Source organism: Coloeus monedula (assembly GCF_965178545.1).
Source record: "Coloeus monedula genome assembly, chromosome: 3".
NCBI lineage: Eukaryota > Metazoa > Chordata > Aves > Passeriformes > Corvidae > Coloeus > Coloeus monedula.
In genome coordinates, this window is record NC_138783.1 from 31,579,890 (window position 1) to 31,801,886 (window position 221,997).

Here is a 221,997-nt window from a genome sequence, read left to right on the forward strand (position 1 = left end):
GCACTGGTTCCCAGTGAGGTGAGGACCACGGAGGTGGTGATGTCCCTCTGGTGGTTTTCCTGGTTGGAGCTCAAGGATGGGACCTGTGTCCCCTGGAGAACAGGGCTGGCTGTGCTGGTTTCGGCTGGGGTAGTGATGATTTTCTTCCCCGTGGCTGGCATGGGGCGGTGTGTTGGATTTGTGCTGAACACAGGGCTGATAATGCAGAGATGTTTTGGTTATTGCTGAGCAGGGCTTGCACAGAGCCAAGGCCATTGCTGCTTTCTGCACTGCCACGCTGGTGAGGGGACTGGGGTGCATGGGAACCTGGGAGGAGTCACGGGTGGGATAACTGATCCCAACTGACCCAGGGGATATTCCAGACCATATGACATCATGCTCAGTATATAAGGTGGGGGGAAGAAGGAAGAAGTGAGCCACGCTTGGAGTGGTGGCCTTTGTCTCCCCAGGTCACCGTTACCTGTGATGGAGCCCTGCAATCCTGGGGACTGCTGAACACCCACCTGCCCGTGGGAAGTGGTGAATGAATTCCTTGTTTTGCTCTGTTGGCATACACGGCTTTTGCTTTCCCTATTAAATTGGTTTTATTTCAGCCCACGTGTTTTCTCGTTCTTCCCCTTGATTCTGTCTCTGATCCCGCTGGCGGGGCAGTGAGCGAGTGGCTGTGTGGGCCTTGGGGGCTGGCTGGGGTTAAGCCCACCAGTGTCACAGCGGGGACAGCCTGCAGTCACCTGCAGCGATGGCTTTGGGCTTGGGCAGCGTGCTCAGCGGCTGCAGAGGCTCGTGGTGCCCCAGGGAAGCGTCACAGCAGGACACGGGGTGAGTGCTGACCACAGCTGCTGAACGTGGCCAGTGGGAGATACAGGATGCCCCCAAAGGTCTGTGACCTGGGACAGCTGGAAGGGCTTGCTGACGTGTTGTGGGCCGCTTGCATCCCCCCAGGAGCCGTGGGTCTCTCTGAGAGCCGCTGTCCCTGCAGCTGGCTCCGAGCCCGGTGTGTCACAGGAACCTTCTGCCTGCTCCGATTGCAGGGCATTGCATCACGCTGCCCCAGGGCTGCGTCAAGGCCTGACGGTGCCCTGCTGCTGGCCACCGCTGCTGGCCAAAGCTGATAAGAGGTTAGATGGCCACAGAAGACTTCTTTGTCCTGGGATAACTCAGCGCTGGTCCCAGTGGGATGCTGGCAGACAGAGCAGATCAGGCGTCTCCGGTGTGGCAGGGGGTGCTGGCTCTGCACTGCCCTGGACAGGCTCCCAGGGCATCCGCACTGTTGCCTGCCACCACGGGGAAAGGGCATTTCCTTTCACTCTGTTGAAGCAAATCAGGGTGGCAGCACTTCTTTTAAATCTGTTTAGGGACTTCATATCCATCAGAGAGCAGTGACCTGGCACAGGGGCTCAGTGTGAGGCAGACAAGAAATAAAGCACAGTTTTCACCCAAAATGCTAAATGAATAAGAATCCCCAAATCCCAAATTAACACAACCTCCCCACCCCTAAGCGTGCTCAGCATTTGGATTCAGAAGCTGACGACAAATTGGAAAGCAGAAAGGTTGGATCCTCACTATTAGCAAAGAAAAAACTACATAATAATAAAAAACATAGCCATGGAATTAATTAGGGAGAGCATATATTTTTGTTAGCTCTTCAGAATTAACTTTACAGCAAGATGTAGGCTACAGCATCTACAGGGGCTGGTCAAGAACATGTTCAAGGGTCAGGAGAAATAAAAAGGAGGAACTAACAGAATTGCTCTCTGGGTTTTATAAAATACATGTTGTGTGAACAACTTCCCACTCTTGCAAATAAAACAACTGAAAAAAACATTAATCAAAGTTACAAATATCAGTCATCCACGTATTGACAAACCATAATGGGAGAGAAGAGCAAATAATTAAACACTAAGTATTTAATCAAACTTTTATTACATGAAAGTGAGTAAAGTGTCATCTTTCAAGCCATGGACGGTTCAACAGTTGCAGCCACCTTGCCGAAGTTCTCGGGATGGCAGGAATTCATCCTGTGACATGTCGCCACTGGAGAAATCATCAGCGAATTGGGCGGAAATCCTCCAAGAGCTGCCCTATTCTTTTCTTTTCTGCAAGAGGCGGGAAAACCTAATCAGCATTTGAGATGGATTTGGAAGATGTTTCATATTAAATCCTTAATGCTAACAAAGCCACCAAAACTCTGAGTTTTGTTACCCACAGCAAACCATTAGCTTGCTGTTGTAAATAAACGCACAACTTTTTTTCTGTAGGGCTCTCCACAGATCCCTGTGGAGGGATCTCAGTAGTAACACTTTTTTATTTCTACATTTTATTATCTACATACTCCTTCCAACATGATGCAGACCACAACCCAACAGCCAGAGTCACCCAACTGTATTGTATCACAAAATGGACAATTTTCACCCAAATTTGCCATTGCATCATTGGGCTCAGTGACTACATTTAGTAACAAAAACCCTTAGAGCAATTCTCTATTGCTCTAAGCCAGCACCACTCCAGGTTTCCTGCCATTTCTATTAATTCTTTTTTCACCTGTTCTGCTTGTTTTCTGAAAATTCATGTGATTCCTGAATCTACATGCACAGGCATTTTACAGGAGTAGACAGTACAACTGTGAAGTTACAAGAATAAAACCTCTATTTTCCATTATTTCTTCTTCAGTGGTACAAGTTTGGTCTATCCTTTTTTTTTTTGGCTCTGCTACTTTTATACTAAAATGAGCTTTTAGGAGAAAGAGGCGGTCATCCATGCATAGCAACAGCTCAATAACAGTATCTATTTTCACATCATAAAATCCTTCAGACTGCTGCAATTTAGATTGTGAAGAAGCAGGGAAGACATAGCCCAGAAACACCTTTACACACATTAGCACTTGTTATCTGGCAGACTACGGCAGGCTGAAGTCTCTTAAACACCGGCTGAGTGTACCTGCTGCTGCGTGGAAGTCCACTGGGTGGTGCCTGATGTACTCAAACAGCTCTCGGTCCACCTTGGCGTGCATGTACTCCGCGCGTTTCACAAGCTGGTAGCCAACAAACCAGCCCAGGGTAGCGAACAGGATCTGCCGATGAACACCTGCAGCAGGAGGAGAGAGGAATGTCCCCACCTCTCCCAGCTCCCCGAGGGCCTCAGGCAGGGCCCCGCTTTCCCCAGGCCCTCCCGACACTCTGCTCTCCCACACCCCAGCTCCCCTCTCCCCGCTTCGCCCCTCCAGCACCCACACCTCCCGCAGCCCCTGCCAGGCCCACCTTTCCTCAGGGCTCCTTTCCCTTCCCGGCACCCATATCCCTAAGGGAGTCACCTCAAATCCCCTCCACCTCCATACGATGTCCCTTTCCCAGCCTTTTCCAATTACCCCCGATCTCCCCGTGCCAACAGACCCCTCACTTCAGGGCTCCCACCCCTTGACTTCCATCCCCACAATCACACAGAGAACTCCCTTCCCCTCCAACAGCCTCCCCGAACTCAGGGCTCCCTCTCTTCCCCTCCCCACTTCATTTATCCCTCAGTGACCCCAAGCCCAGGCCCACATACTCCCGCTATCTCCCCATTCCCTTTCCCCAGCCCCGACATCCCTCACGGTCACCCCAAATCCCACATACCTGCAGCCCCCAAACCCCCTCCAGCCCCTCACTCCCGGCTGTTTCCCCTTCTCCCCTCCTTCATTTATCCTTCAGAGTGATCCCAGATGCCACACTCCCTTTTCCCAGGCCCACATATTCCCTTTACCACCCCTAGCATCGGATTTCAGGGCTCCCTCCCCATCTCCAGCCCCTGTAACCCTCAAGGTCACCCAAATTCCCCCGCCCGCAGCTCCCATGTCCCCTCCAGCCCCTCATTCCTCGCTGTTTCCCTTCCCCCCCTTCATTTACCCCTCAGGGACCCCAAACCCCACCCAGCCCCTTCTCCTTAACCCTGCCCTCGCACCCCACTCCGTTCCCCCTCGCCTCAGGTTCCCCCCGTCCCCCCGCACCGGCTCGCAAGACGGGGCGCTGGTTGAAGGCGTTGTTCAGCAGCGCCGACATCCACCCCGCGAACCCGAGCCACACCGAGCCCTTGTTGAGCAGCGGCGGCGGCGGCAGCGACCGCGACTCGTCGGGCAGGAACACCATGGCTGCCGCCCGCCGAAGGTGACCGGGCGGAGCGGTGCGGCGGCTGCGCCTTCCCCCTCCGGCCCGCGCCGCGCTCCCGCGTTCCGCTGCCTTCCCCGCTTACGGTTATTTGACAAAAAACCCACCCCAAAAATCACCCCAAAATCCAACCCCCCCCCCCCCCCCCCCAACCCACCCCCCGCGCCAAACTCCCAGGCTGAGCGTCCTTAGCCGGGTCGCGGGCGGTAGTTCCTGCAGCCCTGAGTCCACTGGGTGAGGCGGCCCCGCTGCCTCTGCAGGGCCAGCGAGGCCGGTCGGGGAGTAAATTAGGTGGTCAATTAAGCACTAAAATCGAATTAATTTTCAGAGCTCTTCCTGCGACAGATTAAAGACTGAGACCTACCCCACAGTGTTAGTTTTCCCTTTTTTTATTAATACGGAATCACATTAAATCATCTGCCACTGTAGCAGGACTGACGGAACCGTTAAAGAAACCTGCATTAACAAAACAGAACAGGGCCTAAAGGCTTCTCAGCCTATTTCCTAAAAATGCATTATTTAGCCTTTGTCCATGAGAGGAAAGCTAATTTACAAACAATTCGATGGGTGAAGGTATGGGAGTAAACGTCTTTGAAATGGGTCTTAATGTCTCTACTAACTTTGGGCAGCAGGTTTGCTGCAGAGCCCACACAGCTTGGCTCCCGAAACCCACAAGGGTCTGCACAAGCCTGAACTTCGGCACTTTGGGGTAAAACAGTAGGTTCGAGGGGGGAAGATGTGGGAGGTGGCTCGGGAAGGCTGCACCTTCCCTGTACCTGAGCCAGTGGGGAAAGGAAGAGGGCAACATGCGGCCGGGAGTTTGGGATAAAAGGAGGCTGCGCCCTCCGAAAGCCCGAGAGAGAGAAAACCCCGCGGGCGTGTGCCCCGGTGGGCTCTCTCCCTTTATTCGAATGAAGTTGAAGGACTCCTCTGTCTCCTTTTTGGACATAAACCCTGGCGTTTGTGGATTTTCCTGACATCCACAGAAGAGGAGGTGGGGCAGTCACTGCTCCACAGTGGGAGATGCTTCAGTTGAACCTGGAATCAAACAATGGTGACACATGGCCACTTACACAATCAGGCCCTAGGTTTAACTTCACAGAATTACAGAATGGTTTGGGTTGGAAGGGACCGAAGTGGTCATCTGCTTCCAACACCCTGCCACAGGCAGAGAACTTCCACTGGACCAGGTTGCTCTATCCAACCCAGCTTTGAACACTTTCAGGGATGGCATACCCACAGCTTTGCTGTGCAGCCTCTTCTTGGAGGATTTCAGAGTGTGCAAAGGCACTGCTGGAGAAGAGCCCAGAGGGGTGGTTGTAGGGATTTTTTGTATATGAGCATATGAGCATTTCCCTCCACAGGACAGCACAGTGGACAGATAAACACAAGCATTGTGGATGCCTTAGCCTGGGCAGAGCTTTGAGGCTTGGACCTGAGGTGCAATACAGGTGCAAGAAGCATCGTGGCACTACTGGCAGCCACAGCAGCTAAAAACAATGTGGCAAAGCCTTTGATGGTGTAAAAAAAGCGGAAACTATGAGAAAGTAATGAAAAGTAGAGTGAGAATGTCTTGAATATAAACTCACTGGCAGTGAAAACTTTAAATGTACAAGGTATTTGGTTACAGAAACATCCACAGCGATTACTCTACCACTCACCTGTTGCCCTAACAAGAGCCACTCTATTTCAAACACCCAAAATATTCAAAGAACTCAAAAAGCGTAACTATCCCCTTGGCTATCCTTGATGAAAAGGGCCCATTCTTCAGCTAACATGGAACAAAGTTCAACAACTACTGTCAGAAATAGTAATAATAAAAAAAAAATCCATCCCTCTCTCCTCCCAGTTTTATGTCAGCACTGGAATCCAAACCAGACCCCAACCTCAGAGCAACATCTTCTAGGGAGAGTTATGTAGGGTTTAAAAGGTGTAATTATTTACTGCAGAAATAACTGCTATCCTTCAGGGAACATGATTCCACAGAGGCAGAAAACAATCTACCTTTTCCTTAAGTCATTACAGGAACTGTGGATACTTAGTCTTTTGTTAGAGTTGTAGAATTTTACATGAATTACAAATACAACTATGCAGCCACATTATTTGGTATGTTTAATGGCATTAAAATACTTCTTCATTTGAGTAGCATGCCTCAATTTGGTCATCTGCTCTACAAAAAAAGAGCTACTAGAAGAATATTAAAACCTATTTGCAAAGTATCTATGAAACAAGGAGATCGACAGGACATGGACATACTGAAACTTGATATTTGAGTGTGCAAGCACCTCAGGACAAGTTTCCAGCTGCACACTACATCCTTAATTGTGTAGGTGTCTCTCAAAAGCAGAGCTTAGACATGAGCTGAAATAATGCAAGAAATGCTCAAACAAAAAATACCAAGTTTTTAATTTACAAATTCCATAGAACACTGTTACAACGCTCTCCTACACAGCAATCCTCCCTCGTAATTTGCCACAACACCTTTTATTCAAATACAAACCATAATTGGAAAATCAGGCAGGTTTTCCTCAGGACAGAAGTCTGGACCTTGTTAAGCTTCACAGTTTACCCGCAGCCCTCCCTGTTACTGTGACAGTGCTTCTGGTCAGAGGTATCCTCATTGGGCAGTACAGGAGTGTTGGAAGAAGAACTTCCCGCGTGGCCATGGCACACGTGTCTCACCAAGAGCTGTATGGCCTTGTGACAACCCCTCACCGTGCCAGGAATCCCCTCCAAGGGGTATCCTGGGACTGGTCCCAGCACTGTGGCTTCACTCAGCCTTTTGTCTGACAGAAATTCTCTCAGTCAAGACAGAGACGTAGAGTTTGAGCCAAGCATACGTGATTCCCAGAGCACAGTACACAGAGGTCAGCAACAGGGGGACAAAAGGGAAGTGCCATTTCCAGGGGGTCAGGGGAAATATGATTTCACAGAAGATTTCCAAAGGCACTAGTTGGATGAGGTAGATTGTTTCAAGCCAGTTAAGTAGAGGTTTCTCTCTCCTGTCAGAGAAATTAAAAAAGAGGTGGTGTTAAAATACATGTTAACTAAAAATATTCTGTTTTTCAGCTATCACCAGTGCAAAGAGAATCTCCCATTAGATCACAATAATAGTTTAAATAACAATTTAAAGAGTTTCAGTAGGAAAAAACCCCAGTGTGATAACCAAGAGTACAGCTCAATGTCCTTATTGAGTTCCAGGATGCCTTGGAATCCTAAAGAGAAACCTCATCAATTGCTCTGTTTCACCTCACAACAACTGAACAGCAAAGACTTGTTCCACCAAAGCTGTTCTACAACCAAAGACTGCAAATGTCAGATTTATTTTAACCTCTTCCCCCAAGCTTTCTGTAGGATGTACTGTGAGCTGATCTCTCTTGCAAAGGACAATGGTGGCAGGGGTTTACTGCAGGTAGTTTAAAAGGAATTTCATGTTTTGGCACATTAGGAACAGGAAACTTGCCAAAGCTCCATCTCTAAACAAAATTTCACTCCACAGGAGTTTAGTTTTTCAGCTAGAGCTCTTGAGACAAAATGATTGAATTGTTAAATAGAGAAAATCACCTACAAAAAGCAGGTGCCTGAAGTACTGAATACATGTTTACAGTACTTGATTACAAACCCTTCATTACAGCTTGGGTTTGCCCAGAAAAGTTTGGGAAACAGGGAAGTGGGGACTACAGGGGTTATAAGGATGAGCACTGTCTTTGGCCAAGTGGGTAAGAGATCCATAGGCTGTGAAACTACACAGGATGACTTGGGCAATTGTATATTCTGCCAACCTACTTGCAGTTTTGTTGACAAATTACAGCTTGCAAATAAGTGTTATTTGCAACCTGTCCCTTCCACGCATTAAAGACCACTACTGCAAAAATACACAGTACAATAAGACAAAACAATAAACAATTTGCAGACAAATCACTTTAGTAAGTGCTAGAATACTGAATTAAATCCTCAGAGGTTACAGCATCACAACTCCATGCTTTAACAGAGCATGAAGCAGGTGGGGATCTACAGCCTCCTGGGACTAACTGGGCAGTTGTCACGATAACCAGATGTCCTGCAGTAATCCTAATTTAAGCACTGCCTCCTGAGAACAGAGGCAGCAGCATCTTTTAGCTAGTAACACTTTTAATTTGACACTTCAGCATCAGTTGTCTGTGCTGTTTGTCCCTTGTGACAACGACTGCTCCCAACACCAGAAGAAATGTTGTCGTTCCTGGCATTGAGATCAAATTTCCTTAGTTACCTGAACAGAGATTTCAATGAAGAGAAGCTATAAACAGTAAACAGCAGCATAAGCAGTATTTTAATTGGAAGTTCTGAAAAACAAAGGACATTATGTACTTTTAAAATTAATTATAAAAACCTTTTGCCATATATATTGTAGCATCTTTAAATCCTACAAGTCACATACGGCTTAGGATACCTAAAAATAAGCATAAACATTTGCTAAAGCAAATGCCAGGCATTTGCAATACACTTACTTCAATTATATATAAACATACTGAACACACCAACTACAATTTGAGATAGCACTACAAACAAACAACTGGGAAGTGACTAAAGCAAAAATGACAACCAGATCAAGGCTATTGAGCTCAATGTTGCAAACTAGATAAAAATTAACTAATAGAAGAACATTTTACCTGGTGATGTGAACAACAATGGAAAAAGTGAGAAATGCCCTGTTGTTGCCAGGATCAAGTAGATGCCAGCATCCTTGGCTCTCTGAATAGATAATAAGCTAAAAATGACAGTAATTTGTTATGCTTTTGTCTTTTAGCAAAGAAACTTAATTTCAGCAAAACACTATGCAATTTACTGAAGAACAAGCCAAACAGTTTCACAGTACCCCAATCCCTCCTAACACTGGACCTCTGATGAAGTCTCCTGCTGCCAAACCACGTGGCCTCAGAGATAAAAACACAGGAGAAAAATCAGCCAGGAAACCCTCCCTCAGAAAACCACACACCCACTGAATGAAACAATCAGCAAGGCCCAGCACAAAATAGGAACTTAAACATCCCTAAATCTCTCAGGAAGGAAAATACAGTTTGTAGCAATACTGATCAGGCAGCTTATGAACTACAGCTTCACTTCTACCTGAGGCAGGCATGAAGTTCTTATGGTAAAAACTATGTATAGGTCTGGTCAAGCACAGTGCAGAAGATCCCTTTCCTCAGTTGGCTCCTTAACAATCTATCCAGCATTTTAAAATACAAACCACAGCACTCATCAAGGTTTGAACTGTGTCTGAAAGTAATTAACTTTAAGTGCACTACACTGTTACAGCTTAAGGCATTCTATAAAAAAGTTCCTCTTCTGAAATAACTGAAAACAAAGTGATTGCCTTCGAGAATTCCTTGACAAGTGGCTGCAGGTTCAGTTTGGCCAACTACTTTGTACAAAATTCACTTACCTTAAAGGCAGAATAGCAAGGAGTATTGCTTTCTCGTGCACGTGCCAGCCAAACATGAAGGAGCTCAACGCACAAAGAACAAGGCACTGGAGAAAGCCTCTGGGCCCTTGAGGTTTAAACCAAAGACAGAAAACAGAGGGCTAGAAACAACAGGCAAAAACAGGACTTCAGTGAAATGTTTGGCAATCCTGAAGACAAGCCATTGTCCAAAGAGATTTGTCAATGTTACTAAACACCACTGCACCCAGGTTCTGCTTGGGTGGCACAAGCATTATATAGCACTGGAGGAAATCAATTTATTTGGATGTAGGAGTAGAGCCTGGAGGATTTCTGTTGAAATATAAGGAGGGAAAAACAGACGAAAGACCACAGCCAACTTCCTGCTATTTGTGTTCAAAAACTGTCTTCCAATCTAAGCCACTAAACAGCATTTTATCAGTCACTATATATTAGTAACAGCATATTTGTTGCCCTTGAATTAAAATTCATGTGAAGTGCATACTAATCAATTAAAACCTACTAGGGACAAAACACATCAAATTTCAAAAAAATTAGTTGTTCTTACCAATATAGCTATGAAAGTACAGATTAATGTTGCCAGTGGAGTCACTGAAGGGAGGACAGTGTGCTGAAACTCTTGAACCAGCCCTCCTGTCATGGAGGCTTTAGGGATTTTTGTACCATCAAGAAAATTGCACTTTAACCCTAAAAACAAAACATAAAAAAGCACAAACTGATAAATGCTAATAAATAAAATGAAGTAGCTGAACTAAGTACGTGGCCAAGTTTTTTCTTTTTTTAAAGGATGGCAGATGGAAGTGGTTGATGTCTGACCTACTGCTGGTAACTCATGCACCGGATTATGTGGACAACCATATGATTTATGGCAATCTGAAAACATAATTCAGATTTATTTCAAATGGGGAAGACTAAAATACAGAGAGCTCTATCTGCAAACAGGCACCCAACAGCAAGATTAACATACTGACCAAGAATTGTCAATGCTTTATCCATGGCATTGTACAAAGCCCAGAAGTTGGGGGCCCAATAGGCATGGCAGAGACCTCGCTTGAAAGGGAAGAGCCGTGAAATGACTTGAGGCAGCTGACCCTACAAAGAAAAACAAGAAGAATAACAAAGAAATGGCCTGTTTAGATAAAATATTATTTCTACTTTTATAACAAAATTTTCTAACTGTTCAGGGGAATAACACGTGAAAAAGGGGTTATTACCAATACTAGGAAGGGTCCCAATGAAAGAGCAGAAACAAGACAGACAATCAGTCCCAGAAGAGTTACATGAAGAAAGCTGAAACTTCTCCACTTCAGAGATCCATCTACAAGAAAGAAACAGATTAAGGAAACAGTTGCTGTGGGAAGTGGGAAGGGAGACAACCCATTCCACACTGACAAGGAATTGCTAGCACCTATCTAAAAGGGGCACACTGACTTTTATGTCAATATATTCAGTTGCTTCCTTCAACAGCTAGCATTTCTTTTGCCCACATTGCAGCTCCTGCATTATACAAGCTTTCAGTATTTTCCAAATTTACCCTCCCTGTTCACATGAGGAGTATCAGGCATGTTTCAGTGCTCAAAAGTGGGGAGAAACTCAAAGTAGGTCTTTGAAATAGATTCTGATACTGTCTGATTGTTCCATATCCAGGATAATTCTTACGGCTTCCAAGTGCAGTTTGTTAATGTTGGTTTTTCTTAATAAAGAACTCTTAAAGAAACAGGAATTGTACAAAACAAATCTGTTTCCAAGATCTTTCAAGATCCTACCAATTCTGCTCTCAAGCAGGATTTTTGTTTGATATACAGCCATTTTGTTCCAACTGTATCTGCATGTCTTCACTGTTCCCCTAGTTCCACTGATGAACACAACTCCCCCCAAAAGCCAGTAAGGAAAACCCCATCTTACCTGCATTATTTGCAGTAAAACAGTAGGATCGTAACAAATAAATGCCATATGCTGGGGCCACATACATGTAGATGTGTTTGAAATGCAGAAGAACAGCAAAAAGAAGAGCGCCCTCCAAATACCTTTTCTGAAAGAAAACAAAACCTAAGCTCTTCTCTTTGTACTCACTTTGAACAGTCCTCTGTTGTACTCCTAAGGTGACAGGACATTATAAGCATTAAAAAGAGTATTTACTTCAAATTACAAATTCAGTAGTGTTATGTACAACAGTTATGGAGAAGGAAACTATCCTGTCACACAGTCACCTCTCCACAGCTTCAGAAGTTACGTTTTCTAAGGACTGGTGATTTGGAAGAAGATAAGATGGCAAGAAATGATGTCACATTGCTCAGGGGTAACACAGAATTTAGCTTTCTAATGGGGAACTGCAGTGCTGCAGCATCAGCAAGCATTTATGGTGAGTTTCAAGTTTTTCTCTTCCCCACAAACTCAATAAATAATTAGACATCCAGCTTCAGGCAGCTCAACATAAAGCCACTACCATTGCCCACAACAAGAGCAGACCTATGAAGTGAACTAATGCACCCAAAATACACATGGCAACAAATAGACAAGAGTCACTTGGGTTTACCTGACACAGCCGAGCAACAGAAAGAAGCATCAGCCCAAACAGGAAGCCATTGTACTGGAAGTGAATATCTGAACTTGAGTCAAGGAATAAATTTAGCAAGCTTTCTTTACTACTATGGTTTCTGGAGAAGACTCAAAAGTTATGAGGAATAAACTCAAATTAAAACGGAATTTAAATTAAGAAAGCAACCTTAAATTCACACTGCGTAGACACAAGTAATTATTTAACCTTACCTGTAAGTACTCCTAGACACAAAATACACTAATGCTGGCTATTACCTTGATGAAATGAGACACAACAATCTACACACGTATTGTGCAATTTTTGCAACATAAACCAAAAAAAGTTAAATCTCCACTTTAATTTTTAAGTTATTAGTTTCTGCCACACATTGGTTAATGGATAGTGACAGTTGCCCTCATATTTCTACCACTTGTAAGCAGGCAACATACACAAGAACTGTGACAGAGAAAATGAAACCCTTCCTTTAAATGCACACTGTGTCAGGACTGACTTGCAGTAATTGCAATTTCCAGAGTTATTTTTATATAGGATATGGACCTGTTGGAGGGCATTCAGAGAAAGCCATGAAGATGCTCCAAGGGCTGGAGCACTTCTGCTATGGAGACAGGCTGAGATAACTGGGGTTATTTCAGCCTGAAAAAGGGAAGACACTGGGGAGAACTTGGAGCCCCTTCAGGTACTATTAGGTGCTCTTAAGAGAACTGGACAGGGACTTTTGATAAGGGCATGCAGTGATAGGGCAAGGGGGAATGGTTTTAAACTAAAAGAGGGGAGATTTAGATTGGATATTAGCAATAAATTCTTTATTGTGAGAGTGATAAGGGACCAGCATAGGTTGCCCAGAGAAGTTGTGGATGCCTTATCCCTTGAAGTGTTCAAGGTCAGGCTGAATGAGGCTTTGAGCAACCTGTCTAGTGGAAGGCAGGGAGCTGGAACTAAATGATCTTTAAGGTCCCTTCCAAACCAAACCAGTCTATGATTCTGTAACTTCTTTAGAAAGACTTCCTAATTCCCATATAATGTTAACCAATTGAATACATTCCGAATCTCAAAGCACTTTGAAGATTTTCCTTACCACAGGACAAACTTGGAACCACACCCAGAACACAGAGCCTCTCTGCTAATACTCCTGTAGGCAGGTGGAGGAGGAACAGCCACATTGCTGCCAGACTGGCTGGTTCTCTTCCACTTCTGGCAAATCAGACCAAGAACTGACTAACTTCCATTTTGCCAAATAGCAATTCTAATGAAAACATAAAGTTATTAAACTAACCCTAGAAACAAAACCAGCGGTGTTACTTTCTATGACAGCAATAATAATACAGAATTGTGCCACACACTGTAACAGGTTGTTAAAAAACCAAACAAACCACAAACAACCCACAATGGTTTGAAAGGATACGATCCACAATTAACAACCCAAAATTCCACAAGAGCAGAACGGCAAGAATAAATGTTGGTTTTTCCAGGATATCCTTTGCAGCTCGTTTTCCATTTACACATCTGCAGCACCTGAACAAGAGCAGAAGAAACAGAAGCTTTAATTCAAACATACACGCAGGAACATTGTTGGTTTTAAGAGTTAAGAACTACATTTACTCTGAAGTTAGCCATTTTACCAGGATGCAAGGCAAAGATACAATTCTTGCTAAATTCATCAAGGGCAGGCAGTGTCATGAACAAAGTTTAGTTAAAAAAAAACCTTTCAATTTCAATAGCTGTGGTGCATTCCACGTGCTAAAGTTTACATTACGTAACAGCCTCAGGTTTGAGTCTCCCATTCAGCAAGCATAAAGCTGTCATAGCCTGCTTGCCATCATGAGCAGTGTGTTGCTACATTTGGAGACAACTCAGAGAGTTGTATTTAAGGTCCTCAGATGGACATTAACCTCTCCCTGGCTACCCCTGCCCCATTATGAGTTATTTCTGTTGGTTAAAAACATCTTATTACTTCTCGGTGTGAAGCAATATGGTTCATATGACTTTTGAAAGCAATCTTAAATCACATTAAAAAGTTACAGATGATCTGTGTTGAAATACTGTTAGTGCAACCTCCCTGCCATGAGCAGAACACCTTCCACTAGACTGGGTTGCTCAAATCCCTATCCAACCTGGCCTTGAAATTTTCCAGGCACGGGGCATCTACCACCTCTCTTGGCAAATAACTGTGCAGACACCAGCCCTGAGCCTTCAGCCTCACATTCATACATCTGTGAGTCAAAACAATAAAAGGAAAAGAAGTCACAATGCAAAGCTAGCCCATTTCAAATAAAGAAAGTAAATAAAGGAACTTAGGCAGTGCTCCAATCAGAGAATTTCCTACCCAGGTTCTGAGCAGACAGAATAAAGCAACAGAAGACTCTTACAGCCAAACCATTAAGGCAGGCAACATATTTCTCAGAACATCCCCTCAGTCTATTCTTTAGGTATAAGGTAAATAGTTCTTCACAAAGTCAGGCCATTCCGAAAGCATCTGATCCTAATAACATTAGACTTGGAAAAATCAGTTTATCATCAAAAACACTGGAGCAACTTTGCATATTTGATGATTGATTTGATGCATTTTGTGACAAATTTCCTATATGCTTCTACTCTAGAACAGAGTAGTAAGAAAAATAACAGGAAAAAACCTGTTCTGAGCACATAAGCTGTCCTGCAACTCCTACAAAATGAGCCCAGTGACAGAAGCAAACCCAAGCATAACATGTGAAACTGCAGCTGGTGTCTGAGTGAATGCAAATCCAACACATGCACAGCAACTGTATGTCCAAGAAGAACACGTTATCTTGTGTTTAGCAGCATATTCCAAGTTTCTCCTAGAACAGGTTCCAGCAACTCTGGCATTTCCCCACATTTACAAGCTTATTTGTACAAGTAGTTATTTGTTGTGGCTACAGAACAAGCCCACATATGAAGGGCTATCCACTGTCCCTAAAATTAGAACTCTAAGACTTACTCATGAACTGCATATATGAAGAGGGTATCTGTAAAGATGACAGAAAGCCTTTGGAAGAAGATGGTTGCACGACTGGCATAATTCAAGTTTTCAACAACCAGCATCTGGGGGTCAAAGTACTTGGCAATGTGAGAAAGTGCATATTCAAACCAAGCAAAAAATGGTGGATAATCCAGGGTCCATTCCGAGGTTGCCTAAAGACAAAATAAGATTAAATAGTTTGTAACAAACCATGCTGTTTGCAGTCCTTCAGGTACAGCTCACTGCAGCAAACCAGCTGATGCATTTTCTCTCAGTAACCTCTATGTTACTGAAACCACTCCACAATTAGTAGCCAGCTCTGTGCTGCTGACCATGATTTAAGCTGTTCTCCTGCAGTACTGGTAGAGATGGGACGTCTCCTGATTAGCAGGAAAAGATTAAAGAGCATTTTGTGTACCAGCACCTAACCAGTATATTACTGTTTGGTACCTATAAATCAATTTACAGTAATAGGGCCAATATTACAAAACCTCACAGCCAAGACTGGTCTATACTGGAGTGATCACCAACACAGTCAGCCTTGCTCCAGGCTCAAAATTACTTTTACTCATCAGTTAGCAAGTCTTAACTCTCATACAACCTTTTCAACATCAAATGTCATTATGTGATCTCTTCCCCTAAGGAGAGTTGTTATCCCTTGACCAGCAACTCCTTTAACTCCTTGGCTGTGGAAACAGGAGAGGAGGAGGGATGAGCAGAGCAGGTTGGGATGGGGTGTATTTTTTAACGAGCATGTTCCCAAATGCTTATGTCATATTGATGAAAGGCATTCTATGCTCTGGCATGAGGTTAATGCTGGCATTATAGAAATCTGTTTGTAAAACAGCCCCTGGATCAGTCTTACAAAGTTCTGACCTGCACAAATCATTTACTCCTGGATGCTTACGTGGAGTACCAGACACTACTGTATCTATCCCTGTACTCCAGCAGATACCAGAAGATAGATTAAAACCCAATTAGGTGGGCTGAGCCTATGACAAACCTAAAGGTGATTCATCTAGATAAAAATCAATGCATCCTTACTAGCACACCAGCAAAGGCTCAAAACTTTAATACACGGATTGATTTCATAGTGTATAGATGTATACACCCATTAGCATGACTCAATGTTTATTCTGGTAACTGTGTATCAACAATGAGAAGAGCAAAGAGACCGGCAATTTAAGAGTATGATGCAACTTGTTCCTGTGCTACACAGCCTTTCCAATAACCCACATGCCTTAATTGCATCTCCCATTTTGCATTTTTAAGTACTTGCGGCTGCCCCGAACAACTTTCATTTTTTAGCTAAATGCTACACAGGGCCAGCAAATTGTGACTGGCATCTTTTTGTCCCACTGCATGACAGTCACCAACCATCTCTTCCAACATTCACAAGGTCTGACATACCCAATGTGCCTTTAATTTACACACAGCTAAAAAAACCCCCAAACACATACTTACCTCGTAGTACCACTGAGAGAGGGGCAAGCTGTGGGTGATGGCAAGCCAGTTCCTATGGACTTCGAAATCTGTGGAGTAACTACAGAACGTGTATGTTAAGAGTCACATACAGGCACTTAAAGGAGAAATAATTCAGAGTACATCACCACAGGTAAGTAAGAAGGAAGTCTCTATTTATCAACTGTAGGACACCACTGTGATCAAGTAACTGAAACAGTAACAAAGATGCTGCTCAAGAATTTTGTGCCAAAGATGTATCATAGAATGATTTAGGTTGGAAGGGACCTTAAAGACCATCTCATTCCAACCCCCCTGCCACGGGCAGGGATACCTTCCACTAGACCAGGGTGCTCAAAGCCCCATCCATTCTGGCCTTGAACACTTCCAGGGAAGGGACATCCACAGCTTCTCTGGGCAGCCGGTGCCAGTGCCTCACTACCCTCACAGTAAAGATTTTTCTCCTAACGCCTAATCTAAATCTCCCATTTTATTTAGTTTAAAACCATTCCTCCTTGTCCTATGACTATCTGGCTATGTAAAATGTCACTCATACAGGTGGTTATAGAGCAAAAATTATTTATAGCTAGGCTTTTTCAGATAATTAGTGCGAAATTCCAGGTTCTAACTGAAATTTAACTGCAGTTTGTTTGGTTTTTTTTTCAGTATAAAAACTTATAATTACAAAGCATTAATGTTTCAGCACACTTAAAGGCCTTCCCGAACAGCGGCCAGTCAGAACGGGCCAGGACGGAGAGCTTCCAAAGAGAAAAGCAAAGCTGTGCCACGCGGCGGAGGCAGCGCGGCCTCGCTTCCCTCACGAACCCGGGAGTCACATGGGCCTTCAGGGCCTCCTCAGGACCGCGGCCCCACGCTGCCCGCGGCCGGCCCCCCTCACGGGTTCGCGGCAGCCCTACGCCACCCGCCCCCCTCCCGTTCCATCCCATCCCATCCCGTCCCGTCCCGTCCCGTGCGCAGGGAAGCTCCTTACTAGGCGGGGATGAGGAGGCACTTGAGGAAGGACACGCCGAGCGCCAGCACGCGGAACCAGCCGCGGCCGCCCGCCGCCATGGCGCGCACCCCCTGCCCCGCGCCGCCGCCGCCCCACGCATGCGCCGCGCCCGCCGCGCCGGTTTGAAGCGCGCGCGCCCGCCCCGCCCGCCCGCTCGCTGGCCGAGTCGGGAGCGGGGCCGCGCATGCGCGGGAAGGGCGAGGCGCTGGAACGGGCGCAAGTGGAAAGGGAGGAAATTTAGGTTGGGTGTCAGAAATTCTTTCCTGTGAGGGTGGTGAGGCTCTGGCACAGGAAACAGTTAATGATTAGCCTGCACGAACACAGAGAAAGAAAATCACCACTGGATCAAGAGGCGCGAGAAGAATGAGTGCATAGACTGGGAGTATAAAAGCTCAGGGACTTTGTTCAGGGTCCCTCTGTGCAGACACCCAGCTTGAGCTGACCTGCTGCTGCACCAGTCTATTACTATTTACTTTTATAAATCCAGCACCTGAGACTGCTACAGGGAACCCCGTGTCGAGGCTGAAGGAGGAGGAAGCGTGCCTGGGAGTGAGTGTGTGTGAGCGAGGAGATGGTTGGTGGTGTGAGGCCACCCAGCCTCCCCTGGGCAGCAGCTGCTTCAAATGACACCTCTGCTCCAGGAAGGTGCCTTCTCCAACCAGTCTTCCTGGTGTCCAAGTCAGCTTCCAAGTACAAAGTGCCCTCTCAGAGGACAAGGCTCAATTCTTTTAATACCTTCCTGCCAGCCTGGAGGGTGGATGCATACAAGGCTAATGCCTCTTCAGCTTCCTTACAGCAAATCTTCATCTATTTAGGAACAGTACCTTGTAGGAGCTGCATGAAATCATACAGATAATATGTTCAATTTTTTTTTTCCTGTACAGCAGCACTGTATTATGGTTTGGTCAGGCTCAGGAACTAGAGACAAGTCCAACAGCAGTAAAGCATCAGGGTTTAAGAAGGGTTCTCACTGGAAAAATGAATCCTCTGTTTATAAATGTTTGAAACATACATGAGCTGATGCATTTAAAATGGCTTTGATTGTGAAGGCTTGTTCGTCCAAGTTTTCTACAACTGCACTAATTCCTGGGGAGCTTCCTACAATTCCCAGCCACGGAGAGGGCAAGGTAAGCAACAAGGCACTGTGTAACATCATTAGAAAAAGGAAAAGCTACAGGTGCAGCAAGCGTCACTCATGCTTTTTGCTCAAGAAATATATGTCAGGCAGAGCACCTCCTGCTTTGTTCACATTTTATTTACTGCTTTCTAAAATACATATTAGTAACAGTTCACAGAAAGAGTTACAAGCAGAGAAATGCAACCAGATTTTTAAATGTGATAGCCCTACAGGCTCTCTGTGAAGGTGGTAAGCAATAAAGACCATCTTTTCACTCTTTTCAAACACTATTGATTCAAAAGCATGGCTTTTAGTGAATTGGGGTCCAAATTCCTATCAATGGGAAAATTTGTAACTGGAGTTGGAGCATGAAAATACTGAGGGGAATGCCAAGAGGATGAAGAGAAAAGAAAATATTAGATATAGCCCTCCCCTATAGCTCCTTTTTTTTCTGAATTCATAGGGAAAACATTTCTTGTGTTATTCCCAAGTGAACCTGTGAGCTTGATCTGGATATTTATACTCCATCAGCCCTTCTTGCATGGAATACCTGTGACTGCCGGTGCTAATTCACATATGAGACTCTTACAGGGAGGGCCACAAATTAGCACTGCTTGTACCCTGCATATTTGTGTCCATCAGCGTGTGGATGCAGAATGGAGGTCAGAAATTTCAAAATACATTGAAATTCTGAGCAGTGGCACCAAATTCAATGGGATGGGGTGAAAATGAAACTCCCCAAAGGAGTCTTCTTCATAACTTCATTTATCTGTGAAGTGTCAGAAGATCCTAGATTTATTTTCCAGAGTCTGTGGCTGAAGGCAGTATTTATCACTTCCATCAGCCTTATATATGGACTCCATCAGCCCTTCCACCTTGCATTTTATTCCTGGGAATAGATCTGATTGACTGCAGATATTTGCTGCCAGTGAACTGGAGCAGCAATTTATACTCAACAACCCAGTTATAATGTGCTAAATACAGCAGTGCAAATGTTTGGTGACTTGAAGCACATGCAAATTGAAGGAAAGCTGCCTGCTCCCGAGAAGCTACTAGCATAACTCTTGGCATGACCCATATTTAAAGTGCATAATAGGAGATTAAAACTGGAAAGGACTAGTAAATCATTCTAATCACAGCCTCTTGTGGCAAAATCTTTGTCTCCATTGTTATCTTGCTGGGTTTTTTTTCCCCAAACACATCAAGATATTTTTATTCTCTCCCTTCTAAATCCTGGATTTCTTGTGAATATGAATTCTTTCAGATCTAACTTTTTACAGCTACTTCTTTTATTTCTTTACCATTGCCTGCAAAACAAACACTCCTCCCATCAACTCCTCCCAATGCTTAACAGCTGTATAAACCAGGTATCTCTTAATATTTACGTACAGTTTCAGTCTTGTCTTTGTAACTGGACATTGTTAGATACTGAAGAGGTATCAAGCCTAAAAATACATAAACCCACGAGTGATTCTTCCTGGAGTCCATTAAGATGTTTCATAATAGTGTTTCTGTCATGTAAGAAATGCCACTGTGCTATGCACATGTCCAGATCTGAGAATGCCATTAGACTACAGCTAAAATCTAGTTTATTGTCTGCCCTAACTCTGGTATTCTCCTGCTCTAACACTACTGAACACTCTATTCAGTGGTCATCTAGGAAAAAAAAAAATTCAGGCCATTAAAAAAAAATTGCAGGGCTTGGCCTCATTTTGTACACTAAGGCTTTTAGACAGAATCAGGAGTTAGGCACCAAGATGTAGAAGAAAACAGCCATGAAACATTAAGGGAAGAAAATGTCACTAGATCCTTTCCAGGAAAAGAAACTGTTTGTTCTGAGAGTGAATATTCCACTCCACAGTGAAATAATTTTTAGCTGTTACTGCTAATAAATGCCAAGTGCTTTTCATGACTAGTGATGGGGTTGTGCTATACTTAGTATGGCTTTGTGCATGTTTGCTTCTCTTTAATTCAGGAAAACTCTTGAGAAGAATCATTATCAGTGCTGTTGACTGGTAAACAAGAGCAAGTTACACCTCCAGAGCTCAGAAAAAGAAGTTAAACAAACACCAGCTATTCAGATAAAATGCTAACAAATGCTCTGGAGAGAGAACCTTCCTATGAACAGTCATTATAACGTAACTCACAGACTGCAGAATTGGGAGCAGTTATAAATTGAGCTTAGTGCGAGTTTGAAATAGCAGCCGCATTTGTAGAACGTATGTTTGACTGCAATCACAAGCGATCCACTTATCGCCCATTTCCAGTATAAATAGTACCTCATACTTAAGGATGTTTATTGTGCTTAGCAAGTTAGAGGTACCTCAAGTTTTTCTGTTCCTCCCAAAGCATGGCTTCACTCATGTCTATATACTGGTTGGAAATTCTGCATCTATCTACATGTATAAATGAGAGATATTTTGCATCTCACTGTCTCTTAATAAATGACAGAGATCTGGGGCCGGCTGTACCTTCTCCTGACTTAGTTGCATGCACACAAATAAATGTGTATTCAGTTTGTTCGTCTTTTGCATAACAGACTGATGGGTTAAAGCACTCCAGGTGAAGATCTCTGTCCAGTTCTCTCCTTTTACAGACTCCTCTTACTTGCCTTTCACCAAAAAAATGCAGTAATGATTCAACTCTCCCATGGAATATTTTATTTTGCTGAAACAGAATGGAGCAGTACTGATCCAGAGCTCTAAAGGGTGTAGGTCATACTTTTACCCCCCTACCTTTCTAAATGATGTCTAAGCCCACTGCTCTTACCTTTGGATAAACTCAAGCTGACAGGAAAAAAATTCCTACAGGTGAGTATTATTTTAGTCATGACATACAAGAGCTCCGGTTACAGATCATTTAAAATCTACTCTCAAGGGTGTAGGTTAAAAAGAAATACTGTCAACAGTTCCCAAAAGCTCTGTTATCATAAATTCAGCAAAGGCATATCTGTTTCAAGCCACAGATGTGATGAAAGAAGGTTCATTTTACATATCATAATCATATTACCAGCACAGATCATCCCTGTGAATGTCCAGCTGACTGGCAAACTCGTACTTTATAATTCAGGACAGGGATAGAAAAAAAAAAAGTTCTTCCTAATGCAACGAAAACTAGAAGAACAAGGTGACTCAAAATGGAATTGGCCACAAAATCCTCAAAATCAACAAAAATTACAATCCTCAAAATTAACAAAATGTGCCATGTTTAGCGGTTCAGAGGGCTTCAAGCCCAATAAGCGCTTTCTGACAACATGGTCCCACGTATATCACACTGGTTTAGCACCAAGCCACACAAAGGGCAGTGATTCATAACAGGCTGGCAACAGCTGCAGAATGTGCATTTTACCCATCAGCATGCTGATTTGTGTTGTTCATGCAATCACAGTTTGGGACAGTAGAAATATATTGATCACACTGGTTTTTTACAAGAAAAAAAGCTTCTTTATGCTTGTTCACAGGTCAGGCTATTGTAATGACAGAGTAGTTACTTTGGGAAGCAAGAACATGCATAGTACAGAGCTTTGTAGACCTGTGCTAGAAACCTTTGGAAGCACTAAAACTCTAAATGCAAAACTTAGTTATTGCATTTTCCCTTCTGTCTCACTAAAGATACCTGAAAATGTTCCAGAGGGCCTTTCATGCACTCACAGCCATCTGGCTAGGGAAATACAGTTAAGATACTTCTGAACATAATTAGCTGAGAAAGAACCATCTTGAATGTGGCACAAATGATGTTTAGACACAACGTGCAGCTAGTGAGTTATGATCTCCATCCAGTGTGTAGGGAAGAGCTTGACCTCTGGTTTCCTGCTGCCTTCCCTCTGGCAAGCCGACACTGAAGCCATGCAAGCAGGTAAAATTCTTTTAGTGACCTGACCGTTTCACAAAGATATTAAACAAAAAAAGGCTCAATGTACCAGGATAGGAAAAATGACCCCATTTTTGCAATGAAAAATATTAGGTGTAACCTGGTGAGAATGTTGTCTTTTCAAATTAAATCCATCCTACCCAGAGAGCACCCTATGCATTCCAGGCACTGCTGAAGGGACGTGTGCCCAAAAGAGGCTCAAATGTTTAAAAGACATTTGGGAGCCTCTGCCCCAAAATCTGTCTTCACCTTAGAAAGTTTCAGCAGCATCCTCCAGACAAATATTAACATTGTAAGAGAAAGAAAAGGACTAGTTATCTTGGATGCTTTTGGAATGTAAAAGTAAAGGTTTAATCTTGGTTTGTAGGAACACCATTCTCTCTTCTATGGCTTCCTTGCCAATCACATTATCCCAACATGGCTTCCCTGAAAGCAGAATAAAGCAGGGGCTTCCTCACAGGGTTCAGAAAAAAACCCAAGCCAGCTTCACAGGGTGACAGAAATCCTTTGTTGAACCCAAAGAGACAGGATCCCTTACTCATTTGCAATTTGCACCATCCTTTACAGCTGTATTGAGTGCACGTGGGAAGGCTTCTTCTCCGTGGATCCAAACAAGCTTCTTGGATGCTCCGCACAGGTGATACAGCAAGACACGGCAAATGTGCTCCTAGGGCTGTGTGCTGTCCATGGTATCTTTCACTGCATCTGTTCTCCAGATACATTCCAAACCATGGTTACCGAACCCTCACATCCCCTGACAATGCAGGTTAAGGATCACTCCCATTTTCCAACTGGAAAACGTAGAGAGCACAGAAGTGATTTTCCCCAGAATTGTACAGCAGGTCAGACGCAGAGACAGAGACAAAGCCAGTCCTTAATTCAGGTGCTAGACAATATTGCTTCTGTCTGGAATATGGACATATTCTGAAAGGTCGTATTGGTAAGTACATTAAAGGAAAATCATCTCCTTGTTAGTGACTCTTAATCCAGATAAGCATGATTCTGAATTAGGTGTAAGTGTGTTTTAAAGGGAAACACTTAACCTGTGTTATCTCCATGCTGGCACCACAACAAACAGCCATTCCTACTTGTACCGAATTAGGCGAATAATCTTATTATTCATGAAATCTGAAGTATGTGGATGAGCAGAATCTATGCAGAAACCATCACTCATGGCTATTTTCAGCACTTCTTCCACAAACACCTGGAAACTATTGATTTGCTTATTATCTGGCACCACCCAGAGTCTCTTCAAGTTCTGCCTGGTGTACTCCTCTTCGGGAAGGCCTTCCACACTTGCAACCCAATCTAAGGTCAAGTGGTTGGGGTCCTGCAGGTAACTGGATATTGAGGAAAGGTTTCCATTGAAACAATAGTAAAGTTTGGAACCAAGAAGCTTCAGGAACAGGCATGACGTGGAGAAGATATGAGCGCTGAACACTTCCATGTTGGAGGAAGACAGGCTGTAAATCTGGGGTGCTTCTCGGACGGTGAAGTGAACGGTCTGGGTCTTCTGATCGAGGGTGATGTTGAGCATGGCATTTTTCTCTGCTTTAGAAAGCTCTACCTCCTTCTCCTGCAAGGCCTCAATCAGGGGCTGAATTTGATAAAAATCTACTTCCCGCCGCAGTAAGCCCATTTCCTGAAAGTCTTCAGGGAGGTCCAAGTGAGAAGTTCGTAAAAAGTTCAGGATATAGCGGAAGATTTTGCCATCTCTGTCAATAAAGCAGTTGCCTTGGCTGTCCTTCTTGGTTGGGATCTTCCCACTAAACATGGCCCCCAGCATGGAGTCTGGAAAGCTAGTCAGAGTGGACAGAGAGGTGGTATAGAGTTTTCCGCCAACATTGAGCGTGATAGGTTCTGACATGATGGAAAAGTCACGGTGCTGGGACTAATTCTAAAAAAAATAAAATAAAAAAAAATCCAACACCACACATTTAGTTGCATTGGCCTTTTTGAAGGTTAAACTACAGACATAAATATTCCTAAATATGTAAGGGTAAGCACATGGCAAGAATTCATCATAGAAATTAGGAGTGCGGAATTATTTTCTGAGGTTGTATCTTGAGAACAAGCATAAGGATGTTTTTTCTCCTAACAGATTTGAACAGGACTTTGTATAATTCATTTAAGTGCCAGAAACCATGAGTCTTCCAAAACTTTACAATTATGCTAAAAGTGAATCTCTCCCACCAATACCTACAATGAGGGCTGACTTTGAAGTAGTGATCTGGGCTTGTATGATCTCATTTCCCTCATGAACAGAGAATTTAGAGGGAACAAAGAAGGACAGGACAAGAACTGGACACATCCCAACATCTACCATAGTGTTTGAAGATATGATTAAAGCAGCAAAGCCATTCAGCAGAATCCCCTGACACATGTCTGAGTGCAGTCAGCCTAGCAGGGAGCCAGACAGCAGTTGCTGCTGCAAGCACACAACAGTCTGTAGTTCCTTTCAGTAAAAAAACCCACCAGACTTTCTCCTTACAATGTGCTTTATCCTAGAAAACATTTTCTAATTATTTGGGGCCATATTCCAGTTGACATAGTTTCCATGCAGAGCCTCTGCAATCAGCTGACATGAACTGAGGATGCGATTTTAAGGTGCAGTTAAGCCTTAGGAAGGGGCATGACCTCCCTTTGCCCTCCACCATACCATCCTCCTCCCTTATGCCACCTCTGGCACTCATCTGATCCAACAGTGAGCCAGTTTAGGGAGAAAACTCAACATTTTCTATTCAGCATGTTTCTGCTATATCTTGGAACTGGACTAGTGCCAGGGCTGGGGCAAGGGAAAAGAAAGGAGCTATGCAGCTGTCTCCATTGAGCTCAGGTCAGCTGTCTTGTGCAGGTGGGCCATCATTCCTGCTACCTGAGGACCTGCAAACCTGTTTTTCCTTGTTTGTTGAATCTAAATCAATCAACAGTTCAGCAGGAAATCCACCAGTGTTTGCTTACAGAGGCGGGAGGTAGCTCTTGCTGTAGTACATACAGCCATTCAACAGAAAGCTGCCAAAAAGCTCCCTTAAAATCAAACTTAAGTGCAGGCATTTTCCTAACTAGTAATGGAATAATCATAGACACTACCCACTATTATCAGCTCTGGAGTCACAGCAAAATGTAGATAGGGAGAAGGTCATCTTGTGCTGGAATATCAATTCTTGCATGGCTGCTAAAACCCAGATAATAGTGCTAATGGCATCCTAAAACAAATACATCTCTAGACAGCAGCACATTTTGCTACGAAAAACTGGCCCAACCTAGGGCAGATAATTAACAGTTCAAAGGAGAGCCTGTCTTTAAATTGTTTGAGACTAACATTCCACTTTGTTCTTTAACCCTTGGCACACAGCCTATATCCCACTGCACAGTAATGGAAAGATGCCGATCTCTAAATCTAGAGTGCTTTCCCTGTATATCCCTTAGTCCCATGCATCCAGCAGAATTGGCAAATAAAGATGCATGCGTAGGCCAACACAGTAACACGTGCATTGATGACCACAGACCATCCTTGTGACTAACCTCAGCCAAATATACTCCAGAAAAAACTATCTGTTCCCGTGCTAAACTCCCCTTGGAACTGTAGTCTCAGCGTACTTCCCACTCTTGAAGACTTCAACCCAATTTAGAGTCAAGAGCTGTTTAAACTTGATCATGTGGAGGCTTCAACTGATCTAATTCTGTAGCACGAGTGGCTGCCATGTGTTTTTTCCCCTAAGGGCTTGCAGTATGTCTGCAAAAGCATTGCTACAAGCACAATCAAGCATTCACAAAAGCAGCCTAAAATGGATTTTACTCTTTTTTTCACATTTCATCAAACAGAAGCTTCCCCATACCTCCCTACAAATAACACAGCCTGTAGAAGCAGGACTGACAGTGACTCCAAAAAGCCATGTTCACTGCTTCCCACCTCTTCTGCCCTAAGCAGCTGCTGTAGACTAAACAACCTTTTCTTTCTTCATAGATGAAGCTTTCAGATTTTTGAGCTCAAGCCTGCTTATCTACACCATGAGAGTTGTTTTCTCATGCTTTCTGCCAGCCTTAGCCAGATGCAGAGAAAGATGTTTCCCTTGATGTGTCTGTGACAAGGCTTCACTTGGCAGAGCCTGTGGTCAAGAGTCACAACCCAAAGACCACTGTATGGCCCAAAGATACGTATCTTCATTTCAAACTCAGCATCCATCCTAGGTTTACTCTGATCCAGCACCTCACTGATAGCCTGAATGAGAGGCAGATGGCTCGGTCCAAATGTTACCTGAACAGGTAACATTTAAGTCTCCTGTAACTGTTTTCTTATCAGCAGTCCAAAAGGGAGGTTGCCAACAAAATATGGCAGTAACATGAGCTCTCTGAAGCTGAAGACCATATCTATGCTGGCAGCAACAGCATCAGAAATCTAACCAAGCCTTAGCTCTGGAGTTGGAAGAGTAGCACAGAGATTGGCATCCTCTCAGCATGTGGGCTCTGCTCCTCTCCCACCTCTGAGCATTGCTCAGACACATGCCCTGGATAGCCCATTCTGCTTATGGCTATTTCATAGTCTACAGACCCATACAGGCTGGATTTCACTCTCCCAGGACACCAGTCTGCTCTGACTTTGAACCTGCCTGCACTAGATTAAATTTCAAACATTTAATGATGCAAACATCTTGCCCATGGATGAGGCTGCAGGATAACTATTCCTCAGCTGTCATTCCTAATTGTCTTCTGCCTAATTCATCCCATTTCTTAGCGATTTATATCCTCATAGTGTGAAGATGAATCTGATAGTCTGGGAACCTCAAAAGACCCAAAAACATCAGCACAAATGAGTGTGAATGTCTACTGGATTTATCATCAACCTGGACTTAATGCGTTGACCAACCAATATACTTGATAGTAGCTGGGGAAAGTCAGTCTTTGCTGCTTTTTTTCCTATAAACTTGTTTATGAAAAAATGTTTTTCATAACTCTGTAAAAATTGAAATGAAATGGGTTGATAAGTTTCTCTCTTTGCTCATTCAACCACCATTTGCAGCCCCCACCCTGGTTTATCAAGCTTGGGTGCTTTGCTAATGCAATATAAAGGTTGTCCAAGAGTGCAGCATGAAAATCACTTCTTCTTGGTGACATTTCCACAAAGAGGAGGTACTAAGAGCATCTGATCTTGGACATGGGAGGCTACTGCTCTAGTGGAAGGTGTCCCTGTCCATGGGGCGGTGGGTTGGAACTAGGTGATCTTTAAGGTCCCTTCCAACCCAAACCATTCTATGATTGTATGGTTCTGTAACCTGCAGTCACCAAGGTCAGGTACAAATTGGGTTACAGTTCTTGGAAGCAGAGAATTACAGTAAAGTTTTTTTGTGTAGCTCCTTTCCAAGTAGCACTTAAAATTCATTCACATTAGGTCAGCTAGAGATCTAATTTGACAGCTGAAGACGGAAATTTGGCTGAAGAACACAACATCTATTTTATGCTTATAAGAGCAACCTGTATTTAAATACCTTTTTTAATATCATGGGGGGTGGAAATGTCTACATTTGACTTAAAGTCATGATCTTATGATGTGATGTAAATTGAGAGAAACCAGCAGGGCAATGGTTAGCTTTATGATAATATCAAACTCCTGAACAGAAGCTGTTGTCTGAGCATCTGAGTATTTCAACTGACCACAGCTTGTAAATTTGAACTTGGGTTTTACTCACAGGAGCATCCTCAACAGCTGCATAGAGAACATTTCTGTAATAACCCTCTACCCCATGAGTTTAGTTCAGCAAATTACTGGTTTGAAGCTGGGAGAGTGATGGGGGTTGACACAGCAGGAAGGTATGCAAGTATGCAAAATGACAAAAGCTAACTGTTTTCAGTTATCAATGCCTTCACATATTTAGAACCATCATTATCATACCACTTTGTTTCATAATCATTTTGAATGTAGGACAGCTTTGGATAAGCTTATTTCCCCTCTCCTGTATTCATCACATTTAAGAGCGCTTTAATTAGCTAATAAATAAAATTCTGTATACATAATTTAACTGAGTGCCTGTTTCACCCAACTTGGCAAAAACCCGCAAGTGTACAATAATCATCAAAACAAAAAAAAACCCAACAGTCATGATTTGCCAACATAAGTAAAATGTAAACAAATGGCACAAATATTACTATGTTTTTAACCACTGAAAAATGCATACAGCTGTAATCTAACCTTATCAGCAAAAAGAATGCAGTTTAACAGAAAGTCTAAAGTTATAGATATGTTTACATGGTTGCTGAAAGAAGACAGCTGTAGCTATATATATATGTATATATATAAAGAGACAATTTTTAACAGGATTTTTATTGGGAGAAGAAATTGATTGCCAACACAGATTTCACTTTAAATATGTTAGGGAAGGAAAATGAAACAATCCTTCTGGATTTCAGAGGCAATGCCCAAGATGTGGATAACAGGCTGATCCTAGTGTCATTCAGGGGATTTAATTAATGAGATTAATTAAACATAGAGCAGCAAAGCAAGAGCAATCTGTAATTTGGTAGAAGAGGATCATGTTGAGTTGTTAAGGTTTCCAAAGTCCATCCCAAAGGCTGCTTAGGGCCTCTGAAGCCCTTACACATGGTATTAAAAGCATTTAAATTGTAGCATCCCCTGAAATGAGAGTTAACATATGCTGTTACAGCAATAGGGTTTTTGCTGCAAGATGTAGCATTACATGGCCATTTACAAAGTCATTGTTTTTAATGGTTTTAATTTCATGGAGTCACACAATTATAAAATGGCTTGGGTTGGAAGGGACCCTAAAGATTATCTTGTTCTAACCCGCCCGCCATGGGCAGGGACACTTTTCACTAGACGAGGCTGCTCAAAGTCCCATCCAGCCTGGCCTTGAACACTTCCAGGGATGGGGCAGCCACAGATTCTCTGTGTAGCCTGTACCAGTGCCTCCTAACCTTATGTATAAAGTATTTGCATTGCTGGTTAACTTTACTGTGTAGCCTTCAATAGGTCACCTGTAAAATATCCCTCCACAACCAAAACTTGGAAAATCTGTATTTAAGACAGTGAAATACATGCAGCTGCTTTAAGAAGTAGTTGAGGATTAACAATGAACTGCAAAACATGCACACAGGAAAAAGAAAAGAAAAAAAAAAAGAAAAAAAGAGAAGAAATTAATTATTTAGGCTAGTGCAATGAAAGATGCCTAAATGGCAAAAGAATTAAAGCAAGCCGGGGATCATTTCTGCTAAGCATCAGGAAGCGCAGCCAGACTAAAAACCTCTCTGGCTTTTTGCGTATTGCCCAAGAGAGCTGGTGAAAGCCACATCCAGGAGAAAAATGTTACAAGACACAGATCAGGTAGTGCTTTATAGGAAGTAATTCTGCCTTGGGAGGGGCAGGATTGATTTCAACTCAAAAGGAAGTATGAAAAAAGAAATAGCTGGGCACCTGTATGGCTGCTGGAGACTTTAAATGGGATTCAGCAGTTGTTGCAGGATGGGGCTCCAGTCTGCTTCATTAGAGCATATTAATTGTGAACATATAATCAGGCAAAGATGCTCCTTCCTGTGCGAAGCTCGTTCTGCGCAGCTGGGTTTTACCCCAGTTTCCCCACACTTGGCAAGTTATCACTTTGCTCCACTGTGTCTCACTGAATGCACGTTTTGGTTTGAGGTAAAAACTCCAGTTTCTACAAAACACCTGAGCCCTGAGAAAACAAACAAACAAACAAACCCTCATGAAGTTGAGAACTCCAGATCTGGACACAGCCAAGCCCATGGCACCTGCTGTAACTCTACCTGCAGAACAGTTCTGTGCCTTGTCCCTTCTCAAGGGGACAACGTCGTGGAGAAAATCTAAACCCTATGAGCTCGTGCCTTTCTGTGTTACGGCGGCTGCAAACAAGGCAGTTTGAAGCCTAGAAGTCACCCCATGAAAGACAGGATAAAAATAATAATAAAATAACTAAAAGGGGGGGGGGGGGGGGGGGGGCGCGTAGAAACAAAAAAATAGTATTTAGGGGATTAAAAAAACCCAACAAACCACACCTTAACTGACCACTTACCCAGCTCTCGGCAGACAATGGGCATCAAGGAGAGCTGAGTTTTAGGAAGAATTTTGGACAAAATCCTTTTCAAGGATGGACTCTCCCCTCCCTTCATATATCCCTGATGCACATTTACTTAGCTCAGCTCATCCTCCACTACAGAAGGTTAAACATTTGCAATACAGTCTCTGCACCCTATATGCTTATTTATGGCAATCTTAGAGAGGAAATCCCATGTTTTCCCATTGCTGCAGGACGGACCCACCTGATTTTGGACACTTAATATGAACCCCTCCAACTGAGCAGCATGTAAGAGGCTTAAATTCAGTCGGTGAAGCAGAGCATGCCGTGCCTGCCACGAGAAACAGATCCCAAAAAGAAGCGCCTGCAGGGAGGCACAGCAGGTATTTGTTTCCGGGACTGCTGTGGTGCCTCTGGAAATTTCCAGCAGGCGTTTGGGGAAAGGCCGCTCACCCCGAGGCTGGCACGGGTGACATGGTGACAAGCTCTGGGAAGGGACTCAAATTCCCAGCAGGCGTGAGGCAGGAAACGACGGGTCACCCTTCCTTTCTCTTCTTCTTGCGACAGGATTCCTATCGATCTGCCGGTGGCTGCAATACTGGGAGAGACATACTGACTATCCACCTTCGGAGCACAGCTGCTCATCTGCCAGTTACTTGTATTTAATTTATATATAATTTCTGACCCTGCTTTGTTATGCACAGAAACACCGTTCTGCCAGTGAGTCGCAAGAGGGGTGGGAAAGCGTGAACGGGAATTTCGTAACACCCCTGGTTTGTCGTGGGTACGATGGTGTGTGTTCATCCCTTTCCAAACCTGCACCTCCATGCCCTTGAGCATCTCCCTGGGTTGCTTGCTTAGGGATGCAGCTGAATGCAGGAGGCTTCGCATACGCTCTCTGCCGATGCTGAATTTTCGCATAAAGAGAAGGGGTAGGGAGGCAGAGGTAGGAAAACAGAGCTGGTGCCCAGTTAGTAAAAAGCAAGGAGCGATATTAAAGCAAAGGTCAGGTTCCTCCCGAGAGCAGAAGAACAAAAGCAGCAGCGCACAGCAGGGAGCAGGAGAACGAAAAGAAGGCTAAGAGCTGCTGAAGGAGAACGGCTGACAACAAGATGGAGGGGAGAGGGAGCGCAGAGCCACAGGGATGCAGCTGCGGCCAGGTCTGGAGAACAAAAGCCAAAGTGCTGCAGTGCTCAGCGCTCTCCTGGTGTGACCTTCAACACCCGTGGGCTCAGGGGCTGCTGGGTGGGCAGTGCAGATGGTCAGGAGGCCACTGCCACCGGCTGCCAGAAAGGAGCCTGCTTGGGGTCTCAGGGCAGTGGGAGCATCACTTTTCTTTCCAAGCTGATGTAACCCTTTGTACAGTCCAATATAGCCACTGTAACCCTTTGTACAGTCCAGTATACCCATTTAATGCCAGTCTGGGCAGAAGTTTTCACTGATTTTCAATGTCCTGTCCAAACACTCATTTATTACTTGGCATCCCTGGAGTTATCTTCCAGATACTCTTTATTTCCTTCATGGATCACTTTATTTTGTCCCTGAACAACTTCACACACACATGGTAGCCCACCACCTGCTTGATGGACACACGGGGTAGTTCAACAATCCAGTTTCCACCTCATCTCCCACTGACACCATCGCTTCCAGAGCATCCCTGCAATTAGAGGGCGGCTAATTCCCAGCATGGATTCTGCTGCACCACAGCAAAACCCCCTCAGAAATCACGCTAACAAGGTAGGCACCACCCAGAATTAGACCCTCTGGAGGGCATATATCACGCCCATTGCCCAGCCGGACCCAGCTGGCTGCGTGTCCCGGGTGTGGGCATACAGGGCTTGGATTCGCTGTGAATACCTAAATTTCGGAAATGTTTTATTTGAAGGGGGCAGTGGAATGCGCAAAGTTTGCAAAGTGGCACTGAGCCCGACCCTGTTACGGACAATCGTAGGTATGGCTCCTCCCTATACAGCCAGGCGCTCACACTACTAAATTAGCATCAAATGCTAAAAAAATAACCCCAAATTCCCCCGCAGAGGGGGCTCACCCGTCCTTCCCGCATCCCACAGCAGACCAGCTCCGCGGCTCCCGGCCGCCGGTCCCCGCTTCCTCCCTGTGCCTCAGTTTCCCCGCCGGGGGACTTCCGCTGGGGGTGCCTCCGGCCCTCCCCACGCCCCCCAGCCAGGCGGATCCCCCCCAGCCCCGCCGGGGACCCACCTGCGCCCCCTCCAGCCGCCGAGCTCCGCCGCTGGCCGAGAGGCGGAGGGAGGCGGAGGAAGCGAGGGGCGCGGCGCTCCCGGCACGGCTCGGCCCGGCCCGCTGGGAGATGTAGTTTCGCCGCCGCCCTCGGCCCTGCCCAGCGCTGCCCCGGGGCTGCGGCTCGCAGCCGGCCACGCCGCATCCCGGCCCCGGCCGGAGGTAACGCGGGGCGGGGGTAAGGGAAAGGGTTGCAGGAGCAGAGCGGTCAGGGGTTGGGGTGGTCGCAAGGACGGGGGGTCGAATGCTGGGGAAGTGGTGCAGGAGCCTGGGCTCGGGATGTAGAAGGGATGCTCAGGGGAAGGGATGCAGGAGGAGTAGTCGGGGAAAGAGGTGCGTGAGGGATGCAGGAGGGATGCTCGGCGTGAGAAATGCGGGAGGAACTCTCGGGGTGAGGGATGCAGGAAGGATACTCCGGTGAGAGTTACGGGAGGTGTGCTTGGGGTGTGAGATTCAGGAGGTATACTCGGGATGAAGGGTGTAGGAGGGGTGCTCAGGGGAAGGGGTGCAGGAGGAGTAGTCGGGAAAAGGAGTCCTGGAGGGATACTCAGGGTAAGTGATGAAGGAGAAGTGCTCAGGGTAAGAGGTACAGGAGGGGCGCTTGGGGTGTTGAATGCTCAGGGTGAAGGACTCAGGAGGGATACTCAGCAAGAAGGGTATAGGAAGGGTGCTCAGGGGAAGAGATGCAGGAAGGGTAGTCAGGGAAAGGGATGCATGGAATGAGGGGTGCAGATAGGCTGCTCAAGGGGAGTGCTGCAGGAGGGATGCTTGTGGAAAGTGCTGCAGGAGGGATGCTCAAAGGCAAGAATGCTTGGCAGTCAGGATACAGGAGGTTGTTCAGGGGTCGGGATGCACGAAGGAGCTGAAAGTAAGGGCTGCTTGAGGATCACGATAGAGTTGGATACTCAGGGTAAGGGTAGGGATGCTTGGGAGGGAGGGATGCTTTGGGGTTGGAATGTAGCAGAGGGCTTGGAGGGAGGTATGCAGGAGAGATGGTTGGAGTAAGAACTACTCAAAAGGTCGAGATGCAGGAAGGATGCTCAAGAAAGGGATGCTTGTAGGGAGGAGTTTGGGAAAAAGGCCCAGGTTTTGGGATTGCCAGAGAGATGCTTGGTGAGAGGGATACTCTGTGGTCAAGTTGCAGAACGGAATGGTGGAGGAGGGGTGCTCAAGCATTTGGCTTTTTGGGAATCAGGCTATAGGTGAATGCTTGGAGGGAGAAATACAGGAGCAACATTGGAAAGCGGGGGTATGTGCATTCCCCCAGTGCCTGCAGGGCTTTGCAAAGGCTTTGCCTTTACGAGGCAGCATCTTGTTATAAGAAACTGGCCAAGACAGATTCAGATTTTCCCCAGGGAAGCTGACCTAGGGAGAGACACCAAGGGATGTTCCCATCCCATAGGGAGCCAAAAGAGTCCAGAAGTGAGGGTCAAATTCAGATTAGCTGAGATCCAATCCACTTCCAGTTTAGATCTGCCCTGGATTGGACTTTGCAGGTGTTACTGAAGAATAAGAGCAGATGTTGGAATATTTGCACTGCTATGAGGTTTTCACAGCACTTTGGGAGCTCAACTATGCCCTGCTGCATCTGGTGGCAGGGAAATTTCAACTGCATGCCGTACCTAGTCTGAAAGGATGCAGCTGAGCTTTCACCTGAGGAGGGGGTCTCAAAATGCCTTGGGCACCTTTGTGATGGAGTCCATAAAGTTTGCCACGGTCTCACTTTGCCTTCCTGCTTTCTGAATTGGCTGATGCAAAGCCAAATATATTGGGGGCTGGAGGGAAACTGAGGTCTCAAATGGGCATCATACCCCATTTTTCCTTTCCTGAAGGCACCACCAAAGACTGGAGATCTCTGTGTCTCCAAACAGTGAAGCAGTGTCTGATGAATCCCAGGCAGCGTTGGCTTTGGTGAACAGGACGTGGTTTTTCCTTGGGTTATATCCAGGGTTTTAATTTCTATACAGAGACAAAAGCAGACAGAAACCTGAAGAAAGAATAGTGATTTTAATGCTATAAATACCTTCAGGAAAACAACCAGCTTTCCGGAGTAGATGTATTTAGAGTCTCCAGGGACAATGATAGAAAGGACGTTGGCCTGAAGGTCAGTGCAGGAGCTGGGCACTCTCACTATAAAGCCTTATGGAAGTAGTGTGTCACAGCCCAGGCTGAGAGCTCTAGCTAAGCAGGAAAGCAGAGGTCTTTTGGGGAAAGAAGAGGAAGATATCTTCAACTGGAGAATGTGAGGAGGAAAAACTTACTTACTGCAAGCAGGACAGAGCTTTTGGGCATCCAATGCTGAATAAATTCAGAGAAATCAAAAGCAACTGGGGTGGGTTATTTTTGTCTGGGGTTGGTGTTGGGCTTAGCCACAGAGCCAGTGGTTTGTCACTGCTGGTCTGGTGGTTAGAGCAAACCTTGTCTCGTGTGCTTTTCTCTGCTGCCGGTTTTCAAGGCAACGGGAGAGAAGAACTTAATTCCTTGTGTCTTGCTTTCTGTATCTGTACCAGGATGGCTGATAACACGCTAGTGATGGTTTTGAGATGCTTTATTAGACAAGGATACCGGTAGGTAGTAGAGATGTGTGTATGTGGCTGTTGACTGGAGGGGAGGAATGGAAGCTAGGAGGAGGAGACTGGAGAAAGAGAGGATGAAATGCTAGAGCCTTAGGCTTTATTTGGTAGTGCACAGATCATTTTGACATCCAGCCAAAGCCTTTTTTTCATTCGATGACTGAGTGCCTAACAGCAAAAAACAGAGCAAGAGGAGAAACTGGGGGGGGGGGGGGGTCTGTGTGCACCAAAGAGGTCAAAGAAGAAGCACTGGAGGAATAAGAGAGCAGGGTAGGGTAGGTAAGATAGATAGGTTGAGGTAGGGCAGTGACTGTTGTCACTTGGAGAGGGCTGATAGAATTGTATGACGTGGTCAAACATATTTATGATGTTTTAGAGGAAAAAAGAACAGTGAAATATGTGGTACTGCAGAAAAAAGGAAAAGGGTCCACAGTGGTCTGTGGATCTAAAGCATCAACAAATTTTAAACAAGGTAGGGACTACTATGTGATAAATTAAAGCTGTTTACAAGTAGATATCTTCTGGTTGGTTACTTTTTTGAGACCTCTAAAAGAGTGTGGCCACAGGAGAGAAATTCATTGTTCCTAAGGTAGAGCTCCTGATGTACAGCAAAGGCATGCAAAATGCCCGCAGTCCAGTTGGGTGACAATGTCTTACATAAACCTTTACTCTCTGGAGAGAACAGAAAGCTACTGAGCAGGGTGCAAGGTCCTGCAGAGCATAGGGACAAGCTCCTGCCCCAAATCTGCTACTGCCTGTGACGAAGGGCAATCTCCATTGCTGCTGTACTAAAGGGCGGCTGTGATTCCAAGGAAAGAAAAGCATGAAGAGCCTCGTCAGCCAAAAGTAATTAACTCTAGTGAGTAGGAGACACACAACACGAGTGCAGTCTGCCACTGGAAAGCAGTCTGGGACAGGAAGCAAGGAATATATGATCTCCTTGAAAAGAGAAGGTGAATTTAGAAAGACAGATTATAATCATATGCAAAAAATTCAGCCAGGCTTCTGTGCTGGCAATTTTTCCCTGTTATCACTGCAAATGTCTAGAGTCTCATTTCTCTTTCTAAAGGGCTATTTAACGGGAATTTTCTGCAGTTATAAGCTCTGAATTGCTGCTCAGATCTCAGAAAAATTAACCTGGTGCACTGCACTTTATGGGGTTCAACTCAGACAGCAGCTGAAAGCGAAGTACAGTGGAGCATCACCATTAATATATTTGCAGGTCTGGAGAGGTTTGGCTGCTGGCTCTGTCATAACCTATTCCATCTCCTTGAGCAAATGCTTTGATATAGATAATTTTTAAGGTCCCTTCCAACCATTCTATGATTCTGTGGTCTAGATGTGCCTCAGTTTTCACATTGCTACAACAGTGTGGGTGTTTCTTAGATGTGGTAATGATGTTCATGCTGTGGTTTGCCCCTCTTAGCTGGATGAACAGTGATGTACTTTGAACCAAAACAAATCCTCTTTGCCTATGAATTCATTGGATATTTGCTCCCGCAAAAAAAGTCATTAGGACACAATTACATTGAAGTTTCTGGAAAACAGACCTAGAGAGGTGACAACAGGGCTGGTCCTTGTAAGAAGCTGTATACCAAGTCATGGCAAATTTTGTAGAAATATTAGAGAACAGAGTAATTTTTGTGCTCTAGCAAGGCATTATGTGAGCTCCCTTTTATCCTGCAGCAGCTCAGCATGCTGCAGGATTGAGCCCTAATTGCCTGGCTGCCTGGAGGATGCAGCAGGAATAGCAGTAATATCTTGGCTGACATAAAAGAAACCATTTCAGCAGGAGTTAAGGACAATAAAAGGTGAGTCTCATTTCTGTGCTTCCAGACCTCCAGGGAGTTCAGGGAAGTAGATATTTTTCTTCTTTGTAAGTAAGAAGCAAATCCCTTTATGTATCACTTGATGTTTGGATAGTGGGAATTATTTTTCCCTCTTTAGTGGTATTTATCAAAGTCTCTATGATGCCATTGTAGGAAGTGTGCTGAATTTATTACTAAGATTTCCTAAAGGTAAGGTACATTTGCATCTATGTTTTCAGAGCTTTGTTAAGATCTGGGCTGTGGGAACTGCTGCTGCATTCTGCAAAAAGTACTGGGAAACCTTTACTGGAAATCTGCTGCTGGCAAGGATAAAGGAATGAATTGATTTAGAAATAATTGGATAGATTTCAATTGAAATGAATCCTAATTAAAGAGAAAGAATAGGCAGAAGAGAACTATAAGTACAGCTCTGAACAGTACAGAGTATGAAGACTAGACCCAAGCAAAGCCAAAGGTGATTTTTCATCCCAAGGTTAGATTTTGGGGTCTTTTTTGCAGTTTACTCAGTTTAGAGAGTGACACTAAGCTGACCAATGCTGCTCTTTGCTTAAATTCCTTTTTCCTCTCTGGTTTCTAGAGCATGGTTGGGTGTCTGTCCTTGCAAGGACCCATTTTGTGGTCAGCAGGCATCTTTGATGTCAGTAAGGCTTTTGAGATGATGCCCCACACCATCCTTGTATCAAAGAGAGATGTGTGGACTGCTAATTGGGTAGGAAACAGGCTGGAACTATCCTAGGACATTTCCTTTTAAATTTTTTTTTATGAATGATCTGGAGGAGGAGATGAAATTCACTTCATCAAGTTTGTGAATAATGCCAGAGTTGAGGAATAGTCAATATGCTTGGGGACAGGGCTGCCATATAGGAGGGCCAGGACATGCTGTGGCTGACATGAACCTCATGGAATTCAGCAAGGACAAATGCAAAGTATTTTGGGATGGACACTTGGGATGGACTAACCCCTTGAACTGCTGAAGGCTGGGGACTGACTGATAGCAGACCCCCAGTGCCTACAAGGAGGTTCTTCAGGAGATGAATCCAGGCTTTTTTGGAGTACAAGGCAGGAGAATGAAGAAGAAAACCAGATATAAATTGAAACAAGGGTTTCCAATTGGAAATAGGGAAAAACTTCCCATTATGAGCTAATTAGAACAGGAGCAGGTTGCCCAGGGGTGTTGTATGATTTCCACCCTGGGATATTTTCTAGAACTTAATGGATAAAGCCCTGAGCAGCTGGGGTTGATTTCAGCTGTGTGCAGGGTTTGGGCTAGAGGCCTCCCAAGGTTCTTTTTCTCCTCATTTCTGTGATTTTGCCTGTTTTGTTCCTGCCAGTCATTCACTGGGGTAGCAGAACAGTTTTGCCGTTTCATGGGATTTTTTCTTTGTCCCTGCAAAGCTCATGTTGTGTACTCTCTGTTTTATGTGAGCTACAAAACAGATGGGAACCTCAATGTGACTCTTCAGTTTAATAATTAACTCTTTGACCTTCTACTTCATCCTTGTGTGCTCCAGGAACTCGGTTCTGTTCACAAGCAGGAATGAGCCAATCCTCCCAGCTCTTCAGTGTGTTGTTAATGCTGGTAAGGAAGAAGTGCAGAAAGGTTGTTCTACTTCAGGGATGCTCATTATAGAAGCCCGATTGTCTGATAGTCTCTTTATTTCAGTATTAAACAGAGGAGAGCCAGGGACCAGATCTCCAAGGCAGCATTCAGTTGCCCGACAATGAACTGTCCTTCCCTCTCCTGCAGTTCCCTGGGTTATTTATGACACACTTCCAATTTCTACAACAAATGAGACAGTGATCTTACAGACAACACTCCAAATCACTTTACTCCTCCACTGAAAACCCCGGTTCACTCTCTGGGGAGGTCCTGGGGGGAAAAAAAGTTAATATTAGATACTTAAACTAATATTGCTCTGAAAGCATCTGGAGCTGTGCTTGTCTTGAATTCACCATCTTAATTCTTAGTCTTTGACATGTGAATGATCTTTTAGTGTAGAATGCTTTTTAGTGTAGTTTTAAGACTATAATATTTGTTATTGCATATTACAAAGCCGCTTGAATGTTGCTTTAATGTTGTTCTAAGATTGTAATATATACCCTGGCTAGCATCCTCCATCCTGGCCTTGTCTGCCCCACACCCCGGGAGCAGTTTGGTCTACCCTGAGACCCAGCAGAACCATGGGCTTGTTTGTCCCTTCTTGATGTCACCAGGGTGGTTGGAGGAGTGCAGGTGGGACTGTATTACCTAAAGCTCAGCCTTGTCCTGTAAAGCCCTTCTTTGGTGAGGAGAGCATGGACCCTTCACCACGAGGTCAACTCAGGTGGTTTCCCCTGTGCATCTTCAAGGTCCTAATGTCAATATAAGTCATTATGATGTTTCCTGCTGAGGAAGATGGTCCTTTGGGACTTGTTTGCCTATTGACTGTGGAGGGAGTTTGTTTCAGCCTTGTCTTACTACACTATGTCAGAGGACACCTAGTTGCACTCCAGGCAGTAACACTGGGGAAGCCCATCCTCATGTCCCTTTCTGTGATCAGCCTGAGGAAGAACCACACCCTTGAAGGAGCTGCAAGTTTATCTCAAAATTCAGATGAAATTAGACTCTTTGCACCAAAAATTTGGGTGAAGTTTGACAAGGCTAAAGTAGCTAAAAGCACAGTCATAGTGGTACACTAGTGGGCAGCCATCACCCCTGAGAGGGACAGTGAGAGCACCCAACACCAAATACACCAGGGGACTGTGGTGATCTATTGGGTTAGGTCTAAAAGAGCTCTAGCCATTTTTTGACTGTCCTGCATGTGTGGTGTTTCCAAAACACTGTGCCAGGCTCAGCATGGATTGCTCCAGGGAAATAATGGTGAGACATAACCAGTGAGCACTGTAGATCCTCCTATCTCCTCCTCATCCCTTATCTATCTGCTGGATGAACAGGGTGTCTGGGCCCAGGCTGGGAAGCTGCAGAGAGGAGGGGAAAGGGGTACCAGCCTGATTGCAGGTGTGTGCCAGTTTGTGTATGGCCAAGGTGACCACTGAGCTACAGCAAGGACAAATGCTTCTCCTGATTTTGGGCTGTCTGCCAGCCTCATCTGCTCTCCAGGTTGACTTTTAGCCTTTGCTGACACCATGGTACTTTCTGTTTGAGGTGAAAAGACATTATCTGTGGGTTTTTGTCTTTTCCTCTTATCTTGTCCTCATTTGCCACTGGTTCAATGCAGGCTGGCCCCTCAAGAGTCCTGCTTATGTCTTCTATCCTGGGAAAACAGTGTGATGGAGAGCATTAGCTCTGCCATAGCTTGTTGCAGGGAAGGCAGCAGTAATGCTTGGTGGGGAAAAATAAATCCAGCACATGAGCAGAGGAATGTATGAGTCAGCAGGCAGGGGCCAGAAAGGGCAAGGGGGTTCCTAGAGAGCCATTGCAATGTAGCCTGCAGCCATCACTGGGTTGGAGGTGGCTATATATGTATTTACATACTTGTCAATAATGGTGTTTTTCATCCTGTGAGATTGTGGGGAAGCAATGATGGGAAGAGGTGATGTTTGGTGAAGTGGGAAGGCTTCCCAACCAAGCAGCTGTGAGTCAGAGCTTGATGTTTGTGTCTGGCATGGATTTTACTTCTCCACCCTCAAGCAGCTGTCTACCAGGAGAAAAGATACTCTCTGGCTCAGATACAGGCTTACTCCGGGGATGGTATGGTCCTTGGATGGCATCTGCTGAGGTCTCTTCTGGATGTCATCTGTGAAAACCATACTTGGGGTACATGTCACCTGCATGTATATTCTTCATTTATATAACCCTGTCCACTTGAAAAGCTTCAAATGCTTCCCAAGTGCTAATGAAGGATCTTTCAGCCAACCCCGCTAGGAATTGGTGCGTGTTGTTCTCATTTCACAGATTAGGGAGCTCAGGAACAGAAAGGTGGTGATTATTATTCTGGTCAGATACACGAGCATGGCTCATTTCAGGCTATAGGCAGGAAGAGACCTTCTCCAAGTGTGTATTTGTGCAGCACATTGCTCTGGGGGGACCTGCTGTGGATGAGCCTTTACAGTCCCTGTAATATATTATAAGAAATCCTGACTGTCTAATTTTATTACTCTATAATGGTTTGGGTTCTGTTGGGTTTTTTTTTTGTGCAGTAGTGCGTCCAACACCTGGTTATAAATGTTTCTGAGCTTTTTTGGGGGAAATCCTTGTTTTTTTAAAAAACTCTTCTCTAATGCTTTATTGCTGGTGAATTCAGGCTGTGACAAATGGGAAACTTTGCCTGACTCTGCAGTTTCTCTCCCTGCTCACTCTGATCCCGCATACAAATGCGGCAGGACCCTGGGGAGCAGCCAAGACTGCACCACTCAGATGGAGTGGCTGACAGCACAGTGTAAATGTTGAACAAACACCTCTGCCATTGCACAGAGAGGCTGCAATCCCAGCTCTGCTTCCCAGGGTTTTTCTCTCCTTCCCTGAATGTGAAGACAATCATCAGGACCATCTTTTCCTCTTGAGGACATCTGATCCAGCAGACACCAGTGTAAGACCTTGGCTCCCTTAATTCCCCACTTGTCCCATCTGTGGGTCTGGAGTTGGTTGTTTGCAGGACAAAAATGCTCAAATGTGTGATTAATTGGAAGAAGTTCTGTATCTTTGTGTATTCATTCAGTTTGGGGGCTTTAGTCTCAGTCAAACATCACCAGAGTGGAAACTTTTCTGAATGCTACATGGAAAGGCCACAAGAATTATCTTCTTCAGAGTGGTTCCAGATAGCTCTGCTTTTTTGACCTCCCTTGCCCCAACCTGGGCTTGAAGGCTCAGCAGACCCTCCTTGAACTAACCTGCTGCTCTGTCCGTCTGTTTTAGGAGCAGTGAGCAGAGATGGATAAGATACTAGAAGCTGTGGTGATGTCCTCTTACCCCAACAACGTGAAGCAAGGGCTTGTGAGGCGTGTCATCGAGGCGGCAAAGCAGCCCATGGACAGCGAGCAGTGCTGGTCCATGCTGGAGCTGTCCACCAAGCTTTATCTCACTGGAGACACCAAGTATAAAAGAGAGATTGGGAAAGAGGTTTTGGAGGTCTATGGCCACTATCACCCAGAGGAATTTGAGGAGTTCTTCAACGTCCGCTTCCTGCTGAGTCTCCTCCAAGAAGGCTATGGACCTCTGGGGAAGAGAAGCCATTATGTACTTGATTATATCCAGTTAGGACTGCAATTTGTCCTGGAAAGCCCATCAGCAAACAGCATCTTCAGCTTACTGAGGATCGAGGTGCTCCGGAAAGTCTGTGAGAGACCCAGCCCCAAGCAGTGTGCGAAGATCAGCAAACTCTTAACCCAGCATCCTCAGTGCATTCCCACGGGAAAACACCAGCTCTTGTTCTGTCAGCAGCTGATCCGGTGCATTGGGCAGTTCCAGTGCATCTCCGAGGGGGAAGAGGAGATCATGGAGTTTTTGGAGCAGGTGAACAAAGTGAGTGGTCTCCTGCAGAGGATCTGGAGGACTCAGACCTCAGCCATCCTGCCCTCATTGAAAGAACTGTTCACTATCATTTCTTCAACAGGTAATTTAAAAATAATAATAAAAAAAGGCTGGGTGTGTAAATGTTGGCTCTGATGAAGTCAAACTCAATTAGTTTGTTATCTTGCAGGGTTTTAATCCACTACAGAAATGCAGCCACAGATGAAATATAGTAGACAAGCATCTCTAAAAGTTACCAGGGCTCTGAGCTGGGAAAACAATATGCCCCTGAAACCACAGAGAGTCTGCAGGCAGGAGCTGTTAACAGGATTGAAGCATTTGCAGCACAAGTTTGTGTGTTCAGCACTTTCCAGCATCAGCTAGGCTTAAGGGAAAACATCTTACCTGCAGCTTGTTAGAGTGGAACTTGAGAGCTTTTAGAAATGCCACTCTCTTACGGCTGACTTGGTGGTGCCCCACAGCCTGCTCCGTACCAGACACTAGGGATAAAGCTAAGCTGTTATTTCTCACTGACCTAGAGGTATAGAGCCCTACTGACTGTCTGGAGGGTAGTTGCATCTTAAGGTGACACAGACTATATTTATCCAACTTCTGCAGCCTTTAGGTTATTGTGGAGGGTTTCAGAAGGTTTTTGGAGGTACCCGTGCCATGAAAGGCTGGCGAGCTCCTGCTTTAGCTATTCCTAAGCCCACAGGAGATGGGTTTTTCAGTATGACAGCCTCATCCTTTGGAAGGAGGCCCATTTGGAGGCAAGCAAAATTGCAGTGGCATCCTTTTGCAATTATATGCAGTACTGAGTAAAAAGAGAGCAAGCAGAGGAAATTTGGTACCTGAGTTGGGCCAAACATGTTGCCATGCCTGTGATCTCTTCCTCCCTTGGGGCTATGTATGGCTTCAGGGAACAGCCATCTGCTAAGATCCAGCTTCATTATGTGCAGCACTGGGATTTGGGGAATTATCCTCCTAACACAGCTAGTGGTGGACTCTACACTGCTCATTGGCAGCAGCTCAGTATCCACTCCATGACGTGTGGATGCGGCACTTGGGGATGTGGTTTAGTGGCAGTGCTGGGTTAAGGGCTGGAATTGATCTTAGAACACTTTTCCAACCTAAACAATTCTATGATTCTAATTATGTGGGCAGAAATGATTTGGTTTTTAGGACAAGAAATGACCTTGTGTGCCTGGTTTTCTTGTTGACTAACATCTTCATTGCTGGGGCTCATCCATGTCTTGCAGAGGAGCAGGAAGCGCCATCCAATGCCTTGGCCAGCGTGGTTCAGTTTGTCCCTCTGGAGCTCATGGATGGTGTCATAAGAAACCTAACCAATGATGACAGCATCACTGATGTGCAAATGATGATGGCCATTGGCAGGTAGGAGAGGCTGCATTAGTGAGTGTCATAACTCAGTTTGGAGAAATGCTCTGTGTGGTTTTGGCTGGTGCTGCCTGGTGAGGAGTGTGTAGGGAAAAAGAAAACTTCTGTATCATTTCTTCTAGCCCTGAGGTCCTAGAGAACAGGAATAAAGAATGGTTGTTGCTATGATTATGACTTATTATATTTGTTTGGTTTAATTTAGTTTCTTTTCTTAGAAATAAATAGTATTATGGGATGTCCAACACAGGCTGTCTTGAAGAGGTTTGATTTTTTTTTTTTCCCCTGAAGCTGTTGAGGACTTTGTCTCCCCAAAAATCTCCTTTTCACTATTTCATTGTGATCTCTGTCTCCCTTCTGAAGGAGATCATCTTAAGCCACCAGTCACAGCTGAAGACTTATGTGGGGGAGGTATGCCCAACTGTTTCTAGGTCCCACCTTGGCTTTTGTCAGGTGGGTGTGCTGCAGCTGGACAGACAGAGTCAGTGGAGACCTTGTCAAAGCTTGATGAAGAGTAGTGGGTTGGGCATGCCAGACCTGGTCTTTGCAGCACCAGTGTCCTCTTTGGCATCACCAAATCTTCTTTGCACCCTTATGTCCAAGTCCTACAGCTTTTCAGTGCTACTGTGCCTTGTTCTGCACTTACTTAGGGGTATCTTCAATGATCTTAAGGGTATTTTCCAGCCTAAATCATTCCATGATTCTATCTTTAACCCATGCTTTCCTTAGAGGTCTCCATTTAAATAGATGATATTCACATGCAGTGGTGTGTGCACTTAACACAAGGGAGCTGCTGTGACTGGATCTCACTGGAAGCATCTTTTTTCCTCTTCTTGTTACAGGATTTGCATGTCCCTCCCAATAAGGTTACATGACAGAAACACGTTATTCCTGATGGGAATTTTATGTATGCAGAAAGGGGCTACTTCTCTTTGGCTTGCTGGGGAAGGTCATGATTTTCCCAGAGTCCAGAGCAACCCAAGACAAAATATTAAGTAATCAGTTCAGTTCCTAACCCTCTTCTCCATCTTTTTCTCCTTCTGGACACCTGCTGCTGCAAGCTCCAGATGATGAATCTTCTAAGAGTGCCAATATCTAAATATAGAGGTTGCCAAATCGATTGCATCATTCCTTAAAACGTTCTTTGTCATGTAGGAGGATGAGTAAATAATTAGTCAGAGCCTGCAAAACATAATTAAGATTGCTTAGGAGAAATGTTGAAGTTTTGGCAGCATGTTAATGGCAGATGGGTGCCCCAAAACCAGCATGACCACTGGCTGTTTGGTGTGTGTGCTCCATGCCTAGAAAATCAAAGGAAAATGGACATACTGAAGAATCTTTCAGCTTAGTATCCCTGACAAACTGGTTGCATGCAGAAGTGTCTTCTTCTGAAGTTTGGGTTTGGGAGTAGCACGGGAATGAACTGGACTTAGGATGGAGCTTCTGGTCAAGCATGTAAAGACAAATAGTGGTAGAAAAAAAAGCAAGGCTGTCACCTGCTGGCATAAGTGTACACCACAATCTCTTTTACAGAGTTTGTCTGTTTTTAGATAAACTCTATTATTGTGCATCCGTGACATCAGAGGTACTCACAGATTTGGGTTTTACTTTTTTTTTTTCCCTGGGGGTGTATCTGTTCCAAAGAGCCCAGGTCCAGATGCAGAAGGCATCTGATGTCACACAGCTATGCAGGCACTCGCTACCTCTGGAGATCTGGGCTTCTAAAGGTTTAGCATACCAAATCAGTGACTCCATTGTCAAATTGGGGTCATCACGACTAAAATATTTGTGGATCTTACAAAGTAGAAAGTGCAATATGAATTTAAAATGTAATTTCTTCCTGCTCTAGCAACACGGGCAGCACTGTAACAGCCACCAGTGCTGGCAAAATATAGCTTCAAGCAAATAAGGTTATTTTATGCCTGTTTAAAGAAGACAGGGAGAAAAAGGACCTTTGAATCTCTGGATCCATCTACCTGCTTTATAGCATTGACATTACAGACCCCTTTCATGAATGTTCAACTCTGCTTCTCAAAGCAGGACAGTGCTCCCACTGCTGTTCTTTCACAGCTCTTCCACCACTGACTGGGTTGCTTTAGTGGGTTGAATCTCTCTTCAGACAGCCAGTCTGTGTGTATTTCTGGCCATCTTACAGTTCATTTGATCTTATGCCAACAGAAATAGCTGAAATATCTTTTGCCTCCCTGGTGTTTATTCCTTCAATATGTGCAGGAAGAGCAGTCCCTTCCCATCTCTGCTTTCTCATGGCTGCGCTAAACAAGCCAGGTTATTTTAAGCTGTTCTTGCAGGAAGTGTTCTTCATTACTCTCACCACCTGAGCAGGTTGCTTCAACACAGTTCATTGGTCTTGGGCACAGATGGTGGTGTTTATGCATCATGTTCATCATGGCAGCCTGACCACAGCCTGAGGTGTCATTGTTTTGCTATAGAGAACACCTTTCCCTCTGCAGCACAGCATGGTGCTGGTCTTTTCCATGGCTGCTCTTTCACTGGGAACTTGTAGTCACCTGGTGTCTGCCTGGTTGTCTTCAAGCAGATAAGTTATTGTAATGTAGCCTCCATTTCTAGTGCCTTGAATGCATTTTGAAACAATACATTTCCTTGCAGTTCTACTTTTCTAATCCTCAGGGTCTTCCTTGTGACTCCTCGATCTTCCTCTTGTGTTGATGATGCTTGACAGCTGTGCATCTTCACAAACTTCCCAGCCCTGTTCAGGATATTTATGCTATCATCACTAGATCCTGAAGAACGTTGTTTGTAGCCTCCTTTCAGGGAGCCAATCAGATATGATCTACTTCTGTCCTTTAACTAGAAATTCCAATGTCCTGACAAACCTGAGTTTGGCACCTGTGATGACCCTCTGTGGCACTCTATCCATTCTTCCCACTCATTGCCTGTTTTCATTGTAGGAACCACCTTCCCACATAAAGCACCATGGAAAAGTTAGAGTCATTGAAACCAACCAGAGTTGAATTTTACATGATGGAGATCATTAACTCCTCTTGTTTGGAGTCCATGAGCACTTCGTGTCTTGCTTTTGTATCAGCTGTCATTGCTCTAGTTTTTGTTCTCATATCTTTTTCCTACATCCATTTGTCACCCTGATCAATTCCTTCCTCTTGCTGAATATGGAGTCAATGCATGTGTTTAGTTTGGAAGTAACATCTAGAAACCCTATCATATCTTTAATCTTCATCAGATTCACCACATACAGTGATTGCACGGTTCTCCTTGTTCTCCTCTGGTGCAAATGTCTATGGAAGCTTCTCTGGCATTTGCTTTATCATCCAGCTTGGCTTGACTTATTATTTTTCAACATCCTAACGTATTCTGCTTTTCAAGGTTTTTTTACTGTCTAGACTTTAATTTTTCCAGTTCATTAATTCCTGCTCTTTGCCTTGTGGTGGTTAGTTATCTGTCTTCCCTTCTTATATTTTGCATGAGATAGAAATTGATAAGCAAAAGGAACTAACTGGGTAAGGTAACTGGGCTGAGGTGTAGCCTGAAGGCCTGGGATGTCTTCAAATCAAAGGTACTGAAATGGTCAGCAAAGTTTGATACTTGGAGATCCCACATCTTAATTACTTCCCAGTTGTTTAACATTAATTTTAAACAGAAGCAATGTGTCATCACTTAGTCTGAGGTTATTGTTTTATGAGAGACTTCTGTAAAGCACTTATTTCTTGCAGAAACTTGACAACATGCTGGTTGAGTGGCTAGAGATGAAATTTTTTACCTGTGACATTCAGGAATAATTGGTTTCTGTTAGGGTTTCCAGGTTGAGTTTTTTAATATGTTTTTGGAAAGCAATGTTTCCCACAGAGAACTAAAAGATATGAGTCTGAGTGGTTTTTTCCTTATCACTGACAATGCAGAGATCAAACTAGTGTTGCTTGTTTTCTAATGGTGACAATGCAGAGACGTCACTCCAACCCTCATGTGAGTGTATATAGAGCACTGCACCAGTGTTAAAAACTTGAACTTGACTGAAGTTTGTGGGAAAAATTCCCACGGTACTCTATGGATGTGGGTCTGATCCTCTGATGAACCACAGCATGATGATGACATTGGGGTATTTCCACTTCAGGCTCTGTCGTGCTTTGAATAACATGTGAAATGCCTTATGAAGAGACTGCCTCATCCCAGTGACTGGACATCAGTTTGGAGGAGGTTTGACACAGAGTGGAGCTTGGCTTTTACAATATGTGCATTAAATTTATTTAAGAGTTTGTGTTTCATTTCAGGATGATTGACTGGGTGTCCTGGCCCCTGGGAAAGAACATAGACAAGTGGATCATTGCTCTGCTGAAGGGTTTGGCTGCAGTGAAAAAGTTCAGCATCTTGATCGAAGTCACTCTTTCAAAAATAGAAAAGGTCAGTTGGCTCTTTTAAATGTGAATGTGAACCACGGAAATACCATCTTGCTCCTGAAATACCACCTTGCCTTTCAAATGATGAGATGTGACTTGAGATGTATAGAGAAGAAAGAGTTTGGTGTCCCAAGGGATACTGGTTTTGCAGCTAGGAATGATATTCCTTAGAACAACCTGGGATTCTTCAGGTTGTGGTCTGCAGAGATACTGATATCTTAAAGATTATGAAATAAAGTAGCCAAGGATTTTCAAGCCAATTGAACACTCTCCTTCCCAAACTATGAAGCTCTTGTGAAACTTGTTTTTGGGAATGTGACATGCTCTCCTTTGACTGTGCCTGGGTCATTGCTGGCTGGCAGAGGGAGAATACATATCAGTGAGCATATTATCAGTCTACACACAATCACAGGTCAGTTTTAAAGCCTGTGCCCTGGTTTAGTTCTTTTATTAGCGTAGATAAACCCCCTGCTGCTGTTGCCATCACCTGTTTCAGCAGTGAGTACTAGCTCTCTCTGAAAACTGTGATCAAGTACTGAAACTGGTCACTATTTCAAAAACTTTCCATGCTGTGGTCCTGCTCTTCCCTCCTTCGAATAATGGGGATAACACCTGGCTGAGCTGCCAGAAGTCGTCACCATAGACATTACTAAGACTGTGTTCTTAGGGACATGGTTTAGTGGTGGGCTTGGCAGTGCTGGGTTAACAGTTGGGCTTAATGATTCTAGAGATATTTTCCAACCTAAATGATATTGTGATTCTATAATTATCAGTATTGGAACATTATCAATAACTGTATTTGTCCTTGTGATCCCTCAAGTGCATTTAGCAGTGGGACAGTAGCCAAGCATCTCTGGCTTTTCTTTATCTTTCCTTTCATTGTTAATGCATAGGAAAGGAACACAGCCCATAAAAGAACATGCGATTTTTGGAAACCCTCAGAAGTACAATCTGAGAGCACTAGAGGGTATACAGGTATTTTTTGTAAAGTAGAATAAGTATCATTACGTAGCCTTTTTATCTCTTTGTCTTCAAGGTTAGTGATAAAGTTCCAAATACTCGAATAAAGTAGAAGAGGCACATTTTAGAAAACATAGCATTCTACTGTGCTTGCATGGCTTTTTCATGAGGAGGTATGGAGATGCAGCACTGTCATAGAGGCATTACACAAGCCTGAAAGGGTGAGTATAACCCCCACAATATTTTTAGGATGCCCCGAGCCAGTGCTCTGGACAGGGGATTACTCTGCAGACCTAGTTACAGGCTGCTTGCTTCAACATCCAGCATGGAGTAGGAAGAGACCAGCAGCCATGGTAGATGCTCCGTGCCTCTGTTTCCTGCTGTTTGCTTCTCCTGCTGGTTGCAGTGCCATCCTGCCTTCTAATTTGATTTTTTTTCCTCCCCTACCAGGTCTTCTCCAAGTTGCTGTACCCCATCGTGAGGGAGGGAGCTTTGTCTGTCCTGCAGTACATGCTGCTGAGCTTCCAGCACTCCCACGAGGCATTTCACTTGGTAAGGCTGTCTCTGGCACTTGGATGAGGGCATTTTCCTGAGTGTAACCTGGCTGTGGGGCAGCAGGGTTAGGAGGGGACCTAAGGCATGGCAGATGTTGCCACTCTGGTTTTGGAGTGCATTAGGTGGAGCCTTTGCGTTGAGAACATCTCAGAGGGCCCCACTGTGGAGGGCAGGGAATACATTTTTAAACAGCCCTTGCTTTTCCTAAGCAGGTGCCTCACTGTCTGTTGGACTTAGTGGTCCCCATCCCACATGTGACTTTAAATTGCAACCAACATGTGGCACCCATTTCTTTCAGTGGTGGGCCGTCTTTGGAAGGTTTGTACAGAATCAGTGCAGCAAGACCAGAAGACTGGATCAAAATACTTCACTACACAAATTCTCTGTTAAAAGCAAAACCAGCTTTCGGCAGCATTTCAATACCCACTTTTCATTTCCACAGTGATATTTTGTAATTTGTTTTGCTGTTGGCGCTAAGGCACAGCTCTGCTTCCTGCTGGTACTGCCTCTGGAATGCTGAATTTAAAAAGTGAGGCTGAAGGCAAAAGCATGCTTGTAGTGATTGAACTGATAAAAGCAGTGATGAAAAATTACTCCAATTAACGTTTGGTTTTATACTTTCTCGTTAAAGCCCTTACATTTGGCTTTTCACCTAAAGTTCACAGAATAGACAGATAAGGCTGGAAAAATCAAAGCTAGCCAACATTTTCATCTGATGCCTTTTCATTCCTCAACTTGAGATACTTTAAAGGAACCTGAATTTCTTGAGAAACTCTTTGGTTTCTAAAAATAGTCATTCCAATGTGTTGTCTTCAGTTGGGCATCAAATATTGAAACACTCCAAAAGCTGTTAGTTGCTCTTGGCTTGAAGTATCCATCTGTAGCCCATAAGCATAAATTTCCTCCTTTATTTAGAAAACCCAAAAACCAACAGGGCAAGACCATGTCTTTTTGTATTTGCCCTTGCACTTTGGAAGGGTTTTGAGAATTGTTCCCATCACAGCTTGGCAAAATTCTGATGTATAAAAAGGTGCTGCAATTGATTTGCTTCCCCAACAAACCTTTCCTGTTGGAAAGTAAATAGTTAAAATCCCCAACATTTTGAAGGGAAAGAAAAAGAGCAGAGGAAGACCAAGTGAGGAAGAGGGGACCAGGAAATGGCTGGACTGGAGTCCTGATACTTTACACCAGGATTATTCTGGGCTAAAAATAACTTAAAATATAAATATGAAAAAGGTTGTGTAAGTGCCTGGGTCACTCTGGCACATCTGCAGGGTTGGAAATAAGTTATTAATTCTCTGTGCAGCTGCAGGGTCAGCAGAGGGTGCCCGTGAGCAATGGATTGCTTGCCTTTGCATCTGCTTTTGCATTTTTACGTTTTTGAGATGAAAGCACAATAAAGACTGTGCTGCTTATATGCATGTTGTCACCCATCTGACCATACCAATTCCAATTCAGTGTATTCAGTATAAAATAACATAGAGCACAGCAGGCATTTATTTTAGGCTAATCCCATCTACCTTGCAGGTTTGAATCCCTGCACTTGGCAGTCAACATGTTCTTCCCACCGTGGGTGTGGGATTTAGGGGAGACTAAAGATTGGCAATTGCTGCTCAGCAAAGCAGCAGCACAAACCTGCAGGTGTCATGCAATGTGAAACCCTCTAAGGTTGCCAAAATCAACAGAAGAGTTGCTGTTGAGTTCAAAGGGTGAAGGATGAAGTCTAGAATGGCACTGAAGTCAACTCCTGTTCACTCTTTTCTGTCTGCAGGTGAATTTCATTCCCCTAAATGTATTAAAATTTTGTGAATAATTTGGAGTAATTTTTGCAGTGAATTTTTCTTTTCCAGCTACTCCCTCACATCCCCAGGCTGGTGGCCTCTTTGAAGAAGGAGGATTCCAATTCTGCAACCAGCTCCCTAGAGCAGCTGGCTGAGCTCATCCACTGCATGTTCTTCCGCTTCTCAGGATTCCCAGACCTCTATGAACCAGTCCTAGAAGCAGTTAAAGTAAGCCATGCCCTGCTCAGTCATTTTACTGCTTCCCATGTGGAAATGACATCTTTGTTGGTAGCCTGGAATAGAGGGACTGTCCCACTGGTAGGGATGTCCTAGCCTCAACACCTCAAATGGTGGTAGAAGAAAGGGGATTAAAATTCTGAGTTTGAGCCCTGTGTAGGCAGGTTGAGGGAAGATATTTCTCTAATGGTGGGCCTGCAGAAGTCCTGATGGTGCCTGTAGGTTTTAGCTATAACATTATTCTCAAATGCCTCTAAAGACTAATACAAACAGGTGAACTCTTCCATGCATGGAGGCAGGTTCATGTGAAGAGCAGGTAAAATGAGTTGTGTGAATGCTTCTAGCAGACGAGTTTTGCAGTTGCCCATTACTAATTCTTCATAGGAAAAGATCAGTCATTGGTTCATTGAATATACTGAGTTGGAAGGGACCCACAATGGTCATGGAGTTCAGCTCCTGACCCTGCACAGGACAACCCCAAGAATCACACCATGTGCCTGAGAGCATTGTCCAAATGCTTCTTGGCTTGGTGCCATGACAACTTCCCTGGGAAACCTGTTCCAGTGTCCAGCCACCCTGTGCAGGACACTTTTCCTAATATCCACCCTACACCTCCTCTGACACAGCTTTGTGCTGTTTTCTTGTGCCCTGTCACTGGTCACCAGAGAGAAGAGATCAGTGCCTGCCCCTCAGCTTCCCCTTGTGACGACAGGTAATGATTTGTAACACAGCTCTCTTTCCAAGGCTCTCCCAATTCCAAATGAGGACCGGATTAAACATCTCTTGGGACAAAATGCTTGGACCTCCCAGAAGAATGAGCTGGCCTGCTTCTACCCACGCCTGGCATCTAAATCAGAGACGGGAAAGATTGGGTTAATTAACTTGGGAAACACCTGCTACATGAACAGCATCATACAGTCTCTTTTCATGGCTTCAGAGTGAGTTTTTGCTCCCTTGCTCCCATTCAAGACTGTTCCAGGGGTTGCTCCCACTTGCGTGTCCCACTCTGATTTTTCATCTCACAGATTGCATCTCTGCTTTTCTTTCACAGCTTTCGGCATTCAGTGTTGAATTTAACTGAAGGCAACTCCCAGCCCCTGATGACAAAGCTCCAGTGGCTCTTTGCATTTTTGGAGCACAGTCAGGTAATTATTTCATGTTCTAGGTATTTGTTTGGACTGTCGGCTGCGGAAAGGCTCGTCTCCAAGTCGCTTCCTGCCGGCTCCAACGTGCTGATAAGGAGCTGTGGATCTTGGTGGGTTTTTGTAATGGGACGAATTTTGTTTATGTGAAGGAGGCTAATTTTGGGAGAGGAGGAGGGAAACTCCTATCACCCATGAAAGTGGGAAAGTGGGCTATGTTCACGCCAGGCTGCCTGTCTTTAACTTGTGGTCTTCTTGGGTTGGGCTGATGTAATAACTAATAGTTTTGACAACGAAGTCCATTAGGTAATAGTTTACATCTGTGGTCAGCTGAGAAGCAGAGGTTTTGTTTCTTGCTCTGCAGCAAGGGAGAAGACTGGAGCAGCTCTCTTGTCCCACTGCTCCCCAGCAAAACACTAGCAATCGATGAAAATTGCCTTAAAAGTGAGCTTGTTAAAAGAATAATAATAAACCCCCCTTAGATTCCAGATGCTTTGAATCCTCTGTATGTGAGGGAAAGTAAAATAAAAATAACACCCTTAAACTAATTGTAAATATTTCCATGACAAACATGAAATTTAATTGAGTGACTCCTGGAGATACAGCTAGGTCACATCTAATTCCTCGCTTGAAAATGTGTTCTTCTGTACCTAGAAAGACAAGATTTTGGAAAGCCAGTGAATTTTCCTTTGCTGGGTAGCAAGTCATCCAGGTTTCTCCATTTCCCATGCCTTGATTGGCAGAACTGGCTTGTAGCATTGTGGTATTGTGTCACTACAGATGACCTGGGGGGAAAATACATACATCCTGTTAAATTTAATATTTGGTCATAGAAGAGTCTAGGTTTTGATGGCAGGTTAGGGTGTCTGTGTTCTGTGATGAGCAAGTACAGAAGCATATTTGCTTGTTGTGTAGCTGATGGTTAATGGTTTCCTGCTAATTTCCTTTTGGTTGTTTTTCTTTTTTGGGTTGTTCTTGAAGTTACTTTTTTGCTTAAGATGGGTCTTTTTCCATGTTAATTAGACATCTGCTCCCTAATGACGACAATTACATTTTCTGGTAACACTGATTACCTGCCTGTAGTGATCAGAATGTTGGGTGGGAGTTTAGTGGATTTTTTTGCTTTGTTTTTTTTTTTTTTTTTTTAATGAAAGGATTTGGTGAGAGAGAGCCTGATCAAATTAAATGGAGAGACAAATTAAATTCAGACTGAATTAAGTGGAATTATCTGGATCAGGCCAATAAACCATTGCAAAATTGAACGATAAACACGTGGATATTTTATAGAAGTATATGTAAAATAGTGTCTGAAATTCATCCTTACCATCCTGGCTTGCAGCAAACTAAGAAAGTCTTCCTGTGCACTGGGGTTACCCTTTGTAGGGGGAAAAAAGGGACCTTATCAGGCACAGAACACTGTGCTCCCAGTGAAGCAGCCAAAAGACCACTCCCCTCCCCTCTCCATCCCCCTGTATGAATTGAGGAAAAATCCCTAGGACTAAATGCACTTCTTCTGTGTTGCTGCCAGCGACCTGCCATCTCTCCTGAGAGCTTCTTCTCTGCCTCCTGGCCACCCTGGTTCACCCCTGGAGCTCAGCAGGACTGCTCAGAGTACCTCAAGTACTTGCTGGACCGGTACGTGACGAATGCCGTGATTTCGGAGCCTGGTGACAACTACATCCCTAAACCCCAGTGTAATGTTTAATGCTGACTCACATGCAAACAGGGCAAGTGGCTGAGGCTCAGAGGAGTTGGGAGAGTGGAGGGCTGGGGTGACAGATGGTGAGACTGGTCTGAGGCTCCTTAATAAAACCCTGTTTGGACAATTTTAGGGGTAAGGTCAGAACTTCAACTTGAAAATTTCTGCCTTTGCTCTGAAGACAGAGGGCATTCATAGAATTACATAGCCATTAAGGTTGGAAAAGACCCTTATGATAATTAAGTCCAACCATTAACCCAGCACTGCTGATGCCATGAAGAATTTTTGCCTTTTCTTTTATACTCCTGTTATACCTTTTTTGCAACTTCTGTATTCTTACTGCTTTTTGCCCACATTCTTAGACTTGTTTGTCAAGCTAGGAGACTAAACATCTTAGAAGCTTCATAGTTAGGGATCAGTGTGCCCCAGATCCCAAGGTCCTCTCCAGAACACATTCTGTAAACTAAGATAGAACTATCCAAGGGAAGGCTCCTTGGGGAGGGGGGCTCACTCGAGCCTCTCATTGGGGAATCTTTGATAGATATGCTAATTAGTAAGACCTAAAATTTTATACCCAATCTTTTGGGGTGGGCAGGTTGCGGGGTGCATTTCGATCATATGACCTGGACGTGTGCACCTAAGGATCCTTAAAATAAATACCAAGGTAAAATCCCTTTTCCCCTTCTAACCGTGTCTGACTCCTGATTTTAAGACCAGGAAGAGGCATCACTGCCAAGTCCACCACTAAATCATGTCCCTAAATGACACATTAACACGTTTTTTAACACTTGTAGGAATGGTGATTTTACTACTTCCTTGGTCAGTCTGTTCCAATGCCTGACTACCCTTCACCATTTCATTGAAGAAATTTTTCCTGATAGCTAATCTAAAATTGTACCAACCTTAGAGATTTGCCTGACAAGCCACTCAGCCTCCTCTGTAAAATGTTGATTTTTGCCTTTTACCTAGAAATATCAAATTTCTGGTGTCTCAGTGATCCCTCTAGAAGTGTGGGGTCAGTGGCACATGAAGACTCAGGTTCCCAAATCCTGTCTGACTCCTTCCCACCTTTCTCCCACAGCATCAGAACCCCTGGGTACAGGCAGGTTAACTGGGATTAACCCCTTGCAGTGAAGAACAGAGCCCTACTTTAGAAACTACCTCTTGGCATTGTATTGGTGCATAATGCAGCCTTTTTCTCCCCTGCCAAAGATTGCATGAAGAAGAAAAAACTGGAAAAAGGATCTACCAGAAACTCAAGGAATCCAGCTTGATGTCTCAGGCGGTGGAGCATCATTACTTAAACAAGACATTGATTGAGAAGATGTTTGGGGGTAAAATGATGACAAAGATCCGCTGCTTGAAGTGCCTGAATGTTTCCTCCCGAGAAGAAGCCTTCACAGATCTGTCCCTGGCTTTTCCTCCATCGGACAGGAATGTGCGTGGGAGCACATCTATTCTACCAGTGGAAGAAATTGGCCCACAGTTCATTGAGCCTCCTGAAAATGCAGGCCAGCTTACGGGCTCTCCCTGGATCCGGAGGAAGGCCCCCAAGGCCAGTGACCATGCAGCCCCACCGGTGTCGGTGGAAACATTACGCTTCCAGGAACCAGGAGAAGCAGCAAATCCTGTACGTGGCAATGATGTTGGGGTGGATGCAGCCAAAGACCCTCTCTCAACTTTTGGGGAGCAGGCATGTGCTCCCAAGGACTCCAGATCCGTGCCAGATTTAATCAACTATTTTCTATCCCCAGAGAGACTGACAGCAGAGAATAAATACCACTGTGAGAAATGTGCATCCTTGCAGGATGCTGAGAAGGTGGCAGAGCTGACAGAGGGTCCACACTACCTCATCCTCACACTGCTGCGGTTTTCCTTCGACCCACGGACTATGAAGAGGAAGAAGATCTTGGACAATGTCTCCATCCCTGTGGTACTCAAGCTACCCATCCTTGTTGCTCCAGAGGAAACTGAGGAGGTTTGCCAGCATGGGAAGGATGGTGCTGTCCCAGGGAGCGGCTTCATGACTGTTGTGTATGACCTCTGCAGTGTGGTGGTGCATTCAGGCATCTCCTCTGAGAGTGGCCACTACTACTGCTACTCCAGGGAGTGCACCGACACTGTCCCTGACGGGCAGCCCCGGGATGGGGTGCCAAAACCAGCCTCTGACAAACAGTTGGACTTTGAAATCCAGTGGTACCTCTTCAATGACACCAGAGTTTCCTTCTCCTCCTTCGAATCGGTCAGCAACGTCACCTCGTTCTTCCCCAAAGACACGGCCTACGTCCTCTTCTACCGGCAGCGTCCGGGCCGGCAGAGCTGCCTGCTGCACGAGGCTCTGGCTGAGGCCGGCCGCCTGCATGGCGAACCCTCTCTCCACAAGGAATTGATGGAAGCCATTTCCAAAGACAACATCCTCTTCTTGCAGGTAACTCCCGCTGCTGTGCAGAGCAGGGTGCAATCCTGTGACTGTCTGACTCATGGGCCACATTCCCACCCATCCAGGCAGCAGTAGGATCCTGTCCCGTGGTTAAAATCCTGCAGATACCCACCCACTCTCTGAAGCCAAATCCCTTCTCCTTTTTAGCACCCAGATATAAACAGGTTATAGTTTCCTGATGAAACTGGGTGCTGAGATCGGTACAAGACACCTTGTGGCTGTGCTTGGGGTTGACTTGCTATTGTCTGCCCCTGGAAGCTCAACCTGAAATTTTCTTTGAAGTGCCTGGGAAAGATAGGATAATGGAATAGTTTGGATTGGAAGGGACCTTTAAAGGCTATCTAGTCCACCTCCCCTGAAGGATGAGAAGGGACATCTTCAACTAGATCAGATGCTCAGAGCCCCATCCAGCCTGACCTTGAGTGTTCACAGGGATGAAGCATCTCTGGGAAATCTGTGCCAGTGCCTCACCACCTTCATTGTAAAAAACTTGTTCCTTACATTCTACCCTTTCCTCTCCTTCCTACCTTCACTCACTGGTAACTAGGTGCTCCTTCCTACCACCTCTGATGTTTACCTGAGCCATTGCAAGCCAGGTCTTTTTTTTTCCTTGTTCTCTTCTCATCATAGAATCATAGAATGGTTTGGGTTGGAAGGGACTTACAGACCATCCAGTTACGGCCCCTCTGCCATGGGCAGGGACCCTTTCCACTAGACCTGGCTGCTCCAAGCCCCATCCAACCTGGCCTTGAACACTTTCAGGAGTGGGACATCCACAGCTTCCCTGGGCAGATGGGTGAGCTGGGAATACAAACTAGAACAGATTGCATTCAACTGATATAGTTCAACCTGTTCCAAACAGCAGTGTCTCATATGACATGAGCTGCATGTGGGGGGATTTGAGGGGTCCCTCCTCTCCCATAGGTGACATGGGAGGGCTGGGTTTGATCCCTGGAGAGCTGCAATGCTTTGCTGCATCCCTCCTGCTGAGCTCTAGAGCACATGGTATTCACACCCCAGTTTAATTTGAAGGAAGCTCCCAGGGGGAACCTTACAGGCTCCTGGCTCCTCAGGGATGGTGGGAGCATCCCCCCACCTGAGTTCTTTATCTGCTGATATCCTTGTGCTATTTTTCCCCCTTCCTTTTCCCAGGAGCAGGAAAAAGAAGCGCGGAACAGAGCCGCCTATATTTCTGCCTTGCCGAAATCCCCACTCTGGTGGAGAGACTTGGACAGGGACAAGGATGATGACAGCTCGTCTGGGGGCTGCAGCCCAGCAGCGGGTGGGGGCGGATCCGGCTCCTTCCATGGACTCGTCTTTTAGCCAATGGCTTAAACCAGATGGGCAGTGTCCACGGGGCCAACCTGAAGCCAGAGGCTCCTCTTCCTCACCCCAATGACGGTGAGCATCTCGGAGGAGGATTTGAGAAACATTTCAATGGAAAAGGTCTCAGGGGCTGATTTGGAGGCGCCTGGAGGGTCTCGCTGCTTCCTATGCACTTGGTCTTCATGCCTTAATGTACCTAAGCTAACGCAGAGATGAGCAGCTGCCGACAGCTCAGAGAAGTGTCCTTTTGCTTCAGCATAGCCATGTCTTGCCTGCTGTGAGCCATGCCACCAGCCTGGGGAGGCAATGGGGACAGGCATGGGGAGGAAGACAGACCCAGCGAGGCCCTAAGGATGAAGATATCCCATGCATGTCCCGTCTGCAGCCCTTCCCATGGCGCTAAGTTGGTTCTGGGAGGACCTCTGGTCAGTTGTATTTCTTTTTAATGTGGTTTGGGAGCCCACCATGACAAATTCTGAAGGTAGAAAAAAGTCTGAAAATGCCAAAATGTAGCAATGCTGGTCTGTGGGGCAGTGAGCTTGTAAGCCTGCTTGGTAACAGCGAGCAGTGGCAGGTCAGCCAGAGGGGGTTTATGCTGCATTGCAAGATACCCAAAAGAGACTGAGGGGCATAAACCCCTCCAGCCAAGAGAGAGTGACCTGATCCAGTTTGGGTTTCTGGGCTCCAGTGAAGACCCACTGCATTACTGATGACCTCTGGATGCTGTTAGTGTGCACGGCAGGCCTAGACACACAGCTGTTTTTCCAGATTGTCTTTAGGACTCAATTAGTCTCCTTCTTCTGCTGTCATTTGATGGCTTTCTGGGCTGGATCTGCCCTTTAAAATTTGGGCTTTGCCTTGGGATACCCTGAACTGAGCAGCAGATGACAGACCTCTCCTTAACTCAAGATCTATTTTTTTTTAATGCTGATTTGCAATGGGAGTAGCCCAACCAGATATGTTATATCAACCCAATATCAATATATACTATGTAAACCAATGTATTATATAAATCAGTAATGGGACAGGGGCTGATTTCGATGGCAGATGGCCAACTCAAGCCCCGGGCAGCACATCTACAGGACCACAGCTTCCTTCCATGTCCCCCCTCAGCTGTTGTCCTCTGCCTGCTCCTCCTTCACACCTGTAGTAGAGATTTCTCTAGCTCAAGTGGCAGAGACTTGTGCCTTAGGTCTTAAGTGCAGGGCCTAATCCTGACCATGGGGTAGTGGGGTAGGAATATTGAGTTGCTCTGGAGGAAAAGGCAAAGCACAGACATTGCTACAGATAATGTGAGCAGAAAGTCTGCTAGAGAGGACACTTGGGGTCAAGTATCTGGTGTATACTATCATATTCTTTTATTGCCTTTCCTATATATAAATAAAGGAAATGAATAAATTCAACATAGCGACTTAGTGTCTTATTGCAGGACTCATAGATATTGGGCTGATGGATCAAAAAAGAGATGGGGAAGCTGATGCATCCAGTCTCAAGGATGTGGGACAGTCCTGCAGAGTGGTGGCTTGGAAGAGGGGTTCAGGCAGAGGTGGAATGGGAACCCCAGCGCAGAGCTGTGTGTCCTCCAGAAGAAGATCACAATATTAATAGTGGAGCCTTGTAGATGAGCAGTGGAGTGTGTTTGTTGTTTTTAAGTCAAGTGCTATGAGGAAATAAATGAGGACCCAAAGCTGAAGTGTCACAGAAAGTACAGTGTTTCCTGGTTTTATTAATAGACTTCTATTTATTTCCCAATCAAAGAGGTTGCCAAAAGTTTTCCTGTTGCTGTCATGCTAGCTCCTTTCTTTATTCTGGAGTATCACCTGGAGGCATTTTCTGTGTCATTTGCTGTAAGGTGCTTTTGTAGGAGACTATCTTATACTTGATGAGATCCTAATCTAAATAATGAAGGCAGATAATCAAACCAACATGGAAAATGGAGAGGCTGTATCATAGCTAAGCTCTTTCCTGAACAGGCCTTGTTTTTTTCCCCAAGATTTTCTGAGATGAGCAGAGGCAAGCAGCACGCAGTTCTCAGCATGGATGGCAGTCTGGAGAATGTCAGTGGTGTAATGAGGTTGACTGATTTAGTCCCTGTTAATTTCCTGTAATTATTAGGATTGGACTTCCCTTTTGGACTCAGACAATCCTACTAAGTCCTTGATGAAGATATTAAATAGTATTGGTCCCAGTACAGATCTTTGAGGAACACTACTCATTGCTGGTTTGGACACTGAGTTGTTGACTGTAGCTCTTCCAGTGTGGCCATACAGCCAATTCCTTACCCATCTAATGGTCCATCCATCCATCAAACCAGTATCTCTCCAATTCAGAGGTAAGAATGTCATAAGGGACCATATTAAAGGCCTTACCAAAGTCTAGTATAGTATGAGTTTGGTGTACTGCTATCTGTGCTACACCAATTGTAGTATATACTATATTGATACTAGTGTTAGTAATGCCAGTGATCTTTGCATATGGCATATTGATAAAGTATATGCTATATTATATGTGATAGTATGGCTCATTTTGTCTGTCACACATGCCTCGGGTCAAGGAGAGCCTATAGGGGAGTCCTCAGCTCTTGGTTTGGGTTTCCATGTGTGCTGCAGATGTGAGATGATGCTACTCTTGTCTAAAACAGGACCTGTGCCTAGGGAGGTGTATTTTCCCAGTTGTTTTTTTTGTTTAAAAAAAAAAGTCTTAAAGGGAGGGTTGAACTTCAACTCTGGAGAAAAAGATTTGTCCTTGTGCTGAGGTTCTCTGGGTGATTTGGTGTCCTGAGCTGAGGCTCACAGATGCTGAGCTGCTGATGGGTGAGGAAGGCAGCATTTGTCCTCACCCTGCACGCAGCAGAGCACAGATACAGGGTATGAAGTTCAATTTAGCATTGGAAAATACGTGGCTTGGGTTCTGGTATCAGGAAAAAGCCTAGCTACATCCTAAAGGCCCTTGTTACCTATACAGGACATTTGAAGCTGTAGGAGACACTTGGTAACATGCTGAGAAGATGCTCTGAAAGCTTTAAAGGTGCTACATAATCAAACTTGATCTGCTCATTAATTTCCCCCTTTTTCCCTTGCTCTGCATCCATGCTGGGAATCACCAGGGAGAGATGTCTTTTTATTATCATTGTTTTATTTTCTGTTGCTTTTCTGTTGCATATACAGTACTTAAAAATGAGATCACCTTCACGTCAGGCATGTACCATGTTTATTAACAGCAAAAAAGTATTATCTAGGCTTCACTCAAGACCGATTTACAGGATAAATAATTGTTTCAAATTACTTTAAAAAAAACCAAACAACAACCCCCCAAAGAATAAATTAATAACTTAAGTGATTAGCTGTCCACAGTGATTTGAAAACTTAATAACCATTCAAACAGTGACACCACAAGAAGACACATACTGTACAGTTTGCCACAGATTACTCTTGTCCTTCCTTCTACAAATGGAAATCAAAAAATTAAAAATACTCCTCTTTAAGAACAGTCATAGGCTTTGAAACACACAAAACATCCCTGCGCATCGGCTGCTGGTGCAACAGCTTCACAGCCGGGGCTCTGACCCCTCCTCGCAGCAGGTTAAGAAACAAATGGAGAAAACTACCCTAATCTGGGTCTGATCCCACACAATGATGCCCAAAGTCAGTGGGGACATGTTGACTTTGCCAAGGGCTGGGTTGAGTGGGACATAACTACTCTAAAGGTTTGGTCCTAACCCTACGGGATTCATCGACAGGCTCCCCGTGGAGCCAGGGTCCTGCTTCCTTCCCCTCTCTGCAACGTGGTTCAACCACCATGTCCAAACTGCTCTCAAAAAAACCGTGGTATTTTCAGGGTCGATGTGGCAGCAGAATGCTGAAAACTGTGCAAATGGCATTTCCCCCACCCCCATCATTAAGGAGAAAATCCTGCCAAGTTTTTTTCCACCTTGGTAATTAAGGACAAAGGGGTTTTTAATGAGTTTTGCCAAGCGGGATGTGCAGTGCCATGTATGATGCTGGGCGTGACAACAGGGCAAGCACCACATGCTGCCCAGCCATTGCCTGCAGACTCAAAACAGCTCTTTGCACTATTAGATGGCAATTAATTACACCTCATGACACATCTGTGAGGTGGGGAAATAAGTACTAAAAACCTTCATTTTACAAGCCGGAGAAAAAGCAGGATGCAGAGTTCACGTGAACCCTCTCATCCCACATGAAGATACAGTGTGGTGTCACCCAGAGACTGACAATAAAAATGATGGTTTCTTATCTCCTGGTCTTGGGGCAAACCTCTCCCATATAGTGAACCCACTGGCCTAGAAATGAACCCATTATATGCTAGCAATGGGCTATATCAAAAATGAAGAGCCTGCTGATTGGGAGCAAGTCTGTTGAGAAGCTTTTTTAGCTAAAGAGATGGAGCCATGTGGCCCAGCTTCTGTTTCAGATGTTACTGGCTGGTGTTAAAACTTGAACACCACGTGCCAGGGCCAGCTGGCCGTGGGCTGGCAGGGGACAGCTGTATTGTGACACCTTGCTACATATCAACTCTTCCCCAGAGTAAACCCTAAATCAGCAACCTGATCAACAGTACAACACTAGGAGTTGTGAACAAAGAGATGAAATTGTGGCTACAATGATGAGACATTAAGGACAGGCTGATGGAGGGATGAACTGCTCCAGGCCAAGGAGGAATCATGATCAAAAGGTGCACGCCTCAACCTGCAAAAGCCTCATTAACAGCTGCAAGATCATTGTGTACACGTGGGAAGGTTGGGCAAAGAGAGGCACTCAGACTCATCAGAGGCCCTACATTGGCTTATTGGCCCTTGTGATTTGATGCTGGACTGATTTTCTTGATGGCTCTTTGATGGCCTTGTGTGTTCTCTGGCTGGTGCCAGGGTTAGGCTTTGCTCTTCCCCCTCCTGTTACAGCTAGGACTTCTCCATAATCACAGCCCCACTGCCTCCCTCTCATCTAGACAGCATCCCTCCAATGGGACACACAGTGTGGGTGTCAGCTTTTACATGGAACGGAACTTTTACATCACCAGGTGGGAAAACACTAACACAATGCAAGCATGACTTGATAAAACCATCCTTTTACTTGCCTCCTAGGCCAGAAAGATCAGACAGGATCTGGGAACTATTTTAACATCTTCTGTAAGACCTGGACATGGCTGTACCCTGCCCCCCTAAGGAGCCATGATCATTGGATAGCCAAAACAAGCCAACTCTTCCTGGTATGCCAGGGTGTGCAGGTGGCATGGGGCTGCTGAGAGCTCTGGATCTAGCCTAACAAATTTACAGGTTCAAGCTGTCTCCCAGTTGCTATAACTGTGTGTCCGTGTCCTGGATGACTTGTGCTGGGCCAACCAGCCCTCTCTCAGGTGCAAGGGATGGCCCAGTATGGATTAGGTCCTCTCACTGGGGAGTATGAACTTAGGGGTTGAGCTTTGTGCCTTGCCACTTGACTTCATGGCCAGACAAGTGGCCCTGTCCCTGTTTTGGATGTTACAGGGCTCTAAGCAACCCCTTGGGCCCCTTCTCTCACATGGAGGAGTCTCCACTCAACCCCGGCAGCACAGGGTCTCAGTGTGGAAGAGATGCTCCAAGCAGGGTCAGCTATGGGGTTGACTTAGACTGGTCTTGAAAATCTCCAAGGATGAACCTCATGGGACAACCCTGTGAAACCATGGCACTGCTGTCCCATGAACAGCTCACAGGAGCCCCTCAGCAAGGTGTCTTCCAGCACGTCCTCGTCCCCACACATTTCTTGTAGGGTTTCTCCTGCCCAGCTCAGAGCTCAGTGAATGGACCAAGGATCCCCCAGTGCCAGACCACAGGCCTCACATTGTCAGGCAGGATGACCCCCTTGAAAGTGAAATGCCCAAGAGTGATGGAAACTCCCCTCCCACCAGTGCATGACTGTACTGAGCATTCCACAACCCACAAATCTCTGCATATCGAGACTCAGGCCAAAGGAGCACATGGTGAGGACCAAGACCCAAACCTTACTGGCAAACTCCCCTGCCTTCTCTCGTCCCAGCCTCATGGGTCCTATCTCCCCCTTGCCAGTGGCTGGTGGCCCAGAGTCCAAATCCATCCCAGTTAGCCCCCAGACAAGCCAAGCCTTCCTGACCTTTTGGTTCCAATTCTGCATTTGGCCCTGTCTGCCAGACCCTCAGCTTTGCCCTGGCACAGTCTGCGCTCACACATTATTTTCTTTTGCCAACTTGAGACTAAGCCTAAGCCTGGCACCCATTTAGAACTGGAAATGTATTTCCCATTGAACACTCAAATGCCAGTTCAGAGCAAGTCAGCTCCAAGGCAGCTCACACATCTCACCAGATGGAGGAACGGTGAGCAGCACTTGCACACTCACAGCAAGGCATACACACTTTCGGAGACTTTTGCCTTTAAAACCAGCTGCTTAGTCATTTTCAAGCTTGGGGAAAGCTTTGAGCCATGGACCTGGTGCTTCATAAAACTAAATATTGAGGTCGTGATGCTTGTCCCACAGACAACCCTTCTCCGTGCGTACACACACGTGCAAGCACATCCCTTTTCTAAATCAAACCATAGAGCTGTAGAGCAGGCTCTGATGTGAAGGCTCAAGCCAGTTTAATTGCAATTAAAATGAATAATTTGCAATGTTCTCAGTTTCCTTAAATAACTATTTCTAACAAAGGAGTCTGTCATACTTGAGAATTCAAGTATAAAGTGGATGTGATAAACTCAATGCCTTCAGGACAAAGTTCTTGGCAGTCTGTGTAATTAAAGCAGCTGCTTTTCAATATGGTTTAAGACTAAATACTGCACAAACATTAATCACCAGGGACTGCTGTAATCAGCTCGGCAGTCATCATGGGTGACTATTTCCACTGAAGCCATTGATTACTTAATGCTTTCAGGAGGGGTTGATACAGTCATGTCTATATGGCACAGAATCTGTGAGCTTCTCCTCAGTTTGGTGGTGTTGTTTGCTTGGTGCTTTGCAGGAGAAAAGATAGAGGAATGTATCTGTTTCAGTGAAAACACAGACTCCACTGCAAAGCAGAGAGGGAGCAGCAACAAGCAGTTGGTAAGTAGCTACTTTTGGGCTGCTTTGGTCCTTGGTTTGCTAATTGCAATGGACCAGTTACTGGGGATGCTCATGAGAGCAAATTATCAAAACACAGTGTCTGAGCCTGGGAAAAGAGCTATCCCATGCCAATGCTTGCCCCATGAACAAAGACATTTGTGAAAAGTGGAAAAAAAGGACTAGTTTCTCCAGTATCACAAAAGGCTTTTCCAGTCTTAATTAACACCTTGGGTAAACTGTGGGAGTGGGCACTGGATGCACCTAGTCCCAGTGCAGAAGCACAGGGCACCCACTCAGCAAATTGCATTCAAACCCACTGTGTTCTTTCTCAAGCCACTAAAGCTAACAGCTTAAGAAGAAATAGGAAAAAATCAGCTTCCCAGTTGAGTGACATTCTTTTTTGTGGGGATGGGGAGCTCTCTCCCAGCTGGGTGAATGCACACTTCAGTGGGCTCTGGATCAGGCCCAATGTTTAGTCTCCCCTGAGATGAAGAGATGAAAGGGGCAATAGAAGTATGAAGTACTGCATTCTTTTCATTTCGTCATCTCACCAGGCAAGTGTGCAAGCCCCCAGCAGGGGACAATGGCCCTGGCAGGCTGTAACACACCCCCTGACCTTCGGAAAGAATCTGACTGTGCTAAATCTTCCCCTCTGGGGCTTTGGGTTTTTTTCCCCTTCTAGTAATTACTATTTTTAGCATAAACATTAGGCTATTTTCTTCACTGGTTCTGTAAAAGTCCAACACTTCAATGTCTTAACAGGGTTGCCAGAGCTTTTCCATTAACATCCTTCCCTTTCATGGCATGCGAGAAGAAAATACAAAATGGTGTTGGAAGTCCAAGATTATTTTACCAGCACACAGCAGCACACAGCCCTTAAGGGACTGGTATCCCATCCCCATGTGGGTCACATCTGGCCCTTTCCAAACTCAGACCAAGATTAAACAAATGTGTTAATGCTTAAGCATTAATAATCAATACAACTTGGTGGTGTTGGTGGAACACAGAGCCCATGGCATTGGGAGGGGTTCAGCTTGCAGAAAGAATAGCTCCAGCTCTTTAATAAATATTATTACCTAATCTTTCTAATGTCTCCTTCATTTGGCTCTTGGTTTGTGGTCAGCCTGTTTATTCGTGTCAGCGCTTGCTGTCTGGCAATCAGGCTGCTCTATGGCAATCATTAGTTCTTCCTGTTTTCATGAGATCATGAATTATTATCTCTGCATTAAACTATCTCGTCCTTCTCTCTGTGCTCAGCAGCTGTCTGGGAAGTGATCCCAAGGCCTGGATGTGTTAAGGATGCTGGCAAGGGACAACAGCAGACTCCCACCCATAATTAGAGCCTAGGGTCATTAATGTCAGCAAGCCCCACTTCTGTGTTGAAGAGACATTGCTGAAGATGAGGGGAAAACAGTTCAGCATCCTTTTGCACCCTCCACAAACCAACCACAATGCTACATTAAAGCTCATACTGAAACTCCTTGCCCTGACTCTCCTGACCAGCCTCTTCCCAAGCCTATGACCTCACCATCAACCAACATTTCAATTACTCTTCTTCTTTCTTCCAAGAGACATTCCACCAGACTTCCTCACCCAAGACCAACCTCTGCAGTACAGCACCTGCCTTCCCCCAGTCCTCGCAGCAGCCTTCCACTCCCTTCTTGTCACTCATCCTTATGCCAGTCCACATACACAAAGTCTCCAGAGCCTCCCTGCCTGCCTAATACTCAACCACGGAGCTTCTCACGACGGCCATGATGTAGGACTCTCACTCTATGGGCTTCTTTTGGTGCCATAAAAGGCAAATTTTGGTTTTTAGGGTCAGATTCACAGGAATTGGTTTCAGATAGGCAGGGGGTCAGTGCTTATATTCTACCTTCCAAAGCCAATCCCTCTAGCCCCTTCCAAAGCCCATCTCTCCTGCCCACTGACTTTGAGATGGGAATATAAACAGAAGACACCCCAATAAACTCATGTGAGCATGTGCTGGCATTTATGTGTGTGTACGATGGGGCAAGTCCTGGGCTCCTCACTCAGCTCAGGATGGTGTGGATGCTTGTCAAGCTCTGGAAGGGTAACAACCCCAACCAAAACCACGGGGGCTGTCCAGCCAGGAGGAGAACAGCCCTCAGAGGTTTTGAGTATATTATTTACAAGAGATGGGACAACAAAAGTGATTTCAAAAGGAATGGTCCTTGCTCAGTTTTGGGACTGGGAGGAGAGGACAACCATAAGGAGTTGAGAATCAGAGCTGGGGAATGATGTCCTATGGGAGATGCTGCAAACCTGCGTGGTGTGGTATGGGGTACAGTATGGAAGAAGATGGGGAGAGATGATGCAGTGTTAGCACGTACAAGGTGGCTTTAATAGCTGTAAGCAAAGGATGTGTAGGGTGAAACCTGGTATTGCTAAGTCAAAGTTCCTGGATAAGTGCATCCAGCAGCTAAAGCACAAACCTAGCCACCGAACATAGTTGGTCTTTATCACTGGCAAACAGTATCTGCCAAGTCTTCCCCTGAAATTAAGTTTTGTTTTGTTTTAAGAGAAAAAAAACAATGACACCCCCTCCCCTCCACAGACAAGTCTTAGAAATCCAGCCCAAGTGGATCTGGCAGCCCAGCGGGGCTGCAGCTGGGGAAAACCAACAGGACATTTGCCTGTTTCACTGCCTGCCCCAGGCACTACTGCTTCGTGCTCTTGGCAGGCTCCGAGGACTGCCGCACATCAGTCCACTCCTGCATGGTGCTCTGCAGCGCCTGCGTCTTCTCCTTGTCCACTTGCACGTAATCAACCTTCTCATCTGAGGCGACTGACGAGGTGGAGGGCTGTGGGGAGGAGAAACAGCGCACCGTCTGGTCACTCATCAGCTCCCTGCTCTTCCCTCTCGCTCCTTTCTGCAGCAGCACTGCGGCTGCCACAAGTCCACCAGCACCATTCCCGCTTTCTTGCAGACTCCACAGCTCAACACCCTCCCTTCTAGCCTCCCAAAGAGACTTGGATGAAGGATTTCAATCTGCTCTGCCTCTTGCTGAGAGCATAGAAACAGCATGTGGGTCTCTACCTTCTCACAAACTTTGGGACACAGATGTTAGGTTGTAATTGTGCTCTCTAATTGTGATATTGTGAGTTCAGCCTTGCATCTTGCTCATTTTCCTGTAAAGAACTCCAGAACTCTTGGAGATACAAATAAAAATCCCAGCTCCATCCCTTCTAGCTGTGCTGACTCCACCCACCTATGACACTAGCTCATTTTCTTCCCCAAAATGATAGCTATATTTGCAGAGTCACCCAGGAGATGTGTTGAGGAACAAGGAGATACTTTTTACCATAGCTTCTGGAGTCCTGGAGTTTTTTCTGCTTCTACAAGCATTTCAGAGGACCTCCATTTGCTTGTAATTGGAGCCAGATAATGCTTTTTAATGGTCTAAAAGCACTTTTCAAGAACGGGATATACTTTAAATGGGTGATACTTGCAGAAATATATCTGGGCAGAAAGAAACCATCAAGGGATAACTGTTAAATAATTAAAGGACCTAACCAGTGGGATGCTTTGCCTAGGAAACAAGGCGGTGTTTGAGAAAGTGAGGCCAACTCACAAGTGTTTGCCACAAAGGTTTATACAACCCTTGTCCTTCACCTTTCAGGTGCAAAATCCAAGTCTGGTTTTGGAGGACCTGTTGTTGACCTGAAGGAGGAAAAAGCCAATTCTGATACTTCTTGGGATACCTCCTGACAGCTTTTCAGTATATAGTCCCCAGCTGAATTTGTGGTCTCATCAGCATCCCCGAACCCTGCACATCCATGCTTCTGGTGACACTTCCAGCAAAGCTGCAGACATGCAAGAGAGACTGAGTCTGAGCTAGAGTAAGTAGAGCAGCGGGTCATAGAATGGTTTGGGTTGGAAGGGACCTTAAAGACTGTCTCATTTCAACCACGGCATGGGCAGGGACACCTTCCACTTCCACAGGTTGCTCTAAGACCCATCCACCCTGGCCTTGAAGACTTGCAGGGATGTGGCAGCCAAAGCTTCTTTGCACAGTCTATTCAAGTGCCTCACTCCCCTCATAGTAAATTTCTACCTAATATCCAATCTAAACCTGCCCTCTGTCAGTTTGAAGCCACTACCCCTTGTAGTGTCACTCCATGCCTGTGTAAAATGTCCCTCTCCAGCTCTCTAGTAGCCCCTTTAGGCACTAGAAGGTGCTCTAAGGTCTCCTTGGAACCTTTTCTTCTCCAGGCTGAACAATCCCACCTGTCTCAGCTCGTCTCCATAGCAGAGGTGCTCCAGCCCTCTGAGCATCAGAGACTCATGGGACCACAGTCTGGGGCTTTGGACCATGCTGTTGCCAATGAGCATAAACCCCTTAAAAATGCATCATTTTCAATCAGAAGTTTATAAAATCCCCTGTACCTTCCTGTGTGGCCCTGGTGAGCTTGGCTGGAAGTCCAGGGCCAGGTAATCCACACTCCCCGAACTCTTTTTAGGCGCTGGGCTGTTGGTACCACTAGGAACAGGAGAAGCAGAAATGGGGTTTTGCTAATGCAGGGAAGAGACAGGAGAGATAATAAGGATTAAAATGGGAAGGAAGAGAGAAAAAAGGAAATTAACACAAATCCAGAAATGAAACACATTGGAGGCACCTTTAGAAGAGCCTGGGTATTGGCTCACCTGCCTCTGGGACGAGGATGTGCAGAACTGCTGGGATACTATAAATGTGGTATATTGTACTAACAAATATTTCAAGCTCATGCTCTTGATTTCATGTATCAGAGCAGCTCTGCTGCCTTTGTGCTGATTTTATTCACATGCCTAACAACAGACGTGGGCTTTAGCATGTCCCAGGGACCACACCTCAGTGAGGCCAGGCCAGCTCTGGGATCTTCACTAATCACAACCATGCTAAACAGAGCACAGATTTCCTCTACCCCATTAGTTACACAGCCTCAAAAATATGCTTCAAGTCAGTAGCTTCACCAAAAGAGACAAAATCCCCTCCCTGTAAGCAGTGCCGCTCCCTGCTGCTGCTCTGATATCCCCTGCTCCCACAGAAACATGATGTCAGCAGCTATTAGGGGAAAAAAAGTCTGAAAAAAAATCAACTTTAATTAGGAAAATACACCCTGACAGTCTGCATAAATTTTTATCCCCTCTTAATTCCTGGCAAAGTAGGTGATACATGTTTCTGGTCTCATACACATTTAAAACTCCAATGAGACATGTTTTCAGAAGGAAACACCCTGTTTTGTGCATGTAGGGATGCACATAAGGATGTACTCCACACAGTGCTATCTAAGCACTTCCATGTCATGAGCTAGGAATGTGTCTGCAGAGCTGGGGAGAGTATCTGTCCTGCCAGGACCATCTATCTGAGCTGTGGGGCCCTTACCATCGCCACATAGTTCTCCTCACTGTCTCCCGAGTCAGTGCTGGTGATGCTCTGGGAGGAGACAGGGCGACAGTACTGCAGAGAGCCGGCGTTGAAGGTCTGCCTGCAAGAACAAAGGGGGATGTGTTATTGATGGCTGCAGGTCCAGCTTGTCCTTTGCCAAGACGGGATGGGAGAGGGCAGCTCCTGATGCCTGCAACCATCACCATGCTCCAATCTGGGCAGGAAGAAGAGCTGGCGGCATTGAGGTTCTCCAACCTGTCCTTTCCATGGGTTGGAAATCACTGGGTTTGGTCTCCTCAGTTTTTTCTTTCTAGAATCTTTTAGTAACACCTTGCTTGCCTTGTACCTGTAACTCTCCTGCTCTCATCTACACAAATCAGATTCTATGAACTCTTTCATCTCACAGGAAACATTTAATTGTGGAGGATGCAAGGGCAGCCTTGGTGAAGCCTCTCACCTCCAGCCTCACCACAGCTACAGGATTTGTTTACTGTACAGGGCTCTATCCAAATTTTTTGCTGGAAAACAAATCCTCTGAGGAATTGTCTTGCTTTCAATTGGCCAAATCTAATTATACCGAACAAAATAATGAGATAAGCTTCTGGCATTAAATCGCGTGTCTTAAAAAGCTATTCGTTGCCTTTCAGTAAAGCAGGGTCATATGATTAGCTGATAGGGGAAAAATCCATTAGCTTCTCCAGAGTCAGACCTCTTGTCAATCAAACCCTGCTCACTGCTTCCCAGCGCAGTGATTTCAGCACACAGCGCTCATGCCCTGCAGTCAGTCTCCACACAATCCAATTTATTAGAGGAGTCATAGCAGCCAAGCTTTGCTTCTGCCTTTTAGTGGACAACAGACCATGAATTAGTAGCAGAGCTGGAACTGTGCGAATCCTGTTATTTTTGGCTGGCAGACATAGCTCTGAAGTGCTTTGGTTTAATTTTGCAGACTTCCTTCAGGCTAGGCTTTGCTTTCAAGGCAATCAAAACACAGCTTGCTCAGACCCTGAGAGTCACCCTGTGCATTGAGACTACAGTGGGGTTTTGGGGGGGATAGCTTGGATGTGAAATCATGCCCCCCACACAGTGTGGCTGAGTTGGTCTGGCTCAGATGCATCATGAATCATGGTGGACCACAGGTCCCAGGTCAGAGCCACAGCTCTCCAGGAGTTGTCAGATCCCAGAAACAGGAAATGTCTTCAAGGGATCTTAATTAGCTTGTTAGCCACATGCTGGGCTTTCATGTGAAATCCCAACCTAAATGAATTTATGTTCCTGCCACCAGCTGTGATGTGGGGAATATTTAATCCATGGCAGAGCTGACAGCATGGCTACATGTGGACACCAGTGAGAATGAGACCAGAGAGCTGCTGTTGGAGCAAAGCAAGAATTCATCCCCCAGCCATTACTCACGTTGGCCTGGACCAGGATTTTGTGACTGGCGATTTGAAGGGAAGCTCATCGATGACAGTGTTGTTCCTCAGGTCCAGTGGCGATGGCTTTGCTGGGGAGGGGAAAAGACTTTATTCAGAGGCAGCATGTTCCTATAATCCAGCCTCTATGACTGGCATGAGAGTGTCTCCAACCTATGGTTGGTTACTTCCCATTCTACTAATCAGCCCCCTGGCCCTCCCTACTGATGACAAATACACCGAACCAAAATCATTTATGCCAGAACTGGGAGAAAACAGTGAATTTCTCCCTCTGCCCCACAGCCCCAAACTGGATGGGTGGTCCCAAAAGGGGAACGTGCCTCCAAGGGAATGGAGATCTGCTAAAAATGCCCAAATCCCAAAACCATTCCTTAGAGATCTGTCATACCACACTAGGTGGGAACAAGACCAGGCTCTGCAAGGCCTGAGCTGCCGCTGTCTGGAGTGTTTTCCCATAGGGAATGGGAAAGGATATCTGCAAGGTAACGTGAAAGCTCTTCTCATCCTGGATCGTTCATTAGATGGAAGAGTGCTACACTCCAACCCCAGCCTTTGAACAGTGTTCATGGGGTTGGGTGTTGACACCTTTAAGATGGGAGCCCTCCTCCTCAAGATCTCCTTGGCCACCTGTCAGACAATGGACTGGGGAGAGATTTGGAGGATATCAGCAAAGCCCCAAAGGAAGATCTGCCTGGATCCTTAAAAAGCTATTCGTTGCCTTTCAGTAAAGCAGGAAAACAGTAGGAAAAATTTGTGTCATCAGAATACAACATTGAGATTTTGGGGTGGAGCACAGGGAGGGATGCAGGCCAAGGGGGTGAAATCCTGCCTGTGACATGCATCTCCTGTAAAGGCCTGAAAGGGTTTGAGATGGGCTGTTCAAGCATCCTGAAAGCTACATGTGCATTATAGAGCTCCTGAAACAGGAAGGGGGATGGGGGACATCTGAAGGTCTTACTGTACTGGACGTAGCAAAGCGCATCCCACCTAGGACTGGACACAACTTCACAGATGTAGTCTGAAGTGTTACGAGACTAGAAGGATTCCTGGAAAGATTTGTGCAAAACCAACCATTCTTACCTTTCCGGTCGGGTTTGAGGTTGCGGTTGACTGGTGGGGGCTGGATTTCACTCAGCCGTCTGTGGCACTGAGCCACGGCTCCTCCTTTATGCACAGGAAGGGTGGCTGAGGACAACCCCACCAGGTCAAAGTGATGCGGCCCAGGGCTCATGGGGATGTAGAGATTTTGGGCATTGTCATTGGCTTTCTCAGCGTGGATTAGGGGCGAGGAACCAGGGTTCATGGGGACGTAGTTGTCCTCAGAGTCGGTACTGTGGGAGCGGGCCACGGCTGCCTTGGCCTGCTGGGGGACAAGTGGGAGGATGCGTTGTGAACATCAGGCACTGCTCAACCCCATCCCACTGCAAACCCTTCATCTTGTCATAGCCAAACAACATCTGAGGGGAGACTCACTCTAAAATCTAAGCACAGAGAGAAGGGATGATCTGTCCCCTCCTTGGCCATCAGTTTGCAGTGAGAGGGTCTACCTCCTTTGTTTCCAAGACATTGCAACATCCTGAGTTTTCAGAAAGGTCTTTATCACCCAGACCTGAGTATCTTCTCATCATCAGAGTGAGCTGAAGAAGCATGCTTAACCTGGAAAGTCTTTCTTCCCTGGGCTCTGTCCATGACTAAAATGTAATATGAAATGAAATGCTTTAATGTGATTTCCAGCTCAGGAAATCTTAGAAAGTGCACAAAAGAGGCTGTTCTGGCAGCATGTCAAAATTTAGCTCAGCAGCATCCCAGGCTTTCAGGAAGAAGTCAAACTCCTGGGCAGGTTTTTTTTGGGCCAAAGCTGCAGGCAAATACACTGTGTGGAAGCAAAGCTCTGTATGTGGTTATGGGTTAGGTGGCTCTGTCACTCCATCTGTTCTCTGCAGGCCACCATGGTTTTAACTGAGACCATTAATAGGCCCCTTCTTGACTTAGCTCAGCAGGACTGGGCTGTGAGGTCCAGCCTGGAACCAACCTCTCTCTGAATCTGTAAGGTGCAAGTGGTGCCTGTAGTGTGGTGGCCCACACCAAGGCCAACTCACCAGGTAGGAGTTGTAGCCATCGTTCATGGACTCGACTGACTGCACAGCACTGCTGCCCCCGTGCTGGGGGTACTCGTACGTCTCGCAAGAAGAAGCTGCAACACAACCACAAATGCACGTGTCCCACCACAACTGCTAATAAAAAGGGCTCCCTGAAAACAAAATCCAGGCACTGGGAGGGCAGTATCTGTTCTTGCTGATTGAGATGCTGATGAGAAGACATGGTCTTTAGCTTGTCACAGGCTCTCTGCTATGCTTCTTCCCAATTAGCATCTCTCTGATGCATCAGCACAACTGCACGTGCCATGCAGACTTAACTTTGTTCTGTCAAAGTGCTGCAAAATCCCAGGGGTAAAGGTGTCAGATAAGGCAGATCATGGTGACAAAACTGGGTTAAGGGGGAGCTCTGTTAGAGCTTGCTCTGAAAATGTAAAGGCTGGCAGCCTCCAGTAAGGGGAGGATGGGTGCTAAGATCATAGCCTAGTCTATCTACTGCTGGGCATAGGTCTGATCTCAGCCTAAGTGTGGGCATTTAGGTAGGAGGAGATGGAAGAAGCATTTCAGAGAGCTGTGTGTATAATTTACAGAGTATTTTCTCTCCAGCCACCTTTTCTAAGTTATTTTGCAACTATCTCATCCTAGGCACCATGTTTGGAAAGGGCATGTTCACCTACAGCCAACCCATTACTAATGGCAGTGGTGGCTCTGCTGCACTGGGGATGGGTTGGGTTTTGGAGATGTGTAAAACCAAGGTGGTGTGCAGAACCAAGGTTTTGCTCACCCACCTTGGTGAGGAAAACCAAGACAGCTCCAGGCTGAAGTACATTCTGATAAACCTGGTTACGAATTGAAGTAAAGGCAAGCTAAAAATGGCTGAAATCACCAAAATCTGGTGAAGGGCTGCATAAGCAAGCAGGTGTAGGGTTTTGGTTCAAGGTACAACACAGCCAAGAGCCAGCTGAGCAGCTCTGGTGGGCAGAACTCTGCCGGTGTCTCTCCACACCTGCTGAATACAAAATACAGGGCCAGATCCTGGCTGGGGAGAGCTTCTCTGTGTTCAACCCCCTGGCTGATGCCACCAGCACCCCAGCCCTACCACAACCCAGTGGGACTGAACTGCCCAAGGCTGCTGGATAGCACAAAGCCACCCCCAGCTCCCCACCCTGAAATTCACCTCGGTGCAGTCTGCTGTTCTCCACTGCTGGCAGCGTGTTCCTCCGGGGAATGGTGGCTGCCATGGGGATGAGACCTAAATTTTCACCAGGCTGGGGCCGCTGGGGTGGGCTGCCCCACCGTGGCTCTGTCTGCCCAGGTTTTGGGGGCCGTGGGGGTGGTGCAGCGGGTGAGTCGCTGGCGGCCACAGCCAGAGCATTGTGGTTCTTGTCCAGTGTAAATGTCCTGGGGATCTGGTAGATGGAGAGTGGGGTGGCAGGGATGTCATAGGAGTCCGTGGAGAGCTCCCCAAACTCCTTGCATAGGGTGTTGTTGGGAGTCTTGTAGGTGTAGACCTCCTCATTATCAGTTTCGGAGCTGGTGAGGCTCGACTTGGGGTGGGTGTAGGAACCAAAGGAGCGTGGGAGGTCATAGGCACTGTCCCTGAACTCCGAGTTGTGCCGGCTGGGTTTTGGCAGGCTGTAAAAGCCGTGCAGCTGCCCACCAACGCCGTTCATGCAGTGCCCGTTGCCCTGCGAGAGCTTCTGCACCGCCGTGTCGCTCCGCATGAAGAAGGCAGACCTTGTGGCCTGGGAGAAGCTGGCACTCCTGCAGAGGGAGGGGAGAAAGGGCCTGAAATGGGGGAGAGAGCCGGTTGTGGGGTGCAGAGAGCTCTGCTCCCCCTGTTTGTCACCTTACTGACCCACACTGCCCAACCCCAGAGCAATGAGAACACCTCAGACCCCTCCAAACATGCCCACAAAGCCACTTAATCCTGAAAAACCTTCAAAATGCCTCTGTCACAGGTGAGAGGTTACATGCACCCAGCTCCATGATGGGGCCATAGGCAAGAATTCCCTTTTGTCCAGACATCGATTGCTCCAAAAGGGCAGTTTTCACACCAGTTGACAATGCCCCAAGGCACAGCTGCAAAGTGCCAATCTGTCAGCATTGCCACAGGAGGGAGACTTCACCTCACCTCTGCCTTGCAAATGTGTTTGAGAGGGCCTGGAAAAGTTCCTGATGGGGATTATTTCAAAGTCTCCAGCCATGTCACCACCCTGCCCTCTTGCAGGACAAGCACTGGGGAGGTAATAGAAGTCCCCAGCCGGGATTTGGAGTTTGCAGCCCTGACGTGCATGGGAAGGAGGAATGAACCTCAGGGCTAATTTCAGATTTGTAAAAGCCCTTGAGTCCTCCAGGGTGAGCAGGGCAGTGTAATCACTAGATCCATGCCTTGCTAATGATTCCTTGATTTATATGCGGTCATGGCTGGGGACACTAGCCACGACAGGGGCCGAGCACAGAGATCTCAGGCCTCTAACAACTGCTGGTTAGCTACTGCTCCTCTGCTGATTCCTTTCAAGGTACTTCATCTCCTGTTTTATCCCTGCTTTATCCCTTACATGGGTCAGGCTTTTGGGGACCACACTCTCCCAGTCAGAAAGGGCTCAGCCAGCCCCATATAAACATCCCCCCATAGAAGAAAGTTGTGTCCTGTAGCAATCATTGTGGTGAGAAAAATTGAAATGGTTATGGGGGAGTTTCCAGTCGTGGCAAATCACTGGGAAAGTGCGAGTTCTATGGGAAAAGCTGGGAGATGCTGGTTCACACTGCTCCGGTGTGGCTGATGCTCTGCAGGGACAACAGGGACTCTGTTTCATGGAGCCAGCACGAGATGGCGCTCAGAAATAGGGCTTATTTAGGGGAAAAAAACAAGTGATGCTGTGATAAGACAAATGAATCCCTGCCACCTTTGGAGTTCAGTCCACCCAGAAGTGGTTTGGATTCTGTCAGGGTATTTTCGGTTGAGGACTTGAAACATCTCAAGGGTTAATTATTCCGCATTGCCTGCCAATTAGCTACTATTACCCTCATTTTATGGATGAGTAAAGTAAGAGCTCCAGAGCAGAAAGGGGAGGGATTCCCAGCAGTCCTGCAGCCTGGCCCCATGCACTGGGCATTGATCAGATGATTATTTCTGGCCCAGTTGCAGAAGCTACCACTGGCCAGTTTGTTTCTGCTCACCAAAGCATTGGTGCTTGCTCTCTTCTCCAGGTCTGAGCCCGGTTTTGGGTCTTGGAGGGTGTCTTTTAGGTATCCTCACAGCTGGAGTGTGAGAGGGCCGTTTTTTTTTAAACACTGTTCCATTAACTTCATCTGAAGTTAATTTTTCTGAGCCTTTTTCTGTTGTTGTTTTCCAAGTAGGGAAAGTCAGCTGCAGCAGGAAAGCCCAGTGGAGGCTGCAGCCTGCGTTCTGCTCTCACTCCACGCCAGCTGGGTTCCGACTGTCTCTCCCTCCCTCCCTCCTCACCCGCTCCTGCGAGCCAAAACTCTTCACGTCAAAAAAACTCCTCGCTATTTAAGGCAACTGGCTGGGTCTGGAGGCGGGGAGCTGTGGCTGGCTCAGAAATCCCACACCGTGTACCACCAGCCGCCACAAAGCCCAGTGAGCTCTGGAAGGGGTGAACAGCAGAGTGGTGCAAACCCTGCCCATCCCTTTGTCCTTTTCCTGGTTAAAGGCAGGAATTAGGGCCTTGCCTGCAGGATCACAAAGTGGTTGAGGTTGGAAGGGACCTGTAGAAGTCATCTGGTCTAAAACCCTGCTCAAGCAGGGCAACCTAGAGCTGGTTGCTCAGGACTGTGCCCAGACAGCTTCTGAACATTTTCAAGGATGGAGACTCCTAAACTTCTCTGGGCAACCTGTGCTAGTGTTCAGTGACACTCACAGTGAAAAAGTGTTTCCTGATGTTCAGATGGGCTCTCCTGTGTTTAAGTTTGTGCCCATGTCCTCTGGTCCCTGGCACTGGGCATCACTGACTGGCTCCATCCCCTTTGAACCCTCCTTGCAGGGGAGATCTCCCTGAGCCTTCTCATGTGCCAGTGGAAGAGTTTCAGCTCTCTCAGCCTTCCCATTTAAGAGAGATGCTCCAGTCCCTTCAGCAACTTCATGTCCCTTTGAAGTGGACCCAGTATTGACCCCTGGGGTACTGCTAGTGACTGGCCTCCAACCAGACTTTGTGCCACTGACCATCATCCTCTGGGTCTGGCCATTCAGCTAGTTTTTAACACCACCCAGAAAGCCAGGAGAGCTGGGAGCTTGTGAGGTCACCACTCTGACCTTCTCCTCCCAACCACGATGAGATGAGACCACAACTCAGGACTTTCTCCAGATGGGTCTTGCAGACCTCCAAGGATGGAGGTGGGTTGAGCCACTCACACCCAGCCCTCCCTCAGCTGTCCCCAAGTGTGTGGGATACAATACCTTGCATTTTCTGACTTTCTGCTCATACACTGGTGGAGGAAAAGGTAGTCCTGGGGGGCACTGGCAGACAGGGTGCTCTGGAGGTGGCTGGCAGGTGAGTCGAAGGTGAACAGGGTGGGCTGGCTGGAGTGGGACGGCGCTGAGGACTTGCGCTCTCGCAGCAGGTGGTGGCTGGCACTGCTGAGCTCTGCCGGGGAGGAGCGTGGGGCATGGTTCATGGAGGCAATGCTCCTCAGGGTGTCTGTGCAGGGAAGAAACACACCTGTGAGTGTCAGATGTAGCTACCCCACATCCTGTGTTCCCAGGGTTTTCCCTACGTAAATGCTCTGGCGTTTATGGAGGTCGGTGGGGTTTGCTCATGACTCCAGGTGATGCTCTCAGCTTCTCTACTCAGAGCACGTGCAACTATAGGTACCATGTATGGAAATAAGTGTTTATCATATTCTATCATAAATCATATTTCATCATTTTATAATATTTTATCACATGCTTAGTGGCTTGCTGGGATGTCTGCAGGATGTCAGTCTATTTCATGGGGAGCTCAGCGGGTTGTTAAAACCTGATTTAAAAGAGAGGAGCTTTCACACCGCAGTGAGATGTGATTTCAGTCACCTCCATCCCTCTGTGTAAGGGCATCATTGTTATCCCTTTACAGTTGGGTTAACTGAGGAACAGGGTGGGAATCTGAATGGACATCATGACAGCAGAGATGAAAAATATTCTCGTGTTTCCAAATTCTGTATTGATTTTGTGACCTCAAGAGAGCTGCTGCTGTTTTCTGTGAATAAAATGGGATGGAGACCCAAGGCGTGACTCCTAGTGCCCACTCCCCCTGCTCAAGGAAAAACAGACTTTAAAATATTAATTTCAATGGAGAATATCCCAGAGGCCAGGAATAATCACCCAGCTACTCCAGCCCTCTCATAAGTGTGCTTCATGAATTTGAACCACAGATGAATTTTTACAGCCAAGCTGTAAATCCCCATTAAAAAAAAAACCCAAACAAAAAAGCCAAAACAAAACCAAAACACCCAGAAAACCCGCAAGCTGCAGAATATTTCGGGAAAGCTGATCCACCTCTGGCTGCAGAAGACGATGTGGAAAACCATCCATGCACTCCCGACATGTGAAAACCACTCACCGTGGTTCACTGAAGTCACACTTTATATAATAAGTGTGATTTACATTTATTTGGTGCTGATACAAAACACAAAAAAACCCAAACCCTAACAAAAAGGGGAAATCCATGCATTTTCTAGCCACCACTAATTTTGGGATTGCTCTGAGGTTTCCCAGAGACGATATTCACCAGCACTTCAAATTTGACTTCAGGCACCCATGCTCCAACATAAGGATGAAGGAGTTTTTATAGATTACCAACCTCTTTTTTTCTATTCCTTCCCTCACATTCCAGATCCTACCAGAAATTTTGCGCCTGACTCCCTTATGCTACAGAGAAATGAGTTCTCTACAAAGCCGCTGTCGTGGTTTGGACAGGGAGAAGCTCCACACAGGGTGATTTTTCACCAACTTCTGAATCATGTCAAGATACAAAATCAATCTGTCTGCTGCTCATTCACTGCTGCTACATTTTTTCCCTGGTGTTTCTGCAAACTTCACCCAGTGCAGAAAAAGCACATTAATAAAAGCCAAAGAGCCTGGCTTGACTCTGTTGTTTGGTTTGTGCTAAACACAGAAAGGATCGATATTTAACATTGACAGTAATGGTGGGGGATGACAGCTTAAAACTCTGATTCCTGTCTTTTTTGCATGGGCATTAAAGATCCCTTGGGGCTCTTCATGGGAGTAAATGGCTGTCTCAGTGTCCTCGGACAAAACAGTGTCTTGACCCTCATTCTTATTAAATATTTATCCCATAGCAATGCAGAATGATCCCCACTGGAAAAGGAGTCTTGAGAGCTATGAAAATTCCAAATCAAGTGGTTTGAGATCAAGCAGGATGAGAGATCCCAAACCCACACTGCCATCAAATACAGGGGGGCTGCACCCAAAATGCCTCTCAGGAACCCCATCTTGCTACCTCTGGAATCACCAGCAAGAATTGCTCATGGCACTGTGCTTTGGCCAAGACTCTCTGGGGATGGTGAGGATGACAGGTTGGTGTTGTGCTCCCCATCCCAGCATGAAGGTCACCTCTGGGGACAACTATGAACTGCACTGCATGGGTGTCCCTCCAATAGCCCTGAGCTGTCCTCTCACACTATCCCTGCAGACTCTGCACTTGCCATTGCATCAAAATGTTATGGCAGGGCAAAATACACCCAGGAGTTAGAAATAGCACTGCTTTATTTGTGCTAACACAACCAGAGGGGAGAGATGGGGCTGCACAGAGGAGACAGTCCCCAGCAGCACACCAGGGCACAGCAACTTTATAACATTTTAGGGAGCCCTGTGAATCCTGCACTGCCAAGAGACCTTAATCTTTCCCCAAAAATTAGTCCGATTTGGGGAACGCAGTGCAAAAGATGCACTCATTGAAATCAGGATGAATTACTCCATGGTTACTCCAACCACATAAATGAAAATGGGGGAGTAAGGGGGGGCAGGAGGCAATGCCTGGTAAAAGCATGTCACTTCCCTGGGGAAAGCCGGTCTATTGGCATCCTCATTGATTTTCAAAATGAATTCCCAGCTCGCTTCCCACAGCGATCCGGCCACCGAGAGCATTAGTGGGAGCCAATTCAGGACTCACGTACTCCATTAGGTCTGTGAGATGAACTCGGTAATAGTAGGTGAGAGATAGATTGCTTTGCAGGGCTGGGAGGGTATTGTGAGGGCTGGGAAGATAAATCCTGTGGAAGGAGACTGCCAAGATTGGTCTGGATTTTTTATGTTGTGGGGGTTTTTGGCACTAGAATAAAGGACAGCTCATGTGTCCAGGTCACAGGCTGACAGAAGGTCCTGCTGGAGGGCAGAAAAGGAGGCAAGAAAGGAAATCAAGGCAGGAAAATAGTATTTGAAGACTAGTACACGCTAAGGGAAAAATCAGGACACCACATCAACTTGAAACAGAGACAGGGCCCCATGAGGGCAAGACATAGAGGATGAATACGAGCCGGAGATCCCAAAGCCATTCCAACTTGCCATGCTGCAGCACCCAGCTCTCAGACAGTGAGGAGAAACACTCCTTTCCCACATCCACGCAGGGCTCTTAGTGAACAATCTCCATGAGATCCCATCTGGATGTCTCCAGGCATTTGTCCCACCTACATCATGACCAAAGATACTCAAGTCAATCTCTCCACAAGACAAAAAGAATGATGATTCTCAGTCCCTCATGACCATTCACCTTGGGGCCATGGATAAACCCAGGGCCCTCCTTCCTTTAACAGAGTAGACATAATCCTCTAATCCTTTGGCTTGATGTTGGTATCTTGAGTTTATGTTGAGGGAATGTATTGAGTACAGCCAAGGAAGGATAAGATTCTGTGCAGTTCCTACTGCCATTCCCAGGAGGGAGAGAGTTGAAGTTATGTAGTGGGGCCATGTGGGAAGTGTCATCTTAACCCCACATTTCCTGGCCAGTTCTCCTCCGAGTTTGGGGAATTGGACTCTCACGGTCTGGAAAAGGCGGTGTTGGACGCCCACAAGCTAAAATCCAATGTCAGCAGCATGATTTACATGCATACATCTTGCTGGGCTCAGGCTACAGCTGTTGCACTGGTCCCTGCAAGAAGCCAGCAGCTCTGTGGGGACAAACCAGCACAGCCCTGCGAAATCCCATGGTGTCAGTGGCCTTTTGGCTGGAGACTTGGAATTCACTAGTCCAGGTTAAGATATATCTTTTCCTTCATGTGTTGCAGCAAAGTGGGAAAAACCCCTTGGAAATGCATCCTCAAAGCAAAAATCCACAACTGTGTGAGCACAGCCAGCAATGGGATGGACTAGGCTGGGAGCCAGGAATTTTTTATGAATGTTTTCAATCCCCCAAAGCGGTAATTCCCTCCTTGTTGACAGTTCTGAATTCCCTTACTCAGAGCACTCGACTATTGCTGTGTGCATATCGCTTCACACAGTGTTCCTGGGTTTATCTGAGCAAAATAACAACTCAGCCTCCTTTGGAAATTGTTGCTCTGAATGTCCTTTTCCACCGGAGTCGCAACGTCAGCTTTCCCCGCCTGAAGGCAGAGGCTGGGACTGCAACTCCCTGTATCTTCAAATGATGCAGTGGATAAATTCTTGTGCTCCTGTCGATGATTGCAGCAAAGGTGCCAGGCTTGCTTGGCATCCCTGAGTGGCACAAAATTCCCATGATCCCCAACACCAAACTGGCAAGGACTGGTCCAAGAGCTCCACAGATAAGGGCTCCTCAGATCTGCTCTGGCCATGAAATGCCTTGGACCACACTGCTGACTTTGTGCCAGTTAAAACTTGTGGCAAATGAGACTTATATATATATATAAGTCTTATATATATACTCATGTATATATATATATGAGTAGAATATGCTCATGCACCATCATCTTCCTCACTCTTTGGAGCAATTCCATCATTTTTTAGCAAAAAGAGAGGGAACCTTCTCCATGGGAATCTCCCTGCACCCCCACTTTTGCTACCAGCTCTCTCCTCAAGCACAAATACCAAGAAAAAATTAAAACAAGACAAACAATCCTACCAAAACAAGCCATCCACATGCTTCTCCTGGCAGGGAGAGAACAAACAACATGTCCAGTGGATGAGTCAACACACCACAGTGCTGCCAAGAGGCCCTGGAATGCCATGAGGATGAGCATGGCACCCGAGGAAGGTTTATTTACTGAGCTTTCCCTATCGCCTCCAAGTTGGATGGCATTTGGAAAAGCTATTGTCAGTCTGAGGATGCCTTGGCAGATCACTAAAGGTTTTCTCCAGCAGGTTAGTAGGACACAGCATCTGATCTGGATAATTTCCCTGCTCCTTCAAAATGGAGAGCTGTGTGCATGGACACAGGCACCCCAATTCTTACCACTGCCCAAATTCTGGGTGCCAAGCAGGGGCAGCTGAGCTTCCCAAAACTGAGGACAAGGCACAGCTTCATCCCCCACTGCAGAGGAGCTGAAGAGCAGAGACAACAGTGCCATAGGACTTTTGAGCTTTTCCTTTCCAGTTTCTGACGCTCATTTCCATTTGCTTTGGGAAACAGGTAAGGACAGACTGGCCAAGGGAAAGGAGGAGCATCACCCCTTTACAGACAAGGATCTGCTGCACAGAGGGCTGAAGGCATGGTTTCTGTTATACAATTTCAGTCATCTAAATGATACTTAGCCTATGCTAGTTCCCTTAGGTTTTCTCTATGGAGAACAGTGAAATCTCCCAATTATTTAAGCATTTGACACACGATAGGGAGAATTACCCAAGAAAGAGTTATGGGAGAGACAGTGAGAAAAAGATGACAACAAATAGCATCGTCTTTCTCCGTTAGTGTCAGTGCTGTGCTTGCACGTGTATGAAACAACTGAAAAATAGTGGCAAAGTAAGAGCACTTGCTTCAGAGAAACACGGGAAATAGGGGAAAAAATCAGTGCTGGAGAGTGAGTGAGTGAGTGAGAAGAGAGGGGAAGGAACCAAGTCCTGACCTCAAAGCATTATATATCTCACTTATTTTAACAGTAATCAATTCTTTGAAGGACAAAGGGGCAGAAGGGAGAGAGACTGAAACAGAAACAATGCAATGCTTCTACCTGGAGAACACAGGTTTGCTTCTGCAAGATGAGGCTGTGCCTCAAATCCCATCCCTGCTCTGGGAAATACCCCTTGGTGACAGTGACCCATGTCTGTTTCATATCAGCATGTCCTGGACATGGCAGTTACCATTTGAAGAGCAAATCTGCCACTTGATCGTGGAGCTCAACACTCGTGTCAGTACTTGGAAGTCTCACATTTGGCCAGACTGGGATGCCTGGTGTGCACCTATTTATTTTTGTTTTAAGGGCTTCAGTGAGAAGTGCTTGGAGAGAAAAGCAGATGAACTTGGATACTCACAGACCTGGCTTATGTGTGCCCTTGAGCATCCTACCTGGGACACCCTTATCTGAGAGTCCTGGAATGGGACAGTGACCTACAGCTGGGGATGAAGGACAGTCCCAGGGTGGCAGCACGGGCTGGGCTGAGCCTCGTTTCCTGCACAGAACTAACCTCATCTCGCTTTGCTTCATGGATCATCATTTCTGATATTGCAAAACCAATCTGTTGAGGGGATGCAAAACCCATCTGATTAAATGCGATAAAGAAAAGGCTGGAACAGAGGGGAAGGACAAAGATGATGTGGTGTAACCGTACAAAACACAGAGCGGACTCAAGGTGGGTATTCTTGCCTTTGTCAGGCTCAGTATTAGGTGGCAAAAACCAAGCACTGGGGATGTGCAGAAGCAGCCACTTTCTGTCTGTGGGTGGCTCATGTGATTCTGGCAGATGCTGGGGGCATCCTTAGCAAGTCTGTCTGGAGGTACAAATACCTGCTAAGGGAGGTACAAGCAGTCTGTGGAGCCCAGTGTTGCAGGACAGGGTTGAAGCTGTTGAAAACTAAAAGCTGTAGAAAGAGGTGACACATTTATACGAGAAAAGGGTTTTTATTTCCCAGAGGCAGACTCATGATGGCCCAAGATCAAACCAGCTGTCTTACTGTGTGACATGAAGCTCTGGCATCCTGTTTTGGAGGATTGCATTGGATATTATCATTGGTTATTATAACTGGTTATTACTATTTATGATGACGATGATGACTAATGATTTTGGCACCTCTTAACCCAGATTCCCCTGGAAATCACACTAGAGCAGTCTCACCCAAGCACTGCAGTCCAACATGTCATCAAAAAGCCCAGAATCTTGACTTCCCCTAGCCCAGGAAAAACTTGCTTTTAGGTCCTGAGTAAATTTTTCCTCGTCCTCTTATCATTCACTGCAAGCAGTATGTGGGCACCTCTCCTTGCCTGAGCAAACATGAGTGCACGCCTCAGTTAGCAGGGATGGAGAGGAAGAAAGATTGAATCCTGGTCTAATCCCTGACAGGGCTTCTTAACAGCTTGCTTTAAATTTTATAGCCCTTTTTATAGATAGGGGGAGCGGAGGTCTTTAATGTTCCAGGAGAGCAAAGAAAAACTTCCACTAGGAGAAAATGTGAACCCATTTTACTTATGCATGATTTAGGACCATTTCTATTCAAGGAAGCACACAAGAAGCCCAAATATTTGCACTTTGTATTATAGAAGAACTGCCATTCCTGGCTCTTTACAGAAGTAATTTATTTCAATCTCACCTTACCTTGGGGGAAGAAACATTATAACTCCCAGTTTGTCGGGGAGTCAATAAAACAGCAGTGTTGCTATGGGTCTGCTTTACCATTGCTCAGCAAGGCAGCACTTGGGAAAAAAAGGGCCTCCCCAAATTTCTCCTCTCAGAGTGCCCCTCTTCATGGGTGTATTTGCGCTCATGAATGGGACTTAACTGCAGGAGTTTGACTCTGTTTTTCTCTCCTCTATACAGGATTAATGTTATTTTTTACCACTCTAAGGGTGGTATTTTAGCTGATGAGTTACAAGGAAAGGGAGGTGGGAGCTGTGCAGGGGCAGGGGTGAAGATGGGGACAGGTGGCTGCAGTACAGCTGCGTATTTCTCACACAGCTTCAGGTGAGCCTGTCATGCTCAGACAGGGTAACATCAGCCCTGCAAAAATCCAGATGAGACAAAAGAAGTCATTAACTCTCATGGATGCAATACTGTGTCCCTGAACCAGCCACAAAGCAGCTCAGGAGTCAGTGCAAGCAAGAGCCAGTCCAGCTCCAGAAAACATGTTCTTAGGGGTGGAGACTGACTTGTTTTCTTTTTCTTCCTGGAAGTTAAGCTTCCCTTTTTGATCTCTGCAGCCTTTTCTCTGAAAACAAGCCTATCTGCAAGGGTTTTTTGTTTGTTTGTTTGTTCTCTTGTTCTTGGAGTTTTTTCATTTAGGCATGAGCATACCCTGTCCACATACTGGGATCATCTGAAGAAATCCTGAAGGCAATGCCATTCTTAAGATGTTAGAGGGCAAAATGCAAGAAGCGAAAACATTTATACACAATGGGAGGATTGCACCTTGCCCAGCCACTCTCTTGATAGGCTCTGCCACACCAGCACTCCAGGAAAAATGCAAACAGCTCAAAAAGCCATCCTGGATCTCTCTGCCCATCATTAAAAATCTGACTCCAGCCCATTAGACAGTCTATTAACAGTGCTCAGTGGAAGCAGAGAAAGAAAAGGTCCTTTCCAGCACGCTATTCACATTGCATAAGGTTAAAAATGCCTGTGACCCCCCAAAGCTTTATGCATTCAGAAATCAGTTCACATGCAGTAAAGGTGTTCAGTATCAGTTAAAGCCCAGAGGTTTTTCTCTTCCTCTTCTTTTAAGATGCAATGATGGCAAAAGGACTTGGAATTTATTCCCTACACATCGCCATAATCAAATAATATGGTAATGCTATTAGCATGGGACCTTGCATGGCAAATGACTTAGACTCATATTCTCTTTCAAAATACTGAGTTTCATTTAAATTGGTCTCCACAGCAACCAGAAATGAACTGGAATAATGTCAGATGGAAATTTTCATGTCTGGGCACAGCGGACAAGGAAATTTGCATCAGGGATTGAGGGGAGAGCCATGAAGACAGCCTGACCCCACCAGCATTGGTGGGCTTGTGCTGGTCAGCTCCTTCCCAAACAGTCAGCACCTGTAATAACAAATGCAAGGACAAAATTCACCTGCACGTCCAGGAGGAACTCAAAACATCCTGATGGAAAAGAGATGAGAAGACATGGTGTGGTTCATGTAGAGTGAAGCCTGAGAAGGCTTTCTTGGTCCTCCTCCCCACAGATGCTAAGTGGCCTCAGGGCAGACACATGATAACTGGTTTCATTGATGCTGAATCAGTTCTCATCTGTTAAAATCAAACCTGGCTGTTTGCAACTGGCCTGAGAGAACTAAGATTCTCATCATTGGCCACACTCCTGAATCTTAGGGTACAAGCACAGACCAGGAAGAAAGTGTTTGCTTCTGGCTTCCCTCTGCTACAACAGGAAATGCTGCTGCTTCCTTTATCTCAGCTGCTCACAATCTGTCCATGGTAAGCACTGTCTCCCATGAGGATCTTGGATGCAAACGACCTGCAGCATTTTCTGACCTGTGCCCACCAGCTGATCACGTGGTTCTGTCCCATTGAAAACATGCTCCAAACCCATTTGAAAATGAGCTGAGCTTTGCAATGCCATGGCTGAAAAGCTGCTGGTTAGAAACTAGCTCTAATTTCCCATGAAAGTGTTTTCCCAGCCGCTGTACTCATCTTCCCTGCACTTGTTTCACTCTGTGGTAACCATTACATCAGCAGGCATGGTGTGATCCTCATCCAGGTTGGGGCTTCTAGGCATTCCCCTAATCATAAAATGAGTATTAGCAATGTGTCCCACAAAAATGTCTTTGAAAGCAATGTCAGAAAGTGGGAAGCATCTTGCTTGAGAATGGCTCAGAGTTCAGGCAATGAAAAGAAAACAACTCTGACCAGTCTTTCGATTCTGTTTGTAATTATCTGGGTTCTGGTGGGTGTTAGAACATCTGTACTGGTTTGGCAGGGAGTGGGGAGCACGACTTGTGCCAAAGACAAGAACTGGCGTGGGTTGAAAGCAGTGCAGTACTTTGGAGCGGTATTTGCACTCAGAAACACGAGGCTGGCAGCTCCTCCCACAAGCGATTTTGTGTTAGTGTCTCTTCCAGTAGTGTCCCTGTCTCCACATACCCCATTCACCATGGCTTGTGCCCCTCTGGGACCATCCCAAGAAAGAGCTGAGGGTGGCTAAAGGAGATGCAGAGTGGGCTGGAGTCCTGAATCCCACTGGGCTTAACATCCTGATGGAGTTTGGTCACCATCAGTTCAGCTCCATCTTATGTTCTTGTTTTTCTTTTCCCTGTGCATGAGTGTTTCCACCTGGAAACCCTCCATGTCCCCGTCACATCTGGTCATGCACAACCAAGTCTCTCCCTGCTGGATATTTCTGCACTGAGAAGCAGAGCAAACTCCCAGCATGGATGTTGCTGTTTGAACCTTGTGCACTAAAGCATGGGCTGGTTTTGTGGTTATTTTTAACACCCAGCAGCAGTAGAGCTGGGTTTGGTGGAGCAATGGAGCGTAACGTAGAGCTTGGTCCTCAGGAGACTCAGTTAAGGCAGATTTATCACAATCTCCTTCACGGTTATAGTTTTCGATTTTGGCATTCATTGCCTGACTCAGGAACAAAACACCCACTGGCATCCAAAGACCAGAGCAAACCATCCCTGCTCTGATGCTTGGTCATGGGTTGGGAACCATCCCATGGGCTTACTCAGCATTTCCTCACCCTCCTCTTCCTTGCTCAAACCAGCTCACAAAGTATGGTGAGTCCATTCTGAAAACCCAGAAGCACTGGATGACATCACCCTCCTTGCAGCTCACCCATCCTTGCACCCACCATAGCTGGAACCAGCACCCAGAGCAAAATCCACATCTTCTTGCCTGGTGCCTCGCCCGGTGCTTTGCACTTGGCTTAGGGCCAGCTGAAAATCTTCTGACATCCTCCAGCTGGAAAATGCCATTTAATCAAAATAAGAGCTTGCCAAGGGATTGCTTGAAGCCAGAAATTACAAGAAACCTTCAGAGGATAAAAGTGAATTTTAAGTACAAGGGGAGAAGGTTGAGGTATTTCAATTCATTCTCATCAGAGCAGATAATTTTTTGGGGGCAGATTGCCCCTCTTTGACTGAAAATCATAATCATGTGCTTTTTAGATATGAAAGCGCAATTCTTGTTTCTTCCTGAAATTCATTCAAATTCAGAATGAAAAGGTGCGAATCAAAATTGACACTGAAAGAGCATGAAAATGAATACCAGAGGGAGTGAAAACGAAGATGCTGAATTTTCACCGCCTTTTGAAAGGGAGTTTGTTTTGGGCTTGTCACCTGCTCCACTTGCTGCAAGGACAGCATTTCCCCAGATTGCTCTGACTCCATACAAGCAACTGCTGAGCACTCCTCCTTCCTCACAGGAATGGGATTTATTTTATTTTTGATTTTAATTACTGACATGACATATGTCTGAACTTAGTGTATTTGGCTGCTGAGACAGATCTGGGTGAGATCCATCTTCATCCTTCATCTATGGGATGAAAAGTGGTATGGTGACAAATACACAGTATATTAGATCCATTTCTCTCCAGAGATGATGGGAGGAATAAGCCAGGATATAATGGATTTTGGCTACAACCATGGGAATGCAGGGACTATTGGGACCAGACCAGACTAGAAGCCAGTCTGCTCCAACCTCCCAACTCCAACTGCTCTGGAGACAGCTGAGAACTTCACAGGGATCACTCATGCAGCAGTGCACCCGCAGGGAAAGATTTGTGCATCACCTCATCCCTTATAAACCTTATTAAAGCAAGTATTTTACTTTATCTAATATGACTGAGGGCATTCTTGCAGTTGTGGCAGTACTAATTCTTTGAGTCACTTTATCTGTAAAACAAACTACTGCTCTGTGAACACAGGGCTGGTCCTCCTTTCAGATGGCACCACGAGACACCAGACCAGTAGCATGTGTTCTCATCACTGAGATATGAGTGGATTTTTTAGTACACAAAGCTCTGTTTTCCCAGGACTTGGACAACGTGGATTTATCGCCATAAAAATGTTACTGGCGGGCAGAGGACAGGGCGGTCCTTCCAGAATCGTGCCAAAAAAGCTCAAGGCATTTCCAAGTCTGTACCCTTGAGTTCTTCTTAGAGGTAGAAGAAACAGTGGAAGTGAGTTTCTGGAGCATCACAGAAAAGCCAACAGGACCTCAGATGCTCAGAAGGAGTTATGTTGATGCCAAAGAGGGGATATAACAGTATTTAAAAACTGTAATAAAGCTGTAAAAGCATGAATGAGCTTCAAATGAAAATCAAAATCCACCCCCTTTCTTAGAATCATGGGGATGAGGAAAAGCCACAGTCAATAAACTGGGATTCTCAAAAAAAAAAAAAAAGGAAAGAAAAAAGTAAATACTTAAGAGATACCACAGTGCTTTCTGGGAAAGTCTTCTGCTCTATCAGGAGGTTTTTTTCAGACAAATGTCAAGAGAGGAAGGCAGCATTTTCATAGGATTATAGAATGGTTTGGGTTGGAAGGAATCTTAAAGACCACCTAATTCCAACACCCTGCCATGGGCAGGGACACCTTCCACTAGACCAGGTTGCTCAAGGCCTCATCCAACCTGGCCTTAAATGCCCCATCTGGGCATCCAAAGCTTCTCCGGGGAACTTGTGCCAGTGCCTCACCACCCTCACAGTAAAGAATTTCTCCATAACATCTAATCTAATTCTCTCCTCTTTTGGTTTAAAACTGTTCCCCCTTGTTCTATCCCTATCTGCCCATGTAAAAAGCCACTCTCCCTTTTTTTTTATAAGCTCTCTTTGTTATTTTCACTTGGAAGACCATGTGTTGACCAGGTTTTGACCCTAACACTAATCATCAAAGCAACCATCAAGCAGCAGAAAGATTCGTCACAGAATTTATGGATTTCAAGTGGGTATTTGAAAGACTTCATCATGACTCACTGGAGAGCAATATGAACCATCATGGCAAGCCAGCAAAAATAATTATCCTCGTAAAGGCTTTTTATCAATGTTTAGCCTGTGCAGAGCACACGCAGGCTTGAGGGGAGGGTTCACACAGACAGCAATGTCAAACAAGGTGGTGCTTGGCAGGGCAGGTGATCGGCCATGAGATGAAGGTGAGGATGGAGCCACAGGCAGCGCAACAGTCGTTCGCTACACTTTTACAGGGGATGAGGTATTTGCGAGTGCACAGACACCTGCCCAACACTTCAAAAAGAGGATTCATTGTCAGTTATGAAGCAAAAAACATAAAACAGCAATTTCAATGACTCACTCCACTCCATCTTACTCTCAAAAGAAACGGCGTACAAGCGCAGGGGCAGTTTGGCAGTGAAACGATGGAAGGTAATCATACCAAAACTTGGCACAAGCAGCTGTGCTGGCTGGGATGGGATTAGGCCATGTGAAACTGAGAGAGCACATGATGAAATTTTTTAGGTGAAATGTTAATTTCCATTTTAATAAACAGATATAAAGGGTGGAAATCAATCAAAGGTGCAAACGAGTCACATTCCTGGGCATGTGACAACAACCGAGTAAGTATGAAAGGAAGCTACATCTCCAGTAAGGGCTGAGATGACCCAGAGCTTCACCACCCACTATAGAGCAGCTGGGGGACCTTTAGGGGCAGCCATATGAGGAGCAGCGGAAGTCACTTGGTCTGTTCAGCCTGGAGAAGAGGAGAGTGAGGGGAGACCTCAGTGCAGTTACAGCTCCCTTGTGAGGGGAAGACACTGATCCACTGATCTCCTCTCTGTGGTGATCAGTGGCAGGACCTGAGGGAATGGCCTGAAGTTCTGTCAGGGGAGGTTTTGGTTGGATATTAGGAAAAGGTTCTTTACCCAGAGGGGTGCAGGGGCAGCTACAGCAGGACAGAACAGTGTCCAGCCAGGTTTTGAGTATTTCCAAGGATGAAGACTCACGTTAGTCAAACGTTGGGTTTTTTGTTGGGTTTTTTGGGGGGCTGGACTTTCTTTTCCACACAGCTGTAAGTATTTGCTCCATCCTCTGTGGCTTAAAGTGATTGTAAGCATGGAAAAATAGCAAAGATGGTCCTTGGATGCCTGGTGGATACCATAACTCCCTTCTATGTCTGAATCCCACAGAGAAGCAGCAGACTGTGAGCAAGCGGGGAACAGAATAGATAAATAACATCTAATTTTCCTTGACAGTCTCATTTCTAAACAGGTTTTTCAGGACCTGTGGCCAAATGTCCCTTTAAAGACCATTCCCAGCTTGGAGGGAACAGGTACCACCGCTGATCTGCCTCTGGCAACAAATGGCTGCAGACAGTAGAAAAGATGCACCAACACATCTATACTGCGCCTTAGTGATGGATCCTTTCCAGCAGAGGCTGCCTTTCTGCTCAGTGCTTGTGCAGCACCTGGCATAGCAAAACACAGGTTTCTTGGCTACATCTACACTGTGATGGACCCTTAGAGATGTTCTCAGCCTTCCTGGAGGGAGCTGGGATGTGGAAAGGGCATTCATGGGGCATCCTTGGATCAGGTGTAACCCCACAGCCCTAAGTAATTGACAATATTACAGCTCTGGTATTGTACCACAATAAATAAATCAAAAGTATGTTTGAGGAGCAGGGAGTAATTATAACTGAGGCATAGAAACCATCTAGGGAAGAAATGCTATCTTTACAGATAAAATCAGTAATAAATGTTACTGCATTCATAAATAAGAATCAGTCTGGAAACAAACCCTGACTGGTGTCATGGAAAGTTCACAGGAATCGACAGCTTCATGTCTCCTACCTGCTCCATATGCCTTCACTTGGAGTCTTTAAAGGCTTTAGAAAGCTTTCCCTTTGCTCAGACTTGGTTTTAATTGGAAATATAAAGGAATACAAACCAGCAAACAAACAGGCATTGGGGCCCGGGAAATGAGAGTCTAAATCTGTCCTGGCTTTTATCAGGTTTTACAAAGCAGTGTGCAGGGCATATAAAATAATGGTCCCTCTCAAAGCTTTGGAAGGAACAATGTGAAATATACAGAGGAAAGAAATAGGGAAATACATTTACTTGCGAGGAAAAAAGTGTCACGCTGTGAAAAACTGCCAGAAAATTATCCTCTGCAAAGATGATTTTTTTCCCTTGTCCAACCTGCTTGCACCTGCATTTTGGGGTTCTCTGTCCATTGCATTTCCCAGCCTGGTTCCTATGTGTTGGGCATCACCTGTAGGTCCATGTCCTGCCCTGATGCCTGAGGAACTCTGCAGACACAGATTCATGGCAGCTCCATGAATCCCAAAGCACATGACTGGGGCACATGGGCTACAACAGTCCCAAGACCCCTCTGGGAAATAAAAATGCAGGCGAATCTGACTGTGAGTTTCCTCCCAGTTGGCTGACACCCAAAAATGCCTCTCTCCCTCTCTCCCTCCCTCAGTTCTGCTCAGACAGAGTCATTTCACTCCAAGTCCATCAGCTGTTTTTGTTTCCAAGGGCTTTGCATGGTTTTGTTTTTTGATGCACTACTGATACTGTCTGCCACGCTCATTTTTCCACGGTCAGTAAGTCACACTAAAAATTCCTCTGTGCCCATTAAACTAACAGAGCTCATCTGACAGGGCTCATAGCCATAAAAGCCAATTACAAAACAAAGAACTATGTTAAATGGGTTTCTGATACTGGGTGCCAGGCCAGGAGACAGCCCTGGCCAGGGCTGAGACGTGAACTCAGCTTGTCAATCTCTGCTAGGAAACCTGTGCTGGAAAGGCTGGGCAATGCTTTTAGTTCTAAAAAAAACCTCAAACCTCTTGAACTTCACATTTCTTCCTTCTCTCCCAGCTCAAATCCCAGCCTCAGCTCAGCTAACCCAGTGGGACTTTGGCCAGGAAAGGGCAGGATTTTCCCCAAAGGCCCCAGTCCTCCAGCTCTGTATTTATCTTCAGAAGAGGCCAGTTGGATACCCTTGAGCTGGGCGCCAGCTGGGAAACAGTCAAGAAGAGCTGGAGTATTTGGCTGTTGGTCCTTTTTGAAAGCTGAGCATAAATTTTCATTTTTGCTGGTTGATGGTTTTATTATTTGCAGCGAGATAAGAGCATTTTTTGCCTATAAACCTTGTGCTCCCACAAACAGCTGCATCCTCTGCCAGTTCCCATCAGTGCTGAGTATGGTCAAAGGAGGCTCAACTAGCACTTATCTTCCAATGGACTCTCTGGGACGGCAGAGTTATGGGTTTGCAAACAAAAGGCTCACATATCTTCTGGATTATTTTCAGTTCTACCTCTTCAAAATGTCCGCAGTCACAATAAAAACATCTAAATAAGAAAATCCTAAAAATTCCTGAATTTCCGAAACCCAAACTGTGAAGAAAGTCTTGATCCAAACATTGCAAATGTCAGAGGTTTGATTACATCAGATGCCCTGAAGCGAGAAGCTTGGTTTTCTAATCATGTAGATACCTTAAGACCTTTTCCCTTATTAAAACCCTCTGCATCCTTTCCTCAGTCCTTTTCTTGGCACCTATATGGGCAGAAAACCTGCAGCTGGTATCAAGGACAGTGACCACCATAGCAGCGCAGTGTTGACTCTGGTCCTGCAATGTTTCTGGGAACCCAGCATGCTGAAGAGCAGAGTACAGCAAGAGGAATAAGGTATGGGAGAATAGTAGGGGTTGATCCTCCTCTGGTGTAAATGAAATTATGAAAATGAAATCATTGAAGATTCAGCTACCTTAGAGGCCTTGATAGCAATCCTGAGACAAGTGGCATTCATCTCAGCAGAGTTTTAGGAGAAAGTGAACACCTAAGCTCATCAGTCCCAGTTCCTCATTTTAGACATGTTTTTCCATTTTCACCCTAAAAGTGGGCAGACTATAACCACCCACATGTCTCACTCTTAGCAGCATCAGTTCCCTCTCCAAACTGCCAGGGGAATCGCAGCAAGGTCACCCTAACCAGCTGATAGAGATCAGGAAGAACCTCTCCCTGTTTCTGTCTTCTAGGAAGCAAATTCCAGGTCATCAGTGGCGCTCTGCTCTTCAGCAGACTCATCAGTACCTCAACTAGCTCATCTCCAGAGGAAAAGAGGGGAAAAAAAGGGGAGAAAGACAGCAGGCAGTTAACTGCTCTCAAGCTGCTCCTTTGTGCCAATACCACTCCATCTCCGGTATTGTTTACACAGAAATAAAAGCTGAACAGTGTCAGATCTTAAAATAACTTGCTGTTTGTAGAGCAGGAAAACCAGGGTCAGGGAAGGGTGGAACAAATTTAAAGTGGCAGGAAGGCTAAGGAATGAACTGTGAGTCAGGCAAGAAGGTGCTTGCATGCACCTGAAGTTTAACCACAAGCCTGGTGCAAAGTGAGTTGGGGCCACCAGGTCTCCCACACCCATTCCAGCAAGGCTGGGCCAAACCTGGGGCCAAGATACGACATCTGCATTTGTCCTCCAGAGTGAATCTGCAGCCACAGCTATTTCCCTTGTTAGGAACACTCAGAACACGGTAGAAAAGGATGAGGGGGGTCTGATCCAAATGCCTTTGAGGTGTGCAACCAGTGGATCTAGATGTGACATCGGTGTTTGAAAAGAGGGAGCTCCTTGACACTGAGTGCTGAAAGCACTGATGGGAGCACTGAGGAAAAGGCTGCATCTGTGTGTATGGTGGGACATCAGGTCAGAGTACAGGGCTCAAGGCTCTACATTCCTGTCCCAGCACAGGCTGCCTCCAAGTCCCAAATGGAGCAGGGGACATTCGGTCTTTAGGTAGGTGAACAAACATGGGAAGGTGGGATATCTGGAGAGAATCCAACCAGATATGCCCCCTCCATCCCATGGGTCAAGCTCAACTCACCCATGCTCTTGTTCATTGCTTGTTGTACTGTCTGCCAGGGGACAGACTGGCCTCCATGTCAACTGATATCCAAGTACAACTCATACCAGAGCTTAAAGATGGAGTCAAGACCAATTGACTTGTGTCACCAGAAGCTAAAGAATCAAGTGGGACAAGGGGGAATGAATTTAAACCAACAGGGGGAAGGTTTAAATTATATATTAGGAAAGAACTGTTTCCTGTGAGGGAGGCGAGGCACTGGCACTGGTTGCCCAGAGAAGCTGCAGCTGCCCCATCCCTGGAAGTGTTCAAGGCCAGGTTGGACAGGGTTTTGACCAATCTGGTCTATTAAAAGGTATCCTGTCCATGGCAAGGGGTTGGAACTGGATGATCTTTAAAGTCCCCTCCAACCCAAAGCATTCTATGACTTTATGAAGTTGTGGCCCACTTGAGGGCACAAGCCTCCACAAGGGGTTGCCTACTCCAGTGCTCTTAGGTGGCAGTGCTGCCAGCAGATCCCAAAACAATGCACAGCAGGGCCTGGGTGTTGTCAGGGACACAAGGACACCCCCACATATCCCTCCTTGCCCCCACTTCTCATCCCACATTCCTCAGCCTTGGCGCACTCCCTGGCCAGGCGCTCGGCTTGCAACTCCTCCGGGGCACAAGTAGGGAAGGAAGAGGGCATATGCTAGGCACAATGGCAAGGAAGTACCTGATCTTGAGGCAGTCAATAGTATTTCCCCTCTGCTTTGGTTCTTCCTGGCCATGGCAGAGGCAGTGGTGGCAGGAATGCAGGAACCGTCATCTTGCAGGGGCTCCGTGGTGCCCTGCTCCTACATGCAGGGATAGGGAACACTGGTGACTTGGGAGTGTTTGGGAGAGGTGGGTGGTATACAATGTTCAAACCTGGTTTTACTCTAGTCTTGCAGTCCACAGCCTCTTCACTGAGTTTTGGGCAGCTCCTGTCCTCCCAACAAGTCTTCAGGGGGGTATCTGTGTTGTTTTCTTTGGTCCATCTTGAGCTCCCTTTGTTAGGCAAACACCCAGGCAAACCTGGCTGCAAGGAATCAATGGGCTGATGCTGGGACAAACACGTTTTTGGGAGAAAAGTGAGGAGGGTGCAAGAGCAGCCAGATGGGGTCATAACACAGACTTGCAGGCAGCAGGCTGGGAACAACCAGCCAGCGGCCCATAGGGGACCCCGAGCCAAAGCAAGGCAAGTGAGAGCAATAAATTTGCTCTCATGGGCTGGCAGGGGGCAACTGGTGGAGGGTCTGGGGCAGCACCAAGCCAAAGAGACCCACGCATGTGAGGTGCAGATCTCACCAGTGTGAGCAGGAAGAGACTGGTATGCAGAGGCTGATCCATTAAACTGCTAGAATGAGCACATCTGAGTTGAAGGAGGAAGGAGAGACACATCTCCATCAAACTTTAATGCTCAGCCCCGACCTATGTTCAGCGAGACAGTAAAAGCCTTGGGATTGCTGGGGATTGATGCCTGTCATGATGTAAAATACCAATGCCAAGCCTTGGAGAAGGAACGGGGAGTTAGCCAGAACCCAGAACTGCCCTGGAGCAACTCCCTGACAGAAAGCAGAGAAATAAATAAAAGAAATTAAGCCCCAGATGGAAAAAAAAAAAAAAAAAAAAGACAACATGCCTGGACTGGGTGGGAGAGGCTACTGCTCCCAGACACAACCCATCAGGGCAGGAGCCCAGTGCCATCTTTTTCCCACGCCTTCCTCACCCTCTCCAAGTGGAGGGAGCTTTCAGCTCAGAGCAAAGACATCTACTTACCCACAAATATTCCCTTCCCTGTTTCCATGTCTGGGTTAAACCTCTAGCACAGGGGCATTAATGATATGTATGAATAAGCTTTTAAACTCCCACTTGTGTTTGCTCAGCACCCATGAATCCAAGCCCCTGAAAGAGCCCCTCTTCCATGGAGGAGTTAGAAGAGGAGCTCCAGGGAGGTGCTGGGGGTGGAAGAGTAAATTGACATAAAGTTAATAAAGTTATTGACTCCTTAAAATAACTAATCCTTGCACAGGGCCCCTGCAAGGACATGCTCACTGCATGGGGACAGGCTGGTTCGTGAGAAATTAAACTACAGGCTGCTGTAGCTGCACCTCTGTCATACTGGGAATCAGACAAGGAGGGGTTTTGGCTGAAGCATCAGCTTCTGAAAGGGTTAATGGCACATGAGATATGTTTAGTGGGATTTGGTATTTTTTTTAACTTCAACAAACAAAGCATATGAGAAAATCCAGTTCACAGCTGAGCCCTGGCTGCCTGCCCACTAGGGCAGGGAAAATGCAGATGGTTTGAAATACCCACACGCTGGCCTTTCTCATGTAGCCTGTGGCCCTGGGTCCCTGGCTGGTCTCCCCCCCGGTGTATTTGAATCACTCAAGGTGGCAGCAGTGCAAACTGCAGTGTAAAGGCAGCACTGAGACAGGAACAAACCTACTTTCCTTGAGCATGGTCAGCTTCCTCAGACACACAGGGGAGCTTGTTCAAAAATAGTAATTAGCTCTCAAAGTATATAGGTGTTAACAGAAACAAAGAGCTTTGCCACAGTCTGGGTAAACACTTTAAAATCAATTTAATTTCCCTTCTCCTGGCAGATGTAATCATGCTGCTCTGCAATTATTTTCAGGTCGGGGCAGGGAACAAAGCCACTGGGGCAGCTTTGCTGAGCGGCTGCTCCTTGGGACAGCAGGCAGGACCCACCACCTCACTGACATTCAGGCCCCTGAGGCTGAAACGAGCTTCCTTCCGCTGAACCAGATGTATAATGCAGCTGGAGATCAGCAAAACCAGCAGTGAGCCACAGCATGACATTAAACTGCCCTAAAGTCCAGCCTCCTTCTTAATCCTAAGAGTCCCCCTGTCTAGACAGGACATGAAGGACTAATGCGAAAACCAAGTGACAGAAAATTTGCACTCTCCCATCGAGCTGCAAATGGAAAGAAGCATCAAAGGGTGTAAATCTGTTTGCCGTTTAATTGTTTCACCTTTCGGGAGCATGGGCAGCACCTAAGCATGGTCCCACACTGGTGCAGAGGGTTTGCAGCCAGTTTATATCACTGCTTCCAGGCTGCCCATTTGCTTAATAAATCATGCTAAAAAGCCTTTTTACCCTGCCTTTTGCCTACCATCACGGGGAGCTGGTGGAACAGGCTTTTACCCAAACTGCCCCAAAAGCTAAAATGAGTTTGTCCTCCATCACCAGGTGGGTTATAAGCAAACTGGTGATGGGTGGCTGAGGCTGAGCTGATGCGGGGTGTCCCTTTGAGGAGGAGGTAATGCAGCATATGATGGCAGCTGTAGTAGATGCATTTGCCGGTGATGGAGCATTTCCCCAGCTGGGCTCTGAGTACAGCCCAGCTGGGAACAGCCTGGCTGTGGGGCCAGACCCAGCAAGGCTTTTGGGCCAGTATAAAGCAGTCACACACCCAGGAACAAGTACAACCAGAAAAATGTGCACAGTGGCTTCCCTGGCAGTTTCTGATCTTGTTCCACCACGCTGCCTGTCTGCTGGGAGAAGGAGGTTTAGTTAATTAATTGCTACAATTAGCATGGAGCTATTCCTGCCCAAGATGGTTACCTTTTCCTCCCCTTTTTGGTTCATCCAATTACTGACTCATTCATTCTCCAAGTCAGAGGCCACAAGGCACAGAGAAGCTTGAGGATGAGGGGAGGAAGGTCCAAGAATGAAATGCCAAGTGTCCCAAGCTCTGTTTCTACCCAGGAACTGCCTTAATCTTGCACAAACTTTTGATGCTCTCCCATCCATCCAGCCTTGACTTCAAGGAGGTGACGAAGAGGGAGCACAGCACAGCACAGTTACAAACATGGCTATGACTGTTTCATTACTCCCTCGAGCTGACACCTCATGAAGGATGCGTGACAAGCTTATATATGCCAAGATGGACAGGACTCCGCACACCCATCATGCTCCAATGATCCCTCAACTTCTCTGCCCAGCCTCAGGCCACGGGTTCTTCAAATGAACATTACTCACTTTGGGAAACTGATGATTTATTTGCCGTTATTCAGCAGGGATGGTGAAGGAAAGGTGAGCATGGAGTCACTGCTTTGGCAAGGACCAAAGTGAAGCAGCAGCCCTGAATAATTCATGCTCCCTCTTTGCTGCAGCATCTGGACACATCTGCTGCATTCGCCGTTGCAGGCTTTTTCTTGGCTTACTCAGAAAATCACGCTTTGGCAGCTGGGTACTGTTTCAAGTGGGTACTTTCCCTACAGCATTAACGAGCTGTGATTCTGTTACAAATAGGGATTTTTGTTCCTCTTTTGCTGATGTCACTCCATGATCCTGCAGGGAATAGTGCTTGGATCTCTGCAGCCTGATGATCCCTGTGTGCCCTTTGGGACAGATGTACTTGGAAGCGGGAGATTGTTTTTCCTTTTGCTGCCCAGATTTATATTTCACTGAAGTCCCGTATCGATCCTGCCGCCACTGGGCTGAAAGCTCATTTTACTAAATGAGAAGAAAAACAGTTCCCCCAGCTGAATGCACGCAAAATGGAAAAAACCCTGCAATGAAACAGCTCTTAAAAAAGGGGCCTGAACAATTTTGCTGAACCGCGAGGGCTGCGCTGCTGACATTGGAACGGTATGTAATTTATTTAGCCTGACCTTTCCCTGAAAGAGCTGGCTGGCGACGTTATCAAGGATCCTTTCTACCACTTGTGCACCCATTGCCAAGGTGACATCCTCTTTCATGCGTCAGTCACCGAAGATCGCATCCGTGCTGCTGCGATGCTTTGTTTGCTGTCCTGCCTGACAAGCTCTTGGCAGGGTTTCAGCTCCTGCGGATGGCAGCTGCTCCACGAGGGACCAAAACAGATTCAAGCTGGACGTTATTATAGGGAGTTTCATGTAGGCAGAGCACAGGCCTGGAGTCCCTTGGATGAGACAGGACCATGGATGAGATGAAGCAGAGATAGCCAGAGGTGCTACCACATGTAATGGGAGGAGCAGCTGACTGCAGAGCTGCACCCCAGGCTCACTGCCCCATCCCATCTCACTCAGGATTTAGGTGTGCCCTCGTGGTGCTGGGAAAGCAAAGGAAGCTCACCAGTGCTTCATGCAGAGGCTTGCCTAAGTGCAACCGAGTTTGGATGGTGGAGCACAACTTGGACAATAGGTCCCACCACTGCACATACACTACCTGGAGTTTTCCTTCCCCCTCCCAGTCCTTTCCCTGAGGGTCCCAGGAAGAGATGGGGATGCAGGTGCAGGGAGCATGTCTGTCCTTCACATGAGAGCCTGTCAGCAGTGGAGAGGAAAATGGTTCCAAGTAAAGCTTCTCCCCCTACTCCACCAAGGGACTGAAACCTCTGAACAAAGGGGATTTTCACTGCTGGTTCCCACCACTCTCAAAGGATTTTGGTGATGGATAGGGACAAAGGCTGCAGCTAAAAACGTCCCCAAACACCATCAACTTCTTGTAAGAGACTGAAAGATCTACAGTTATAGAGGATAAAAATGAATTAGGTGATTGGCTCTCACGATAGCCAAGAGAACTCTTCAGATGCCAAAGACAGGAAAGCCTCATGAAAGTTTCCCGTATGTCCATCCATTTCCCACTTCAGCCCTCCCCAGCCCCCCCAACGTGGCAGGCTGCACCCCCCTCCTACAGGTATGATCTGAAAGAGGAGCCAGGCCCACTGGGAGGACAGGAGAGAAGACGCTCTTAGCCATGGATCTGTCTCTCATGTTACCTGTGTTCTCCTCGGACTGGTTGAAGCCACAGATCTGGCAGATACTGCGAACCCATTTGTTCATGTCGTCCTCAGTCTCAGCCACCAGGTAGAAGGTCCTGTCACTCGTTTTGATGTCGAAGATATAGCTGTCTTGCAGCTCCTTCTTGTTGAAGGTCAGGCCCGCGTCCACTTGCTCACAGAAATTGAGGTTGATGACACGCAAAGGTTTCTTGGAGTGGTCATTTTTGTAGTACTCCAGGACGTCAGGGTCACCACTCATCCGACCGCTGCGCAGGACGAACCAGCGTTTCTTCCATGCCTGAAACCAAGACAAGAGCAAGCATGAACCTCATCACTGAATCTGTGAGAGCGAAAAACCACTGCTAGGCACAGGGTGACACAGAGGCACGTGACACTTCTCCATCATGGGGTGCTCTGGGATGCTGCTCAGGCATACCTGCAAGAGGTGCACAGACTCAGCTCAGTTCTTCAGTTTGATACTAAAATCCAGGAGAATTAAATACTGAAATAGCATTGTAGCATAAGATGACCCCAAAAGGTGCCAGTCTTGGGGCTCAGAGGAACCTTGCTCCTACCCTACAGCCCAGCCATGTTCCCAGGACCCAAATGCCCTTCTCCCCACGATGTGGGATAATCTGTGCAGTGGCATTACCAGGCATCGCAATGCCAAAATGCCTTCCAGCAGCTCGGAGGAGCTGAGGCACTTTGGATGCAGCACTCTGAGTGTCCTAACCTTCAGAGAAACCCCCGAGAGCATCGTAGGATGTGTCTACAGATACTGACCATGGCAATCCCATCTCTGTTTAAATGCCAGGATAGAAAGACTAATAAAACCAAAGGAGAACTGGTTTGTTTTTTTTAAATATCAGGAATAATGCCAGGGAGACCCATGGAGAATCCCAGCTTCATTTGTTTTTCAGCATCCTCTGCTCCCTGGCACATAGGTAACTCCTTAGCAAAGGAAAAGGTTATCATTGATCCTTCCAAGCACTGCTGGCAGCTGCCCCTGGCCAAACTACCCGCGGCATGGACTCAGAGGGCTGTGGAGTTTGAAGTGAACCAGCAAAATAAATGTCAGCCATCAGCCCTGGCCCTGAGAGCTGCGGCCCTGCTGCCCTCCCCATACCAGACACAGTTGGGAGCCCACAGGAGGGGGAATAGACACAAGGAAAATGTGCTAAATGCTGAAACTGTGCAGGTGTAACCCCCCATCCCATGAGGTGGGCAGTGTGTTTTTTGGGGTGTGCTCTGCATGAGGATCATGGCACCTGCATGAGGGACGCACAGGGCTGAGGGACCACCTTGAGCTGCTCCCTTTTGGACAGCTATGCTCCCTTGCAGAGGCCTCAGCTCCCACGGCCTAAGGAAGGGAAGGATTACATCTAAGTGCAGTCTTTAAAACAGCTTGTTCAGGCTGTCTTTGAAGGCAGCAAAGGTTTGAGAGGTGCATGTGGATAAGCATGATGGAAATTATGACCAGTGCTCCTGTGTTGCCTGACACAGACCTCAGTTCGTACTAGAGGATGCCAAGGGAGGGGATGTAATCCCCACCATCCTGCCCTGGCTCTGAACAGTGGTGCATTTTGAATGAGATTTACCTTATTCATATTTTTATATGAATATAACCAATTTTGGAGTTCTGATGGTTACAAGGGGTTGGGTTATGAGGAAGCACACGATATTTCTAAGAAGGAAGAACCAACAGCCACAAACACCTTTAGTAACCCAAGGGAGGCACCAAGGCAAGCAGTGTTGTGGGTCCCTCATGATGCTCCCCAGGTGCTGACCACAGGCTTTGCATACTGGTGATGGGCATGTGCTAGATCTCAGCCAGCCAACTGCACCAGGATCCCACAATTTTCGAGACTTTTGTGGCTGAAGTAAGGGTAAGAAAGTCCTGTGATGTTTCCCCTGAATAGTCTGATTCAGACCACACTTCTCAAAAGCTTAAAAATAGCTTTTGTCGGTGTCTTTGAGCTTTGTAATCGAATTCGTTTTGCACTAATTCTCAAAACGGCTCCTGGTGCCGGGAAAGCAACTTCAGTGCAATGTTCCAAAGGCAGCGAAGCAGCAAATTGCTTAGCAAGAGGATGTGCAAGGCTGGCAGATTTTGGCTTAATCTCACCCACTTCTCATCAAAATGGCTGCTTTTGAGTGACAAAATAGACACAGTGGAGCTGTGTCCATCAGTGAGGGAAAAAACCAATTTCACCAGGCAGCAGCAATAATTCACTAGTCCATCTCCTCAAAACAGATCACCCAAAGCATCGGGAAACAAATTCATGAACACTTTTTTCCTAGTTCTAGGTGGTAAATGTCCCATTAGCTTCTTCCTGTTAACACTGAGTCACTTCTTTGCAGCCACCTGGCAGGACTAAGACAAGGGAATGCATGGGGGGGGGGGGGGGGCAAGTCAGTGAGGGGACTGCAAGAAGATGGAGTTGTGCAACCATATGAACCAGCACCTGAACGCAGACATCCAGCGCCAGTTCTTGCTGCTTAGCTTGCTGCTTTCCAGCCATCTGCAGTCCAGTCTTCCAGCCTCCCTTCATGGCTGAGATGCTGAATCACAAAACCCACAAAGTACAGAAACTAGACTCCAGAATTTAGAGTTTTCGTGGAAAAAACAGGAGGAACTGCCGCAAAGCAAGACCAATGATGCTACCACAACTTCTCTTTTTATCACCAGTGTGAGAGCCACAACTCCTCCAGTTCTCTTTAGTCTGTCTGGTAGCAATGGAAAGTACCACACAGTCAAGATCTGGCAGAGAAAACAGTATAACACATAGGTCTGGTGCTTTTGGATAAGTTTTAACATAGGCTGGTTGTGAAAGAATGGGTCTTGCCAGCACAAAATTTCTTGGAAAGCTTCAGGAGCTGGAGTAGCATTGGAGGGTGGGACCACTGGACAGGGCAGGAGCCCCACAAGCCTGGGAAGACCACCCTGTCCATCTCTGCATGGTGCCCTCCTGATGATAAAGAGTCACTGGTGTTCTTCTAATACAGCTTCTGACCCAGAAGAGCTCATGGCAGCAGTCTCTGGAGTGCCCGTCCTGGACAGATGGCTGCAGGCAGCACAGCTGGAGGCATCTCCCACCACACTTCCCCACAGCAGGACCAGCTGTTGCTGCCTCCTAAGATCAGCTTCCAAGTCAGAGGAATAAGCAATGATAACTAGAAGAGAATGGAAGTAAACGCTAAAGAAATAGGAGCCTCTGGATTTCTCTGGATGTTTGAGTACTGGGCTCAGCAAGTGTATTTTATTTTTTCCCCTGTGGATTTGCTGTGCCTTTATTGGGACCAGGGCTCAGCTTGTGTTTGCCAGGCTGTGGCTGCTCTTGGAGTATCTCTTGGCACTAACTCAGCTTGCTTCAACATGTCACCATATGCAGCAAAGGATATGTAGTTTACAGCATGTGGCCCACCCTCCTGGGACACCTATTTCCCCATTCAAAGCTATAAATACCATCCAAATCTTCCATGTTTAGGCTTCCCTAGAATATCACTTTCCTGCAAGAGAGTGATTTAAGGGTCTACTGATCACCAGCTATGACAGAGGTGAGATGTATGGGATCCATATGTGCATGGCAATCTCAGCTCGTGCCAAACCAGGGGAGGATGCAACTCCATGTGAACCTACACAAGCTTTCCAAGACCACCTTCTCCCAGCATGAGGCTGTGCTGGCCAATGGGCAACTCATCCTACACCTGAATTTTCCTTCTCTGCTTATTTTTATTTCTTCACAGCTCTGTTGAAGCCCCTGTTGCCATGAGTCCACTCCTGCCAAAACACTGTGCCTCCCTGACACGTGTTGTGAGCCAAGGGCTGTGTTTGTTTAACAGCTTTACAACGTTGAGAGGCCAACAGCTTAACAGCCATAAAACGGTGCTCTGCAGCACAAATTTCCAGCTGTGCGGTCCTTTGCCGGCATCAGGTTCCTTCACGGTTAAATTACGGCTGCCAAAGGCCCTTAATATCATTGAGGAATATTTTGACACTTGGCAAGTACTTCTTTTAAAGATTCGTCTGTTAAAAAAAAGTGCTCATCGCGCTGCTATTGTGATGCGAATCCTCCCTGGGTGCTGAGAACCGAGGCTGCTGCTGCTCAGCTGCTTTCCACCTCAACAGAGCCGTGGCAAAGTTAAAGTTTACAAAATGGAGCTCTTTCCAGCTGGATGCTGCCTGGAGATGGTTGTTTTATGGAGAGCTGGGCTGGCAGAGGTGAGGTAGTGCTGCTGGGTTCACTGGCTGAGTGTACTTAGCAGGGATGCTCGGGGGGGTTCAGGCAGTGGTTGGGACCCTTCCTGTTCCTTCTGCTGGGTGAGAAGAGCCGAACCAAAGAGGTGGCTGCTCTTGAGCAACTGAGATATCAGCATGGATGGTAGGAGATACCACCCCACCACTCCAGGAGTGACGTCTCTCATGTCCCCTGTGGCTGTCCTGATGGCACAATGCTGTGACAGAGCTGGTGGCATCAGGGCAGAGAGCTCAGAGAATCTGGGGCCGCCAAGTGCCTAAAAATCCAAATGCTTTAACTGACAGCCCAGAGAGACGCTTTATTAATCACGGTTATAGTGAGGGACATTCAGACAGCATCTTCCTCCCTGCTCCCCTGTTCTCTGCAAAGTGAACACAGAGATCCAGCCTAACTGCTCTTTCAGAAAAAAAGAAAAGAGGTGAGGAAAATAATAATTTAAGTGTCACTAAAGCCAGGTATCCATCCCCAGAGAACTTGGCAAGTGCCACAATCCTGAGAAGGAATCAAATAGTGACAACATGGAGAGATGGCTCTTGGTGGGGCCTGTGGGAGTGGCCCACCCAGTATTACCTTAGCTCCAAAATGAGGAGTTTGAAACAGTCAGAGACTGTTAGCTTTGAGTTGAAAGGGATGTTCTTTCAATTAGGATCAACTTCTGAGCCACATCTCTCTAATCCGAAATACTAATATTTTTACCACCACACCTGTATAGCATATATAGGGAGAAGAGGAGAAGAGAAGAGAAGAGAAGAGAAGAGAAGAGAAGAGAAGAGAAGAGAAGAGAAGAGAAGAACATGTATATTTCCCAGGAAATCTTTCTGTCCTGTACCTTCTCCCCCTGACACCAACTTCATGCCCACCAGCACTGCACACCAGCAGTGTGAAATAAACCTTCCAAAATCTGATCTGACACAAATCACGGGATCTAATCCAAGGTGGCAGGCAGGATGAGCGACCTAGCCATGACATCAGGCAAATTTCTCACACCAAGATGAAGCCGGGGACTGAGTGATTCAAGCAGGAAACCCCACAGCAGGGCAAGCAGGTGCTTGTGTCCCAGATCTGCCCAGAACTAGAGGAGCCCTGGGTGCAGGATGTCTCCTGTCATTGCTCCTGTGGCCACCAGCTGCCAATGGGGGTGCCACCATATCCACAGAAAGCCGTGAGTCTGTCCCAGCCACACGTGCCCCCAGTTTTCACTCTGCAGTGAAGATTAGTCTTGCACCCCAGTGAGCACGTTTTCCCTCTGGCTCCTGGCGCATCTGCCATGGCAGAGAGGAGTTCACACTTCAGGAGCACGTGAGAAGGACCACACCTGGAAAGGTGTCACTGTTCTTCCCAGTCACTGTGTCACCTTGATGTCCCCTCCAGGCTGCCACCACTTTAGCCATCCTGGCAAGATCACCCCTGGGAAAGGGGGATAGAGTGGCTTGGGTCCTTCAGTGGTGCTACTGTTCTTGCCATCTGCAACAATTACAGCTGTCGGACTGTGTTACGCGGCACTGGGGTGGATCCTGTCCTGCCCACCCCTCCCCACAGCCCTGTAGGAGGAACATGGTCCCCTATAGTGGCTGGTGCTACCAGCATCAGCGAGTGAAGCCCCATACAGGAGAACTGCAGAATAACCTACTGGTGACCTGTATAATAATGTTGTCTTCCTCTGTGTCCCCGGGGGCTTTTTATCTCGTCTGATGGACAGGAGGATGCTGGTTTTATTATTCATGCAAGAACACCTCTTCCCTCCCTGTGCTAGTGCTAACTCAAAGGAAATGTGGCTTGGAAGTAGATTTGTAAGCAGCAAAGAAGCCCCCTCTGTCTGCGCAGGTAATGTTTCTGTTGGCTGATTCCTCTCACACAGCCCCAATGTCCCCAGTTCCCAGAGCAAACGGGAGCTCCCTGAGCCCCACTCCTGCCCTTCCAGATCCCCCCGGGGTTCTCCTTGCCCGCTGCATGCTCACAGCACCTTTCCACATGGTACTGGGAACAGACAGGTCCCAGCCCCACTCCTCGCACCCTTCAAAGGGATGGAGGCTCTTCCCTGCTAATCACGCCCCAGCCTTGGCCGAGTTCACGGTGGGTTCATTATCAGCACTGCTTTGGGGGAGCCGTGATTGGCAGCGCTAATAACACCACGCTGCAGCTGCAACACCCTGCGGGGCACAGGAAACCTTGCTGGGGTACAAAGAGGCTCTTCTTTGTTGAGGAACTGAGGGAAGGTGATGCAAAAAACCCCCAACCCAGTGCATATCTCAGGCTGTCAAACTGACCTTCCCTCCTGGGATTTTTTTCCCCACTCTCGGAGGTGTAATTAGGCTTCAGAGCACACATGGAATCACTACATGTGACATCCACCCAAGGGCAGCAGAGCCAGCAGGAGATGTCCTGCACCGAGCATCACTCACAGCTGGGTGAGAGGGGGTTTCAGGGAGGTGAGGCACAAACACAGGCTAAAGCCTCTTTATTTGTAAGATCATTTAAAAAACCATAAGCTTCAAAAACAGCTCCTGCCATCAGAGATGTTTGCTACCAGGGAAGGAAGGGTCTGGGATGGCTCGGAGCTACAGGTACACTGGTGTGAGCAGGAGGACCCGTTCCCCACCTCCACCCTCTGTGAATGGGACAAGCAACATAGAAGTGACACAATGTGGAAAACATTTCCCTTCGTATTTATTTTACGGGAGTTCTCCAGTTGGAAAGATTTCAGTAGCCTTGTGCTGTATGGTCAATCTTATGAAAATAAAGATTTCTCTCTGGGATGTGAGGCCACTGACAGCATTTCTGATGGGATGCTGGAGCGCCTGATTAAGGATGGAATGGGAAAACTAAATACAAAATAGTGAGGCTGCACTTACACCACCAGACAAGCTGTGACTGTCTGAGAAAGATGGACATGGGAAACCCTGGGAGGTCCAGTAGTGCTCCTGTCTGGAGGGTGTAGAAAGGATGGACCCAAACTCTACCGGGAGAAGCATGTGGTTAGCATGAGAAGCAACAGAAAAGTCTCATTAAATGCACAGAAAAGGCTTCACAATGAGGGGTAGAACAAAAAATCCCCAGATGGGGTGATGTCCATTTTGGAGATAATCAGAACCTGCCAGGACAAGACCAGGAGTAACAAGATTTACCTCCAGAGTTGGCCCTAGCTTCAAGCTGGCCTCACCTTGAGTGGGAGGTTGGTTCAGAGACCTCCAAAGGTCTCTTCTGACCTCAGTTATCTCCAAACCTAAATTACTCTTCCATAATTAGGTCCACTCCCAGTGAGGAGTGCTGAACTTGTCATATGGAGACCTGATGAGACCACTCAGACCCTGAGTTCTGATGTGGGACCAGTGCAGCCACCCATCGCACATCCACCCGAAGCATTTAGCAAGGGAATGGGCAGCATGAGCATTTTTCAACTCTCATTGACTAAAGCAACCTTTTCTGGGTAATTCCTTCTGCCGAAAGCTGCACGGCACTTTTGCAAGTGGGAAGGTGCTAGGAAAGCAAGGGGTTTACAGGAAGAACCTGGAGCCTACCTCTTGCCTCAGGGCTGGCTGCAAATGATCCATGTGCTGAGCCTCCAGTGCATTCCTGCCGCTGCACATGGATTTTGTTATCTGGAATTATTTCCTGCTATTCAGCCCTGTTCTGTATTCCATTCTGTTATTCCTAGCTGAAATCCCTCCCACTGCCCTGCTGTGGCACATCCTTTGTGGGGCACTGGAGCAGCACCCAGAGGAGGTGCAGGCAGGTGGATGGGTGTACCTGACTGGGATAGAGGATACCCAGGCTTGTACCTTGTGGCCGCTTTGAATGCTGACAGGACACGGGGCTGCAACCACCAAACAGGATGTCCCAGCAGCCTGTGATATGATATTTCACTTACCACATATATTGTGATACTACAGCCACACATATTTTACATGATGCACATCAAGGCGCGTGTTCTCCAAGCCTGTTTGCAAAACCCAGCTGCCACCACAGACTACACTCAATCCCGCACTCTAGAGCCGACCAGCCCACCAGAGCAAGTCAGCCCATGCCATGTGAGCACACCAAGAGCAGAGTTTAGTTTGCTTTTTCAGCTTTGGGCTTCTGGAAGCAAAAGCAAACTGCTCAGAGATTTTTTCTCTCCCCTGAGACTTTGGTATCAGTCTCTGATAAGAGTTTTCCTGGCCATTACACAAGCAGGGCTGGACATGGGAACACAGCATGAATAAATGACTTAGAGCAAAGCATTTTGATAACTGAGTTTTTCTAGCTTTCTGGCCTCTGCAAGAGCAAAATAAATTCCACAGCACTGTCAGCAATTTCCCTTCCCTCTCCCCTAGCTTTGGGCTACCTCGAATTCCTACTCTCATTGCCCAGAGAAGCTGTGGATGCCCCATCCCTGGAAGTGTTGAGCAACCTGGTCTACTGGAAGGTGTCCCTGCCTGTGGCAAAGAGGTTGGAGCTAGATGATCTTTAAGGTCCCTTCCAACCCAAACCATTCTATGATTCTGCAAACAGGGATCTGCTCCAAAAGCACCCACTCTGTGCTGGCAGGAGCCACAGTTCCTGCCCCAGGCTTCTTTGGCAAATGTACACCAGTCTCTGCTCACAAACAGCTCATTGCACAGATGCCTCACCCCATGAGTGCCCAGGGATGGGCTTCATGAGACAAAACAGCACTGCACATGTCCCCTCTGCCTCCTCCTGGAGGTTGTGGCTGTTCTCCCACCCTGTTTCACCTCTTGCCAGCCCTCTGTGACATCCAGGAAGATGCTCAGGAGAGGACAAGGTTTACTTTCACCAGGCTTGGGTGTGGCTAAGAGAAGATTTCCAGGAAGGGAATTGCACTTTGGGGTTTCTTTTGTCCCACATCCACGAGCATCCATGAGACCCAAAGGGAGACAGGGAAGGGGCTGCCATCTATTTGCTATCCTTTCCAAACCCTGGACACTGCTTGTGTTTCAAAGCAAGGCTGATTTAAAGCAGCGCTTTTGAACACAGAATTCAGATTCTTAATCTGAAAAAGCCAAACAGAGATTTAGTTTTAATAAATTGGAGATACACACCCATGTCAGCTCTAGCAGTGAGTCCCGTAATTAAACTGCTCTGCCCTCAATCTCTCAGGTGAAGGCAGATGGAAATACAGATGAACTTAGAATTGGATATCAGGAATGAGAGGTATGTCAGGATGCTTTCCCCTTCCCTTAGCATGCCACCTCCTTTGCTTAAAGGCTGTAAAAAAAGTGCCTTACAGGGTGATACTGAGACTCTTCTGGGCTTAACAGGCTCTATGCACAGCAAAAAACAACCACCCAATTTGGTTTGATATGATGAACTGGAGATATTATGGGGCTGAAGCTGATAGTAAAGTGTGAGGATGTTTCTCCTGTAATCTAAAGGAGTCTGCCTTGTAGCAGGATATTTGGGATAGGCTTGCCTTTCCAGGAATGGTTTCTAATTTTAGAAAAGCTCTGAGGCTTGTTAATTTTCAGCCACTTTAATGAGCTGTCTCTTTAATGGTCTGTAACCATTTCCAGCTCGACTAACCTCTGCAATGGGAGAAATTAGCCTGATTCGACTCACACTGAACTCACAGTCTGCTAGACAACCCTTTGCACCTCCTCATGGTAGCTGTCTGGGTGGCAGGGCCAACATCACAGCTGCTGGCACAAAGCGGGCAACAGGGAAGATCAAAGGGCTTCTCTTCAAGGAACTAGTGACACAGGTCTGGAAAAGGGTCAGGATAGGAGAGATGCTGAGGAAACCATCAGTGGCAGGGAGAAGGTGGTGGAGATGACTTACTCACTCTCACCTAAGACAAGAATGACAGGACATCACAGGAAAGTAACAGAAGCCAGGCTCAGGACACACAAAAGGAGTCTCTCCTTTGGGCAACACAGGAATGACTACGCTGAAGGATGCTCAGGAGGATTCAAGTTTAGCTGGCCCCAGCTGGAGCCTGAACAAGGTCACAGAAACAAAATCCCCCCAAGGTCACAGAGTGCCACTGTGTATGATGATGGATGTCTGCAATGAAAACTGTTAACAACAGGGAAAATACTATGAGGAGGAGGAAGTGAAGGGAGTCTTGCCAGCGTAGATGCTGGCTCACTGACCACTGTGCAACATTCCACACTAAAAGGACTTGGGAGTGGCCCTCTACAGATGTTCAAATGTGCCAGGCTTGGAAGGGGCAAGTGTCATAGGTTAGCAAGCACAGTCCCGGAAGGGATGTCCTTGCTAAGGGGTGCTTACAGTTTCCTCTGGCACCTGGTAGAACCTATCAGCTGGCCAGTTTGAATATGGACAATTCTCTAAGCCACTTAAAGTTGTGACCACCTCTGTGATCCACATTTAAGAATAGGCAAACTCCCCCTCCAAGCTCTCTCTCGTTTCCGGCGCTGGCACAGGTGGCTGCGGGCCCCGTGTGGGGGCCAGCGGGCACAGCCAGGCCCTGCTTGGGCCAGGCCGGGCCAGGCCACGGCCATCCTGGAGCCATGGACCTGTTCCAGCCATGGAACCCCCCCCACTGCCTTGCTGTGGGCAGCCGGAGCGGCTCGGCTCTCCCCCCTCTCCACTGTGATAAGAAAAATTCAACATTCCAGCTGCAAAGCTGCAAGGCCGAGGTGAGATTAACCCTTTTACTGCTGTGAAGAGCTGAAAACCTGAGGGAAGAGAGAGAGGAGATGCTTAAAGCTGAAATTCTGTTGTGAGGCTATGATATATCAGAGTATCCTGTTGTAATTTCATGAAGATATGGGGGGTGGAGTATTCAGCTCGTGAGCAAAAGCACCTGCGCCGAGACAGGCAGGTGCTGATGCAGCTGTAATTTCATGAGAAGTTTGGACAGGGAGAGATGAACCAGATGAGGACTTTTGCTCCAAACGGGAAAGGAGAAAACCTCAGTCCCTAGAGATGAACCAGATGAGGACTTTTGCTCCAAATGGGAAAGGAGAAAACCTCAGTCCCTAGAGATGCTCCCAGAGATAGTCTTAACGATGAAGATGATGAAGACCCTTTGCTCCCAGGGAAGGAGAAGGGCCTCTGTTTTTGTTTCTGAACGGCTCAACCTTAAAATTGTACCCCAAAAACCTTCAAGAGTGGACCCTCGAAAGCAGCTGCGGGAAAAGCTGCAAGTCGGGGGAAAGGACTCACACGCAGGCAGAGAGACTCCTCTTCCTAAATGGACTGAACGATATTTGGAAGTGGGTGACTGTCTCGTTGTGATAATGTTTTCATAGCATGAGCAAGAAGAGACTTCTCTTTCTAAATGGACTAAACAAGGTTATTATGGAAGTGGTAAACAGACTGAACATCTTAAGGGCTGTCTTTTTACATTGTCAGTGGGAGAAGGGAGGAAGGTGGGGGGAGGAGGAGAGTTCTGAAGGTGGTATAATTTTTTTTTTTCTTTTCTCCCTTCTTTTAGGTCTGTTAATAAACTTCTTTATATTCTTTCAAGTTTGGTGCCTGCTTTGCATTTCTCCTAATTCTTATCTCACAGCAGATAAACAGTAATGAGTATTTTGGACCAAACCACTACACTAAATTGGTGTTTCTGCCCGGTTACAAACCGAACCCGCGACAGCAAGGGAGGCAGCACTGCTCACACTGACCCTTATGGCAAAGCTCAACCTTCATGGCTTCACATGATGCCCTTGCTTTGCTCCGGGAAATGTGGGTGTTTCCATTTTGGCAAGACAGAGAGGCAGGAGGCTGTGAGGCCAAACGCATTAAATGTGGGCAAAAGGGAAAAATGGAGCCAAAAGCTGCTATGAGAAAGACAGCTCCGTGGAGATCAGCACCAATGGCACTCACCCATCAGCTGGATTCTCATGGTTTAGTTGATTTTAGGGCCTCAGGTTCATTCCTGCAGCTTGAAAGGGCACCCTAATGAGTGGATTCCCTGGTGCTGCATAACATGTAAGCTCGTGTGAAAGCCTTTCCTTAGCTAAAAATGATTTCTCTCCTCTTTCAGCTCACCCTTTTGGATGAAACTTATGGAGACTTAATTATCTCATCCTTCTGTCAGGACCCTCTGGAACGTTACTGGTTTCCAGAAGACACTCACAGAAAGCATGTGCACACATAGACACTCCCTGAGGCTCTCCTTCAGCCCTGCCAGCTCGCAGCCCTGCCCACTGCTCTCCTGACAGGCACCATGCTCAGGCAGACGGGCTCACAGGTTGGAGGGAAGTGGGGGATAATTCAGGGTACATGTGGGGACAACCCTAGATCTGCACCATACAAGGGTCCAGATCTTACCTGTTGCACAGCTGGTTGAGGGTGGCCAGCTAAAATATGTAGATTGCTGGTTTCAAGCCTGCTACAGTGAGGTACATCTTTCCAGATGTGCCCAATAGCCAAAACATCTGTCAGTGACAGCACTAGGTTGGGTTCTGTGTTGAGTCCTCACAACACTTCCAGTTCCACAACCCTGTGCCTACAAAAGGAAATTTTCTCCAAGTTCCCCCACACCTGTGAGAATCACAGATTCAGGCAGTTCAGGACTCCTAATGTCCTTCCCAACCTGAATTATTATGATTGTAAACTGATTTCTTTTATATCACAGGCTTTTAATTAAATGCACATTTGTGCCCATATGGACCCCATTAACCATTCATTTGTCATCATACTTAGCCACCACCTCCTGAAAGAAAAAAAACAAGGAGGGGGTTGCTTCCAATCTGTCACTTTGTGGGTTTGACATCTTGCAAAGGGCTCTCGTGATGCCCTTTTCCACTACACTGGAGATCCCTTAGCATGTTCACAGAGAGAAAATATCACAATCACTTGGCTATTCCAACCTCTCATCTCTTCCAGAAAACGAACCAGCTGCCAGTCTAAGAACTTCTGTGCTAAACACTATTTCCGCAATACTGTCATTTTTCCTTTCATCCTCTTCGGCATCAACATTAGTAGCCGGCTACTCTAACACATTTTGCTGTTGTTGTACATAAGGAGAAATAAAGGCACCTCCTACCTCTTCATTTAGACATCAAAGGTCACTGTAGCTGTTTCTGCAGCAGCCTCAACTCACATCAGGAGCTGCTCACGCAGTTTCTTTCTACCAAGTCCAGAAAACCCTGCATTTGGTGATTCACTGCCCCTTTCTGTAGGAACAATCTTCTTTCTTTCTCCTTTGATGTTCAATTTTGCATTGGGCTGTCTTCTAACACATTTTTTTCAAATGTGCTCTGCTTGCCAAGTGATCCAGACTGCCCTGTCTGATGAATTTGTCTTCAACATTTACCGTTTCATTACCCTTTGTGCCACTGGCAGCTTCTCCCCACAGGAGCCATTAGATCTGCTTCACTTAGGGAAATGCTGAGACTTAGTATTAATCCCTGAAAAATGGCACGAAGAAGAGCCCCATTTGTGGGTGACATCTTCCTGGGATCTGCCAGGTTTTATTTCACTTGCCAGGTGCCTGGGGCTGTATGGACTGCGCTCATTACCCGACAGCTCGCCTGCCATCCGCAGACCTGTGGGCTCCACCATTTGGCCCAGGCTTGATGCTGGGCATCGACCTATTGCTGCCTAGGGAGTCCCTTCTGAACATTTCTTCTACCTTCTGGATTGGCAGTAACTCCCTTAATCAGGATTAACCTAATCTGTTTCTCCCGTATCTGGAAAGCTGTTGTCTTCTTTTTCCATGCTTTGGTGGAAAGGCGAGAAGACTACTGCTTCCTGGACCTCCATGAGCTTTTCATATTGCTCTGCTCATCTTTTCCTAAAATACCAGATTTTCAAACTTCTCTATGGTCCTTCAGTGATGGGAACCCTTACAAAAATCAAGGGAAGATGGTCATTGAGAGTTTTGGCTGCAGCAGAAGGCTTTAGGAGATGCAGTCTCCAGAGACCACCCACAAAGAAGTTGGAAGAGAGCAAGGAAAGCCCTTGGCTTCCTTGCAGGAGGAACAACCCTCCCCAAAAGGTAGCACCTCAAAGGCAGATGACCAGTGTTAAATGGGTGCAGCAATAGTAGATGACTGGGCACTGGCAGAGTCTATCATGGCCTTCAGGAACAGCAGTCAACATAGTGCTGAGGCACTTGATTAACCACGTGTCTGCCCCAGCCTTTGCCTTCTGCTAGCAAACAAAGCCTGGGGAAGAGATTCCTGAGCTCAAATAGTCTATTTGGTTCTGGGAACTCAAGTGCATAATAGGTCACATGATAAAAAGTAGTATGGTTTAGTCAGCATGGATGAGAAGATCAAATGGATGAGAAGTTGGCCATTCAAAGATAACCTTCTCCTAATGAATAGTCACATCACTATTGTCTTTTAAAAATTAGAGTCTATAGAAGCCCTTGGAATTGTATATTTGGGATGCTACGGGATTTCTGGTCATTCCTGTTTCCCGTCCGACCAACAGCACAGTGAGAACATTAAATATTCTGACTCTGACCCGAGAAATGCCCACGAGTCTGACTGGATGGGGCAGAAAAATAACCTGGGATCATGGTAATATTGCCTTGTTTAAAGACTTCTTTAAAATCAAGGAAGCCAAATGGAAGTAAATCAGCCAAGGTACTGAAAAACACTTTAGAACAGCCAAGGATCTACCAGATCAACAGGACTGTTTTGTGTGGCTTCTGTGGATTAGCTTTTTCTCCTTAAGTTTAAATGATTCTGTTAAAAGTGGCTGCAGCCAGACACAACTGAGGTAGTCTACTGTTTCCCCCGACTGATCACACAAGTCTCTTCATTTTGAAAACCCAGCTGGAAGCCCAGCTTGGAGCCCATGTGCCTCAGGCTTCAAAGGAGCGGACAGCAGGGTGGGTACTAATTCCACATTACCAGCACTCCACAGCAGTTCCTCCATCTGCCCGTTAATGTGTGTTCAAAAACCAATAACAACACTTGTATCAGTGGGCTGATACAGGGGTAGCTCTGTGTTTGTCCTGATGGCACGGATGTGGTCATCGCTGGAGGATGATGCCCAGCACCTCTCCCTCCACCGGAATCCCAACAGCCACTGACCCAGCTGTTGACCCCATCAATAGCTGAAAAGCCTTTCCAAAAGCAGCAAACCTCTCTCCTTTCATGTATTATTAAAATTCTCACTGGTTAATTTATTAGGGTACTTTGCACTGGGAAAAATGACCTCTTTGTTGACCCACTTAAACATGCTCCACTCCAACACAAAACCGTCAGAAGGGCAAAAGGGAGAGCTGGGGAAGTTGTGCACAGACTGATGTCCTTTGTCTCAGTGAGACAGCTCCAGGATGGAAGTGCCGGGACTCCCTGGCACGAGAGCAAAGGGCTGGACACAAGCCTTCACAGACCAAACCACAAAGGAAACATTCAGCCCATATGCCACATGGACACAGCCAGAGAAACAAGACTTCCCGGTCCGTCTTCCTACACAGTGCTCATCCCTCCCTCAACCTGTGGGCTTGGGAAAGAAACCTTGATTTCTCCCCATGTTGCTTTCTCTAACAACCTAAATGGGAAACATGATGAAGGGTGGTGGATGAACCCATCCATGCGTGGTGGGATTTGCTCATGAGGCAGCAAAGACCATCCTCCAGGCAAAGGTGTCCAGACCTACACTCAGACTCTCCGCTTACCTGCTCCTGTGTTTCTCTAGCAAGAGAATCACAAGATTTGCTCCACTAAAATCCCTGATTCAAACTCGTATGGGATGTAGAGGAGCAGGGCACTGCTGAGCAAGAGCCAAACTGACAGCACAAACACCACTTGGCACCAAAAGGAGCCCTGTAAGTGAAATGAGCAGGGTTAGCCGTCATTAGGTCTTGTTTTTCCATTAGTGTCATAAAGATAAAGCTGCTGTCCTCCCAGAAAGGCAGCCTGCAAAGTGCTCAGACTCTACAGGACTCTCAGGTTTTTAGAGAGGACACAAAAGCTCCATTTGCTTTCATCACTGAGAAAGCACCTGGAAAGTGCAGCGATGACAAAGACACCACAAGGTGCCTTCAAACCTGGGGGGGGTTGGGAGCTCCATCCTGTGCCCTGCTCATTGCCCCGACTGTCACACCAGGTTCCTGCTAGGGAGTGTACTAAAGCTCAAATGCTTTTCTGTGGCTCATTCTTATGTGATGCTCTTTATCTCAAGCAAAGGGACTGCCAAATAACTTTGATACTAAGGGAATAAGCAAAGAAAGGTTCATGAGGACACCAAAAAACTATCACAATTTCACCCCTAAAGAAATGACCTGGAGGAAGGACCTTGGAGATAGACAGTGCAACACATTAACCCCTGCTTATTCTTAGTTTCATAAAGCTCACATATCCTGGGTGTTAGATGAGCTGAAATACCCAAAATGGGGTTGAACAGAATAAACTGCAGCAGAAGGCTGAATGCAAGGTTGGGAGGTAGGAGTTTGTGAGATCTGATGCTGCAGCTGCCATTAATCTGTCAAAAACCCCTGGAGAAAGGAGTTTTACCCTGTTGTGCCACCTTTTTCCAAGCGTCAAATAAAGACTCAATCTCAGAAGGATGTTACAAAAAAATGACTGAACTGCCATCTGCAAAAATACTTTGGAGGTGGAAAGTGCAGTTATATGATGGCTGAGGAATAATTTTTCTGCCTGCACCAGTTCTGCAAACAGAGAGGTAGAAAACAGCGCGTGGGAACCTGAACCTGCAGCAAAGAAGGGTGGAAAGAGCAGTAAATGATGAGTTTTATTGCAGGATGTGTTAATCATCCCAGACGATGGACTGGGATGGGGGTGGAGGACTTGGCAGCTGGGATTTGAGATGTATTTGTAATGTTAACACACATCTGGGATCCATCTTGGAACAGGAACACCGTGTCTGGACCAGGCAGGCCAGAAGAAAATGTTCTTTGTGGCCAACCTTCATGGAGGATCTGACCTGCTGAGCCAAGTGTGGCCTTCAGAGGTGTCCCTCAAGCAATCTGGGGTCGTGGACTTCTACAGACACTTTCCAGAGGGAGCATGGAGTTTCTCCAAGTGATTTGCTCAGAAGCTCTAAGGACTGCCTTGCATGGACTGCCAGGGAAAAACAGGTCCAGCTCTCGCTGTGAGCCCTTATCCCCAAATTCTTTGGCAGGGCAGGACGAGCTTGGTGATCTGGTGGCTCAGGTCCGTGCACAGTGAAGTTGAAAGATGTTCTCACCTCTGCTTTAGGGTGCTGCACCTCCATCCCAGCACTGCTTAATTTAAATTTTGCTGCTTAATTTAAATTTTGCTGCTTATCTGACACATTGGTGTGTCTCTCCCACCAGTATAACCCTCCGTATTTCAGTGCAGTTATCTCTGGCTCGCAGAAGCGAGCAAGGGACCAAGGTGTGGGCATGGGCACGCAGGCATGCCATGATCAGAGACTGCACCTACAGGTGATAAAAGTCACTGTGTTCCTGCACAGGCCCCTATTTACAAACTCCTTTGGAGGCATTTAATCTTCAGAAATCAACATTAATAAAATATGGGACTTCTCTGGCTGTGCTGGAGAATGCATGGAGTACATGGCTTTTCTGCCCCAGCTTGCATAGGCTGTTGGGTTTGGGAAAGAAAGATGGGGAGTCTACACTGGTATCTGACACCTCAGATTCCTTGGCTGGGTGTTTCCAGGGATAAGTTTTTCCAAGGATATTCCCTGTGCTCTGCAAGAGTCTGAGGGAAGGCACTCCTTATTACATCATCTCCTGATGTGCAGGGGATCTCATGCTTGCTCTTGCTGTGAACTTCCTGAACGTCCCGTGCATCGCTGTGCTCCCAGTCCAGCCTAATGCCGCCCCACCAAGCTGCAGCAGCCCTGCTGCACATGGTTTGTGTTGACTCTATGGATGCCCTTTGTGAGCTCAAGTGGCTTCTGCAGCTGTGTAAATAGGAGTGAAGCCCATTGTGGATCCCTGACCTGTCTACACGTGGCCTCCTCACCCTCCCACCAGCAAGGATGAGCAATGAAGACCCTGCTGGGTTCTCCACCCTGAGCAAACACTGGAGACCAGCTGTCCTTCACAGCAAGGGTGGGCTCCATGTGTAGCCCAGGCACTCCTGATAACCGTAGCATCCCAGGATGTAGAAGAAAGTCCGACGTCAAGCCAAGGATGTCTCCTTGTTACAGCCAGCAAAATCAAGTGAGAGATTATAACAGCAGGAGCATGGAAGAATGAAGACTGGGAAGATCTGCCAGCAAGCCCAGTCTGGCCTTCAAAAATTGTATGATTATGTCTAGAGATAAGGCTTAGTAGGATTATTTTCTATGGGAGAAAGCAGCCCATACACACACAGGTGAGTTGGGAGAGAAGCTCTGAAGATCCTCTTGAATGCTGCAGGTCTTCAGAGGGGTTTGAGTCTGGCAAAGCTCAGTTTCAGATAGCTTCACTAAGGATAAGACAGGAGGGATGAGTCCAAGAAAGGACCACGAGACAGGTGCCCACTGACCTCCACAATGATGGGTCCTGTATTAATAGTGAACAGGGTGGAGCTGGGTTAACAGCTGGCCATGATTAGCTGGTCCCTGGGTTCAGCCAAGGGGCCTTGGGGCCACCTCCTGTTGCACTTGGTCAAACAAGACCAGGAAGCACCTAGACCCTATGAAACCCAGCACTCCTTCTGGCTTCATATGCCACAGGCACCTGGATTCCCTATTCATCATTTGGTTTTCTTCTAGGATGGCACCTCCTGTATCACCATCAGGTTCAGGTGCCAGGATCCCAGGAAAATGTCAATAAACTGCATGAAATTCAGCGAAGAACAAAGCAAACTATTATCATGGAGTCAGAGAGACTGACTTTCTGAGCTCATGTGTTTAGCTTGGCTTAACGGCAGCTTAGCAGGGGCTTGGCAACTCTGCTGTCTGCAAATATTTGAAGGGTGTAAACACCAAGGACAAGAGGGAAATCACTCAGGGAGTTTTACAGACTAGGATGAGCAGGAATGTAGGCACTCACTCACCACCTTTGCTAACTGGGGCTTGGGTATCTCTGTGTGATTTACTGAAGCTCCCTCACCTTACAGCTGCTCTCTAGGTCTCTGTAGCACCTGTGGTGTCACGATGGGACTCAGAGAAGCACACACAACCCTTACATCAGGTTTCATATCTGTGGATGCCAACAAGGAGAAGGTTCTTAGATGCTGGTGCTCACCAGCAAGTGGTATCTAACACTACACAGCCCTGCTCCCAGCAGGTCTTCAGGTTGTTTGATGAGCACGCTTCCCCACCTACACCCTGTTTTTCTCTTCTATCACCACCAGTTTCAAATCTAAAGCACAGGGATGGGGGCTGATTTTTAGCTGAAACCTTAGGACAGATATGGCAAGAAATGTTTTGTTAATTCATAATAATTCTGCAATTTTTTTTTTCTCTTTGGTTGGAGAAAAACATCCTTTAATTTCCCTTCCAAGCTCCTGAAACAATTAATTTTAGCATTTCATAACTACGGATTTTTCAGTTCAAAGTCACACTTACTTTTAAATTGGAAGGGTTAAAACAATAGCTCCAAATCAAAATATTTAATTTATAGTCAAAGGAAATACTTATTCATCTTTCAAGCTAACTTCTGTGGCTTCACAAAACTGCCAGAGAAACCCCCCAAAACAAGTCACCATGTCTTATGTCTCATAGGGTGACTCCAAACTGTTTTGACTCCCTGGAGTGACGTTGCTAAACCCCAGACGAAGATATATCCCAGTAGGCACAAAAAAATTGCTTACGGAAGGGAAGATTCAAATTTAGAGTGGCTGCCTATCTATAAATAGCCTGCAGAACTAAAATACATTCCACTTCAGCTGGAAAAGCCTTTTTGCCTTGTACTCATAAACACTCCTGCCTTTTATAGTTGAAGCAAATATTTGGTTTCTATAGTTATAACAGTGAATACCCAGTGGTCTTTATTTTTAATCTGCACAGTGTTTGCATGAAAAGCCGGGCAGTGGTTTGTGGGGACCCCGCAGGAGTCTAGACCACAGGTGCATCATTAAAAATAAACCTGTGAACAACACAAAAAGCCCTCCCCAAAGTATCCAAACGCAGAGAGGTTTGCTAGTAAACAGCATTTGGCTTTTAGATGCGGCTCTAAGTGCGCTGAGAGTGAAAAAGGCCAAGGATCCGGTGATTGCTAATATAATAATGAGGCTCTGTCCTACTAATCTGATGTTCTCAAAGCACTTTGCAGGCATTAATCATCCTCCCAGCAGGGCACGGTGGGATCATCACTCCGAGCACGTTACAGGGCCCAGGGCAGATGAGGAAGAGCCACGTACAGTCTGAAAGATCACGGGTGTCCAAGGAGGGGGTGGTCTGCATTGCTTTATGGATATTTATATTCAAAAAGTCACAGCCACCTCCCTGAAACTTGCCTTCAAAGGGGCCTATTTATCTCTCTGACAGCAGTACACACGAAAGCCCTGTTATTCAGCGCTTAATAAATCAAACACCCATCCACCAGCACTATTGATGGAAGGAAAAGGAAATTAAACGTGACCTGCTTCGCCTGGAGATCACAGGATGCTTCCCCATCCACTTAGAATAATTTAAGGTGATTAAATCCTGCCTGTAAGAACTAAACAGGTTTCACTTATTTTCATGTCCCACCTCAGAAAGAATCTGAGGGTGGGATGTTTGGCTTCCCAAGGGATGCCTGGAGATGATGGTGCAAACCCAATGCCTCTATCCCTCCAAGCAGTGAGCCTTCAAACCCAGCCTTGTCCATGGGCAGCGCTTTCCCTGGAAAACACATGAATTCAGCTTCTTTGCAAATTCACAGCTGTTTCACTTAACACTTCTGAATTTACTATCATGCTGGACATGCCAAGAGGATGATGAGGCAGTGAGGGTGAAAGGCGAATAAGCTCAGTCTCAGTTTTAGCAGGGCTGGGCTCACACTGGCCAGCCAGGGACCTGTCCCCTGCTCATGCTCAGGAATGAGGTCTACCTTAATGCCTCATCCTATATTGTCTTCCATCAGGAGAAGTGACTTCACACTTGCTGAGGTCTGCCTGGCACACTCCTGTTTCTGATGCGCTGAGGATGTCAATGTGTCTGACAGTTGTGTGAAGCTGCATCCACCTGGGACAATTCCCTATTTCAACTCTCCTACCCAGCTATAGGGTAAGCTGCATGGAGAAGAAAAGCATCTGGAATTACAGGGACTTACTAGAAGAGGGAGGATCTTTCAAATTGCCCCAAAGGGGCAAGTTTGTGCATTACTCATCTGGTCTTGACCTCTTGCTTTATTAGGGAAAGAGAATGTTCAGTTCTCCCAGGCCATGGCTGTCTGTGCAGAGCTAGATGTGAAGAATGGATAACAATGGGGGTAAACAGCCAGTACAAGACCCAGCTTGTGGCAAGGGGCTGAAGACAGCCAAGCACATTCGTTTGTGGCAGTCAAGGAGCCACTGCTCCCTCCCTTAAATTCATCAGGAATGAATATGGATGTTCCATGTGAGATTAAAACCCTTTCCCCAGCTTTTTGTTACTCACACAGTGCTCTGGAAAGAATTCAACCAACATTTTTTACCTCAACAGAGGGAGTTCAGACATCCCCACCAGCCTGCATCCTCCCAGATCTGGCTCTTAGCTCTTGCTTAAAGGCAGCACTGCTGGAAGAACCTCATCGCCCTGCTGCGGGCAGGCTGTCTGCTGGCCACAGTGGGACATCTCCAAAGGAGCTATGACAGCAGTGCTTGGAGCTGTTGGATGCCTAGAGCCAGGCTTTAAACTCTCAGCAGTGGTTTCTGCGTAAATTTACCAAAATTAAGGTGCGACAGAGATGCTTTCCTAAAAGGGAGAGGTAGCACCAGGTTCACCAGGGTGCTGTTGTGCAGCCTGGGCCACTTGTGCTCCTGGAGTCTCTGCACAGATGCCACCCCCTCCATGATGGCACAGAGCTTTGAAACCCTCTGAACACTGTGATTTGCCTCAGGAGCTGATGAGGCTCCGACACTTGCTTGTTAGCACGTTGCTACCTGCAAACAGCACGTCTTTGGCTCCTCATCCCTCCCTCCTCTCCTCCACAGCATTAAAATGCCTCATGCTTGCTGTGTCACTGATTTCCAACCCTGTGGCCACTCTGCAGTATTGATATTCTTGTATTTACCATCAGCCATCTCAGAGCTGTGTGGAAAAGGCCTCGAGTAAATTGCTTCCATGATTTAACCACCCCCTTGGATTCCCAATGCATTTCCAAGCAGTGGTGGGAAAGATAAACATCACTGCATCAACCCAGCACGGCTGATTCAGAACCAAACCCTGAACCCCATCTCTGGCTGAGAAAACTCCAGCTTACATTGGCTGTAAAACCTGATGTGTTTTGGGGTGCTGGGGGGCATAAGATTGCTTTATGCTTGGCCCAGTGGACACAAGTGGCTCCAGGAATCCATGTTCCTGGCTCTGGAGGCAATTCTTACGTTGTAGTGGAAGAGATTTTGCCATCTGTAGGTTCACAGAAATGCAGAGTGGTTCTAAGATGGGACACTAATCCCATTTGGGACTACAAAGCAAGACATACGGCCAGTGTTTGTGATATGCAACAAACCCCATTTCAAACCCATTTCTTGCAAAAATTACCCTGTTAACCTCCCATGACCTCTCACAGCATCACCCTGATTGTACAAAGCTGTCTTTTCCCACTCCGCATGTCTCAGCACCCCTGTGTGCTCCCCAGGCAGGTTCCTACAGCAGCTGGGAAGCTCCTGCAGGGAGTCCTGGAGTTATTCGGGCAAGAAGGTGAAAATACCAATGCTTACAATCATTACTTCATCACATGGCACCATGCAAAGCATCCGGGAACCATCCAAGGTTATACAAGATGAGCACACAGGAATCGGATCCCAGGAAGGATCTGTTTGTGTTCCCTATGCACAGCCTCACAGGATGAATAAAATGCTTGTGGCTTTGCTGATCAAGGCTGGGTGAAAAGCTTTTCTAGGATGCCACACATGAGCAAGAACTGATGGGCTTCTTTCAGAATAAGATTCTTCTGGGCTTAGCTCAGGTCAGGTCCAGCAACCACTCCCTGAGTGTCCCAGTCTCTCATATGTTCAAATATTTTATGCAATTTGAAGAAATTCAAGGAAGTTGATTTTCCTTTTTTTGCCTTTTTCAAGAAAGGAATCATGTAACTAAAGAAGTTTAAAGTGAAGCTAGGAGGATGTGACTGCTCTGGGAGAGCTCTGGATCCTGGGATCTCCTGGGGGAGAGGAGGGGCAACAGAATAGCAATGCCCTCATGAAGGGATTGAAACAGCAGGAGGAAGATGTAGGTTTTATACAGAATAAGGTGTGATTTCAACAGTCAAACATGCTTCAGCCTGGCCCAAGACACCACTGCAGCAGAAATACAGATTTAGGGCTGGATCCTCATCTCAGACACTCAGGTTAACATAAAAACAACCTCCACTGGTTTTAAGCTCTCCTGGATTTACATCTCAGAGAGGTTGCAAGAACTACAACAGTCATTGAAAGCTGCAGCCCCTTGGCATTCCTCCAGGTGCCACAGCTTCCCTGAAACTTGGCTCAGCCATAAGTGCTGAATACAAGAAAGCTGTGGCTTGACAGCAGCAATCTCCCATCTGCCAACTGGGTCAATTCACTTGGTTTTCCTGAGGAAGATCTGAAAACCTGCTCAGATATGGGAGGTTTTGGCTTGAGGATGCTGAACACCCAACGCTTGATGTGTCTCCCCAAGGACCACCTGGGATGTACTAGCCTGGGTCATAGCCAAAGGCCCTCCAGCCTCTTCTTTATCCCCAGAGTGTGGCTGGTATCGCATGTCCCAGGGAAAGGTGTAGAAATCCTTAAAACTTTGAAATCGCTTGATTGTGGGAACAGCCTCCCCCTGATCCAGGCAGCACAGGACACGTACAGCACGCAGGGCTGAGCAAGCCCCTAACTGCAGCTGTGGCCGACACGGAGAAACAGATCGGATAACAATGCCCCCAAAGCTTTTTGTCTATACTTTAATGTCATCAAAAAGTGGATAATCTCCTCCTCTGTAAAAGCATTGGCTTCCTCTGGGAGCCTTTTGGCTGCTGCGTTGAGCCAGAGCAATCCAAAGGCTGGCTCTGTACCGAACCAGGAGAGGGCAACAAAAGTTGTCACAAAAAGTGACATTTTGGAAATTCAGCCTGGGGTCTTCAGAGATGGGACTGAGCTGCAGCAATGGAGCTGTGCCCCTAGAAAGCTGTCAGTGACTCATTAAAATGCGATGACCTCTCTGGTGCTGATACCATGCAATCCCAGCAGGAAGGATGAACAAGTAATTTTCTTCTCCTCCTGTTTTTCTTCTTTGTTATGAGTATTTTAGAAACTTAACAGCAAAATTTGTATCATTATTATTATTTTTCTTTCCTGCCTACTGCAGCAGATGAAGCTGGGAACCATCCTTAGCTCTTTGCCCACTGTTATTTTGCCTTTTGTGTTTCTTATCTGCCAGCTCTCTGAGGACATGAAGAGGCTGGTTATAAGAAGTGCCCTTTTGGATGAGCATCAGGCATGGCAGAGAGAGACAAGAAGAAAAACTCAATTCTTGACTTCTGCCCCCAGACCTCACCTTGCTCTCCTTTCTACTGATGGATTGCAGCAGCAGTAAGACAAGCAGGTAGCCAGGTGCTGCCACATACTCCTACTTGCCCATGCTAGAGCATCAACACTGTCAAAATCCCAATTATGACACTATTTCAACTGCTGGATGCCTTCCCCGAGGTGCTGCGCTATAGCTGACCCAGCTTCACAGCACTGGTGCCTGTGGAGTCAAATGCTGCTCTCAGATACACAACACCCTCAGATTCTGTGAGACATCCCATCGCATTCTCTTTATTTCTCACCTCTTGCCAGGCACGTGTGAGATACCCAGGATTTCTCCCAGCCCTCCCCTTTTGCCAGTGCCTCCCTTCCTCCATTCCCATTGCCTCCCATGATAGACTTCAGATATTTTTGGCACTGAGGGAAAGGAGGGGAGAGAAAGAGCCACTTCTGCTTTGTTTCAATCCATTGCCATTGAATAAGAAGGAGAGGGCTGCAGTGGATGTGCCCTCGGGAACAGGCTGATCCATCCTCCTATCAAACCCGAAGGTCCCAGTGGAGGAGCTGTCTAGTGAGGCTAGACAGCTCTGGTTATATTTAGGAAGAGCTTCCCCTCCTGTGTTGTCAATTTCATGCAGCAGGAAATCTTTTCTTGGATGTTTTATTAAAAAGAAAAGAGCACAAAACAACAAAAAATCACCTCATTTCCTGGAGTCTTCCTCTCTGCCTCACTTCTTTCTTTCCGTTTTCCCTGTTTTTTAGTATTTGTTTCTAGGGCACGACACAGCAGCTTTCCCTCTACGTCCAGCTACAATCCTTGGATGCCAGCATGGACCTCCATTGCACTCACAGCTGCTGCATGGGAGGGATCAAATGCCCCAAGATACTTCCGGCACCTGGAAAACTGCTCCAGGGAGCATCCTCATGCAAGTCCTACTCCAAATGCCGTTCAACACATGAAGCTACCCCACTGACTCTGGCCAGTGTTAGAACTGACCCTTGGGGTGCAGCAGGAGCACGTGCAGGCTCCTCTTCCACATCCATATGCTCCATCCGGAAACATCAATTCTCTTTCTATAGGAAAGGTTATCCTGGGGCAGAGGAAATGTTTCCTCTTCCCGGCAGGATGTTTGCAGTGAGTCCAGAGTGAGGTATGTATAGAAACCTCCTGATGCAGAGATTTCAGTAAACACCTCCCAGCAAACAGCCTGGACCAATGTTAGATCTCTTGGAGCAAACGAGAGCCAGCCCCAGGGAAACACCAGAAGACGAATGTAAAACCTCCATCCTACCCTTGCCAAAGTCAGGCAGAGGGTCCCCTACTAACCACAGTGATGAACAAAGCTGGGAGGGATCCCTATGGGGATCTCCATACCTTGGGTGCCCTGAATCCAGGGAGATGGTACCCAGGTCTGGTCAGAAAGGAGTCTTTATTCTCTGCTTCCACTGAATTTTCCTCTTGAGTAAGAAAAAGCAAAGTTTTTAAATTTTTAAAAAATAATTTGAATTTTTTCTGACCCCCAAAAAAGATTTATCCAGAATTTTCCACCTCAGTCTGTTAATATAATTGAGATCTCAGCCCTTCATCTGGGTTAATGCATAAATCCTGATGCACAGCTCCTCAAGACAAGCCTCTCTTCCAGGCTCAGGTACTAGGCAAGGTACCTGGCTTCAGGGATGGAAGACAAAATTTTTAAGAAAATCAGCCGTTAAGAAAATTTAGGGATTTGGGAATTTCAACCCCAAATATTGCATGAGGTTGTTAGCTAAGTCAGAGCTTCACCGTTTTGGTATTCAAATCACAGCCTCCAATACTGCTTGCATGAAGAGATAAGGTGGTGGCTGAGCAATAAGCTCTTTTGGATGCTGATAAACTCCCCCTTTTAATTGCTCGATGTGATTGTAATTATTTAATTTGCCCCTATTTCCCTCTCAACACGAATCCAGTCCCTTTGAGATCCAGCACGGTGCAGCTCTGCCACTCTCTCTCATAATCTTTAGAGAGTCAAAGGGGTAAACATGAGTTGGCTATATACTTCAACAAGGTTGATACTTCAGGAAAAAGGAAGTAAACTAGGTATTTTAGAAATTCTCTGCAACACAAATAAAAATAAATGGATTTGAAAAATGTCAGGGTTTTTTGTGTGAGTAAACCATGTCTGTGTCCTGTTGCCCTACTGTGGGGCATGCCTGAGTGGTGCATAGCTGGTTTTACCACTAATGATAGGTCAGTCCATCAAGGTTTATTTTGATTTTATGACCTTTACGAGAAAGTCTTGTGTAGCAATGATTAAAATAGCAACCGTCTCCTGTTTGTGCTGCAGTGAAACCGTCTGACATCAACACAGACACACCACCAAGATGGAAAACATCACCCTTCCTAATTCACCACATAAACACTGTTGGCCTAAACTCATCAAGCCAAAAAGGTGTTGGACTGACCCAGTGCTTCTGGATCCCCCGCTGAGTCCTGCCCATTCGTGCAGGAGACCCAGCAGCACATTTTCCTATAGGGATTTGCAGAGCAGGGTTGGGGAGGATGTCTGCAGTTGTGCCAGAAGCCTCCCAGACGGGGTGTGCTTATTCACTGTATCTCTATTTTCTGCTGAACGTGTCCCCAGGGCTGATCCTTGTCATTGTCAGCAGGGAAACTCAGACCCACCAACGTGAGCAAAGCCATTCCTCCTGCACAAATGTTGTACCAGTCTCATATGAGCATGGAGCACAGCACAAGGAAATAAGAGTGAATGACTGGACTTTGGGAAGGGATGGAAACTTGCTTTGCTAGCCAAAATTCCCAAAACCTTAATAATGATGATAATAATAATAACAGTAATAATAATTTTCGGGCATCTGATATTCAGAAAGGACCAATCACCTCCCTAAGGAAAACCAGGTATCTCCTTCCACCAGCCTGAGATCTGCTACTCCTTCCAACCACTGGCGGCTAAAAGCTGCAGTTGCCCTACTTGCATTTCTGCTTTTCTTATTCTTTTATTCTTTGAAACATTCACATAAATGAAGTTTTGTTTGTGGAAAAATTACATCACTTGGGCTGAAGGAGACTTCCTGCTTTTCTTCATCTTATTGTCTCATAACTGCTGTCTCTTTGTAACATGCTCACATTCAAAGTATTTTGGGTTTTGCTACATCAGTGAAATCGGTCGAGGGGATGCACAGGCACAAGTCTGAGGGCATGAGGGCAATGCTGCCTTCTTGGCTAAACTTTTTCCTTCTCATTGCTTCCCCCCAGCCTACTGCTTTTGCCAAAACACACAAAATTAGGGGCAGAAGGTTGAAGGGGGTATTTCAAAGATCTCAGCTCAAGTCCTACCCCAAATGGCTTCCAACACAAGAAGCCATTCCTTCAACTCTGAGAACAGGTCTTGAGAACTTGAAGAAAAATCTGAGAAATCCACAACCTCTTAGCAAATTCAGCAACCCTTTTTCCAAAGGCTTGGGCTAAAATCCTAGATTTCAAGTCCTCCCAACTTCACACACAGTCATTGGCTCCATCACAAAGACACACAGGTGCCTGGCTCTGAAGGCAGAGGAGCTGCAGAACTAAAGTAATTACCAAGGTAATTGGGGACACATTTCAACCTCAGAAAGGCTTTGGGTGCTTATGCAGTGCTAATGATAAGATAATTTAGAAATATTTCAACCTGACAACATAACATATCAGCTCTGGCTGCAATTTAGTGCGTGTTATCAGGTTTTTCATTGCTTTTCCCTCGCTGTGATGGATTCCAAGCTTACCGTTATTACAGCCATTACATCCTTGATTTTAATGGGGGGTGCTTGCAGCTGTCACAACGGGCTGAAAATATATTCTTTATGTCAGATAGCCCAGGAGACATTTCCTCCTTGAGTCACTGACAGGTCACCTCCCCAAACCAATTAGCTAATTGTCTCCTATCACTCCCTGAAGAGCAAGAGAAATGAGTGACTTGTGAATGAACTCTGCCAGTAGAAAACACTTGTTCTCTCTCTCCCTCTCTAATTTAAATTTTTTTTTAAACCTTAATTTAATCTGTCAGCCATTCCAACAAACAAGGCAGTGTGTCTGCCCACTCCTTGCATACTGACTCTGCTAGACCATTTTATTTTTTTTTAATAAAGGGGAATAAAAATTAATAGTGTTTCTTTCCTAGTGTATATAGGCAGCAAAGTGGGTCATCCACAATCATTGGGTCATGCTTGGCTCCTACTCCCAAATCTGCCATTGGCTCTTTCTGGCCTCAACTTGATCCTTGAGAGCTGTCAAGGCTCTTGCGTAGTGTAAGGACACATTCGTGTCTTCTTTGGCTTCAATCAGCTGTGTTAGAAAGTGTTACTTTACTTGGCAGAACTGCTCCTCAGGCAAAGCCCCCACTTGGCTGCTGGCTTCACCAGTGTAGTGAGCTGTCGTTCTTATTTCTCTGAGCTCTGCAAAACTGATGCATGTAGTGGAAAACAAAGAAAAAAAATTAATTGCTCCTCACTGCGTATTAACTGAGTTGCATGTTGTATTTCAGAGAGGACAGAGGGGAGGTGTGGCTTTACATACAGCAGCATGGAGAGAGGAGACCCATTCCCCTGGCACAGACAGGGATGCGAGTGGATCAGGAGAGACAGGCTGGCGTCAGTACACCCATTACAGGGGCAGCCATGGGGGCAAATCCTGAATGACAAACCCCTGTGTGCTGCTGAGCTCCACAAAGAAGCCCTGTGCCTGCCCAGCAACACCTCCCCTGCTGCTAGATGTTACTACAGCATTTAATTTAATTACATTATCATGGCTGAAATGCTCCAAGAAAACTGAAGTTATCTGTTATTATTTAGTTATCACTAAATCATGTCTCGACCTTCCACAATCCCCTCTGACCCCATGTGATTCTGCAGTAAGACCCCTAAATCACCCTTGACCAACACAACAGACATCTGTGGGCAGATGACTGGCTCGGTCAGAGCAGGGTGTGCTTCTTACTGGGATGTTAATAATGCTTTCTTTCAAAGCATCTCCCATAAGGTCCTCGTATGCAAACTGGTGAAGTATGTGCTAGGTAACTGTATGGGGAGGTGGGTCTCGCTGGGGCAAGACAAAAATTTAAAACACCACCAGGAAACACTATTTAAACATAAGGATCATCTTTGTTTTTAACTGTGAGGATGGCCAAACGCTGGCGCAGGCTGCTCAAAGAGGTTGTGGAGATCCTAAGCAATCTGCACTTGGTGACCCTGCTTTGGGAAAGGGTGTTGAATGAAGCGATTTCCACAGGTCCCTTCAAGCCTCATTGATTCTGGGCTCCAGTGGATGATTCCCTCTCTGTCTTATCCTACATCTTCCTCATCTTCCTTCCAAGCTGCTGGTCCCTTCTGTGCAGCTGCGTCCCAAAGCTCAACATGCCGTCGCCCTCCAACCCTCCAGCTCAACAGAGGAGTTGAGACCCTCAATGGGTCAGGTTTGGGAGGAACCTAATGAAAACAGCAGGTCAAGAGTCAGCATGTCCCTTGTGAAAGCCAGGTATCATGAAGGTGCAAATCGAGACTGATGCTTTGGCTCTGGCTTCTCCATAATAATAACATGGGATAATCACAGTTTACCTGAAGCTTTGCCTTATGGGGATGGAGAAGGATAAAAACAGTAAAGATCTTGATTTATGGAGGTACAACTCTAAAGGAGGTGGTAGAAATATATCTCAGAGAGACAGAGATGGTTAGAACGGGAATGTGACCTGCTCATTCATTTTTCAAGCACTGCTGGACTTGAAAAAACCTGTAAGTCACCACAGCAGAAACACTCCATAGAATGACATTTTCTTTACTGGGTTTTTGAAGGAGTGGGAGGGACAATGAAATAAACTGACAGACAGCAAAATACCTTAAGGTCAGGAGGAAAACGAAAGCAGTGAGAACAAACAAGGAAAAAGCCAGTCCTCACAATCCTAGAAACACTCCTAACAGCTACAGATTTTAATCCTTATTCAAGCTCACCCGAAAAGGTTCAGCTTGGCTTCCCACAGCACCCTGACCCCACTGGCAGTGACCCATCTAGCCAACACTCAGGCAATGCTCATTAATCCAGCATTTGGAGGGTTAAGCACTTTAGAAGAACCTGCCTCAACACATCCCTATCCACAATCTCTTTTTTCCTTCGGAAAATGCTAAGTCACTCTTTAGCGAGAGGCCAGGCGAGAGGTTGCTTAGGAACTAAATTACTTCTCATTCTTAGACAGTGATGCTAGCTGGCACCCGGGGTGTGTGGAGCATTCAGAGAGGGGCCGGAGCACAGAGAAAGCTGCAAGCAAAGGGCTGCAGGGTCATCCCAAAGACCAACATCAGCAGCAATGACTTCTCTCTGCTCCTCTAGACAACCACCCTGGGCTCTGACAGGAAAACCTTGGGTTTTTTCCAAAAAAGGAAACCTGAAAGGCAAGAGAAGTCTAAATTAGAAAGGTTTAACATTATTATAAGAGGTAGTGCATGAGCTCATATTCAGTGTCAGGGTTTCTGCTGGCACTGTGTCCGATGGGGAGACGGAGGGATGCTCCAGGACGAGCAACTTTTCATCCAAGATTTCAAAAACGCTTTCAAGACCCAGATGACATGCAGCACACAAGGCTGTCAGCTGTGCCTCCAAGTCACTCACAAGAGCTGCCCTCTTTTAGGTAAAAACACTGCTGAAGAAGATTTCCCCCTAGATGCTTTTAGGAGAAGTTAAAAACCTTGTAGAGAGCAGAATCACCCCGGAGGAAGCAGCCACTACAGCAGCTTCTCAAAGAGAAGCTGTCGATGAGGCCGTCCCATCCTCACACCATCTGCCTGGGGGAAGCTATTTCAAGGGAATCACGTGAAGAAAGACTTCTGAGTCAACAGTTCGGACCCAATGAAGCAACAAAAACTGCAGGAAGAAGCCAAATATTTGGATTTCCACTATGTGTGCTCTTGGGGAAAGGACTGGTTTGACTGAGCCATGCAGGAAAACTCAGAAGTGGTAAGGTAGGGATATGAAAAGTCATATCCCTTCCTCCTGCTCTGCTGAGATAGTCCATCAGCTTGTGTTGACAGCTCTATTCAAGATTTTACACCATTAGCACTTGATGTAAAACATACCCAGCTTCCAGACTTTGCAAGATAGAAAATCCCAGCAATTCTCTGGGATACAGTCTCTGGATACCCAGAAAAGGAGGTGAGGCTGAGCCAATGGATGAGTAGCTGATAAGAACCTTACTGGCAGGGAGCTGCCAGAGATAAATTGTTGTTCCTGCATGATTTTCTAGATGAGCATAACGGAGTTGTGCTCTGCCGGATTTCCCATCCATCCCCAGAGATCCATTTGAAAATCAGTCTAAATCCATTATACTCCGAGATGACATCTTGCAGCCACTGCGACTGAACTGGACCATATCCTATCAGATCTTCATGCTAATGTTCAAGTTAGTCCCTTTTACCCCAGATGGGCTTTGTACTCCAGGAGATGGAGTTTCCCTAACACTTAAACAAAAAACCCCAAGGACCAAGTTAGATATCTAACGATGCTTTCTGGGAAGGTCCTTCACAGATGGTTCTTCTCAGCACCATCAAAAATGATGGAGAGGATGAACACAACAAGATAATCACACTACAAAACCAAATAATTAGTTTTCAAAAGACTTGGCAGCCTTGCCCCTGTATCCCTGAGCCCAGTAGACCAGCACAGATGTCTATCACCTGGAGGGGACAAATCTCCATTGCAGGAACCACACTGACACTCTACATGAAAACTCTGTCACAAGGTCAGGACATCCAACCGGATCTTTTCATATGTCAGTTTCTGTACTATTTTATGGAATATCATGGCTGAGTTCAGGATCTAGTAGAGTTTGAGATTAAACATATGTCCTGCAAGCATCCTCTCCCATCCTGTAGACCACAGATGTGGGGAGAAGCACACACTGAAGCAAAATTATTCCCTGATGGACAAAACTGCAGCTTACCAAGCTGAATGAGAAAGAGGTAAACTGGTCCTCTCTCCCGTACTCCCATTGCCTCCCTCCTGAACTCCTGTGGACCATGGATTCACATGAGACCATCGTTTTTCACCCCAGGGTAGCCCAGCCACCTCAGGTCAGTTCCACAGAAGGAACAAGAGAAATTGCAACGTTCCCAGGACACAACCAGCTGGAGTGGCTATAAACCAGCTCATGGGATGTCCTGTTCTGGGCATGGCTTGTGCATGTAAAGGCCCTAGCTCTCCTCTCCCACGTGTAGGTATCACAGCAGTCTCATGGACAGAGCTGCCGAGACAGAGATGAGAGTTGCATGCCTGTAGCATGATCAAGTTGAGATGAGTCAGTTCACTATTAAATTCTCATTTACTGTCTATGTATCAGCTCCCAGCCAGAAAACAAAACAACTGTCTAGAGAAAGAGCCCAAGGAGAATTCAGCTGGCTACAGCAGGTACTTGAAACTCAGTGCAATATGCCAGCTTGAAAAGCCTTGTCTCCATCTATATCTGGGCCATGGATTTTTTGGCCAAGGCAGGACAGATGTCAGCGACTAGCAGATGGAACAGTGGTTCTGCATTACTACCTTCCGGAGCTGTACCTTCAGGCTCACTTCACTCAGGTCCACCACACCTTCTGGACACATAAGTAGGAACCCTCCAGGCTCCTGGGTGATATGGGTTTAACTTCACAAGGTGGTTTGATCAGTGAATGGTTTCCATGTTATAGCAAAAAAAATAAAGCCAGAAGGCAACCACCTTCCACTTTGCAAACCCTCTGCCCCACACCAGGGCACTCATAATACTCCGTTTTTCTCCAAAATTGCTAAATCCTGTGGTTCCCTCTTTTGCCCTAGAGTCCTCCTTCCTAGCAGCTGTCTCAGCACGCTCAGAAGTTTCATCTAATGTATTTTTACATCCCCCATCTTGCTACCAGCCAAGCTTCACAGTTCCTTCTTGGGATACACCATCCCAGTGTAGACAAATCCACACACATTACTCCTCGTACATATCCCCATGGGGTGAGAGGGGATTTATTTCTCACCCTGCTGCCCCTGCACAAACCCAAGAAAGGGCTTAGCACAGATTTGATTCGGACTTCAGCGCCTGCAGCCAGCTTCACCAGAACGTGCTGTACCACTTCTGCCTATCTCAGTTCGTGATGAAGGGTGGAAACCATCTGCCCACTCTTCTAAACTGTTCCCCAAACAAATCCCTTCCCTTTTGCCTGCCAAAGGCAGCTCACATCTGCAGAGCTGCATTCGCTGTGCTGACAGCCAGCATACCCACCCTGCTCCCCCCAAAGGGCATGGGAAAAGGCAGCGGGGATGGCGCACAAAAATGTGCAGATGGGAACGTGGCAGGGGAAGGAGTGGGAGACTTTGACCCGCAATTTGTTTGCTCAGCATTTCATCTGTAGATGAAGCAATGTTTCATTTGTGGAGGGCAGGAGAGAAGAGCCTGTGTGCAAGAATAAATTGTGGATGGGGGGAAGGAGGGGGACAGATCTTCGCTCCCCAGTTTTAAAGTCCAGGAGCCAACTTTTCTTGCACCTTGTCCCTTTTTCTCCAACAGTAACCAAGTCATGTGGCAAGGAAAGAGGACACAGCGTGATACTGTAGCCCATTTCCTCATTTAGGAACTTTAGGGGGCCATGAGAAGAGAGGATGGATGGTCATGCTGGTGACAACGGTAGCTTAAGATAGGGGTTTTACATGAGGATCTGGAAGGCTCCTTAAGACTTTGCCACCTTTACACTCATTCATCCAAAGTAGGATGAGAACTTGCATCAGGCAGAAAAGATTTCCCTTTCTTGTATTTACTCAGCCCTGTGTCCATCTGAAAGGTATCACTCCCACCCTCCTCACATGATTCCCAAGCTCTCAGTAATGTTTAAAAAAAAAAGGAAGGAAAAAAAGTCCTGAACCACCTCTCAGCAAGCAATATACACGGACACATGTTTTTGTGCTCACTTGAACTAAACCTCCTCCACAATTTTTCCTTTCGCCAAATGTTTCTGAGTGGGAGCACTGGAAAAATAAACTCCCCATGCGTGGTGGGACGCGGGCGGGTGGCCAGGCTGAGCCGAGTCCCAGGGGTTCACGGCCACGGGTGAACCCCTGGGAGCCCCTTCCTAGTCCTCTCTGCAGCACAGGCAGTCAGCTGGGAGACATTTACTGGGAACAAGTGCCTATTGTCCCCCATCAAGACTGAGAGGCAGCTTGGTGGGATAAAAATATAATAAAGCAGGGTTTCAGCCTTCCTTTTTGTCCCCTTGGGTCTACTTTTACTCTCAAGTCTGGATAAAGCCCCAGCATTGGTCCTTTTGCCTGCCTTGCTTTTAAACATAGATAGGCAGCTTTGAAATGACACCTTGAGAAAATTATTATCATTATCATCTCCAGAACAGGTCTCTCCTATTATTACTATTTTTTTCCCCTTCTTTGCCTTGCAGCACTGCTACAACCCACAGCAGGCTGGGGGGTTTTGGGTAGCACAATGGGGAGGGTTGCAAGATTGAAGGTGGCAGGAAGGGTGGCAGGTTTTCTGGAATAAAGACCTGGGCAGTACCTGGTTTCCAGGGCACAGCTGAAGTAGTTCAAAGCAAGCATGTGTCAATGATTGCAAGGTCCAAACTGCCTCTTAGGAAGAAATCATGAGCAGCTCTGTTGGGGCATGCCTGCAGCTGATGCCCATCTGGTTTCTTTCGTCCCTCTGATTCCCCATGTGGGATAAATACACCAGTTTCTCCAAGGCAACGGCTTCTGTGATCCTTGCATGACATTTCTTGCATATATGTCAATTAATAATAATAAATATGCTAGCAGTATTGCTGAAAGGATACACAGAGCAATAAAAAACAAACAACACTTAGGAAGGACAAGGAGAGTAAAAGACAGCAAAGGAAAGCAGTAGCGTGGAGTTAATGATCTGAGATCAAACTGGAGGAACTAATGGCCCCTTTTTCACAACCTAGTTAAGTGTATGAATATTGAAAACCTTCTTCAGAATCCTCCAGCAGTGAAACACACAGCAAGTCTAACAAGTGCAGAAAAAATTAGCAGCCACTTCCCCTAGGAAAACAGGGACATTGGTAGAAGCTGGTTCATAAATTGGCCACAAGGATTAGAAAAAACTTATTATTTTCAATATCCTGCTGCAGGATAAAAGAGGGTCCTGAGCAGGCATGAAACCCCTGCATCCCCAGAGACCAAATTCTACTGAGGCTCAGCAGCATCTGTCCCATCCTCTTTTCCCCACAGCTCCCTCCCCAAGTGCCTGGGAACGGTGATGGTCAAAGACTCTGCAACACATATGCACCATGGAGCCATTTCAAGCCAGATGAGACCCCAAGCACGTATCAGTCAGTTTTACTTCCAGCAGACAAGGCCTCCCCCACTGTTAAAAATAAACCCATAAAGGCTAATTCAGCGTGCCGCAACAAGTTGGATGAATCCATCCAAGCGGACTGGTACTGCCTGGTGTTTCATCCTCTCTATCCCTCAGTCCTGAAGCTGGACGAGGCATATAGTTGAGGACCAGCTGCCACGTGCAGATTGTCACCCTGACTTTGCTCCAAAGCATCTGCACTTTCAGTCAGTCCTTTTTACAGCTGGTTCCTTTTATTTTTATGGTGTCTGTCATTAAACATTAAGCCTCATTAATGCAACAGGAAGATGAGGTTCACCTCAATTTTGTTTAATGCTGTGAACCAGCAAATCTTAGATTGCACGGCAGGAGGCGAGGTCTTTGGGAGCATCCTTCGGCCGATGCCACCCAAATCATGTCCCAAGGAATCCCTGAGAGCAGGCAGAGTCTCCATTCGGGGAAGATATTAAGAAGCTCATTTTGCCTTAGAACAAACATTCAAGGCAAGGTTGGATAGGGCTCTGAGCAACCTGGGGCAGTGGAAGGTGTCCCTGGCCACAGTAGGGAGTTGGAACTAGATGATGTTTAAGGTTCCTTCTGACCCAAACCTTTCTGTGACTCTTTGACACCATGAAGCATTGCTCTGACATTGATACTCATCTGTTGATGACATTCCAGCACTGGAGGTAAGTGCGGTGATTTCTGCACAGAGTGAAAAGACAGATATGACATGACATGACATAACATGAAGGCTGGTCTCTGGGAAAGCTGATGCAGAAACCAGATTCACCAGACAGAAACATGCCCCTGCTGCTTGGCTGGAAGCAATCAGAGTTGTGGGGTCTCTGGAGGCATCTCTGCTTTCCTGGGAAGGCCAATGTTTAAAAAATTAAAAAGCAGACACAGCAGTTCTGAGCTCCCCAGGACTTTCTGAGCTTTTTTGGATAGTCTTCACTATGCAAATAGGACTTCCTGAACTTTTTTGGGTATTTTTCACTACATAAATGATTTCTGGCTGCAAACCTTTATGGTTACAGACCCAAATTCTGATCCTCATGGCAAAGAACAAGATTTACCACACACGATTGCAACTCTAGGCTGTGTTTGTAAAGGACCACAAGACCACCAACTTCACTTGATCAAAGGATCATTCACAGGTCACAGCAATTAAAGATTCGGACCTGAAGCTTTGCTGAGGCGCAGGCTGAACTGATCCAAAAGAAATCAGCCTCATCTCTTCTCCTAGCATGTTGCAGCCATGTGGCATTTGCTAGATTTACTCTCCTGACAGCTGAGATTTGGTTCAGTTTAGTAAATATAAGCCTGATAGAGATGCGCAATCTGAACTCCATGTCCCTGTTATCCCCAGGCCAAGAAAATGACTTGGAGCACCTGCTGCTTGTGATGCAGCTGGAAGCTCCAACGAGCTCCCTGAGAGTCCATGCCACCATCAACCCTGTCCATGAGCCCCATCCATTCTGTGGATGCTCACAGGACTCACCTGCCCATTTAAAATACACTTTTTAGATTGAGACCCCCATGCAATGCCACGCAGACTGCAGCTTCTCACACTACCAAATGCTCCACCGGATGCTACAGAAGAGCTGAAAGTATTTGAAAACAGCAATTAAGCATTTCTGAAGTTTGGCGGTGGGATTTATGTCAGCCAGGAACTGAGAACTGGTCTCCAAAAGTTATCACTTCATTTATTTCAAATAGAACAAAGGAAATTATAGAGGACACATAGGTTATGGAGAGCAGCACACTATGGGCAGAGCTAGACCACAATCCCAATATTGCCCTGGCACTGATACTCATCTGTTGATGCTATCTGTCCAGCACTGGAGGGAAGTGTGGTGAATTTTATGCAAAATGGGAAGATGGAGCAACATGAAGTCTGGTTGAGCCATTTTCAGCTTAGAAGCAAACTCACACTTGCATGCAACAGGCAATAAACTCAATCTGCTAAGAAAAGCAAAGACAGGCTGTGTAAACTGAAAATGCCACCACCAAACTCCAGCCCTGAGGCTCTTCTTGCTGGTCTCAAGCAAGTTTAAAAACAACTACTGAATTTTAAAACCTCATTTGCTTCGGTGCTCTAGGACCTGGCTTTTTATTATGAAATGGTAGAAAAGGACAGAAAAATATAAAAACATAATCAGCCTTCCTTTTTTGTTGAATAACAGCCCCCAAACCACTCAAAGTACTTGAAACTGATGAGCTAACTGTCCTGATTTCAGAGAGGACGGTGTGGGTGGCACCTCCCGGCACGGGAGGGAACGTTTGCATTGGCAGCCGAGGCAGAAAGCCTCCACACAACCTAGGGAAAAGGAAAAAATGAAAGAAAGAAATAAAGAAAAAAACCCACCCAGCAAATAAACAAAAGCATTCCTAATAAACTGGAAATGTCATACTACATCAGGGATCACAAGATCGAGCCCAGAAAGGTCCAAGTGGCAAGAACATGCTGTTAAAAACAGACGAGAAAAACAAGCCGGGAAAGGTTGAGACTCTGTTTCTAAACTTCTGTTCCCAACATGGCTTTTAGAGCTGGTGCTGGTGTGGCTGGGGAGACAGCGGGGTGAAATACCAGCTGTCTGCATCATCCCAAATCCCTGTGGAAACCTTATAAGCAGGAGGATGGAGGAAAGAGTTTTACACTAAAATTCATAATCAACACTTTGGAAATGTAGATTTTTCCAGCTTCCTAAGCACAGGCTCATCACGTGTTGAGTCAGGTTAATAATACTGCTTTTAAAAATTTTATCCTTGGTTTTGTGGAGTCCTGCTTGGAATGGGATTTGCTCCTTGCAGCATGGCTGTGCCCAGGCAGAGGCTGAGGCTGGGTTTCTGGGATTCTCTGCAGCACGGGGATGGCCATGTCAGCCTTTCTGTGCTCATTCCTACTCATCTTAAGATGGACTTACAGAGGCAGCTCCACTCAGTGCCATAAAACCAGGCGCTCAGCAACCAAAAGAAAAGTCACATGCTGGGAAAAGTGGGTTCCTGTTGACAACCCCCTAAAGGTGGCACCTTACATGAAAAGGAGAAAGGAAGGCTAAAATAAAATGGACAGATGAGGGTACCAAAACGTGCAGCCTGCAGAGAGCTGTGGAGAGGAAACCTCTGCGCCTGCCACCTCCATGCTCAGCCCATCATCCCAAAGGCGACTGGAGATGAAGCTCCTGATGACAAACTCCTAAGATATACCAGAGGGTACCACCTATTCCCTGAGACGTTCAGAGGCCTTTCAATATAACCAAATAACAAAAGTTTATTGTTTTAGAGGATTTTTTAAATTGTAACGCCTTCCCCCACTCCTGAGCACAGGAAGACAGAGCTGGAGCCAACACAGCTCTGCATGCACAGGGACCTGTTAGGGGTCCACAATTTTCAGAAGCATTCAAGCCAAGATCTGTTACTCAGAGAAAGAGGGTCTAGCCTGGAAGAACTCAAATACTTTTGAGCTCCAGCACCTGGAAGATCTCAAAAGTATTTGTAAATATTGGGGTTTGGCTCAAGTGCCTTTTTACGCAGGAAGAGTGTGGGGGAGAACACTTTCTTAAGCACAAACCAAATGCTATTCTGAAATTTAACAAGTTTGACTGATTTCCTCTATTATTTTGCATTCCTTTATGCTTTAGGCTCCAGAAGATGCCTAAATATCCAAGTGCATAGGCTGTCAGCACAGCTTTTCCAGCCCAGCAGGAAGTAGGAGATATCTTCAGGGAGAGCCTATTTTTGGAGAGCTATCCAATTCCTAACTAAGCCTCCAAACTTTCTGTTGTTATTATTTGGATTAAGACAGCAGAGTGGGAGAGCTGAGGCATTCCCACAGCAGATCACATCACTCACACTCCTTGCTCTCAGTGGTGGAAGAGGGGTTTTGTATGGATGCAGGACATGGCTGGAAACCCAGGGCTAAGGTCCTGGGGATTATTGAGGTCCTGAGCTGATATGTGGGTACCTGGATACTTGGATGCAGTTGTGTTTAAATTTCAAAAAACAGTCCTTAGTTCTGAACAACTTATCCTGTGTGAAGCCAAGATGGATGGAGAAGACTATTTTCCCTTTTACCCAAATACCTCCAAGTGAAAAACATGTATATGACAAAGAACTGCATTACAATAGCTTTGCACATTACCCAACATGCCTGCAAAATCAGCAGCCAAGAGCAGGACACCCCAGAGCCCCCCTGCTGAACAACTAGATTACACTAAATTAATTGCAACATCCAGTGTTGGGGTTTTTTTCCTATTTTATACATTAAAAAACATTTATTAGCCACCCCTCAGCTTACTCCATAAGATTAATAAGTCAAAACAGAAACACTGGGGAGTACGCAATAAAAAAATAAAATACTAAAACCCCCTTGGCTGAATTTAATTTCTATTAGAATCCTTAGTCATGATGGAAATGTATTTATAACCACAAACCTCCACTAAATTATCTTAACAGCCTCTAGCTGTTGCGCTGATGGCTGAAACAGCACAGTAAATTACTGTCTCACCGTACAAAATTATACACATCGCTATTACACCATGTTTCAGCCCCAGCCTCTCAAAAGCAGAGCAGATTTATTCTTATTACCCAACTGAGCTCTCCCACCAGCACACACATGTGCCCTGCCACGTGTGTACTCCCCAAACAGAGTAAATCCACCGATTTTGGTACAAAAGCCCTGCCCAGTACACAACAACCACTCACCTTTTCCCCCACCTTTCCCACGTCTGACTGACTTTCTGCCCATCAGGTTTTCCAGTCTGGTAGCTGGACTGAGTTTTTAAACAGGCTGAATTCACTCCTAACCTTATCCGATGAACTTCAAGGCAAGGCACGTGCAAGCGAACTTGGCTCAGGAAACTTGGAATTTCTCAGCACAAGACTGCAGGGACTGAGCATGCTGGGATGCAGCTTAGAAATGGGAAGACAAAGATGACACTGAAAGATGTTGGAGTCTGGTTCCCGGCTCTGTGATAAACTTGTTGCAAGCCGTGAAATATTCACTTAGTCCCTGTTCACTGTAATTTCCTGTTTATAAAACAGGGCCAGTAAAGATTCAACAGCCTGGTAAGCAACCTGGCAGCACAAGGGTGGAAAGGTTGGAAACCCACTGAGTGTCCAACCCCTTGTGCCATCTCTTTGCTCTGTTGGGATGTGCAAAGCTAAAATAATTTGTGTTTACAACCCATCTCAGTGTCATAATGCCAAACCCTCCTGGAATACTCAGGGTAGGTGTATGAGTACTTGTGAGAATTCAAAGTGCAAGGACCAAAGCTTGGGGGAAAGAAAACAAACCTAAGCCCAGGCCACACCACTGGGCTTTGGGGACAAAAAGGATAAAGGTGGGAAAATGGAAGAAGAAGATATGATAGTATCCAGGAAAATATACATACCAGGAATGAAAATCTGAGTTACAACTTGAAGAGCCCCACAGCCACACTTCTGATTGTGCTTTGGTGTCTCATTTTCCATCAAACCAGTATTTTGTTGGGGGTTTTTTCTTGTTTGGTTTTTTTTTGTTTGTTTGTTTGCTTTTAAATATATATAACAAGTCAAAAGTCTCCCACACTTTGAAGGAAAGAAATCCAAGGTTTTGACCAGGCCCTTCCACACTGACAAAGGAGGGTTGAACCACGCCTAAATTACAGCTGACTCAGCAGCAATGTGCACAGCAGAGGGGACCATGTAAACCCCAAACACGTCATTCTGGCTTCTCACCTTCCTCCACAACCTGAGCTACGGTTGGTTCGTGGGAGGCTCCAGGTACAAAGAAATGCAAAGAACAGGCTTTAAAAAGCTCTTCTTAATTACAAATGCAAATCTTGAAGCTTGTCCTTCCCAAGTGGTATTCAACAACTCAATTCTATCTGAAATTCCAAGCGTGTTAGAGTAGCAGGTCCACACTTCACCCCAAGGAGCCTTAATGACAACATTTAACAGCACTGAGTTGGTCATGGCAGACTCTTCCAAGAAGCAGAATGGACAGAGAAAAATCACCAACACTGTCATCAAACACCCTATTAATCCAAGAACTCATAAAAAAGCCTCATGAACATCCTACACATTGCACAGGAAAGGATTTGCTTTACGTCCCCTTTTCAGTCCCAGCCCAGAGCAATGCATGAGGCTCAAGACAAACACTTATTGTTAACTCCACTGTGAACATCTAACACACACTCCTGAGCACAGAGTATTTTATGAAGCACCATCCATGACACCAACCTGTAAGATGCTCTGCCTTCTGCTGCACATGAAGTGCCTTCAGTATTATAAAACCCCAAACAAATAAACCTTGCAGGCAACCTTCTTCTCTACACATGATTCTGTCATGAATTCTTGCTCCTCAATGCATCTCCCTGTGACAGCACATGATACATCAGCCCGTCTGCATGCCAGCTGGCTGTACTGATTTGGTGCTAAAAAGAGTGTATTGATTGATTCCCAGTCGAAGCCTCAGCCAACATGTTTTGCAAGGGTTTGAGACAACGGCCTGATCCCTTCAGACCCTCCCTCCCTCGGGTTGACTTTGAAGGGAGTGTAAGGCAGCAGCTGAAAATGGCTTTGGGAGTGACTCTGTGGGTATGGTGCAGGATCTAGCTAGTCTTGGACCAATTCACACCCCGTTACAGGTGGAAACTCTGAAAAGGAAAGAGGAGAGAGCCCTATCTCTTGGAAAGACCCATCCTCAACTGTTTGACTGGTTTAAACCTCAAAATACCAATTTTGTTCCTTTCCAGTGTTTTCTTCATGGCATCAACTTCTAAAGTTGCAGATATTCACATTATTAATATCTCATCTACTTTATAAGGTGCAAATTCAGAGCTGGTAGGAGGAGGCAGTTTCTCCCCCATCACACATCAACAGCGAAGGCAGAATTTTCTGAAGGATGAATAAACAAAAAGATCTTACAAGCTTTAACATCTGTGACCTGCTCCCCTTCTGTGTTTGATGCCGAGGAGTTGGACACATCTGGTCACCTCTCCTGAGCACAAATCTCGCCTCTCCAGGAGTGGGTTCCAAGATGGGATGGGACATCACTCTCTTTGGTGATGTGCCAAATGCTTTGGGCCACTTCCTGAAGAAGGACCCTGGGGTGCTCACATAAGAAGTCCCACAAGCCAAGCTGAAATGCTTTCCCCCCTCTGCATGGACAGCAGCCCTGAGGACTTTTATCAGGGCACTTTCTCATTCACTTTCCTTGGAAGGTGGCTGTCCTTCACTGCTTCAGAGGCCTGTTGTGTAAAGCTTTCCCAGGCTCCTAATCACTCTCATCACCCTTCTCCAAAGACGCTGGTGTCAGGGGTCCACCCACACACACATTGCTGCAGGATAAAGTCCTGATTGCTGGCAGGAAAACTTCCTGCTCCCTGTCCTGCCTCGCTCCATGCACACAGAGGGCTCAGAGAAGGACCTGAACAGATAAGGCTCAGTTAAAACCTCAATTGCCAATTTTGAAGCCTTGAGCTGGGACTGGCCTACATCATTTCTCAGCATCTCTTGCTCAGGACAACTAAAAGGACCCCATACACTCCCTGTCACTCCCTACACCCCATATCTTCTGCATCTCTTTTTTCTCCTTTCATTTATATTATTTTTTTCCCTCCCCCAAAGGCTTTAAGGAGCCACGATCACAGAGTGCTCACTGTCTGCATGGCTGCCCTACGGATAACATAAGGCCATGCTGGAGGTAGCAGCAGGGCTCAGCCGCCAGCTCCGCGCCCCTCTCTCCTGCCACCCTGGCCCTGTGCCCTGACCCCCGAAACAATGAGCCCTTCTATTCCCCACAGCCCGCTGGAAACTCCAGCCTGACATTACATGTGGTGGACAGTGGGTGAGGCAGGCAGGGAAGGTGAGACAGGGGGGAGAACACAAGCCTCAAGTCATCGATTCTTCTTGGGTCAAAGCAAACGAGGTTTTCCTGGGAGATTCCTACCTGGAGGAAGCTATTTAGGAACAACACAGTGACCCAGAACCAAATGAGCTGTGTGCAGTGTTGATGGCATGGAAGTATAGTGGCTGTTTTATGCTGTCAATCAGCCAGAAGGGGCATTTACAGAGGGGCATTTATGGAAGGAGCATGGAAAAGAAAAGGCTCTGGGGAGACCTCATTGTGGCCTTCAAGTACTTAAAGGGAGCTTATTAAAAAGAGGAAGAGCGAGTTTTTACACAGGCCAATAGTGATAGGAAAAGGAGGAAGAGTTTTAAACTAAAAGAGGAAAGATTTAGATTAGATGTTAGGAAGAAATTCTTTACTGTGAGGGTGGTGAGGCACTGGAACAGGTTGCTCAGAGAAGTTATGGATGCCCCATCCCTGGAAGTGTTCAAGGCCAGGTTGGATGAGGCTCTGAGCAACCTGGTCTAGCAGAAGGTGTCCCAGTCCATGGCACAGTGTCGGGACTAGGTGATCTTTCAGGTTGCTTCCAACCCAAACCACTGTGATTCAATGATTCTATGGTTTATTGTGTTTGCCCCTTCCCGTGCTGGATGGCTCTCAAACACAGCACTGGCAGGCAAGCAGGGTGAGAAGGAAGGAGATCTGGAGTTGCTGACGTGGCCTCTATAGGAGTGGTAAGGGAGACTTTTAAATGGAGAGGCAACTACCGAAACCCTGAGCTGAATTGCATAGCCAACCTTCCTTTTTCCACAGGGCACTGTTTCAAGCCAAGAGCAGCCAGGGAGAAGTAAAACCACATATTTCCCCCTTCAAATAAAGAAAAAAAAAAGCCAAAAGATCCTTAAACAACTGTGTGGATGAAGATCTGAAGAGCAGATCGGTAGCAATGACTAATAACCCTATTTAAACATCGTTACTGACATTATTATGAGATTAAAAATTGCAAGCGAACAAAAGCATCGCCCAGTTCAACAGCAGCACACTGTATGAAACGTACCATGTGCAACACAGCTCTTTGAAGCTAAAAGCTTAAAAGACACCTCAGTGTCACCAGTAGAGAGGAGAGAAATGAAGGCTTACTAGTCACTTTTGGAAACAAGACATAATCCCTGGTTGGATGTTAGGTTAAGTGGCTAGAAAGTGGATTTAGCAAGTCAACTTGCAACCTTTGGCAGCCATATGAAAGTCATGGGCTTGTTCTGAAGGTCAGCAAGGAATCCAAATGGGCGAGGCAGCAGCTGGGATCATCAGCAAAACTTAATCACTGAAAATCTATGAAATTCAGGAGACTGCAAATCTTTGACTCCAAATGTTATTTCCATCTTACCATATGGATGCGGGACCTGGAACTCCACCAAAGAAATGTCTAAATGCCTTCCAAAGCAAACGCCTTTGGAAAATACCAGGTTTAAATGGAATAAGATGCATAACAAGTACTGAAATGCTATTAGGACAGTATCTTCGATCCAGAAAACATGATGGAAATAGTTTGGATGTGTCCAAAAGGCGTGGGGAAGCAAAAGAAAGAATAAATAATAATGTAACAAAATCCAACCAGAAGATATTTCAGGCAATAGATTTTCATTTCTGTCAATAGATTATTATTTCTGTCAACAGAGAGAACAAACATACAGCATTTAAAAATTCAGAGCCAATGTGAAAAGGAGTCTGGAGTAGGCAGAGACAGAAAACAATCGGAACACTTAATACAGAAATGTCTAAGAGCTGTTCTCAACTGGTTCTGCCTCAAAACCAGATTTAAACTATAAATAAAAATGTCCCATTTCTGGCCCAAGAGTGAACTTCCTACCCCTGAACACACATCATTTTAGGGCGAGAATATGCACATTTGGATGGAAAAGTTCATTTCTAGGTATTAGTGTAATGCAGACAACCGGACTGATGCAAGATTTCCCAGATCAGAACCTTCTCCAGGTAAACTGCACAAGAACTCAGAAAAAAATAGAAACCAAATATGAAAACACAAATCCAGAGATGAAATCAGCCTCCCCCTCCCCCCCCCCCCCCCCCCCCAGTTGCTGGATTTAGTCCAGATTCATTGGAGAAACAGGCACCACTGGCTATCTTACACAGCAAGAAACATATGCTTCCAGCACTCAGTTTTTCCTCCTGTCCTTTAAAGGCACAACTTGCAGGCTAAAGACAGCTAAGAGCAATTTTTTTGACCAAAGCTGCCTTTTACTTATTTACTACTATTTTTAAAAATTTTCTATGTAAACACAGCACGTATTTAAATTGCTGTTTGACTAGATATGATTGATGACATATGTAAAATGGCACTGTGCAGGCTTGCACACTGACCTTGAGGAAATCCTCTTTGTGCATTTCAAGGTCATGGCAGGCACACCTTGGTGCAAGTGTGTTTGCCTGGTAGCATGAAAATGGTCTGGATCTCTTCTTAAGGTCTCAGGTCTGTTTTTGTTAATCCACACACTGAATATTTGCTTTTTCTGTCACTAATCACAAATAAGAAAGAAAAGTGATCATAGAATTACAGAAGATCCTGAGTTGAAAGGGACCCTCAGGGATTACTGAAATCCAACTCCTGGCCCTGCACAGGACATCCCAAGAGTCACACCACATGCCTGAGAACATTGTCCAAATGCCTCTTGAACTCTGCCAAGCTTGGTGCTGTGACCACTTCCCTGAGCAGTCTGTTCCAGTGCCCAGCCACCCTCTGGGTGAAGAACCTTTTCCTAATATGCAGCCTAAACCTCCCCTGACACAACTTCAGGTCATCCCCTCAGGTCCTGTCACTGGTCACCACAGAGAAGAGATCAGTGCCTGCCCCTCTGCTTCCATGGCAGTTGCAGACCACAATGAGGTCTCCCCCCTCAGTCTCCTCTTCTCGAGGCTGAACAGACCAAGTACCCTCAGCCACTCCTCATAAGGTTTCCCTTACAGAGCCTTTGCCATCCTCATGGCTCTCCTCTGGACACTCTCTAATGGCTTTGTATCTTTTGTATATTATGGTGCCCAAAGCTGCCCCCAGCACTCGAGGTGAGGCTGCCCCAGTGCAGAGCCCAGCGGGACAATCCCCTCCCTTGCCCGGCTGGTGATGCTGTGCCTGATGCATCCCAGGACACGCCTGGCCCTCCTGGCTGCCAGGGCACTGCTGACTCATGTTCAACCTTCCGTCCACCAGCTCCCCCAGGTCCCTTTCTGTGTCACTGCTCTCCAGAATCTCATTCCCCAGTCTGTCTGTACATCCAGGGCTGCCTCATCACAGGTGCAGGATCTGGTACTTTCCCTTGTTAAACTTCATATGGTCAGTGATTGCCCAGACTTCTAATTTGTCCAGATCTCTCTGTAGGGCCTCTCTGCCTTGGAGGGAGCCAACAGCTCATCCCAACTTATTATCATCAACAAACTTACTTAGTATCACTTCGAGTCCCGCAACCAAGTAATTTTTTAAGATCTTGAAGAGCACTGGCCCTAAGACTGAGAACCCCACTAATGATCAATCACCAACCATGCTCTACACTGGCTCCATCTATACAGCCTCCCACATTCACTGCCAATTTGCTGTGGTTTAACCCATGATAACCACATGATAACCACAAAGCTGGTTTCACTTGGCAGCAAGGTGGAGAAGCTGCACAAAACGGCAGCAAAATGTCTTTCAGCTCTACTGCTGCTCTCTGGGTGCCTTGAAGTAAATCAAAGCCTCTCTTATTTCTCCCACCTCTTGAGATACATTTTATCATCTCTGCAAGGTGCTGGAAGATCCACCTAACCATTATGATACGAAAGTGAGACTTTAAAGACTTTAAAGGAGTACTGAAAGGAAGGGCCATTTATATTAAAAGCAGTTATTTCCAAACCTTTTGGATCAACTAATCTCAGAGAGACCCCTGATGACCTTGGCAACCCTCATCATCCAAATCCCTGACAGAAATATTATGTACTTCTCTGGACCAGCTGCAGTTGTTTCCATAGCTTCACACAACCTCAGCAGCTTGCGAGCAGCTCAGAAGCCCCTGGCTCAGGTAGCAACCATAAAGCCAAGTTGAATTTCCAGCTGTGGGAATGACCCTGAACACAAGTGCAGCCAAATCACTGACTTGCTCCGTGCCTTGGTTTCCCCATCAGACCAGACCTTTCAGGACAGATGTGGTCTCCCCAAACACTCAGCGCATTGAGCCCCAGTTGCCTCAGCTGCTACTGTAATACAGATAAATAATTTTTGTTCTGCCTTTGAGTCACTACTATAAATTATGTGCTTCGGTCTGGTAAACACTATTGCATCATATCTTTCATCTGATACTGGCTAAAAGAAAAAGGAAAAAAAATGGTTTCAATATCACTTCTGCTCTCTTTCAAAGAGAAACAAACCCAGCTTCTTCACACGCTTTCCCTAAGTATTGTTTGTCTTTCTTAAGTTCAACCTGTGCTTTGCCACCATCAATCTTTCACATCCACTGTGGACTGCCAGGACTATTGGCCAGCTCTGAAATTATGACAGATAGCTGAGGATTCACTCAAGCTATCCTAGCATAGCCAAAGCACCAGGAAAATACACCAGTTTCACCCTCCACAAAACACACGGACTCCTTAACCTCTGTGGGCATGTCCACCTCAATTGATGCAATGCCTTGGAACACACATGGGGCAGTCCTGACCAAACCAGTTTGGGTTTCAGTGGCTGACAAGCTGCCCCAGCATGTGTGTTGGCAGCAAACAAAACAAAGACTGTCCACCTTCACAGCGAGCTGGGCTACAACAGTTCTATTGCTCCTGAGATTAGTGGCACTACGTCACAGAAGTGTAAGAAATGTTGGGTTGGAGGCAGCTCAGGAAGGCTCCAGTCCAGCCTTGCATTTGAGGTGCAATTACTAGATCAGGTCAGTTGGAATTTCCTCTAGCCAAGCCTTGAAAATGTCTAAAGACTGAGAGCCTGCAGCCTCCATGGGAACTGGTTCCTCTACGCCATGACCCTCTTACTGGAGGAGCTTTCCTAAGACCCAACCTGATCCTCCAAAGCTGGGTTGTGGTTGTTGTGCCTTATTTTGTCACGTTCTACAATCAAGAAGAGTTTGACTCCATCGCTCCCACAACCATCCTCCAAGTATCTGCATGTTCCTAGATCACAATTATCGTGATGACAATACATCACCACCTGACTGTTTCCAGAAAATGCTACAGTGGGCAAAGAAATGCAGCCCCACACTCAAACAAAATGACCCCAAAAGAAGGTTGTAGGGAAGAGGTCATGTTTTGACTCATCAGCAATGATGCAGCAGAGAAACAAGTTAGAGAGCGGGACCTTTGTGCAGCATTGTGCAAGACAGCTGGTATAGCAGGAGTGCTGGTAGGCACTGCCTTTGCAAGCAAAATGCACCCCCTGACCTGCAAAACCTTCTCTGGTGGAGCAAGTGTTCATCCCTCCTCTGAATCATGGGGCAGAAGATAACAGCTAAAATACATTATGGTCTTTTGGAATCAAGCCGGGAGATTACATGGGAGGAGCAGGGTGCAGCAAGGCGGTCTGACAGATGGAGTAAGTGCAAAGTCATGGAGTTCAGTGCTGTCAAAACTTTCTACAAAAACTTGTCAGAGGACACTTCCCTGAGTCCCATCAGGAGATCCAGGTGACATAATTGGTGCCCTTAAGCCTCTTAACTATCCCTCCCTGCATCCAGGCTCAAAATCCGTAAGTTAACCTAAACCAGCACTGGAAGGAACTTCTGGAGAATTTGTCAAATTTATTCCACTGCCTCAAAACAGATTCAGCTCTCTGAAGTGGAGTTTGGCCAACCTGCACTTCAGAACTGCCACGATGGAGACTCCAAGCCCATCCCAAACCATCTGTTCCACTGCTGCACTCCTCCAGCAATCAGAGGTTAGGAAGTTTTTCCTACACTTGTTTCCCTTGCTGCAGTTCAAGCTCAGCACTTCTTGGCCTCCAACCACTGGCCATGGAGAACAGCTTACTCCCTTCCCCTTCACAGCTACCTTTGACATAGTTGAGGACTGTTATTTCTGCTCTCAGCCCTCTCATCCTTAAACAACCCCATTTCCTTCAGTCTTTCTGTTTTCTATCTTTTTGCTCATTTTTTGGTGCTTTTCTCTGGTGTGTCTGCAACTATTTCCTATCTTTGGTAGAGGGTAGAGCATCCTGAATGAGGCATGGCACAGCTGAGCATGGGAGTGACCGATTAAAACTCCTTAGAGAAAAGAAGAAAATAAAGGAGATAATTTTGCACAGTACCCATCTTCTGTATTTTGCTGCAGAATAAAAGGATGTTCTTTCTTCTCCCTCGTATAAAATTTCATCCCAATCAGCACTGTGCCAAACTCCACCTGGCATCTCCACCATTTGACAGCCTATGATATCGCTGCACAAATGGTCCTACTTCAGTCCACATCCCACATTCTCATTTAAGGAGGACCTCCTTACAATGCATTTTGAGGTGGGATATGAAGCATCTACTTCAGGCACCAAAAGAAGCCCTTCATCAAGGAGTTGCCCCTAAGAATACGGCTGCTATTAGTAAATCAGCCCTTTAACCTCTTCTTGCTTGTCCCATTGGAGAGGAGTAGCTCTTCCAATGACCTTGATTAAACTGCTTTTGCTTGATGTAGGAACGACCATTGATGCACAAAGCCGAACCCAGATAAACCAGCTGGGAGAAAAAATAAAAACCCCAAAGCACTAAAGGACTGTAAAACCAGTACACGATGAGAAGCTTTTGTTTTAGTCAGAACTGCAGACATACATCTCAGCCAGACAGAAAATACTCTGACTTCATGGTACATAAATGAGCAGGCAGAGCACACTGATCTAACGATAGGGAGCTGAGCTGCTCTACAACAGCACTTATTTTTCACAGTGCTTCCCTGCCAGACAGTCCACCCCCGAGCCCATCGTGCCGGGCAGTGGACAGACACAAAACACTGCTCTAAACCCACATCTAACACAGGAGACAACAGACAGGCACGTCCAGCGGGAGAGGACCAGGAGACAGTGAGTCAGTACAGCACCGCACAACATGCGCTGGTCTCGGCTCATTGGTCACACAACTAAAGCCCAGGGTTTTGTTTAGGGACTGGGGTTTTTTTAAAAATTATTTTCATGTGTGTTTTAAGGAGGAGCCAGGAGGAGAATTAAAAGATGGTTCTGTGCTTTGTGGCTGCATACAAGGAGACCCTTTCATGCATGAAAGTCAGAAAGGCAAAAGGGACAGGCTTTTTTGTAGGGTCTGTAGCAACAGGACATGGGACAATGGTTTTAAACTGAAAGAGGGTACATTTAGACCAGATATGAGGAAGAAAATTTTTTAAAATGGGGGTGTTGAAACATTGGCACAGGTTGCCCATAGAGGTGGTGGATGCTCCATCCCTGGAAACATACAAGGCCAGGCTGAATGGGCCTCTGAGGAACCTGGTCTAGTTGAAGATGCCCCTGCTCATTGCCAGGGGGTTGGGCTAGATGAGTTTAAATGTCTCTTCCAACCCAAACCATTCTTTGAAGGTACAAAAAATGTTTGTCTGAAAAAAAGCAGTTAAGCAAGAGGACGAGAGAGCTTGGTGTCCCAAGCAGAACAGAGGTGAAAAGAGTTATTTTGGTGCCTCAATTACTTGGGACCTTCAATTATTTGCCTAGCTTTTGTTATCAATATTACAGTAGCATTTACAGCCAAACTGCCCAGAGTCTACATGAACCCCTATTTGCAGTTATGAGCCTGAAAAAAGGCACACTTTGTCTCAACCTTAAGTAGTCATTGTTTGATCATTTAAATGTCCCACAACAGAAGAGAAACTCACAACACTGATACATCCCAGAGCATTGTACAAATAGGTCCCACAATCTCACATAAACACAATCCTCTGAAGTGAAACAAAGCAGGTATTTCTGTAAATGCAGATTAATGCTGCACAGATCAGGTGTGGAGAAGAGTTCCCTTTCCCAACCTCCCTGGGTGAAAGTTAGAGAGAAAATTTAGAGCTTTCCTCTCTTGCCATAGATCTCCTTGAAAAATAAAAGCAAAACAAACCCAGGCTTATAAAAGCACAGCACTTCAAGGACAGCGTTAGCAACACACCCATGTGCAGACACATACATTTGAAACGCACTAGTCAAAGAAAAAATAAATCTATCATCTACCCTGTGTCAATACAGCCAGAGCAGGAACTTCAAACCCCATTAGCAGCATCCTGCAGCCTGAGATTTCTCCTTTGAGGTCTCAAAGCAGAATATAAACCGAAGCTAGAAGGAAAGCAGCAAAGACAGCGATTCAGCACCTTCTCTTTGAGGCCGTACCAAAGCCGGCATAAACCGCCTTTTGTGCACGAAAACCAAAGTCCAACCATGTGGGTTTGTTGTAGATGAAGGCAGGTTTTACGGGAGGGAAGACATCACCCTCAGGCTCTGTACCAGCAAGCTGCTCTGAACTACTCTCGAGGAGAACTTGAACAACACACCAACGCCCTAAATGCACACCACAGCAATATAAATACAGTATCAATAATAATGCATTAAAAAGCAAAGGGATGGGGCACCACCAAGCGAGACACAGTCCAAGCTAAAGGCCAACGCTTTCAAATCCAGCCACTGATGCAGGAAGCTGGTGCAACTGGTGTGACTGGAAAGGAAGTCCCACTGACCACAGCGCTGGGACCGCTCCAGCACAGAGATCCCCTCGAGTGACATCTGCCAAGCATCGCTTCCTGCCCCGCGGAGGCTGCGTGGGCTGGCCGGGCACATCTCAGCATGGCCGCATTTCCTCTTGGGGGAATGAGGATGTTTTGAAAACATAGGTGGCTTGCAGAGCACTTTGGGATGTATGTGGATGAAAAGCACTCTTATGCACATTGATAATTAGCACTAACTGCCGGCGTGTCACACCCTCCACGTAGAGCATTTAGCAGATTTATTCAGCTCTTGCTGGAATGCCAGAGCACAAGCTAGATATTCAGACAGTGATGTGAGAACCCTTTCATGGGGCAGATGCTGGGGAGCTAATGATGTTTGATGAGTTAAGGCCATTGGTGACTCAGGATCAGCAATTAGTTGATTTCTGCGGGAGGAAGGTGCTTTGCTCCATTAAGCTAAAAGCATCCTCCACAGTTCAGCACGCACAAAGTCATTCTGTCCACCTCCCACAAAGCCTGCCTACATTCATTAGGGGGTTGATATTTCCCACATAAACACTCAGGTTTACCTTACTGGATTCCCTAGTAGTTCCATCCCACAGTCCTGTGCCAACCCGATATTCCCTCAAAGACCATGAGGCACACAAGGAAAGGATTGCCAAGAGCAACTGGACACACAGTCTAATGCAAAGGGATGTGGTACCACTGATGTCTATGGGGCTGAACCCATTTTGGGCAAGGCTAATAACACTCTATCACAAATCAGACACACCCCTAGTCCTGCTCTAGCCTGCAATACGGGACTACAGACATCCATCTCCCCCTCAAGGGTAGGCAGTGATGCTTCCATCAATCAATAACAGGCACTGGGGAGACACCAGCTGCACTTGTTCTGCCTGCCATTGCCGAAATGCACGCAGGCAAAAGAAACAGGACCAGAGGAAGATCTGGCTGGTGTTCCCCCAGGAAGGGAGAGCATCCAGCTCCCTCCCAGAGGCTGCATTCCAGTCAACTGAAGGCTGGCTGAGGCTGGTCATTGGTGTCAGTGAGTGGGACCCCTGACATCCTGGGAAGCGATGTGCCGAGTCATAGGATGGCAGCGCGTTTCTGAGCGCTAATGCTCGTGGCACATGGCAGGACTGTCAGGCGGAGGACGCAAAGAACAGTTATTTCTTTCAGTGAGTGGGGAATGTGACAGAGCTGGCATTTGGACCCTGTTTTTACAACTTCTTTGAAGTGTTTGATCTCAGCCGCTAACGATACAAAGGCTATCGAAGCGCTACTGGTGCTATCTTCAAAGGGTTCGGACGTTCAATGATTAATAGGAACCGTGCACGGGATGGGGGACAGGGACTGTTATGGGAATGCTGGGGGGATCCAAGATGCGTTAGGTACCTTTACTCTTTGACACCAAGGTGTTCCCAGCCTCCCCTAAAACAGACGACTTCAAAGGCGGGGGTGTCGCAGGTCCCGGGTGAGCCCGGCCACCGCAGGGCGCAGCCAGAACGGCCCCAGCGCCGAGTGTCCGCTCCAGCCGCGGCCGTCACCGCCCACCCCACCACCCCGGGGCAGGGGACAAGCCGGGGGGCTCGCAGAGGCTCCCACCCGCCTTTCCCTGGGGCGGGGAGCCACGAGCGCTCGTTCCCCGCCCGGGCAAGGGGCACCCCCGCCCTGCCGAGCCTCCGCGGCGCCGGGAGAGGCGGCGGCAGGTGCACCCGGGCTGGCGGCGGGGGAGCGGGGATGGAGGCGCGGGGGATGGATCCCGGCTTTCCCGGGGCCGCGGTAAGGATGAGATGGGGTGGGCTGAGACTTACGTATCTCCGTAACTTCTTCTCCGGCGGTGACTTTCGGAGCCAGCCCGAGCACACCACCTCCCCGCCGCTCATCGCGGCAGCCGGGCGCCGCCGGGCGCTGCCTCCCGGCGCTCAGCGCCGGCCGCGCCGGCCCATGGAGGGCGGGCGGGGGTGGGTGGGTGAGCGGATGGATGGATGGATGGATGGGTGGAGGGAGGGAGGGAAATAGGGAGGGAGGGATGGAAGGATGGATGGGGGGGCGGCGAGCGCCTCCCCCCGCCGCCGCGGCCGCTCGGCTGCGAGCGGGGAAGCAGGAAACTGGCTCCTTCCCGCTCACCACGCCTCCGCCCGCCCGGCGCCCCGCCAGCCGTGTTAAAGACACAAACCCCGCGGGGAGAGGGGCTCCCTGGCCCCACGCCGCCTCCGAGAGGCTGCCGCTCGTCCCTGTCCCCCCCCGCACTCATACAGTGCCCATAGAGAAACTTTATCCATACTGCAGCAGGTGATCTCTAACAGCGCAACGTTTCCTTAATTAAAAAGTGCAGCTCCCCCCAAACCTCTGCCCTGTAAGGTTTCATTATCCCAGGACCCTTCCCCTCTCTTGATGGAAAAGGTCCTTCTCACCTCGGAAAAGAGGCTGGCTTTAGCCCCACTGTGCTCAGGGGCTTGTGCCTGAGATGAAGTTGAAAACAAAGAGGTTGAGCAAGAAACAGCCAAACACCAGTGATGCCAAAAACCCTTCTGGAGAATAAAAATAGCAATAAAAAAACCACGAGGGAAATCAATAAAAGCTTCGTATTTTATTATTGATTTTTAAGTAATGGAGCAGTGGCCACTGAAAGGGGATTTGACTGCCATTGGAGTCTCAGGCAGACAAGCCAGGTTTTGTATTTCAGTGTATTATACCCTGGCTGAGATTCGCTATCAACTTTCAGATCTCGAAACATTGTACATTTCAAAGCCTGATCCTCTCCTCCCCAGCTCAGTAACTAATAAAACGTCCCTCCACAGCCCTGCAAGTTGGGTTATGCTCTAACCCTCCTTTCACTGCACCCTTTAAAGCAAAACTTGGGCATGGCACCCATAAAAGCTGACTCCTCTTAGCCCACGCTCACATGGAAAACACAACCCATTTGCTAGGGATGGATTTCTGAGACCTGTCTCTATACAACAGCTCTGCCCCAAACCTGCCCGGGCACATTCAGTCATCCCTGCCTCAGCTTCCCTGCCTGTCCAACCTCTGTGGGCAGGGATGGTCCCTCCTTATGTGTTTGTACTATAGCTGGTGCAATAACTCCATGCTGGCTGGATGTGCTACTGTATGTCAAACAACAACCTTTATATAATGCTGCTCAAGCAGGGATCTTGCATCACTTTAGAGCAGTAATTGCAACTTGCAGTGCCTCTGGGAGGTAGGAACAACACCTCTTTTCAAGATGGGGACAGCACGGTTAAGCCATATGTTGTTTATCATCTTTGTGAATGCATAAAGTAGGGAAATAACCCCTTACAGAACAAGTCAGTCATTTGTTAGGAATGTATTTTCTCAACAGCTTTGTTTTTCTGCCAGTGAAATGCAAAGACTACATAAGAAGATTTTTCTACCTTCTCACTACCCAAAGGAAGGGCTTGATCCTATCCCAGTGCTGGGCAATCTCTGCACAGAGAGGCTATGCTCAGATCAGCTTGCCCATCTCTGCCAACGTGGCATGTGTGATGGGGCTGAGAGCAGGGGAGGATGGAGAGACCAGTTTTGTGCTAGCCTCAGCCAGCATCACCTTATTCAGTGCACTGGAGCTATATCAATTTACACTGCATGAGAGCAAGAGTCTCACCCGCAAACTCTCCTGGGTTAGAGGCTCTTTGTACATTCGTAGAGAAAACTGTGTCCTGGTGACCTGCACTTGAGACATCTTCCCAAAACACACAGTAGTTTCAGGGAGGCCAGTGAACTATTGGGGATTTAGAAAGACTCAGTCAAGAACAGATGATCATGATTAATACACAGGTATTGTGCAAAACTATTCCACGGTGTATGCTAATGATTCACAGGTTAGGAATTCACTCATACTGACACCATTGCAAAGTGGTATCAGTTTGAAGATCAGTTGCAGTTGCAGAGAACCCTGGCTGCATTTTTATGTTAACAACTTCCACCACACGGGGTTGGAACACTTCATTTGGGTGATGGATGTTTAAAGAAATGCTCCATAATTATCATTGTGTGAATTTTAATTAATTATTCTATGTGTTCTGTGACAGCCCTTGGTTTATTACCCTGCTCCTTTGCTCTACTGTTCCTTCTCTCTGCTCATCCCCTGTTCTGATCACATTTACTGACTTGGTTATATCACAAGATATATCTGAGCAGTGTCCAAAACATGAAGAACCCCTGTGAATTCTTTTTTCCATGCTTTTGGTGATGCCTGACAAATGTATCTCAGATTGCTTGGCCTTTTGGATGGGAAATGGTTACATTTTCTGTACATTTAAATATGCAGCTGTCTCAGATGTGACATAGAATCATAGAATCATTAAAGTTGGTAAATGCCTCCAAGATCATCGAGTCCAACCGTAATATAAGCTCTGTGCAGAAAAATGCTTCAAACAAAGATGCTGCACGTGAACGTGCCTTCCCAATTCCATTGTGGCTGTACGCAGAGTGGGAACAGTGAGTTAATTCTGGCATCGGGCTGCCAGATTACATATGATCCAATGCATGTAACATTACAGCACCTTATAATGCTGGCCCTCCTTAAAGCTTTTGGCCAGGAAGATACACAAATACTACCCTCAGTGCCCCTGGGAGTTAAAGACGATGACTGTCATGAGCACGGCTCTGATTTGGCAGCGCTTGCACGTTCGTAACAGTTTTACCAACTTCAAGCTGTTCCTCCAACCGGCAGTGGAGAATGAACTCAGGCTGGCTCCAGCTGACTGCGTAAATCTCTGGAGTGTGAGCTAACAGCCAGCAGCCTTGGCGGAAAACTGTGTGAAAACCACATCCCTGTGTTGGAAAAACCCAGCAAGGGAGTTATGTGAAGCCATCGAGAATCCATCTCTGCCAGCAGGAGTAACTGAAGGAGGAGCAGCAGAATTAGCAGGCATAGCAAGGGAGAAATTAAGAGATGCCATGTAAGAAATAATGTTACTTGAACAAGCGTAAGGCTGAGAGAGAAACATTTTTCTAAGAAGAAGCCCTTGTACCGTCTTTAGCAAGCTGGGGTGCACGACAAGTGACACTTTCTTCTGCAGAAACCCCTGGAGTTTTGAGCCACAACCTTCAGTGTGATTTCTTGTTCATATCTGAAACTGAAATCTATGAAAAATCAGAACTTCTAAGAAAGAAAACCACAATGTCCACCGCTACTTCTTCCTGCTCCAAATTTATTCAAATGAGCTGTGCCATCTGCTGGCAGACGGGAAAGCTGCAGGCGGAGCAATTCCCCTCTTCGCTCCCCGTCGACGGTGCAAGCAGTCGGGATGCATGGAGACACTGGGCATTTCCTGTGGATTAGGGACCAGCTGGCTGAAACGCTTCGGGCTACTTACCCCAGCCAGGCACAAATCCCTTGGAAATGCCCTATACGGAGGTTAATATAAACCGAAACAGGCTGGAGGAAAAGGCTTGAAAAAATCTGCTGTAAGGCTTGGTGCTCCTTGCCTGCTTTTAATTCTGAGCAAATGCTCAGTCTCCTGAGATCCAGCTCCGCAACAAGAGGACCCGACTTTATCTTCATGCAACAGTTCCTGCAGCAGAGCGGGATGGGAGCAGCATTTTGATTTCATGAAGAATTTTCAAGGTTAAAAAAAACATAAATCACCTCTTTCAAGAACCCGAGTCTTTTCAAGCTTTCCACCCTCCGTAAAAGAGCACAGCAAGCCCTCCAGAACAACTGCAATTGAAGCCAAACTACAAGACAGTCCTTTCCTTCTTGTGACAGACAGCAGCTCCAGCAGCACTGGCTGCTTTCCATGAGCAGAGGGAACAGTAGCACAAGGTGCTTTGATCAGATAATGAGACAGTTTGAAGCGTCTTCAGTACAGTGTTGTGGGAAAGACGGGCATCAGAGCTCTGATGCCTTAATACAGGCTTGAAACAGAGAAAAGGGAGATGACTTGCAGGTCAGCAGTGTTCAAGGCACACAGGCTCCCTTGGACTTGATGGTCCTACTTTGTCCTCTTTCTGTTGGAGATCGTGGCTAAAACCAGCACATCTCATCCAGAATGGATACAGGGAGGGGCCTGGGGTGCTGAGCTGGACAGTGTCTGTGGATACAGATGGAGGACACTTCCAGTCCTCACACTTAAAGATTAATAAATATGTTTTCCTATTCCTAATCAGTCCACACTGAAGCCCAGTCCTACTTCTCTCACCAAACTAGACACAGAAATAACTGCTTGGAGCTGAGCTGGGACAGAGTGCTACTGATGCATTTCTCAGTTCTGGACCCAGGTAGAGTTTCTTCGTGTCTGGTGATTCCTTCTAGATCCTCACGCAAACTCTGCTGCCTGGATCCAGACACATTTTTGGCAGCTACCTTTACCTCCCTCCCCCCTCCATGCTATTTTTACCATGGAAGAGAAGGAAACTGGGAGTTTTCCCATTTTTTTCTCACCTCCTCAAAACAGAAAACCATTATACAACTGCCTGGTGGAAAGTGCACCAGGCAATGCTCCAGACACAGACACTATTCTGACATAAGCATAAAGGCCACTTCATCCTTGTTTTTCTCCGATGAGACCAGCAGCTCGGTATGGGAAGGACTCCCTCTACGGACACTATTTGGCACAATGAGGCTTTGACTGCAGCTGGACCCAGGGCAAGCAACCATAAAACAAATGATAATAAAACAGGCAGGGAGAAATCTTCACCGGGCTCCTCTGCCTGCTTACCCGACCCCGGTGTACTCTCACATCCTTAGGCATTACTTCAAGAGCAGATGGTGCTCTGTGGTAGAGCAAACGAGCAATTATCCTCCCGACACCCTGCAAGGCCTCCCCACATGCGATTGCAAGAAGTTACTTTACCCCAAGCTAAGAGCTGTTGTCTGGCTTTTCAGCATAATTGGATGTAATCAAGTTTAATTTGGTTGGTGCAGTAACTCTGAAGACTTTTGTAACTGGATTACTGTTGGCTCAACAGTCATGTGCCATTATATCTGCTGGCCAAAACAGAAGCCAGAATAAAAACAGATGCTTTTCTCCTACTCCTCTTTCCAGTGACACCCCTCCAGGATATGAGCTTGCCCTGTACAGCCAATATAATGAACTAAAAATTCTATTAGAAGAAGGAAGTCATTGCTGTTGTATTATGTCCAGGCCTCTTCTACAAAGTGTAAATTACTTAGAATATGTATCTCTACATTTGTTTACAATTATTGACCGTGCACAGCTTAGAGCTAAAACTACTGGAACACAGACCTACTGTGCACGTGAGCTTTTAGAATGATGAATCTTATTACTCTAACTATACAAGTAGGGAAGCTGAGACCATGAGAAGGAGTGAGTGGCTGATGAGGATGGACTCCCCCAGGTCCTATGTTCCACTGTACACCACCATCTGGGAATATACAAAATGCTGTATTTATAGCAGACCTATAGCTCTACTGCAGGTAATCTACAGGTGAGAGAGGGGCATTTGGTGAATGTAATAAAGCCTGCAGAGTAAAGACCTCCAGCTACTACCAGTGTTAAGCCATGGAAGAAGCATGTGAAAGCCATCATGCTTTAGGTCAAATTTTGCAAATCCAAGAGCCTGTTGTCTTTTGTAATGCCCCTCAAATGCTGAGAGTTAAGACATGCTGATATCCTCCTGACATGCTGAGGCCAGGCAAACAGAGACTGAAATATGGCACTTTTTTAACAGTGAAAATAATCACTGGAGCAGCACGTGGAGGGGATATGCCCTTGTGGTTTCAGAGCATTTTAGCCCCTCTAGAGTGTATTATATTCCTGGCTGAGATGTTGATTTCATTTTAAACAGACATCTCCTAGAAGTCTTAAGTGTGAAGAGACTTTGCTGAGATCAGAGCAAAAGCTGCTCTGCAGCTGCCAGTCCCAAATACTATGCAGCAGCCACCCTCCCAGTGGAATGCTGTTAAGCTGTGGTTGCAGGCATATGCACCTCTGGTTTTGGCCAGATGGCTATTTCAAGTTTCTAATGATCTGGGAAATTAACATTCATAATGTTCTATCTCAGAAGGTTTAGCACAAACTTTCTTCCTTTTATCCATGGCAGCACTGTTACAAATAGTACTGGATCTCAATTAGGGCCTGGAGTAACACAGTACTAAAAACATCATGTTTTAGCATGTACCCCAAGGACATGGCTATATAATCCTGCCTGGCAAGTCATCCATCAAGTTCATTAACAAATAGGCTCATGAAATTTGTTAAATACTTGAACCTCATACTTCCTAAATCACCACGAACGCTAATAATTTATTAATGCCATTAGTAATACTGGAATTTGAAAGACTGTTTGTAGCCACTGCATAATCCAGGCCCTCGGATTTGATTTGTATGGTTATTTGAGTTTTGCAGGTGGCAAAGTTCAGCCGTGGAGCGTGATCTGGAAAAGCACCACCCATGCCTGTTCACAGAAAGGCACCTAAAGCACGCCTTTCCCAGCACTCCAGCTGCTGTGCAGAGCCCCATCTTGGCAGCTATGACGCCACGGACACGCTGCTGAGCCAGCCTGAAAGCACACGGTGATTTATTTATACTAAACAACTCCAGAGGTCATTTCAAGTGCTTCACAGAGATGCCATCATGTGAGTCCAACCTGCCAAAAGGAGACCTCCTCAGTTACAGTGATGATAGAATCTCTGCAGTAGGTAAGTGCTCACATCTGGATTTCCTGGAGCTGCAAACTGGCTACTGGTTGAGCACTGAGTTTCTCTAACTTTGTGCAGAAATGGCAGAAACCTGTTCTCAACTCTGATAGGACACTCTGGAAATTGATCCCTGATCCTGACTCTTGCTTCCCTCCACAACCTCTGGCAAGCCCCTTCATCTGTCACTGACCTGGAGCGTCCCAGCTGTGTGAACAGCCCTGGCAGCACCGACACTGCAAGGTCAGTCAGCCTTTGAGTTGTCTGTGGTGGGAGTTCAGCTGTCTCCCACTTGAATGGGCAGCCCATGGCCACGCATTCTTCAACGGAACAGCAGCAAAGCTGAGGGACAAGCAGAAAGCAGGAGACCTGTGTCTCAGAAAAATAGGGATCATACGCCTGCTTCACACAGCTTAACCACGGTACTGAGCACAGAGAGCCCAGGATCTTCAAAGGGCCATCAAAGATATTGGAATTATTGCTCAAAAATCACTTTGAAGGTAAAGTACCTTATAAATAAAGACCACAGAAGTATTACTAAAAAACCATTTTGTTAATGAAGTATAATTATTTTCCACTGTGACTGGAAATGCAGTCTCTTTTTGAAGCCATGGCAGATAGTAGGGAAGAGTCCCATACTGAAATTTAAATGTTTACATGTTTTACGCAGGCCTCCTCCCAGACCACACTGATTTTTTTTCTGAGCAGTTTGCATACTTTTTTGCCAGCAAACTGGATGATCAGTGACTTCTAAAAACTCTGAACTCCATTCTTTCAGCACAAGTATCAGTACATTAACCTGCTGAAGACAGTAAGATACACAGGTATCAATGAAGAGCAAAGAGCAAGATCAAGCCTTGCAAAGAAAATTAAAAATCTACTCTGTTGGCTGCCTCAAATTATTCAGGAAAAAAATCAGTTGTAAGAGTAATAAAAATAAACAGCAGGACTTCTATCTCCGAAAGGCCCCAGGACATACAGGGATAGATAAAAATCACTGAAGCACAGTCTAAGATCTTAGAAATGCCAAAAATGCATTTGAAACCAGATCAGTTGCAAACATCCTGCTTTACTTCTCGTGTGGCAGTGCACCCACAGGCAAACAGAAGCAAGTCTTGTGGGCAGGTGCCAAGCAGGGATTTGGTTGATTTGGGTCAGATCCATGCTTCTGCCACACATCTTCCATAACCTTGGGCAAGCAGATTAATTGCTCCGTGCCTCAATTTCCCGTAGTAAAATAGTGTCAGCAATAAGAGCAACATGGATCATTCTAAAGTAATTTCATCCGTATTTCACTCACAACAGAGCCTACAATTTCTGATGTAGCTGGTACATGACTTTTAAATGGCCACGCTTGTCCCACATGGTCTTGTCCCTCTCTTGCCCTTTATGAGAAAGCCCTTCCTAATACAGCATCTTTTCCGTACACCTCGTGCAGCAGACACTGCGGCACAGCAGCCATAAAACAACGGGAGCCATAATTTCTTTGAACTCTGGGTCAAACTTGTTGTTAGCCAAGTCTGTAAGAACTCGTACAGTAAATTACATATGTCTCCTTATCAGCAGGATCATAAAATAAAACTTTACAACCCCTCTGAAGGTCATGGCTCTGCAACAAACAGTAAGACAAAACAATAAATTCACCCCTGAGACCACCATTTTTGTGGCTTTGGCAGCTTTGGTTAGATCTGAGGAAATTAGAACTCTGTCAATCTTTATACAAAGTCTTTCTTATTTCTCCTTTGGACCCATCTCTCATTTCTCCCTGAGTGTAAGGTAAAGGCTAAAACAACCGTCATAATGGCTGTTACTGCTTTCAGCAACAGCAAAGCCACATTTATCTCAATACACACATTTAATGGAAACAATGACAAAAGTGTTTCTTGGCAAATTAGTCCCCTTCACCCCCTGAAGAAAAACACATCTATAAGCTATTCCCAAAACAATCAATATTAGTCCAGCAAGCAAAACTGTATGTTATGGTTCCCATCAAAGTCTTGGCATTCCCTCAAACAATGTGATGCTTTATAAATTACTACTACTACCAAATAAACCGGAGAGAGAACTGCTGAGCTGGGCACCTTGCTGCTTTTCCCTCAGGTCTGGGGGCCTGAATGCAGGTAACTCAGCTAAAATCCCTGTGCTGGTCTGCTGGCCCCAGTGATGTATCTTTTTGTCTCTGCTTGTACAGAAGGTAGTACAACAGTCCAGGATCTGACCACTGCCACAGTATCACAACAGAAGGGAGAGAACAGCCATCTCTACTTCTCGCTTCCAAGTGTGCATTTGCTCTCCTATGGATTTAAAAATGAGAAGACTGAAACGTGGCGTTAGTTCTGCAGGTATTATTTTTTCAATTAAAAATAGAGTACTTTGGGATACTTTGATCTTATGCCTTAAAAAATTAAGTGAAGGGATTATCTGATATTCTTGAAGCAAAAAAACCAGACGTTATCCTCTAAACACTTCTGAGAGGCTGGCATTTAGTTATGCAAAGTTTATGGTGTAGCTCTTTTATCTCCCATCACTCTGCTCTAATGTTGCAAAGCTACTGACACAGTAATCAATGACACTCATTCCTTCCTCTGAAGCTCAGAGTGAGGACAAACTTGAAAAGAGGCAAGCACGGGCTGCCGAGGAACTGAAATTTCAAGAAATACTTAACAAAATGATGACAGTCCTCGTCACCTGGGCTTGAGAGCTGACTGCTTATGGCACTAAAACCACCCCAGTGTTAGCTACTGCACTGCATGGTCAGCCTAAGAGATGATTCCTGTGTGCAAAAATAACAGCTTTTTACTTGAAGAAGTGTCACCGTCTTTATCTGGCTTCAGTCACTGTCAGGGTGCAGTCTCTAAGAGAAGATGTAGCAAGGAAAGCTGCTTAAATTAAGAAGATCTTGGTGCATTTCCCTGCCTACATGTCCAAGGAAATGAACTCCCCATCCTCCAGATTAACTTCCGTTTCATTCTAGGGAGGGAGATTCAAAGGAAATACATGACATTCCACATGGAAATCCAAGAAAAAACATGTCGCATTCTTTGGCAATACCAGTCCGTGTTATATATACACAGCACGAGGTGAACAATGCCAGCCTGGAGGGAAACAATGGCTCCCACCCTTGCTGGCTACCCATAAATCAAGTTTCTCACAGGAACACCAATCTCGGTATTAACCCTGAGCAGTATCATAGTGCACAGGGCCTCAGCCTCTTCACTCTCTCTCACCACTAGTGAAAACAGCACGTGTTGAAGGCTGTTACCAAGACTAGACAACCTTTCCTTCCCCTTCTGAGCCATCTGGTTACCTCTCTTGGGACAACCCTGCTCAGCTCCTGCTTCATCTGCCAAACTATTAGGGGTAGTTTTCTTGTGCTTTCAGACCCAAGGGCAAAGCCCCCTTAGCTCACTGGATACCCAGCTCATCAAGCACCTTGAAATGAACCAGGACATGTAGAAGACTGGGGAGACTGCTTCCTCATGGACAGCTAGTTGGAAGCACACAAAAAACCACTCACAGTACATCCTTGTTCTTTCTTTCTTACATACGTCTACCTATCTACAAATCAAAGGTTCAACCTTTACCTTCAGTCCTGCAACAACCTCTGAAAAGGGCAAAGAACGAAAGGCAGATTAGACCAGTTCTTTGTTCTTTCAGTGTCACCCTGACAGCCACCCTGCAAACCTGTTTGAAGCAGTTGTGTCCTTCCCTGTACTTGTGACTCATGCCTAGTTAACCTAGAACTTTTTGGCACCTTCCATTGTCTTCTTTTTTACGTCTTGTTTTTCACCTGTCGCTGTTTGGCCCCACCTTGCCCATCAGATCTGGCATCTCACAGAAGGATCAACAACCTCCTGGTGATGCCAAAACCAACACAGGCAGCCCAGAGCTGCTGTTGGGGATTGACAGCAGAGTGGACAGGAGATGTTTTGCTATCCCCCCACTCTGTTCTCAGAAGATGGGCTTCCAGTTCAGGCACTCTCATTTACAGCAACCGTGTGACAGGTCAGTGTGACAGTCACTGACAGGTCAGTGACTAAGGACCTCAATAAGGACCCCTGCTCATTGCAAGTTATTTAGGGAACATGCTATGGATGGGGCTGTTTGGCAGCTGTACTCTTTCCACATATTTCTGCAGAGAGAAGTAATTCCAAAACATAAAGGCCAGCAATAACACTTAAGACAACATACTAAAGGAGAGATGGTCCAAATGCAGGAAGATACTTGGGTGTCTGATGTAGGAACTTCACAGTGGTTTCAAAAGGAAGGCAGGTGCTTGAACTGTTTTGTGGAACCAGACTTGTCAACTCAGGGCTGTACTGGGAAATGCAAACCAGCAAACGCACAATTAACAGCCGCCTAATCAAGTGGATGAAGGAGACATGAAAAAGTCTTGATACGCAGGAGATGTCTCAGTGCATGCAAGAAACGCCCCCCAAAGTAATGATCTCATGGTGGATGCCTGCATGATCATAACAGGTAAAAACCCCAGCCACAGAGCACACCGAGACATGGCAGGTGCCACATGACATAAACAGGTATTTTTAGATACTGCAGGTGCAGTACTACACAGCCTTACCAGAGAGAACTGTGACTGCACTATTACCAGTGCAATGCTAGTTGATTGCTATTTTTCAATCTCTTCCATCTACTTGGAAAAGAAGTCTTCAGTGCTGTCCTGCAACCACTTCATGTAGTGTGTGCCAATTTACACGGGGTTCATCAGCAGTAAGGCCACTACCTTGCTTTTTCTCTTTATATACGTTGTTTATACTCCAGCAGTAGTGGGCTCCAGAGTAGCAAGCACTGTGCAAATGACCATTTGCTGGATTGCAATAATTTGGAAGGGAAGAAGGATGCTGGAAACCCTCAATTCAAGTCCCAAATAAATTACTGGTTTCCAGCTGCCTTAGGCAAGTCACTTGGTCTTTGACAATAGTCTTCAAAACAGAAATGAGTATTTCTTTACCTGGCAAGAAGCTGAGAACATAAACCCATTAGAGACTGCCAAGGAGTTCAGATCTTAGAGTGATAAGCAATCACTTCATACATAGCAATGCTTGGGAGCATCTGTCAATTGTTTTGCAATAAAGACCAAACTGCTTGGTCCGATGAGCACATGAGAGATTTTCTCAATAACAACAACAGAAAAGCAAAGCAACAACAAAACCCCACCGTGAAATCCAAGTTGGCTCTGGAGAGATGAATGGATGAATGAACTCTCATCTAACTGAACATTTCTGTCTGCTATGAACATGTGCTTTCTTGGAGACAGATACTTTCTGCAGAAGTTGTGCAACTAATTTGGTTAGACAGAAAATGAAACCTCTACCAAAGACACTGAAGGAAACTCTCTGATGCTGAGACCTACAGTTTTGTAACAGAAGAAGAAACCATACAGAGTTATAAAACAACCCAGTGTACATCTTTATTGATGATTCACAAAATCAAACATCAATTCACCAAACTCCCTCTGGCTGTTCCAATATGACATTGTTCCTTGCTAGGTTTGGCTGATTTTTTCAAGGTAAACAATATTTGCTTTTAACTTGGAGTGGGGAGAATCATGCTTTGCAGCAGCCATTTCATGACAGCAAGTGCATCACAGCCATGACAATATTTTAGGCCATGCTTCCTTATTAATATTTCACATAAAACCCCCTGCTACCTTCCAACGATGCTTGTTCAGTACTTCCATGGCTTGTACTAGTCTCGTGAGAATTGTAACCCTTTAGTTTAGTGGGATTTATTAATAGTCCCGAAGTGCACTGAAGACACAAGCTGCTATCAAATTAACTGCCAGTGTCCTTCTATAATCTCACCAGAACATATGTTATTTTCAATATCCCACATTAAATTGACCAAGAGTTTCATTGATATAAAAATTATCTTGATTTCCTACTAAAACACACTCAGTCATATCCTGGTATATTATATACACATAGTTATGCCAGCAGTTTTCTCCATGTGAGTCAGCTGCTGAGCTACAGGAGACAGGAGTGAGAAAACCTGGGGAAAGGAATAACATCTTTGATATTGTCAACTCCCAAGATGTACTGCAGGTAGCGTTCAAACCCCATTCCAAAGCCTCCATGAGGAACTGATCCGAATTTCCGGAGGTCTAGATACCTGTAATTCAAACAGACAGTTACACTTGCAGCACAATTATGCTCATGCCATTAAAGTCAGCTTTTTATCTAAGGTTTTGCTTTCCATCTTAATTACTTCCCTTTGACCCTAATCACTGTGATTTCTGTGTTGGTCAGTGGTGTGAAGAAGCAGAATTGTGTTAGCAGAAACCCCAGGTTTGAACCCATTTAAACCAGCATAGCTATGCTTTGCCAATACCCTACAGCATATTTTGTTTAGGAGCAAGAACTTATTTGGGTATGAAGTACAGCTTGAGCACCATAGCTCTCCTCGTATTGAAAACACCTTTGTAGTTTTAGTACCTAAAATATTCCTAGCAGAGGCATAAACCCAGGTTCCTACAGAATCACAAAGCACTTCCACTACTGGAGATGAAGCTCTCTGCTTGGGCTTGTCTAGCCCTTGCCATGCTGGTGTTGAAATCTGCCCTGCAAGTTCTTTCATTTTCTGTTTGCTTTTTGGTAGCCTAAGTCATTTCATTTCCAGTAATTTCTTCAGAAGCTTAGATGGGTCTTGCTTCTGTCTGCTCAACATTCCTTTTTATTTTTTTTTTCCTTTTAAGGTAATTATGATGGCTTTTTGCTATTATTTCCCCAATCACTCTTACAGACTGATTCATTTATTTCCATAGTAAGCCAGAAAAAAACCCTTGAACAAATCTTCTCTAAAAATGAGATCTGGAACAAGACATTTTGTTTTGCAGAACAGCAGCGGTTGTGCACAGAAAATTCAGAGAACGTTTGGAAGCAGATACTCCGAGAATGTGGGTGTCAACAAGATTATGATGGTTCTTCTATAGTTACCCATTTCCCAGCTGGACTGTGGCTGATGTGATACTGTATTTGCAGCTATAAATTGTCACCAATGGTTTTATTTTAATAGAAGTGAAGAACATCTCAGTGGGTCTATTGATTTGTGGGGCCACTTCTGGGATTGCTGAGGGCACAAAGTTATTCTGCTTTATATGAATGCACTAGTAGGAGGGGATTGAGCAACTCCAGATGTATTACTTGCTTCCAATCTCAGTGTATGAATATTTCATCATCCCAGTTAAAAAAAAAAATCAAGTGCACTAAAATATGGATGCATATGTTTTACTACTTATGCAGTGGAGTATAGGGGGGGAAACACTGTGAAAGAAATTAAGATTGGACTGATTGCAATAAATGGCTTCCCAGATTTTATATACTGTTAATGAACTGCAAGGAAATATTATATTTGTGTGTATATATACTTACATATGTATATATACTTATACATGTATAAATATGTAAAATATACATTATGTATATTTGAGTGTACTTGCTTGGACATCAGAACTTTCTGTATTTTAACAGAGTGAAGACAAAGTAAAGCCCATGATCACCCTTACTTGCAAAATAAAAGTAGTCTCCCACAAATTCTACAGCTGCAAGGTTGCCCTGTCACTCAGTTTGATAGTATGCCTTTCATACCATGAAATACTGTTTTTCCTTACAGCTCATTAACAGCAGTTAAAATTTGGGAAACCATTTATTACACTCAATCCAATATTCAGGTTTTTTCTTCCCCAGTGTTTTTCCCCTCCCCTCCACTACCCAAATAGCAAAAAGAGAAGCAGAGCTTACTTCTTCCTAGTAGCACTGACACACAAAGTACAGTTTGCAGGTTGAACAGCAGGCCCAAGAGTGGGACATGTTTTCTGATGACTGGGACCCGTGTGCTTTTCTCTCTGTGATGCTGGGTGCTAGCTTGGCTCACTAAGGGTCGGTGTATGCACCCCACACCTTGTGATGAGGATTATGCTTAGGATATGTTGCACACATAGGCTGTGCAACAGTATGGTGGTGGTCTTCATCTCTATCCACTTTACACAGACTGCTTTAAGAAGAATTTGTGTCTCTGCAAATACCCTGGAACTGCTCCCGTGGGAGCTCCGCTGCGTAGCTGTACAAGGGTTTGCAAGGAAGGTGATGGGCAGACCTGATGCTGAGGGTGGTGACTCAGGAAACAGGAAAGACCTCATAAATGTGAGGGATATGGGTGCTGGCCATGGCAGATCAATCTGACCCAGCTCAGGAGTGCTGAGCAGAACTGGCAAGCCAGCTGGTAACTACTTTAGCTGTAACTAGGAATACAAGTAACAGCATAAACTTTTGTGATGATGTCTGTAAGTGCATCAGCCTGTGCAAAGGCAGTTGAGACTAAGCCCAGCATCTTCTCTCCCTTTTTGCTGGCAACAGAGTTTATAAAGTCATTGTAAGAAGATGAAATAACTCAGCTTCTTCCAGAAGTACAATAATAATAATAAATTCTACCCTTGCTTATCCAGGACTTTGATCTGTAGATCTCAAAGCACTTTGAGAAGCCATTTTGGCAAAAGGAGTGAAACAAAACCCATCAAAGTTAATGGAAAAAGTCCATTGAATTAAAATGTGCTGAGGATCAAGACTGTGAATCCTTTCTGATGACTGTGCATAGAAGAAGCAGAAGAATTGAGAAATTTTCCATTCTTCACAGATGAAAGAAAAAGTAACTGCCTGCAGATGAAGAGAAAAATCCCTTTAGGCTGGAAAATGCTCCCTGAGGTTTTCCTCCATTCAATAGTCTACAGACATTGGATGTTTCTCACCTCAAAAAGAGTTGTGAACTAGTCTAGCTGTTTTTGCTAGTAGCTCATACTTAAGAAGAGAGCTGAGCACTCCACTGGCAACTGGTGGACTGTACAGAATTATTCCATAGGGGAAATAAGTTTCTGTGACCCCAGCTAGCCCTGGTGTTCCTGTTCTGGACCTCAGGACTGGTAGGTCTTCAGAGATTTGAATCTTACCAAAGTGTGTGCTGTAACAACATCCCCCAGCAATGAATTCCAGGAGCTCATTATGTGCCATGGTAGAAGAGCATTTCCATTGATCCTTTTAAAGATTTATATTCTTTTATCATCATCATGAGCTGTGTTGCACAGCAAGACACTATGAAGAGCAGTGCTCTCCTAGTGACCATTCATAAACAGAATGTGTTCTTTCCAATCTCTTTTCAAAACAAATAAAATCTCAACCTTTTATACAATCCCCTTACTATACTGAAGCTTCTGTGGCCAGTTTGAAAAAAGTAAGGCTGAAAGAACAAAGATACCACAGTCCATGAAACTGAATATTCTGCTGAGGGTGTGTGTGTGTGTGTTGTGTGTGTAAGGAAAAAATCCCTGACTTTCTGCCTGCCTCTGTCTGGCCCAGCACTGTGCTCCAGTTTCTTCTCAAAAGAGGAGTAATAGGACCAGGTGGCTGCCAAGGACAGTGATGGGCTACCTGTTTTCACTGGGCTCTGAAGAAGGTTAAAGGATGATGTGAATGTAGTCACTGGCCATGGGCTGCAAGTGGCTCACCAGTGCTACTTTTCCCTAAGCCCGACTCCTCCTTTTTACCCTGCCACACAGGGACCCAACAGAACAACACTCTGACATTCAAGCTTCAAAGAAAATCAGAAGTTAAAGAGCCCAACACAGCTCAACCTTCCTCACTGAGAGCAGGAGCAGGGTCAAAACAACACAGTAACATCCACTTGAAGAGAGCAGACAACACCTGCTCTCCTACTGTGTACTTTCACCAGGGTTACACCAGAAGATCAAAAAGGTACCAGCTGCAAAGGGTTCTGTATGAGACAACTGTCTCCACTGAAGCACAAGGTGATAATCAGAGTAAAGAAAGCGGTGCCTAACACATAGGAAGACTGTCTGAAACCCTGCTCGTGCTGATGGCTGTGGGAACACATTGGTGATTACAAAGTACCTGCTTTGTTACTTTTAAGATGGCACGTGGAGGCTGCAAACAGGATCAAGTCCCCTGTTCACAAGGCAATATACTTAATACTCCCTGTTCACAGAGAAATCAAGTGAACTCCCAGAGTACTCACATCACTCGACTTTCCCACCTCATTTCCACAGACCTCTCAGTTTAGCCAAGATCATAATCTATAGCTCTGAGCTATTTTCTATCTACAATTCAAAGCAAAAAGTGTGAAAATAAGATAAAATAGCTACAAAGTCATGCCAAATACTACTCCAAGTCATAGTCTATATGGAAAGAAACCTGCACAACAGCAAAGATGTAGTAAACTGAAGAAGACTCACAGAGTTTGACCATGTCACTCTATCTATTTTCTGAAAAGTTTGCTAAAACGTAGGAATGGCAAGAAGCAGAGCAGTATTTCAGATCATCATTTGCCTCTGCCCTACAATTCTCCTACAAATAAGACAATCCTGAAACTGTCCTAGAAACAGTCAGACCCCACAATATCCTCTTGCTTACTGGGGCAAAGAAGACAGGTAGAATCAGAGATATAGCAATGGTTAAAGAACTTCAAAGAGATCACATTCAAAAGTCAGCAAATATTATATTTAAAAAGGAATGACTCAACTGTTCTTCCAGGAGTTTTTGAGCCAGCTTTGGAGACTCAATTCAATCACTAAATTGGAGGAGATTAATTTTAGTCTCTCCTGCCACTTCCACTGAAAAGATGGATGCTGGCAAACCACCTACCTGGCAGATTTTGGACTGCAATTCAGAAGCATCCAGAATTACTACTGTCCTGCACCTTCCTAGGACACCAGACCCTGCTATGGCAGAGAGTTAACAACAGCTTTCATCTTCTCCAGGAAGTTACATTGTCTGTGATGGAGCAGAGGGAGTAAAGGAGGAAAGAGTCTCCAAAACAAGATTACAGCAGGAAGAGTTTCCAGAATGTGATCACTACACATCCCATGAGAATGCAAATGGGTGACATGCAATGTCCTAACCTTTTTCTGAGGGAAGCATGAGGCCTGTGCGATCTTAGTAGTGCTGGAAGGCTCTGCCATTGAACACCAGACTTGCTTGGGCTGTATCTCAGTATCTAACCCACAACTTACACCCTTGTTCAGGATAACCCTTCCCTCAGATAAAGGGATATGGTGTATTCTGGCCCACAAATACAACAACAAAGGAAGAAATAAAATTCACCATGTTTGCACGTGGATGATATGAAGATCTGCCATACACTGGGCTGTTCCTCAGTCATTTCATATGGTGGAAAGGGGAGAGTGAAGAACCTATACCTTGCTTTCTTTCAAGGTGGCCTTCCTAATGATCAATCCAAATACTGCAGAATATTTGAATATACTCTTCTAAATTTAAAATTCTCTGCACCAGCACTCTCTCAGTAGCTATGACGAAGTATATACCAAGGAACACTTGTCAAGAGGAACACTAAGAACCTTCTGTCGTTTTAATAGGTTAAACTTTTAATTCAAAGGTTGATCTGTCTCCTTAGAAGGACAGTTTTAATTGCTTTAACTGCTTTGCTAGGGAAGATTTTTCGACTCAATTGCCCTGTCAATTGCTAAGGGAGTTTTTCATAGACCTGTTAAAGGTCACAAATTGCTTGTGGTTCTGTAACCTGTTTATCTCGTGCATGGTGGTCAGAATCTACCCAACTTCAAACACAGCCTAATGATTTAATATCAAAAGTCATTATGGGTTGTAAATTAATCCACCTCATGCAATCCTTAGAGGAATGACCTGTGCCATGATTGGACAAACTGGAAGCATAAACTAAGAAGCATTAGATTAAACTTTGTTTAAATGAACTGGCTCTTTCATTTAGACTGGCAGTGATGGCAGGGCAACAGGGCCAAAAAATGTTCCCTCAAGAACAGAACCAAAATTTTAAAAAACCAGAAAACCCCAGCTGCTTAAATAATCTCAAAAGAAGAAATAGAGCTTGCATCTTACCATTGATAGGCATCTGTGAGTCCTAATCTGTGAAACAAAAAGAAAACCCCCTGTAAGTAAAGGAACAGTTATTCTGCACAAGCAGCACTTGCCTGGAAGAGGATGCTACAAGAAAAGGGAAAGTCTGGTGAATTAATGCATAAGGAGACAAGAATCCTGTTCTTCTCTCTAAGGTTATGCTGGTTCTGCAGGAAATAGAATTCAAAGGTCTAAAGTATTGGGGCTTAACAAAATCAGATCCTGAGGACTCAAAATTGACAAAAACATGTGAAAGGAGGTGTGACTTACTGAAGACACACCCCATTTGTATCTTGAAATGCTTTCTGTGACTTTCCTGACAAACAAGAAAGTCTGGCTTGAAACTCCACATGGACCACTCTCTTCTTCCTGAGGACTGTGGACTCGGATACTGGCAAAAAGTTTTGATTGAAAAAGTGCAGCAGGCAACACTGTACTTTACATCAACTGAAGCATCCCTACCTCAGAAAACCTACAGGGAGAGTAGCAGGAAGCACAGGGAATATCATTATCCTATACTAACAACAGAGAATTAATGTTCTGGTGATTTAACTGTCCCGTGCCTTTTGGATTCATTATGCTGAAATAGATTTTGCTCTTCTCCACTGACTAGACCTATCTGTGTGAGCATGTGGCTGATTTAAACAACAAATTAATTCCCAATGTGCAAGTGGTGTTACTCTGGGATTAACCTTCCTCCAGAACTACATTGCACAAGTGTATGACTGGCCCAAACAGAAGTGTTCAGGTGCTGGATGGGACTTTGCACAACCTGATCTCGTGGAAGGTGTCCCTGCCTTGGGGGTTGGAAGTAGATGGTCTTTAAGGTACCTTCCAACCCAAACCATTCTCTGATTCTACAAAATTTTTGAACAATCAGATAGGATCCAGAGAATAACTGTCTATGGAGAATTACCCCATGTATAACATCAATAATTGTTAATTAAACAGCAGCTTTGATATTCTGACATTGAAGTTAGCCTAAAATTACCAAAAGTAACAAGATGCTGACCTAAGGCAGCAGGGAAGGAAGGGCCCACATGACACAGTATAGGTCTTGGGCAGTTTCAGTGAAGCTTCCCATGAAACTATTAGCAAAGAACCATATTCTCTGAAATCAGGCCCATCACTGAGGCCAGCTGCATCACAACTGGCAAAGCTTCTGACCAAAACTGCAATTCCTTAGTTACACAACGTGATGACAGATATCTAAGTTCTGTATATGTGACAACTTCCACCTTCACAATCCACTTTCAGCCACAAAAACTGCGAAGAAAAGGCTCAAGGATGAAGTCTCCCACAGCAGACCCTGCTCCAGACAGTCACAGCAGAGCTGAGGCATTCTCCTGCCCTGGCCTCTTAGCATAAAGAAAACTTTTCTTCTCTGGTGAGCTAAAACAGAGAGGCCCTTTGCACACCTACAACAGAAGCACAAGAACCTACTCAGATAAATTGATATCACAAAGACAAAAATAGGCTTCTTTTAAATACTATTAGCTGCCCTTGCACTCCTCTGTCTTGCCAACCACTGAGAGCTGCTGAAACACTCTCTTGGTCAGGCTAGTCTCCTGTCATCTGCAGATTTTCCATACCTCTGTAAGCGTGATTTGAGGAAGGGCAGTCGCTCCTCTCTCAAGCTGCCTCCACACAACTCCCCTACTCCTGGTACAAGGAGATCAACAGCTGCAACCTTCAAAGAAAGAAAACTAATTCAAGTCATGCCACACAGTGATTAGCAGAACAGTTGACACTGATGGTTTTTCATAAAACCCTACTGTAATTCTTCCAGTGTCCAGGACACTTACATAGGGATATGCACATACCTGAGAAGTCTCCTGTTGACAGGAGAAGGCTGGGAGGAAATTTTGCAAGGATAAACACACTAATCTACAGAAAACCTAAATGATAGCAGTGATGTCCCAGATTAAGGACATCAATTGCAAGTGGTTTGAACTGAATCTCACCAAGTTACTCTGGTGACAACCTGTGTGAGGTTATAAAGAACCCAACAGCAGCTCAAAGACAGCAAGACACACAGGCAAGTTTTCTGAAGCCCTGATTCCCTACTCTGATGCTGTAGCTTGTGTTCAGCCCTTTCTACCCCCATTCCTTGAATGGATATGGAAGCAATGGCACTCATGTGCTGGATCCAAGTGTTAGGATCCAAGTGTTACCACTTAGGCTGTTAGGTTTGGGCTGTCTGTCTTCTCTGTTTTGTCTTCTAGGGTTACTTTTCTTATCCCACAGCTGAAATGTTGCTAGAATTAAAGCCACTGAAGCCACAGTGGTACATGGTGGAGTAGTTGCTCTGTTTAGCACAAGCAATGCTTCAAGTTGTCTCAGTTCAGTTGAGAAATCACAATTTCAAAGCATGAGACTTGATAAAGAGCTTACTTCTTGTGCCTATCTGCTATTTGAGTATTACATGGATGCTACATTTGGATGACAAGATAATCACAGACTACTTGAAACCATCCAGTTCTAGGCATTTCACCTAACAGTACAAAAGTTTACCAGGAAAAGAAATAAACTATGACAAACTTGTCTGAAGGAAACTAAACAAAAAGTTAACACTATCCCAACTCCAGAATCTTCCTCCTCCTGTTGTTCCCGCTTTGGGTATTTTTTCAACAACAGGAAAAAAAATGGACAGGATCACCTGATGGTCATATCTTATCTTGAACTTCTTGAGGGCAGGCCCAGCAGATGATGTCTATCAGTAGGCCAAGACATGTGCCTAGACAAAGAAGTGGTAGAGGTGTGACCCATGGACTCACTGTGTGCTGAGGTCCATCTTCATTGTCCCGCATGTAGAAAGGTTTGAGGTCATATGGGTAGTTAACCACAAACACAGGAACCTCACCACAGTGCTTCACCAGGTACTTCTCATGTTCCGTTTGGAGGTCACAGCCCCACTGTAAAGACAGCAAAAGGGGCCTGGGAATCTGCTTTGGTGCCTCTTGACCATGGCAAGAGACCCAGCAAAATCCCTGTACATATAGAGAGATGTGCTGCTTCGAGTAACATGAAACCAAGCAAAGAAACTTCTCATACAGGTCACTGGGAAGTAAACAGCTTCACAAGTTTTCAGGCAGAGCAAAGCATGGAATATAACATGATTTAACTTCACAGAACAGGGCTAGATCGTCCCTGCATCAAGCCCAAGCATCTGGTCTCAAATCAGGAAAAATCCCAAATGAACAACCAAAACCCGCAAACCACACTCTGCATACCTAAAGGGAAACAGGCACCTATCCAAGGCCAGCTTACTTGACCCAGCAAACCAGCCTTCTTTCAGTATTACCTTTGGTGTATAGAAAGCAGCTCTCCTAGGCTGATTGCTCTCTTCCCTGCTGTGTCCTGTTACATACTACATTAATTCTCACTTAAGAAAACCTAGCATCCTATTAACCACTTCTTTGTCATCAGAAACCTTGTCATTTGCAATGCCCCTCACTTTTCCTTTTTTCCAGGGATGTTATAAATCCTGTGGCTTTTGACTTGAGACTCCCAGTCTGTTTATAGGACGTGCAAAGAATATTGGGGGAATGGAAGGGGAAGAGTGGAACAGACCTCCCCCAGACCCTCTTCATACTAAAATATCCCAAGTTTTCTGTCTCAGATCCAGGTAGTACAGATGCAAGATCTGAGGTTCTACACCCACTTGTGCACAGAGATGAGACCGTTACACAACTGGCTATGAGGGTGGCTTCAGCCAGAGGGTTATTTTCCTCAAAGTGTCATAATGAGATAATGATTAAACAATATACACATAAGATGAGCACCACCACAAATGCTGTCCCATACTGGAGTGTGTGTGTGTGTGTGTTTGAAACTGGCCAAAATAAGATTTTTAGAAAACCATAATCTAACAGCTTTGAAAGACTAGCACGTTACTCTTTTACCCGGTCCACGTCTATGCTTTGGAAAGACAAGGGATTCCCTTTACCTACATTTAGAATACATGGTATTTTGACATGGTATTGGTTTATTAATCCTTGTCAAACTTTCAGCGCTATCCTCTTATCTTTCCATTTTTTGAAAACTATTACAGCAACTCTTCTTAGAGGATTGCTACTGAATCTGCAACACTCTCAGCACTACTCACATACAGGAAAGAGAAGTGCCTTTGCTAAAGCCTTGGTCCTTCAACTGCGATCTCATCACTTCCTTCCCTCAAGTGTTACATGTTCTTCTGCTACACATCTCACTGCTTGTATTGCTCCTGTTTCAACCCCAAAGGACAAAAAGTTACACCTGATTTACAACCCAGCAAACAAAACACCCCAGGAGGCAGATAATCTGTGCAAAGTAACAACTTTGTGATATGAGAGAAAGTGTTGCTTTTCTGGAGAGCTGAGGGTGGACAATCCCCTGTGCCACGACCCTCCCAGAAAGAGTGTCCTGCAAGGAACAACTCTTCCAGGGGCCGTGGTTGGCTTCCCTGGGCAGCAGGTGATTTCAGCAAGTGTAGTGATTTCTCAGCTACAGGTGATTCCAGCTCTTGTGATTCAGCTCTTTGTGAAATCACCCAAGGCAAACTCGGGGACAGAGAGACAGGAGCCTCGCATAGCAGTTCCACAGAGGTGGCTTTATTGTCCAGCAGCCCCTGTGTAGGGGAGGCCAGGGATAAGAACTCCCTCCATCAGGGCTTGGGGACAGAGGTCATATGGGGAAGGCAGGGAGTGGGGTAGAAACCAACTAGCCAACGGGGTACAGCCTATTATCATATAGAAACAAGGCATGCTGGGGATGGCTCACTTTCTCGACATGACCCAGAGGAAGGTTGCTTATCTCTGGGGAAGGTCTTCTTGCCCTCAGGCCTCTCTCCTCCAAGGGAGTGCAGAGGGCTCTTGTGCCAAGGGCTCCCAGCCCTCCACAAGAAAGTTCAGGCTTTACATAAGGACACACCAGCTGGTAACGACCTACCTCTGGCTTGAAAGTGAAAGTTTGAGGAGCTTGCTTCAAAATTTCCACTGCTTCACCGTAGGAAATTCTGCCAGAGGAAGAAAAAAGTCTGTAAGATAACTATGAAAGAAATAACAAAGTTTTCTGGCTAAGTGCCACGCTGGAAAATTAAGGAGGCATTTCCCCACTACCATGCCAACTTGTGTGTAATGTCAGACTTCCCAGCAATGCTTCTTTGGACAGAAACCAAAAAGCATTTTATATGGCAAGAATCCTATGCTTTCCTGTGCTTTGGCTACATGCAGGGCAGGAAGTGCTAAGCTCTCAACACTTCTGCATTATTGCAATGTTGCATTTCAGTAAGAAGTGAGCTCTGCAGAGAATTGCTTCATAGAAATCTGTGGATTTTTTAAAAGAAAACAGTATGTCCTCATCAGCATAGCTAGAACAACATAGTTCAGGGTGTGTTAGGCAAAAATAACAGCCCAGGGTGCAAAGGGCTTGTAGCTCAAATGTTTCCGCTTTACTTTGTAAAAACCATGCGATTTATGTTCACCACTGTTTCTCTACTTCTCTGGCAGATTTGAGAGCAGATTCTCCACCAATTTCCACCAGCACAAAAGAACAGCATCATGGCAAAGCAAACAGAAGAAGTGCAGTGAACAATGCTCCAGGTTTGGTAACTGGAAATCAAGACTCACTGGAAGATAATGTGGCAGCCAAGTTTTCCACATACCAAGCAAAATGTTGTGGACAGAGAGAAGAAAGAATAATAAATGATCACAATAATTTCATCTTTGTATCACCACCTAAATCCAATTAAAAACCAAATTCCCTAAGGAGCACTCTTTACACCCAGTTACAAGGTTTCACTAAACCACGGAAGGCTTCTGGAGGAAATACCTCAAGAAGAAATATATTGCTCCACATGTTTGGGTTATGTGAGGCCACAGACCAAATGAGGTATATCACTGGCACACGTTCAACACATGTAACCAATATGTGTAAGCCAGGAATGCCCCAGACCTGCCAGCAGCTGATGAAGGGAGAGACAGAGAGGGAGAAAGGGATGGTCTGACTCTCCCTCCTTTTCCTTGGAGCATGGGAGAAGCTGGGTGCAACTTTGTCCTTTCAGGAACATCAGTTAGGTCCAAAGAGAGGACTGAAATGGGGAGATGGTAACTTCACTGAGGTGTCCCCTGGTGCTCATGCAGGCAGAGGCACAGGGGGGATCCATGATCCTGTTGCCCAAGTGTGGCTGTAGCTGCTTAACAAGATAACCAAGGTTGGGATGAGAACCCCTACAACGTTGTGTGGGATAAATGGAGAGCTCCACCATTTGAAGAGACGAGCAGGAGTAGGGAGGACGTGGCACTCCTGGGGGCCAGTGAGGGATACCCAAACCCTTAAGTTCTTTAGCATGAACAGAACTGGGATTAGGAGTTACACAATCAATTGGGAATAGAAAACCAATTGGGATTTTTAAATAGCATAAAATACTTTCATAAAAAGAGACCCACTGGAGTGAAAGTGTGAATGAAAGCAGAGCATCAAAGCCAAAACCAAGCAAGACTGTGAGCAACCATTGTGCAGGTACAGGCTGGAAGGAGAATACTCTTGAGGATCTTGTTCAGGGGAGCAAAAGCCAAAAGCCAGCAGATTCAGGTGTCAGTCTCATGCAGAGGTGAAAGGGTATACCTGACAAACAGTAAAAGGGAACTGCAACTCATGCTCTTTTAGAGACATTATGCTAACCCAGAAGACACTGAGTTGTGAAAGAAAAAGAACATATACAAAATAGGAACTCTTTCCCCAAAAGCCCTCTGCAAGATCATTTTGAAATAGTACTTACATCATAAATTTGTGCTTCAGTATTTGTTCCAACCTGCCCTTGGTCAAAACAAGAAAAACATAAACATGTAAAGCTACCCTTAAGGGTTCAGGGGAAAACTCAGGAAAGTGATCTCCCTCTACAGTGCAATTTGTGGGACTGCTTTCTGATCTAGATATAGGTCAAAATCCATTCCTGGCCATTTGGTGCTAAAAGGGTACCCGATCATTGAAACTGCTGATTCAGAGGCTGCCAGATGAAGTGAGAACTACAGTTCTACCACACTTGCTACCAGCTACACAAAGTTGTGTGTCCTCTCTCTGTTGAACAACCACTTAAGCTCGAGCTGATATTTAGCTTTTTACACTTTCTTAACACAGGACAACACAGTAAAAAAAGAAAAAAATTAAAAAAAAAATAAGCCTTCCCATAGCCAAGAACCCCAAAAACACAGGACAGGATTGCAGTTCTTTCCTGTCACATGCATTACCTTCTGTGCAGGAGCTATGTATTTATGAAAAAGCTCAACATCATGAGGACATTTGGAGAGCACAATGCTTGTCACTGTCTTGAAGAGATCTTCCATAACCTAACAGAGAAAAAAGGAATGCATGAAAAATGAACATTGCTTAGGTGTCCCAGACTATAAATGAAACACAATACACATCAGACAAAGGGTACAGAAGGAGCTTCTGTCCTTCTGCATGGCCAGACTGCATAGGAGGGAACCATCTTGCTAATGCTCCTAATCAGCAGGCTTGCTTAGTAGCTGAAGATGACCGGAATCTTTATTTTTGCTATGGCTTTAGGGCTTCAATGTCAGCTGATGGCCTCAGTATCTTCAGTCAGGTATCTCCAGCAAAATAAATCACAGCTAAAATATTCAAGCAGCAATCTTGGCCAGCCACAGACACATGTTACAACCATTTGTGGCTCTGGTCTTGACTAATTCTTAGTGAGGAATCTGTCCTGTGATGAACAATTCCAGATTTATGCTTTGTTGTTAGAAAAGGCAAAACCGAAGGAAAGAGAATAAACATGTAGTGTGTAGAGCAAACCCATCAAACAGATCTCAGCTAGGGAGACTCCGTGCAGTAAGGGCAAAAATGAGTAGAGAGCTAAAGCAGAGGACACATCAATGCAGGGATGTTTGAGAAACTAAAAAGATGTGGTTCCATTTCCCTAAACTAATGTGGATTAACTAAATGACATTATCATCCAATTTGGATGTACTTATCCAGTAAAACGGGCTTCACTCATTAAGAAATTAAAATGCCATTAAAAGCCCCCATATGGGATGCTACTGCATTTTCATCAACCCATTTTCTCTTTTGGTTGAGCAAAGCATCCAAGCCACTTGCTGTTGTGCAGACTAAGAGTTCCCATGGCTCCCTGTAGTCTTACACCAGCACAAAGCAGGTAGTTGACACCTGTGGTATCAACTGATGATCATCCCACCTCTTCTTCAAAATCACCCTCCTATTCTCATTTCCTTTGTAAGAACAGAGCAATGCAGCTGGGGCTGCACATCATCTCAGCCTGGGATGGGACAAGGTTTTTCCTAACAAAAAGCATCTGAAAGTTCTGGCACATTCCTGGTTGGTTTTTTTGATGAGCATAATAACTGCTTTATTAATTGCAGATGATGCCGTGATGATTTTTTGCCTTTTCTTTTACACCTTTTTACAACTTCTGTATTCTTAGTGCTTTTTGCCTTCATTCTTAGACTTGTTTGTCAAGCTAGGAGACTAAACATTTTAGAAGCTTCATAGTTAGGGATCAGTGTGCCCCAGACCCCAAGGTCCCCTCCAGAACACATTCTGTAAACTAAGATAGAACCATCCAGGGGAAGGTTCCTTGGGGAGAGGGGCTCATTTGAGCCTCTCACAGGGCAATCTTTGATAGATATGCTAATTAGTAAGACATATAATGTTATACCAGATCTATTGTGGGTGGGTGTGCATTGCGGTGTGCATTGAGGTGCATTTGACCTAAACATAGTGCACCTAAGGATCCTTAAAATCCTTAAAATTTAACAGAGGTTAAATCCCTTTTTCCCTTCTAACAGTGTCTGACTCTTGATTTTAAGACCAGGAAAAGGCATCACAGAGTTGACAGAAGTGAAGTTTCCCCTAATGATACCTAGGTGAGCAGCAGCCCCTAGATACCACAAAGCCTGTGACTGAAAAGATGAACCTGTTGTTCAGTCAGCAAATCTCAAGAAGAAGAAGCAGTAGGTCTATGCCTTAAAAGGAACCAGATCTTACAATGTAAGAGGAACACAAGGCACAGAAACAAAGCAGCTAGGCTACTGACATAGGCAAGATGAGATTTCAGGCATGTTGTTCAAACTTATGTTTAGAAGAACATCCTTCACACTTGTGCCAAGCTGCTGAAACACTGCTCTGTGCTGGTGAACAACCTCTGCATCCCACCAGCCTAGTGAAGCAAAGCAGTCCATTTGGACTCCTCTGGAGCCAAACTCAGACTCAAGACTCCTGCATCAACCTGGGCCCTCCTTTTAAAAACGGGAAGATGCAAATAAGGGAACAGCATTATCATATGCAGATGAACAGTTTTACCCCTCCTAGTACTCAAACACAGAGGAAATGAAAAGCCAGCATTCCTGCTGCTGAGTGGCAAACAACCAAACAGTCAGCTTTGAACTTTCTTCAAAGTAGCTAGAAAAAGGCTTATGCAAATGAAATTAGAAAACTTCTTGGCAATTCATCTGGTTTCACCAGGCAGAGACGAAGGGATTTTACATTAAGCTTCCTCTTTCTAGAAAATGAAAGTATCATCTGGTTTCAGAAAAGCATGTTGTTTAATTAGCACTTTTTTTCCTCACTGTGCGATAAAGTAACAATTAGGTTCCCACAGCACTCAACATAAGCAGCTTCCTCTTGTGGAAAAAAGATGTGGGTGGTATGGGAAAAACAATCTGAGAAATATTTCCAGGTTTGAGACTGAGGTTTTATCCTGGCAAAAAAGACAGACACGTGGGTCATACACTGGCCTCCTCACTGCTCTCATTTATGACAAATGTGTACTAGGCACAAACAGTAGATGGAAAAAAAGAAAAGGAGGGAAAAAATCACTCAAACTGAGAATTTATGTCTTTAAGCAGAGAGTATAATGAAGGACTGCAAAGTAGGCTATAGGAAAAATGAGTGCAGAAGTGTAACCACTGGCATGCTGGTTTAAGGCAACACATGAGTTTGAGATACAGGTGACTGGTTTGAAGACACTCTGGAAGAAACATGTTTGACAGGAGACCTATATAGGGAAAAAGGCACTGGAATCACATCAAGTAGCTCATCTCACAGGTGGGACTCCAGATGTCCCAAAAGTCCAACAATGTGGTTGCTTCACAATGGCAATGTGGAAACTGTGCTGGTAGAAGGGCAGGTAAGGAGGACAGAGGTTAAATCTTTCTCCCTTCCTTCAACCCTTTTAGTCCATCTCTTTTGATTTTCACTTTTGAAACTTCAGCAGTATCAACCTTGGCCTTCCCCAATGTTGCTCTGTTATTTAATGGTTAACAGTTCAATTTTGATTAGGAGCAGCTCCCAAGGGTATTGCTTAATTTTACCCTGGATCTTTTGATACTGCAACTTACCCTCTTCCCAAATAAAATTATGACCAGAGTTGAAACAGAGCAAATCATCAATAAAGCAGCAGTAAAAGTCAGCAGCAGCAACTGAAGATGCTGTGTACTCCAAGGAAGTTCAAATCATCATTTTTATTACGTAAGAAAAATTGCATGACCTGCCAGTAGGATTTTTATTTATGTATTTACCTGGGCATGCATATGAATGCAATGTAGATCACAGGCTACTTACGTATGAAACACTCACCAGTGGCCCACTATTTGTTGCCTCCATGCTTGCTCACACACACTGTACATGTGTGCACACGCACACACACACACAGAGGGGAGGATTCACATCTGGTTTTGGTCATAAAATCTTTTCTCTCAGCAACACAACCAACAGGTCAGGCCCTACTCTGGAGAGATGCTGTTGCTGTGCAAGGAAGGAGACTTGTCTGCCAGACCACTGCTCCACTGGCCATTGAAGCTGAATGCTGATAAAAGTTAGGGAAGAGAAAAAGCCTCAGCTATGGCAGCTGGATGCCACCTCAGACAAGGCACCTACAGTCCTGTAGATACCCCAATGTCCCTAAAGAGTGTTGTGCAAGATACTTAGAACAAACCTCTCCACGTGATTACCAGTGTTTGCTCCCTCAAAACTGCAGCCAGACTTGCCCAAGTGCCTCAGCCTTGGTACTGAAGACAGAATGCTGAGTGCAAGCTAGTCTGGAAATCAAATCACATACATCTTTTAGATGCAAGCTCTCTAAAGCTGACACCCAAAATCGGTGCTACTGATTTCATTTCACACCTGACCTCCCCTCTGTAAAATGGAGGTAACAATGCTCCATGTCACTAGGCTGTAATGACAGCAAATTAATTTTGATGAAGTATATAACCAGTGGAAGACAATACTTCTGCCCTCAGGACAGAGCTCAAATACTGAGTGTTAAATTGTATTCTTCATCTTAAAGAGACATATTCTCCATCCCTTAAAGAGACAGTGGTGCTAGGACGTGATCTTGTTAAGGAAGACTAACACTATGCAAAAACTCCTGAAAATGCCCTCAGGAAAACTTCCTTCTGGCATTTCCTAACTTTACAGCCTAAATAATGTCTTTTTTAGTAGCATCGTTTTGTATGTGCTTTTGATGAAATTCAATAATGACTGTATCATATAGCCTCTCTGAGACTCCATTAGTGTCATGAATGAAGGGGGATCCTTTAAATCTACTGCAGTGCTGAGACAGTGGAATGAAAAATAGAAGACAATGGCCTACAAATACAACTACATGACACAGCATTGAAGAGAGAGGCAGAGACTGATAACAGGCATCTCAGGGAACAAATGAAACTGGAGACCTTGGACCTCCAATTCAGGTACTGGAAGGCTGACATCTCTGGTGAGTCCAGATACTTCAATTGGACCTCTTCCACTGCCTACCTGACCTTCTTCTAAATCCTTCCCTTTCTCATCCATTTTGGAGGAGAAGTACCTTGGGGCAACCTGGCCCAATTTCTTAACTGGACTTAAGGAAAGAGGCTACAGAAGTCCCTCCTTAGATACCCTTACATGCACCCTGTACACTAAAGCAGAAATACTATCACCCAGACATGCAGTGTAAAGTGCTGCACTGAGCACATGGGACTTTCCACAGAAAGCATTGTGAAACCAGTATTGTGAGAGTTGAAGCTTCTTTGTAGCACTAAAACATGTTTTGGCACAGAACAGAAATTTAGATTGCATGATTAAGACACATGAGACTTCACAAGAACTGTGCTACTAATTTAGGAATAACTGAGCACTACTCTGTGCAATTACAGTGGGGAAAAAATGCTGCTCTAAGATTTCAGGCTCTTTGTTCCCAAATACATGTAACTTGGTTATTAAACCATCTTTTTTCCTTTTATTTAGTAAGGAAAGCTATGTTTCTTTTGGAGCTTTGGCTGAAAGATCTCAAGCCTCATAAGCGAATGGCAAACATGTACACCTTTGTAGCAAGGCTCTTTAAAGGTGTGTATAACCAAATACTTCAAGATGTCCATGAAGAAGCTGAGCATTCCCAGCATGCAAACTTACTCAAGTGAGAGATACTTAGTCCAAATGTTGAATAGCAATTTAAAAAGTAAATTTTAAACAATCCAGCTCCTTATGTGAGGACAAAGTCTGGATGCTAACCCTGGCCAAGAGCCCCCAAGGCTTTCAACTGGGCGTTTTGCACTGAATAAAGAACTTGCAGATGACAATAAACAGACAAAATACCCAATGGGCAGATACGTAAGGGAACACTGAATTTAGGTCAGTTACACCAGGAAAGAAACTTAGGGCTTTAGAGCAACTGGCAGGGTTTTCTGTTGGTTGGTTGGTTTTTTTTGTTTGTTTCGTTTTAAGAGAGATTGCCCAATGATTTAAAAATAAACAAAATGGGAACTCCACTTCTGCAAGTAAGAACACCAGAAAATTAAGCCTGTTGCAATACAAACTCACTATGAGAAATGCAAAATAATGGCTACTAGGAGACTTCCTGTTATAGGGAAAGCTGCTTGTAAAAGACTTTGGGACAGAGGGAAGAATTAAAAGAGAGTACAAGCTGAGACTTCACAAGATACTTAGCAACAACAAAGGCAAAATTGAGGGGGAAAGTTCCGCCTTTCACTACAAATAAAAGCCCTACATATTCCAGAACAGTTCTCAAATCTAATTCTCTGAATTGTCTGAACTGGCTGTTTGTACTTCAAAAGCCAGGAAATCAGGGTTCTCCACACAAGATATGTTGACTCTGTGTTGAAGGGCTCAAACACCACTTAACAGAAGACCCTGCTTATTATACTAGATAAAAGCAGTGAATATTTCAACTGGCTCCTGATTACCTAGAGAAACAGAGGGCTCAGGAATTAAGGTGTGTACATATACATAGGCTGTGCTTTACGAATGCTGTTGTGGAGAAAAGGAGAGAGAAGAGGAAGAGCAGGATGCTATTCATAATGGAGCACAGACTCCCAACGGGTCAGTCCACACAGCCCAGTGCCATCCCGACATCCCAGATTCAGAAGCAGCACACAGAGCACGTCAGCTCTGCTCTCAGGCCATGCTGATTCAGCACTGTATATGACCCATGCTGAAGAAACCACCACCTGGATGTTATTTTATAAATCTGCAGCCAGTGCCCCAGGTAATTTTTTTTATAAGGTTATTTCTCCAATTGCTTTCCACAGAGCTTATCTGATAAATGAGAGTGCGTGTGGATGTTTACTCACAAGTCCTACTGGGTATAAGCTGGCTTATGCTGAGACTAGTAAGGTGCATTAGCATCCCTCATGTAGTTAAACTGCAACTGAGAGATCAATCCTGAAAAATCAAAAGCCAGCTAAGGATTTCCTCCAGTCTTCCACTAAAGCCACAGTGAACAGTGTATGCCAGAAACTGTTCTTCCTACTTGAGATTTCAGTGCAGATTTCAAGGAGGCCTTTACAGAGAACACCAAGGGACACACTGCTTAAACACTGCTCATTCAGTGGAAAGGTGCTGAACATTTTGAAAGGGAGACTGCCACTTTCATTAGCACTATTCAATCACATTTATGTTCCCTGGCAATACAGCAACTTTGGAGCTTCCCACTCAGATGAGGGCTGTGTGCACCTATATCTTCCCTTCCAAATCCCCTCTATGGCCTCATCTCTGCTGAGAAAACCCTCCTCCTTGGGAAATACCTGTGCAACCTCTCCATGGCTCACACAAGGTGAAAGGAGCTGTGACCTCAGCTGAGGGCAGGGAGCACAGCTCAGGGAGGAGGTAGGAATTCTGGTACCACTCCTGCATTAACATCTGGAGTGCCCACCTGCATGATGTCCTGAAGGCTTTCAGTGAAGGACAGCTCAGCCTCCACCATATAGAACTCTGCCAGGTGCCGGCGACTCTGTGAGTTTTCCGCTCGGAACGTTGGGCCAAAGGTGAACACGTGAGTAAAAGCCCTGCAAGGCAGCAAGAAACAGGTAGGTCAGGTCCAGCACACAACTGAGTCTGTTACACCTAAAGTCCTCACTTTTCTCCCAGCATCTAGAAACAATCATGTTTCCAATTCATCTTCGACCAGTTTAATGGCACTGCTGAATAAGCTGCTGTTCCTGTTCCGTTCCTTCATGCAGGCATGGAGAGGGGTTATTCACAGCTCCAGACGCAGGGAGGTTGCACACACATTATTCACCTTTCTCTGAACACAAGTCATGCTCAGGACACTTTTTGTGACTTTGTGGGAATAAAACCCAACATTCTGCAGAACCACATAACTAGAGAAGCACCCAGATATTGTACCAGTCACGCTCTCCTCATCCACGTGCCTTTACATTTTTTTGGCTGCAGTGCCTGACCTTCATGGGTGCTGTGAGACCCCAGTGCTCAACAGAGCAGAGCGGGCCCTGCTGCTGGAGTTGTTTGGCTTGTGAGCACTGAGGGGTGGCCAGTGAAGCCCAGCAGGATGGGAGGTCTATGGCGTGCAGTCCCCCTCTAGTGGTAAGACAGAAGTTCATTGCTCAGAGAGCCATCGAGATAAAGAACTCGGCTCTTCCACACAGCTAAAAATGGTTCAACTGAAAGGGGTCCCTACTGCACAGAACACATCTGGGATAGAGGTTGATGCTGAAGCAACCAATGCATTTCCTATTATGAAGCCATTTCTCCAGCCACCTTTTGAGGAGTCTATTTAAATACATCCTCTCTTGTTCTCCAGTCATGTCATGCTGTGTTTCCACTACCTCCGTGAGAAACCTTCCTACCAAACACCAACACACCTTTAAAAGTTTTGATTTTATGTGGGAAGCTGCACTCCAGGCAATACCTTTTACACTGTGGCCTATGAACACTGGGCTCCTGGATGCCCTCAAGCCAGTGAGAGGTTCCCAAATAGATGCTGTGACATCTGTGCTTCCTCTCATGCTTCATGGGAAGATAACCATGACTGGGGAAGAGAGCAAGCTGCTTCAGAAGAACCATGAACTGGGCAGCTGCTATCTTTGGTACATCTTTAACTTGATGTTATTTTTAGCTCTTAGCATGTAGGAGAAAAAGAACCCGATCAGTAGAGATTAACCACAGTCTGACACTTGAGAAAGGATGCATGATAATTGCTGGGGCTGCCATTTGACTTGCATCTTGATCTGCAAGCTTTCAACTTAAAAAGGATGTTCACTGAAGTTTCTGAACAGGCTAATTTTGTTAAACTGAAGTTTAAATAAACAAACACTACAAAAAACAGCATTTTTCCTTTGCCCCTTATGGAGACATCTGTGCTACAAATAAAAGAACACACACATTCTGCTTCACTCATCTGTTCCCTCATGTCACATGTTGGTTAAAGGTTATGATCCAAAGAAAGAGCACTTTTTTTTCCTTGAGTTGCTAGTAGTAAACACACCAGAAGAAAGTTTCAGGTCAAGACTCTGAATACGTAGCCGGCCCGTAGGTTTCTTTTCCCCGTGGCTCTCTTTTCCCTCATCCAAATAACACACTTTCTGTCTCCACTTTGCTCTTGTACCTGTATTCTCATATATGACCACAGCATTTACAACCAGCTAACTAGATTTTGCAGCAAACATCTTTCTTCAAGCATAATTTTCAGCATGACACTTTTCCCTCTGCTGCCTTTCTCACTTGCTGAGATGTTACAGAAAACTTCTGCCACTCCGTCATCCTCCTTCAAGCTGCCCTTTGCTGTAGCATCTACAAAACCTCAGCAATGTTTAGATAAGCGATGTACCAAGACTATTACTCACTGCACAGGTCATTCATTATTATATCATCAGCTCCTTGTGATCCCCCATCTGTAGTCACCTGCTGTCCTGGGTTATACAGAAATTCATGTTCTTCCTCACACAGCTTTTTGGTTTGGTTTTTTTTTTTCCCCATGGTCCTAACAGCACCTGGCACAACAAGGTCTTGGATCCAAAGCGTGAGAGCCTCAACTGCTATAGCAAGACAAACAACAAGTATGAAACAATGAGTCATGCAGTCAAAATCATTCTAAGTTTAAGGCAGAACTGGTCAAAAACTTTTGTTTTCCGGGTTGCAGATGATGGCCTGCAGTGGAAAACAGGAGACAGATGCAGGTTCTTGCTCTACCTGTCCCCATGTTTCAGGCTTTTGCTAAAATATTTCAGTTTGAGGCCCTCCAGTTAAAGAAAGAATTTTTCCTAAATAAATGAGTATAGTCACAAGTTCAGTTTGTGACTGAGCCAGGATCAGACACAAGATGAAAGTATTTTGAAAAGCTTGCAATTGCTGAAGTACTCACTCAGGTCTGCACAGTTTGATGTGCAGGTCTCTAATGTCTCACTGACATGAAGGCCTCAAAGTAACACTGAAAGCTAAAGCGTGACACCAGCTGGCTAGCAGGAGATCCTGTCCCACAGGGCAACAGTCTGGCTTCAGGGAGAGACATTTCTCAGCAGCTGTCCAGGCACAGGCACTGACACATCAGTTACTGTAGGTTACCGTGGCAGAAGGACAGTCTCCAGCAATGCAGGCTACTAAGACCCTTTTGAACTGCACTTACTTCCTACTGATCAGCAGCCCAAGCATGATGACTAGTTACTCATCTTTCAAGGGGCTTGCCGATTGCAAGATACCTAAAAGCAATAAAAATTAAAAAAACCCCACCCTCTTACTGCTTCAAGGTGTCAACGATGGTCAAACACTTCATAGTCAGAGATCAATTTTGTACTGCAAGAATAAAGCCTCTCTGTGCCCAAGACAGAGCTTTTGGGGAGAGCAAGTGCAGAACAACTCTCACAGGAATCAATTTCTGTCTTTCCTCAGCTCTAGGCACTTGTACACTGAGAACCCCCTACATTTACAAAACGAACCATTAGCACGGCAACTCTATGGACTATCCTGAGGTGCCCATCAACAGTATGTGTAAGGGCTTTGTGACAGCTTGTAGAACCTACCATTGCTGGAGTCAGCTCCATCACTGGTGTGGGGCTGAATTTGCCTGATCCTTGAAAGAAGGGAAAAACAACACTCCCCTTCCCCCTTCCCCCCCCCCCCCCATCAAATAAACACCCATCTGCAGAGAGGGGAGGAATCAGTCATTTCTCAGGCTAACTGTAAAGGGAAAAGACAGAAACAAGTAACTGTGAGAACTTCACCAGAATCATGGGACCCTGGCAAAGGGAAACTTGCCAGATGTCACGCTGGCAAAGCGATCAAAGGAGCGCAGTAAATGCAAGTCATCTGGTAACAGCAATGTAGCACTGACCAGAGGCCTGGACACGACAGAGAAACACAGCTAAAAATACAGTCACTGTTATCAGCCCCGTGTGTGAACATATACAGTTCAGTGTGCCCTGCCACTCAAGATAGTAAGCAAATGCACGCTGTAAAAATCCAGCCTTTATTTGTACTTCATCTGCTATAAAAAATGTATCTGGGATTTGATACAGTATCACACTGAGCACGTACAGATATATCAGAAAAGAGGGATGGGAGCTGACTCTGCTCGGATTTCGTGGTACTGAGAGCAAACCCAGTCATTTTGCTCTGGGTGCATTCAGCACCTAGCACAATGGAGCCTTAGTGCAGGGCTGTGACTCCTATGCTCTATGATGTAAATAATCAGTCATTTAACATTCCCAGACCTCTGCAAGACTTCCAGCATTTAAAAATAACTTGAAAATTCTGGCTAAGTCTCCAAAAGTGCCTAGGTCAGTTCGGGTTGTGGGCACTCAAGAGTCTTAAAAAAAAAAAAAATCAGTAGTGCTAATTCCTCATCTCCAACAAAAGCATACACACAGGAGAGGAAAAAAAAGCCCACTAATCTGTTGAGCCTTTTTCCTTAGCCATTACAGGCAGAGCAGTAATGTCTGTAACACTGTCCTTGTACGTGCTACCACAGAATACAAGAGAGGCTTTGAAATGGGTCCCTTTGCAGTCAGCTTTGCCCAGATCAGAGCTCTGGACAGCAAGCCTGAGTGCATTTATGCAGTTCACAGGCGCTGCTGGGGTCGACACCACAAGAAGGCACAGAGCCACTTAATTAATTGCTCCCTTCCTGTGACTGTATTTCACTCTGCCCAGTTCTCTGGGAAAATTTGAGAGCTTAATGTGGAGGCCAAGAGAATATCCCCAGCACTCCTTCCGACACACTGAAATGCATGAAAAGGCAGGGCCCCATCCTGCAGAACATTGAGCTTGCTCGCCCCAGCCCAGGGAAGGGCCCAGCCACTTTTAGCTACAGGCTCCCAGGAGTCCCTTTGGACACTGAAGCAGTACCTGGAAGCGTTGCTGGGGCATAGCCATCCTCTGCACAGATGGTGGAGGCTCGCTGTTGCACAGCCCACACTTGTGTTCTCCACCCTAAGATCAGCCACAAAGGGAGAAACTTCCCCCCTTTCACCTTTATTTTACACACTACTAAAACAGTCTCCAGAAGCAGCCACCTTTGGGAGCTTTCTGCCACGCAGAATGAAAGCTCATTTCGTCTGAGTTCGCTGACACTTCATTATAGAGGAAGTGATAGAAACCAATAGAGAAGTAAGAAGTATCCATACCCAAAGCTGCTTAAATCATTCTTTTAATTAAACTCATGCAATGTTTGTAGGCCTCAGCATCTCTGCCTCACTGGCAACTTTTACAGTGCAATCCAAATAGAATTAATTGTGCTGATGGTTCCCAAGCCAGGAATGGATTGTGCCCATTTTCTGAGCCAGGACTCCACACTGCTACCGAGGTAATAAAGACTTATTTGTGCTGTTGAACCAAGGGGCTATAACTCTGAACAAGGCTATTAATCAAGAAGGTGCAATCCCTGCACAGTCAGCTTACAGCCAGTGCCAAGGTCACACCACACAGTAGTGACACAGCTGGAGGCAGAAGCTGGTTCCTGTGACTCAGGGCTGAGCACTAAACCACACCAGTACACACAGGGAGCAAAGATGTTTTTCAAAACTTCATCGCCCCAGTGATTCCCACTGTAAGCCATAAAAATACATTACCAACATGGCAGAGGGGGAACAATTCATTTCCATGGTGCCCTCACTGTCACTGCAAAATACAACATGTCTTCATAAACACAAGTATATTGATTACTCTGGCAAGGTCTGCAGGGACGAGTTAAGCTGAACAGTGACTTGTGCCAAATTTCATCCTTGGTCATGCCAAGTGAACACAGTATGTGACCCTTCAACACTGTATGTCCCCCTGCACCATAATCCATCAACCCCTCTGTGCCATACACACACTAAAATATAGAAAATCTAGAAATAATAACTTCTAACCCAAATACAAAACAACACATGACATCAGCAGAGGAGGAGAGAACAGCAAGGTGACCCTAAAGCCCAGGAGTTTAGCTTTATCTACCCATTGTCCTTTCCCTTAGGAAGGGAAGAAGTTAATAAAGTGAGCCATCTGATTTAATTCCACTCTGTTCTGTTATGACCATATTCACTTTGAGCATGGAGGACCTGCCTGCTCCACTGAAATAAGCAGGTGACTTTGCTCAGCTGTCAGGAGACACCAGTTGGCTGCAGTGCTTGACCTGAACATGAATGGGATTGTTTAGGGATGCTGAAATTTTTATGTTGAAAGATATTCTGGCCCTGTGCACAAAACCACACACACACAGACAACCACTCAAAATATCACCCCAATGTCTCCAGGGTCTAGTTTTTGGAGGAGATGGAAACCCAGAGCTCCTAATGACAATAGTGAGGGTACAGGTGCCCAGCAGTGTGGAGAACAGGCAGAATATTTTATTCTTGAGCTGGGTAGACTGTGTTAAAAAAGTACCTGTCCGAGTTGGACAGAAATATCTGGGTTTTAATCTCAGTGTAAAAATAATACTCCCATTACTATTGTCTGGTGGTTGGGATTCTGCCCAATGAAAATGAACATTTCTGTTGAAAAGGCAGCAGAAGGGACTGAATTTTATCCAGAAAAAGCAGTTTTCAAAGACTCCTCATAGGACATGCCATTTCTGCCTGCCCTCTGGGGAAATGCAGATGAGAAAAGCTGCATCTTGACAAGGACTTTTGTAGCAGTATGTGAAGCTCAGGCTTGGCCAGCAGAGCTGGGGTGCTGAGTGCTGAGGTTTCAGCTCATGCTGCGACAAGATGGGACTGTACTTCCTTTTGTAAGCAGCCAAAATTAAACACATTAATGAAAAAAAAGAAAGCTGTCTAAGTTCCCAGACAGGGACTGGGAAGTGCCAACTTCCCCCTGCAGCAAGTCAGACTGAAGCAATGCAGCAGCTTCTCTCGCTGCAACCTCCAAAGGGCAGAGATGCACGATGCCCGTGAGGTCACAGGTACACAGCACCCTCCTGCCATGCTCCAGGACCTGTTTTCCCCTTGCCACAGCTTCTGCTCCAGGTTCAGCGGCACAAAACAGGAGATGGGACAAGGATCCTTCCCAGGTCCTCCCCCTCTGCTTGAATATGATCCAGGCACACTTGAGTAATTAACAACAAAGTGACCCATATACCCTAATTATCTGGCGAAGCACCCAGAAGCTTATTAAACCTCAGAGCAGAGCTAGACAGTGGATTGTAAGTCTTCAGATGGCAGGAGAGTAGGGGAAAACTGAGACAAAGGACACAAGAGTTACTCAGAGCCATGTAAGTTGTGTGCTCCACGCTCAAAGACCTGATCAGCCTGGGTCCTCCACCCTTTTATGCAACAGTGTTGTACTTTATTCTCAGTGGAGGAGTCTTGCTTTGTCCTAGTTTTGATATTATTGTTTCTAATTAAAGTCAATAAAATGACTGATTAGCAATGAAAACTCAAGCTGGGTTGATGAAAGCCACCAGAGTAGCTGAGCATTTATTTAAATAACCATTTCCCATGCTCTAGTTAACAGAGATATTCTACGTAGGAGCGATACAAAATGTTTCAAAGATTTCAATAAAAAAGGTAATCATCCCATTGACTTAATCATCCCATTGACTCCTACTCTCTGCCATAAAAATTACATTACCAACATGTTGGGGGGGGGACACACACATGTGGATACTGGGCTCTTATGACACAGATCCTACAGCACCTACTACTGATTGGATAGGGATGGTGAGGTATTCAGTGAAGAAAAGGGACCATGCACTGGATTCAAGACAGAAACATACTGGTTTAGCTTAGCTTACTTGTAAAATGAGGACTGAGAATTTCAGCTGATGACACCTCTCACCAGATGAGCACAAAACCTGTTCTTCTCTTGCTACCTGCACTTGATTTTTACAGCATGGACATAATACAAAGAGCACATAGTCCAAGACTGCTGGGATTGCATTCAGCCCTCCGTGTGAGGACCCCAGAATATGGCTGAACTGCAGCTCTCCTCAGCACACAGTCACCATGCTTGCAAGCAGATTACCTGCTTCTCCTCCCAAAAAGGTGGAGAGGAAAAAAGGACCAACAGGATACCCATGTGGACTGTAAAGCTCCAGCTAGCCAAGCAACTCTAGACTCACTGTTGTACTTACATAGTTCATGTATTTGGCTTCCCAGTAATATTAAGTCACTAACAATCATTGCAGCAGTCATGAACCAGACTGAAGCATGCAGTAATTGATTAAAACCAGACATGTCACGGTTGCTTTTTATAGATCCAATTAAGTGTCAGCCTAATTAATGGAAGTTAGTGCACTAATTATAAGAGTCTGCATTATGACTCAGACTGAAACAAATGTTGTGCAAGAAATGTCAGAAATTTTTTTCAGACATCCAAGATAAATAATTACACTTATTTTTGTTACTTCTTAGCAACAGGAATGTTATACAACTGGACATCATTCCTGCAGCTGCATTCAGAAGTATTTAAAATTATACAGTGTAGAGCAAATATTTGTTCAAAGACAATGCAATCTGTTTCATCATTAGCAAGTCATTTTGGAACCAAATTTTAAGAGCGTGTGTTGCCAGACTGCTGAGAATGAAGCCTCTTTTATGGAAGGCAGCCTCAAACACATCTCCGGGTTCTGCAGTGTTTTCTTGAACATCAGAATAACAGCTCTCTCTCTCATTCTCCATCCTCCATGCTTTGAAAAACACTGAAGCAGTGGCATTTTAAAAGTGAAATCAGTGTGATTTCAGCACCTTCTGCAAACAACAGGAAATTCACTGAATTCAGCTCTCTACAAACTCAGGCAGACACAGCCAAAATAGTCTGGATGACTGAGATGCTTTTTAGACCCTCTCTGCAACCTGAAAAACCAGTTGCAGGATTGCAGAGAATATTTGGATTAGGCAGAAGAGCAGCCTAATACATGATGGTTTAGAAATCAAGAAGATGTGCTTGAAGAGAGGGGGATTAATTATGCTGCAACTAAACCAAGTTTGATAATTAGGTGTTAGCAGGCAGAAGTCAGTAAGAAAGGCTGAGATTTTAAGATAGCAGGAAAACACAAGTCCTGGGGATGTTGAACTGAAATTGAGCTAGAGAGATAATTCACCAAGATGGTATTGTGCCTGAAATAGGTGGAGAGGACAATGAGAACAAAGGCAAGAAAAAACTCAGAAGAAGAAAATTACTTGGGCTGGAAGGGAGCTCAGGAGGTCATTGGTCCAGTCTTCTGTTCACAGCAGGGTCAGAAAGAAGGCCAGACCAGCTCAAGGCTCCATCTAGCTGTGTCTCCGATGAAGAGCACATAGTTTCTCTCATCTTTTCCAATGCTTGACTGATTTCTTCACGATTTTCCTCCCTAGGTCCACTGAGACCTTCAGTTGTTTCAACTTATCCCCACTGCCTCTTGTCCTCCTGTCATTCACCACTGCAAAGAGTGGGGCTGTCTTGTGGAGAACCTCCTTGCAGGTCCTAACAGGCTGCTGTCAGGCTGCCCCTCAGCCTTTCACCCATTTGCAGCGAACTTCAAGAGAACATGAGATGAACAAGAGAGGAGAAACCTAGTGAAGACCTGGTGAGAGAAAAGAAACAGGTCTAAGGAGGGCAAGGAATAAGGAGATAACTTATGCTGCCATTTAGGGAGGGGATAGCTCCCAGAAGTTTTAGGAAAAGCAATTTTATTTAAGCTCATGATGCAAAAGGCAGAACAGACAGTGCCTGGGATGAAATGTGGCACCAGGGAAAAACACTGATGTTAAACTATTAACAAGAGGGGCTGAAAAGAGAGGAACAGGTACAACCTGTGGGAAAGGAGAAGAAAAGAGAAGAAACTGCAGCCAGCAAGCTGTACTTCTTGACAACAATTGGCTTTGGCTTGTCTCCAGTATGCCTCTGAATCATCTTCAGCTGTCATGGACCCTCCAGCCCAGTTCAGGTCCCCAAAGGGGCCTTTGCCCTCCCCAGAGGATCAGGGGGCACAGAAATGCCACATGGACTTCACAGCAAACCAATGACATTTAAAACATATCAGGACACAGACAGCCCTACACTTTTACCACACACACTGGTTACTGACTCATCTGAGACTGAGGAGACTGAAGGGGAGAGCTGTATTACCGAATAAAGACTTTTCTGGAGACCTTAAAAAGCCCATAGATTTACAGCAGCTGACAATGATTCAGACACGCTGAGCAGACAAGCTAGATGCCGTCACCGCTACGATGAGGCACAATGAAAAGAGAAGTTGTGCCAAGTAGGCCATTTGTGTCACACTGAGAGACAAGATGAACTCCTCTGACCTTGCCTTCAATAACAAGCAGACATAGCACAGAAGACAGTCAATAAACGCAGGAACATCTCTCTCTCCCCACTCTTCCTCAAAGAAAAAACTTGCCAACTATAAATGGCTCACTGTTCTCTCCTGTGATCAGGAATAGCATCCCAAGCAGCCCTGCCATGAAACAGAGCCCTGGACAACACACAAGCATGGGCACTAAGGTGATAGTCTGTGGTCTGCAGATGAACTCTCTGCAAGGACACAGAAGATGTGATTCCAGACTCATCTGGTAAGTCTTCTCCATACCTCCCCTTTCCAGCCTTTTCCAGCCACAGCTTGGAGGTTGCTCATGAGCTCTGTAAAACTAAAACGTAACCCCAAAAATACGTGACTGCCTATTTGACCTTCTGTTACCTACTACATACACCCCCATGGACAAATTCCTACCTGCCTCTCATACCTATCCTGCTCCACCTCTGGTTTCTAATGGACTTCTGCAGGATCTGTCTGCCTCCCAAGTCCTGCAAGTCACAACAGAATATGGGCAAAGAGTGGATGGGGAAGCTTCTCCTAGCGTTTCCATCTCAGTCTCCTCCCACAAATTCTCAGGGACAAAGCGTTCTTGAGAGCCTTAAGACTGCAGCATGTCAACATTGTATTTAAGCTAAAGGTAATTTTGGAAGCCTGGATCATTTTATGGACATGAAGAATTTAGTCTGGCTAAAACAAAGGGTAAATTTTACAGAATCAAATTCAAAACAGATAAATCTTAACTGTTTTACCTGATTTGTTTATTGGGAAGACCAGAATATTTCCATTTTGGAGGTGGAAGACTCACTTTTTACTACTCTAAAGATTAAGGGTGAAAGTGTCAAGTCTGTCAAAGAGAGAGTTCTCTTTCATAACGGGTTTGGTCTTCATCTACACTGAATTTTCCCAATAAATTAACTAAATTAGTACATTGAGCTGCTGGAGCGAAATCAGCACAATAAGCTTTATTTGAAGGCACATTTTTCTGAGGACTTACAATGTGGATTGTCCTCAGACATGGTACTTCAGCCCAATCACTGCTGGCCAGCTGATAGAGCCTGCCAGAGACCAGATCTCAGGCAGGTAGCACTGCAGCTGTTTGCCATGCATCAAGGGGCTTCATCTTGCACTTACGGTGACTTTAAAAACACTTTCAAAGTGATCAGTTTCTGCCCAGTGGAAACCTCCTGAAAATGGAAGGGATAAAACCTAGCTTTGGAAAACATGAACTGTAGAGATCAGCCTTTTCATGGGGGAGTTCTGACCGGTACTTCTAACAGTATTTGCTGTCCATACTTCATATGCAATGTTGAGAATCAGTGCTGGAGTTTTTTTATGTAATCACTGTTGCACAGTTTAATTGGATGATGATAAATAGCTGCAGTGAAGTTGTTCAAAGGGCAATTTTTGCATATAAATCAATACATACAAATGTTTTCAGAAATCTCTTTTCTGCCTGGTTTGATCTCCCTGAGAGACATGGTCTGTTCTCAGACTGGCTCAATGTCTGCAATATGCTGAAATACTCAAGCTACATGTTCTTGATAGACAGGATGTTTCTCATGTGGTGCCCCATCTGCTGTGGCCAAAGCACAGGTCACTTGGCAGCCAAAGACTGGCATCATCTCAGATATTAGCTGGGGAAAGTCAATGAGGAAGAAGTTTCTTTAACTGAAGGGGGGGGAGGTTTTGGTCCCTGGAAGATGGGATGACATGCATTTGTATGTGTTAGACTTAACTGACTGTCATGTCTTGTGACCTTTACTGAAAGATATAATTCCACAATTTAAATAAGTCCAAAGAAAGAATATGGATTCTAATGATCAACCTGAAATACAATCTCACTCTATTACATCAGTCTGTACCCCTTAAATAGCACACAGCATGCTCTAAGATAGAGCAGAAAGCTAAAGTGGGCAAATTACCTCTCTGGTAAATACTTCTTCCATTGATATCACTCAGATGCACCTTGCTCTCTAAGGATGGATAAATAAAAAAATCAATGCTCTTCAGCATGCAGTACATTACAGCTTCATGTTCCTATTTTACAGTAGTGTGTTGTTCTTACAGGCATTTTAAATGAATCCACGGCCATCTAAATTTAGATAAGCTGTGTTTATTCATAATGAGCATAGCTGTTCTGGGAACCTGCTCCTTTTATTTTTATTTTATTTAAGTACACTGAGTTATTGAGGCCTGCAGCTCAAGTGGTATTGAATCCCTTCAGTCTTCAAAAATAAATGAAGTTCTTCTAGATGAAAAAGCACTGCAGTGATGCATCACACAGCATTAACTCTCTAGATGCTGTGAGACCCTCCAGAGCATAAAATCATTGAATGGTTTGGGACGTGACCCCAAAGACAGTGTTATTCTAACCCTCCGGCCATGGGCAGGGCCAACTTCCACCATCCCAGGCTGCTCAGAGCCCCATCCAGTCTGGCCTTGAACACATCCAGGGATGGTACATCCACAACTTCTCTGGTAAACCTATGCCAGTGCCTCACCACCCTCAAGTAAAGAATTTCTTCCTAATTTCTAATTTAAACCTTTCCTCTTTCAATCTGAAGCCATCCCCCCCGTCCTGTCACGCCATGCCCTTGTCCAAAGCCCCTCCTCAGTTCTCTTGTAGCCTCTTAAGTACTGGAAGGGGCTCTAAGGTCTCCCCAGAGCCTTCTCTTCTCCAGGCTGAACAACCCCAGCTCTCAGCCTGTGCCCATATGAGAGCTGCTCCAGCCCTCTGTCTAGGCTGGCCTCTCACTGCCCATCATCCAGTCACTGCCACTCAGTCCATTTCTGGCAGATATCTAACTGATACCAACGGGGCAAAATTACCAGTTGGGAATATCCCATAGACAAAAACTTCTAATTTTGCTCACCCTGCCATTACTTCCAAATGGAGCTGGCCAGAAACTGTCAGGAAGGCAGGCACGTTGAAGAAATGGGTCTTTTCTGCAGATTCCTTTGCCTCACTTGATGTCTGTAAGTAAAAAAATGAGCAACAAGTCAGACTATTAGTGTTTAAATAAAAAGCACAGCACCCGGCTCATTTTCCCTCTTTTCAAAGCATTGATTTTCACTTTCCTACCAAGATGAACAGAGAGGAGGAAGAGAAGAATCTCTATCATTTGTAGTTTGAAGCTTCATACAGCACTGCCTTCAAAATTCAATTTCAAGCCTGATGAGAAAATGGAGGAGTGTTTTCTGTGTCAGTGCCACTGACTTTCAGAAAAAAAACTTTGAAAAACAGTGTTATTTTCTTTTCATGGGGAAATGAATTTGTTTCCATTGGAAAAAGACAACCAGTAATCAAAAAAAAAAAAGAGAATGCAATATCCTCTTAAGACTGTTAATTGAGTTTTCAAAAATATCACGACTGAAACAATATTAAATCAGAGACACATCACAGCTTACATATTACATAGGCACTGAAAAATAAACTATGTTTCATTTCAGCTTTTGCATGCTTTTTTCAGGTCATAAGATATTTTTAGCATAAAAATCTACAAGTAATGGAAAATTTAGGAAGCTCAGTGTTCCATTATGAAAAACTTAAAAAAAAAGTCCCAAGAGACAATAGCCACAGATTTTAAAAAAGACACACAAAAGTTGGTCTGAAAACAAGAATAACCTTTAATATTTACTGAGGCTGTCAAGCACTAGAACAGGTCGTCCACAGAGGCTGTAAAGTCTCCATCTGGGGAGATATAAAAAACTCAGCAGCAGAGTACCGGGCAACTTGCTCCAGCTGACCCTGCTTGAGCACAGTGAGATGGTTTAGATGATCTCTAGAGGTCACAGCTCTGTGACTTAAAGAAACATGAAGATAAATGATACTGTGTTTCACCATCTTGTATATTTCAATGTCATCCCTAAGCTCTGGAGGAGCCAAAGGTTCAGGAAAAAACAGAATGAAACTTCAAAGCTAACCGAAGGTCTGGCGGATCTACATTCATTTCCAAACGAAGACTTTCTTCTGATAAGTTTGAAATACCACTTTTCAAAGTGTAGCTCCTAGGAGTTATGCTAAGTGTTGCTAGCTCAGCTAAGTATGCCACTACCTCCAGCCACCCTACTCCTCAACTTGCTCTGTCACAGGAGCCTTGTCTGCCTGCCTTTGATAGCCTACAACCTGCCGTTTTTCTCAATGGGTTTGAAGGTGTTGCTTTTGTTCTCAAAAAGCTCTGCTGCTCATCACAAAGATGAAACAGTTGACTTCCAAAAACCTCAGATCACAAGGCAGTTTTATCTCTTCACAGCATCACACTAAAGAAAATAGCAAGCTTGCCTTGTTCCACAGACATCAATGAAAATATGATAATTTGTGGCTGTAACCCCAGGACTGCTTCCTTTGTTTCAGAGGTTTTGAGGTTCTAAAAAAACCAAACACCAAACTCCAAGGATGCAGAAGCAGGCCTCTATTGTTTTCATCAAATAAACCCAGAGCATTTGCTCAAAAGCAATAAGGATATTAATAAACATCAAACATTCACATACCGCAGCCCTAGAACCATGGCCAGAACACTAAAGAGAAGAGCCATGTACCACTGGTTTCTCTCTCCCTGCAAGCTTAGTTCAGCTCTATTTCCTGTTTCACCAGTGAAAAATCCCACCTAATCCTGTAGGATGCAACTTCTAAACAATGAGAAAGAGACAAACTGGAAGCAAGAAAAGAACAAGAATCAGCCATGAAACCTCAACGCTTCCCCCCAAATCCACAAACAGGTTACACCCGTCTCCAGGAGCTGGGGCCTGGTTCATTTATAATGACTTTGTGTCATTTTTCATTCTCCAAGCCAGATGTGATCTCAGAAAGACATAGGGAAAATAGAAACACAGGAAATGACTGGAGAAAGTGAGACATCTACAACTCAACTGGGCTTCTGAAAACCTGCAGCCCATTTGAGAGGACATTGAGAGAACCCAAGACGTATGTTTGCATTGTGAGCAGCTCCTGGATGGCTTCTGACAGAAGGTGAAGGGTAAACACAGCAATATTTAGATAAAATTCTCTCTCTCATCCTAAGGCACAATACTCAATACAATGGGTATTGTGAGCTGCAAGACAGCTCATGCAGAAAACCTTTCCATGCAGGAAAAATTAAATGCCTCCCTTTTTGTTCAGAAAGGGCACCTTCAGCAAGGGGAGATCCCATAATTAGCAGCTGCACATTTCACAGGTATAAACATCAGCTAAGCCACTGGAGGTGATTCCTCCACTTTACACACTTGAGCACAGGCAATATTCCCAAGCACCTGTGCCCCAGATTCATGCTCAGCCTTTTAGATCAAGCTGGCTTCTTTATTATATGAAACCACAGCCACTGGTACAAGACAAATAAATGGTAGGAGACACTATCCCTTCACTGCTGACACTGGGTGAGACTGGCTTTCATGACCATGACTAGCAAAATGAAGCAACAACACTGTGGTGCTTTTACTTCAATTAGATGGATATTTCTCCCACTTCCCAACCCCAAAACACGGACTTGATAAAAGATTAGGAGGGAATTATGGGTGTCCTTTTAAGCTCTCTCAGTTCCAAAGTCGAAAACCTACCCAACTTAGAATGGGGGAAGAGGGAGAGGGAATCTGTATGAAACATCTTGGTGTCTCAGAGTAAATGCGCTATAAACATACTATTATTTGACATCAACTTCAAAGGCTTTTTATTCTCATTCTAAATACAAGAACAACTGGATTTAGTACCTGTTTTGTTCTCCATCTCCTCAAATGTCTAATGATTTAATTTAAAATTATTCCCTTTGATGTCAGTCTTGTATTAACTTCTCCTTGAGGCAATTAGCTTCAGGAAAGTACAAACTGTTTGATTATGTCTTACACTCTATGCAAGCCAAAAGCATGAAGGGATCAGAGAAAACTTGAAAAGCTCATAGAAATCATTGCTGCAGCTCTACCCCAGGCCCACTCTACTGCGCTGCTGCAGCTTCCCAGCAACACATGTTTAATCCAGATTTGCCCTCTGTGACACCCCATTATAAACATGATTGGATTTTCCTTTTTAGACAACCCCTGCAAAATTCCTAACTTCCAAGAAGTCCTCCTTGCAATTCCAGTCCTAATTCTGATCAGCTGGACTTGCACTGAGCAATAGCAGCTGGTTCTGCTAAGACAAACATCTCATAAATATGTACTGGAACACATAACATCTCATAAATACAGACTGGACAGGCGGATATGAATCAGGTAGAAACAAACAGAAACTGGGAGAGCTAGAATATGAAAAAGCAAGCCCTCCCTCATCTCAGGTGCAGCTTACCCTGATCCCTGCTGAGCACATCTCTGAAGTACCAGTCTCCCAGGAACTGGCTGCCTCCCAGACCATCACACATCTCTAGAAGGGAAAACACCTGACAGACACTAATACTGTTATGTTTAGCTGTGATTCTCCCCAGCAGATCCCAGCTTTCTTTGGCACTGACAAGGATATTTTTCAGTAGTACCAAAGGGATGGTAGGAGTAAGTTTCTGCATGTTCAACAGCAGGTACATATTGCTGGTGCCACAGCCATAAACTTACACCTTCAGGAATCTAAAAGCTTTGACATTCACTCCTGTGAGCGAGGGGCAAAAAACCCCCAAAAGACCAACACTGTACAATCTCCAGATGCATTTTAGAGAAGAACTATACCTGGATGGTTCTTCAGGTTTACAGTTAAATATCCTTTCTAAGTAATGAAATGGCCTGATCCAGATTCTGGGTTCAGCCAAACACCATCCAGGTGCCATGAGGTGTGTGTGTAGGAAGAGACAAGCCTCATATAGAGCACATTTTACCTCCACTGGAGCCAACAGGTAGAGTGCAGCACTCTTTAGACATAGAGAGAGTGGTCCCAGGAAGGGATAAGGTCACAGGCAATAAACACTGCATGTGAAATCTACTTAAAGGAGCTGTGAATGCATGATACAGCTGCTGGGCTTTGGAAATCACTGCATTCTGAGTTCTCTCAAAAGGCTGCAGCTGGGCAACAGGGAAAGTGCTGTAGAGACCCACATTGAACAGATGGAGTGTCCGGGGCCAGAGAGGCTCTTACAGAGCACAGAGAAGCCCCCACCTTCTGCACAGCACCTGTGGGTGGCCATACAAAGAAAATTTTCCAGGGAGCAAAGTGGAAAACAGAGCAAGAGACCCAGAACGTAGGGAGCCTTCAACACTGCAGACAGAGTGGGAGGCTACTGAAAATAGCAGGGAACAGACACGCAGCTGGGTCACAAGGACAAAAGTAAGGCAGATTTCCTAGGACGCAGCCACAGAAGGCGACTGGGTAAAGTTTCTTGGAACATACAACGCTGCTAAGAATTTTAGACTTCAGAAGAAAAAAAAGAGAAAAAAGCAAAAAAAAAAGCAAGGAAAGAATTTGTGCTCAGGTGGAGGTGCTAAAACTGCTGGTATAGGGGAATTATTTTCAGATTAAAATAAAATAAGGGCTATCTTTCCCTGCTGATCTGCATTCTCTCTATTTCAAGAATTACCTTGTCCTGCTTTAGATGATATTACAACACTGCTTTCAACAGTCAAAGCTCTTCTAGTGTTTTCAAAAAATTTACTTTAAGGAAAGAAGCACAAACAAGATGCTTTCTCCCCTGCATGCTCTCACCACAGGAAGACAATGTCAACAGTGCAGAAATCCACAAGGTGGTGTTGCTGATGTTCTCCATGTGGGTTAAGGTCTGCCTAGTCATTTTCACACTTCTGGAAGTTTCTTCTCAAACCTACACTTTTCAGGTGCAGAAGTTTCCTCTGGAGTTGTTACCGTCTTGTGACTTATTTATTTTTTAAAATTTCCTCTGCTTACTGCACTCTTTTCACCAATGCAATACTTCATTTTAAAAACATTCAGTTGATTTGCCCAGCAGAGAGGGAATGGATTCTCCCCCATCCCAAGTCCTAGTATGAGAGCATCCCAGCCAAAGCTATGTACAGACTAATCAGTACACCCAAAACCAAACAAAGATAATGAGGAAGCTGAACATGTAAACAAACACAAATCCTACAGGATTAAGAGTTTTAGGAATCAAAGACCATATTGCAAAAAGCCTTTTCATTCTAACTTCAGATACGTTTTTCCCCCATCTCTTCAAGTTCACATGTAAAAACATATTCCTACTCTCTTCACTTTCCATCACGTCCAAAGAATGCACAGGCCTGAGCAGCCATCAGACATTAGTCAAAGGATTAAAATTGTGCCAGTCAGAGAAAACAGCTATTTAAAGGCAATAGTTCGCAGTGGGTACAAAAGCAACCTCTACTTGGGTTCTTAAGGCTATGCGACTGAAGTTTTCAACTTACTCCACCTGCAGCAGGTCAGCTGAACTGGTGAGACTGTTAGTTCTATACACTGCCCAAGGGAACTAAAAAAAACCCCAAAAGGCAGAAAAACCCCAACCCGTTAACAGAAAATGTATTGTAACTACTACAAACTCAGGAGCAATAGGATACCAATTCTGGTTGCAACTATAAGATAGGTCTTAAAACTTAAGGAATAGGATTTAAATATTTTTTGAAACTGAAGAATCTAATTTGAGGGTTGCTTTCATCAATTCCATCACCAGAAATCTTAGCTCCTCCTCAAATATAAGAGGAACAGGAATTTATATTCTCCCTTGGCCTTTTCAAACAGTGAATTAAAAGCTAGTTTAAAAAGTGACTGAATAGAGCAGACAGGAATGTCTTGATAGTTGGTTTGGTTAAAAGCACAGGAAGATTCTGGGCTTTGTTGCAAATACCACACCCTCATTATTACGTCTGACACCCTTCTACCATTCTTATTTTGTGTCTGACAGCCTCACATGCATGGTCCCAGGCAGGCTTAATCTTCCCCACGTTTTCACTGTCAAAAAACAATGTCACTGCTCCAGTGGAGTGAAGTGATCCCAGCAGGATAGCAGGCAGTCTTAGATCTCTGCTAGCCAGGACCAATTGTGAACAGGGCTTTGCAGAAACAAAACTAAGTGCTAAATGAGGCCAGACAATGAAGCTGTACTCAAAGAAGAAACAGGAAATCAGGGAGAACTTCCACGTTCCCAGCAGCAAGTGGGTTTGTGAAGCCCTTCCTTTGTGGCACAGGCCATTTAATGGGATCTGACTTGGCACTTACAGCACACCTTTCAAGCACAGCTGTAGCTACATTTCTCCAAGACAGGTATTATTTGCACCTCAGCAATCCCATTGGAGAGGAGTAAAATATCTGTCTTGAACCATGATCCAGTTTATACAAGTTTCAGGCTCACAGTTTAGCACCTAATTCAACATTTGCATCAGGGCTTCTGTCACTACCAGCCACCTACGCTGCAGTCCTGCATCCTCTACAGCTTTCAAGTGGATACAATTTGTACCAAAGACGCAATACACTGTACAGCTGCAAACTGCATAATGTTTCCATCATTAAGTGTCACTTGTTTTCACATCTTAATTTGCATGCAACAGCCCGGAGTGAACCCTGGGTAGCATTAAGGCATCTCAATTAAACAGGAACAATTTAGTTTAGCTAATCAACCCTATTGTCCCAGCAAGCAAAAAGCTGAGCCACGTGTACTGGTCTGGAAGGGAATCACTGGTAGCACAGGTTAGACCTTGAGATCCTGAAGAACAAGTAGACAGAAGCTTTTTTTGTCATGAGGCTGTGCAGAGTGGAAGACACGATCCCACAGAAAGTAACTGCTACCTCAACAGTTTTTCTTTTGCTTACAGATGAATCACCAGCAAAGCTGGAGCCAATAAGCCTAAGTGGCAAAGGATGCCGTTGCTTGAGACAGAAGAGTGAATTTCAAATACAGAAGTACAAAACTCAGACGGAATTCCGTATGATTAATGACTGTGGGGTCAGGAATCATGAGAAATCTGTGGGGAAGATCTTAGTGGTTAGGGCTGTTTCAGTTTCACAGGAGGTTCTGACCCATGATGTGAAGTACTCTTATAATGATAGAGTGAGGCAGTAATTTGGTAGTTATGGGGAGGCTTGACAATATTGGGGGAGAATTCTGACATACAACAGGTGTAGCTTGTAGGGACACACTGGTGAAAAGGAGTTTCAGGTATTGCTGACTTCTTTTTAAGGATTATCTCACGGTGAATTATATTCTTTGTTTCAAAGCTAATAAATATTTAAGTGTAGTAGTCTGTCCTGAATGACCCATCCCATCTCTTGGGCTCTTATGATCACATCTTTCTGTTTACTAAGATGTTCCACCTCCCTCTGTTATTCTTTGCAAACTTTTCCACAGCACCAGGGATACAACAACCTCATCAGTACAAAAGGTGCTGAATCATGCAAAAAATAGCAATAAAATAAAAAAAAAAAGATAATGCATCTGTTTAACTGTCTAAATTATAAGTTGAAGAAAAGGATCGCTATATTAAAAAAATAATCACAGGAGTACATAAAAGGGTTTATAAAGAGACATTTCCTCTAACCTTCAACAACTCAAGAATTGCTTTGCCAAAAAAAAAAAAAAAAACAACCCAAAAAAACCCCAAAACTTTATGCAACCCAACTTACCCCAATTTGAAAGAGTTCCCCAGCACCTTCACAGTCATTGGATGTAATTATGGGGGTATGAATATGCACGTATCCATTATCCTGGAAGAGACAGAACAGCAAAGTTAACGAGGTAAAGATATTGAACATCATCCTCAAGGATGACATCAACCAGCACACATAACTTGGCCATTAGCCCCCAGCCAGGACAGCACATGTAGTCTTTTGGGCAGCTTCTGCCTTACAGGGACAGATGACAAACTAAATGCCAGCACGATTTACAAAGCAGTGTTTACTACCTGTGTGTTTTCCTCCAGGCTTCATAACCCAAAGAGACTTAGGTCATTACTATGAGTTTTTTTGCAATGGCCTGTTTCCACACCATTCTCCTTTCTTCTCACTTCCTCCAGCATTTTTATATTTTTGGGCAGTTTCAATCAAATTCACCCCTATGACCTCAACACCTTGTTTCTTTCAGCTTTTTGGAAGGCAGTGGTTAGGCAAAGGACACTCTTCATGTGCTGCATTAAAATAAGCTGTCAAATGTGTTAGATGACAAAAATCACACACAGGATGAAAGAGACACCTTAAAAACACCCAAACACCAATAAAGTGTCAGTCCTACCTCGCATCTTCTAAGATACTGAAGTCAAGCTGATTTTAAGAGGCAGGGTATACCCTGGCTTGGTCATGTTCTAGGTACCTGCAGAATTACACATTCATGTAATAGCTCATAAATCCAGCAGAGGCCTCCAAAACAAGGAAGGCTGAATGAAGAAAGAGCCCCTGTTTTCTGGATTTCTCTGCAGTGCAGCCATAGGCTTTTAAAACAGCTGCAACCCAATATTCAGTGGATGGATACATCTTAGCTTCACAGCTTTTACCAGAATAATACAATTCAGTCAGTCACATGAGAAGTCCTAGTCCTTACCACCAGCTAGTTAAGGGGCTAGGAAGACAGGAATAGTATTTAGTGCCCACTCTCAGACTCAAACTAAAATTAATTTGGAATGAAAAGCTCATATGGACATGCAATGCCTTTTGTGGCAGTACAATAACACAACCAAGAGGGAGCAAAGTCCCTGCAGTCAGCTCTAGGCTACCTTGGTTACAGGTGCAAAGACCTCAGCTCCTCACTGGGATCCAGTTACTGTGAAGAAAGAAGTTTTGGATCCAGAACAACTTGCTTTGCCTGGGGGAGGAAGTTTCAGTCTACCAGCACAAAATGTGGGCCTCTGACACAGTTCCCTGCATATTCAGAGCCCTGCTGGTTACACGGCCTCCCAGCTCTACAGGAGATGTTTGAAAAAGGCCTAAATTCCTCATACAGTGCTAGCAGATGCTGTAAAGAAGCGCATTTCACACAGAAGATTCCTTACATGCTTAGGAAAGTAATGCAAACTGCACAGATCTGAAATAAAAGAATCCCCTAAAAACCTCTGGGATAATTCCCCTTATAAAAGCTTCTAAAATAATTCACATTGCATTACTGGCCCTCACAAACCTGGAACTTAATGTGCAGAGTGGAAGCTGCCATACAAACTGCAACTATCTTACTGTGGCTAGGAACAATGCTCCTATCCTGCATGGACCACAGTTCTCAGGAGAACATTTAAAGAGGACATTTTAGCTTTCAACATCCAAACCAAAGGCACTTGGCAGTAGTCATTCATTCCTGGAAATGAATAGGCTAAAAAAGAGATGCTTTTAAAGTTACAGAGAGTCTCAGTAATTTTGAGTGTGTATTCAAATAGCTCCACTTATTTTCTTCCACTATTAAGCTCCTTACAGCTCTGCAGAGTGAAAACGCTCACATTATTCTTTGTAGCTATGGTATGTTCTGACACTGTCACATTGGAAATTGCAATATTCTTGGGATGATGCAGGTAGCAATTTTAGAAGACTTCCTTCCATTAGAAATGGAGCAAACAGATATAGTACAGACATTCCTGGTGCTAGGAGAGTTCTCACATAAGCATGTGTAAATATCAAGTCTGGGACCAAATCTTCCCTATTCCTTTAAAAATAACTTTAGTGTAGCTGCTGCTGCTAAATTGATGATACATTCTATTTTATAATAGAGCTCTGCTCTTGAGCATTGTAAACAGGAAGGTATGTCAGAGCCTGAGCTGGAGTTGATTTGGAGAAGCAAAGCCTGAATAAGACTTTTTTTGTATCTGGGCTGCCTTCGGTGCCCAGGTTTGGAAGCACATATCGTTGTAGGCAATGCCATCTAGTGGCTTGACACCGGCACAGACTGATTCCCAACAGAGCCAGCTTCTGTCTTAGGAGCAGGCACAATCCTGAAACCAGCAGCTTTACCTGACGTGGGATTTCTATTAAGCTCTTAAAAAAACCAAAAAACACCCCCCACCCCAAAAAAACCCACAGAAGTCACCCAAATACCATGCAATTCCACAGACACTTCTTAGAGCAAGCAAGCCTTCTTTGCCACTGCAGGCAACAAAGACCAGCAAACCTGGGACCAGAAATTCATCTTTACATTTCTAACCTCTTCCTTGGGTTATTATTTATATGAATTTTTTTTTATTATTACATATGAATTTTGTCATCAGAGTGCTCTGAATATGATTCTATTCAAACTAAAGCCAGCTTATCTGAACTAAAACACGTTTATTTCCAGGAATAGCTTTAAAAAAAGGGCTCAGGTGCGCTAGAAGGCCTGTTACCTTTCTTTATCTACTCACACAAAGAATCGCATGGCCTCTATGTGATCTGGCATCAGAGCCAATTCCCTCCCCCCCTGCCTGCCCAAAGCCTGTGCTGTGCCCACAGCTTGAGTGACACATTCAGAAAACACAGGTGGCTCCCACCCATCAGTTTGAAATGCGTCAGAACAGGAGTCTCCTAATGTCAGCCAACAGCATCCACACAGATTTGTACTGCACTAAGAGAAAGGCAAGAACTGAGAATAACAAGAAGCTCTGAGTCAGTTTGTCTGTGTTCCTGTATCACAGATTTTTCCATGTGGGAGGAGGTTTCTGTCCAAGGACCGTAAGGTCACTGCAGAGGATAGGTTAAACAAGTCCACATTATGTTGTGTTCCACAGACCACACGCTTGCAGGCAATTATATTGCAACTCTGTGAAAGGGATAAATAACAGGAAATGGGTGGAAAGACACTGACAGGCCACAGACGCGCTAACCTGATCATAAGCAACAGTCTGGCCAAGGCCCAGCCAGGCCCAGGCCTGGAAAGAAAACCACTGTGTCCAAAGTCCATACCATGCAGGCAAGATGTCACACTCCTTCCCTCCTAAGCTGCTCCCATAAAGCCAGCCTGGGTGGAGTGCTCTACATGTCAGGCTCAGTACAGAAGGGAGTACCTGGAAGAAGGAGTGGATGCCCGCAGTGGCTTCGCTGCGGATTCGCAGGAGGGCACCCAGCGTGTTGCTCCTGCAGCGCAGGTGAGGGAACTGTCGGACATACTCCAGAGGGTGCCTCTCCTTCATCTTCAGGGGAAATGACTGAAAACAACAGGGAAATCAAAATAAGGGGGTGAGAACTCGGGAGTCAATGCAGTTTTATTGCTGTTCACAGAACACCATCTCTCCCTACTAAAACTCAATCACAATTACAGACCACAGAAGAACTAGATGCTTTTGCCTCTCTTTTCTGGTTATTTTGTGTATTTTATAATGCTTACTGCAGAGCAAGAGCCATGAACACAAGAGGAGGTATTAGCACTCTAAAATGCTCCACCTTCTGGATGCTGAGCCCCCCTAAAACCTAGCTGTTCACCTCACTGCTGCAACAACAAGCTGGTTCTGAACGTGCCTGTGGTAGATACGGTTCTTCCAGATGCACAACCTGGAGTGTCTTGCCAGTTCCGCTGTTCCTCCAATTCATATCCGAGCCAAACTTACCAGGTAAGCCACCTGCACAGGTAAGTGCTTCAGGGTGGGACAAAGGCAAACTCTTAACTCTCAGCCTGAGCAAATTTTCCATGGCGAAATGGCTCTGTCCCAGAAACAAGCTTTCATGGTGATCCCATGTTTCTCCTTTGATGCAACCTACAGACACTGCTGACAAATCAAAGTCTGCAGGACCACTCAGACTGAAAGAAAATACAGTTTCAAGTATGCTTTGCTGGATACTTGGACCTTTAAACCCTGATTTCCAGCAGTCCCACCCCTCTTGCTATAGTGACATACCCAAATATCACAAGGTCCCACTACACGAATGGTTTCAGCTTGCAGCTCCATGTTTTGCATCCTATGAGGGCTTTTGACAAGCTTCCCTTGAACTTCCACTGCACTTCCAAAAGTCAGGTCTCTAAGAAACCAAGAAAAAAAACCAGCTTAACTAGGTGCTGATACAACAACATTCAGAAGAGAGATTCTTGTTAATTTAGCTGGACCACTTGAGATCACAAGAGATGCTGTAGCCATAGAACTTAACTGATGAAGTGAAAAATTATTAAGTGCAGAGGTGGGAATGTGAAGAGATTCAAAAAGCTATAGAAGAATTTAGGACAAGGCAGGAATGTTGAACACGTGGGGAGAAAAGTGACAGGTTTCTATTAGAAGGGGTTCTTGGTGGGGACAAACACAGTATATAGTAAAAAATTATTTTAAAAATCTTTAAAAAACCAAGTCACACACAGAAGTTTCCTGAATCATCCCAATACTCCCAACCCTAGCCCAGTAAGCAACTGAGAGTAACAAACAAAAATTAAGCAATAAAACAAGTGCATTATTTTACAATAGAACAGATGTGCCTATCCAGGGGCTATGCCTGGTGTGCCAGCCCTCCAGTTGTTACAGAAGAGCAACAGCACCCTCCAGAACCTGGGGGACAGTTATCCCTGGCTACCTCATGCCATTTCCAAGCAATTCCAACAGCAGACAAGAACGCCTACACTGCTGCAGCTACTAAGAAAATTGGGTCCAAACTGATCTCATAGGATTAATCAACTGATCCACAAGGCCTCAGCAAAGTGGAGACAAAGTAGTCTGACATTCTCCCTCCTAAAAGTGCATCTAGAGATCACAGACTGCAGTAGTGTTTTTCCTGTGGTCAGGTGCCAGAGGCTGGCAAGTCCCTGGCACAGGAAAAGAGGCCTGAGCAGACCCCTCCAAGCACTGCTCAACACATATATTTCTCCAGTTATTTCAAATGGACCCACCTCTTTTCCAGGCTGGGATCAGCAACCACCTGGAGGCTTTCCAGAGAACTCCCATCATTTATGTGCAGGAACAAAACTTCCTTCTGGGATCGGACAGAGCGGACCCAGCCCTAGAGGAAAAAGAAAAAGATTTTGTTATTTCTTGGCAGGAATGCTGTGAACTCATGCTCTTCTTCCAGCTGAGCTGGACACACCACTTCAGGCCAATTTCAGCTTCTTACTGAAATCAAAGTAACTGTTTCTTTAGGGGCAAAAAAATAATGATAATAAAAAACAAAAAGAGAAAAAAAGTCAGTGTCAGTTTTTCTTCTGACTTCAAAGCAGAGAGAAACAAATCCTCAGGCAGAGACATCCATCTGAGGCAGAGTTTCTTCCTGAGAACAGCAAGGATTAATAAGATGTACCTGCATCTTTGCGGAGCTGAGAATAGAGAGCAACAAAGTGCTCTGAAGATGTAATGTGTTTTGGCAAAGTACATATTCTAATCAGTGATATCCTTTCCAAACACTTCTTACTAAAACAGGAGAGACCAGTAATGCACCTTTCTGCATTACAACACACTCAAGATGGTTCTGATGGTTTTTAGTATCAGTTTTGTTGTATCCCTATAGAACGGTTAGAACCTTTCAAATGTGTTCACTAACTAAACTGCTGGACTGCTAAAACAACGATGCAGCCAACAGATTCACATGAAAAGCTACATATTCATGCAAAACAAAAATAAAAATTATTGCCTTGGACGTTTCTCCTTTCATCTTAAAATCAAGACTGCTTCACTGAGCCCATGGGGAAAAAAAAAAGATATTAAGAAAAAAAATTAGAAATACTTTGTCCAGTTTCATGAAAACAATTAAACTAGTAATACCCAAATTCTTTATAACAGCAAAACAGTAGAACTGACTGTGTACAGCTCAGGCTAATGTCTTAATTTGTGGTTTTTTATGACCTATAAATTTTATTTTCTTTTTAAGGGAAATATTAAGTCAGTACCAAGGCTGTAAGCAATAGTAAGAGCATCCAAAATATAACTCCCATAGTTGCTCCTCTGCTCACCAGAGTTGAGAAAAAGCTGGCCTTCAAAGCAAAATTATCTGCTGGGGGCCTTCAAGCTCATCTTCTAACAATACTGTAGAGAACAACCAAAACCAGTGCTGATTAAACAACCAAACTACCTTTTTTCCAACCAGTTTCATCTTTTTCTTAACTGGAAGGGACCAAATAGTCCCAACGACTTCAAACTGTGCTTTAGGGGCTTTATACCAGACAAACCAATGCAAATCCATCTACTTCTGTCACCTAGACAGAACAAACCAAGAATTAAACAGCACCAGAAGAAAAGGATGTTATAGTTTTAAGAATGACTACTAACACAGGCAAAGCATTACACAGGCTTGTATAACATGCTCTCCATGTTTGATGTAAGAACCATGGAAGATTTTAAAGACATGAACCTAGTGAGTCAGACAGGGTAAACCCCTGCAGAGTGTTCCACCCGAACTGGTGCAAGAAACAAGATTATCTGGGCATCCTCGAATTTGTATGGTTAAAGTAAAAAACATTTCATACAGTAACATGCCTGAAGCTGTTGTGCTTATCCTCTGCATTCCAGCAAATCCCCAGAACACACCATGTATGTTATACTGGAGGCACGTTTAACGTATAACAGCAGATGTTTTCCTCTGTTTCCTTCCCCACAAACGCTCCTTTACCAAAACACACACAAAAAAAGAAACAAAGAAACATTCTCAAGAGCTTTTTTTGCCACCTCCTCAAAGCTGTTCTGGGATCTATTAAATAATTGCATCCTGCAATAGGAAGTAAGAGCATACCCACAGGCCTGTACTGGAGCAGGAGAGGCGGCGGCAGCAATGTTTTAACCACTTCACACCTTACCAGAATGAATGTGCAATGAAAGTGACAATTTTGACTCTGATTAGACTGCACATTCCAACAACCTGGCCATAATAAGGTTGCATTCAAGCCAGACCAGATTCCTAGCCCAGTTTAATTTTGCCAGCACAGGGGAAAAGCAAAGCAGCAAGGGTCTGGAGGGCAGAGAAGGGGGAAGAATGGCAGTACTGAAAATTTTAGCATCAGTTTATTCTAGCTTGCATTATTCATCAAACTACATCTGAAAAGAACCTACACTGGAAAAGCTTCTTCCTGCCCTATTAGGCTTCACCTATGTGCAAACAAGAATACCAGTGTGCTACAAACTGGTTTTTGGGCAGTAGAATCACAGAAAGGCTTGAATAGGAAGGGACCTCGAAGGTTATACAGTTCTAACCCCACTGCCATGGGCAGGGACACCTTCCACAAGACCAGGTTGCTTCAAGCCCCATCCTGGCCTTGAACACTTGCAGGGATGGGGCAGCTACATCTTCTCTAGGTAACCTGTGCCAGTGCCCCACCCCCTCACAGTACGAAACTTCTTTCTTACAAATCTAAATCTATCCTCTTTCAGTTTTGTTTAAAACTGTTACCAAGTACCCCAGTCCTTTTGACATTCATCCAGAAATATTGACAACTGCACAGTTTTGCATTGAAGCAGGGACTCTGTGCGTGCAACCACTGCTCTTCCAGTTGGAAGCACCAGAAAACAGGGGAACGCACAATCCTATGGCAAGGGAAAGCGCTCCATAGCTAAAATGCCCATTAATCCCAGGCTACCTTGGTTCACAACAGGAGCCGAATACAAACGGCAGTGGAAGTGTTATCGATGGTTCTACTGACACTGCTCTAAACCTGGATGTACGTGGCACAAGACCAATGAAAAAGCTTTAAAAACAACAGAACAGAGCCAATGGCTGGCTCTCCGGAATAGAACAGGTGATAAAGCCAACACTGCGGAGAGCACGTTCAGTACAACCCATCACAGTGACAACGCTCCTCTCCACGTGCCGAGCGACTCCAAAGCTTCGTTGGCTCCGACAACAGCGAACTGAGCACGTACAGCGAGAGAACACACGGAGAGGCTCTGCACGACTGCAGAGCAGATCTGGGAGCTCAGCAAAACGCTCTGCAGGGCTCCCCCACTTCCCTCCCAAGCACGGGCGTGGGCCGCGCCCCTCCGGGCCCTCCCCTCGGCTCAGGCTCCGGGCCGGGCACACCCCGGGCACACACCTGCACTCTGACCGCGTCCGCCGGCTCCCGCGTCCCCAGCGCCTCGCGCACCCGCAGCCGCAGGGGCCGCGGCAGGGAGGCGCAGCGGCGGAGGGCCCGCCAGCCGCCTCGGGCCCCGAGCATGGCAAGGCCTGGTGGGGCCGCTCCCCCAGATCCCCGGCCCGAGCCCGCCCGGCCGCCCGCTCCCAGCTCCCGCTCGGCTCCCGGCCCACTCCCGCACAGGCCCACGTGAATCGACCTGCCTCCCGCCGCCCCACGTGGCCACCCGCCCAGCCAATGGCCGCTCGGACCGTCCCCGGCCAGCCAATCGGAACGGAATGCGCGGCTCAGCGCGCCTTTTCCGCCGCCCGGCCGCAAGCGCTCCTGGGAAATGTAGTTCCTCGTAGGGGATATCGGCTGCCAGCGGGACACGTGGGGATGGGATCCCCACGAATGGGGAGGAGGATCTTCCATGGCTGCGAGAGGGATCCCGTGTTGGGAGACAAGGGATCCCCGTGGCGAGGGAAGGGATCCTGCTGCCCTCCGGGACCACCTCAGCCGTAGCGCGGTCTGGGGATGGCGTACGGTGGTTCTCAGGGACGTTCAGCCACTGTCCCGTCCTCCTGGGCTTCTCTCACGGACCGTAACCCCTCTACATTCCCCGCTTTTCCTGATAAGGGGTGCAGGACTCGGGTCTGCTCTGCAGGCCTTGCTGACGAATAAAGCTTTTCTCCTGTCTCTCTTTCAGGCTTATGCCCCTCTGTCCTGCCAGCTCCTCTGAGTGGCAGGTGAGGAGCAGCCATCGGGGTCTCCAGCCTTGCAGGGAATGACTTGGCAATACTGATGGGCTGAAAATTGGACATGACCCAGCAATGTGCACTTGCAGCCCAAAAAGCCAATTCTATCCTGGGCTGCATCCAAAGCAATGGGGCCAGCAGGGTGAGGGAGGGGATTCTGCCCCTCTGTTCTTGTGAGACCCCACCCGGAGCACCCAGCTCTGGGGTCCTCAGCACTGGAAACATATGGACCTACTGGAGTGAGTACAGAGGAGGCCACAAAGATGATCAGAGAGCTGGAGCACCTTTGCTGTGGAGACGGGCTGAGACAGCTGGGGCTGCTCAACCTGGAGAAAAGAAGGCTTCTTCCTTACTGCAGCCTTTCCAGACTTTAGGAGGGCTTATAAGAAACACAGAGAAGCCTTTAGTGCAAAGATAAGGGACAATGGTTTTAAAATGAAAGAGTGCAGATTTAGGTTGCACATGAGGAAGAAATCCTCTACTGTGAGGGTGGTGAGGCTCTGACTGAAGCTGCCCAGACAAGCTGTGGCTGCAACTTTAGAAGTGTTCAAGGACAGGTTGGATGGGGCTTGGAGCAACCTGGTCTAATGGAAGGGTCTCCTGCCCATGGCAGGAACATTGAAATGAGAGGATATTTAAATGTCCCTTCCCAAACCCCAAACATTCTGTGATTCTATGTGTAAAGTCAGTGCTGCTTCCCCATACACCCTAGTCTTTGCTGCTCTACTTGCCCGGTTCGTGCCTGTCCCTCTTCTGCAGCATCACTGCAGGAAGGCAGCAGCTGAACATGCCTGCTGTGCTTGTGGTCAGAGGTTGCCTCATTTCTGTGCTTTGATCATTGGAGCACTATGGGTGACACAAGAGACAGCAGCAGTGGGATGCCCCAGGGCCAGGAGGTGCTGGGAGGCAGCTTTGGTAGTGACACTGCTTGTAGGGAGGCAAATCCCTACCTTGCTGTAAAGTCCCAGGTAAGAAAGGAATTGCTGGCCAGAGACCGCATGTAAAAGAAACAAGCTGGGCTTATGGGAAAGAGAGAGGAAAGCTTTGTAGACGCCTGGTTTCGACTTTCCCAAGTGATTCTTTTTATCTGTGCATGAAAAGCTTCTTGTTCTCAAAGTCCAATGCTGCTTGCCAGGGCCTTCCTTCACCTCTGCTTTTGCTCCAAGTAAGCTGATGTCCTCACCCCCTGCTCAGTCTTGACCTGAGCTCTGACCTGCCTTGAAATGCCATCCTGAGGAATTAGAGCTGCAGGGCAGGGGCACAGACATAACCAGGTGGATGAGAAAGACACTGAGAGGTAGGACAGGAGCCCTCAGGGGTGGGTAGAGGGAGAGATAGAAGCACATCCTCAGGCAGTGAGGACAGCTTGTCCAGAATCTGTCCTCTGTGCCACTGCACAGAATTGAGCAGACTGCCTGGACATGCACAGGTTACTGCCTCAGTGCTGGGTGGAAACACTGGGGCATGCATGTCTTGGTGCTCCTGAGTGAGCAAAATTAGTTTTATTTTAATGCCAATCACCATCCCCTCCTGTGAGGGCCAGCATTGAGCTTTGCTGTATGTTGGTACACTACTGTGGTGTGGTTTCTTGGAGAATCACAGTGCAGAAAGGAGCTGGTACTGCTGCAGTGTCAGGCAGAGGTGCAGGATGTAAACTGGTGGGACATTAGGGCTCTGTCATTCAGGGAACTCCTGGCTAAATGTGAGAATTAAACGTGTATTTAATGACTGCTCAGCACATGTCATGTGTTCTCTGTGCCTGGTCACAGATGGTGCATTTATTACTGCTCTCAGCTATAGGTTTTTTCTCCTGTTCTGCCATACTGCCCAGAATATTTTTTCCAGGGTTATTTGACTCATAAAACCCTCTCCAGGCCAGATAAACAATTAATTTAAGGAAGAATTGGAGGGTAGCACCAGTGACAGTGACTAAACACACCAGGAAAGGGGTAAGGTCCTTCCCCTCAGACCCATCTGCCCCAGGACCACCCGTGGGTAATTGAAGGCAAGTGCATAACACAGGAAAGTCTGGCCTCACATGTTTTTGGACTGGACTTGAACTTTTCCCATCCAGCTGAATATCCTTCTTTATAAAGACCAAATGCTATCACTACACTTTTGGGGGGAGTGGAGGTGAGACCATAGTCAAATCTTCTGTTTCTACTGTCATAAGTGGTGGGGCAGCCACTTTATCTGTAAATGAGGGATATCAAGAGTAACAAAGAGAGAGATTACAAAGGCTGTGGGTCTTGTGCAAGGGTGGAACAGAACTATGACACCTTAGCATCACTCCATCTTCCACCTCTTGCAGTGATGAGGATCACCCAGCCTTCACCTGGTAAACTATCCCCCCCCCAGTCTTCCTGTCCACAGGAATCTCTTAGCCATGCATCTCATGGTATAGCTCATAGAAATCCCTTAGCCACACATCTCACAGCATAATCTCAGGGTTGTAGGCCTCAGTTCCTATAGCTGCCCATCTTCTTTTCACTGCTGGATGCTGTCCTCACTGGCCAGCAGTTTGGCAACATCAGAACGATGAACCACAGCCCCAGGGATGCACCCAGATCTCAGGTTCTTTGAGTAGGTCCATATGGGTCGATGGAGTGCTGAAGCTAACTCACAGCACTGTTCCTCTCTGGTACATAAACTGGCTGTTCTGGAGATGTTTCAGGTGTCAGCAAAGACATGACTGTGTCTGAATGTAGGTTTTGTTTCTTTCCATGGAGAGCAGAGCCCTTCTAAAAGCTCTCCAGAGAGCACCGGTGCTTTTTGTGGATCAGGGTAGTCATGTCAGTCTGGACTGGCAACCAGGATGCTGGTTGTCAGGGTGTCTGCAGGGAGGGAGGTTTAAAAGGATGGTGAGAAATAATGGTTCTTCTGTACTTCCATCTGGGTTTAGGAGATATGAAATGTTCGCAGTAGATATTTCTAGTTGAAGCAGAGTTTGTCTTCTAACATGGTCCTTCACTGAGGGAAGAAAGAAAGAGGATTGAAGGTGGATGTGGCTGGGAGATGTGTAATGTGAGGTCATATTGAAGACAGTGCATTTGGAACAAAGGATGCAATGACAAATGGTTTGAAGAAGTAATCTCTATGATACCCATTCGTCCTGTTGCCAGGAGTGATTCCTGAGGAGGACTGGC

The 221,997-nt window shown here is 45.6% G+C and overlaps 6 protein-coding genes across 9 annotated transcripts; 1 reads left to right on the top strand and 5 right to left on the bottom strand.

Annotated features, from left to right (window-relative positions):
* Nucleotides 1–1,904: 1,904 nt before the first annotated feature.
* Nucleotides 1,905–4,224, bottom strand: NDUFC2 (NADH:ubiquinone oxidoreductase subunit C2). Its single transcript, XM_082277766.1, has 3 exons — nt 3,983–4,224; nt 2,938–3,084; nt 1,905–2,096 (listed from the first exon to the last, which is right to left on the bottom strand). The coding sequence occupies exons 1-3, from the start codon at nt 4,119–4,121 to the stop codon at nt 2,047–2,049; spliced, it is 336 nt and encodes a 111-aa protein (XP_082133892.1). The 5' UTR covers nt 4,122–4,224; the 3' UTR covers nt 1,905–2,046.
* Nucleotides 4,225–6,571: 2,347 nt separating this feature from the next.
* ALG8 (ALG8 alpha-1,3-glucosyltransferase) lies at nt 6,572–17,674 on the bottom strand. Its single transcript, XM_082277690.1, has 13 exons — nt 17,569–17,674; nt 16,581–16,659; nt 15,096–15,289; nt 13,542–13,651; nt 12,116–12,183; nt 11,485–11,611; nt 10,794–10,897; nt 10,551–10,671; nt 10,127–10,266; nt 9,562–9,701; nt 8,789–8,886; nt 8,389–8,461; nt 6,572–7,141 (listed from the first exon to the last, which is right to left on the bottom strand). The coding sequence occupies exons 1-13, from the start codon at nt 17,646–17,648 to the stop codon at nt 6,910–6,912; spliced, it is 1,566 nt and encodes a 521-aa protein (XP_082133816.1). The 5' UTR covers nt 17,649–17,674; the 3' UTR covers nt 6,572–6,909.
* A 4,337-nt stretch (nt 17,675–22,011) lies between these two features.
* Nucleotides 22,012–30,167, bottom strand: KCTD21 (potassium channel tetramerization domain containing 21). The gene is made up of 2 exons (XM_082277363.1): nt 30,003–30,167; nt 22,012–24,473 (listed from the first exon to the last, which is right to left on the bottom strand). The coding sequence occupies exon 2, from the start codon at nt 24,441–24,443 to the stop codon at nt 23,661–23,663; it is 783 nt and encodes a 260-aa protein (XP_082133489.1). The 5' UTR covers nt 24,444–24,473; nt 30,003–30,167; the 3' UTR covers nt 22,012–23,660.
* An 11,967-nt stretch (nt 30,168–42,134) lies between these two features.
* On the top strand, nt 42,135–58,651 carry USP35 (ubiquitin specific peptidase 35; the record flags this gene model as incomplete). Its single annotated transcript, XM_082278966.1, has 10 exons — nt 42,135–42,831; nt 43,988–44,123; nt 48,389–48,518; nt 49,925–50,026; nt 51,880–52,038; nt 52,792–52,985; nt 53,099–53,192; nt 54,718–54,824; nt 56,101–57,316; nt 58,481–58,651. The coding sequence occupies exons 1-10, from the start codon at nt 42,150–42,152 to the stop codon at nt 58,649–58,651; spliced, it is 2,991 nt and encodes a 996-aa protein (XP_082135092.1). The 5' UTR covers nt 42,135–42,149.
* Nucleotides 58,652–61,771: 3,120 nt separating this feature from the next.
* On the bottom strand, nt 61,772–156,868 carry GAB2 (GRB2 associated binding protein 2). 4 transcript variants are annotated; one of them, XM_082279153.1, is made up of 10 exons: nt 156,611–156,868; nt 102,257–102,557; nt 79,064–79,304; nt 75,821–76,407; nt 74,647–74,741; nt 73,628–73,910; nt 72,528–72,618; nt 71,112–71,214; nt 70,136–70,261; nt 61,772–68,549 (listed from the first exon to the last, which is right to left on the bottom strand). In XM_082279153.1, the coding sequence occupies exons 1-10, from the start codon at nt 156,680–156,682 to the stop codon at nt 68,406–68,408; spliced, it is 2,043 nt and encodes a 680-aa protein (XP_082135279.1). In that variant the 5' UTR covers nt 156,683–156,868; the 3' UTR covers nt 61,772–68,405. The 4 variants fall into 4 exon arrangements, with proteins under 4 accessions (XP_082135279.1, XP_082135278.1, XP_082135277.1 ...); XM_082279152.1 differs by lacking the exon at nt 61,772–68,549 and adding an exon at nt 68,562–69,552 and having other exon boundaries at nt 73,628–73,907; XM_082279151.1 differs by lacking the exon at nt 61,772–68,549 and adding an exon at nt 68,562–69,552.
* An 11,960-nt stretch (nt 156,869–168,828) lies between these two features.
* Nucleotides 168,829–218,276, bottom strand: NARS2 (asparaginyl-tRNA synthetase 2, mitochondrial). Its single transcript, XM_082279290.1, has 14 exons — nt 218,076–218,276; nt 214,953–215,062; nt 213,979–214,099; nt 213,151–213,291; nt 209,825–209,905; nt 202,185–202,285; nt 189,511–189,643; nt 182,570–182,668; nt 182,101–182,138; nt 180,270–180,336; nt 178,118–178,255; nt 176,933–177,030; nt 175,323–175,349; nt 168,829–169,554 (listed from the first exon to the last, which is right to left on the bottom strand). Exons 1-14 carry the CDS (start codon nt 218,196–218,198, stop codon nt 169,410–169,412), a joined length of 1,422 nt encoding a protein of 473 aa, XP_082135416.1. The 5' UTR covers nt 218,199–218,276; the 3' UTR covers nt 168,829–169,409.
* Nucleotides 218,277–221,997: the final 3,721 nt, after the last annotated feature.

Coding starts and splice junctions, on each gene's coding strand:
- NDUFC2 (XM_082277766.1), bottom strand. CDS start 4,121: ATGGTGTTCCTGCCCGACGAGTCGCGGTCGCTGCCGCCGCCGCCGCTG. Junction 3,085..3,982: donor GCGCCCCGTCTTGCGAGCCG/GTGCGGGGGGAC, acceptor CTCCTGCTGCAG/GTGTTCATCGGCAGATCCTG. Junction 2,097..2,937: donor GGACTTCCACGCAGCAGCAG/GTACACTCAGCC, acceptor CGCCTCTTGCAG/AAAAGAAAAGAATAGGGCAG.
- NARS2 (XM_082279290.1), bottom strand. CDS start 218,198: ATGCTCGGGGCCCGAGGCGGCTGGCGGGCCCTCCGCCGCTGCGCCTCC. Junction 215,063..218,075: donor CGGACGCGGTCAGAGTGCAG/GTGTGTGCCCGG, acceptor TTTTTCCTCTAG/GGCTGGGTCCGCTCTGTCCG. Junction 189,644..202,184: donor CATTTGGAAGTAATGGCAGG/GTGAGCAAAATT, acceptor GCTGCCTTGCAG/GGCTTTTACTCACGTGTTCA.
- ALG8 (XM_082277690.1), bottom strand. CDS start 17,648: ATGGCGGCGGGCGGCCGCGGCTGGTTCCGCGTGCTGGCGCTCGGCGTG. Junction 15,290..16,580: donor TCTCTCAGTGGTACTACGAG/GTAAGTATGTGT, acceptor TTTTGTCTTTAG/GCAACCTCGGAATGGACCCT. Junction 9,702..10,126: donor GTACTTTCATAGCTATATTG/GTAAGAACAACT, acceptor TGTTGTTTCTAG/CCCTCTGTTTTCTGTCTTTG.
- GAB2 (XM_082279151.1), bottom strand. CDS start 156,682: ATGAGCGGCGGGGAGGTGGTGTGCTCGGGCTGGCTCCGAAAGTCACCG. Junction 102,558..156,610: donor AGAAGAAGTTACGGAGATAC/GTAAGTCTCAGC, acceptor TCTTGGTTTCAG/GCATGGAAGAAACGCTGGTT. Junction 79,305..102,256: donor CCAGTCCGAGGAGAACACAG/GTAACATGAGAG, acceptor TTCCCTGCACAG/ACACCCTGAGGAGCATTGCC.
- KCTD21 (XM_082277363.1), bottom strand. CDS start 24,443: ATGTCAGAACCTATCACGCTCAATGTTGGCGGAAAACTCTATACCACC.